Genomic DNA, 216,960 nt, shown 5'->3' on the forward strand with positions numbered 1-216,960 from the left:
AGAGAACCAAACAGTAGGATGTGAACTTAGAGCAGAAGAGACTGCAGCTGGGCATTTCAAGGAGATTACTGATCGCTTGAAGACACAGCTCAAGGGAAATTGCACAGAGAGCTGAAAAACGCACTTTTTGACAAAGCAGTGCTCTGCACATCCAGATGTGGAGGAATCCCAAGGCCAGTTGCTGCTGTACCAAGGCAAAAGTAAAGACCAACAAACAGTCTTCAGAGATCAGGAGCAGAGTCCCCAGTGACAGGAGCAAGCTCACTCTGGGAAATTCTACTCTCCCTATCTTTTCTGAACTGCAGTTAAAAAGCACCCAAATCCAGAGGGGAAAGGATCAGACGGCAGGAGAGACGGGGAGAATTCTGCAAAGGTTAATTTTATTGAAGCACGAACTTTCTCCTCCATTCAGAGATGATTCTCTGAGGTCCCACTGCAAAGTTCTGAAGGATTTACTCTGGTCAAACGCCTTCCTTGCTGTCAAAGGAAGTTAAATATATACCTTAAGACCTGTTTTAATTTTCTGACGACCACTTAAAACTGTCGTAATATACCACACATTTATATACACTTATTCACAAACCCCCCCCCAAAAAAACCCCACTGAGCAAAATATTCATCCAAAATAGTTATTTCTTAATCCCTTGAAGTTATACCATCAAATTTGATGGGAGTTATTTTAATAGGTATTCTTCCGCATATTTCTTAAATGTACTTTATCCTCAATGCATAACTTTTAAATTTAAGAGAAAAACAGCAAGAAGGAAGGACACAATGCAATATGCATTTCATTTTGTTCCAAAGAAGCAGCTTAAAAAAAAGAAGAAGAAAAAAAAAAAAAAAGGACAATATCCATTAAACAAACTGCATCAATTCCAATGAGTTAGTGTTAGAAAGAGGCCTAAGGACAGTGCTGGAACCAGCTGGAAGTCCCACCCTGGCAGGCCTCTGATTGTCTTCAGAGAGTATTCAACCAAAAAAAAAAAAAAGAAGAAGAGGAAAATAAACAAACACTTTAAAATCTCAAGAGAAACATTCAAAGTCCACTTCCCTAGAGATTTCTTGCAAAAGAAGATAAGGAACTGCCCAGTTTTAACTATGTCTTAACTCTGTTATCTTCCTCAGTCATCTGCTTTGTGACTGGATTTGCCCCATGAAGCCTACCCTCATTCTTTCAACACTATTTGCCCACATCCATTCTTCCTAGCTAGGCATAGTTAGATTAACTAAAACATGTAAAAACCCTTAGGAATGAGTTCCCACACATCTTGTGAACAGGCACACCTATTAGAAATGGTATTAAAGCTACATTTCACTAGTGAGTGTCATCCTTTGCCTCCCGAGAGCTCTGGGTCCCAGTTTTGCTGCTGGAGTTAAAGACGTGTCCAACAAGGCTGTGGCTTGTTTCCCTTTGAAGACAGTCCTTTGTGATAGGTCCTAGCACCAGGACAGACCCAAACGGTGTATCAAGTCAGAAGTGACAAAATGGAATGGAGTTTTAAGCCCTACTTCTCCATTCCTCCAACCCCTACTCCTGGTTTTGCTGGTTCTTGCAAAAATATTAAGACTTCTGAAATAGAAGAATGAAGAAAATTGACCTCCAGTGCACTTAGGGCCCATCAGCTTCTATACCTTCACCCCTAAGGCTCCCCTTAGAAACAGAACTACCTGTGAAAACTGAAACAGGTACAGAGGAAATCCCAGGCAAGCAGGCTTGGAACCAGATCCATCTGGACTGCGCTGGACTTTAGAACTTTTCTTCCAAAACACCAAGTCCACAGGAGGCTCATTTAGATAAATTCAAATTTCTCAAGTATGCACATCCTCACACAATGGGAGAGAATCATAAAAATTCACTAGCAAAACACTGTAAAGTGAATAAAATCAAGGAAGAATTACACTTGCATGAAAGTGATTGATTTCTTTTGTTTTGCAGGAGCCTCTGTCCTACAGGGTTTCTGAGCCAGCATCATGACTATGACACATGCTTATTTACACTGGACCCAAAGACCAAAGACATTCAAATTTTTAAAGGGGGTACACAGTCCCCATTAAGATTTATACTTCATTTGTTAGTGCTGCCTTCTCCATCTTCAAAAGGCCAACTGATAACATTGAACACTTTTGAACTTCCACGTACATACACAACTACACAAAATCCCCAATATACACCACTGAAGTTCAAACCTGGTGTGTGTTTCCACTGTCAAGGCTATGCTCCTAACAACTCTCTCAGAGCATCTGTGGGCATCAATCAAACCAGCACACGGTGTCTTACAGCAAAGTCTTTGGTGATAGGTGCCAAGTATATGTAAGTGCCTATGATAGTTTTCCCAATGTCCCCATTTAGTTAAATCTCACCTACAGTTCCCTGATGTTCTGTGTGTGCCCCAGAGATACTTTTTGGCTTGAGGGAGGGGATGGTTCTGAATACTATCTAACCTGATCCCTCCTAAAGCTTTCACTCTGTATTCAGGTGCTGTATTAGGGACAATTGGGATGAGAACAAATAAAATGTATTCAAGTCCTCAGGAAGCTTTGGTCCAATGCCCTTTCTCTCACAGTGAGAATAATTTTGCTTTCAGGAGAAGAAATATATAAACGTCAAGTTCTGAACTGGCATTCCACATCTGCCTCTATCATAATTCAATAAATATTTACCCAAGAAGCCCAACTCTTCCAGAGGTTGGTAACTACCTTTTTCTGACCTCATGTATGCTGGGTGCCACCTACATCACTAAAGAAAGGCAGACAGGACAAAAGTATCCTCCCACTCTATTAGTGCATTTCCTGCATTAGCCACCTCAATTCTGCTTCAACTGAGAGAGATGGAGGTAGGTAGTTTACAAATAAAAAATAGCATGAGTTCCCAGAAGCCCACCAAGTAAAGTCAAAATGTCATAGCAAATCTTCACGGGCGGTAAAAGGTCTCCCTAACACACTGACACTACAATAAGAGGTCTATGTTGGTTAATCAACTTCAAAGTCCAGAAGTATGATATAATCCATTCACCTGTTTCCAAGCTTGTCAACTCAGGATCAAAAATTGATGCTGGAAAACTTTCTGACTTTAGGGAGGCTATTGAGCCAGCTAAAGGTGAAATTTAGATAAATGCAGTCCCTCATAATGTACCTCTCACAAATTTAAGAGGTTGGTATCTTTAAAAAACAAAGTTCACATACCTATGGGCAATACACAAACATCTTACCGAACATGGTGAGCTATTATCAGGTTTAACATCTGTTTTAGAATCAAAAGAATCAGACGATCACTGCTGTCCAGTCCAGCCCCAGCAACATTGAGGCAAATGGAGTTTAACTGTATACTTTAAAAGCCCTTTTTATACTTTGAAGTGAAAGTCACTCAGTCTTGTCCGACTCTTTGCCACCCCACAGACTATACAGTTCATGGAATTCCCCTGGCCAGAATACTGGAGTGGGTTGCCTTTTCCTTCTCCAAGAGATCTTCTCAATCCAGGGATCAAACCCAGGTCTCTCACATTGCGGGCGGATTCTTTACCAGCTGCGCCACAAGGGAAGCCCAAGAATACTGGAGTGGGTAGCCTATCCCTTCTCCAGTGGATCTTCCCGACACAGGAATTGAACCGGGGTCTCCTGCATTGCAGGCAGATTCTTTACCAACTGAGCTATCAGGGAAGCTTTTCCTACTTTAAAATTCCCAAATAATTATCCTCTCTTATGTGATATCTGGGAGGAGGGGCTGGGGGTATATCATGCTTCTTTACTGTAGTTGCCTGATAAACTATTATCTTGGTATGAGAATGCAAAACAATATTAACGAAAACCCTACTGACTTGTCCAGTTTAAAGTCAGCTTCTCTCTAGGAGAAAGCTGAGCTTGATTAATCATGGTGTAAACAGACAAGCTGGCTAGGGTCTGACTCTGATCAGAGACTGTACTTAGGTCCGTGCATTTCATCTTTCAGGGGCTCTGCCCTCTCACTTGTGAAGGGAGGTGTTTTAAATTCTATGGTTTCTGAAGAGGTCAAAAGAGAGATAATATATTCATTGTTACATTACATTTGGTAAATTCTCTCTTAGAAAATAAATACCACTTTCCTAAATAAGACAACAATGTTAATCAATTCCAGACTTTTCTATTCCAGTGATCTACTTCAAGGAACTTGCCATAGTGTGTTGACTGCTACGCTCTCAGAAAATATTATTATGCAAGATACCTGCTCCCCAAACTTGATCTACTTAAGACTAATTGTTCCCAAGCATCCTACATATGCTTCTCTTGCAGTGGCACAGAATCAATCAAAACTTTAAAAACTGGATCTCCCAATACATTCAAACAGATTAATTTTACTTAAATCTTCTTTCCAGGTATAGCTGGTAGTAACCTAAGCAAAGAGTTGATGCTTTAATATAGGGTTTGGTTGGAGGGCTTGAACTCAAGTGGTTCATAAATTATCCAATAAAGAGAAGAGTCAGACTACAAAATGTTTGCCAAGGTCCAAAAAAAAAGGTGGAACAGCAGGGAAGAAAAGGAAAAAAAATCACAATCAGTTTAAATTTGTAACAAAATTACCTTATATTTGTATAACTGTTTAGAATTTACCCAGTTTGTCGTTTTAAAACATTTTCAAATCTTGAAGAGGAATGATTAGGTTATAAATTTGTAGGTAACTAGGATAATTAAAAAAAATAAAAACCATTCAGCAAAGCAAACCATTTAAAAGAAGCAACCTATGTATGTATCTTTCCTCATTCCTCATGGCAGAAACAGTACAGTAAATGCTATTCTTCTATTACAGCCAACAGCCAGTGCAATCATAAGTGAAAATTTTTCTGTTTAATGTCAAGTTGAGCTGGGTCAAAAGAAACAGTTAAAAGGAAACTGAGTTTTTGAGTGGGAACTGACTGTAGAATACATTCAATTTAAAGGTTCGATCAAAGAAAATGTAAATGTGACTTGTCAAAGATGTTTCTAGAATCCTTAACCATCTCTCAATCTTTATCCGGCCACTAAGAACATACTGTGACAGAAACTTGATGTTCTGCATCACTTCCCCCCTCCCCAAAACGTATTTTCTCTTTTGTGCTTCTATACTATCTGTCTAGAGACACTGAGAAAAATGGGGAAATGGGCTTTACTGTGGGTCCAGGAAACACCTACTGATTTTTACCCAAAGTAAGGACTCTCAAAATGAAAGTTGGACAAACAACTGTAGAGAAAAGTAAATACAAAATAAAAGCTATGGAAGTCCCTCTGAGAACTAGTGGGGAGAGAGCAATTCAACTTAAAACAGCAACAGTCTTTGAGATATTACTTGAAACAGGCAGCCCAACCGAGGTTAGGATGGAAAGCGATGACAGTAGAGTTCTTAGATCAGTCACTTAAGGAACTGGTGTGAGTGCCACACATTACTCTTAAGAAAGAAAACAGTGTCTTTTCCTCCAACTTCTGTCATAGTTTTAGTGTTCATGTAGAAATGGCATCATTTAAAAAAACCTCAGACAGGGCTACGAGCTCAATTATCAACAGAGGTAGTAAACAAAGGAACTCCTAAGAATAGATTTTAAAATGGATCAAAGTGTGACTGTACATTCAAAACCCTAGAGCCACATAATCATCCCCAAAATGAACCGTTTTAATTTAAAAAAGCTTTAAAACACATGACAATGAAGCACTGACGTGCCTGAGGCACAGTCCCAAATCAGTGCCGACTTAAAGCTATGTCCTCTCTTCCCAAGAAAGAGAAAGCAGAGAACAAAGTTCCATCTACAATGGGAAGGAACAGAGAGAACAAAAAGAAAATCAAAAGGTTGCTTGCCAGCAGCCTTGATTATTCTTCGTTTCCAGGCCACACCAGTGGAAATGCTTATTCTTCTTTATATGAGTCTTTTCTTCACAATCTTTTTTTAAAATTGCAATCTGATGAACAAGAGATGCCCACATTTTCACTGGTGGGAGAGCCACTTTTGTGCAGTTTTTGCTTCCTCAGCGTGGGTCCTCCTTCCCTGAAAGTGCAAAGAGAGCAAGCCGACACCTGCAGGCCCAGAGCCCTGGGACTATTTCAGCTCCACTTGTAGAGCAGGGCGAAGGATTTGCTGCATTTTGTGCTTCAAAGATACAGCCTACTTTGGTTGTCCTTCTCAGTTGGCAAACTGTTCATAAAAAGCGAACTTGATCCTCTCTATGTGATGGCAAAGTTTGATAGCAGGGCCCAGTTTTAAGTCCATGCACTCTTGAACAGTGGGAAGAGTAAGGAGCAATAGGGCCTGCCCATCAATTTCCTGTTAAAGCATAAAATACAAATTATCTGTGATTGCACATGAATGGCAACTCAACCATGACAGCCCTGGTTCACTTGGTTTTGTCAAAATCAGGGTCCCTGTGCTTTTCATTATTTGCTTTTAAATACCTCTCATGGTCCTCTTGGAGAAGGCAATGGCACCCCACTCCAGTACTCTTGCCTGGAAAATCCCATGGACGGAGGAGCCTGGTAGGCTGCAGTCCATGAGGTTGCTAAGAGTCGGACACAACCGAGCGACTTCACTTTCACTTTTCACTTGCATGCACTGGAGAAGGAAATGGCAACCCACTCCAGTGTTCTTGCCTGGAGAATCCCAGGGACAGGGGAGCCTGGTGGGCTGCCGTCTATGGGGTCGCACAGAGTCGACATGACTGAAGCGACTTAGCAGCAGCAGCAGCAGCATGGTCCTCTATACTAATGAATCTTCAGAATGAATAATAGAAGTTTTACCACAGGTAAGAATCTATTCTGTTCTGCAGAAATCCAGTAAACTAACTAGCCTTGTAACTGACAACTAAATGTGTCGAAAGAATCATCTTTTTAGAGGAACTTTCCTAAATCTGAAAGAAAATATTACCTATAAACTACAATGTTTTCCTGAGTTGGTGATGGACAGGGAGGCCTGGTGTGCTGCGATTCATGGGGTCGCAAAGAGTCGGACACAACTGAGCGACTGAACTGAACTGAACTGAGAAGATTTTCAAAGATGTTCAGTTGTGAATCTCCTCAATTATCAAAACAAAATTTATTTCACTGTTTGAGGTCACAGACTATTTCTGTTAGATCCTAACATATTATAGATGTTAATTATTTTTTAAAACAAGCAAATTGTTATTTTGGCATAAGAGGATAATTAAGTATAGCATGCTTGATTTTAAGTTATTTAATGGAGGATGCAAACAAACTCTTAGGAAAAATAAGACTGCAGTAACAATCTGCTTCAACTGTGAAGGAAGTCAGATAAATAACTTTTTATCACGTTTCTACTCCTAAACAGGGAAATAATTTTTTATGTTTGGATAGAAGTATTTTTCCTAAGACTTGTAAATAAATTGCTATTGCTATTGTATCCACAGTCCTTTGCTAAAGAGACGCATTACTAAAAACTAAAGGTCTCTGTGATACCTGGTCTAGGAATATTCTTGCTAACGGAGCACAGTCTGTGGATCGGATGAACCGCACAACGTCCGCCACACTCCACTTCAGGGGGTTACTGTCCAGGTGAAGCCTTTCAGCAACTTCAATCCTTATTTCCTTCATTTCCCACAACAAAAGCAAAACAAATGGTGTTAGAGCTACTTCATTCTAAGAAAGTCTCTACAGAAAGTCATAACCCTTTAAAAGGCAGAATTCAAAGTGCTTTTAGGACATGATTTCTCCCAGCAAATATGCAAAAGGTCCACACACATTAGGCACTGAGAAACTGTTTGTCTTTTATAATAAGAACTATCAATGGACAAGAATGTATCTCAAAGTTTCAATATAAATAATGTGGATAATTTAACAGTGGAAAATAGTTTTAAAATCTTCCATTTGTTCCTTGGTTTATTTTAGCTCACAGTCTGTCAGGGTGCAGAAGTGAATGGGCTGGTATTTCCAATAAGAGAAGGCTTATCTAAATTATCAGGAGAAATCATTTTTAACCACTTCTGTTCAAAGACTATATTTTACAAGCAATCCAAGTTTAAAACACTAACAACTTCCATTCTCATAATGTGCGTATGGGTTATATAATATGCATATATGAATCTACCAACAAAATGGTTTAACAGGAGCCAAAAAGATAAATACTTTATTTCTATAAAACCATATATATCATAAAAAATATCAAAAAGACAGTTTTCCCTAAACTAAATGACTAATAGACTGCTAATAAACTACCAATGAAACTTCTGTAACTTAAAATAAGCTGTCATTCTGAAGGACTTTCCTCCTGATAAGGATTATTATTATTTGATCTCCAAATAATCCTTGAAATGCAAGGAAATCTGAATTTGGGATCTTTTAAAAAGAGACTCAGGAAATTCAACTGACTCCATATTGAAGTAAGTGTAATGCCAATATCATTCACCATTAGATTGTCAAGGGAAATTGTCAAGAGAGAAAAAAGAACACTGTAGTTTTAAAATGGGTACCTTTGGTGAAGGAGGTTTATTCTCATCATCAGAAAATGAAAAAGTGCGAAGTTCTCTTTTTCTTCTCTGTCTGTCTGGAGGCAGTGATGTAGATATCTCACTTTGGGTGGGGGAGGAGGAGCATGATTTTTTTTCTGACATTTCTGACTCTTCCTGGAGCTCATCCTGCTGCTCAGATGTACTGCCTTCACTTAGGGAATCGTCATCCCCTTCATCTGGGTCCTCCTCATCTTCACCCCCACTTCCCTAGAGGACAAGGGGAGATGTGTCACTGAAATTCCAGACAAATCAGTTCCTGGACCACAAAACCATCTTCCTTGGCTAGAGATTCGAATTTAAAAAAGACCTGCAGATATTCTTTCTGTTTGAACTGTAAAGCAGGGATCTCTTGGCTTAAAGACATTACTGGTGTATCACAGATCTCGTACCTGGGGAGAGCCTGCTGGTGTATTATCAACAGACGCAGAGGAGCGCTTCTTCTTATGAACAAAAACATTTTTTCGCCTCTTTCTCCTCTTACTCGCTTTTTTCAGGGCACATGCTAAGTTACTATGCCCACCAGGTGGTCTCCCAATTCTTTTATTTTTCTTCTTTCCGTAGTAGTGTGCTAAATGTGTATGACAAAGAAAAATGAAGTAGTTTCATTATTTTTGTGTACCTCAAACCACAAGAGATTCTACTATCATAGCACAAAATGGATAGAGTATTTAAGGTTAAATTCCATATAATGGAATAATCTTAACTGTGTAGATTCTGAATGCATAGTTCAATTAGTAACTGTCGAATGCATAAACCTAGATAATCCTATCAAGATGTAAAATATCCCCATCAATGGAGAAAGTTCCCATTGTCACTCCCTCATCAGTCCCCCTCACCAGAAGTAACCATTAGTCTAATTTCCCTCACTATAGGTTAGTTTTACCTCATCTAAGGAATCATTCAGTAAGTACTTTTTCCAACAAGGCTCCTTTTCACTCAGCAGAATGTTTTTGAGTTGCATTTATGTTGTATGTGTGAGATGTTCATTTCTTTTCTTTTTTATTTTATTTTTATACTTTACATAATTGTATTAGTTTTGCCAAATATCAAAATGAATCCGCCACAGGTATACATGTGTTCCCCATTCTGAACCCTCCTCCCTCCTCCCTCCCCATACCATCCCTCTGGGTTGTCCCAGTGCACTAGCCCCAAGCATCCAGTATCGTGCTTTGAACCTGGACTGGAAATTTCTTCATATTGATGAATAGCATGCTATTGTGTGAATGTACTGGCTTATCTATTCTCCTGCCGACGGGCACCTGGCTGTTTCCAAGTTTTGGCAATTATTAGATTGCAGTGAACATTCTTGTACAAGGCTTTTAGTGGGCAGGTTTTCATTTTCCTTGGGTCAATACCTAGGAATGGAATTGCTGGATCATATGGTAGACATAGAAGAAACTGCCAAGTTTTCCAAGAGGGTTATATAATTTTACACTCCTACCAGCAACATTCGAGAGATCGAGCTGCTCGGTTCACTGCTGCTGCTCAGTTCACTGCTGCCAATGTGTGGGACTGTCAGTCTTTTTTCATTTCAGCCAATCTAGTGGATACATAGTAATTTTTCATCATAGTTTAAACCTGCATTTCCCTGACAGCTAATGCTACTGGGCACATTTTCATGTGCTTTTGGCCACTTTTTTGGTGAAGTGCCTATTCAAGTCTTTTATTCACTTTTTAAAACAGTTTTCTCTGCTTATTTCATTTTTTAAAATTGAGATGTAATTCATATAACATAAAACCCACCATTTGTAAGTGTACATATTCAGTGGTTTTTAGACACAGATAAATCCACCACCACTAATTTCAGATTAATTCCTCTTTTTATTTATCTTATTTTTAAATTGAGATAAAATCACATGACAACTAAACATATAAATACATACAATTGAGTCCTGTTAATGTAGTCACAATGTTGTACAACTACCAGCTTTCTCCAGTTTTAAAACTTCTCTTTTTAGTGAGTTGTGAGTTTTAGTATATTCTGGAGACAAGTTCTCTGCTGGATGTGCGTACTAAGAACCTTTTCCCCTCTGTGCCGTTCAGGGATGCCAAAACAAACAAACAATGAGGTTTTTTCTCCAAGACTGTGCACTGTCTTTTCCTTTTATAAATACTATCATTAAAAGAACAAAAGGTTTAACTTTGTAGTGTTGAATGTATTAGTTTTTCCTTCAGGTTAGTTAGTGAATTCTGTGTCCTCTCTAAGCAACTTTTACCTAGCTCAAAATCTTGAGGTACTTTTCTTGTTTTCTTCTAGAAGCTTTATAGTTTTAGTTTTACAAGAGGTCTATGACATACCTTGAATTAATTTTTGTCTATAGTGAGGTGGAACCAAGGAGTTTTGTTTTTGCCTTTTCAATTTAGATGTCCAACTGTACCAGTGCCATTTGTTGAAAGAAATTCCTTTCCCATTAGTCATTTTTGTTGAAAATCTTGTAGCTACACGTTTGTCTCTCTTTCTGGACCCTCTATTCTGTCCCATCACTCGATTTGACTATTCTTTCATCAATACTACACTCTTGATTTCTATAGTTTATGGTAAAACTTGAAGTCAGAATAAGTCCTCCAACTTTATTCTTGTCAGAATTGTTATGACTATTTTTAGGTCCTCTGTATTTTCATATGAATTATAGAATGTAAAAAAACTTCAAAAAATAACACATATATAGTTTAACTCTGAGCTATACATTAAAGTAATATCAAAATATAATGTAATTTTTCTAAATGAATACTAGAGAATATAAATCCATTTGATATTACTTAAATTACTAATTGGGAAAAATTATAAGGACTCCTAAAGTCTAGGCTAATTTCAATTATCTCATTGTGAAAAATAAATTCAGACAAAAAGTGTAACATAATCCAAATAATACCGAAGGCTCAAATTGGTGTGCTTAAAACATGTGCTTATATGAACAGTACATTTCACTTAGCTCCTAATCATTGCAATCTGCCTAACTAAGTACTGAATCTGACACAACAGTAATAAGCTAGACAAACCCCACTCTTAAGAAGTTTACATTCCAATAAATGTAAGTGGAAACAAGAAGGTGAGACTCTTATATGATTTTGTGATTCATATACTGATTAGAAAACCTGTCATGCTAAATATGGACCTTGGATAAGCAGCATCACCAGCATCTGGGATCTTGTTGGAAATGCAGACACTTAGGCCCCAGATACACCCTGAAGAATCAGAGTCTCCACTTCACCAAGATCCTTAGGTGATTTGCCCACATGTAAAATTAAAGACGCACAAAATTAGAGTGCCTTAAGAGAAATCTTCAAGTTTAACAGGGTAAAATCCACCTCTATATTAATTCTCCTAAGTATACCAGGGCTTGTAGGATTTAAGGAAAAGTAGGATCAGAATTTTGTCTCTGGGTACAATGCCTTGACAAGACTCCAAATTAAGATCTTCATTTTGGGGACCTCCTGGTGGTCTATGGGGTCGCACAGAGTCAGACACGACTGAAGCGACTTAGCAGCAGCAGCAGCAGCAGCAGCAGCAGCTGGTGGTCCAGTGGCTAAGACTCAGAGCTCCCAATGCAGGGGGCCTGGGTTTGATCCCTGGTCAGAGAACTAGATCCTGCATGCTACAACTAAAGATCCTGTGTGCCACAGCTAAGATCCCGTGCAGCAAAATAAATCAATATTTTAAAATTTTCATTCTGTGTGATTTTTTCTTTTTGCAGCTTCACAAGGGAAAAGATAAGCAATGAGAGGTAGCAGGTGTTGTTACAACACACTCCTGCCTCTTCCCTCGAAGTCTGCATGGCTGGCTGCTTCCTTCAGGTTGTTATCTGCCAGGAAGTCTTCCTTGGCCACCTGTATGAACAACATCCCAACTGCTAGCCTTCCTCACTCTCCTGCTTTGCTTCATTTTTCTCCATAGCACTTCTGCTTTTTCACTTTTTCACTTCACTTAATGTCTCCCACATTAAGATGTAAACTCAATGAGAAGGAATTTTTTTTTTTACATTTGTATCCCAGTGCTAGAACAGTAGTGGCACACAGTGGACACATAAATAGTTGCAGACTGTAAAAACGGATTATATATCCTATTAAAGGCAAAAGCTAACTTATACACCGTTTGTACATAAAAGTTGGCAAACTAAGGCCCATAGTCCACATGTGGCCATGGCCTGTTTTGGTTTACATTTTTAAAAGTGTTCTTTTAAAAAATGAAAATAAAACAGAAAAAGAATATGCAAAAGCATATTCTTCCCCACATCCATGCCACACAGAGTCTTTGTCCAGCTGCAGCTCCCGAAGGACATGACTGGGTTTATAAGCTGCGTTGATCAGTAAAGTGAGGACCTGAGCTCCATTTTTAAAGCAGAAATTTGGGTTGGGAAGGAGACAAGTAGAACATTAGAACCTTGCTATTCCCTAGAATGTCACCTAGGTGATTTAAGTCTAGTCATATTAAAATATGCAAAATATAGCCTAAAATATTATCTGGCCCTTTATACAGGATGTTTGTGTCCCTCAGCTATATCTGAATATCTGCAAAATTAAAAGTTTGCAGGAGATGAGGTATGGTCAGCTGCTATTAGTGAACAAATCTGAAAAAGTTGACTCACTATACTTAGTCTTTGTAAGAACAGAACAGTTCTCAGAACACTTATCCAGAACCATTCGTGGACCGAAGAGGTTAGGACAGCACTCCAATTTGATACAGGTTTGCCGGCAGAATTCAGTCACCCGATCTGCTGTTTTCACTATCTCGACAGTAGCTCGATAGCTCTTTCCTTTGTATCTGCCATTGGAAGACATCAGACACCAAATATATTGGGCAAGTGATTCCACAGAGAAAAATCAAGTATATTAACAGACCTGAAAAATATTTTTGCTTCTTAGAGTATTATATGTCCCTTACAGTTTGAGGATTCTGAAAACAATGAGAAATTTATATTGTACTTAAATTTATAATCTAGTAAGCTGTGACAGCTAAAAGCTGAGTTTTTTAAATTAGCAAAATAAAGTTCCTGCTTTCTGTTTCTAAGTTTCAGGTCTTCAAATAATAACTTCTACACTAACTACTAAAAAAACAGTGACTCTTACTGAGTCTTCCTTGATCCTGAAGCAGTGATACATGGGTATGAGCCACAGACCAATAAAACCAGCCAACTGCCCTACCCCCCCATCCATGACAAAATCAGGTCAGAAAACAAAAGCAAATGTTTACAAACTTTCACAGTAACTTGCCAAAGTAATTTTATGGCTCTTAAATCTGATAACAAAAAAGCTGTTCTTGCATTTTATATCTTCTAAATTCCTTATTTCCTGTAACTCACTTTTACTATATTTTATAATAGGATTGGCTCACAATAGGATGTCAACTGAAACAAAGAAAACAAAGCTGGTCCTTTACCACAGAGCTGAGGAAGGACTGCCCCAGGGAACAGAAGCACCCTAACTTTTTCCGCGGAAACACCCGTTGAGGATGAGTGAGAAAAAAGGGCGGAGGCGCCTACTCACTTGGCCTTGAGGACCTCCCCACATCCATGCCACACAGAGTCTTTGTCCAGCTGCAGCTCCCGAAGGACACGGCTGGGTTTATAGGCTGCATTGATCAGTAAAGTGAGGACCTGTGCTCCATTTTTAAGGCAGAAATTTGGGTTGGGAAAAAGCAAAGCAGACCATTAGAACCTTCCTATGCCCTAGAATGTCACCTAGGTGATTAAGTCTAGTCATATTAATTAATAAGCATTAACAAAATAATAGTACTGAAGATATGACAGTTGACCATAGTTGCAAGTAAGACAATAATGAGACCCTCTTAAATATTCTAAACATTATGGTCAGAAAGGAATAGGCGCAACAAACCAAGAATTACTCTTAGCATATGCTTCCCAATCCTTTACCAGTCATGAGACACACAGAAGCTTCAGCCTCTCCAGACGCAGCCTCGCCACCCTAAGGCCTGAAAGGTTTGATAACCTCACATCTGTTGCCTGGAGTGTGGCACGCTGGTGGGGAAGCACAAGCCCAGCAGGTATGTATGTAACTCTGTCATGGTCCCAGGTTAACGCCACACAGCCTCTCAGGCTTAGACACCTCTCATGGTCATGCATGAGGACCATGTGGGCTCTAACAGAAGACTTTTCTACAGTGACAGAGATGAACTGCCACGTGAAGAACTGCTCAACTGAATGTTCCCTATGGAGCAAAAAATATTCACGTGCCTGGTTCATTGTTCAAGACACGAGAAATGTGAGTCACTTTTGATAAAACCTGAAGGTGTCACATCTATGGCATGCTGATCCTTGTCTAAATGAGTCTATGAGACAGCTGTGAAATTTCTTTAAGTTCTTATACTCTAGGCAGGAACCTTACCTCTCTGAGGACCAGGACACAGTTCCCGGGTCCCACACACTGAGGCAGCTCAGCGATCCTTCCTTTGTTAAGATATGGCCCTGAGAAGCAACGGTGGTTGAAGTATATCTTTGGACAGCAATATTTTCCATTAATCACAACTGAGAAATGAAGAAAAACAAATATTCAGAACAGAATGCTACCCTACGCTTCTAAAGCAAGACTACTGAAGAAAAAACCAGTATATCCACTATTATATAAAGTCAGGACTTATTTTGAAGCTTCACATGCAGTCTGAGTGTGAAATACCTTATACTTAACAAAAAGTATATTATAGGGCTATCACTCTGCTGAAATTGAATATCCTGATTTACTGCAAATTAACTCCTGGTTAGTGCAATATTGTTCCAGAGCCCCATGCTTCTATCACTACAGGAAGTGGAGGATTTACTTTGAGAACTCATGATAATTTCTGAAGACCAACTACTCAACAATCAGTTCTAGAATATTTCTAGACAGTGATGGTGAATATCCAGAACTACGGTTTGTCCCTTAAAACCACTGAACTATCCCAGGGACGGAGGAGCCTGGTGGGCTGCCGTCTATGGGGTCACACAGAGTCAGACACGACTGAAGTGACTTAGCACCAGTACACTGGCAGCCTCTGATGATGCAGGAGCCCTCCCATCACTGGGATTCTTCAGAGGGCTAAAAGCATGCTGCAACCCCATCTCTAAATTCTTCAGGTATTGTGGGGTGTAACTGGGCCTAGAGAACCCTCTGTTCAACTATTTTTTGTATGAATACTGTACTCCAATATAATGTTTTTTTAACCCCTCATATTGAGTAGTTGGCAATTCAGCTACTAAATATAAAAAAAAAATTCAAAAACACTATAACCTCTACTTTCAGACAACGCAAAGAGAAGCTCTTCTGATGACAGCCTTGTTAACCCAAAGGAAAAGTGTATGTAAACTGTCCAGTTTTTAAAAAATATTTATTTGTTTATATGGCTGCACTGCACCTTTGTTGCAGAATGCAGGATCTCTTTTAAGTTGCACATGTGAACTCCTAGTTGCACCATGTGGGATCTAGTTCGCTGACCAGGGACTGAACCCAGGCCCCTTGCGTTGGAAGCCCAGAGTCTTAGCCACTGGACCACTAGGAAAGCCCCTTGCCCAGTGCCGACAGCACCCAGCAGGACATAGTGTTCACACTCTAATTAAGAACACAGTCTTTTATTTATTTAGTTAGTTAATTTATTCGTAGGCCACGCTGCATGACTTGCAGGATTCTTCGTTTCTCAACCAGGGATTCAACCTGGGGCCACAGCAGTGAAAGCATGGAGTCCTATCCACTGGACCACCAGGAAATTGCCAAGAACTCAGTCTTAGCACATGTAGGGGCCCACTTTTCCATTTGATCTCTGTCACCCAGGTCCCCTCTGGGGATGCACCCTGCTCCTGGAAATGCTGCCAGTTTACAGCTCTCAGTTGTGAGTCTATCCTGGAATCACCCTCAGTCTAGAACTGCCCCTCAGGAGGAGAGAGCTACCTGGCCCAAGGCCCCACCCTCTGTGAGGTGGGGAGGGAGGAAGAGCTCACTTCCATAGCTGACCACTGAGGGAACACTAGGGTATGCCACCACACCTCTGCTAGCAACACTCAGCGGCTCCACCAGCTCCAGGGCTCCCTGTGGGGCTGGAAAGGAATTCTATTACAACTGCACTGTGCCTCAACTTCTCCCTCTGCCCAGTCCTGTGTCCTTCAAGTCTTCCCAGAAGTGTTCCCAAAAGCACTCCCCTGAAACTCCTACATGCAAATATCAATCTCAGGCTCTGCTTCCAAGGTAACTTGACCTACAACAAAACCCAAAGCAAAAAGACTTTGGCTATGATCACATGAGATATTAATATCTTAATTCTGTGGTTTTAGTGGGCATTAGAATGGTCAGTAATACAACAAAAATAAAGAAATGCACAGCCCTGATCCTCCATGATGTTACAAAAAGGCAGTGGGTAGAAGAGACAAAAGTGCAAGTTTTGAACTTGAGAAATATGAGTTCCCTTTCTCACCCTTTTACTATAAGCTGTGTGACCTCTCTGTGCTTTGGTTTCTTTCTGAGGCATTCACTGAATACCACCCAAAAGCTTAAGGTGTGCTAAAACACAGAGCCAAGATGCTACGTGTCATACAACCAGCAAGAGGGAGCCAAGGAGTCCTGGTCAACAGCTTGGCCTCCAACAAGGAGCCCTGTCTCATTTAACAGGTATTGCCTACAGGATGTTTTTCAGTGTTGCTGTCTGTCTGTCTGTTTTTGCAAAATATAGACAAAATATAGTGTGTATATCATAGAAAGGTTTTAAAGAAAAATAAACATCTATCTTTCAACCACCCAGTTTAAAAAAAGAGCACAATCTGGAGAGCCTCAGGTTCTTTATGAAACTCAGGGATAATATATTGACCTCCAGAGCCTTTAACACTGCCAAGTGATCAGTAAATAATAGCTAAAATATTATAAACACACAGAAATTTGCACTGCATGGTATCTGCATTCAGCAGTTTGTTCCTGCTGGCTGTTCAAAAGACAGTGCGATATAAATTCAGTATCTGGCATTGTTGGTTTTTTTGCTTTGTGCATGTTAGACCTGGTATTTCTACTGATACAAGTATCCTTTTAGTTTCTTATACTGGTCAGTTTGACAGAATCTTCAAAAGTAACTAATACTTTTTTTTCCTACGGTTGTCATTAAGAACTAGACAGATCCCATCTCCTGACCCTAAACAGGATCCTACAGTAAACTGCTTGAGGAAATTGGGTCTTTGAAGATTACAGGTGGCAAACTTTGAAGTGAACTCCACTGAAGATCTAAGAGGCCCAACTAAAACAACGTGGCAGGCATCACAGCTGTGGATCGAGCAGAACTTTTTGAAAGGGCTACCTTGAAGATGACAACCCTGGAGGAGCTATGGTGATTGGCAGTGGAAAGAATCAGGACGTGTGAAAAATCCTTAAAAATTTATTGACTTAAATAACTTTGCCTATGTTAATGAATAAAAAGAAACCTTTTGTGCAGAAAAAAAAAATAAATAAATAAACACACAGAAATACTAGCCTAAAGATAATTAGTAAACTGAGTATATCTTAAGACAGTTGTAACTCTTTAAAATCACAATTAAGAGATCCCTCTATGAAGCTACTCCAATAAACTTAAGTTATTTTTAGATAAAGTCCACTACAGGAAATTAAAGGTCATCTTTTCCTAAGACTGTCTGAACTTATACCTGAGTCTGTGGAGCTCAGCTCCTGATTCTTCAGACCCTCATGGACAGTCCTTGAGGATGGTATTCTGCATCAAGAAAAAGCAACAAAATGTAATGAGATAGTCTTTAAGGTCAATAAAATGTGAGGATTACTTTCCTTCAAATCTAAGAAGAAAGCAAATGTGGCAGACTGCAAAATCTGTAGCAAAAACTGCTTCCTTGATCATACTTTTTTTAAAAAAAGCAATTGTTTTAAAAGCTATTTATATGTTCTAAGGGGAAAACAACAGTATGTAGACAGTGCTGTGATACTGCACATTCAAACGAACTTGCATTTATGTGAGCAGCAAACTACAGACTGCCTTGTGGGCCTCTCAAAACACAAGTAAACTGCAGATGATCTCTGCTTGACAGTGGTTTCACTTTATGATATTTCAACTTAATGAAGGTGCAAGAGCAATATGCATTCAGCAGAAACTATACTTTGACTTTTGACCTTTTCCCTGGCTAATGTTATGCGGGATGATCCACGATCCTGGGCAGCAAACCATCAGCCAGGAGATCACAAGGTAAACAATCAATACACTTAAAACCATTCTGTTCTTTGCTTTCAGTAGAGCAGTCAATATATTAGTTGGGTGTTCCTTGTGGCGGATGATTCTTCCACCCTGGAGGCTAATATAAGTGTCCTGAGCATGTTTAAGTTAGGCAAAGCTACGATGTTTGGTAGGTTAAGGATGTAAAATGCATTTTTCAACTTATGATATTTTCAACTTACATTAGCTTTTTGGGGACATGATCCCAGTATAAGCTGAGGAAGATCTGTACTCATTTTTTTTTTAACAGATGAAGAACAGAAACATTTTTATGTTTCCTTCTTCTATTTAACATACTTTTTATTACTTACTGTTTTTCTGGTTGAACCACTGCAATTTTCCTCTGTTTGTGTACTGTACAAAGAAAAAAAAAATCCATAAATAAATGTCAAGAAAAATAAAAAGACAAAGGAAAGTTACATATGCATTAAGCTAATATTTGCTTACAGCTGACCCTTGAACAACATGAGTTTGAACTGCACGGGTCTCCTTATACAGGAACTTTTTCAACAGTAATTACTGTAGTACTGCACCATCTGAGGTTGGCCGGTTCCTCAGACGCAAAACTGCAGAGACAGAGGGCCAACTATGGGACATGTACAGCTACAGATTTTGGTATCCATGGCAGATCCTGGGACCAATCCCCTGTGTATACTGAGGGACAACTACACACAGTTTACTGGTCTTTAGTATATTCAGAGAGTTGGGCAATGATTACCACAATTGATTTGAGAATATTTTTATTATCTCAAAAAGAAACCTGGTACCCCATAGCAATCACCTCTTTATTTACCACCCCTGAGCCCTAGGCAACTACCAATCTACTTTTCCTCTCTCTAGATTTGCCTGTTCCTATAAATGGAATCATACAACGTGTGCTCTTTTGTGACTGGCTTTTACTTAGCATAATGTTCTCAGACTTCATCCACATTCTGGTGTGTATTAATACCTCATTCCTTTATATTTCAGACTACTCCACATTATGGAGATATAACATTTGTTTATCCATGCATCAGCTGATGGATATTTGGACTGTTTCCAGCATGAACATTTGTGTACACGTTTTTCTGTGGATATATGTTTTCATTTCTCATGAGTATATAACTATATTTAATACTCTGAGGATCTGCCAGGCTGTTATCCAAAGCAGCTATACAATTTTATATCCTCTGGATATAAAATGAAGCTAGCTGGCCTAGGGAGGCATAAAAATATTACTTTGGCTTTCTGTATAAAGACATATCAATACGTATTTCTAGTATTTGCTACTTAAGTATACACAGAACTAGGTTTTAAAAACAGGTGACCTTTGAACAATGCAGGGGTTAGAGTGCCAACCCCCATGCACTCAAAGATCCATGTATAAATTTACATTCCAGTCTCTGCAGGTGCAGTTCTTCACCCATAGATTCAACCAACCAGGGCTCATGCAGTACTGACGTATATATTTATTGAAAAAACCATGTATAAGTAGACCCACACAGTTTAAATTCGTACTGTTCAAGGGTCAACTGTACTTTAAAGGAGGTTATTTTATGGTATACAAATACCTTTCAATATTTAAAAGTAAGGGGCAGGAACACTTTAGTTAGGTTACTAAACATGGGCACTTGCCTCTTGCTCAATCTCTTCCTCTCACAGTTGTTGGCTCTGATGGAAGCCAATTGCTGTGCTGTGAGCGTCCCCATGAAGCAACCCAAATGGGAAGAAACTGAACTAAGCCTCCAACTGACAGCCAGCAAGGAACAGAGGCCCTCAGCCTCGCAGCCCACAAGGAAATGAATTCTTGCCCACAAACATCTGAGTAAACTTGGAAGCACACCCTCCCCCAGTTCGGCCTTGAGATGACAAGAGCCCTCCTGACACCCTGAAATGTGGCCTCACCGGAGACTCGATGCTGAGGTCCCAGCAAAGTTGTGTCAGATTCCTAACCCATAGAAACTGTGAGATAATAAATGTTTTGTTGCAATGAATAATTTCCTAGGCAGGAACGGATAACCAGAATATAATTTTATTGTTCTCTCAAATGTCCAGATTCATCCCTCTTGATAACAGCCAAACAACATACTATTTAACAATCAAACCTTCAACCCAGAAGTAGACAGTTACCTCGTGCTCGGCGAGGAGTGCTAAGGGGATGGCCATTGGTTTCACACCAGCCCAAAGGAAATATATCCATTGATTCCACATTCACAATAAATTCAGGTATGGGCTTCTTAGAACCTGTTTAGATTTAAAAAACAATTTTAAGACCACTGAATAGTTTCTTCATAAACTACTTCCTAGACAGTGTTCTAGTAGACAGTATCCAGTGTTCTACTGTTGCAAAGGACACAAAGTTTCTTTAGCAAGTTTCCTTTACAAAAGTCATACTTCTGCCCAGGTGGCATAGTGGTAAAGAATCCGCCTGCCAATGCAGGAGACACAAGCCCTTGGGTCGGGAAGAGTTACTGCAGTCGGCAGGAAATGGTAACCTGCCTCAGTATTCTTACCTAGAAAAGTCCATGGATAGAGGAGCCTGGTGGGCTACAGTCCATAGACTGGCAAAGAGTCAGACACGGCAGAGCAAATACACACATACTTTTTCATGTGCAACAAACATTTATAAAAGAGTAAACTGTCCCCCAATAATGATCAAAACGGGCAGTCAATGTACAGGGTGACCCTTAGTTAGGGAACAGCAAATAAGCTAGTAGAACTACTAGTAATATTCAGATGGTAGACAAATATGGTAGTGAATTCCATGAAATAACTGGAAAATAAAAGGCAAAAGTTATAGTTCTACTCATTTAAAAAACATCAGTTCTGGTACTCAGGCACAAGCCAGGAGGTAGAAAAGGTAGCTCAAATCAGAAACTGATAAAGACAAGTTGCTCAGAAGGGGCTGCATAAACATGTATACCTAATATGGTTCTTGATCCCTGTGTTAAACACTAACTCTGCAAACTGGGAACAACATAAGAACCGAGTCTGGCTATCCGGGAATGAATAATAATAATAAAAAAAAATCCAGGCCAAACATAGTTAGTTGTAGAGATGAGTACTCATATACTACTTTCTGTTCACAAACCTGTTCCATCACTGAGTATTACTTTTAGTATAATATATCTTGTCAATTTCACATACTTTTTGGTACTTCTAGTTGGGGACAACCAAAGTATAATCTCTTGAATAAGCTGGTTATTAATGCTCAAGCTCATATATTTTGGTCATATCAAAATATATATTGTTTAATCTATATTTTCCCCTTCAAGAAAACAGGGGACCCTATAAGTGAAGGCTTTTATTCAAATTCATTTCCTAAAATGTGAAGGTCAAGGACAGGAAGACAACTTTTTAGGTCTTAAATTATAAATTAGAAGTCTCTGAACAAGAACCTTATTTAGTTAATCAATTAAGTTGAACAAGTCACATTACAGGGGTAAACAGGAAGGCAACGAAGAGTGTTCAGAGGAAGGCTTCTCAGGGGAGCTGACACTCACCCTCTAGCTGGAGCCACAGGTAGGAGCCTCTCACTGCAGTAATGGTGGCAACACACACTTCTTCAGGGAGAAGAGGGTTCACTGCCTCAAGCTTCATGTTCTCCTTAAATTCATGCTCAGAAATTGACTAGAAAATAAATTCATCAAATAACATACTCAATATTCACTCATGTGCTCATCTGAGAGATCTTTCCAAGTAACATTTAATCCCAGAGTAACTCCTCTATTCCACACCCCAGGATAACTGTCCCTTCCCCTCCCTAAAGAAGATGAGACTTATCCTCTAGGCAGTAAAACATCAGATCCCTGGGCAGGAGGACACAGGAACAGTTGAGGGTGTGCATGCTGTCCAAAACAGGGATTACCATACGGAATGCCAGGAGGCCCAGCCTCTGCCTCTACGTGCCATGCAATGGACTCAAAGAGACTTCTTGTGTTAATATGACAAGCACAAGAAGGAACACATAAAGATATGGATTTAGGTTTCTCCAACAAATGGCCAGCCAGATCCTTCCCAACTGGGTAGTTCAAGATGGACAAGTGCTACCTACATGCTCAGAGCTTCCAATCAGCCTTTTCTTTTAGTCCCGATTTCTTAAATATAATCAAACAAATCCTACCGAGGAATTAACAGGTATCTAAAGATAATAAAGCTAGAGACAAAAACAGATAAAATAAGCAACTTGGAGAAACCAGATTATGCAAGAAGAATCATCACAAAAAAAGCAGGAGTAATTAACATCCTCTGAAAGATAAGAAACATTGCCACATCTTTAAAATAAGAATAGCATGTTATTAAAAACAAATATTCAGAGATAAGAAATAGGTTTTAAAAGTTAAAAATGTGATATCAGAGCTTCCCTAGTGGCTCAGTGATTAAGAATCCAGCTGCCAAAGCAGGAGACACAGGTTTGATCTCTGGTCTGGGAAAATCCCACAAACTGAGGAGCAACTAAGCCCATACACCACAACTATTAAGCCTGTGCTCTAGAACCCGAGAGCTGCAACTATCGACCATGTGTGCCCTGCAACAAGAGAAGTCACCACAACGAGAAACCTGTGCACGCAACAGAGAGCAGCCCCCACTTGCTGCATCGAGAGACAAGCCCATGCAACCCACTGAACACAGCCAAAAAGAAACTATTTTTTAAAATGTGATATCAAAAATTAAAAACTCAAAACAAGAGTTGAAACATAAAGTTCAGGAAATCTTCCAGAAAGCAAGGGAAAAAAATCCTAAGAAGTAGGAAAGGTGCTGGGGAGGGGGCAGGCGGTGTGGGGGATTAGAGGCCTGATCCAGAGGGCCAACAAAATGAGAAATTTCAGAAGGAAAAAAGAGAGAGAGAAAAGGAATCAAAGAAGAGATTCAAGACAGCTTCCCAGCACAGAGAGGCAAAGGTCCAGAGAGAATCTGCTCTCCACGCACTAGCACATGGGTGAAGATGGGCCAAGCCATGGTTTCACATTGAAATGTAGTGACAAAAGAGATTCTATAATCTTCCAGGAACAGAGCAAAAGGCAGGTCATATATGAGAGACCAAGAATAAGAATGTCTTTTAACTTCTCAATACCAACACTGTAAGGTAGAAAACTTATTTAACTTACATGCAGAGTACATCATGAGAAATGCTGGACTGGATGAACCAAAGCCGTGATCAAGATTGCCAGGAGAAATATCAATAACCTCAGATATGCAGATGACACCACCCTTATGGCAGAAAGTGAAGAAGAACTAAAGAGCCTCTTGATGAAAGTGAAAGAGGAGAGTGAAAAAGTTGGCTTAAAACTCAACATTCAGAAAACTAAGATCATGGCATCCAGTCCCATCACTTCATGGCAAATAAACGGAAACAGTGACAGACTTTATTTTGGGGGGCTCCAAAAAGACTGCAGATGGTGACTACAGCCATAAAATTAAAAGATGCTTGCTCCTTGGAAGTAAAGTTATGACCAACCTAGACAGCATATTAAAAAGCACAGACATTATTTTGCCAACAAAGGTCTAGTCAAAGCTGTGTTTTTTCCAGTAGTCATGTATGGATGTGAGAGTTGGACTATAAATAAAGAAAGCTGAGTGCCAAAGAATTGATGTTTTTGAACTGTGGTGTTGGAGGAGACTTCTGAGAGTCCCTTGGACAGCAAGGAGATCAAACCAGTCCATCCTAAAGGAAATCAGTCCTGAATATTCATTAGAAGGACTGATGCTGAAGCTGAAACTCCATTACATTGGCCACCTGATGCAAAGAACTGACTCATCTGGAAAGACCCTGATGCTGGGAAATATTGAAGGCAGGAGGAGAAGGGGACAACAGAGGATGAGATGGTTGGATGGCATCACCGACTCAATGGACATGAGTTTGAGTAGGCTCCAGGAGTTGGTGATGGACATGGAAGCCTGGGGTGCTGCAGTTCACAGGGTCACAAAGAGTCGGACACGACTGAGCGACTGAACTGAACTGAAGGCAGAAAACAATTGATGCTTTCAAAATTCTACAATGAAATAACTTTCAGCCTAAAATTCCACACTGAGCCAAATGATGAGTCAAGTTAGCTGAGTGAAGATATTTTCAAACACAAAATGTCTACTAAAATTTATGTCTCTTGCATTGCATTTCAGGAAGCTTTTGAAAGACAGACTCCATCAAAAACAAGGGAGTAAACCAAAAAAAGGAGGCCATGAGATATACAAAACAGGAATTTCAAGTCCAAAGAAAAGGGAGAGGCAATTCCTTGGGACACAGAGAAGAGCAGTTTCCAGAATTAAAACTACACAGCAAGCCAAGAGAGTAACCTGTCTAGAAAGGGGTTGCTAAGAGGGGTGTCTCTTTAAAAAAAAATTTTTAAATGACAGATTTCCTGATGTGCAAACAGTTTTGAGAATCTACTGAATGGTGTGGGAAAAGGTAGTTTTATAACAAAGAAACAAAGAAAATTAAGCTATGAAAAACAAGGCAGTTATTAACTTGAGGACAAATTAAAAGAGAAAGCAATCATAAAATAATGCACTACTCATCAGGTGGGAAAGAGTGAAGGCAAAAGGAGAAGAGGGTGGCAGAGGATGAGACAGTTAGATAGCATCACCAATTCAATGGACAGGAATTTGAGCAAGCTCCGGGATGGCAAAGGACAGTGAAGCCTGGGATGCCGCAGTCTATGCAGGTGGCAGGGAGTTGGACTTGGTGACTGAACAACAACAATCTGTGAATAACACTTAAATGTCCATGGTAACATAAATACTCAAATTCAGACTTAACCAAAAATTGTAAAATCACCCTAATAGGAAGAAGAAACAGGAAAGACAGAGGAGAAAAGTAGTAAAATAGCCAGATTACTCATTTATCATAATATAGAATCAAGAGACACATCTAAAATTAACTCAAAAGACAGCAGTGTATTATAAATAAAGAACTATAAATATGAGAATAACAGTGAGAAGAATAGGAAGTAAATACTTCTGGGAAGGGAAGCCATGGAAAGTTGGATAGAGTAAGAAATTATTGTTTTATGTCCTAAGCTTTTCACTGTTATTTGCCCTTGTTAACCATGAGTAAGTTTAACAATTTTCACCCCTTAATATTTCAACATATTTTCATATTTAAAGGACTATCAAAATTAATCATAAACTAAAATTTTAAATTCATATAATTTCAGCTAATAAAAAAATAAACCAGTAAAACTGTTAAGCTAATTAAATTAACAAATTAACTTCTGCAGTAAATGAACTTTTCCTTGGACCATTTTATTACAAGCAACAAGAGGCTTTTCTGGGTTGCATGAGAGAACTGGCTTCAGAGTAAACATCACTACAGCGCAGGAAGGCAGCAGTCCCCCACAGCCCCGGAGCAGTGGCCCTGTGGGCACGGGATTCTCACCGGAGGGAAGCACCTCTGGGGAGCAGCTTCAGCACCACACTGTTTGAGGTAGTCGGCCCAGTCAAAGTCCTGGCCCTGGTAGCCTAGGCAGGGACGAAAGAGCAATGACTCACACTTCACGTGCTCGCCTGGCTTTACCTCTCTGCTGGTATCCACCCACGACTTCTAATTTCGCTAATTTGAGGACTTGATCATTTTAGAGGAAAAAACATCCTATCAAATCTAAAGTATTATTGATTTTTATAAAATAGAGCAACTCTGGAGAGAATTTTCAACTTTCACACTTCAAATCAAGCATTTATTTGAGCAGTATTTTTGATTAGTTGTTGACAATTTAACAAAAGATTTTAAAACAGTTATGACTGAATTTGATCTGTGCTAATAATTCCAGTCTCATTATCCTTCTATTACGACTTAGGCGCTAAAGGAAAAGAGATAGCAAACAACCTACAGCACTGGTTAAATCAATGAAGACTTCTTTCATAAAGTTATTTCCTAAAAGGTGTCTTAGCTACTACTAATACTCTCAACAGTTTCCTTTTCTACAAAATCTCAATGTTCCCATAACCTGAGTCATGAATTCATTTCACAAAAAAAAACTGAGCTTAATTCCTCGCTTCAGTCTACAGGGTTCTTGGCAGAAGCCCCTCTAAACCAACACCCTGACGGCACTGGCTCTGTGCCAGGAGCTGACTGAGCCCTGCTGCCCCGCTGGGTCTGTGCTTCTCTCTGGTCCCCGGAGTTCAGTGCCCCACAGGCACAGAGCAGGCTATAAGACTGCTCCAGCCTACAATGTGCAGCCAGCTCCTCTGCCCAGGTTCAGACTGGCACCGTATTTTCTCTGCCTCCACTTCAACTCCTGACAGTAAATCACCTGCCATTTTGAATTCAAAACCCACTACTTTCCTTCTATTTATAAAGACAGCTGCATTGTCTATAAAAATGCTGAGAGCGCTGATATCTTTAATACAAATGTTTTATCTTCTCACAAAAGACGGCAGACAGGATAAGGAATTTGGGGTGTTCAGAGCATTCACGCAAAGAACTTGCTCCAGAAGGTGTGTACCCCACCCCTTCCATCCTCACCAGGCAGGCACCCCCACTGTCTGGTCACTGATGAGGGAGACCCAGAGGGCTTCTGCTACTGTTTTCCCCTATTTGCTCATCGCAGGAACTGTCGTTCTCACTTTTGTTTCTCCAGTGACTAGTCCAAGGCCTGGCTCAACGCAAACATTCCACAAATGTTTGTTGGATAAATGAAGGCTGAACGGAAGACAAAGGTTCACAGTCTGTGACTCTTGTGAACAGAAAAGAACACTCCCAGTCCAGTGTTCCAGCAGTCACCATTTGGAAAGTGAAGATACATTTTACCAAGGACTTGCCAATAAAGTATAATACATCGCCAGTCAAATAATCTGACTTGCTGATATAAAAATCAGATAAACATATTATACTTCCAGATACTCTAAATTAAAATTTTTATTTCAGCTCATATAAGTCATATTTAGTAGCCTTAAAGGGTCAAAGGTTAAACTTTGCAAGGCTGCAAACATGAGGAAAATGAGCTGCTACTTTCCTACTTACAGCCTGAGTTCTACTCTTGACCAAAATCCTCCCTCTGAAGTCCAAAGCATCTCCCTTTAAGAGGAGGTCCAGAAACCGAACAGTCATCAATCCACCTCCTCACTCTGGCTCTCAGGCTGTTTCTTGTAAGCCAGCTCCCAAAGCTCATTGCATCCTACCCTCACCCCTACTGCCTCCCGACAGACACAGATGGAGGCTGCATGGAATCCTAGGTTGTCATGAAGATATTTATCTAAGTAGTAGGACATACTTTCCTAGTTTTCAAGCTTAATTTATGGGCTTCCCAGGTGGCTCAGTGGTAAAGAATCTGCTTGGCAAGCAAGAGACATGGGCTCAAACCCTGGGTCAGGAAGATCCCCTGGAGTAAAATGGCAAACTTTTATTCTTGCCTGGGAAATCCCATGGACAGAGGAGCCTGAGGGGCTACAGTCCACAGGCTTGCAGAGTCGACACAACTGAGCGACTAAGCATAGCACAGCAGCACAAGCTTAATTTGTAACATTTAAATATGTAGAAACTGGAATCTAGGTCTTTGTTTATACTTGTCTTGTGCCCCCAAACCACTAAGGACTGGACTGGGTGTGAGGAGGGGGGGGACAAAAGATCCAGGTAAAGCCACCTGATAAATCTCATTTATCTCATAAATCTCATGATAAATCTCATTCCCAAGCAAACAAATGAGAAAAGAATGAATACACACCAGGAGGGGGGCTGATGTGTAAACCATTCTTCAGACTCCACTGCACAGGGAAAATACCAGGGCTGTCGGTGTGACACACGAAGGATCGCTGCCCACGATTCTCCAGTCGCAAATCATCCATTTCCACCAGAAAATACTTTTCATCAAAAACCTGTATGTATAATTTAACACACAAAATAGATAAACTTTTTTTGTGTACATATATACATACGTGTGCACATACACACATGCCATTTCTTTGGTGTAGCTAATAAACATGTTATAAAAGCTCGTAGCCACATTAATAGTAACGTTAAGTCTGTTTTAATACTACTAAGCACTCAATAAATCTTATCTTTATGTCAGTATTGTTTTAATCAAATGCTTTTCATGTAATATTAATTCAGTTTTAATCTTTCTAACAATCTAATGAGGTACCATTATCAACCCTATTTTGTAGAAAAGAAAACTGAGTTTAAAAAAGTTAGTAACTTGCACCATGTTACACAGACGGGTAGAAACAGAGCTTAGATTTAAATCCAAGTGTGTGAGCTGTGAACAAAGCTTCGTTCAGACTTAGAGAGGAGTCAGCTACACTAGTTTATTAGATCAGATCCTAGCCTAGTTTCAAATACCAAAAAGAAGATTTTATGAACCTCCCCTAGCTCCTTACCACCTACCATTCAGACTCCAGAAAGGACTTTCTGGCCCCATTGCAGGTTCAAGATCCCTTCTTGTTCTAAGAATTAACCTCTTCTGAGACAAGGAAAATTCAAATCTCAATAGGTCAGATGATTCAGCTTCCAAGTAACCACTCCTCTTGTCACACCTGACTTTTGGTTCTACTCTCAGTAAATGGACTTCTGCTCTACTCCTAAAACAAAATTCTCTGCCTTATGCATCAGTTCTCATAACCAGTAACTGGGCCTGTTACCATCACAGACAACCCGCCCTGTTCTTGTGCGTACTCCTAACCAGAGCCTGTTTTCGTTAGTCTTCCAAAAGATTAAAAGTCTACGTCTGGAATCCATGGCTGGAACAACTCTACTTTCAATCTTGTGACACTAAGACCACTGTTTTCCACACACCTGTTCACCCAATGAGCCTGGCACCTAGTTGGACACTGATGACACTGCCTGCCTCCAAACTTTTCAGATACCATGGGCTACCTCCTGGTTAGATCTCCTCTAGTTATGGAGGACTGCCATAGGACACAGCTACGACTGCCCCCAAAGAATGTGCACCCCACTCCTCTGGTACCCAGGCTTTGGTTAACTGGGGCAACCAAGCTCTGAAAAAGGAATGCACCACAAAGAGTTGGACATTAGAAACGTAAGATGTGCACAGAACTAATTCTAACCTCACAGCTTAGGAGAAACAATGGATTGGATTAGCAGAGTCTAACGATCAAAACACCACCAATTTCCTAAAACAGCCACCCTAACAAGAATTCTTACCAAGATAGTTGCCTCCATTTTACCTTAACAACTGTAGCAGGAGAGATGCCAAAAGGAGACCAGGGGTCCACAGCTTCTAATTTCATATTTACAGAGAATGAATGAGTGCCGATCACTCGCTTGTCCTGAAATGCAAAGGCCAAGAGGAAATAAAATATAGTATTTTCACATTTACTTTACGCTAACATATAGCTGAATACTACTCATTTTTTAAATTTTTTATTTACTTGCTTTTGGTTGTACTGGGTCTTTGTTGCTGCCTACAGGCTTTCTCTAGCGGGGGCTACTCCTTGTTGTGGTGTGTGGGCTTCTCACTGTGGTAACTTCTCGTTATAGAGCATAGGCTCTAGGAACACAGGCCTCAGTAGTTCTAACATGCAGGCTCATTAGTTGTGGCTCCTGGGCTCTAGACTACAGGCTCAGTACTTGCAGTGCACAAGCTTGGTTGCTCCATGGCATGTGGGATCTTTCCAGAACAGGGATTGCACGCTTGTCTCCTGCATTGGCAGGTGGATTCTTATCCACTGCATCACCAGGGAAGTCCTGAAAACTACTCTTAATTAAAATAATGAAACTGTCCAGCTTCTATTAAATAATCTAGTCCTGTAATTATCTTCCTAGCCTAGAAAAAACTATTCAGGAAAAAAAGAAAACCAAAGGGAGCAAGCACTCCTACTCACTACATTTGGAACACAAGGACCATCCACAGAAAACAACAAGCTTATTTTAATACAAGTCAGGGCTATGTAGTTTAAAAGCAGAAGAGAAAAGACTCAGAATGCTTTAAGAGCATTCGGGAGAAAACCTAGACTACCTTCAGGTAAAAAGGAAGGATGATCATCACTCCAGCCTTGAAACCTCTTCGTCTCCTTCAGTCATCACAGCGCTCTCACTGACACCAGGGGTTATTTCACACTTTGCAGCTTCCTCATATTGCTGTACTCTACTGTGAGAAGACAAGTCCCTATCTACCACATTTTTGTTTTTACCTTAAACAAATAAGATGGTAATGGCTCTTCCTCCTCTTTGACTTTGGCCAAGATCTCTTGCCACTCAGCTTCATTTTTCAGATGTCTGATGGCTTTAGTTAAAACAAGACAGGATGCTTTAAGTGATCTGAGAACTTACAAATTTTATAACTGCTCTGAAATCATTCACATAAACAAAAAAGTCACTTTCCCCTGGGAAAAGGGAGGGGTTCAAGCCCACTTATACCGTCTTTACTCAGAGCAGTCCTACTTAAACTTCAGTACCTTGTGTCCTCTGTTCAGAACCTGGGTAGTAGTTGAGTAAAAACACCTATCATGAGACCATAAGGATTACTCCAGTCCACAAAATAATACAACATCCAAATTGCGGTATATAATAATGAATGCGAGTGATTTCAACATTAACTCCTATTTTAATATCTTTTTTTAAAAGTTTTTTATTTTTTTAAACTGGAATATCTTTAATCAATAATCCGCTTTGAACTCAAGACCTGTCCTACTCCTACATCTATTTGAATGCTACTTAGAGAACTTTTCTTCAGTTTTGGTAAGGGGTCAGTATAACTTAGGGCAGAAGTCAGTAAAAGCTGGGGCAGAAGGTATATCAGTATGTGTGGCAAATTACTAAGGCAACAAAGCTCCCCCCTCCAAAAAAAAAAAAAGGCATTTACATATTCCATATACATTTGCAATACTTCTATTATGCAAATCAACAAAGGCTTTTGTAACATGCAGAATAATGTATTTTTCAGTCTCATTGATATTAATAAACAATAATGCCCAATATTAAAAGAAAAATGTTGTATTGCTCCTCACCTGACGGGGGTTGAAGCTCATACCCTTGTTGAGCAGCCCAACCAACGTGATGAAGAAACGGATCCAAGTAATACAACCAATGTTCAACATTATCAGAACCCTCAAGTCCTTCATAACGCAGCTTCAGCCTTCCCCCAATGTTGTCTACCACAGTAACAATCCAAGTACTTAAAGAGTCCTGGAAAGCTTGACATTCCAGCCTGGAACCTGGAGCAATGAGATCTAAAGGATTCCTCCCGTTACGGAGCTATAAGTAAAAAAGCAAAATGATTTTATGAGAGGTAACATAATATTTTTAAAAGTCAAGTTTTAAATGAACTCAAACTAGCTTTTATATTCTTATCCATTCAAAGCTAGGGACACTGAACCGCCTAATATTAGACAAGTCTGTATAGTATTATTTCTGGTGATGTGAAAATATCTACCTTAAAGAAAATTTACTATAAAGCAATAGAACTATTCTAAAAGATTTCTATCTCTAGGACTATGCTACATAGTTTCATCTAGAAAGAATTTTTAAAATATCATCATTACTTAAGTCTTTGTAAAAGCCAAGTATGATCATCATTAAAAAAAAAAAAATCAAACATGACAAAAGTAAAAATCACCCACAACCCACCTCCAGGAAAGAACACGATAAATGCTTTGGCAAACACTCTGTGAGAATAGGTTTTTTACACCCAAGTCAACATCCATCCATGTCTTATCTTTTTCTCTCTCTTATATTTTTTGAAAACTATATATTGTTTTTCAGTGTGTTTGTATCACTTAATATTTTATAGCTATCTTTCTATTACAGCACATACAAATCTTCCTCATTCTTTTAATCTGCTTTACTGATATTCTCTATTATACTTGGGCAGTAGTTTATCCACTTACATACTGATGGGATTTCAGTTATTTCTGATGTTTTACTCATTTCACAACAATGCTCTTACGAATAATAGAGTAAGTGTTTTGAATACACTCAACGAAAGGAAAAGTTTAATTCTCATTCTTTAGATATACTACTAAAAACTAGAGAAAAGAAATAAAAAAGGGTGATTTCAATATATCATGTCATCATTTCTTAATGTTCAAACTTAATTTTTTTCCTCCTAAGAACTGTTCTGTTCTATGATAATTACATATTTATATATGTGCAAAAGAACACATGAACAAATAAAGGCACACATTCACAACTAAAGATAAAAATGGCTGAATCAAAGTCATTACAGAGCAGATTAATTCATTTATTCATATGTTACTGAGTGGTGAGCCAGACCCTGACTAAACGTAATTAAATGTGTCAGAGTACAGGCACACCTCTGAGATATTGCAGGTTCAGTTCCAGACTACAGCAATAAAGTAAATATAGAAATAAAGTGAACCAAACTAATTTTTTGGCTTCCTGGTATATATAAAAATTAAGTTTGTACTATAGTTAGTCTATTAAGTATGCAACAGCATTATGTCTAAAAAAACAATGCATAAACTTTAATTTAAAAATACAGAACAAAAACTTAATACAATAGTTACATCAAAGATCACTGATTAGAGATCATACAAATATAATAATAATGAAAAAGTTTGAAACATTGTGAGAATTACCAAAATGTAATACAGAAACACAAAGTAAGCAAACACTGCTGGAAAAATAGTGCCAACAGACTTGCTCAAAGAAGGGTTGCCACAGAGCTTCAATTTGTAAAAACTGCAGTATCTGTAAAGCACAGTAAAGTGAAGCACAATAAATTGAGGTATGCGTGTATAAAATATAAAGATCACCTAGAAACAAATTCAACAATCAAGCTTAAAAGGGGAATTGTGAATGGATCACAGAATCAAATATATAAGAGTTAGAACTATAAAACATTCAGAATATAGGAGCAAACCTTTATGACCTTGAGTTAAGCAAAGCCTTCTTAAAGATTAAGACAAAAAAAGATAAATTGGACTACATCGAAATAAACTTTTGTTCTACAAACAATATCTTCAAGAAAGTGAAAAAACAATCTACAAAACAGGATAAAACATTTTAAAAATCATATATCTTGATCTAGACTTGTAATTTGAATTTATAAGTAACCCTTACAAGCCAATAATAAAAAGATAAATAGCCCAATTTTAAAATGAGCAGATACTTCTCCAAAAAAGAAGCACATAGAAAGATTTTCAATATTACCAGTCATTAGGGAAATGCAACTCAAAGTGAGAAGCCACTTTACACACAATAGGACAGCTATAGCCAAAAACAGAACAACAGGTGTTGGTAAGGATGTAAAGACAATGGAACCTTCATAAACCACATTTCACATATGCTACAAACAATTTTGCTGGTATAACAGAGACAAAATGTAAATTAGAAACATCATAACCAATAAATTCATTTCACAAAAATAAGATTATCTATATTCACCAAAAAGCCCAAAAGCTACACTAATTTAAAAGAACTGCTGAAAGTAGGTAGGTAGTGCTGCAGGATCTTCTGGGGAAAAGAAAAAGGGTCTCTCAAGTCACCTGGTGTGGGAGCTACACATGTCCACACCAAAAGATTCAACCCTGGCTCAGTCCCAAGTGAGAGCTGAAAAAGGCCACATTTCCAAGCTGCGTGAAAGAATCTGGAAAACTATAGCGTTTTATGTGTTTGCAACCAATTAAAAAACATTCTAGGCTCTGAGCAAGCCACCAGTTTACAACCTCTGAGGGTAAGTTTACACCCTTAAGACCTACACCTGGGTTTGTAGTAGTAATGCTGAACTGACTCAGAGTGGTAAATAAGCAAGCCATTTTAAGATTCCCTGAAGAGGAACATTAGTTTTCCATCCTGATTCTGGAAGCAATAATACTCACGCCCTCTAGCAGTGGAACAGGAGGACTACATGCTCCGGTCAGGGTCTGCCGTAGAAACTCATCCCAGTCAGACACTTTATCTCTGATGCCTAGATGACGGAATCATACTGTCAGCCACGAAACACAAAGAAAGTAAACCACACAGAATACAGAAAACTAACTCTGTGAAAATGGTTTAGAGGTGCATTTAACTTTTTAATATGTAAGAGCCCAACATATTGATTCTTTGAGAGCTTAAAAATAATACTCCTGTAGATATGAGTTACTTCCTGGTTAGTTTTATCCAAAAAAAAAAGAGAACGGGCCCAACTCACTGTAAGTATCACTGTCAGTATAATGTTATTCAAAAATAAGCTACTTTTTTATTGTGGAAATTTTCAAACATACCGAAAAGTAGAGAAAATAATATAATGAATCCCCATGTACGGTAGTTTCAACAACTGCCTTTTATCCTTGTTCCCTTCATCCTATTCCGTTCTTTCTCCACAGGTAACTTTCCCCACAGGGACATACATTTAAATTACTATATTTGAAAATCATTGAAATAGTTTTTCTATTTTGGGTAGTTAATTCACAAGCTCCAAACACAGATTTATTTGCATTTTTTAAAACTTTTTTTCACAAGTTATATAGAATATTTACATTGTTCAAAATTCAATTCTACAAAGTAAGTTACATTCAGAAAATCTGGCTTTTGTCTTTGTCCCCTTCATCCTATTCCCTCCTTTTCCTATAGGTAACTTTTTAAAATGGTAACCGTTGTTCAATTAAAAAAAGTATTCCTTCATTTTTAAAAAATGAAATTCACACACACATTCATATATCTTCTTCCTCCCTCATTCAATATGGATTTTTCTTTATTCATGTAACAAAGCATCTGGAGACCACTCCTTTGATGTATGTAGATAGACTGTTTCTTTTTCTTAATGACTGTACCTTCTGTCACTATGAAGTAGTCTTCTTTGGAAAGGTGATATATATTGTTATACACACACAACAGAATATTACTCAGTTATAACAAAGAATGAAATAATGCCATCTGTAGCAACATGGTGGACCAAGAGATTAATCATGCTAAGTGACATAAGTCAAAGACAAATATCATATGATATCACTTTTACGTGGAATCTAAAAAATGGATACAAATGAACTTATTTACAAAACAGAAACAGACTCACAGACATAGAAAACAAACTTACAGTTATCAAAGGGGAGGGAGAGGGATAAATTAGGAGTTTGAGATTAACAGATATACATGAGCACACACAAAACAGAGAAACAACGAGGATCCACTGTACAGCACAGGGAACTATATTCAGTATCTTGCAATAACCTATATGGAAAAGAACCTAAAAAAGAATTTATATAATATGTATAACTGAATCACTCTGCTGAATACTTGAAACCAACACAACATTGTAAATCAACTATACTTCAATTAGAAAAATAACAATAAAATACCCTTCTTTGTCTCTTACAGTGCTTTCTGATCTGAATTCCACCTTTGTCAGATATCAAGACTGAGACTCCTGCTTTCTATTTGCACCTGGTCTACGTATCTTTGTCCATCCTTTTCTGTTTATTCTTTCAGAATATCTCCATTTACGTATGTTTCCTGTAATAGCACAGAAGTGGGTTTTACTTTGTGAGCCAACCTGAATTGTTTACTTTTAATAGAAGAGAAAGCCCATTAATTTATATATAATTTATTTATAAACATAATTTATTTACATTATCAAAGATATGGCCTCAATGCTGACTTATTGTTTAATATTACATAAATTACCTGTGTGGATCTATAGTCTTTCACTATGTGATATATTTTATTTAAATATATACTTTTTCTTTTTAAAATCTATCTTTTGGCACTTAGAAAAGTCTGTGGTTCTTTTTTCCTTCTGGTTATCTTTATACTATATCTTTATGTAACAATTCTAGTCCTCTTTAATTTTAGACTATTTTCTATTTCTTTTTTTTAACAAACAACGTTAAGTTAGCAATAACCTCCTTTTTCTCCTCTCTTTCAGCATCTCATTTCACGTAACAGCATTTTACTCCCAGTTCACACACGACAGGTAATCAGTTAAATTATTAGGCAATAACCCTGTTTTCAAAGGGGGAGGGAGGATGAATAAGCTTATACCACCATTCACCTGTTCTCTCCACTGTGGTCCCATGTTTTTTACAGCTATACTGTATTTATGTTGTCTCTCTTATAACCATCTTTTAGCTTTAAATTCTATAGCCATATATACATTTCAGTTCAATTCAGTCGCTCAGTCGTGTCCGACTCTTTGCAACCCCATGAATCGCAGCACGCCAGGCCTCCCTGTCCATCACCAACTCCCGGACTTCACTCAAACTCACGTCCATCGAGTTGGTGATGACATCCAGCCATCTCATCCTCTGTTGTCCCCTTCTCCTCCTGCCCCCAATCCCTCCCAGCATCAGGGTCTTTTCCAATGAGTCAACTCTTCACATGAGGTGACCAAAGTATTGGAGTTTCAGCTTTAGCATCAGTCCTTCCAATGAACACCCAGGACTTATCTCCTTTAGAATGGACTGGTTGAATCTCCTTGCAGTCCAAGGGACTCTCAAGAGTCATTTAGGGTTTCACTAACCATTGTCACACTAACATTTCTTCATTTGTTTGATTTTCTGTGGCTCATTCTCTAGTGGATTTCTTTGGAAGGGCTCATGGGAACAATATTCCCTGGGTCTCTACATATTCCTAACATGTGGCCTTTACACCTGAAGCTCAGTTTGGCTAAACATAAAATCTTGGCCTTGTATATTCTTTTACTGAATTTCTTAAATATGTTACCCTGTCATCTTTTGGCATAAAGCGTGTTGTCGATCAGTCTGGTGACAATCTTGTTTTCTTAACTTTTCAAGAAACTTAAGTGTTTTTTGCCTAAATGATCAAGGGATCCATTTCTGCTTTAGAGTTTAATACACACCTTGATGTAGCTGTTCTCATTTGATTTCTCCATGTACATAGTGAAACCTTTCAATATGTATTTTTACATCCTATTTGATTTCCATAGTTTTCTTAAATTATAGTTTACAGTATTTTATTATTTCATTGCTTTGGTTCTTATCTTCAGGGACGTCTATTTTTGCCAACCTATATTATTTTCTCCAAGTCCTTTTTATTTCTTTTAATTAAAATTTTTTCTTCTTTTTCCTCTTCTCTTTCTGTTCCATTACTCATGCTTGAGTCACTCCTGTTTTCATCTTAGTCTTCATTTCAACTATTTTTAAACTTCTAGTTCTTGTCTAACTTCTATTTTTTTTTTCCAAATCTTCCTTTTCTCTAGTCAGTTCATTTTCTAATTTTTATAAATTTTATTTATGGTTTTCTCACTGCTCTATTGTAGTTACTATTTTCTTTTATCCTGTTTTGAAATGTTTTTGTCTGATACAGTGTTCACCTCTTTTGTGATTATGTTTCTCTGGAAGGATTTTATTCTTCCTTTTTGCCTTTTTTAAAAAATTATAACTTGACCTTGTATGAGACTTGACAGAAATCATTTCCTGTTGTTCATGTTTAAATGAGGTGATTTTGCTATACTCTTGAGATAGTGGGCCAGGTAACTTCATGTCTCCAGAACTTTCTCTTACATTGTTTTTTCACAGAATGTTAATGATCAGCCAGAAGCCCACAAAAACCCCAGGACTCTAAACACTCAGATCTTCATTTGTAAATATCATCCTTCAAAATACAAAAAAAAAAAAAAGAAAATCACCAGGGATTCCTAGAGAAATGGCTGATTTCAGGGTTGAGGCAGGGGAAAGTTTCCTGAATAAGAAACTATTCAAAGAATAATGGGAACATAGCAAAGGACACATCTGCCAGCTTGAAGAGGTGTCCACTGGCCAAATCTAGGACAGTGTGATCATCAAAATAAATAATGACAGCAAGGATCATAATCCACTGAGTAAGACTCATGAGTCTACACTGACATATATACATAAATACAGATGCATACACAAACGCATGTGCGTAAACAGGAGAAAAGGGAAAGCCCTTTCTGTAGTAGAAAGCCAATTATGAAATGTAGAAGGAATTAGAAAAAAACACTCACTAAGCATTAGTAGTAACTGTTTCAGATAAAAATTACCAATGGATGCCAAAAATAGTGGGTGACGTTTAAAGACTAAAGAGATATTTACATAATTTTAAGGTATCTGCCCACAAGATACTAACTAAAAATGGTAAAAGTAATTTTACAGTGGAAAAATTTGGAATATACCAACTTAAGTGATGAAAGTTAATATCACAAGTTAGTGACCGGACAAATTAACAGCATGTTGTCTCCTAACATCATGCACCAGAAGGACACAGCATTACTTCTGCATTTTCTCCTACCAAATGTCCACAGTCTGAATGTAAGTAAACATCAGACAAACCTAAATTGTGACACATGCTAAAAAATAATTGGCCTATACTCCTCAAAAATGTCAACATCAAGGAAGACAAAGAGAGGTTAAGGAAACTAAAAAGATGACAGCCAAATATACTGAAATCTTGGACAAGGAAAAGATACGGGGAATAATGAATGTTTTGGATCCAAGACATAATGAACATTAGTGGGAAAACTGGCCCGTAACTTTCAAAGATGTCAAAGTCATGGAAGACTTTGGAACAAAAGACTAAGGAACTGCCCCAGATTAAAGGAATCTTTAGGAGACATGATAAATGAATGTAACAAATGACTTGGGATTTTCTTTTACTATAGGAACATTTTACTATAAAAACATTATTGATGAAAACAGAACAAGCTCTATAGATTAAACAACAGTATTATATCAAAGCTAATTTCCTGATTTTATTATTTTACTGTGTTCATCAATGTCCATTTTTAGAGGTGTATTCTCATGTTAAGAGTAAAAAGGAAAAAAAATAAAAAAGGCATTGTGTCTACAAGTGACTCTCAATGGTTCATTAAAAAGATACGTGTGTGTGTGTGTGTGCGTGTGTGTGTGTGAGTGAGAGAGAGAGAGAGAGAGAGAAAAGAGAGAGACAAAGAGAGGGAAGAAAGGAGGATAAAGTAAATGTGGTACAATACCAACATTTGGGGAAAGCTGACAATAAGGCCCCAAGAATTTTCTATATTTTTGCAAATCTGAAATATTTCTGTAAATCTAAAATTATCAATATAACAAAATAAGAAGCTGGAAGAAAAGCATATAAGGTCTAAATTTTCTTAAGGCCATCTCTTTCCTTTTTCCATGTTTATATGACTCTTCTCTTCCTTTTGTCCTATTGTCTCTGTCCTGCTTAATTTGGATTCTACTCCCAGTAGGGCTCTTTCCTCAAAGGGAGCTTCAGCTGGTTTACTTTAAAAGCTCACAGGTCCCAGACTGTCTGAAGGTAATAGGAGGGAGGACAGTAAAATCAGGAAGAGAAACAACCTGGCCCAATGTACTCTAAGACAGCCAGACCTACAAGTTAAACTCAGAGAGCCTCACACACCCACAGGATGGTAAACACTGATGCTCCCTATGAATGTCATAAAAGATTGAGGCTTATAAGGAGCACAGAAAATAATTTTTTCTAATGGAAATTTATATTATTCCTTATAAATATTCTCATTCAAAATACTAACCCGAAGAAGTTAGGAAGACTAATGTGCTTAGGAGATGTGAAAATCTTAAGACTGTGGACAGCCTAAATTTTCCTATATCAATACCACATCACATCTGGATATGACGTATCGCCATTACCTTCTGGGGCTTCGAGGGTCTTTTTATTCTGTTCACACCACCCAATGGGATAGAGGTCAGCTTTCCTGATGTCACACCAGAAGTCTGCTCTGCGATCCTCCCCGTAGCCATCGTAGCGGAGGAGGAGCAGCTGCTCACAGGTGGTAATGATGGTGGCAACCCAGTAGGTTTCAGGGTCAGTTTTCACAGCCACCTCCAGTTTCATCCCAGGAGCAAATCCATTTTGCAAACGTGTGTCCACCTGAACAGAGACATGTTATTAACCACCAGAAAAACATCTAATGGGTACTTCTTTGGCCAACATTCTTTAAGACTTACCATTCTAAAGCACTAAATGCAATAAAATCTTCTCAAGGGAAATCTGAGAAATTTCAGTTCTAACTCACAGGAGTAATCCAAACAAAACAGGGACTAGCAATGCTGTTCGGTCCCATCAACCCTGAAGGAGCTTTAAGAGAAGTCAGTATTCCACGAAAGCTGTCTATCATGATTATAGAATATGCTTTCTATTAAATATACAGACCACTGAATGTTCACCATTTTAACAACCTTCAACACATTAAGATTTCAAGAGTGATTTCTTAATCATTCAAAAGAAGAAAATTCATGAAGCTAGAAAAAGTAAAGGACAAACAGAAGTTATATTGATAATAAATATGTATAATATGTACCATACAGAGGGAGCCATATTTCCCAGTTTCCCTGAAACAGTCTGTGTTTACACCTGTTATCTCTGAATAATAACTAATAATGCCTCCTCTCTCTCTCAAAAGTGCCCTAATTTAAATGACAAATTATATAGTCACAAACGTTGCAGTCTGCAATTCTGAAAATCCTGTACGTACGTACTAAATAATGAGAGCCAGGTTTCTTACTGTGGGACAAAGAAGTGCATAAACCAAAATGCATAAATTCAAGTTAATCACGAGAAAAACCAAAGCCCAACTAAGAAACCTAAAACATTTAGGTTGGTGAAAAAGTAATTGCAGTTTTGGACCATGAATTTTAAATCATTATAACTAGGTTCAAACATATCTTTATTAATCAAAATAGGAATCATTAGAATCAACACATTTTTGCCAATGAGAAATAAGTTTGCTTATTCCTGTAGCACAAAAATCCATGCTTTGGGATTCAACAGACTCTTGGAAAGCATTTTCTGCCTCCTGCTGGTTGTAGAAGCATTTCCCCTGCAAAAAGTTGTCAAGATGTTTCAAGAAGTGGCAGTCGGTTGGCAAGCGGTCAGGTGAGTACGGCAGATGAGGCAAAATCTTCATAGCCCAATGCTAGTTGTGCGACACGTGGTCAGGTGTTGTGGAGGAGAATTTGTCCCATTCTGTTGACCAACACTAGTTGCAAGCATTGCAGTTTTCTGTGCAGTTCAGTTTAGTTGCTCAGTCGTGTTCGACCTTGTGAGTCTTCAGTGCATCTCATCAACTGGCTGAGCATACTTCTCAGATGTAATGGTTTTGCCAGGATTCAGAAAGCTGTAATGATCAGACAGGCAGCAGTTCACCAAACAGTGACCATCACCTTTCTTGGGTGCAAGTTTGGATTTGGGAAGTGCTTTGGAGCTTCTCCTCAGTCCAGTCACTGCGTTGGTCATCACCGGTTGTCATATAAAATCCATTTTTCATCACACGTCACAATCCAATCAAGAAGTGGTTCACTATTGCATAGAATAAGAGAAGATGACACTTCAAAATGACGGTATTTTGATTTGTGGTCATCTCATGAGGTACCCACTTATCAAGCTTTTTCACCTTTCCAATTTGCTTCAAATGCCAAACGAATACAGAATGGTCGACACTGAAGTCCTCGGCAATTTCTTCTGTAGTTTTAAGAGGATGAGCTTTGATGATCCTCTCAATTGGTCATTGTCAACTTCCGATGGCCAGTCACTGAGGAGAGCAGTGGCTTAAAGCTCCTCATCTTTAAGGGTCTCATCTCCTTTGCAAAACTTCTTGAATCACTACTGCAATATACATTCGTTAGCAGTTTCTGGGCCAAATGTGTTGTTGATGTTGTGAGTTGTCTCCACTGCTTTATGACCCATTTTGAACTCGAATAAGAAAACTGCTCGAATCTGCCTTTCATCTAACATCATTTCCCTAGTTTAAAATGAATATAAAATAAACAGCAAATAATAAGTCACTAGCAAAAAAATATAAAGTGAGAAATGTGTATTAAAATGATGGTGTAACATAACCACATTAATAAAAGAACGTATTCTGATATCAAACAGCCAAGTTCAACAATGCAAGACCGCAATTATTTTTGTACCAACACAACTGAGCAACTTCACTTTAATTTTTCACTTTCATGCATTGGAGAAGGAAATGGCAACCCACTCCAGTGTTCTTGCCTGGAGAATCCCAGGGACGGGGGAGCTTGGCAGGCTGCCGTCTATGGGGTCGCACAGAGTCGGACACGACTGAAGTGACTTAGCTTAGCTTAGCTTAATAACTAGTATATGATTTGCACTTCAAAAGTATCCACACCATGAAAGACAGAGAGAATGAGGAACTGTCATGCATTGGAGGAGCCCATGGAAACACAACAACTAAGTACAATGTGGCCATCATAACCACTGGGAAGTGAGGGGGCTTCTGCAAACGAGAAGCCAGAAAGGGAAAGTATACATCCTGTGTAAAACTTCATTTTTATTCTAATCACTAACCTGCTGTATTCCTGAAAGGTAATCACTATCCTAAATTATAACACTACAGTTTAACACTGCCTGTGTTTCAGCACTATGTGGGCAAAATTATGCAGTATGAATGCTTTTCTTGCCCAACACTGCTTATGAGATTCATTTGTGCTGTTGCACATAACAGTACTTGATCTCTTTTCACTCCTGTATAATGTTCCATTATACACATACGTCATAATTTATCCATTCTAATTCTTCTAGGAGAAGGCACTCTGGATAGTTCACAGTTTTGGAAGACTACTAATAACACTGTCATGATTATAAGAATAGATCCGTATGTCACTTGATGCATACCTACATGAGTTCTTAAAAAGATACGTCCAAGCTGTTTCCCAAAGTGGTTGCACCAATGTACTCTCCCAATAGCGTACAAGAAATCTTCTTGCTCCAACATTCTAACCAATATTACTGTATTTTCAGCTTTTTTCATTTTAACCATCTTGAAGCATGTATTATATTATCTTGCTGTGATTTTAATTTGTATTATTATTTACAGACTTGAGAATGTTTATATTTTATTAGCCACTTAAGACTTCTTCTGGGGAATGCCTAAATTTTTTGCCAACTTTTGACTCAGTATTCTAGATATCAGTTTGCTAATTACTTGTATTACAAATATCATTTTCTTGATAGTGTTGTCTGATAAACAGAAGTCATTAATTGCAATATACTCTGATCCATCAATATTTTTCCATTAAAAGGTTAATTAATTTTCTGTATTTTTAAACAAATTCTCCCTATCCCGAGAGGTCATAAGATATATCAATACTACTATATTATTTTCTAGAAGCCTTTCATATTGAGAACTAATATCCACCCTGAATTAATCTCTATCTGTGGTCTTAGATTGAGGTCAGGTTTTACTTATTTGAATCAGTTTGTCAATTTCTACCTAATTTTTTTTGGTGGGAGTTGCAGTAAATCTACAGATATGTTTGGGAAGAACTGACATCTTTAAAACAATGAGTCTTCCATTATATGAACAAGGCATATTCCTTCATTTTAAGTTATTTCAATAAAGATTTGTGTCTCTTTGCAAATATCTGTTACATTTGATGTTTTTTATGTTATTGTAAATCACATCTTTCAGCTTCCATTTTTGTCTGTTACTAGTATATAGAAATATAATCTTTTTTTTATATCTGTCTTGTATTTAAAAATCTTGCAAAAATTACTCATTAATTCTAATATAGTTGTACATTATTTTATATATTATTCATCTGCAAATAATGATTTTTTCCCCTTCCTTCTCAATTTTTAAACATTTTAATTGTTTTTCTTACCTTATTGTATTGGTTAGATCCTCCAATACAATTATCAAATAGGAATCATGTTAACCAGCATAATTTTTGTCTTCTTCCATAATAAAAAGAAATATGAATCATATTACTATTAATAGTTTTCTGTAGATTTTGTATATATACACATCATCAAATTAAGGACATTCTCATCTATAGATTGCTAAGAATTTTATCATAAGTGGATATGGAATTTTATCAATAATTTTCTTTATATATTGTGATAATAGTAAAAATTTTCTCCTTTACTCTACTACTATGGTGAATTATGCTGGTTTATTTTCAAATGTTAAGCCATCCTGCATTCCTGGAAAAAATCAACTTGTTATTAATGTATTATCCTTTTTAAATACAGGTACATTCAGTTTGGTATACAAAGTTTACTTTGTATGAAGCTATTTTTACATCAGTCATTGTAAGTGACACATCTCTGTAATTTTCTCTTCTTGAATTATTAGGTTTGGTATCAAGGTTGTGCTGATGTTTAAACAAATTGGTACCCTACAATTAATATAGGATCGAATGACTAGACAGAAAGGAAACAGAAGACTTAAACAAGATTATAAATCAACGAGACCTAATAGATGTAAAGAGAACACTACTCAGCAACAGGAGAATGCACATTCCTCTCAAATGAACATGGAACATTCTCCAGGACTGACCATATCAGGACAAAAATAAAAAATCATACAAAGTAACTTTTCTGATCACAATGGAATAAAACTTGAACTCAGTAACACAAGGAAAACTAAAAAATTCACAAATATGTGCATATTAAACACAGCTAGCCAACAGATCAAAAAAGAAATCACAAAGGAAATTAGAAAATTCTTTGAGACAAGTTATAACAAAAATTGGGCTTCCCCGATGGCTCAGATGGTAAAGAATTTGCCTGCAATATGGGAGAGAAGAAAGCAGCATCGTAAAATACATCCAAAGCGTTCTGTTCTTCTTAACAAGACTAACCCTCAAGAAAAACTATTTCACTAGGTCCTAACCAAATACAGTGAACAGAACCTTACTGATCTAAGGTAAGGAAAATACCCAACTCCAGCCCCCTCTAGCCTCCAAAATAGGGGAAAGAATACACACAACTCAGGCTCACTAAAACACTGAGACCAAATCACAGGACTAGAGAATGCTTTTGCTCCCCTCGTACCTTACCACCACATTAAGAGGGCTCCTGTACAAAAGGTGAGGCAAAATAAATGACAGCAAAGTACCTTTTAGCCTCTCACACCCACAGCTAAAACGAACAGTAAAATCAGCCTAACTTTTATCTGGATAAACAGAAAACAATGAAAACTCATTTATTTCTTTTTTTTTTTTACTCAGTATATTATTAACATATCCAGCTTTCAACAAAAACTTACAGAGCTACTGAAAGACAAAAAACACAGTTTGAATAGACAGAGCAGATATTAGAACCAAGCTCAGATATGGCAGAGATGTTATCATATCAGGAATTTAAAACTGATCCATACGATAAGGTCTCTAAATGAAAAAAGATCAAATGAAAAAAGATTTTCATTTTTTCTAAATGAAAAAGGATCAGGCAGTCAAGCAATATAGTCACCACTTACATGTTTAAAAGACCCGTAGGGAACTGCTGTGGACCCTGTCTCTTCTAGATAGTCTTCCCAGCTTAACTCCACTTCTTCCACTCCAGATCCAGCATCTGGAATTAAAACAAAACAACACAAAACAGGCAAGACCCAATTAGAGAAAACTCAAGATATAAAAATATAAACTTAGTAAACCTAACTTACAACTTACTTCACAAGTTAATTTACTTTACATCCAGGATAACTAAGTTTTCTTTTTAAATGGCAGTTTCCCTTAATGCACTGATTTGGGCTCCCCTGGGGGTTCAGAGATCCCCTTGGACTGCAAGGAGATCCAACCACTCCATTCTGAAGGAGATCAGCCCTGGGATTTCTTTGGAAGGAATGATGCTAAAGCTGAAACTCCAGTACTTTGGCCACCTCATGCGAAGAGTTGACTCATTGGAAAAGACTCTGATGCTGGGAGGGATTGGGGGCAGGAGGAGAAGGGGACGACAGAGGATGAGATGGCTGGATGGCATCACCGACTCGATGGACGTGAGTCTGAGTGAACTCCGGGAGTTGGTGATGGACAGGGAGGCCTGGCGTGCTGCGATTCATGGGGTCGCAAAGAGTCAGACACAATTGAGCAACTGATCTGATCTGGGGGTTCAGATGGTAAAGAATCTGCCTGCAATGTGGGAGACCAGGGTTTGATCCCCGGGTTGGGAAGATCCCCTGGGGAAGAGAATGGCTACCCACTCTGGTATTCTTGTCTGGAGAATTCCATGGACAGAGGAGCCAGGTGGACTACAGTCCATGGGATCCTAAAGAGTTGGACATGACTGAGCAACTAACACTTTTATTTCCACTTAATGCACTGATTATGAATGAATCTCAACACCATAGAGTGTGACATGCTCTCTCCTGCTAGGATCCATTTGGGATTCGCCTAAATGGATCATATAAAGCTGGTGAGAGTGTAACTATTATAATAACTCTGGACCGTAAGTTGGTATCTAATTGCCAAGTATTTGAGATCTTTAATAGGCCTTTCAAACTTAAATTTTCAATCTCTTCTTCCTTAGTGTCCTCAAATTGAGTAAAAGATACCACTGGCTGATATTTTGGCTCAACCCAAAAACTGTGGAGTTATTCTTACTTTTTTCTCTTTCTTTCACATCTTACATTCAATTAATCAGAAAATTCTGTAGGTACTATCTTTAAAAATACCCCAAGTCTAATCACTTCCCACCATTTCTACTGCTCTAAGTGCAAGGTCTAACAACAATACCTTTCACCTTTTAATCACGCAATAAACCTAAAATCTCTGGGAGACTACAAAGGCCCTATATGATCTGACTCCTAGCTCCTGACCTTGCCACTGCATCCCCAACCAGCCTCTTGCTTGCTCACTGCACTCAAAGAACACTGAGGTTTGTTTGTTTGTTTACTTTCTAACCACGTTCTCTCCTCAAAACCCCTAGGTTAGTTATTACCTCAGCTTAGGCTCATTCCCCTGTGTCATTCACAGCTTTACTTCATTCAGCCTCTACTCAAACACCTCTTCAGAAAGACCTTCCAGCAACCAGAAAGGCCTTCCATCAGTGCACATCTAAAGTAGAAGCCCCCAGCCTCTGCTTTCATTATCTTCAAGGCATTCATTCCTACCTCAAAGTATACCTTATGTCTTTTTATCTTCCCCACTCGACAACAAACTCTATGAAGACAGCAACGTTGTTTTGGAAAATGCTCTATTTCTGTCATAGCAGAGACTCAGCACATTTTTGCTGAGGGAGCAAAGATTCAAACACTTCACTGTAACCCAATCACCCCAATTCACATAAGCTGCTTAGAAGCAGGGCTTTATTCAGACGCGTTCCCACTGCCCATGCCTAACACTACCAGGTCTACGATAAACAGCTGCTGAATGAGTACACCCTTGGGGAGTCTATGCGTCACACAGACACAAGGAGGCAAGCAAACACAGGGACGCTCACCACAGTACTGTTTCTAACAGCAACAGACAGAAGCAATCAGTAGGAGAACAGATACATGATGGCAATCCTACAATGGAGCACTACTATGTAACAGCTGAAATGAATGAACGGATTGACATAAAAATCTCAAAAAGAAAAAAAAAATCACATCAATTAAAAAAAAAAAGCAGGTGCAGAATAAAAAGTACAAGATATAATTTAAGCCTCAAAACAAAACTCTGCAATATAATGTTTATAAATACATGCATTTCAATAACCTTTGGGGATGGAGGGAAGCAAAGAAGGTTAGAAGAAAAGTAAGAGAGACTTAAACTGTATTATGTTTTATTAATTTAGAAAAATGGAACACATGAAAATGTGTTCAACATCATTCAGTTCAGTTGCTCAGTCGTGTCTGACTCTTTGCGACCCCATGAACCGCAGCACACCAGGCTTCCCTGTTCATCACCAACTCCCAGAGTCCACCCAAACCCATGTCCACTGACTCAGTGATGCCATCCAACCATCTCATCCTCTGTTGTCCCCTTCTCCTCCTGCCCTCAATCTTTCCCAGCATCAGGGTCTTTTCAAAGGAGTCAGCTCTTCACATCAGGTAGCCAAAGTATTGAAGTTTCAGCTTCAACATCAGTCCTACCAATGAACACCCAGGACTGATCTTCAGTATCATTAAAGGCAAATCAAAACCACAAAGAGACACCACCTCATACTCATTAGGATGGCTATTATCAAAAAGCAGAAAATAAGCTTTGGCAAGGAAATGAGAAATTGGAATCTTTGTGCATTGCTGGTCTTGGAATAGAAAATGGTATAGTCAGTGTGGAAAATTTTTTGGTGGTTCCTCAAAACATTTTAAATATAATTACCATATGATCCAGCAATTTCACTTCTGGGTATATATCCGAAAGAATTGATAACAGGGACTCAAACAGGTATCTGTACATGAATGTTTAGAGCAGCAATACTCACAACAGCCAAAAGGTGGAAGTAACTGACCCAGGTATCCATCAACAAATGAATGGATAAACAAAATGTGGTATATGCATACAATGGAATATTATTCAGGCACAAAAAGGAAGGAAATTCTGAGACAGGCTACAAAATGTAGATGAACTATGAGAACATTACACTAAATAAGTCAAGCACAAAAGATCAAATATTGTATGTTTCCACTTACTTGAGGTAGAGTAGTCAAATTCATAGAGACAGAAACAAGAATGGGAGTTTCCAAGGACTGGGGGGGAGAGGGGAATGTGGAGTTAGTGTTTAATGGGTACAGAGTTCCAGTACAGGAAGATAAAAAAGTTTTGGAGATGGTGGTGTTAATGGTTGCACAACAATGTGAATGATCAGTATACCTGGTTAAAATGGTAAATTTTATGTTATGGATAATATACCACAATTTAAAAACATGAAAACAAATTTGGACAAAGTTAATTTATTATTTATTAATTTTAAATTCTGTATGGTAGGTACAGAAGTATTCCTTATATGTTTTCCATTCATTTCTACATATTTGAAATTTTTCACTAGAAATAAAACAAATCAATAAAGATTTTATTGGGAGCATCCTGGAAGCATGAGTCAATAGAAAGCCAACTTCCATCACTAGAACATAACAAGGCTAGACAATTTGTATTCATGGTCCTTGGCAAGAACCCTAGCCCCTCAAGCAGCATGCTAATTAAAAAATAAATAAATAAACAGGACCAATAAAAGCAATGAATTAAAGGACTAAAATCTCCCATACATCAAAAAAACTACCTAAAAACTGAGAAAAAACAAGACTAATTAATGATCTGATAAAAAAATGAGCAAAATACATGAAAAGAGAATTTTTTGAATTGCAAATAGTCCTTAAACATATGGAAAGAGGTGCAAAGTTACTCATTTTAAAAGAATGCAAATGAAAACTACACTGAGATATCAGATTGGAAAAAATTCTAAAAGTTTGACAACACACTTCATGGTGAGGCAAGTAATTAGGCAGGTAAAGTATAATGATACAACCCTGGTGAAAGGGGTTGTATTTTTGTTGGCAACAGCTAACAAAATTACATATGTATTTACCTTCTGATCCAGCAATCCCACTTCTAGGAATCTATCCCAAAGATATGCTGGCAAAAATACAAAAAGACGTATGTACAAGGCTATTCATTGTAGTACTATATATGTAATACCAAGACTGGAATTAATCCAAATGTCCATCAGTAAGGAACTGGGTGAATAAAATATAGTATATACATCCAACATTATACAGCTGTAAAAAGGAATGAGAACGATTTCCACATACTGATGTGGAATAATCCTCAGTACATATTAAGTCAAACAGCAAAACATAGAGCAGTTTTTCTTGTAGCTCTAATTTTTGCATAGGGTCAAAGAGATATGAATATATATGCAAATGCTCCCATCTATCTTTTTACATTTTAAAAAATGAACAACAGGATAAAATGTAATAAACCTTCTTTATATATGGAGAAGAATAAAAAGCATGAATTCTATCAACCTGAAAGTGGGAATGTTGTTATAAATATAATTTTGACTTTGTAATTACGTATATTCTTTACACAATTTAGAAACATATTTAAATTAAAAATTCTAAAAACTGAAAATGAACTTAAACAAACATGCCTAATGGTTGGTGGAAAAACCACAAAGAAAACAGAATCCCTTTAAGTCATTATTAAAATACAGAATTCTGACTGCAAACCTGAGTGGAATATATTTAAAGACAAAACAATGAAATCTTAAACCACACACTACTATTCTATTGATATCTGGAATGTTGGTATTCTTGTTGTGAGAAAATTATATGAATATTATATAAATAAATAAGTTTAAATAAGGATAAAACAATTTAAACAAGTTTAAATAAGGATAAAAACAAATAAGTGATGATATTAAAGATTACAACACATTTTCAAAAGAAAAGATATAAAAATCAAAGAAAGAAAATCCCTGTAATTTTATAAAATTATTTATGAAATTATATAAAATTTATACAATTTTATAAAATTATAAATATCAGATGAAGCCATCTGATTTTCTTTTCTCTTCAAAAGATGTGTATTTTGGGACTTTGCTGGCAGTCCAATGCTTGAGACTCCACACTTCCACTGCAGGGGGCTCAGGTTCGATCCCTAGTCACAGAACTAGGATCCCCCACATCGTGCATCAAACAAAAAAAATGATGTGTATTTTCCAGCTATGTTTATGGATGAGACCTAGAAGAAATGGCAAGCTACTATCAATGAGCACCCCAGCATCTGGGCTGTAGATTATAAACATCATGCTGCTGCTGCTGCTGCTAAGTCGCTTCAGTCGTGTCCGACTCTGTGTGACCCCACAGACGGCAGCCCACCAGGCTCCCCCGTCCCTGGGACTCTCCAGGCAAGAACACTGGAGTGGGTTGCCATTTCCTTCTCCAATGCATGAAAGTGAAAAGTGAAAGTGAAGTTGCTCAGTTGTGTCCGACTTAGCGACCCCATGGACTGCAGCCTACCAGGCTCCTCCGTCCATGGGATTTTCCAGGCAAGAGTACTGACTGGAGCGGGGTACCATTGCCTTCTCCGATAAACATCATATCCACTTAAAAAAAAAAAAAGAGCTTCTCAGAGAAATGTCAGATTGCAAAGTTGGGGCAGGAAATGTACCGGAGGAACCTTGGAATCTTACTATGCCAGAAAGCAAGGACTAAAACTATCAGAGATATAATGACATCACATCCAAAGAACACAGGAACCAATCTGAAACAACTCTCACTGCTTGAGAATGGAATAATTTGATCATCAAATGAATGATGACAGCAACGGATTTAAATTCACACGTAATATATATACTGTATGAGTTAATGACAACATTTAAAACAAAAGAAAACAAATCAACTTCCTAAATAGCAAAGTGAATACCTTACTCTTTCAGAAAAGCAGCAAAAATACTGGCTAAACAATGAAACTTGACCATTTCAAAGTTCTGAAATTAACTGAAGGGGGAAAAAAAAAACAAAAAAAACCCCAAACTGAAAAGCATCTATTCAAGACAAGTTATTGAACCTCTGTCAGAAGAGTGGGATTGTGGCACTTTAAATTGGACCTATTCCCATCTCTCATTCCTCCTCAGCTAAAAAAAGAAATTTTAGAACTGAAAATATAACCAAAAAAAAAAAAAAAAAACCCTCCATAGATAAGCTCTATAAGCAGAATGGGGAGAACAAAGAATCACTAAAATTAAAGAGCAATAGAAAACACTTCAATTTAAACAACACAGAGAAAAAAATGAAAAGAGCCTCATAAAGCTGTGCAACAATAACAAAGATTTAACAAAAGTGTCTTCAGAGTTCCAAAAGAAGAGAAAGAACAAGGCAGTAAAAGTCCTAGAAGAAATAATGGCTGAAAATGTTTCAAATTTGTCAAAAGACATGAGCCTACAGTTTTAAAAAGCTGAGAAAACCCCAAACAAGATAAACCCAAGGAAATCTGTACACAGACACACAGAGTCAAATTGCTGAAAATGAAAGACATTAAATCTTGAAAGCAGCAAGAGAAACAGTACCTCTTCTAAGGGAAGTGACCAGAGACAGGGAAACTAATAATTTTATCACCAACCGACCTACACTAGAAAAATGGCTAAAGGAAATTCTATAAACAGAAGTGAAATGCTAGTAGAAGGAATCTTGGAAAATCAGGAATTAATAAAGAACAAAAAATAAAAATAGTGGAAAACATTATTATGAAACATTTTCCTTCTTCTCTTGAATTTTCTAAACTATATTTGACAGCTGAAGCCAAAAAAAAATTTTTTTTTTGGCCATACCAGAAGGCATGTGGGATCTTAGTTCCCTGACCAGGGATGGAACCTGTAACACCCTGCATTGGAAGTGCAGTCTTAACCACTGAACAGCCAGGAAAGTTCCCCCAAATTTTAACAATATCTAATCTGGTTCTCAAAATATGTAGAGAAATATTTAAGACAAGTTTTATTATAAATAAGAGTAGGTAAGGAGATATAAAAAGCAGGTAAAATTTCTACACTTCACTCTAACAAAATGATAACATCAGCAGAATGGGATATGTTGCTTGCTATGCTAAGTCACTTCAGTTGTGTCCAACTCTGTGTGACCCCATAGACAGCAGCCCACCAGGCTTCCCCGTCCCTGGGATTCTCCAGGCAAGAACACTGGAGTGGGTTGCCATTTCCTTCTTCCAACGCATGAAAGTGAAAAGTGAAAGTGAAGTCGCTCAGTCGTGTCCGACCCTCAGTGACCCCATGGAACGCAGCCTACCAGGCTCCTCCATCCATGGGATTTTCCAGGCGAGAGTACTGGAGTGGGGTGCCATTGCCTTCTCCAATGGGATATGTTAGGTATATATAATACCTAGAGCAACCACTAAAAAAGCTACACAAAGAGATACACTCAAGAACAGTATACAGGGCTTCCTTGATGATAGATTGGTTAAGAATCTGCCTGCCAACTCAGGGGATATAGGTTCGATCCCTGCTCTAGGAAGATCCCACATGCCATGGGGCAACTAGGCCTGTGCGCCACAACTACCGACCCAGTGCTGTAGAGCCCGCAAGCCGCAATTTCTGAAGCCTGTGTGCCTAAAGGCTGTGCTATTATGCCACAAGAGAAGCCACCCCAATGACAAGCCAGTGCACTGCAACTAGAGTGTAGCCCCTGTACTCTGCAACTAGAGAAAGCCTGAAGGGCAACAAAGACTCCAGCAAACAAAATCTTTAAAAAAAAAAAAAAAAGAACACTGTAGAGACAAATCAAAACAAAATTCTAAAAACATTTTCAAGTATCCCACAGGAAGATAGGAAAAGGAACAAAAAATAGAGAAAACAAATGAACAAAACCGGCAGATGTTAAAAAAAAAAAAAAAAAAGGCACACATGAGCCTTAACATATCGACAATTACATTAACTGTAAATGGTCTAAACACACCAATTACAAGACTGAAAAAAAAATTTTAATGACTATATGGTTTTATAAGAAACGTACTTCAAATATAATGATTCACAGAGGTTGAAAGTGAAAGGATGAAAAGGATATACCATGGAAACATTAATAAAAAAAGAGTATGAATAGGTAAAATCTATCTCCAGTGTTCTTGCCTGGAGAATCCCAGGGATGGTGGAGCCTGATGGGCTGCTGTCTATGGGGTTGCACAGAGTCGGACATGACTGAAGCGACTTAGCAGCAGCAGCAGCATAGAGACAGAAAGTAGACATGATCTCCAGAGGCTGGATTAAGCAAGAAATAACTGCCAATGGTTTCTTCTGAGGAGTGATGAAAATGTTCTGGAATTCAGTAGTAGTGCTTGTGAATATACTAAAAACCACTGAATTGTATATTTTCAAATGGTAAATTTTACAGTATGTGAATTGTATCTCAAAAAAAAGTACTTCAATAAAGTTGTCAATTAAAAAGCAACAAACAATATGACTGATAAATGAGCCAAAACTACGATGCCATGGTACTGAAGACGATGTAGGGATGGCAAGTAAGAACCTGTTCAACATCACTAACCATTAGGGGAATGCAAAGTAAGACCAAGATGATCTGTTAATTTATCAGCACGACTTCAGTAAAAATACTGACAATACCAAATGGCTGTGAGGATGTGAAGAAATCAGATCTCATACATTGCTGGAAAGAATGTATATGGTACAGCCACACTGGAAAGTAGCGGTGCTCCTGGGCATTTATCCCAGAAAAATGAAATCTTATGTATATGATTATTCATAGCAGCTTTATTCATAAAAGCCAAAAGCTGGAAGCAACCAAAATGTACTGCAACAGATGAATGGTTAACCAAACGGCAGTATATCCATGGAATACTACCAAGCAATAAAAGAGAACAGATTCCTGATATATTCAAGAATTTGGATGGATCTCAGGGGCATTATTTTGAGTGAAAAAAAGCCCATCTCAGAAAGTCACATACTGTGTGGTTCTACTTATGTAACATTCTGGAAATGACAAAATTATAGATATGAAGAAATGATTAATGGTTACCTCGGGTTAGGGAATGCTGGGGAAGAGGAGTCGGTGTAACTGTAAAGGGGCAGTACAAAGGAGCTCTGTGTGGCGATGGAATAGTTCTGTATCTTGACTGAAGTGGCAGTTACAGGAATTTACACAAATCATAGAGAAATACATACATTTGATACATATATCAATTTCCCAGCTTTTATATTGCACTATACTTAAACGAGATGTCACTTACAGTAGAAGCTGTGTGATGGGTACATGAAGACTGTCAGAATCTTTGCAAGCTCCTATGAATTGATAATTACTTCAAAACAAATTACCTTTTTTTTTTAAACGAAGTCTGCTCATAAAAGTTATTTACTTTTTCAGCAAACAGGCTGAGCACCCCTGGTGCCAGGTACAAAGAAAGATAACTCGTATCTTCAAAGAGCTTCCCATTTAGTGGTAGAAAGATAAGCCTGACAATGTAACACAGGTGAGTAATGGAATTCTGCACTCCGAAAAACAGATTCCGCTCAGCAAAACCGATACCTGCATCAGTCTGCTGCTCCCCGTTCATTTCCACAGCACATGGGTAAGCTCCTCCCCACACAGAGGACAGGCCTTATGGTTATGCTACAATCTGAAGATTACTTGCAATTCTCAAGCATCTGTTCAATGGGCATCGAAGGGTCCAAGTGAAAGTGCTGAAAAATCAAAAAGAACACATTAACAGGCTGCAGTCCAGTGTTTACTCACTCATAAGACGCAACACTCTGGTGGGTTGAAACAGCAGATAAAAACACACTGGCAGCATAGATGTAATTAGAAACAAAAATTGACACCTTTTCTAATTTTGAAGGTATATGTGTGTGTGTGTAGACACAGAGAGAGCAAGCTATTAAGATCTTGATATCTAAAAATCACAACAAATAAACATATATATGTGAATCACTACCTCTTCAACTTAGGTTATAATACTGAGCAGGTCTATCCACGAAAACTCCAATTCTTAATGAAGTTCTGGGGAATGGGGGAGGAGTTTAGCTTTCAAAGCTCTGTCTTAGTAAGATTCAGGATACAATGTATTATTTTATCTAGTTTCCCATCTCATTTACCTACAATATTATGCAGAACCAAAAAGTATGAACTATATTTGTCTACAATTACACTTACAAAAAAAGCACAATTCTTCCAAAATAAGCTCTGATATCATTTATTCTTCAAAAAAAAAAAAAAAAAAAAAGAGTTTTATTGGGACATAACTCACATGCCAAAATGTTCCATTTTAAGTGTACAATTCAATTATCTTCAGTAAATTTACAGATTTGTGTAACCATCACTATACTCCAATTTTGGAATATTTCTATCCCTCTGGAAAAGAACTTCCTTCCCACCTGCAGTTCTTCCCTGTTCCATCCCCAGCCTCAGGCAACCACTGATCAACTTTCTGTCTCTAGAGATTTTGTCACTTCTGGACATGTCACAGCAATGGAATCATACAGTATGTGGTTTCTTGTATCTCGCTTCTTTCACTCAGCATGTTTTTGAGGCCCATCCATGCTGCACATGGATGAATCTATTTATTCCTGCTTTACTTACATGCAAAACAATCTCAGATACTGCCTTTACATATGCCTAATAGAGTAGAAAGAGGAAAGAAGCTGCTGCCTGAAGGCAGAATGTGAACAGACCAAAAGGACAACAATGCAGAAAACCGTAACGGTGGGACAGGAACTCAACAGCCACAGCTGCCTGTGATACCTACAAGAGCAAATACCTCTGCACCTGTCAACAAGATTCTGAATCTGTATTCGATCCCCAGGAATGGATTCTCATAAAAACCTTTTAAACAGATTCTAGCTCCAGCTCCACCCACGATAAATATGCTATCTTATACAGACTACATTATGTCCATTTTTTAAATCTGTAAAATGAGCATAACATCCTTTTCAGATTTTAAAACTAAATTTCCTACTGAGCACAGAGAAAATCTTAATAACTGTTAATACTACGGATATCCCATTTGAGGTAACTACCAGTTATCCAAAGTCCTTTCATACAACTTAAGCACTGAAACTCATACTTTCACAGATAGAACAACTGAGTATAAACTTGGTAGTGAGATTTAAATCCTCTGAACAAGCTTTCTTCTCTCAGCTTCCTTTTCTACTCCAAGTCCAAAACATTTAAACTATATCATTCCACCTATAATTCATTCACTCCCCATATTTATGGAACACCAGTTCATTACCATCTACTATTCCAGGGGGTAAAGCTAAAGTAACCAAGAGAGACTTAGTTTCTGCATTCATGACACTTATTTTCAATAGGAGGAAGAAAATTTAAGCTAACAATTTAAAACAATTATTTAAAGTGCTAAGAAGGAAAAGCAGTGGGTGCTAAAACAGAACATAACGGCAGACCTAACCTAAAATAAGAGGACACTGACATGGTCCCTGGTTGGAGGCGGCGGGTGGGGGCTGGGGGGCGCTAAGGGAGATATTCAAGGTGATACTAAAGGTTGAGCGCTGAAGAATTGGTGCTTTCTAACTGGTGCGGGAGAAGACTCTTGTCTACTGGACAGCAAGGAGATCAGACCAGTCAATTCTAAAGGAGACCAACATTTCCTGATTATTCACTGTAAGGACTGATGGTGAAGTTCCAATACCTGTGGTCCCCTGATGTGAAGAAAGACTCATTGCAAAAGACTCTGATGGTGGGAAAGATTAAGAGCAGGAGGAGAAGGGGGTGACAGAGGATGAGATGGTTGGATGGCATCACTGACTCAATGGACATGAGTTCAAGCAAACTTCAGGAGATACTGAAGGACAGGGAACCCTGGTGTGCTGCAGTCCATGGGATTGCAAAGAGTTGGACACGACTGAATGATCAACAACAAAGGGGAAACTGCAGCGAGTCAAAAAGGACAGAAAAGAAAGTGTAGTCCAGGCACAGGGAGCAGCACACACAAAGGCTCTAAGGTAGGGAGGAACTGAGAGGAGGCCTCTGTGGCTGAAGCATCGGAACCAACCAGATAAGTGGCACACAAGGCAACTGGACAGGAAGAGAAGAAATAACACATATGATATTTACTGAGGATTTTCCATGTGTGGCTACTATCCAAAGCACTTAAACATACTAAGCCATTTAATACTCTCAACAACTGGACAAGGTAACCATAGCCACCATGAGGAAACAAGCAGAGAATAAGCAGTGCCTGCCAGTGTCCTACAGCTAGTAAGAAGGAAAATCAGGTTTCAAACCTAGCAAAGCATCCATATTCTAATTCCTCAAGCACTATACTATATACTACCTCTCAATGAGAAGCAATCAAGGGCTTCTTTAATTAAGTAGTGTGTGCATGCTCAGTCACTTCAGTCGTGTCCGACTGCGATCCTATGGAGGTAGCCTGCCAGGTTCCTCTGTCCTTGGAATCCTCCATAAAGTGCACTGCCGTGCCCTCCTCCAGGGGATATTCCAGACCCAGGGATCCAACTGAACTCAGGTCTTCCGCATTGCAGGCAGATTCTTTACCAGTTGAGCCACAAGGGAAGCCCAAGAATACTGGAGTGGGTAGCCTATTCCTTCTCCAGCAGATCTTTCCGACTCAGAAATTGAACTGGGGTCTCCTGCATTACAGATAGATTCTTTACCAGATGAGCTATCAGGGAAGCCGTTTTTAAGCAGAGAAAGGATCAAATCTGTTTTAAAAATGGTCACTCCAGAAAAAAAAAAAATCACTCTGGACCCAAAAAGAGAAACCATAAAGGAGACAAAAACATAAAAGTATCAAATTTCTAAATGGCAAAAGACACCATAAACAAAATTCAAAGATAAGAGAGTAGTTCTGAAGTTCTCATTACAAGAAAAAATTTTTTTCTATGTTTAGTGACAGATGTAACTAGATTTACTGCAGTAATCATTCACAATGTATACAAATATCAAATCATTGTGCTATGTGTCTGAAACTAATATAATGTTATGTCAATTAATATTCAATAAAAACAAAAGGACAGTTGAGATAGATGAAAATATTAGCAAATTGTAAGATAATGGATTAATTAATACAAGTTCCTATAATTCACCAAGAAAAAATAAAAATGGGCAAAATATTAAGTGATTAACTCACATTAAAAATCAGAGTTAAAACTTACAAAAATATGTCCAATCTCCTTAGTATTATCTGTAACAGTGAGAAACCAGAAACAGCCTGTAAAACCATCAAATGTGAAAGAGATGGCTACACATGTTATGAAACACCTACACTAGGAAATACTCTGTATCCATTAGAAGAATACAGGCAGATTTATAAAAGCATATGGGAGTGTCATGTTTACACCCAGTGGAAAAAAAGCAAGTGAAGGATAATTTATATTAACTTTAAAAAATCTTGTGTCCATTGTTTACTTGGCTATGTGACTTTCAACAAATGCCTTATTTGTGCCAATGATATCACTTATAAAAGTGGGGATTAACAGTATTGTACCTACCTCACCGGCTGATAAGATAAGTAGGATAAACCATGAAAAACATTTACCAGAGAGTTACATAGTAAATGCTGAGTTATGTTATGCAGTTGACAGTTTTAAGTTTCTACGGCAACAATTTAGTGGTCATCTCAACATATAGTCTTGAAACTTCGTCATGGGTCTGATACAACAAAATTTTCTGTCAGTTTACAAGGCTTTGCAGATAGCACCCACTGCTTGCACTCATCAACTCTTGAAATACACCGCCATATTTTGGGAAGTGAGCCACAAAGTGCAATAATAATAATTATTATAAGTAAATCTTCAGAGCCAAAAAGATATGAGTTGGGGGAAATGCAACTCTTACGCAGGTGAAACTAAGAATACAAAATTTTAAAAATTGAGCTATAATTAACAAACAATATTAGGTAAGTTTCGGGTGTAGTGATTCAATTTTTTTATACAATATGAAATGATCATTGCAATAAGACCAGTTACCATCTGTCACCATGCAAAGCTGTGAAAAAGGATTGAGATTTTTTTCAATCTTAAAACATCACTTAGATTTTTAACCAATAAACAGTCAGTTCATAGTCTTAATAGGATCAAGAGAAATAAAGTGATGAAGCCTTTTGCTGTAGAACATCTGGCAGATCCTTCTCTTTATTGCTAGTCTGCTGTCTTTTCATGCAGTGAGGGGAAAAAAAAAACAGTAAAATATCCAGGAGCTTGAAACATGTAAAAATTTAATTTACTTTTCATTTATTTCCTATTCATGTTAAATTATTTTATTGCCTTTATTTTATTACTGATTTTGGTATTAGAATTCCTCTTGTGGTGACCAGAATACATTAAGAGCTATTTATGTAAATAAGCTCCCATGAACTAACTAATCTGGATCTTGCTCATCTTATTTAAAATTATTTCAGTGAACTAAACAGGAGCCTATTACAGGAGATTCTAATAAAAGAGACTGAAGCCAAAGTATAGCTATTCTAAAATATGAAACACCTCTAAGAAATATAAATAACAATTTAAAAAGCAAAATTAATTGTACAAAACAAGCTCTGAAGTCAAACATACACAGGCACACAAAGGAAACAACAAAACCCAGGCAGAATAAAACTGGATTTAACTATTTCATTTTTAGTGATACATCAATGTAAAATAAAACCACCATGGGATACTTACTTTTTAATAGGTCTTTTAAAAGATCTAAAAGTCATCTGAACAACAAACAGCTACATGATGTTTCCCCTTCCCTTTATACTACTAGGCTCCACGATAATGCACTTAATTTTCAAGGCTAAGATTAAACATTGAGTAAGAATATTTATTGCAGAGAAAAGTTACAATAATGCCAGAGAGATTTCTACAGCTTAAGTCCTCAGCCAAATGATTTAACATGCTGGACACAACTTTTAAAACACTTTGGAAGGACAAAACTCAGTGTGACTATAAAGATATAACCTATTATATATGGTGGCTACAAGAAAATGTTTTAATTCAGTAAATATTTACCAGTTAAAAAGAAAATTCCCACTGAAATGTTTGAATTTGCATTCCTCTCCCTCAACTCAACAAATGGAAGGTCAGTAATAATTTCAAGTATGCTATAAATATGGTAACTGCAAACAATTCAGCAAATCAGATGCTCCATTGGGGGCAGATTTGCAAAGTTAAGCTTGCTCCCGACAGCAGATGCTAGTGGTGCAGTCACTGTACTTTCGTCCCCCAACACGTGTAGATTTCAGTTTGTCTTTCACTCCCCACAATGGATATGATAATCTTCACTCCCTGACCTTGTGCACATCCTATCTGACAGGCTATGTAAATTAAATCTTACATCTGTCAAACGTCAATGTAACTTGATTATCAGGAGTAGAAAATTTCTATTGTTTCATTAAGTTGTTTGTTATTGTTGTTTTTCACCCACTGCTACATGTTGAACGAGGAACATAAAAATAAGTCTGTTAAGTTGACAAATCTTAGCCACTCAGATCATCTAAATTAAATTTGACACTAACTTAACTTTTCATGACTATGTAAACACAACACAGGGCACATCTACCTTAGTTGAACAAATCAATATTTATTAACTTACAAAAACAGTAAAAGCTTTCAACAAAAGCCACAACTCAGGAACACCCTAAGGTTCTGTGGAAGTCTGGATGGGATAAAGTTTGGGGGAGAATGGATACACGTATACGTACGGCTGGGCTTCTTCGCTGTCCCCCTGAAACTATCACAACAACACTGCTCATCAACTATACTTCAACATACAATGAAAAGTTCATAAAAAGAGAAAAGAATACCCTAAAGAATACCCTTTTTTTAAAAGGTGCTCAACATCACATCATTAAGGACATGGATATCAAAAGCACAGTGAGCTCTCACAGCATACCTATTGGAATGGCTATCATCAAAAAGAAAAAAATAACAAGTGCTGGCAAAGATGTTGAGGACAGGAAACTGCTCTGCACTACTGGTGGGAATAAACACTGGTGCAGGCATGGTGTGGGCAGGAGTCCCTTAGTAGAAACAAAGCAGCCCTCATAGTCAACTAGAGAGTCTGAAATGCTGTACTTGGGAGCGATCTCAAAAATGACAGGATGATCTCTCTTTGTTTCCAAGACAAACCATTCAATATCACAGTAATCCAAGTCTATGCCCCAACCACTAATGCTGAAGAAGCTGAAGTTGAATGGTTCCATGAAGATCTACAAGACTTTCTAGAACTAACACCAAAAAAAGTGTCCTTTTCATCATAGGGGGCTAGAAAGCAAAGTAGGAAGTCAAGAGACACCTGGAACAATGGGCAACTTTCGTCTTGGGAGTACCAAACGAAGCAGGGCAAAGGCTAACAGAGTTTTGCCAAGAGAACGCACTTGGCATAACAAACACCCTCTTCCAACAACACAAGAGACGACTCTACACGTGGACATCACCAAATAGTCAATACCTAAATCAGATTGATCATAATCTTTGCATCCCCAAATGCAGAACCTCTATATAGTCAGCAAAAATAAGACTGGGAGCTGACTACGGCTGAGATCATGAACTCCTTATTGCTAAATTCAGGCTTATACTGAAGAAAATAGGGAAAACCACTAGACTATTCAGGTATGACTTAAATCAAATCCCTTATGATTATACAGTGGAAGTGACAAATAGATTCAAGGGATTAGATCTGATAGACAGAGTGCATGAAGAACTATGGATGGAGGTTCGTAACACTGTACAGGAGGCAGTGATCAAAACCATCCCCAAGAAGAAGAAATGCAAAAAGGAAAACTGGTTATCTGAGGAGGCTTTACAAACAAGTGAGAAAAGGAGCGAAGCAACAGGCAAAGGAAAAAAGGAAAGATATACCCATCTGAATGCAGAATTCCAAGGAGCACGGAGAGATAAGAAAGCCTTCCTAAGTAAACAATGCAAAGAAATAGAGGGAAAAAATAGAATGGGAAAAACTAGAGATTTCTTTAAAAAAATCAGAGCTATCAAGGGAACATTTCATGCAAAGACAGGCACAATAAAGGGCAGAAATGGGATGGACCTAAAGCAGAAGTAGAAGATATTAAGAAGAGGTGGCAAGAATACACAGAAGTACTATACAAAAAAGATCTTAATGACCCAGATAATCATGATGGTGTGATCACTCACCTAGAGCCAGACATCCTGGAATGAGAGGTCAAGTGGGCCTTAGGAAGCATTATTACAAACAAACCTAGTGGAATGGAGGTGATGGAATTCCAGCTGAGTTACTTCAAATCCTAAAAGATGATGCTGTGAAAGTGCTGCACTCAATACGCCAGCAAATTTGGAAAACTCAGCAGTGGCCACAGGACTGGAAAAGGTCAGTTTTCATTCCAATCCCAAAGAAAGGCAATGACAAAGAATGCTCAAACTACCGCACAACTGCACTCATCTCACACGCTAGTAAAGTAATGCTCAAAATTCTTTAATCTAGGCTTCAACAGTACGTGAACCAAGAACTTCCAGATGTTCAAGCTGGATTTAGAAAAGGCAGAAGAACCAGAGATAAAATTGCCAACATCCACTGGGTCACAGAAAAAGCAAGAGAACTCTGGAAAAACATCTATTTCTGCTTCATTGACTACACTAAAGCCTTTGACTGTATGGATCACAACAAACTATGGAAAATTCTGAAAGAGAATGGGAATACCAGACCCTTAGCTGCCTTCTGAGAAACCTGTATGCAGGTCAAGAAGCAACAGTTAGAACTGGACATGGAAGAACAGACTGGTTCCAAACTGGGAAAAGGAGTACGTCAAGTCTGTATATTGTCACACTGCTTATTTAACTTATATGCAAAGCACATCATGCGAAATGCCAGGCTGGAAGCACAAGCTGGAATCAAGATTGCCAGGAGAAATATCAATAACCTCAGATATGCAGATGACACCACCCTTATGGCAGAAAGCAGAGAACTAAAGAGCCTCTTGATGAAAGTGAAAGAAGAAAGTGAAAAAGTTGGCTTAAAGCTCAACATTCAAACAATGAAGATCATGGCATCTGGTCCCATCACTTCATGGCAAGTTATACGGGGAAACAACAGAAACAATGACAGACTTTATTTTCTTGGGCTCCAAAATGACTGCAGACAGTGACTGCAGCCATGAAATTAAAAGACGCTTGCTCTGAGGAAGAAAAGTTATGACCAATCTAGACAGCATATTAAAAAGTAGAGACATTAGTTTGCCAACAAAGGTCCATCTAGTCAAAGCTATGGTTTTTCCAGTAATCAAGTATGGATGTGAGAGTTTGACCATAAAGAAGGCTGAGTGCCGAAGAACTGATGTTTTTGAACTGTGGTGTTGGAGAAGACTCTTGAGAGTCCCTTGGACAGCAAGGAGATCCAACCAGTCAATCCTCAAGGACATCAGTCCTGAATATTCATTGGAAGGACTGATGCTAAAGCTGAAACTCCAATACTTTGCCTAATGTGAAGAACTGACTCATTGGAAAAGACCCTGATGCTTTGAAAGATTGGAGGCAGAAGGGGATGACGGAGGATGAGATGGTTGGATGGCATCACCGATTCAGTGGACATGAGTTTGAGTAAGCTTCCAGGAGATGGTGATGGACAGGGAAGCCTGGCTTGCTGCAGTCCATGGGGTCGCAAAGAGTTGGATACAACTGAACAACAAGGCACAGTATGAAAACAATATGTAGTTTCCTGAAAAATTGAAAAACAAAACTACCACATGATCCAGGAATTCCAGTTCTGGTATGTGAAGTGAAAAAAAATGAAAACACTAACACAAAAAGATATCTTACACCCCCACATTCATTGTACCATTATTTACAATAGCTAAGATATGGAAGCAACCTAAGTGTCTATGGAGAGATGAAGAAGATATAGTGTATACACATGAACATATACAATTAAATCATTTTTGCAATATATATTTTGCACTGTATATGTATATATACATAAATTACAGTTTTATATTGGCTTAATATAATGTTATGTCAATTATATCTCAATCTTTTAAGAAGTCAAACTACCAGGTAATATTTTAAAAGGGTTATTTTGGTCTAACAATGAGAAATTTTTAAGTAAAATATGGCATAAGCATACAATCCCATGGACAGAGGAGCCTGGAAGGCTGCAGTTCATGGGGTCGCTGAGGGTCGGACACGACTGAGTGACTTCACTGTCACTTTTCACTTTCATGCATTGGAGAAGGAAATGGCAGCCCACTCCAGTGTTCTTGCCTGGAGAGTCCCAGGGATGGGGGAGCCTGGTGGGCTGCCGTCTATGGGGTCTCACAGAGTCGGACACGACTGAAGTGACTTAGCAGCAGCATACAATCTATTACTACCTGACCATTAAAACTGTGTTAGAGAAAAGTTTTCCTTCCCAATTAAAATACCAATAAGGTATTTTATTCATCTTGATGAGCTAATTTTTAAATGCATGTAGAAGAGGAAATGTACAATTCAGCTACATTTTTGTAAAAGATGATACATGACGAAGCTAGTTCCTTCTATCAAAATATTAAAATAATGTGGTATTAGTGCAAGAAAAGACAAATACGTCAATAAAATAGACTGAGGTTGAGAGACAGATCCATTTATATGAGAGAATAGTTTGTGATACAATGGCATCTCATATCAATTGTGAAAGGACGAGCAAACTAATAAAGAAAAGGCTATTCATTTTGGGAAGAAAAAAATTAGACCCTTACTTCATGCTGCAACAAAAATAAATCTCAGGTGAATTAAAAGAGCAAAACATGAAAATTAAGACGCCAAACAAATTAAAAGCGAAACACAAGAGAATATGGTTATACAGACTTCCTTAATCAAGGAAGCTATAAAATGGATACTTGAGAACATAAACATTTAAAACTTCTGATTAGCAAAAAGACGCCATAAAACACTTCCAAAGCCATACTATAGACAAGAAGAAAATATTACCAGCTCTATAAATAATAGACAAAAAATTAATAGCCATAATTATAGAAAATACCTATAAATCAATAAAGATAAAAAAACAACCCTTACAGGGGTGAAACAGATACAAACAGGAGGTTTATAAAAGACATGCAAATGACTTATAAGCATATAAAATGTTTAACAGCTAAAATGAGGCATTTTTCACTCACAGATGGGCAAAGATATGAATGCTGCTATCACCAGTTACAGAGCACAAATGGATATGACTCTTAAAGAATTTTATTCCATCAAAGAATTTAACTTGCATTCTCTACTTCTGAGCAATTCAATTTCCAATATCAATTTCAGAAAACTATCCCCCCCCCCCAAAAAAAAAGGTAGCATAACAATTTCAAGGAAAGAGATTAAACTGTTCTCACTTTCAGAGCATAAACAGAGAAAACACCCCCATGGGTACAAAGTGTAAAAGCCTAATTGCATGCTTCAACAATGTTTGTAAGGAAAAATTGGAATCCTCAGTATCAATCAGTAAATTAGGGCACATCTGTAAGATGAGAGTTAAGAAGAACGAGCTAGTGTAATGGGTACAGAGTTTATGTTAGGAGTGATGAAAAGGTTTTGGGTGTAGATAGCAGTCTGTGTGTATGCACATTTATAAAACATACTCAAACATATTCAAAATTACATTATTTCTATAATATATATATTTCTTTATATATCTACAGATACCTTTAAAATGATCTGGAAGATCACATCCAAATCACTACCAGTGGTTACTTCTAGGAAAGTGAGATTCGGGAACAGGATAAAAGGAAATTTGTGCTTTATCTGCATTGAATAAAATTTTTTAAGAATGTATACTTCTATGACTTAAATTTTTATTTTAAGAAAAAAAAGCATTTACTGATATGAAAAGTTATTCATTCTTTCAACAAATGTTTACCAGAAACCCACTCTGTGTGAAGTCCTATCAAAATATTAGGGATCTATCAGTGAAGAACACTGCCAAAATCTCTGCCCTCATGAGGTGTATGTTTTAGTGGGAAAGAGAAAAAGTACACTATTTTTTCTAAATATGGTAAGTGGCAGAGCTGGGCAGGGGAGACCCATAGGCTAAAAGTTACACAGGGTGGAGGGGGGCATCACTGAAAAGGTAACAATGGACAAAGACCTGAAGGACAAATGGAAGGAAAGCGTCTGACAGGCAGAGGGAAAACCCAGAACCAAGACCTTAGAACGAGGGCATGTGAGCTGTGTTCTAAGACTAGCAAGGAAGCCAGGGTAGTAGAGGCCTCAAAAGCAAACAAGAGCAAAGGAAAAGCAAGAGAGTCATCTACTTCACACTGTTTGCCACACTCCCAGTCTCCTTTGTGACTGTCTCCCACCTATTCCTTAGGGAACCATGATATTTACCACAACCCTACTCCTCTGGGGTGGGGGTGGCAGAACATACAGGTAATGCTGGTGGGAATGCAAAGTGGTGAAATCCCTTTAGAAAGCTGTCGGGCAGTTTTTGAAAATGTTAAAATACAGATTTACCATGAGACCTAGCAATTCCACTCCTTGGTATATACTCAAGAGGACTGAAAGCATATGTCTACACCAAAACTTGTAGATGAATGTACCCAGCAGCATTTTTCATAATGCCAAAAGGTGGAAACAAGCCAAATGTCCACCAGCTGATTAATGGATGAGTAAAATGTGAGCTATCTAACACAATGGAATATTATTTGGCCATAAAAAGGAACAAAGTACTAACACATGCCACGACACAGATAACCTAGAAAATACTGTGCCAAGTGAAAGGAGTCAAACACAAAAGGCCATACACTGTCTGCTTCCATTTATATGCAATGTACTGAATAAGCAAACCCATAATCCCATGGACTGTATGGTACATGGGGTCACAAAGAGTCAGACACAACTGAGCACCTTTCACTTTCACATGACTCAGTTGGTAAAGAATCTGCCTGCAATGTGGGAGACCAGGGTTCAATCCCTGGGTCAAGAAGACCCCCTGGAGAAGGGATGGCAACCCATTCCAGTACTCCTGCCTGGAGAATTCCACAGGCAGAGGAGCCTGGTAGGCTACATCCATGGAGTCGCAGAGCTGGACAAGACTGAGAGACTTTCACTTCTATAGATCAGCAGTAGAGATACGAACCGCCATGGAATTGCTTTCTCAATTAATCAATAAATATCTACTGAATGCATACCATCTGCCACATATTGTGTTAGGTAAATAAACAGAGGGGGGAACCCTGCCCTCATGAATCTCCCAGTCCAGAGTGGGGAGAGAGAAAAACAAAGGGTATAGTATACCGAACACAATGTTAGGAGGAAAATGAAGCAAGAAAGGACAGAGAGTACTATTTTCAAAAAGGTGATTAAGATCTTAGTTATGAGGTGACATGAGCCTACACCTGAGCAAAGGGAGGAAGTGGGTATCTGGGGAAGAACATTCCAGGCAGGAAAAAGATAAGTGCAAAGACCCTCAGTGAGACCTTGTGCAGGACACCTAAGGTCAATGCTGTTGCAGCACAATGATCAAGGCTGGGATGCTAGGAGACGAGTTTACAAAGGTACCAGGGAGCCACATTACATATACACTTGTAGACTGATGTGAAGGTTTTAGTTTGGGGGAAGTCACTGGAAGATTTTGAGTAGAGACAGAGAGTTTGACCTTTAAAAAAAAAAGGTTATTCTGCAGCTATGTTGAGTGAAGTGAAGTGAAGTCACTCAGTTGTGTTCAACTCTTTGCAACCCCGTGGACTGTAGCCTGCCAGGCTCCTCCATCCATGGGATTTTCCAGGCAAGAATACTGGAGTGGGTTGCCATTTCCTTCTCCAGGGGATCTTCCCAACCCAGGGATCGAACCTGGGTCTCCCACACTGCAGGCAGACTCTTTACTGTTTCAGCCACCAGGAAAGCTATGTTGAGAAGAGACTGTCAAAAGGCAAGAGCAGAAGCAGGAAGACCAATTTAAAGGATGCTAGAATAATCCAGGTGAGAGGTGTTGGTGGCTAACTCCAGGTAAGGAGCAGCAAAAACATTGAGAAGAGTAAATTAGAGACTGGATGTGGGGTATGAGAGAAAGAGCATTATCTAGGCTGACACCTAAGTCTTTGATCTAAGCAATGTTATGCTTGGTGGCTCAGTCATGTCTGACTGTGCTACCCCATGGACTGTAGCCCGCCAGGCTCCTTTGTCCATGAGGATTCTCCACGCAAGAATATTGGAGTGGGTTGCCATGCCCTTCTCCAGGGGATCTTCCGGACCCAGGAATCGAACTGGGGTCTCCTGAATTGCAAGCGATTCTTTACCAGCTGAACTACCGGGGAAGCCCCTAGAAAGGATGAAATTGCTACTTGGAGGAAAAACAGCCTAAAGGAAGAGTGGTTTGAGGGAGAAAAATCCAGAGGGTTTTAATGCAAATAGGGCAAAATGATTGCTTTCTTCATATTAAAGGTTCACTCTTTGAGTGTTTAGGGAACTTTTTTTCAATCAACAAAAGGATAATCATTACTATTGAAGTGTTTCCAATTTATAAGCTATTTTCTTTATAAATTGTAACTTCATCTGAGCAAAGTAACAACTCATTGTAACAGCCAGATAGATGGGTTCAATCCTTATTTTATACCTTGGAAACCTTCTTGTCACCTTCAATCCCACTCTTACAATTCACCTTTCTTTCTAGGTTTACTAATCATCCATGAAGGCACCTCCTCATACCCATTTAGTAATTTATGCTGTCCTGTTATCTTATTTTAAAACCTCAATTTCAATACCCACAAATTTTCCATTCAGTTCAGTTCAGTCGCTCAGTCGTGTCCGACTCTTTGTGACCCCATGAATCGCAGCACGCCAGGCCTCCCTATCCATCACAAACTCCCGGAGTTCAATCAAACTCATGCCCATCGAGTCAGTGATGCCATCCAGCCATCTCATTCTCTATCGTCCCCTTCTCCTCCTGCCCCCAATCCCTCCCTGCATCGGGGTATTTTCCAATGAGTCAACTCTTCGCATGAGGTAGCCAAAGTATTAGAGTTTCAGCTTTAGCATCATTCCTTCCAATGAACACCCAGGACTGATCTCCTTTAGAATGAACTGGTTGGACCTCCTTGCAGTCCAAGGGACTCTCAAGAGTCTTCTCCAACACCACAGTTCAAAAGCATCAATTCTTCGGCGCTCAGCTTTCTTCACAGTCCAACTCTCACATCCATACATGACCACTGGAAAAACCATAGCCTTGACTAGATGGACCTTTGTTGGCAAAGCAATGTCTCTGCTTTTGAATATGCTATCTAGGTTGGTCATAACTTTCCTTCCAAGGAGTAAGCATCTTTTAATTTGATGGCTGCAATCACCATCTGCAGTGATTTTGGAGCCCCAAAAAATAAAGTCTGACACCGTTTCCACTGTTTCCCCATGTATTTCCCATGAAGTGAGGGGACCGGATGCCATGATCTTAGTTTTCTGAATGTTGAGCTTTAAGCCAACTTTTTCACTCTCCTCTTTTACTGTCATCAAGAGGCTTTTTAGTTCCTCTTCAATTTCTGCCATAAAGGTGGTGTTATCTGCATATCTGAGGTTATTGATATTTTCCATTAAAGGCGCTTAAAATGTCAATTTTTCTAAGCTTTGCTTAAAGCACATCTTTCAAAAATTTCAGAGACAAATAATTTTTAAAAACTGAATCATACTATAAAGAGGTTGGAAATTTCATGCCAACCAATTTATAAATCCCTTTCATAGATGTAAGTATGGCCACTCTGCAGTCCTGTTTCCTCAGCAATTGCTAATTACTACCAGGATACTAAGCACCTACAAACCTTCAGCTACCAAGAATACTAAATCAAGGTTTTGAAACTATCTTTCATTGTACCAAAATATGACAGAAGCATTTAAGAATCATTTATTTATCCTTATATTATCTTGTAAGCTGCAGAAACAGCATATCTTCTAGAGCTTAAATATTATCACATTTTTCATTGATTACAGGCTTTAATACGGGAGCCAGTAGCACAAGCACAAGTTAAAATAGTCAATATGTCTTTACTCTGATTAAATAAAGAGGTACTTGATTCACCAACACAAACTGTCAAAATACACCACTTGCAATCATTTTATTAAAGGATTACAGGAAAAGACTGTCTGGTTACAGAAAGCCTGGAAACTATCTATCATTTCATGGTTGCTGTCTCTCAGCCTGCTCATGTCAAGTGACAGATCAGAAACTTCAACTCAACAAATGCCTGTTAGCTATCTATCTTTTTTTTAAAAAAGGGAAGAAGTAATATTTGAGTACCTACTACGTGTGTGCCCAACACTTATTTGGTGTGTTATATGGTAAATAAAACACTGCCCAACATTACTTGGAAAACGTGTTAACTATTTTAAAACTATATCTTATTTAATCCTAACCAACCATCTTCTTATCACATACATGATAACCTCATTTTACAGATGAGGAGACTGAGGTTCAGAGAAATTAAATAATCTGTCAATTTATACAGCTAGGAAACACCAGGAGCAGCATCTGAACCCTGGCCTGATTCCTGAGCTTGAACTCCCCTGGTTTTCCCAGCTTTTCCTGGAGCTCAGGATGACTGTGAGGTGTCTATCTCCTGCACCACAAAGCGATGGCCCTAAATGATTTACCTCTAGTCCTTCTGTTTATTCAATGTATTTAACTTCAAGATTCTTCACTGTTCTACTAGAATTGTAAGTAACCAGGCATCTGGATGGTACCTAGATAGGTGTTGCCATCAATGAATTTCTCTCAAAATGTTATTCTACTAGGTCCTTAACCAGGTAAATTCATATGAAAGAATAAAAGCCTGAAAACTCTGAATTAATGAACACATGAAAAAAGAAATACAATTTTCTTCTTTTTTAAAAACAATTGTATTTAATTTATTTACTTTTGGCTGCACGAGATACCAAGGGGACATTTCATGCAAAGATGAACTCGATAAAAGACAGAAATGGTATGGACCTAACAGAAGCAGAAGATACTAAGAGGTGGCAAGAATACACAGAACTGTACAAAAAAGATCTTCACGACCCAGATAATCGCGATGGTGTGATCATTGACCTAGAGCCAGACATCCTGGAATGTGAAGTCAAGTGGGCCTTAGAAAGCATCACTACGAACAAAGCTAGTGGAGGTGATGGAATTGCTGTGAAAGTGCTGCACTCAATATGCCAGCAAATTTGGAAAACTCAGCAGTGGCCACAGAACTGGAAAAGCTCAGTTTTCATTCCAATCCCAAAGAAAGGCAATGCCAAAGAATGCTCAAACTACTGCACATCTGCACTCATCTCACATGCTAGTAAAGTAATGCTCAAAATTCTCCAAGCCAGGCTTCAGCAATACGTGAACCGTGAAGTTCCTGATGTTCAAGCTGGTTTTAGAAAAGGCAGAGGAACCAGAGATCAAATTGCCAATATCCGCTGGATCATGGAAAAAGGAAGAGAGTTCCAGAAAGACATCTATTTCTGCTTTATTGACTATGCCAAAGCCTCTGACTGTGTGGATCACAACAAACTGTGGAAAATTCTGAAAGAGATGGGAATACCAGACCACCTGACCTGCCTCTTGAGAAATCTGTATGCTGGTCAGGAAGCAACAGTTAGAACTGGACATGGAACAATAGACTGGTTCCAAATAGGAAAAGGAGTACGTCAAGGTTGTATATTATCACCCTGCTTATTTAACTTCTCTGCAGAGTACATCATGAGAAACGCTGGACTGGAAGAAACACAAGCTGGAATCAAGACTGCCAGGAGAAATATCAATAACCTCAGACATGCAGATGATACCACCCTTATGGCAGAAAGTGAAGAGGAACTAAAAAGCCTCTTGATGAAAGTGAAAGAGGAGAGTGAAAAAGTTGGCTTAAAGCTCAACATTCAGAAAACTAAGATCATGGCATCCGGTCCCCTCACTTCATGGGAAACAGATGGGCAAACAGTGGAAACAGTGTCAGACTTTATTTTTCTGGGCTCCAAAATCACTGCAGATGGTGACTGAAGCCATGAAATTAAAAGACGCTTACTCCTTGGAAGGAAAGTTATGACCAACCTAGATAGTATATTCAAAAGCAGAGACATTGCTTTGCCAACAAAGGTCCATCTAGTCAAGGCTATGGTTTTTCCAGTGGTCATGTATGGATGTGAGTTGGACTGTGAAGAAAGCTGAGCACCGAAGAATTGATGCTTTTGAACTGTGGTGTTGGAGAAGACTCTTGAGAGTACCCTGGACTGCAAGAAGATCCAACCAGTCCATTTTGAAGGAGATCAGCCCTGGGATTTCTTTGGAAGGAATGATGCTAAAGCTGAAACTCCAGTACTTTGGCCACCTCACGCGAAGAGTTGACTCATTGGAAAAGACTCTGATGCTGGGAGGGTTTGGGGGCAGGAGGAGAAGGGGATGACAGAGGATGAGATGGCTGGATGGCATCACTGACTCGATGGACGTGAGTCTAAGTGATCTCCGGGAGTTGGTGTTGACAGGGAGGCCTGGCGTGCTGCGATTCATGGGGTCACAAAGAGTCGGACACGACTGAGCGACTGAACTGAACTGAACTGAGTCTTCATTGCTGCACAGCCTTTCTCTAGTTGCAGCAAGCGAGGGCTAATCTTTGTTGAGGTGCCTGAGCTTCTCACTGTGGTAGCATCTCTTGTTGCAGAGCACAGGCTCTAGGGCGTGAGGGCTTTAGTAGTTGCAGCACGTGGGCTGAGCAGTTGCAATGCATGGACTTAGATGTTGCGGTCCACAATCTGTGACCTTCCCGGATCAGGGATCGAGCCAATGTCTCCTGCATCGGCAGGCAGATTGTTTACTGCTGAGCCACCAGGGAAGTCATAATTTTCTTATTCTTTAAATGAACTTCCAAACAAGAGGATTTATGAGGCTTTTGCTTAAAGTGTTAAGATTGAAGTTTTTTCTCAAGTAGGTTTAAATTCCCACTTTACTCCTTTATATACCTAGAAACTAGCACTGTACAAAGGTAAGCCCAGTCCAATTCAACTCTCCAATTGTGCAATGGTCACAACTAGTACAGCCTAATGTCTTTTCCTCCATCTCTTCTACCATGCCCTTATACCCACATTTGGTCACAGAATGGATTATGCTCAGTCAGTCTCATCCCATCCACTCTGTCAGATAATCATTGTGTTCTGATGTGGCCATGTGACCCAGTCCTGGCTCGAAAAGAAGAAAGAAAAAGTTTACTGGGGAGCTTCTGGGAACTATATTTTCATTCCTAATAAGAGACGCAAGATAGTTTCAAAATGTGTAGTCTTTGATATTAGGCACTGTTCACCTTGCACTGGGGACAGGCACAGCTGGTGTAGGCACACACATCCCACTACAGTGTGTACAGGCTATGTGTTCTACTTCTTTTCCAGCCCCTGCAGTGCTAGATATGGGCATGCACTAGAAAGTAAACTCCACAAGAACATGCACTGCTTCACTCAATTAGCTCCCAGTGGTCATGTGTGGTTGTGAGAGCTAGACTATAAAGAAGCAGAACACCAAAGAATTGATGCCTTCGAACTGTGGTGCTGGAGAAGACTCTTGAAAGTCCCTTGGACAGCAAGGAGATCAAACCAGTCAACCTTAAGGGAGATCAACCCTGAATATTCACTGGAAGGACAGATGCTGAAGCTGAAACTCCAATACTTTGGCCACCTGATGTGAACAGATGACTCATTTGAAAAGACCCCGATGCTGGGAAAGATTGAGGGCAGAAGGAGAAGAAGGTGTCAGAGGATGAGATGGCTGGACAGCATCACTGATGCAATGAACTTGGGCAAACTCCGGGAGATGGTGAGGGATAGGCAGGCCTGGCAAGCTGCAGTCTATGGGGTCACAAAGAGTCGGACTTGACTGGGCAACTCAACAACAACGACAAATGTCTAGTACATGCCAGGCTCTGTCCTGGGCACCAGGGTAGAATAATGAACAAATCAGACATTAAAATTCCCGTTTCTAAGACACAGTTGGTACTCAATTAATATTTGTTGAATTAATGAACTACAAAGTTAAATGATTAATTACTGAAATAACACCTTGGTAGAATAAAATTATTTGGGGTTTTTTTCTTTTTAGAATACCTTCTTAAACTGTAAAATATTAAGTTTACTGAAACTATTATTTAGTCAGTTCAGTTCAGTTGCTCAGTCGTGTCCGACTCTTTGCAACCCCATGGACTGCAGCATGCCAGGCTTCCCTGTCCACCACCAACTCCCAGAGCCTACTCAGACTCAGGTCCCCTGAGTTGGTGATGCTATCCAACCATCTCATCCTCTGTTGTCCCCTTTTCCTCCCACCTTCAATCTTTCCCAGCATCAGGGTCTTTTCAAATGAGTCGGTTCTTCGCGTCAGGTGGCCAAAGTATTGGGAGTTTCAGCTTCAGCATCAGTCCTTCCAATGAATATTCAGGACTGATCTCCTTTAGGACTGACTGGTTGGATTTCCTTGAAGTCCAAGGGATTCTCAAGAGTGTTCTTGAGAACCACAGTTCAAAAGCATCAATTCTTTGGCACTCAGATTTGTTTATAGTCCAACTCTCACATCCATACATTACTACTGGAAAAAATAACTTCGACTAGACAAACTTTTGTTGGCAAAGTAATGTCTCTGCTTTTTAATATGCTGTCTAGATTGGTCATAGATTTTCTTCCTAGGAGCAAGCGCCTTTCAATTTCATGGCTGAAGTCACCATCTGCAGTGATTCTGGAGCCCCCAGAAATAAAGTCTGTTTCCACTGTTTCCCCATCTATTTGCCATGAAGTGATGGAACCAGATGCCATTCGTTTTCTGAATGTTGAGTTTTATGCCAACTTTTTCACTCTCCTCTTTCACTTTCATCAAGAGACTCTAGTTCTTGCTTTCTGCCATAGGGGTGGTGTCATCTACGTATCTGAGGTTATTGATATTTCTCCCAGCAATCTTGATTCCAGCTTGTGTTTCTTCCAGTCCAGCGTTTCTCATGATGTACTCTGCATATAAGTTAAATAAGCAGGGTGACAGTATACAGCCTTGATGTACTCCTTTCCCGATTTGGAACCAGTCTGTTGTTCCATGTCCAGTATTAACTGTTGCTTCTTGACCTGCATACAGATTTCTCAGGAGGCAGGTCAGGTGGTATGGTATTCCCATCTCTTTCAGAATTTTCCACAGTTTGTTGTGATCCATACAATCAAATGCTTTAGCATAGTCCATAAAGCAAAAGTAGATGTTTTCCTGGAACTCTCTTGCTTTTTCGATGATCCAGGGGATGTTAGCAATTTGATTTATTCAGATAATGTTATCTATTGTACCTTTCGACAAAGTAGTTTTTGTTACACAGCTAAAATATGTGTGTGTGTGTGTGTGTGTGTGTGTGTATATATATATATGATACCAGAGACTATTTAATAAGTATTGGTAGGTGTCATAGTTATTATACGCAAACTGGAAAACTTCAGATTTCTCAAAAATATGAGTGTATAAAGTGGAAGAGAAAGTGTTCCTACATTATTAATTCTGCTATACCTCTTAAGGAGTATGTTTAAAGAGAACAGTAAGTACAGTGAAGTAGTCAATGAAGATTTAAGTCAAAATTTAAAATCTGATTTCTGGCTCCCATAAGAAACAAAAACTATTGTGAGAGATTAAAAGGGAAAGTGGAGCTAGGAACAAAATCATGAATACTTTAAATTATTCATGGATTTTGGTATCCTTATTCCTCTATTCTCCCTCCAATTACCATCATCAAAAAGAATAGGTCACATGACTATAAAGTAGACATCTGGTAGGAATGGCCTAAAACTCCCAGCACTTGATCAAATTTACATTAAGAAACAAGGGAATCTGGCCAAAAGAAAGCGTAATACTTAAAAGAGATCATCGTGAAACCAGAGACACTAATACAGTTTAACTGTAAGAGTTCAGCTACAGACAGAAGATACCAAGTGCACACACACGTCAGGAAAAAAAAAAGGGACATCAGACCGGACCAAAACAAACCACTATCTGACAGTCCACATTTTTCTCACTCTAAATTCCTAGTTGCCTTCGATCTTATACTATATTTGCAAATTCTCTGGCTCCTGAACTGTTTAAAGTAACATAAAAGACAATCATATTTCATTAAAAGCCATCTATTCTCTTGAAGAGAATGAAAAATCAGCTGAAGCTGAATCAGTTCAGTCGCTCAGTCGTGTCCGACTCTTTGCGACCCCATGAATCGCAGCACGCCAGGCCTCCCTGTCCATCACCAACTCCCAGAGTTCACTCAGACTCACGTCCATCAAGTCAGTGATGCCATCCAGCCATCTTATCCTCTGTCGTCCCCTTCTCCTCCTGCCCCCAATCCCTCCCAGCATCAGAGTCTTTTCCAATGAGTCAACTCTTCGCATGAGGTGGCCAAAGTACTGGAGTTTCAGTTTTAGCATTATTCCTTCCAAAGAACACACAGGACTGATCTCCTTTAGGATGGACTGGTTGGACCTCCTTGCAGTCCAAGGTACTCTCAAGAGTCTTCTCCAACACCACCGTTCAAAAGCATCAATTCTTCGGCGCTCAGCTTTCTTCACAGTCCAACTCTCACATCCATACATGACCACTGGAAAACCATAGCCTTGACTAGATGGAGCTTTGTTGGCAAAGCAGTGTCTCTGCTTTTGAATATGCTGTCTAGGTTGGTCATAACTTTCCTTCCAAGGAGTAAGTGTCTTTTAATTTCATGGCTTCAGTCACCATCTGCAGTGATTTTGGAGCCCCCCAAAATAAAATCTGACACTGTTTCCACTGTTTGCCCATCTATTTCCCATGAAGTGAGGGGACCATATGCCATGATCTTCGTTTTCTGAATGTTGAGCTTTAAGCCAACTTTTTCACTCTCCTCTTTCACTTTCATCATGAGGCTTTAGTTCCTCTTCACTTTCTGCCATAAGGGTGGTATCATCTGCATGTCTGAGGTTATTGATATTTCTCCTGGCAGTCTTGATTCCAGCTTGTGTTTCTTCCAGTCCAGCGTTTCTCATGATGTACTCTGCAGAGAAGTTAAATAAGCAGGGTGACAATATACAGCCTTGACATACTCCTTTTCCTATTTGGAACCAGTCTATTGTTCCATGTCCAGTTCTAACTGTTGCTTCCTGACCTGCATACAGGTTTCTCAAGAGGTAGGACAGGTGGTCTGGTATTCCCATCTCTTTCGGAATTTTCCACAGTTTATTGTGATCCACACAGTCAAAGGCTTTGGCATAGTCAATAAAGCAGAAATAGATGTTTTTCTGGAACTCTCTTGCTTTTTCAATGATCCAAGTATACCTAAACATGTTCTACCCAAAGTTCGGCCCAACGAATATCTTGAAAAAGGTCACTGGGTAAAACCAAAAGAGGTGCCCAAAAAAGAATTCTTCTTTGACTTTGTGCCTTTGTCTCCATTAGTTGGGCGAATGCTTCTCTGAATAGTTAACAACAAAATTCACATGCTGGGGAATGGCAGGTAGTGAAATGATGGACCAGACTAACTATAAAAATGAGACCCAGCTTAAATTCACCACTTACTAAATCAGTTTCCTTATCTGTTAAATAGGGAATATATATATATGGTATATCATTTACACTTACAGAAGGTACCTAATGAATCCTGTCCGTTACATCAGAGATATGTTTCCATACAACCATGTCTTTCCAGCTAAGGAAGTTATAGGGGTCATAAATTGTAGAGACTATTGAATCTACACTACAACTTTCAAAAGCTCAGGAAGTTTTATAAAATATTTTCATTGGTTAATTTAGGCCTGTAAAAAAGGAGAAAATCAAGGTATATGAATAACCAACACCATATGAAAACTAACTAGACCGTTCTGATAAGAAAGCATGTGGCCTCAAAAGCAGACTAAGGGGCTGACAGATGCATGACCTGCTTGCTGTGTGGCTTGGGCAAGATACAGAATCAATTTATACCTCAGTAGGCTCTTCTGTAAAATGGAGATGTTAACAACAGCAGCTAGCCCATAAAGCTATTAATACTTTGATTATTCAATCAATTAGTACGTTTACAGTACAGTAAGTCCTCAAAGAATATTAGCTATTATTGCTTAACAAGCTATTATTGCTTCTTTTACTAGAATGAAGATACTCTTGGTTTCTAAAATGATTCCCAGACCATACAGAGTTGAAACTCTTTATTTTTCTTATTACATATACTCCAAACTCCTAGCAAAGTTATACAGTACACATTTTTTAAAATTATATTTATTAATTCTTTGATGGACTGGAATGATACTGAGTTAGAGAACAGTCAAAAGGCTAAAAAAGAATCCGTGATAAACAGCCATCACCAAAAACCGCAGAATCAGTAGGAAAGCACACAAACAAAGCCTCTGCCTTAAGGGAGTAAGGAGGCTTCTGCCTCTCCCCAAGGCCTTCGAGAAGGGAACCAAGGGCAAGTTACAGTGATTGATGTCTTCAGACCTCTGGGAGTCTGTCTTTGTCCAATCTTTCACCAAACTTGAACTCCTACTCTTTCTCCTCAAAGCATTCAACAGAGGGCATGATTATAAGGCAGGATGCTTTGGGAAGTTTGCCGCTTTATTTTGTAACATTAAGCACACAGGTATTTGTGAAAGCTTTACATCAAACCCTACAGACTCCTGAACTATAATCACATGTGCTGTACAATTAATTCAATAGAATTTTTAAAAAGAACTTAAGGCCCTGAAAGATGATCAGTTGTAAATGCCAAGTAACTCTGGATAGGCTATAACCCCTCAAAGTCACTATATACACCCATACTGTTCTATCAGACAAAACCAGTCCCTCAAGGACACCTGCCAACTCCAGGGCAATGCTGATGTCCCTTGAGGAATCCCAGGGCAACAGCCTGACGGTGACTATCTACTACCAAACACTGGGTTGGGCCTTAAGGTTATGCTGCGGTCCACAAGCCTAAGAAGCATGCTGAACACTTAATAACAGTGATACAAGGAACAAGTATAAGTTATTTAGAAAAATCATAAATTATTTAGAAAATAAAATAAGTCTTTAGCAGCTTTAACAATAAGTGCCTCCAAAAAAAGAGGAAACCTCTAATCACTACTGGAGATAAGCTGCAAATATGTTAGATTTCCAAAATAACTCAGTGCGAAGTATTAAACAGGCATAAGAAGAACAACCAGCCTAAATTATGCTAACTAATGAGGAATCCAATTAAATTCATATGCAAGACGTAAAACCAAAACCTTAACTGGCAGAGCAGTCCACATACCTGTCTTTCTAGAGTTTAGCAGGAGGCCTGGCAGCCTGTTTGGTCAGTATTAGAATTAAGTTGTAGCTTGTTATTTGTTGTTCTCGACTTCAATACCCACATATATTAATATATACAATGAAACATCCTCTAAAAACTAGAAGTGCCTATGTGAAATATATAGAGATTTTTGGTTAAATCTCTACACCTTTTTAACAAAAACAATGCTTCCTCCCCCACTTTTCTATTCTTTCCCTAAAAATGTTATTTTTCCTGCCATTAAACTATTATTTAAATAAACCTAACTATGACAGAGGATGAGATTGGATAGATGGCATCACTGACTCAATGGACATGAGTTTGAGTAAACTCCAAGAGATACTGAATGACAGGGAATCCTGGCGTGCTGCAGTTAATGGAGTTGCAGAGTTGTTTGTTGACTGAACAACAACAAATTTGATACTAAAAAGATTGCCAATTTTCTAAGATTAGCATGTAGTTCAAAATCATCTACATAATAATCAATCTTTAACACCACTGACTATGCTATGCTAATTTTCATATTTTGTAAGAAAAAAAGTTTTTACAAAATATAAAATTTAAGTTTGAAACAGAGACAAGCACCTTAAGTCATCAAAAGAAGCCAACAAGTAAACTTCACTATTTTCCAATTAACAAAAGGTAGGCTAGGGTTAAATAACTGATTATTGATGTAGCTCTCAGAGGAAAACATTTTCAGCACCATCTATGAAAACTGTTTTGATTTACGATACAAAGGCTGGTGGGTTTTTTTAGGATGAGGGATGAGAGAGAGAGACAAAGTTATTATTTTAACTGTATTTAAACTGGTCAGAAAATAAATGAACTAGTTGGTCAGAACAGTCACTCACTCAGGAAAAACATCATGAAGATAACCATTCAAAGCACACCCTATAAGTCATTAACAGGGCTTCTTCAGTATTTTCTTGTAAGATGTGAGATTATAAATACAGTATTATTCTCCATTAAAGTATAAAAGAGAACTCGATTCAGTTGTTTAAACTCACATTCAATTCTTCAAAAGTGATAATTTGAAGATTATCCCAGGTTTAGACATATCAAATAGGAAATTCACGCCCACCAGTCAGATGACAGACAGGATACTCAGTCCATCCTTGCTGACTTGGAACAAAATCCAATGCTGGAAGAGGCTTAATGTCAAATCTAACTACCCAAAAGTCATAAGCTAACTTCAAATTCCTCTCAGAGCAGTCTTAAAAAAAAAATCAATAAGCTATTCAAGCACCAACCGTACTATTCTTGCCTGAATCTTTTAACAAATGTCAAACAAATTCAGACTGCCAGTTAGGAAAGAACCGCCTTAATGAAAAAGTCTTGTCAAGAAAGAGAGAGAGGAAAAGCCTTTCCTATTTTAACAAATATTATGATGAGAAGTAAACATCATGCAATTTTGGCCTTGGGAATTTTGACATCAGCACACCTTGTAAAACATGTGAATAAATCTAATAAATAAAAATTACTACTGTGGGCTTACCTGGTCCACTTTGCAATTTTGGAGGGATATTGATGGAGCGAGGTGATATATGAAGAGAATAAAATACCTTTTCCACCTTATTCAAATGATGAGTAATGAAGTTCAGCATTTAAATATTTTTCCTTTTACTCATTTTTTCCAAACAATTAAATATTTTATGCTCACATCACTGTCTCATTTTCAAGCATCTGTTTAATGCCATCAGGAACCATACCTAGCACTATACTTTTACAATACTGACTGCCTGGGTGATCTTTTATTTAATCTTTCTTTGTCTCACTAAATAACTGTTATTAGTTAAGTCTAAAAGTTAGAAAAAAATCTCAACAGGTCACATCTAGTTCAATGACCTTCATAGTTTTGTGATTATACACCATTCTAATGCCCCAATATTTCCACAGATAACATCTCTTCATTAACCTATGTTGCTTCTCTACCAAGTCCTTCCCCATTCACTCCTAAGGAAGCTGTCCGTTCTGCATTGCAACACCATCAACGACAGTACAGAAAATTCCCATGAATACCATCTGTGACAATCTGTTCTACTTCTGAGCAGCTCCACCACACACTCTGTTATTGAACCACCCTCAAGTTCCAATGGCTTCTACCCAAAGGTGTTGCCCATTCAGAATGAGACTGCACCTTCACACACACAAGAGCCCTTCACAGCTGGAAGATCCAACACTGCTTCCTAAGACAGGTCCTGGGCTCCCTCACCATCCCCGTCTTCCTCTGAAACACATTTCCATGTCTGTATTGCAACAGAATGTAAAAGAATTAAAACCTTCAAACAATTTTTATTTCACTTTACACAGTCTACCACTTACATGACCAGGCAAAATATTTCAAAGTTAAGTTTGCTCAGTTAATTAGAGCTTGATCCTGAGAGCTTGGTAATCAGTCTTGATGGAATAAAGAACTGTTCCTTTCTTCTTATATTTCTTTAAATTTAACCAATCATAGAACTAAACAGATGTATTTCCAAAGACCTACGGATTGCCAACAGATACCTGAAAAGATGTTCACCATCACTAATCATCACAAAAATGAAAATCAAAACCATAATGACACCTCACACCTGCTGGGATAGCTATTATCAAAAAGTCAAGAGATAACAAGTGCTGGTGAGAATGTGAAGAAAAGGGAACCCCTGTACACTTGTTGCTGAGAATGTAATTTGTGTAGCTACTGCAGAAAACAGCCCAGGAATTCCTCGAAAAACTACCATACAATCCAGCAATTACACTTCTGAGTATAAGCTGAAGGTAACAAAGTCACTAAATTTGAGCTGATCAATTAGTACAGAAACTGTCCCCACCCCTGGCTCCATCCATTCACTTAGTTCTAACCACTGTAAGCATCTGCTACATACAGTTCCTATTAGGAGGTACATCTATTCACAAAACTCTAGAGTTACTGTGACAGTAGATTAGTATTTAAAACAGATACACTGACAGCCAAAAAAAAAAAAAAATCATCCCATTTGGGAAGAATGCTGAAAAAAGGGTTAATAACCAAGGTACAAAAGATGAAAAAAAAAAAAAAAGTAAAAACTCAATAGCATGTCAACTTTGTAACTTTTCTTATTTACACTTAAGATCAAGGAAAGAACAGAAAACCTTTTCATAACAATAAAGCAGCCTAAGAGACAGCAGTATCATAAATCAAAGCTGTTTAAAAAAAGGCAAGCAATTACTACATACTCTGCATAAAATACTATGCTGGAAAAAGGTAAGGTTAAGCTTGCCATGTTCTCTTATAAAGCATAATTCAGGATACATACAGTTTTTGCCTACAAAGAAGCCACGGAGAACACTTTTATACAGCGTTTCCAACAGGATTTGTTCATAAGCCATTAATGCAGAGACAGAGGAAGAAAAAAAAACTTGCTTATTAGTTGAAACTCTGTCTGCCAAGTCATTTGGGAAATGATGCAGGAGGTAAAATACTTACCCCAAACGACTTGTTAATAACAAGAGTCTCTGGATTTGTAACTAGAGATCATACACACCACTGGATAACAAAAAAGATGAGGACTTCTTTTAAAGAAAGCAATCCTGATGAAAGAATGGCAGAATCTCTAAAACAATCAATTAACAGATTTAAGTGCTGACCATCAGCAAACAGTTTACATCAACCACAAAACAAAAAACAACCTAAAAGGTCAAAGTGCCTGATAATGGAAGAATATAACAGCAAAGAAAAAACAATACTGCAAACAAGCAAGCAAAACCAAACCTGAATCAGACAGAGCTTCTAGATCCAACAGAGAAGTCATAGGAACATGGTAAACATCACGGTGACCTGACCGTTACCTCACACACTGTACAGAAAAACTCAAAAGGAATCATAAAGCTAAATATAAGAGCTAAAACTTTAAAACATGTAAGAAAAACAAGAGAATATGTTTTTGACCTAGGTTGATACAGATTTTTTAGATACGATGCCCAAAAAAGCACAAATGGTAAGAGAAAAATCAATAAATTTTGACTATATCAAAGTTTTAGTGTCTGTTACTCAAAGATTTCATTAAGAAAAAGAAAAGCCACAAACTGAAGGAAAAATATTTGCAAAATATGTTTGATAAAGGATTTATACATAAAAACGCTTATAATTCAGTAAACAATCCGATTTTTTTAATAGACAAAAGATGTGAAGTGACTCTTCAACAAAGATATATGAATGACAAGCATATGAAAACATACTCAACTTCATTAGTCATTAGGGAAATGCTAATTAAAATCTCAATGAAATATCATTACACGCCAACAAAGATTATTAAAGTGAAAGACTAACAATACCAAGTGTTAAGAATGGATGTGGAGAAACTGCAGCTCTCACACAACACTGGTACCAACGTGAAAGAATATAAAATGATACAGCCACTGTGAGAACAGCCTGGCAGTTCCTTGAAAAGCCAGATGCAGCAATTCCACTCGTGGTATCTACCAAAGAGAAATGGAAATATATCCATACAAAGACATTTACAGAAGTGTTCATTGCCATAAACTAGAAACCACCCAAAGGTCCATCAATTAGTGAAAGGATAAACAAAATGTGGTATAGCTATACAATGGAACACTTCTCAGCAAAATACAAACGAACTACTAATACATGCATGATAGGAACGAATCTCAGAAACAACACAGTGAACGAAATAATGCCAGAAGACACAAAAAGCTACATACTGACTGATTCCATTTACATGAAATGTGTAGAAGAGGGAAAACTGTAGAGAAAGAAGCAGATCAGTGGTTCCCTGGGGCCAGGACAGAGGCAAAGATTATCAGTAAATGGTCAAAAGATCATTTGGGGGATGATGGAAGTATTCTAAAACTAAGTTTCAACGATGGTTGCACAACTGTATAATCTTACTAAAACTTAACAAGCTGTTCACTTAAGGTATAAAATATGCTTCAATAAGACAATTTTTAAAAAGAATTAAGAGACCACTTGCAATGCACTGGGTCTTTTGGATCCTGCAAGCAAAATTTTAAATGTATTTATTGTGGTAAAATATGCATAACATAAATTTATCATTTTAATCACTGTTGAGTATAGTTCTATGGCATTATATACATTCACATTTTTGTGCAACACATTAAAAAAAATAATAGCATGTGTGAAACAATGAGAACTGAGCTGTGCATGGATTTTAATGTTATTAAGAAAAAATACAGACTGATAATAGCATTGTGTTTATGTTTTAACAACAGAATCCTTAACTTTTAGAAGCACATATAAAAATATTTATCAATGAAATGACTTCATATCTGGAATTCTTATAAAAATAATATTTGGAGTACAAGACAACCAAATGTAAAGCATGATCCTTAGCTAGATAATGGAAGGAAAAAAACTATGAAAGACATAGAGAAATGAGATGCTAACACGGAGAAATAAGATGCTAGCATTTTATCAATGCTAAATTCCCCAAATGTTGTAAGTGTATTGTAGGGAATGTGTGAAAATATCTTACTCTTAGAGTTGTAAGCTGAAGTATTAGAAGTGTCATGAGGTCTGCAATGAATTCTCAAATGTTTCAGGATTATATAAAATATTTTATGTATATATACACACATATATGTACATATAAATAAGAGAGGGAAAGCAAGTGGTGATTCTAAGGATTAAAAATGAGAACTTGAGTCTTAGAAAAAATGGTAATTGGTATGAGTTTATTGGAAAACAATGATATGACATCTTAAATACGAAGGACATTTATAAAAACAAAAAATATGCATACTCTTTGACTAAACTTCCCTTCTGGGAATTTATCTTCAAGAAACTCACTGAAGAGTGCAAGGAAAGAGAGGTATTTATTATAACATTGTAACAGTTAAACAAAAATTCAGAAACTATTCAAATACCTACCAATAAATATGTGGCTTGGTAAATAAAGGTAAACAGTTAAAATGGAAAAAAAAAATATGGGAGGAAGAAACAGGTGAGGATATAGATGAAATACCACTGGCTGTGAATTAATCACTGCAGAAACAATCTTTGGACATCGGTATATGGATATTCATTTTACTGTTTTGTCTACTATTATACTCAAAATTCTCCAGAACAGAAAGGTTTTCTTAAAAAGAACCATACAAAATTTGAAGGACACAATTCTTTACAAGTGATAATCTGCCTCCTTTCTTTCCCAAATTAATAATATAAACATGGGTGAGTGGGTTCTCTACTACAGAAATGGGTGCTTAGAAATAATAAGGTTCCAGAAACCTTAATTTTTCTTAAATCCTCAGGTCATCCTGAACAGAAAAATCTCTCATTTTCAAACATCTTTAATCCCATACAAAGTGGATGCAGCTTGTATTGCTCTCATCAGCAAGCAGTTCTTCATTTCTAAAATAGGAGCAACACTGCTCCAGCTAAGGAAAGAAACAAGCACAGAAAAGAAAGCCATAATCTATTTTAACACGTGTTTTCTACAGGGTAGTCTAGTTTATACCTCTAAAGATTCAAACATGATCTGCACTATTGTGATAGTTCTGAACTATGACAGAAATAAGAGAATTATTATTTCAAGTGAACTCAGCATTCAGTACTTAAGATATCCTCATGTTTAATTTGCATAGAGCAAGTGCTTATTTAAGCACCTGCTAAAATGAACTATACTGAGGAACTGGATGCCTGTCCTGAGCACCCTAAATCCCAGTCTAAGACCAGTGACTGCCCCCGACTGAACCGCTGACAAATTCTTCACCCAGCGGCAGCAGCCTGCTAAACCTGGAGCACACATTTTCAAAACAGCCTCCTCTTTTTTCCAACAAGTAGTCTGGCATTTGGGAGAAGGAAATGGCAACCCACTCCAGTATCCTTGCCTGGAGAATTCCATGGACGGAGGAGCCTGGTGCACTGCTGTCCATGGGGTCGCACAGAGTCGGACACGACTGAAGTGACTTAGCATGCATGCATGCATTGGAGAAGGAAATGGCAACCCACTCCAGTATTCTTGCCTGGGGAATCCCAGGGACAGAGGAGCCTAGTGGGCTGCCATCTATGGGGTCACACAGAGTCAGACACGACTGAAGCGACTTAGCAGCAGCAGCAGTGTGGCATTCATGAAGTACCGAAGCAATGGGAAAAATACAATTCAAGTGAATTTAGTCAAGATTGTTATACACAGATTTTCAGTGGCTGGTTGTTCTTTGGGCTTTTTTTGGTCTTAACTCAAAATATTTTTACAAAATTATGGTATTTAAATTTTCATTTCAGAAACAGAGCTATTCTTTTTATATCTCAACTTCAAAAGAAAAAACTAAATAGGTTCTGCATAACAGCCAACACAAGTCAAATGCTAATCTTCACATGGAAGAGAACTCAAAAGTAGTGATAATACCAATTATATTTTTAAAAATTTATCGAAGTATAGATTGTTGTTAGTTTCAGGTGTACAGCAAAGTGAATCAGTTACACATATACATATATCCATTCCTTTTCAGATTCCTTTCCCATAGAGGCCATTACAGAGTACTGAGGAGGGTTCCTGTGCTTACAGTAGGTCGTTATTAGTTATCTATTTTATATATAGTGGTGTGTGTATGTCAATCCCAATCTTACAATTTATCACCCCCAGTAACCATAGGTCTGTTTTCTACGTCTGTGACTCTTCTTGTTTTATAAATAAGTTCAATTGTACCTGTATTTTTAAGATTCCACATACAAGTAATATCATATTCCCAACAGGATATTCAATAGCATTAAGGAATTAACTGATTTTTACACATGATAAACACATTACAGTTTTTAAAAGTCATCATTGTAGTTATCATAAACACTGAACTATTTACAAAGTGATAAAATACACAAGTTTTTTGTACAACAAAACAGTGAGGGAGGCAAAATTGTGTGTATCAGAGAAAAAAAAAGTATAGATTAAAAAAAACCAGCCCTATGTTGACAACTGTAGAAACCAAGCAGTGGGACTTTCTATGTATGTTTGAATATTGTCATAATGAAAAGTAAATCATAAAAAAAGTATAGTGATAATCAGCCTTCTTAGAGGCTACAAGAAAGCAGCAGCAACAGCATTAATTGCTTTAAACACAGAAATAAAAAGCGTGCATAGTAACTGATATCCTGATATTCGTGGATGCTACTACTCTGTAAAAACCTGCTGCATTCTCAGCAGCATGAGAGGCAACTCCCATGACTAATATCCCAAATTATATGACATCACCTCCAAAACAATTACATCCAAAATGCATTCTGTATTTTAGAGATCTTTCTGAAAATCAATACATGTATGTATTAACTAAAAGATCATCATTGCTATCTATGTCCAATTTCTGACCATTCTTTTCTTCAACAATCTATTCTTTCAACAGTAAATGTTGAAGCTGGAGTGGTAAGGGCCGGGGCGGGGGGGTGGGGGGGGTGGGCGGGGAATGGTCCATCACTGAAAATCCATCTAGAATAATATGGAATTTTAACTCAAAAACATGTGATATCACCAATTATTAGATTACTTTCAGATACTAAAACCTAAACTCATGGTTCCTCCTATTTTTTGTTCTGACAGCATGAAACACTTTTCCTTCATAGCATGCAGGGGCATTTTTTTTTTCTTTTTTAATAGAATGAATTGCTTGTAATGATGTAAGTAGTTTCACTCTGGTTTTCATTTTTAATTAAGGTAGATAATTAAATGGCAGAGTCCTCAGATTTTGAGACACAACTTCTTTATCATTCATGTACAGATGAGAAATACTGGATCTTGTCTTGAGCCCATTTCAGCAGCACCAGCAGCCACTGACATCGCCTGGCACCCACTTGACACTAGCTAATACATCCATGTGCTAAGTTGAAGCAGTCTCTCCCTGGTACCAAAATGGGCCCTTCTTCTTGACAACAGTGTACTCACAGAACAAAGGTGTCCATCTTTTGCAGAGGCAAGGGACAAGTTAAGTCAGATGTGTTGTAACTTTTAACATAAAATTGGTACAGAGTAATAATTTTTTTGCAGTGCAAACTCAGTTGGTATTTTTGAAAAGTCAGACTTTGCTTTTGCCTTTAAATTCTTGGGAGCTGGGATGAATTAATCACTTTTCTTATCAAACAGAAAAAAATTTACATAAATATGGGAAATATAAACACATGCTAAATATGGTCCCTATATGCTGAGAGCATGTAATGCCATCTGGGAAAACCTAACAGCAACCTAAGAAGACAAAGGATGACTACCAAGTGCTCTGGAAAGACCACAACAGAAGCAAAGTGAAGGAAGGCCTTGGTTTGAACCAGGTCCAAAATGAGGAAGTAACTGTGAAAACTGAAGAAAATGAAGATAACTCCAGGCAGAAGGAAAAGAGCACAGGCACAGAGATGGAAAAGTGCAAAGTGTACCTGAGACACAGCAAATGACGATATGGTTTGGCTTATGGGCTTCAACACAAGTGACAAGACTAGTAAGCTAGGTTGATGCTAACCTGGACGCCTTATTGATCGAAGGTTTGGACTTCAACTTGAACAAAATATGGTAACACTCAACTTCTGAACAGGGTTAAGTGCCATGAAAGTAAATGGTGGTGCACATACAGAGAAATGGGCAGTGATGCTCAGGATGGAGTGGGGAACAAGAGCCTAGAAGCTAGATCAGGGATGCTTACTTTAATGATTCTAAAAAGACCAGAAATACCAAAAGATAGAGTGACAGGAAAGAAACACTTCATTTATATAAGATATCTGCAGTTTACAAAAGACTTTCACTTAAATGAGCTCATTTTACCCTCAGAGCAATCTGTAAAGTAGAACATCTGTCACATTTCATAAGTAAAGAACTGCTGCTCAGGGCATTTCCTTGTATGACTGTCTGTCAGTCCATGTTTTTCTTTTTCATGACTATTCATCTCTTAACCAGTAGACAGCAAGCTCCTTGAGGTTATGCAGGAACCACTGATTTCTGATGCCCTAGAATTTCAGCTACATTGCAAAGAGCCCTGCTCAGTACTTGATACCAGAAGCCATTCATTAAATACATGATAGATGAGCAAGCAAATCACTGAAGAGCACGTTGATCCTCTTGTACCAATGACACTGAAATGTTTATTTTGTTTTGCTTTGTTTAATGTTTGCTCTGACAATGGAAAATTTTTGACAATTACAATACCTCTTTTTGGTAGTTCCTGGACAAGAACACCTCTTTTTCCCCCTGTGCAGGAGAAAAGAAACATGCACAAAAGGGAAAATCGGTTCTCGGCCCCTTCACAGAAGCATCAGAAAGTCCCACTGAGTGACACTATCACTAAGGATACAAAAAAGGTTGACATTTGGTAGCTATTTTTTCAAAAGTGTTCTATTTTCTTGAAGAATGGAATGAATACTAAGATTAATAACCAAGCATATGAGCACTTACAGTACCCAAGGTGAAAAACCCTGGCCTGGAACACTTGGTGACAGAAAGTGAGAAAATGTTCCAAACAATGACAGACACAGGTCAAAAAGGGAAAGAAGCCAGCCTGACGGGGCTTCCACTGGCCAAATCTGGGACAACTTACACACACAGTAACAAGACTGTAGCTCACTGAATAAAACAGAAAACCACAAGCCCATACTTATATAAACTAATAAATCAATAAATTTAAAAGTTTGACAAAGAATGGGATAGTTACATAGTTTCAAAGTACTTATTCACAAAATACTAATTAATTACAAATGGAAAGAGTAATTTATCAATGGGAAGCCTGGCATATGCCACCTTAAACAACTGATCATCAAAAACAGGACAAATTGAAATCTACACCTCCTAAAAGGGTACATAAGACACAGCATTATTTCTGTGATGTTCCTGCCAAAGATATATAACCTGAGTTTAATCCTCAGAAAACATCAGAGAATCCCAAATTGAGGGTTACTCTATAATAGACCTATAATCTCCAAACATATCAAGATCATGAAAATCAAAAGAAAGGCTGAAGACAACAACTAAATGTGAAGCACGATTCCCTTGGATCCGTTTGCTTTTATCCAAAAACAGGGACAGTGGGGAGGTGGGAGACTTTATTGGGGCAACTGGTCAAACATGAATGGAGTCTGAGGAGTACTGGATGGTAACAGTGTTCACTGTTAACTTTCCAGATATCGTGGTTACTCTGTCATTATGAAGAAGAACGTCCTCACTGTAGGAAGTAAAACATGAGGGTGTTCTGGAGTGACGGAACATCAGATGGACAATCTATGGCCAAGAGTTCTGGATTGGGAAACCCTTTTCTCTACTGTACTTAGAGCTTTTCCCTGTTTTCAGTTGCCTCGCATTTTTAATAAATATTTTTAAATGATTGATTTTCTTTCCAAAATGAAAGTAATAAATATAATCTTAATACATACAAACGTATTCTTTCCAACAAAAATGTTCTGTCTGTAGGACGAGTACTAACCGAGTCTTGCATTGGATCACTAGGGAGGTAGGATGGAACAGTGTTGTATAGCAAAAAGAGAAAGCCAAAAAAAAGGTTTTCCACATCGAAAACTCGACTTCAAACTCCAGTTCATCACCTATGAATTTGTGGTTCTGGAAGATTTTTCACCCGTCTGGGTCTCAATCCCCTAATCTATAAAGTGGGAATACCATCTTTTTTACAGGGTGGCTCTGAGGATGAAATAAGATGGTACCTTTAAGAATGCCTTCTAGATTATAGATACTCAAAACTACTTCTCTCCCACTTCTAAGCAATCTATTTACAGGCTGCATCTAGTTAATAAGTTACATCTCAGTGAGCCTAAGAAGTAGGCTTCCTACTATTAAACAACTTTTCAGGTTAAAGGGATATTAAGGATCCTTTACTCCAATATCCTTGCTTTACAGATAAGGAAATGAGATCTTGGATTTAGGCAAGGCAAAAGGCAAACCATTCCCATCATGTCATCACTATAACACAGAAATTATTTAACCCCCAACTCTTTGCCCATTAGCATCCTCAGCAATTTACAATAATCCTGTCCATTCCCCCATCATCAGATCAGATCACATCAGTCACTCAGTCGTGTCTGACTCTTTGCGACCCCATGAATCGCAGCATGCCAGGCCTCCCTGTCCATCACCAACTCCCGGAGTTCACTCAGACTCACGTCCATCGAGTCAGTGATGCCATCCAGCCATCTCATCCTCTGTTGTCCCCTTCTCCTCCTGCCCCCAATCCCTCCCAGCATCAGAGTCTTTTCCAATGAGTCAACTCTTCGCATGAGGTGGCCAAAGTACTGGAGTTTCAGCTTTAGCATCATTCCTTCCAAAGAAATCCCAGGGCTGACCTCCTTCAGAATGGACTGGTTGGATCTCCCCCATCATAGTTCTTACTAAAAACCAGCAATGGTGTCAAATTTCTTTATCATTTAGTTTTTTTTTTTTCATTTTTTTTAATTTATTTTTAATTAATTTTATTTTATTTTTAAACCTTACATAATTGTATTAGTTTTGCCAAATATCAAAATGAATCCACCACAGGTATACATGTGTTCCCCATCCTGAACCCTCCTCCCTCCTCCCTCCCCATACCATCCCTCTGGGTCGTCCCAGTGCACCAGCCCCAAGCATCCAGCATCGTGCATTGAACCTGGACTGGCATCTCGTTTCATACATGACATTTCACACGTTTCAATGCCATTCTCCCAAATCTTCCCACCCTCTCCCTCTCCCACAGAGTCCATAAGCCTGTTCTATACATCAGTGTCTCTTTTGCTGTCTCGTATACAGGGTTATCGTTACCATCTTTCTAAATTCCATATATATGCGTTAGTATACTGTATTGGTGTTTTTCCTTCTGGCTTACTTCAATCTGTATAATAGGCTCCAGTTTCATCCACCTCATTAGAACTGATTCAAATGTATTCTTTTTAATGGCTGAGTAATACTCCATTGTGTATATGTACCACAGCTTTCTTATCCATTCATCTGCTGATGGACATCTAGGTTGCTTCCATGTCCTGGCTATTATAAACAGTGCTGCGATGAACATTGGGGTACACGTGTCTCTTTCCCTTCTGGTTTCCTCAGTGTGTATGCCCAGCAGTGGGATTGCTGGATCATAAGGCAGTTCTATTTCCAGTTTTTTAAGGAATCTCCACACTGTTCTCCATAGTGGCTGTACTAGTTTGCATTCCCACCAACAGTGTAAGAGGGTTCCCTTTTCTCCACACCCTCTCCAGCATTTATTATTTGTAGACTTTTGGATTGGATTGCAAATTTCTTAAAATGTCTTCCTACCTTACATAGCTTCTTTTATTTCTACTCTTTAGAATAATTAAGGTTCTTTACCTGGAGTTCCAGGGTCTGTGAAGAGAATTCAGGGGTGCATGACTATGACTAAGCGGAAGTTTTTACTTCTCTTTTTCAGTTCAGTTTAGTTGCTCAGTCATGTCCGACTCTTTGCAACCCCATGAATCGCAGCACGCCAGGCCTCCCTGTCCATCACCAACTCCCGGAGTTTACCCAAACTCATGCCCATACAGTCAGTGATGCCATCCAGCCATCTCATCCTCTGTCATCCCCTTCTCCTCCTGCCCTCAATCCCTCCCAGTATCAGAGTCTTTTCCAATGAGTCAACTCTTCGCATGAGGTGGCCAAAGTATTGGAGTTTCAGCTTTAGCATCAGTCCTTCCAGATCTCCTTTAGAATGGACTAGTTGGATCTCCTTGCAGTCCAAGGGACTCTCAAGAGTCTTCTCCAACACCATAGTTCAAAAGCATCAATTCTTCGGCGCTCAGCCTTCTTCACAGTCCAACTCTCATATCCATATATGACCACTGGAAAAACCATAGCCTTGACTAGATGGACCTTTGTTGACAAAGTAATGTCTCTGCTTCTGAATATGCTATCTAGGTTGGTCATAACTTTCCTTCCAAGGAGTGTCTTTTAATTTCATGGCTTCAGTCACCATCTGCAGTGATTTTGGAACCCAAAAAAATAAATTTGACACTGTTTACACTGTTTGCCCATCTGTTTCCCATGAAGTGAGGGGACCAGATGCCATGATCTTAGTTTTCTGAATGTTGAGCTTTAAGCCAACTTTTTCACTCTCCACTTTCACTTTCATCAAGAGGCTTTTTTTAGTTCTTCACTTTCTGCCATAAGGGTGGTGTCATCTGCATATCTGAGGTTATTGATATTTCTCCCGGCAATCTTGATTCCAGCTTGTGCTTCTTCCAGTCCAGCGTTTCTCATGATGTACTCTGCAGAGAAGTTAAATAAGCAGGGTGACAATATACACAGCCTTGATGTACTCCTTTTCCTATCTGGAACCAGTCTGTTGTTCCGTGTCTAGTTCTAACTGTTGCTTCCTGACCTGCATACAGGTTTCTCAAGAGGCAGGTCAGGTGGTCTGATATTCCCATCTCTTTCAGAATTTCCACAGTTTATTGTGATCCACACAGTCAAAGGCTTTGGCATAGTCAATAAAGCAGAAATAGATGTTTTTCTGGAACTCTCTTCCTTTTTCCATGATCCAGCAGATGTTGGCAATTTGATCTCTGGTTCCTCTGCCTTTTCTAAAACCAGCTTGAACATCAGGAACTTCACGGTTCACATATTGCTGAAGCCTGGCTTGGAGAATTTTGAGCATTACTTTACTAGCTTGTGAGATGAGTGCAGTTGTGCGGTAGTTTGAGCATTCTTAGGCATTGCCTTTCTTTGGGATTGGAATGAAAATTGACCTTTTCCAGTCCTGTGGCCACTGCTGAGTTTTCCAAATTTGCTGGCATATTGAGTGCAGCACTTTCACAGCATCATCTTTCAGGATTTGAAATAGCTCAACTGGAATTCCATCACCTCCACTAGTTTTGTTCGTAGTGATGCTTTCTAAGGCCCACTTGACTTCATATTCCAGGATGTCTGGCTCTAGGTCAGTGATTACACCACTGTGATTATCTTGGTTGTGAAGATCTTTTTTTACTGATCTCAAATGGAAATTTAAGATTTCCTTCAAATACGAGTACAGGCAACAAATCACAGCAATATTAACAGTAACTAACTGTGTCACCACAGAAAGAACACATATTTTTGTATTATATTACAGACGACGCAGATATATATAAAGATTTCCTTCAGGTCTTCCGCATTTCAGGCAGATTTGTTACAATCTGAGCCACCAAGGAAACTCATTTTATTTATTTAAAATCAGCAGTCTGAGCATGGTCAAAAGGCTTCACTAGCTTACAAAGTGAAGTGAAGTGAAAGTCGCTCAGTCGTGTCCGACTCTTTGCGACCCCATGTACAGTCCATGGAATTCTCCAGGTCAGAATACTGGAGTGGGTTGCCATTCCCTTCTCCAGGGGATCTTCCCAACCTAGGGATTGATCCCAGGTCTCCCACATTGCAGGCAGATCTTTACCAGCTGAGCCACCACAGAACCCCAGCTTACCAAAGGGGCACATGAGTACCTGAATATCAAAAAGCTTAAGAACCCCTGGGTTTGGACAACAAAGCTGTTAATCTGCTGAGAATTTGAGAGAAGAAAAGAGAAAAAAGTTTGGCTTTTAAACACGTGAACCACTTATTTATTCAACAAATACTTGGTTCTTGTGCTGTACTGTGAAACAGCTACAAAGATAAAAAAAATTACCCCTTTGCCTCTAACTAGTGGGAGAAGGCAATGGCAACCCACTCCAGTACTCTTGCCTGGAAAAGCCATGGACGGAGGAGCCTGGTAGGCTGCAGTCCATGGGGTCGCTAAGTCGGACACAACTGAGCAACTTCACTTTTACTTTTCACTTTCATGCATTGGAGAAGGAAACGGCAACCCACTCCAGTGTTCTTGCCTGGAGAATCCCAGGGACGGGGGAGCCTGGTGGGCTGCCGTCTATGGGGTCGCACAGAGTCGGACATGACTGAAGCGACTTAGCAGCAGCAGGAGCAGTGGGAAAGGAGAAAAAAACAAGTATCAAGGTGAGATGTCTTAAGGCCTAGAGCAGAAGGACAAAAGAAACCTTTGAACTCAGAGAAGAGGTTCTGTCTTCTCAGTAAACAACAAGGCACATTTGAGTAAAGGGAGAAGAATCAGAAATTCTTCTAGCTCTCGGTTGCTCCTACAGCCTGGAGCGCAGGGGGCTTCTGGCAGAACCTCCCTAGCCCAGGGGAAGGCAGAGTAAGCAGCTTTCAAGAGGGAGAAGCTGGGCAGTGACTGGACATAGCTACCTGACCAGGGAGACATAGCTCATGGATCCTGATCTAACCCTCTGTAGAACTGGTAGCCCCCTTCTATTACAGAGATGCTTTGGGAAAATTAATTACAGCAACGAGAACTGTTCTTAACTCTCTTTACGTAACTTAGATGGGAAAATGCACAAGGGGGTAAAGTGGAGCCATGTTTCAAAAGCAGATGACATTCACTTAATTTGTACAACCAAAATACAGTCTGTCTGGCTAATGACATTTTATTTATAGCACAGTATTGGCTTTACAGTAGCTGAGAAAATGGCAAATAAGTCTCTCTCTGTATACAGAACGTACCTTATAAAACATAGTGTTTAAATACCTGGCTCAAATTTTTCCCACTAAATTTTAACTCCACAATGTTCTTTATACAACATCAACAAAACAACACCAGGTAAAAGATACAAACCATGTGCGGGAAAGACCACCAACCTTATAAATATGTTTTATATCTTTAGAACTGTTTTTCAATATTTACCAACGCAATCAGAAATCCACATGTTTACGATGTGGGTTTCTCAACTTTTCTCGCAATTGACCTCCACCTACTACTGAGCACCTCCTCCATTCCCAGCACTGCACTAGGGATGGAAGATTGTGATACAAAGGTCGGTCCTGCCCTAAAGGATTTTACAGTTAGAGACAGAGCCACCGGGGGAATTTCTGAAATGCAAGATATTAGAAAATCAGCTGCACAGAGAAGGAAAAGTTCACCGTAAGTCAAGATAGCTACCAAAAAAAAGTGGCATGCAAGAGTAAAGAAAATTCATCTCAAAGGATAGAAGGAATCTTGGAAAGGTAGAGGAAAGAGTAGAAGACATTACTAGCAGGGCAAACAGGATGCAAGAGGCAGCAAGGCAGGCTCAGGGCTGGCAACACGTGTGTGTGTGTGTGTGTGTGTGTGTGTGAGTGTGTGAGTGTGTGAGTGTATTAGGGGAAGCTGTGATTGCATGTAAGGTGGCAGGAGAGTTCAGTTTGCTGACGCACAGGACAAGGCCACACAGAAGGGTGTACATATACACAGAAAGTTACATACTATGCAAAAGGCACCAGGCAGGAAAGACTTGAAGAGTACTACATTTTAAAGTTTATCTGTTAGCTGACATATACATAGTTAAAGGATAATTAGGACTAGAGGTAGACCAGCAGAAAAGAGCCCAGGGATGAAAGACTGAGGGCTTGACTCAGAGAAGCAGACCTTAGAACTGTGAGGAAAGACTAAACCTAACAGGACTTCCCGGTGATGCAGTGGTTAAAAATCTGGCTTCCAATGCAGGGAATGTCAGTTCAATCCTTGGTCAGGGAACTAAGATCCCACATGCCACAGGGTGCAGCCAAAAAGTAAGTTAATAAACAAAACTTTCCTTTAAAAATTTTTTTTTAATAAAAAACAAATATGAAAAGAAGTTTGCTGGAGAATGAAGACTGAGAAAAGGGCACTGGACTTGCCAACACAAAGATCACTGGCCACGTGTGAGAGCTGTGGCAGAAGCAGAGGCTGTGATGTGGGTGGCAGAGATGAGAATATGAAGATACAAAGTGAATGCAGTGAATGGGAAGCAACTGTATATTTAGGTATAAAATGAACAAGCAGCAAACAGACAAGATTTAATGACCCCTTAAAAGGGCAGCAACATCCAGCAGTTCTCACAATCCTTTGTTCACTGAAGCAATTAGGAAAACACTGCCCAGCAAATCCAAAAGTCAAAGGGTAGGGCCCATACTTCTTATTATTCAAGGTGCTAGAATTAAAGGAAAATGACAGATACATTTTAGTCTTTGCAAGCTCAATTCCATAACCAACTAACAGAGTTCAGCTATAAAGATAACAAATGAACATATACTGATTGTAACATATTCTACCTTCTTTCTAGCTGAAAAACATTGACTGCTAAGAGACCAATAACAAAAACACAGAGATTGTTAAGCTACAAAAAAATTACAAAGTATTTCACATACCTTTTTGAAATCCTAAACCATGTTTTTATAAAGAAAACATCAGCAAGGCTAATCACAATAATCTAGAAACTTCCTATAGGAACTGTAATGCTATAGAATTTGATTATAATGTTGGCAAAACTAGTTCAATGCAAAATAGTTTTTCATCTGTTTCCAGTGTTGAGCCTTACATAGAAATAGTCCCAGCCAACCATAAAACTTGCTAAATAACAATTTGCACATTAGCTTGTACTCAAAATAATAAAAGTACTCATTCAATCCTTCATCTGAAGAATAAGCTCTTCTACACAGGGGACCACAAGTAAAAGATAAAGTTAGAATGGGTAGAATGTGTCATCATTAACACAACTCTTGGTTTTAAATACGGATGAGATCAAAGCTGAACAGAGGCAGTGTTCCACTAAAATCCACTGTTTTAGAATTTCATAATACCAAACATAATTCAAGAACTATGCCACCAGATAAATTCTGGAAAATGGGTTCCTTATAGATTCTTAAATCCTTTCAAAGTGTAACAGTATTATAGAGTCATTAATTCAAGATGCAAACCTCATTTGTTACAAAGCATGACTTGATATCTTCTTACCTTACAGAAAAAAAAAGCAGTTTTCTCCATCAAGGGCATATTAATGATTTTCAACAAAAGAATGGAAAATAAAACATTGCATTTATTATCATTTCCCTGTGCCTCTGATCAGAAACATTCCTACAAACTACTATTGCAAATAAAGTACCTTTTGTTTTAGAATATAGTCATGACTTCTAAAAATCTTGTGAAGAATTTTTAATTACATATATACCTTGAAACAGCAAAAAATAAAAAATCAAGAATTGACCCCCAAAAAAGTAACCCCTAAGAATTAAGGGTGATTTAAAATTGCATCAGGACCTACCTGGCGGTCCAGTGGTAGGACTCCATGCTTCCACTGCAGAGGGCACGGGTTCAATCCCTGCCTAGGAATTAAGACCCTGCAAGCCCCTGCAGCAGACCTCCCCCACCACCACCAACCCCAAAAAAGACAAAGCAGATTCTGTCACAATCATATGTAAAGCTTTCACTAACTTCCTAAATAATACACTCCAAACTCCTTACCAGGATCCACAAGACCCTGTAAGATCTGGTCCCTACATACCACTCCATCTTCCTTCCAATCACACTCCCTCTGTTGGTTCCTAACCCACCTACCACAGACTCTTTCCTGAGGACTATCCCTCTGCCCAAGCTGCTTCTCACCCTTCACACTGTAAATATCAAAGTCAGCAGTCCAGAAAGATTTTTTTCTCATCACCCTATTGAGTATGTCCTCATTTTATTCTCTAACATATCACTCAGCCTACCAGCAAGTACTTATCACAAATACCAGCTCCTATTTATTTCCTTTACTAGTTTATTATCCTCCTACTTTCCCACAATATAGGCATCCCTTTGTTTATGTTGTATCTACAATGCCAATAAATATTTGTAGAATGAGTAGCAGAAAGAAGAAATAAATCAAGGATGGAGGAAGGAGAGACAAGAAGGAAAAAAAAACATTTCCCATCTATATCCAAGTTTCCATCAGTTTTATAATACCAGATTTTTCCATGCTATAAGTGAAAGTAGAAGAGGTTCACTGTTGGCTGAGCTGAGTGCAAGAGTAATATTTTACACACAACTTAACCAATTTGTAAAGAACATCTCTAACAGCAGTCTGTTTATTTTGTATTCAGTGCATTTCTATTGAAAGATCAAATTATTGCTTCTCTACAACTAGTCTCAGGAGTTAACTAGTGCACATTTCAATTTGCCAATGTAAACGAGGAGAAAATTTTGCTTAAAACACAATGCCAAAAGGAGAAAAACATAATTATAAAATGCAAGCATTTTATGCCTAAATGCATTAGAAATGCCTCGAGAAGAACATGATGTTAATAAGGGGTGATTGGTAAATGGGACATATTATGTTATTATCTCTTTGTGTATGTTTAAAATTTACCATAATACAAAATAAAATAAATAAATGCCTCTAAGAAATCAAAACCAAGTAAGTACCTCTGGGTCACAGATACTTGCCTGGCTCAAGTACACTCTGTTGCCCACTGGAAACTTAATTTAAATGAATTGGTAACAGTCTCTAAAGGTGTTTTCATAAGACATCAGCTCCTCAGAAGCGTCGGTGGGCCCTCCCACCAGCTCGGTGTCACAAGCTTCCAGCCCAGTACCTTTCTATGAGAGTTCTCCAACAACCACAGCTCAAAAACAGAAACTTTATGGAAGTGATAAAACCATTTAAAAGGGAGAAGTAGTGGAAGCATGCAGAAGGGGAAAATAAATGATTTTTGCTTTAATTTAAATACTTCTCTTCTAGAATCTGGATGAGGCAGTATTTCTTTCTAAAGAGCGCTTCAGATTCTGAAGGGGGCTCATACAGAAGACTAAATGCAAATCCACCAGAGGCCAGCATCCCCAGCTGGAGCAGCCCTCCTCTCCAGGCCTCCTCCATGACATCAGGTAAAATGTTGCTGCTGCTGCTGGTGGAGATGCTGATGTGAAGGCCTCATTTATCAAGTGGCACAAAGAACAGAAAAATGTAAGCTGCTCTGGTGGTAGCTTTTTTTTTTTTTTTTTTGCTGTAGAAAAATGATGGTCTTCAGGAAAACAAAAAAAACAGAAATTTATTTCTAGTTTGTTTGGACTGAAGAAAATAATTGTATTAGGAAAGTAAGGGACTGCAGCTAGTCACGTTTTAAGACTGATTATATCCTTACAAGTGAATCCATAAACATAAGACAGATCCAAACCGGCACATGAAAGACTCATTTAGTTTTTAAGTAGCACAGGATCATCTTTTAAGAAAAATAATTAGCATTACAGAAATCCAAAATAACCTGATGAATGAAATAAGCTAGCATTTGAACATAAATTATTTAATTCCCCAAGAGCATGATAAATTATTCCCTGAAGATAACTTTTAACATTAAAAGCCCTGAGAATTTCAGGTTTTAATGAAAAAAAGGATGTGAATTTCATAAATAAATAAATTATAAAATTCCAAATCTATAAATGTAATCACTGCACTGGATTTCATTTTGTCTTTCGTTTTGAGGGCGGTAACTGGAAGTAGTAGTTTGTGACCTATCAGTGAGAGACCTCACACCCAAGGAACAGACATCAAACCTAAATCCCTCGGCCAACTTTAACTGGGGCCTAGAGAAGCAGGGAACTGGGCAAGACGAGCAAAAGTCCCACTTATTCCTACCATTTCCACTGTGATCTTCCTTCACATCTTGAGAGATTTAAATGCTGCCATCCGTAATCAAAAATAAGCTTATTAGTAACAGATTCAAGTCATAAATATTAACGAGCACCGAACATGAATATAGTTTGCAATAAAGTATATTTAGACCTTGGTACTGGAGAAGGCAATGGCACCCTACTCTAGTACTCTTGCCTGGAGAATCCAGGGACAGAGGAGCCTGGTGGGCTGCCATCTATGGGGTCGCACAGAGTCGGACATGACTGACGCGACTTAGCAGCAGCAGCAACAGACCTTGGTACCCTTGTTCATAAGGCAGAAGAGGAGCAACGAGATGCTGGCAATGCGTCCTGGAGCGGGTGGGAGAGGTGAGAATGATCTGAGCAGCAAAGGGAGGAGGCACTCAGTCAGAGGTACCATAAACACAAGCCTGTCACCTCTTGGAATCTTAAGTGACAACAGGGCTCTGAGGAAGGACTATAATCAGAATAAGAGAGGCCACTGTGATCTTCTAGGTGACAGAGATCTAATCTGGGACACAACTGGGCCTAAACACAGATTTACTGAACTCACGGAAATGAGCACTTAATCACACTAAGAGATCACGGCCACAGTGAAGACATGTTTCCTGTCGTGTTCCATTTCAAGAGGCTGAGTTCAGTTTTGTGGTTCAACATATGGATGTGACTAGGCTAAGCTGGAATTTAATTCTTAGCTTTCTAATCTTTCACTCATGATCTCAGATCTTACCCCGTGTTATTAATTTAGTCTGTCCTACACCTAAGTGTATCTCCACACGTGAATTAAATAAACACCACCTGTGCTGGATACTTTATGTTGGTACGTGTCGCCCCACACTTATCCTCCCAGACTCTCCCTGAATCCCACGCATGAATTTGCACGGCCAGCCCCCCGACCGTTGGCTCTCACTCCGCTCCGACAGCAGCCCTGGCAGGTGTATAGGTTTCTGCTCAGCTGTTAGTGAACTATAGCAGTATAAGTGGGAAAAGGTGGCGCGTGGATTCTGTGTAATACCATCTTCCCCTTTGCTCCTCCAGCCATTCCTTTTGTATCCAATTCCCAGAATTATAGCCGCCCCCTTTTTTAATGAAGTATACCTGATTTGTGCACAATGCTGTGCCAATCTGTGCAGTATAACAAAATGACTGTTAAACACAGAATCATAGCCCCCTTTTGACTGAAGACCTAGGAGAGGTTTATCGATGAGACATTGTCTGACAGCCTACCACATTCAGAATTTACACAATTCACAAACCAGGGTAGGAAGTTATGGTATGAAACATTCATCCATCCATCCAGTCAACAACTTACTGAGCACCTACTAAAGACAAGATCTAGTTTGAGGTGCTGGCGACACAACACAGACAAAAATCCCTGTCCTCAAAGAGCTAGCATTCAAGCGAAGGAAAGAGATAATACAGAGGCTGGAGAAGTAAAACACACAGTGTTAGATAATAAATGCTAAGGAGAAAAAAATAAGCAGAGGCAGGGATATGAAATGTTGGAGGAGGAGTGAAATTTTCTTTTTTTCACTGAGGTATACTTGATTTACAATGTCAGGTAATTCACAGTGATTCACAATTTTTAAAAGTATAGTTAAAATAATATATAGTTAGTATATATTATTGCTAGTTTATAGTTAGTATAATATTGGCTATATTCCCTGTGCTGGGCAATATACCCTCATTGCTTACTTATTTTCTGCATAATAGTTTGTACCTCTTAATTTGTACCTACCTCTATCTTGCCCTACTCCATAACAGTTTCTATATCTGTAAGTCTATTTCTATTTTGTTATACTCACTAGTTTGTTTTATTTTTTAGATTCTACATATAAGAGGTATCATACAGTATTTGTCTTTCTCTGACGGACTTATTTCACTGGGCATAATAACAGGAGGGCTGAAATCAATCACACGGGTCACTGAGCTTATTTTGGGGGAAAGATCCCGAAAAAGTGAGAGAGCTAGTTATGCACACATCTGTACGAAGGCACTCCAGGCAAGAACACATGCAACACGTGCAAAGGCCCTTAGGAAGGAGTCCCCTGGGCTCGCTGGACAGCAGATAATGGGGAGGAAGTCCTAAAAAGTGGGAGGGCTAGGCCATGGGAGCCTTATGGGATAGGAAGAAAATTTGAGTGAAAGCAGGAAGTTCTGAGCAGAGTGACATCATCTGATTTACCTGTTAACAGAATCTCACTATATCATGGGCAGCCTGGAGCAGGCAAGGGCAGAAGGAGGGGAATCAGTTAGGAGGCTACCGTAATAATCCAAATGAGACGAGACGACAGGTAAGACCAAAGAAATGACAGTAAGGATGGTGAGCAGATTCTGAACGTATCTTTAACTCTTATCTGATTCTTAAAAAGTCAACAACAACAAAAAAGAATACCAAAAAAAAAAAAAAAGTCAGGGGCTGGTCCCTGAATCTTGCTGAAATCCACATCAATAGAAACTCCTACCAACTGAGCATATAATTAGCCAAAGAAAACATAATAACTGCAAATTAACATTCAGCAATAGTCAATACAAGGAAAAACTAATGTATAACATGCCAGGGTTATAAAAATTTTAATAACTCAAAACAGCAAGTGACTCACATGGAAGAATTCAGCATAATAACCTCCCTCAGCAATTAAAGAGCAAATTAGGGGAACTCAACAGATAAAAAAGTAAAAAGTTTGGGGCCCACTGAGGAAATACTGTCATTTTTGCCAAGCTGCGTGCTTATGGACACAAGTTAACAGTTTCCCTTCCCTTCCCATATCCCGACTGCTGCTCACTGCAGTTCCAGGCAGGTCCCAATGAGCCTGCCCACAGCTTAAGATATGACAAATCACTGGAGCTAGTTCTTTGCTGCTTCTGCTGTTCTCAAAGAAGGAGAGTGGGTGAGACCCTCACCAAAGTTAAACAACTTTAGGAGGAAGTAGCACTAAAAGATTAAGGTTTAGAAAGAGATTTGAAAAGGAAAAGTCCAGGGTTCTTATTTTACACTGGGCCTTTTCTCCATTAAAAACAGAAATATTTTAAGTCTGAGAAAGTCTTACACTAACAATAACGATATATGAGTAAGTATTCAAAGATCACTCACTCCCTCACCTTTACTCCCACAAATATTATTCCACAAAATCTGTTTCTCAAAATAACACCCTACAAAAATGTTAGCCCCTTCACCCACCCCTGTCAAAGTATTTTCCACAGGAGGCACTCTGTACCTTTCCGACAGCTTTAAACACTAGCTATTTTGTGTGGCATCATCTTATGGTACTATAAACTCCTCAAGGGCAGGGAATTCCCTTATCTTTGCATTCCCTAAACTCCTGGCACCACCACTTTATACAGTCTGCTGAATAAATTTCTATGTCAATAGATCATGATACCTCCAATTCACTAGAAAGGAAAACACCAGAACTTTCTACTGCAGAAGTAACATTCCTGCCTCCAGGGAGGGGTAATGTCATTCTCATAAGGGAAGGAAATTCAGTGCCCATCATCTGCCTCAAGGCCAGCACCACTGACAGCCCTGGTGTGCACAAGGGCCAACCTCGAGTGCCTTTTTCACCTGAGAGGGCGTAAAAGCAGAACTCCTGTGTGAATTTACTGGGCATTATCCACAGGCAATTTGCTTGCTCTACAATCCTCTTCAAATCCTCTGACGTTAAAATAAGCCTTCGAACCATTTTCTTACACCTGTTCTTTAAACATTAAGTGGTGCAACTTGCCAGGCTTCCCTGTTGTTCACAATGCTATTCACAATACAAAGAACTTGACTAATCCTAATTGCCAATTTCTATACTTCTCAGATCACTTTCTGAAGGCACCTCATAAATGCACAAAAACTTGCTTTCTGCCACACTCTGTGATACTGTTTTTTTTGCCACAATCCCAAGTCTACAAGTTGCATCCTTTTGTCTGCCTTCATGAGTCAAAACTACTCACTAGAACACAAAATAAATGGCAGAAAGAATGCCACAGCAAAGCAAACACACTTGATTCTGGAAAGCCCAATAATGCACTTGGCAGCTCAAGTCCCTGCAGGGAAGGGCAGCCGAGCCTGTGGACCAGCAGCGCCCATCCACCCACCGCTGGCTGGGTGTGCACACCCTCTGTGCAAGCACTGACAGCCTCGGGTTAGGATATATTACAGTCAATTGTTACCCATCTTTTTTTCTGTTTGTTTTATTTACTTTTTAACTTAAGGATATTTGTTTTACAGAATTTTGCTGTGTTCTGCCAAATATCAACATAAATCAGCCATAGGTATACATATGTCCCCTCCTTCTTGGACCTCCCTCCCATCACCCTATTACCCATCCTTTGAGGACAATGCTTTAGAGGCAATAGCAATACGCAGAGGAGATACTCACGGTAGTATGAATGTATGCTCCAAGGGAATATTCTGAAGTTCTTCAGCAAAGGGATAAAAACTAAAAACTCAGATGATTGAAATATAATAACCACTCTAAGATTCAGCTACATAATGCCTCAAGATTCCAAATTCAGTTTCTTCAGAAGTTACTGTACTGGAACCAGAGCATTCTGTTTAAAATTTATCAAGTAGCTCAGATAAAAAGCAAATTAAAGAAAAAAGTTTAGCTGTCTACTGCCAACGAACAAAAGAATACAAAAAAAATTTCCAGCAACTTTCCTTGTGACCCAGCAGTTAAGAATCTGCCTTGCAATGCAGGGGATATGGGTTTGGTCTCTGGTCAGGCAACTAAATCTCCCAAGCGGGGCAGCTAAACCCAAGAGCTGCAACTAAGACCAACACAGTCAAGAAAATTTAAAAAGGTGTTTTTTAAAAAATTTCCAGAAAGTAAAATAATTTGTTAGTCGATCCATGCTGCTGTGATTTTCTCAAAACTAAAACACAAATATCATTTGATAATAAGCAGCACACACACAGGTCTTGGGCTTTAAAGGCATGATTAAGACCTCACAGTCTGTGGACATCTTCAGACACATCGGTCTCCCAAGACTCAGCTGGAAATTCTGTCCCTTCCACCCCTTCTATGCCACCAAAGGGGAAGGGGTGGCAAGGACTTCACCTCCAGCTCCCCTTACTCTACCACATCCAGTGCTGGTGAACAGTATTTATACAAATACTCGAACTCAGGGGGAAAAAATGCTTTCAGTATTAGAAAGCTGTCTTAATCCAAGCAAATTCAGTTATCATTAGTGCACAACGCTGTTTATAGCATAAAAAAATGGAAATAACCCAAAAGTATACAGAGAACTGTTTGAATAAATTACGGTGCATCTGTATAAACACATTACTAGGCAATCACTAAAAGAACAAGGCACACTGCTGTGTACTTTGATATATCCAAGATATTTTAAATGAAAAGAGCACTATCAACTGATTTTTTAAGTGGGTGGGGAAATATGTATCTTTATACAAATAGAATTTTTCTGGCAGAAAACAAAAAAAACTAGGAATAACAGTGACCTCCAGAGGGGACCAGGGGTCTTCCTTGGTGGTCCAGTGGTTAGCACTCGGGGCTTCACTGCATGGAGCGCACACAGGTTTGATCCCTGGTTGGGAAACTAAGATCCCACAAGCCATGCGGCATAGCCAAAAAAAAAAAAGATTAAGCATTGATACTTAAGTTTATGATTTGATAAAAATAGAGCAATGCAAGAAAAAGTGATGCCTATTAAAAGCCATCTCATTTTTCTTACCTATTTCTAAATTATTTGTGACAAAATTTGAGCTCAGTAAAATGTGTTGGTGGAAGAGTGGTATAGGAAAAGGTCCATTTTACCCATAGTAACTTTCAACTGTTTGCCACCATGCTAAAACAATGTATACGTTCTCCTCAAACCAAGATGGAAAAATCCCTTACATGTTTGGTGCCACAGTAATCCAAGTTTAAATGATTCAAATATACTAATAAATCTGCAACTAAAATTGTTACATTTTATATGTTAGTATCACATACTAATTATAATATGAGTAACCAGTTTTACAAAATATGTTTTTGTTTCTAACTTCAGGATTACCTGAGAGTCCAAATTTTCTAAACTCTCGCCAAAAATCAATTGAGTAAAAAACTAGAATACTAACTCATTTTCGTTTGTGCATGGAAGCAGGACAAAATATATCAAAATATATTAAACAACAACAAAGAAACTTTTAATTTAAAAATTTGTTTAAAAAATTTTTTAATTAAGAACTAGAGGGCTTCTTTTCCTCCATAGCTTCAAAATTTCCAAAACTTTTCCATTTCCAAACAGGACTGAGGAGGGGGTGGGAGGGATTATAGGCAAAGTCTAAGTCTGGTCAACCCTATTTCCCTTCTGTGGATGCCTCCCCTGTTCTCAGGGACCCCCATTCCCATCCAGATACATCTTCATCTGCACTCCCACCACAATAAGAACGTCGATTCAATTAACAATGGTGGGAGGACAGTGGATTCACTGGATTTTATTCTGCAGATCAACCTGGGCCTCATACACCTGCAAATAACAGGTTCTCACGAGGAACATGAGGGCAAAGAAAGTAGAATTGCCCTGTCCCATGCCCATAAAAAACCAGACTGGTAACTGCCTCTTTGGAACTACTTTCATGAAAAGAAGAGCATGTATACCTGTGGTGGATTCATTTTGATATTTGGCAAAACTAATACAATTATGTAAGGTTTAAAAATAAAATAAATAAAAAACAAAAAAAAGGAGAAGAGCAAATGACTGGAGCTAATGCCCTTCAATTTGATGTTTACTAATAGAAATGCATATGTAAGGGCTTCCCTGGTGGCTAAGTGGTTGACAACCCACCTGCCAATGCAGGAGACATAGGAGATGCAGCTTTGATCCCTGGGTCAGGGAAGATCTCCTGGAGAAGGGAATGGGAACCCACTCCAGAATTCTTGCAGGAGAATCCCATGGACAGAGGAGCCTGGCAGGCCACAATCCATAGGGTTGCAAAGAGCCAGACACAACTGAAGCGACTGAGCATACACACAGGCACACCATAGAACCTGATCTCTGCAAAAAGAGAAGCCACCGGAATGAGAAGTCCAAGTACGACAACTAGAGAGTAGCCCCCTGCTCATCACAACTAAAGAAAAGTCCCAAGCAGCAATGAAGACCCAGCACAGTCAAAAATAAATAAAATTATTTTTTAAGAAAAGGAATGCGTTTGTTGAAGATCTAAAGATGAGCAGTTATCCTCAAAAAAGTGAAGTTATAAGTTAATGTGATTAAAAAAAAAAGAAGTTGAAGAAAAAAGGAATTACGCTCACCTAGAAAAATAAACAGGCACTCCAGGCAGCAAAATATGACAAAGTATTGACTTATTATAAAAAAATTCAGAACAGGCAGAACTAAACTATAACACTGCCCCCAAATCTCTGGAGTTTAAAAAAAAACTTTTTTTCTTAGATCATTTACAAGCTGGTTGTTTATTCACACCTCCACTCAACATACATATATTTGCTATGCACCATTCTTAGTACAGGGATGCCATGCTGATTAAAGGAACTGGTTCCTATCTTCACAGAGTTGACAACAGTAAACACAAGAACAGTGCATTAGTGCCCTGTTTGGTTTTCCCACAAGGAACAACAAGGAGAAACAGTCCTGGAGCAGGTTTTAATGTTCTCTACCTTGTGACTTTAAAGCAGTCAATGATAAATTAAATTTTTTAATTTAAGTATTAAAGTGAACTGAAAGTAAGATAATTTCATTAAGTGATAAGCACCATGAAGAAAAGCAAGCAGTAAAGAGACAGGAAAGCCAGGGGAGTGGAGGTAAGGATGTTGAGGGAAGGGTTCGTGACTGAGCTAACCCCTCTGATGAAAAGGAACTAAATGTAACAAACTTTGCTGTACTTGGAGGGACAGAAAAGATGCATAGCGGATTGCGGAAAAGCAGGCAGAAAAGTGGCAGAGGTGGGCAAGGAACAAATTGCAAAGGGTATTACAGACCACAAGAGAAGTTTGGATTTTATTGTAATTGCTATAGAAAGCCAATGGCAGGCTTTAAACCAAGGAGTCACTAGATCAGATCTGATTAAACATCATAGCTTTTGTTTAGAATATAATACATTTTGGAGTAGAAACAAAGCTACAAATGGTGCTGCTGCAGTTTTGCCTCCATGCCTTTCCTCAGCTATAATGTATCTACTGTCTACTCTGCTATGTTGTATCCAGGGTACCAATGAGGAATAACAAGGTCTCTCACAGTCAGCTCTCAATCTGGTACAGACACTGAACAAGTAATTACATTTATAACATTCACAAGAGGAGAATATGCAGAAGGCCGAATGCCCAGGGCAAAGGGTAGTTAACCTGGCTTGGAGGCGTCCAGGAAGGAAAACTCCACAGGAAACTTGAGTCTTACAGGACAAACAAGAAATCTCCTTAGTGTCGTCCCCTAGACACAACAAAACCCCTGCTGGAACGTGAGAAAATTTAGGGGCTGCTGAAGACTTTCTTTTAAAGAATTTATATAAAATCATTAAGGTGGAATGGGGAAAAAAAGAGTTAACATAGAAAATATGCAACTGCTACTTCACAGGTATTGCTTACACACGATTTGTTAGGAACTTCAAAGGTACAAACTTCTAGTTGTAAGTCATGGAGATGTAATGTATAGCACAATGACTATAGTTAATATTATATTGCACATTTGAAAGTATCTAAAAGTCATCAGAGTGTATCTAAAAGTCATAAGAAAAAAATTTTGTAACTAGATATGGTGACAGATGTTAACTAGACATATTGTGATCATTTTACAATATATACAAATATCAAATGATCAGTTGTATACTTAAAACTAATGTAATGCTGTATATATCAATTATACCTCAATTTTAAAAGTTATTTAGAAAACCCTTCACTAGCATTTGGTTTTCCCACAACATTGAAAACACAGTAGTCTAAATGTCACTTCAACAAATGGGTCTGTGCTCTCCGTGTATATGTATGTATGTATGTATGTATGTATGTGTGTGTGTGTGTGCATGTGTGTTACCCACTGTGTACTGGGGTTAATCTTTTTTTGCAGCTTTTGAAGCCATTTTTATACTTAAACCAAGACAAGCTTTTATCGAAATTTTCAAACACAGAGATTTTGAAAAAATTCCAAATTCTCTCCACTTAGATTCAAAAGTTATTAAAATTTTCCTGATTTGCTGTATTTTTCCATATATATGTGCATATGTATTTGCATATATATTTCCATATATATGTGCACGTATTACACATATACATATTTTATGAGCCATTTAAAAGTGCTGAAACATCATGATACCTCACCTTTAACTCTTCAGTTTGATTCTCCCAAGAAAAAGGACATTCTCATATATAGTCACAATGTCATTATCATACCTAAAAAAAAAAAAAAAATTCCTTAATATCATCTATTAAGAAGTACACAGTTTTTAAAAGTTTTAAGTACAAAAGGTTTAGTTGGGAACTTTCGGAGAACACTGGTGGCCTAGTAATTATGGTTTTGGGTTTTCACTGCCAGGATCCAGAGTCAATCCCTGGTCGGGGAACTGAGCCCCCATAAGCTGCGTGGTGCAGCCAAAAAGAAAAGAGACAGAGAAACTTACTGAAGGAATGTATTTTAATAAAATGATTAATTTATTATTACTTGTATTTCATTATTTTTATTTCTAAAATGTAATAATGCTTTATAAAATTTCAGTTAAAAAGTCCAAATTTGAAGTAAATTTTTAAAATATTAAAAGAATAATTACAGTAGTCAAATAGGGCCAGAAGTATCAGATTGGTATATGCCAGACTGACATTTGAGGAGCCGTATGTTAGTGGAGGACACACTGGACATGCGGAGAAGAGGATGTGGGGAGGACCAGGGTCTGGCCAATGCTGGAGGGAGGGCACGTGTGAGAGGGGGCTGGGCTGAGCAGGTGACCAGACAAGCTCAAGGATTCTGTGCACATTCCTGAGGAGCCTGGACTTTACCCTGCTGGCAGCGGGATAAATTTATGTGATAAAATCAAGTTTGTTTAGAAAGAGCTATCTGTCCACAGTGTACCAGATGATCAGAGAAGGGTGGGGTAAAGGGGATGGACAACCATTTGGAGGCAACAGAACACATTTTTAACTGCAAATGGTTAACATTTTGGTTATATATGTTGAACAAACCTGCTATACTGGCAAATGAACAAAACAAAAACAGTAAAACTAAACTCAGTTTACTTGCATGTTCATGTTGTAGAAGAGCAGCTTTAGAGAAAGATAAGAGTCAATAAACACTACTGTAGAAGTTGAAAGGAACCCCTGGGCATTTCTGAGGTTTTCAGCATTTAAAGGAGCTGGCTCTTTTTACCACCTAGTTTCACTTTCCAAAGTGGCACTGCTTTTCCTTGGCAAGTTTCATCACAGCATTAATTTTATACTTACCAGTCACAAAATAAAACCAATGAGAAAGAGGCGGGGTGCTGCGCAGATAAAGCGGTTTTTGGACAAGCAGAGTACCCTCAGGCAGTCCTGAGCAACTAACTGCAGGGAGTTCCACTTAGAGAGGCCGAGAACCAGACACCAGCTCTGCCTCGGAGGAGGAAGAGGGCAGCATGGGGAGGCCTAAGTGGCAGGACAGGATGCTGGCCCTTCATTCCCCTTCCACCAGAACTCCAGTCTTTTCTTATTTTACATACTGGGCCTCCTGGAAAGATTTCACTTAACAAAGGGCCCCATAGCTTACAAAAATGTCTGAAAACCAAGAAGTCAGAACAGCACATTCTTAAGTCAAAGGTTGGTAATTTTCAATAAGAAGGCTCAGTTCCACAGGAAAGCTGTGGGGAGAAAAAAAGCTGTCAGGAGAAAAATTGGACACCATCACCAAGAAGGAAGGTAAAAAAAAAGAGACCTAGGCAGATGAGTCGGCTAGAGGAGTAGCTTTAAGGCAGACTAAGGAATTGTTTGGGACCTGTAGATTAAAGGGCCAGCGGAACTCCAAACTGGACAGGCCCAGAGAGACAGGATATATGGACCTGAAGCTCAGTAGAAAGGTTTAGGGGGGCACACAGGCTAGATGAAGTGGAAAGGTGGGGGGATCCCCCAAGGGAGGTGCAAACAGAGGAACAACAGAGGAGCTGCAAAGGTCACAGAAGGCAAAAAGAAAAAGGTCTGCCTCAAGTTAATACTGTGTGGAACCAGCCACAAATAGGGCCCCTTCAAGAGGAGACCCTGAATTCCAGGCGGTGTGTCCACAGCAAACGGGGCACAGGCTGGACTGATGGGGTGGTGCTCCAGAGAGCAGAAGCTGCAGAAGGGCAAAGGAACCAGGGTAGAGGGTACTGGCCAGGAAGCAAACAAAAGATTGGACAATGGGTCCAGGCCCAAAGGGGCTGAAACTCTTTGAGAGGAAAAGGAGGTCACAGTAAGGTCAAAGATGAGACAGGGAGAGTAGGGAAGCCTCTCAAAGAGCTTGTGGAAAAAGAATACTACCACAGAACCTGAGATTTCAGTAGTATAGCTGCTTTCAAAAGAGCTCCTCTCAAAGTTAATAGGAAGCCAAAATCAGGGTAAAGGTCAAGGGGTGGGCGGGGAGGAGACTGTTTTCAGAATCCTGTTGTGCCTCAAAGCCCTGGACAGGGCTGCAAAAGTCCTGGAGCCCTCAAGCATTCACTGCAAGAAGGGAGAGCCACCCTACAAGGCAAGGCCAGAAGAGCCCCTCCAGCTCTCTGCGTCCCCTGTCACAGCTACTACTGGCAGCAGAGTCATTTAAAGTTTCTCGCAGTTCACCCAGGAACCCTTAAGGAAAACCAGATGCAGGTAACGCCAAACAGCAGATTCTGTTTGCCAGTCTGCATGTGGTATTACTTGTATTAATAATAATAAAAACTTTCGTACATTTCAAATGCAAATATGAACCATGACTGAGGATTAAAATCAACTTCAAAATGGAAACAAAATGAAAGTAATGAACATCAGCCCTACATTAAGAAATGCTCGGGCTTCCCTGGTGGCTCAGTGGTAAAGGGTTCACCTGCCAATGCAGGAGACTCGGGTTCAATCCCTGATCAGGGAAGATCCCACGTGCTGCAGAGCAACTGAGCCTACGTGCCGCAACTACTAAAGCCCAATACCCTAGAGCCTGCACACTGCAACTAGAGAAAAGCCTACACACCAACAAAGACCAGCACAGCCAAAAATAAAGAAGCCCTTCCCTGGTGGGTCAGACGGTAAAGAATCTGCCTATAATGCACAAGACCTGGATTCAATCCCTGGGACAGCAAGGAGAACAAACCAGTCAATCCTAAAAGAAATCAACCCTGAATATTCATTGGAAGGACTGATGCTGAAGCTCCAATACTTTGGTTACCTGATGCCAAGAGCCGACTCATTGGAAAAGACCCTGATGCTGGGAAAGGTTGAGGGCAGGAGAAGAAGGGAGTGAAAGAAGATGAGATGGTTGGATGGCATCATCGACTCAATGGACATGAGTCTGAGCTAACTTCAGGAGATAGTGAAGGACAGGGAAGCCTAGGGTCTGTAGTCCATGGGGTCACAATTCCCCGATCATAAACGACCATGTTGTTGTTGTCTTCATTGCTAAATTGTGGCTAACTCTTTTGCAACCGCGTGGACCGTAGCCCACCAGTTTCCTCTATGCATGGGATTTCCCAGGCAAGAATACTGGAGTGGGGTTGCCATTTTCCTCTCCAGGGAATCTTCATACCCAGGGATCAAACCCATGCCTCCTGTACTGGCAGGCTTCACTGAGCTATCAGGAAAGCCCATAAATGATAACAACAAAATACCCAAAGTTTTTCATATTTCTAGGTTTAGCTACTAGATCACCTACTCCTGCCCATTTTGCTCAATAATAAAAACAAAAAGTAATCAAAAGGAAACTACATTCCTGGAAAAAACAGCTACCTATTGTTTTTTTTAAAGAAAATTATGTCTAACAGTGTAACTCTAGAAAACAACTAATCACTCTGATTTTCTTAAGAACTGAGCAGTTATTTAAAGCACCAAAAAAAAAAAAAAAAAATCAGGCTTCATAACATTCACTGTCACAAAGATAGTCAAAAGCACTCCTTGTCAAGAAGCAAGTTGGGGAGGAGGGGTGATGAAAAGATGCTCTAAAGTGTCCCCCCACCACCCTGGAACAAACAGTATTCAGGAAAGTCACCCCATGTTTACTAATACAGGAATCAAAAATAACAGTAAAGACGTATATAGCCCCAGGAACTATATTCAGTATCTTATAATAAGCTATGATGGAAAAGAATCTGCAAAGGAATATACACATACACACATACAGCTGAATCACTTTGCTGTACACGTGAAACTAACACAACAAATCAACTACACATCAATTAAAAATTGTAATAACAGTAAAGAAAACAATAATTTTTTAATTTATTTTAATTGGAGGCTAATTACTCTATGATATTGTGGTGGTTTTTGCCATACATTGATATAAATCAGCCACAGGTGTACATGTGTGTTAAAAAACACTTACATGTGTTGGCTGTTGTTTAGTTGCTCAGTTGTTTAGCTATTCTGAAAGGGCTAACTGCTCAACTCATACTCTGTGCCCAACTTGCTTTCTATGACTGGACATCTGTATTTCTCAAATCCAGAGGTACAGTAATACAATAAAGCTAAAACATAAAATATAGAGCATTAATTATGTGGTATCATTATTATGTAAACTATTAAGCCTCTTTTAAATACTCAATTAGTTTTCCATTAATACAGAAATGAGACTGAAATACAGTTAAAACCTCAACTAACCAGAACAGCTAGGGAATGAGTCACAGAATAATCATGCCTCTCAGATACTCAAAGGCTTATTTACAACTTTAGAATGCATAAACTCTTTTGGTTAACTGTTCTGGACCAAACACTTGACTCAGACCAACACTGTGAACATCAGTGACTACACAGTAAGGGGGTATACGAAGACCCACAAAGCTCTGTCCTCATCCAAATGAAATCCAAGACTGTAGCAACCTTTGCTTTACACTTTCCCTGTCATCATATTCTGCTTCCATCCCTCTCGTTCCAATAACCATGTATGTCAGAACTATATCTAAAAAAAAGGTACCTGGTTCTCACAGTTCTGCTGGCACCTACCAAGTTCCTCCAAAGGAGGTAACAAGCCCTCATATACAGGGTTCCAGGACCTATTTTACCTGCTGTGGAAATGTATTTTGTCAAAAGGAAATTCTGATACATGTATTACAACACAGATGACCCTTGAGGACACTACGCTACAATGAAATAAACCACTCACAAGAAGACAGATACTGTAAAATTCCACCTATATGAGATAGCCAGACGGTCAAATTCACAGAGGCAGAAGCAGAACGCTGGTCACCAGGGGCTGCAGGGAGGCAGGAATGGGGAATTATTGTCAATAATACAGACTTTCAGTTTGGGAAGATGAAAAAGTTGCCAAAATGGACAGTGGTGACCACTGCACAACACTGTGAATGTTCTTAATGCCACTTAATTGTACCCATTAAAATGGCAAATTTTATGTTGTGTATATTTTATCACAACTTACAAAATTAAATATTTTTAAATTAATGTAAGTTTGCTTCCTTATTAATTACTGTGTTCTAGAAATGATATAGTCAGTGCATCTGTGTAATCATTGATCACCCCAAGGTTATTTTATAATGATATGAGTAAAAATAAGCCAAAGTGGCTTAAAATTATGATTCCAAAGTAACATACACTATGTTTAACACGGAAAATGCATGTTTTTTCAAGAAACATGAAAAAACATTTTTTTCAAAAACAAGAAAATTCTTGTTTTTTCAAACAAGAAAGAACACTAGCAAAAACTGAGACAAGAAAGCACTAGTCTGGATACCGAATGAACATGAAATTAACATGGAAAATTAGTGATAACTCACAGGTGGCCTTACCACTGAGCAAATATTACATAGCAGCCACATCAAATAAAAACTATTCTGGAAAAATATAGTAATTTGGAATTCAAATCGAAGTACTTGCTGGTTAACACGTTAAACTTAATTTTTCAGCAGGAAAAATTCTTCAGGTATTTTAATGATTACTAAATTTCTCAGTCCTCTCATGTTGTCATTCCAGAAACAATCATCCTGTACTTGTAACTGCTGACAAACCACCCTCCATCTCTCATCTAAGACCCTCTCCAAATGTCATCTCATCCCAGAACTAACTTTCCCAGACCAAGCAGGTAACTGTCAACTGCCCGATCCACCCCAAATCAGTCTAGTAATTAACCTTTCTCCAGATTACGTAAAAAAGTCAGAAAGGAACCTGCATGCAGGACATACACCATGTTAGAAATGCCACCATGCAGTATTTATCCACAGTGCTTGGCTCTGAAGTTACTCAACCATCAAACCATGAAGTCAGCAGGGACCTAATACCTTTAGGATAATATATAGACAACATTTTTTTAATGATGCCCCTGAGCAATGATCTAAAGACAAAGAGAGGCAGTCTTCCCTGGCAGTCTTTGGCTAAGACTCCACTCCCAATGCAGGAGGTCCGGGTTCCATCTCTGGTCAAAGAACTAGATCCCACATGCCACAATTATGAGTACACATGCCCAAACTAAGACTCAGTGCAGCCAAATAAGTAAAAATGAAGATATATATGTATATAAAATATTTTAAAAATACAGAGAGCTGAATAAATTTATAAACATCCTCTTAAGTAAAAGAGACTAGAAAATAATTACAAATCTTTAGGTACCTTTGAGCAACAGGCAAAGGTTTACAATCAAATGTGTTAAAACCTCTACAGGAAAGTCATAATTTTTCTTTTAATAACCTGCCTTCTTATCCTCTCTCCCACCTCTGTAAAGCTTAAAAATGAACTTGTAACAACCTGACCACATCCTTTCTATTTTAAATATTTTCCAATGTTTAATTATTTGCCAATTCCATTTGAAGAAGTATAGAGTCATACCAAAATCCCACTCCCTGAAGTCTAATGGTTCAAAATCTTCCAGGTAACCAAAATCCCCAGAGAGCTTCACCCATTTAACAACTATGTACAAAAAGAAATATTTTTTTCAATTACAAAACATTCTAGTTAGAAAATAAAGTCTATTTACAGAAATAAAAGTACTCTCCCATAAGAAAGTTATACCATTTACTGATTACATGTCTTTTCATTCTCACTTAAATTATTCTGAAGCATTGGGTAACAGTCAAATAATTCCAGAAAGAAAAGTTTTAAGAATTTACAAGAGAGAAAAGCTTTAATAAAAAATATTTAGAATTTACAGTGTCTGCCTTACGTCTTCTGCTTTCTGGATGTATTCCTTTATTTAATGTGAACATGACAGCAAGTCGGGCTTCCCTAGTGGCTCAGACGGTAAAGCGTCTGTCTGCAATGCAGGAGACCTGGGTTCGATCCCTGGGTTGGGAAGATCCCCTGGAGAAGGAAACGGCAGCCCACTCCAGTATTCTTGCCTGGAAAATCCCATGGACCACGGAGCCTGGTAGGTTACAGTCCATGGGGGTCGCAAAGAGTCAGACACGACTGAGCAACTTCACTTCACTGACATGAAGTCATAATAAAAAGGCCAATGAAGTTTGGACAATTCAGCTTTTCTACAGACTTCAGAGAGTCAAAAGACAGCAGCTTCTATATCATCATTCTATAGTAAAGACCAGTCTAGTTACCACTGTGAAAGCAAAAGTACCCTAGAGAAGCAGCAAGATTATAGGCAAGAAAAGCACTTTTAAAGAGAAAAATCAGAGTTTACAGAACAATAAATAGCAAAGACGGAATTCACTTTAATGTTTTCTCATTTTGTACCTCTTTAGTTACATCGCTCAAAAATTTAACAAATTTTAAGTTAAATATCTGATAGTGCAAAAGCCAGGAAATCTAAAAAGAGCCACCAAAAAAAGGGAGGGAGGAAGGAAGAAAGGAGAAAAAAGGGTGGATCAATAATAACTAAGTGATAAATTACTTTCTTTGCTAATGATGCTATGAATCTTAGGGTAGCAAATTCAGCTTAGTTTTTGGCCAACTGTCTGACTCAGTCACAGAAAAACAGAATTATTCAGCAGAATCATCTCACAAAATAAAACCTTTGAACTTCGTGGACTATGCCCTATGCATCCCTACCACAGGACTTAGTTCTCAACTTGCTACAGCCTTGCAGTAAAAAACATAGACCTTCCTGAGAACTAACAAGAATTCAGTTACAACCTCTACCTCCTCTCCTTTAGCAACAGAAATAAGAAAGGGTACAAGAATATACTAAAAGGCATTTGGGAAAGATAAGTAAATTGCTGAAGTTCTTGCTTTAGTGGGAAACATAAAAGGCCCAACTTCCTAGGTCTAACACAAAAAGCAAAAACCAAACAAAAATTAAAAACCACCTGACATAATTTTTAGTTATCTTTTGTTTTTGCTTTCACTGCTAGAGTTTTAATGATCTGACAAACCAGGGGAATATCTTGCATATATAAATCAAGTTAACTGCTGTCATTTAAAAGGTTGTTAAAGCTTTATGCCCACATTCTTTAATTCAATGAACTTTTAAAAAATCAATTTTCATTTAATTTTCTCAGCAAATTCTAGGCTTTAAGGAACTGATTCATCTACTGACACTTAAACCTGACTTGTGGGAAAAGTTCATGATTCATCCTTTAAACCTACTGTCTGCAAATATATCTGCATTCCAAAAACGGGAAGTAGCAGATTGATACAGGGCCCGTGTTCACAAGGACTCCCGGAACCACAGATCCCAACGTGCACAGTACTGCCTCAACTAAAAAGTGACCTTCTGACTAAGAGGTCTCCCAGGTCAGAAATTTTAGTCATTTTAAATAGTATAAAAATGTAAAAATTGTTATAAAAAGCATGAGGATCATGGAGAAAATGACCATGACCCTAACTCCAGTTAACAGATGTGTTGTTTTTCAGTTTACTAATATTACCCCCATTCACCCCAAAAAGGGTTGTGCTGTAAAGCAAAACTCACCAGTGGTGATAGAAGTCAGTACAGTGTCACCCTGGGGGAGGGAAAGTGTTAACTGAAAAGGAGAAATGTAGAAAGAGCCCTTTGGGAAGCTAAAAATGCTCTATATCTTGATCTGAGTGTAGCTACCAGTGCATATACATATGAAAAAGTCACTGAACTCTATGTACATAAATTGAGATCTTATTATAAATTAGGCTTCAATAAATAAATGAATAAATATATAATTTTAAAACATATTAAAATGCATTTGTAACTATCTTTCCAGACAATGTTATATAAAATCATCCAAGATACAACTCTCAAGGTATTTTTTTCTGAATGTATTTTAATAGAGATGCAGGTTGTGAGCACTTCTTTGTAGAACCTTTCAAAGTACAAACCTAAATTTTTTTAATCTTTCTCTTTAGAAAGTCACCAAATTTCAGAACTGAAAGGACGCACAATGATCATCTATTCATCCACTAATTTTGCAAAGAAACAAAAACAAATCTGTAAAGAAACTTACCCAAGATAAGGCAGTAGTCAATGACAAGAGTAGTAACAAAATTGTTTCCTGATCTGGGGCCACTCCCGTTTCCACCAAGCCGTTACTTTTCTGACATTGTAAACAAATCTCAACTCCGAATCTACCTGTGGCCTAGAAAGATTCTACATACCTTAAAATACCAGGCCAACAGGCCCCAAAGTGTACTCAAGAGTACACTCATCTTCCTTCCTCATCTCAAGACAGTCGACAAACGAACAAGTACGTTTTCAGGCATTTTACTTGCGATGCAATCAAGTGTGACATCTTAAAAATGTGGTTCCAGAGAAGAAGGCATTGCAGGGTTTGATAAAATCCATCTTATTACCTTTCCAATCTTTTTGATGGTTTCTTGGTTCTCAGGACTAAGTAGGGCTCACGAAACCTCGCTCGGGGCAGTCCACCCGCATGGCTTTGAGAGACCCGCTGGGAATATCCCCCACTAAATAAAAAGCCTGTCCTTGGCAAGGGTGTCCTACCCCACTGCCGGTGTATAACAAGACGTGCAGGTGACCTGTCCTTTACGGCTCAGTTTTAGACCCCAGTGAGCAGCTGACATTTTGTGAAAAACTTAACATACATCCTTTCCGCGGGAATGTATCTCCGTTCTCACAAGGCGTTTCTGCTCCCCACAAAGCAGGCCTGCCTTCTCAGGACACTCGGCTCGCCTCTCCAGTCTCCTTTTCAGGGTCCAAAACGAGACTTTAAGAACAGAAATCGAAACGGTCACGGACCTCTGGAGCGGCAGGTCCGCCTGGGGTCGGGCAGCGCGTTCCCGGCGAGCCCACGGCCCGCTCGATCGGCGCTGGGGAGGCCCGGCACACTCCGATACGCTGGCCCGAAGCAACCGGTTGCGGCGGCCGCTAGACGCTCAGCCATCGCGCCGCGGCCGCTTCGGCCCAGGGAAGTTCAGATCGCCGCGCGGGCGGCGCGTCCCCGGGTCCTGCTGCGGGTTCGCGCCCCGGGCCCGGAGCGAGCCCGGGGGGCGGGTCCGCGGGGGCTCGGCGGGCGGGAGCGCGGGACGCGCGGGGAGGGGCGCGCCAGGGGCCCAGCGCGCCGGGGAACTTGGGCGCCCGCGGTACCGCCGCCCGGCCACTTTCCTTTCACGCCCTGGGGTTGCCGCGCGCCGCGCGAGCCCGCCCGGGACTGCCGGCCGCCGCCGCCTCAGCGAGGCGCCCAGGCGCGCTCCTACCGCCCGGCCGGCAGCCGCGCGGGGCCGCGCCAGGCCGCGCGCGGCCGCCGCGCTCCCCCCCCCCCGCCACCCCCGCGCCCCGCCCCCGCCCCCAACGTGCCGCCGCCGCCCGTTGGCGCCTCAGCCCGCGCGCCCGCCGCCCTCCGGCTCCCGGTGGATTTTCGTTGGCAAAGTTGCGCGGCCGCCTCGAGGGGGCCGCCGCGCGGTCCACCGCCCCGGCGCTGCCGCCGCCCCTTCAGGCCGCCGCGCGGGAAGGCCCAGCCGGCGGCCCCGCTTTTTTACCTGCCGGGAGTTTTCGCGCGCGCCCTCGCTCAATCGCTTGCTTTTCCCTTCTCGCGCTCGTTTTCTTTCTTTCTTTCCTTCTTTTCGTCCCCCCGCGCGGAAGCTTTTTCCGCTCGCGCCGCCCGCGCTTGCCCGCTCGCGCCCTCCTTCCTGCTGGGCTCCGCGGAGCGGGGCGGCCGGCAGCTCTCCCCGCCCCCCTCCACCCGCGCTCCGGCGGAGGCGGCGGCGGCGGCGGCGCTCCGCGCTCCGACTCATTCCAATATGGCACGGGCGCAGGGCGCATGCGCCCGCGCCCCCCCCCCCCCATTCCGCGCTCCTCCCGGCAGCCCGCGCCCCTCGCGCGGCGCGCGTGGCGCCCCCCTGCCGGGCCTCTCCGGGCTAGCTCGATCGTCTTCCGGCCCAGCTGGGTCAGTACGGGAGACGAGGCGGCAGCAGACGGGGGTCCTGGGGGACCCGCGGCGGCAGCCGCCCCGGCCCCTCATGCCCCCAGCCCACAACTTACAGCTGACACCTCGAGGCCGTGGCGCAGAGCTAACGGCTGCGTCCCCATCTCCGACGGCGTTGCAGGCTGGCGCGGACTGGCCCCGACGGGAAGGCGCGCCCCAGGGACCCAGCGCCAACCGAGTCCCTGCTCCGACCCACGAGGGAAGAGCCCCTGCGCCTCACCTCGGGTTGAGGACGGAGTCCAGCGAACTTGGTGGCGTCCTGGTATCGTTTTTGGCGTCCGAGGTGAAGCGCGATGCTGTCGTCTGCATGTGACCGCCTCCAGCAAGATGGCATTATCGGAGGAACGGACAGAGCGACAACTGGATGCTAGATCGGCGCGTGTCGCCGCGGGAGAGGGCTGCGTCCGTCCGCCAGGCCCACGTCGGGGACCTTCCCGTGAGATCTGGAAAGCACCCAAGTGCCCCCTGTCTGCGAAGTCAGACCCTGGGCCCCCGGCGCACCGGGTGTCTCCGGGCTTCCGCAGGAGGCACCCTGTAAATCCTAGTTTTCCTGTCGCTCGGGGGCCCCAGCGAGGGGGCACAAGACGGCTGCCGAATTCCGGCGGGAGAGCAGGGGGCCCCGGGCTGGGACAGAAGTTCGAAGGTGGCTACAAGCCGGCCCCGAAACCCGAGGTGCACACAGGCGATTGTGTTCCCCGAGCTCGCCCCTTCCCCAGCGAGGGCAGGTGCCAGTGAGACACCCGGATCCCCACCTGCTTTGTAGAGTTCCCTGCACCACGGAAACCCTGGAGTGCCCGGATTCCCGGGCCCTGGGAGGAGGTCTCTGACAGGGCTCTGATGATTGCTGTCTTTCAGAAAGGAAGAGGCGCCCCCACAGCAAGAAGGAGGTCTAGGGTGCCGAATGCGGCTCAAGTCACTTCCCAATGACCTCAGCCACTGCGCTGGGAAATATTACCCTACTTCACAGACAATGTTGCTCAAAGTCACACCACTGGCTAGATTTGAATCTAGATTTTTTTTTTTTAATGCCACTGAAGAGACAATATGACAACCAGGAAGAAAAGCAAAAAGAACGAAGTAGTATCCATAATACTACTACAAAATGCAACTTCAAACATGAAACCTTCCACCTATATGCAAGTCTTTACATAGTTGCAACCACACACCCTCTTTTGTGTTTGCTATCATCACTAACATTTTTGTTTTGTTCACATTCATTTTTCATGTGTGCAATTATCGTCATCCATTCACTCTGTCTCCTAATATTGCCTATTTTGGTCCTGATAATTGTTTGCTAATATATCTCTTAGTTCAGCACTTAGACAAACTCCTGGCAGTTGAATAACCAGGTGGAAGGTTAAGGAACAGCAGGATTATCTTAGCCCACAGTGCCACAGAGCTTTCCAAACAGCAGCCCCAACTCATTCTGCACCTGCCAAGAACAAATGTAAAGAGTTCAATACACATTTCTAAGTATTGGATGCCATCTTCTCTCCTCTTTTAGCAGTGTCTACTGGTAGTTCAAGGTTACTTCAGTATTTCTTAGGTGACTTTAAAATGTTTTTCCATGCATTTACTACCTAAATTTCCCTTTCTGTAAATGATCTATTCATACCCATTTGTCTTTTGGGGACTTGAACCTCTTCTAATTTTGAATAAGAAATTTTTATGTTGCAGATGCTACTCCTCTGTCATCAGTGATTCAAATATTTCCCAGTCCATTGTTCTTTTTTGTTTTATTCAATCTGCCATTCTGGTCCTTTTTGATTTTTTTTAAAATTGCTTCAGTGCTGACAAAGTGAGCTTTATTCCATCCATCTGATAGTCTGCATTCTGCTAGTTTTCTAAAATTTTATTTTTAATTCTTTGGTGGTTATCCATGGCAAGTTTATTTTGCTGTGTGGGAGTAAAATATGGATTTTAAGTAACCACCGTCATCACCAGTTCTTCATGCAATCACCACTTATTAAATAATTCTTCCCTTATCCTTTGCTTAGTAAAATCTACTTTCATGCTAGGCTATTGATTTTGGTTGGTCTACTTCTGAATTCTCCATTTCCTTTCATAGACTTTGGTTTAAGGAAATCCCATGTGGAGTTAAATACTGGCTCTTTAAAATAGGTTCTCGCATCTGGCAGGGCTAGAATCCCCCCTCATAGGGTCTTCTTTCATTCAGACTTACCACTTGATATACAGAATGGTATAAATCCATACACATTCTAGGATCATCATACAGGAATTAAGAGTGCTCACTTTGGAGACAGGATCATCCAGCTTCAACACTCACCAGTCCTGTGACCTTGGCAAGTTGCTTATGACTCCCAGGCCTTAGGGTCTTGGTCTATAAAATGGGAATAAAAGTAACGTATGCCTCACAAGCTACATGATGCCTAGCACATAGTGTGTGTGTGTGTGTGTGTGTGTGTGTGTGTGTGTGTGTTTAATATAATATGTGTGTGTATAACATATATATTCATATATATACTCAGTAAATATCAGCTGTTGCTGATATTTGCAAAACATTGAGATTTTGCATAGGGTTACATTAAACCTATGAATTCATTTAAACAGATCAAATATTTCATAATATTTCATTTTCCCAACCAGGACATGTGCTATCTTGCCATTTATCCAAATATTTTAAAACTCAGAAGTGAGGTTCCTCATTGACTCCAGCCTCTCTCCGCTGCTCACCTTCATGACCCCTGAGGAACAGGAAGAGCAGAGAGCCACGAGGAACAGCATTTAGGAATCTGACGTGGGACTTCCCTGGTGGTCTGGTAGTTAAGAGTCCACCTGCCAATGCAAGGGACACAAGTTCCATCCTCGGTCTGGGAGAAACACACATGTCACTGGAGCAACTGAGCCCCTGTGCCACAAATCCTGAGTCTTCCGCCACTAGATACAGTCCACAAGCAGCGACAGAGACCCAACACAGCCAAAAATGAATAAATGGAAAAAAAAAAAAAAAAGTCTGGCTTGTGCAGGGCCTTGTGTAGGTGTGGGCATGTGTGAACATACAGGAAATCTTGACTCTTTGCAACATCCCCCAGCATAGGTCGTGGCATTCTCTTAAGGACAAAGAACAAAATGGGAGCTTCCAGATCACTCAGTGAGAGGCAGAGCTAGAACACAAACTAGGTGGGCCAGCTCCTCAACCCCTCTGCTGCTTGGAAATTCGGATGGTAGTTATTCACAGAGTCAGTGCTAGAGGAGCTGGAGGAAACTGACTTCTGATCATGGCACACCACTACTCAAAAGCCTCCCCTGGCTTCCTATTGCACTTTGAAAAAGTCAAAAGACATACTTTGGCCTCTGAAACTGGCTCTGGTCATCCTACAAACTCACCAGGACTACTCACCTGTCTTGCTTGTTGCAGTTCACCTGTACCTTTCCATCCCTAAAGTATGCCAAGGCCCTTCCCACCTCAGGACCCTTGCACACTCTGTTCCCACTGCCTGGGTTACTCTCCATCCCACCCCTCATGCACAGCCCTTCACATGGTTGGTACCATCTCATTGTTCCAGTATTTTTTAAGAAGGCGGTCTCCTTAGAGAAGTCTTCCTTGCCCACTTCACCTAAAAAGGTTCTCTCTCCCCACAATTGGGGGTCAAGTTCAGATTGAGTCACTGCTTATGAGATGTACTATTTTAAATTTTAATTGAGTTTTATTTATTCATTTTTGGCGGTGCCATGTGACTTGCAGGATCCTAGTTCTCCAACCAGCAATTGATCTCAGGTCCCTAGCAGTGGAAGCATGGAGTCCTAACCACTGGACTGCCAGGGAAATTCCCCAATAATACGTCCTATATGGGACCCTTCATCTCTCTGGGCCTCAATTTCCTCATCTCTATAAAAATGCAAATAAAGACACCTATCTTGCTGGCTTCTAAGAATCCAAGACCGTAAGGTTCATAAATACTCTTTGCCAACTAAGCAGAACAGAATTTTGAGAAATAATTGGCATAGTCCAAAGCCACCTCTTCCAGGAGGCCTCCCAAGATTTTCCCACTTCCTTCTCTGTCTACCTAAGGCACTAAGCTTGCTTTTCCCCAGTCACCTACCTTGGGAAGACCACAGGCTCCCTGACCCCATTTCCATCCTTGAGTGTCACAAGCCCTGGGATGCCTCTGTACCTCCACTGCCCTCTTTTCCCAATTCATGTAGGGGAAAAAATGAATTAGCACAATGTTGTCAATTTTATATTATTGGGCCATGCAGCTTCCCTAAACCTTTTGCCTCTTCAACTTATCTGCTAACAAGAGCTTAAGGGCACAGAATAGGCGACCAAGGACACTCAGTAATGCAGGGAAAACAAAGATGGCATTTATCTTTGGGGTGGTGAAATGCTAAAAATTTAGTGATGGTTGCATAATTTCATGATATACTAAAAACTACTGAACTGTAAACTTTATTTAAAAGGGTGAATTTTAGGTATGTGAGTAATGGTGGTGGTGGTTTAGTCACTAAGTCACGTTTGACCCTTGCACCCCCTTGGACTGTAGCCTCCAGGCTCCTCTGTCCATGGAATTTCCCAGGCAAGAATATTGGAGTGGGTTGCCATTTCCTTCTCCAGGGGATCTTCCTGACCCAAGGATAGAACTCACATTTCCTGCATTGGCAGGTGAATTCTTTACCGACTGAGCCACCAGGGAAGCCCTTGTGAATACTATCTCAATTTAAAAGTTGAATGATTAAAGTTTGCAGTGACTGGTACCAAGGACAAAAGGTGCTTTCCTTGATCTGCACAATGAGGCTTTTTGCAATATTCTTTTCCTGGGGAGAGTATAACATGCATACAATAAAATGCACCCATTTTATAAGTGTGTAGTCTCTGAGTATTGACAGAGGCAACCACCACCACAATCAAGATACATAGAGTTCCATCACTCAGAAAGTTCCTTCTGTCCTCTTCCAGTGATTCCCCTGCCCACAGGCAACTACTGATCTAATTTCTATCTCCATAGTTAGTGTTGTCTGTTTCTTAAAAAATTTCATCATAGAGTAATACCCTTTTGTGTCTGTTTTTGAGATTCATCATGTTGTTACATGTATCAGAAGATTATTCCTTTTTTCCTCTGATGGTCAACTGCTCCTTTATTTCAGGTTAAATACCATTATTTTAATCACACAGAATGCCCAAGGAATGAAGATTCAGCACCTCTATTCTGCTGCTGCTGCTGCATCACTTTAGTTGTGTCCGACTCTGTGCGACCCCATAGACGGCAGCCCACTAGGCTCCTCTGTCCCTGGGATTCTCCAGGCAAGAACACTGGAGTGGGTTGCCATTTCCTTCTCCATTGCATGAAAGTGAAAAGTGAAAGTGAAGTCGCTCAGTCGTGTCTGACTCCCAGCGACCCCATGGACTGCAGCCCACCAGGCTCCTCCGTCCATGGGATTTTCTAGGCAAAAGTACTGGAGTGGGGGGCCATTCTTCCAAACATCTTATCTGCATCAGTGAAGTTTTGAGCATACACCCTCCACTATGTTTATGTTTAAATCATTATTTTACACATACATAGTAGTCTATCTAGTAAAATATGACATGCATTATAAACATATACAATACATAAAAATTTTTAAAGGAAGAAGTAATGATAAGATAAATACTACTTTAAAATACTTTTCAGAGACTTCTATGGCAGCCCAGTGATTAAGACTCAGCACTTCCACTGCAGGGGACACAGATCTAGTCCCTGGTCAGGGAACTAAGATCCCACATGCTATGCGGCCAAATAAATCAGTTAATTTTAAAAGCACCATATATCTTTTTTTTAAAAAGTAAAATAAAAATAATTAAAAACATTAAATAATTTTCATTTTATCAATGGAGTATCATCACTTTGGTCCTCACAAAACAGTATTAAATTATTAACAATATTAAATAAATATATCATATTAAAAATAATAGCATTGTTTTAAAAAGGAATGAGATTAAGAATGCTTCTTTTTTTACATTGATGAAGTATAACTACATGTTTAATAATTCAATTAGTTTTGACATATGAATATATGTAGAAATCATGACAACAAAGAAAACAAATATTCTCCTCACCCACAAAAGTTTCTTCACATCTCTTTGCAATCCAGCCCTCCCTCTGCCAATATCCCCAGGCAGCCACTGATATGCATTTGTTGCTACAGGTTAGACTGCATTTTCTAGAATTTTATATAAATGGAATTATATAGTTGGTAGTCTCATACAGCATAATGATTCTGAGGTTCCTCCACATTGTTACATGTAACAGTAGCTCATTCCTTTTTCTTACTGTATAGTATTCTATTGTGCAGATAGGCCACAATTTGTCTATCCATCCCTTTGTTGATTTGCATCCTTTCCAATTTAGAGCTATTATGAATAACACAGTTATGAACATTCATGTATAAGTCCATCTGTGGACGTCTGTTTTCAGTCCTCTTTGTTAACAGCATATATATTATGTAATAAATGTATTAGAAATATTCCTAATTATTAATTAGTAATGTAACATATGGGGCTTCCCAGGTGGCACTAGTGGTAAAAAACCTGCCTGCCAATGCAGGAGACAGAAGAGATGCTGGTTTGACCCCTGGGTTGGGAAGATCCCCTGGAGGAAGGCATGGCAACCCACTCCAGTATTCTTGCCTGGAAAATCCATGGACAGAGGAGCCTGGTGGGCTACCATTCATAGGGTTGCAAAGAGTTGGACACAACTGAAGTGACTTAGCACAGGCACAATATAACATATGATCTATGAAAACATATAATAAAACAAAATGAAATACTAAATGTATAGGAATATGTATGTGTGATTTGAAATGTGTAATGTATAACATGTAAATTAAAATATATAATAAATGTCCCATTGGTCATACATATTAAAAAGTATATATAAATATATATAAAACACACACATACATATATATGTAAATACAGAAACACTCATATGTACTTTTATCTAATGCGTATGTCTTTGATGGGACATTTAGTCTTCATTCCCTGTGGTCCTCTACCAACTTGTTCTGTATATCACATGAAAAAGAAGCAGTCACCCAGGCTTCACCCCAGCAAGACCAATTCCAAGACCTGGGGGTCCACGTTGGGGCTGAGGAGCTGGCATTTGGAAGCAGGACACCAAGGCTCACTATGCTGGCCGAGGGCTCCTGTATTTGGCTGCTTACAGCCTAGGAGCCAGAGGGGAATAGATTAGGGCCAACTCAGCCATAGAACATTCTCCAAGCCTGTTGTGGCCTCCTGGAGGATCAGAGGTGGGAGGTTCATGAAAGATAATGGTCACTGGGCCCTTGGAAGGGAACTAGGAGGGCAAGCCCACCAGGAGAGGAAAAAGTAAAGGGAGACATGACATGGGACCCTCCCAGCCTCTCCCCAAAGCCATCTGCTGGACTTGGGCAAGGGTGGCCTGCATCCTTCTGATGCCCCGTCTGCTCTCCACCCCCACCTGCTTGCCATAACTGGGGACCAGAGCTCCCTCCTGTCCCAAGCCTTCCATTGCACTCCTTGTTCTCTTCCCACGCTGCCATTTCCCACTCCCCCTTTTTTAAAATTAATATATGGCTTACATTCAATAACTATTAGGATATGGGTGTCAATCTATAAAACGTTAACAGGGACGTTTACTATGTTTGTTTGATACCTGTTACAGCAACAGGGAAGCTTAATCTCCCTGATAAACAAGAGTCTTGCTTACCTGACTGGGCTTCCAGCCAGATGTTATGGTGCCACTTCTAGGCCCCCAACTTGGTTTCCGGCTAGTCAGCACTGGGTGGATTTGGGTGAAAAGAGATTTCTGCATAATACACACAACATCAGAGAAAATTCCAGTGGACCCTGCTCTACTCAGAAGCTTTGTACAAAAATGAAGTGTAGCCAATCGAATTCTAATTTTCTCATTACTTACTTTATGATTCCTGAGATGTGTGGTCTTCATTCCTGTTGGGTCTTGCTCCTAAGGCCTCTGGTTTCTGTTCTCCACTGTCTTCAGTCAGTTCTGGAGCACAAAACTGAGACAGTTACTTTTAACTTCCTGATATCAGTGACTTTATTCTTCAAACGTGGCTAGTAACATTTGGGCTGTTGAAAGTAGATCAACACACTCAAAGATGCCTAGAGGTTCTTTTCAGCTCTAAGATCTAGGATTGGGTTGTGAACACGATTGTGACTATTTCAGATAAGGAGCTTTCCAAGTGGCAGAGTCAGACTAAATCACTCACGCATTCCTCCTCTCACTGATGCTGGCTGTGTGCCTGCACAGGTGGGACCGAGGTGCCCACACAGATCTACTAAATGGCCAACCCAGAAATGCTCCCAGCTGAGTGAAGTCCTGGTTGGTTCAATGAAACGGGGTCCTAGAAACGGCCTATCTCCAAAGAAGGAGGCCTGATTTCCTCTCCTGAGCTGGGAGCAGGAAATCAGGGTCTACTTGTCCCTTCTCTCCCAGAGCCTGGCTTTTCCTCTTGCAGGCTGGGGAGAGGGAGATGCTCTGCTGACCCTCCCAGTGCCTTTGTACTGGGCCCTCTAAAAGACTCAATATGGCAGCCAGCAGGCACTGCTGGAGACAGGCAACCTTAGCAGGTAGGGACAGGCTCTCTGCAGGTAGTAAACGTCTGTGCACCATTCTTGGCGAGACCCCAGCAACCAGAGGATTAAGTCAAAGCAGGCAAGTAAAAGCCTTGTGTGGTGCCCAGCTTGTAGGTGGTGCTTCCCACATGTGAGCTCCCTTCTCATCTGCTGGCTCCCACATCAGCCAGATCCTCCACTGCAGCAGGACTCTGGGTTCCCAGAGGACGCTGCCACCTCTAGAAGCCAGGCTCACTTATAGAAGGGAAATGGGGTGGTCTCCTTGAGGCAACCAAGCATCTCGAGCAGAGAAGCCTCCAAGATGAAGAAGTGGAATTCGCATCCACTGCTATCGCCAGTTTCCTATCAAGCTAAACACACATTTACCCTATGATCCAGTTTCTCCACTCTACGGTTAAATTTACCCAAGAGAAATAAAAACACACCCACACACAGATACTTGCACAAGAATATTCAGAGCAGCTCTATTCATAATAGACAAACTGGAAACAACCCAGATGCCTGTCAACAGCATAGATAACTTGTGGTATATCTACACAATGGAGTACTACTCAGCAATAAAAAGGAATGAACAAATGTTAGACACAGCAAAACTAGTGAATCTAAAAAACTTCATGCTGATCAAAAGAAACTTCAGGACTACCCTAGTGGTCCACAGTACCTGGATCTTAGCTCCACTAAGACTCTGAGCTCCCAAAGCAGAGGGCCCAGGTTTGATCTCTGGTGTGGGAACTGGATCCCACATCTCACTCCCAACTGAGTTCACATGTCACAACTAAAAATCCCGCACACCACGAGGAATATTGAAGATCCCATGTGCCGCAATTAAAACATGGCACAGCCAAATAAATACATAAATATTTTTTAAAAGAAGCTAGACATAAAAAAAGAACATGCTATGTGGCTACATTTACTTGTTGCAGGACAGCAAAACTAATTTCTGATGATGGAGGTCAGAAGGCCATAGTAGTAGTTACTTCTTGGGTAGGAGCTAGTGACTGGGAGGGAATTTTCTGCAGTGACGAAACTTGTTCTGGTCATGGTTACATGGTGTCCAGATTAGTGCTCTTTACTGACTGTGACTTATTCCGCCATAGGAAAATAAGCCTCCAGGATACACTCCAAGATGAGGAGCCTCGGGTGAGCAGCTGTGAAGAAGCAAGCAGAGGTCCTGTGTCTGCACACAAGCCCTCCTTTCATCCAACCTATCCTGTAGGATCCTGGCTGGCAACTGATCCTCCTGATTCTGGTCTCAGTGACAACCGAATGTCGAGCCCACTGGCTGGTGAATGAGATCATACACATGTAAGCGGCAGCTTACAGCAGGGAGGCCTAGGAGGCAGATCACAGCCGGACGGACCACGTCATGCTCTCAAGTCAGCTGGGCCACCTGTCACCACCAGAGTCTGGGCTTTTCTGAGGCCCCAGGACTGCCTGGCTGCCAACCTTGCTGGCAAGGAGGGGCCCAGCCCAACCCCCTCCTAAGGGGTAACCCGGTTGCAGAAGATGTCAGGGACTGACCTTAACAGACCTTAGCCGCTGCACCCAATGTGGACTAACCTCATCTCTATTTTTTCCTGCCCTGTGTTCTCCCTAAGCTCAGCCTGTCCACTCCACCTTCCATCCTATCACCAGCCCTTCCTCAGACTTCCCCCTACCTGTTACCTTCTGAGCACTGGTTCTCTAGAAGAAATGACCCCAGGGGGCCCACACCCACATCTGTGGCAAGATATGGCTGTCTACCTATGGAAAAACACAAACAACACCCACAGTCATGCACACGCATGCTGGGAGGATCCACGGCAACAAGCGAGGACTTACAGATGCGCCCAGGTGCCTGAGGCTGTGCTGTGACAGCACTGGGCCTCTACTAACTGCTGGGCAATGTCTGGTCAGTGACTGCTTGTGGTCTCTTTCACATGTGTGTAGTCCTGTGCTAGGTGGTCTGTCCATGTGTGGATTCATTCAGTTCTCACCGCAACCCCATATGGCAGGTGGTGTTCTGTCTTCTTTACAGATGATGACATAGGAGTTCAGAGGAAAAGTCACTTGCCTGAGATTGTCCACTCAGATGCTCTCCAGTGTAACCCCAAAGCACTGCAGCCAGGCAGAAAGCCCATTCAGCCTCTGCCCCCTGCACTCTCTGTCTCCTCACCCTCCCCCAGATCAGGGGGTGGGGGTCTCCTTTGGTTGAAGAGAGATCGGCGCATCCCGAGAATGGGCTTTCCAACAGCCCATCAAATGGGCTTGCTCTCTTATTTCTCTGGGCTCTTGGTGGTTACTGGCGGGCAAATCCTCAGTGCTGTTTGTTAAGGGGTGAAGGAAAGCATGGAAGAGGCACACTGAGCTCCCAAGGAGGCCTGGGAGAAACATCCAAGACAGGCCCAGGAGAGCCCCAAGCTTGGCACTTCCACCTCTCCCAGCACTTAGTTCAGTGGAATCCACGCTGGGCTCCCAGGACCCCACCTTCCACTGGCCAAAGCACCTGCCTGCCTGTTGCCTCTCAACTTTCCATCCTGTGTCCTGCTTCACCCCATTTGCTAGAAGCAGGAAGTGAAGCCAGAGCTAGATTGGAATTTGTTCATCCAGAATAAGAAGTCCAGGAAAGGTCAGTCTCTTCCAGGTGAATTGCTCTGGGGCAAGGCAGTTTGCCCCTAGTTTGAGCCTGAGCAGGGACCATGCCAGCTATACTCCCAGCCAGCCCTGCTGTCAGATGTCAGGAAGAAAGCCGGGGCCAGGGTATAGTCCACGTCCAGCCTGGAGGAGAGGGCCCAGCAGGCCACTGACCTCCATCTCCAGGTCTCCTGGCCCCATGGAAGGAGCAGGGGTCAGGGAACTGCTTCAGGAGAGGTCCTACCAGACAGCTCCTGCCTTTAAGATATAAAGCTGTATATCTTAAATATAAACTAGAAATAAATTAGTAAGTAACAAATGAGATGCGGAGGTGCGGAGAAGGCAGTGGCACCCCACTCCAGTACTCTTGCCTGGGAACTCCCATGGATGGAGGAGCCTGGTAGGCTGCAGTCCATGGGGTCGCTAGGAGTCGGACACGACTGAGTGACTTCACTTTCACTTTCACTTTTATGCATTGGAGAAGGAAAAGGCAACCCACTCCAGTGGTCTTACCTAGAGAATCCCAGGGATGGGGGAGCCTGGTGGGCTGCCATCTATGGAGTCGCACAGAGTTAAACACGACTGAAGTAACTTAGCAGCAGCAGCAGCAGTATAGTGGTGAGTATCCCCACCTGTTCAGAATTCCCCAGGTGGTGCAGTTGGTAAAGAATCCACCTGCCAATGTAGGAGATGCAAGAGATCCAGGTTTGACCCCTGGGTCAGGAAGATCCCCTGGAGAAAGAAATGGCAACCCACTCCAGTATTCTTGCCTAGGAAATCCCATGGATAGAGGAGTCTGGCAGGCTACAGTCCATGGAGTCACAAATGACTGAGCAACTGAGCTCGCATGCACGTTCATACTGCTTCTGGACACTGGACAAGATGAGTAATGAAAGAAATTCACACTGAAAGGAGATGTTTTATCCAAGTGTTGGTGTTATCCAAGTGTTAGTACAGCAGTCCTCTAATCCTAGGTGTGCGATGGGAGTGTTTGGAGGGTGATTTAGCTCAGCAAGTTCACTTCTCAGTGTCTCTCTGGAAGACCACAGAGGAGACTTGCAGGAGTTTGTCTGTGCTGGCAGTCTGTCCTGTGTCCACAGAGGAGGCTGGTGGACCTGTTCTAATTGCTCCTCTGCCACTCATATTCTAAGAAGGGGAGGGCAGACTCAGGACCGGCCTCTCAGGAGGTGAAAGCCTAAAGGCTCAGTGAGGGCTTGTGGGGTCTAGGGCCCAGGTGGAATTCTGATTAGTGCTCCAGCTTCTGCTGGACTGGACGAGCAGCCATTCAGCCTTTTGTGCCTGTGTCCAGGGCCTGCCTCGCCATTGTCTTGCAGGCTGTCCTGCTCACGAGTCCTTTGCAGGAAACACACGGGAGGGTCCTGCCCTCTAGTGGCCAACAGCAGTCAGATCTCTCCTCTTGCATTCCGGACCTCAGAGCAGCCAACTGCCCCCACCAGCTTGTCCAGTGCCTGCTGCACAGGAACAAGTCCATTTTACAGGGGCTGAAACTGAGGCTGGTCCCAGGAGCTGGCTCAGCTATCTTAATCTCTGAGTACCTTTGACCCCTGAGGGCCCTGCTTCCAGACTCTGGGTAACCCAAGTCCTAGGGTCACAGGGTCTGTGTTCACTAAGAGGGAGGCCTGACGTGCCCAGGGGAGGGCCCTCACAGACCAGGTCGACAAAAGCACTGCAGGAGACAGGGAGAACCTCAGCTCCAGAATGGGGAGCGTGCCTGCCCAGGCTCCCCACGTGCCCACGCCCCTGCTTCTCCCATCACAGCCTGTCATCAGGCCATGACCTGTGCCTGTCTGTGGGTGAGGGGAGCACCACAGGACTTGAGAACTTAGCCTAGGATTTGACACTACAGGTGCTTTGCCTCTGGACACCCCCATCTGTGCCCCAGGTGAAAGGAGGTAGGGACCTGGGGAAAGAGGGGGAACAGGGGAAGTCCCACCTCTCTAGGGAGGGCCTCAGCACCCTCTGTTCCTCAAGGGAGGCGCCAAGTGTGAAACCATCAACTTAAGCACGTCTTTCCAGGCCTCTACTGAACCATGGGTTAAGGTGGGGACCGAGTCATTCCCCCAGCCCCTCCATGCCTCTCCTGCCAGCCTCAGAGGCCTTCCCTTCATTCCTGGAGTCTGAAATGCTGAGTTGTGGCTCTGTGCCAGCTGCTGAGGATTCGGCATGAACAAGGTAGGCCTGCTTGGCCCTGGGGCAGCTGGTGCCCAAGGTAGGAGGTGGACAGTGACTGCACTAGCCCTCTGGAGAAAAGCAGGCAGCACACACCATGCCCACTCAGTCCCACCGAAGCCCCACAGAGACCCTGCGGCTCTGGGCAAGGGCCCATCCCAGAAAGCCTCCAGGTTCTGACAAGGACATCCAAGCTGCAGGCCCACCCCGACTCAGGCACACATTCCCTGCTCCCAATTAGCATGAATTGGACAGCGAGAAAATCCACAGGCCTTGTAGCAAAAGGAGTCAGGTCTGTGGGGGTCCCAGGGAGGCGGGCCCCCATCAGGGACCAGGTGAGCCAGGCCTGGGGCGGGTGGGCCCCGGGGTCCCCGCCTCTCTGAGGGGAGATCAAGTGACAGGGCCACATCTGCCAGGGACCTCAATGGTCCCTCTGGAAGACGGAACTGCCCCAAGCCTCAGCCTGGGGGAGGCTGGGGGAAGACTGGAGGATGGGGAGTCCAAAAAACACCTCCCTCTGAGGCCATACTCCCAGCTCCTCACCCCGACCTGGCCTTTCTATTTCCTCTGCTCCCAGTCTTCACTGCGTATGTCATCCACTCACTCATTCATGAGTGCACTGTTCATGGACTCCTGACGAAGCCCTGGGGCCACAGAAATGGATGTGCAGCTGGTCAGCAGGGCCTCAGAGAGGAGTCTGAGTGCAGCTGCGGTTCCTAGTGCTCACCTCTTCCACTTGAGCATCTCCCTCTTCTATTGCTCACCCCTACACAGGCCTGGGCCCAGCTTGGCATAGACTATAGGGGGCAACCCATCAGGAGGCTTCATCCCGTTCCTGGTGGAGAGCAGGAGGCTGGGCTGGCAGCGTAGTGTACTGGTGAGTGGACCAGCTCCACTCCCTCCTCCGTATGACTCTGGTTGGCGCTCTGGGTGAGGCTGTTGTTCCCTCGGTCATTCAGAAAGACTCAGAGGCTAGGCCAGCAAGGCCAGCTGTGTGCATGTCCCTGACCAGGCCTGAGGACACAGCACTGCTAGGAAGTCCTAGGATTGGGGGGGGTGGGCGGCAGGAGAAGGGGGCTCCAAGTCTGAGATGCTCTGAGGTGGGGCTGAAACATTCATGCTGAGCAACCTTGGACCCAGACCCCAGGGTGAAGGCCCTGAGTCAGCCAGCCCCCCTTACACCACCCACGGCTCAGGCCCTCGGGCCCGAGCTGGCAGGGTGGGAAGAAAGCAGCTATGTCCAGCCTGACCCCCGCTCTCTAGAACATCCCACCAGGGAAGCAGAGGCTGGGCTCTGTCCCCTCCTTTCCCACCTGAGAGACCAACAGTCCTGGGCAACTTGGTGTCGCCATGACAACCACATTTTCTTCTTCCCTACTTAGCAGACCGATTGTGAGATGTCGATTAAGTCCTGGGGAGTTGTCTGTCTAGAAGGCATGTGGCTGCTTGGAGAGATCTACACATCTTCTATTTCTCAAATGCCTCCTGATGGCTGAGGCTGGCGAAATGTGTCCTGCACCAGTCCCAGTGTCCCGTGGTGGGGTCCGGCTGACCTGATTTCTGTCTGATGACACTCTGGGGTACAGCCTCAGGGGCGGATGGATGGTGGTCACTGGAAGCCCCAGATCATGCACAGGCCTCTTTTGTGTGAGGCACAGGGTTTTCCAGCAAGTGCTCTGGACTCAGAAGGCTCTCTGCCTACTCAGGTATGTGCTGTCTTTAGGGACTTGGTGCCACGGCTGGGAGTTGCCCATGTGTGAACAACTGGATGACCAGGTCCTCTGAAGCCCTTGGAACCACCGCAACCTCCACACCTTCCCTGCAGCTGAGCTTAGCTGACTGTGACCAGGAAAGGAAAGAAGCTGCTTCTGGTGCAAAGGGCGGGGGCTGGGGTCGGAGCTCAGGCCCCTAGTGAAGGAGACCTGGGGCGGTGGGAGACTGGCCTGTGATGAGGGGGCTGCTGGTGGCCAGGGGAGGCACACATCAGCCTGGCAGTGAGGTGAGGGCTGGTTTTGCCTCTTTTAAGAGGAGTCAGCCATGGGCGGTCAAAGAAGAGCGTGGACCCAGCTGTCGGTGGGCTTCTGGCCCAGCCTGGGACAGGGATGGACACAGACGCAGGGGAACTTGCCCGGAAGACCCACCTCTGTCCTCTGCAGTCGGGGCCGAGATCTCCACACCACATGCAGTCCTTTTTTCAGCCTCATTGCACAGCCCGTGGGATTTTAGTTTCTTGATCAGTGATTGAACCTGGGCCCACAGCAATGAAAGCGCTGTGTCCTAACTCTTGGGCCACCAGGGAATTCCCACCACGTGCAATCCTGTTGTGGATTAGACCTCTACCACATGGTTCTGTTTACATGGTCCCCACCCCACTGGGCTGCAGCATCCTTGGGCGGGTGAGGGGGGTGGCAACTCTTGACCGTAACTGCATCTCTTGGGACAGACCCATATCTCTGCCACCATCTTACTACTGTTCCTTAACTTCCCCGAGCCTTTTCCCTCTGGGGAAGGGAGGGGCCCACAGATGGGACGGTGAGAGTGGAAAAGGGGTGATGTGGGGCTCCCCAAGCAAGGTCTCCAGGGAAAACACAGAATCCGTGATACCTGTTGAGGTTAGTCATGTTGAGAAGAGCTTTATGGTATTTGCTCAGTTTTATGATTTTGTAGGGAAGAACATAAAGTATTTTTAAGAACGCAAATAATGAGATAATTAATAGTTTGACAATAATCAACAGATTATAGTAAAAAGGAAATAGGATACTACTTGGTTTAGCAGAAAACAATGTTTTTATAGTTTTAAACATGTAAACATGAATTTACCCCAAATCCTGACACTGGGAAGATGGGAAGTATGCAGAGAGCAGGCTGATTGTTCCATAAAAGGTCAATATTCTAAAGGGGAAACAATTAAGAAATAGTAACATAAGCAAATTACTTACAAATATGAAGGGAAATGAAGAAATGACCAAAAGAACTAAAATGATGAGCCAAGGAGTGGGTAGCTTGGGAGGGGGATGCAGAACTTGCTGTTTGGGGTTATCTTTCAAAACTGTGTACATGTGTTCTTTTGATCAAAAGAAAAACTGAAAATTATAATAGGTAGAGTTTAGACAGAGGCATGTTGAGGATGGAGAGGTAGACTAAATTGTCCAGGTCACAGAATTGAGAGACAGCTTAGCAGGAATCCATGGTCAGTTCTGGAATGACCTTGTCAAGACCATGGACTCCACCTATGGGCCAGTGGCTCACCAAGTGCCCTTGAAGGCTACCCAAATGGGCCTCTAGCCTAACAGGCTGCACCCCATGCCTCTGGGCAGGGAAACAAGGCCCAAAGCCACTTCCTTGAGGAGGCCACGTCACCCCAAGGGAGGAGTGGGAGCAGACGGTAGAGGTGCCTGCCTGGGTTGTTTCACTTCCTTTCTGTTTACTGGTAGCTTTAGCTCCCAAGTTTCCCGTCCGGCCAGGCTGATTAGTCAGATTCTCCAGGGGGAGGCCTGGGGCATCACTGATTTTCCTGACACCTGGGGAAGCGGTTCCCTGTGCCTGGCACACTCCACTTGCAGCCGAGGAAGCAGTGGAGCCTGGAGTGGGCAAAGTGCAGACAAGGTCTCTGTGCCAGGATGTTCTCTACCATGTGGTTTTCAGTGCAGGGAATCCGGGGACAACTTAACTGGTACACCATGCAGTAAAAGCAGAACAATGTAGAGGGCAGTGTGAACACGGGAAAATGTATGCACCACATGCCAACTACAGAGAGGCCATGGGAGGGCATTTCTGTCTACAGGGTACTGGCTGCCCCAGGACACTTTACAAGTTAATATAAGAAATACCTGTTTAATACAATACATGATGCTGTCATGAAATAAGATCATTTGCCATCAGGAAGAACAATACGCGGAGATATTTTAGACTGTGATGACATCTTCTCTGGTCCCGTCTGAAGGCAGCCCCAGGCTCCAGCCTCGGAGCACTCAGGCCCACCAGCTCTCCCACTCTCCACTCAGCCCCAATTTGTGCTGCATGGGGGCTTCTCCTTGGCCCCCACCACGGTCCCAGAGCAACAGTGAGTAGGGATCAGAACCTTTTGTAGATGGAGAAGAGGATCTTTCAAGAAGACAGAGGCAGGTCTAGAATTAGAATGGGATTTCCAGGCTCTCTGCTTCTGTTGATTATCTGGATCGACAGCTGGTCCCTAGGGCCAAAATATCATCTCCCAAGCTGCAAAGGTAACCAGAAGCCTTGCCCACATGCCTTGGGGAGCATGGCCCACAGAGGGTGATGGGAATGAAGAGGCCTGGAGCACCGGGCTCTGTGGATCAGAACCAGCACACCCAGGTCACAGCCTTTTGAAGAGGAGCAGGAAGGAGAAAGCGGAAGGCCTGATGGACTCCCCACCACTCAGATATGACCCAGACACCAAGGTCAGCAGCCTTACTCCTTACTCAAGGATCAGGGCCAGACTCAGACGAGTCTGGTGTCTCCCTGTTCTGAGTCCCAACTGTGGGCAGAACACACTTCCTTGCTTACGAAAACCCCATCTTAACAGTAGCACTCAAGACAATACCCCCTCAGACTTCCCTGGTTGTCCAGTGGTTAAGACTCTGCACGTCCACTGCAGGGGGTACAAATCTGACCCCTGGTTGAGGAACTAAGATCACATATGCCACATGGTCTGGCCAAAAAAAATAATAATAAAAAAATAAGATTAGGGACTTCCCTGGTAGTTAAGAATCTGACTGGCAATGCAGGGAACACGGCTTCCATCCCTGGTCTGGGAAGATCCCACATGCCTCGGGGCAACTAAGACAGCAAGCCACAGCTAATGAGCTCACATGCTGCAACGACTGAGGCCCCTGTGCCCTGAAGCCCCCTTGCCCCACAATAAGGAGCCACGGCAGTGAGAAGCCCATGTGCTGCAACTAGACAGCAACCCCCACGCACAGCAACCAGAGAAAGCCCGTGCACCACAGTGAAGACCAAGGCAGCCAAATAAATAGACGGTCATAATAAATAAAAAAGTTTAACAAGGGAGAAAACAGGTAAATTAAAAATAAGACAGCATCCTCTGTCCTAGGTTCTGGCCTTTCTCTTCCAGCTGCTTCCAGAAGGGGAAAGCCAGTTGGTCTGAACCTTGCATCCTTCATTACAGCCCAAAGAAGGAAAAAACAACAAGCAGGCTGATGGTAGAGGCAATGGCTGTTTTTGTTGCCTTTTCGGGGTGAGGAGGAGGAAGAACTCAAGTTTCAGATCAACTTTGATGAGTGGGTTCAAGGTGAGGACACTGGCAAATTGGAGACTGAGGCAGTGTGTGAGGGGGTGCGGGAGTGTCCTCATGGTCACCATGGCGAGGCCTAAAGCTGAGGCCAGGGGAGCCAGTGCCCTTGGCCGCCCACCCGCATGGCAGGACCAACTCGGATCCCTCCGTTTTCTTCAGAAGCTGCCGACAGCAGCTGGCCCTCCTTGGACAAAGCCACACTCTAGTCTATCACCAGGGGTCTTTTTTCTTTCTGCTTTAATCTGAAGCTGCAGGGAAATTTTAAACTACCAGCTGAGGCAATTTCTGAAATTGCTGAAAATCATTTAATAGGCTTTGCAAGCATCCCCTCTTACCAGGGGGGTGGGAGGGGCATGGGGCAGTTCAGGCTGAGCCTGAAAGAGGGCATTTGCTGGGCTCTCCCTGGAAACGATAGCTCTGCTTCCCCCAGCTGGGCCGCCGGAGCTTGGCTGGGAGTCAGAAGACCTCGGGCGGTCTCCCTGACCCATGCCCTCACCTTCTATGCTCCTCCAGGCAAGCTTGGCTGAAAAGGAGCTTTCGTTTCCTCTTCACCTGCAGCACTGCCTTCAAGAAAAGGGGAAAGAAATGTTGCCACTGCAGGAAAAAAGATTCAACCACATACATGTCTGTGGACTGGGCTTAGGTGGGGAGGAGGGAGTAGGTAGGGGTGAAGCAAACGTTCCCAGGGGCCACAGTTCCTCTGTGTTTGGTAGATTTATAATTCCAGTCACAGAACGAATGATGGACTGGTGGGGCACACCCTGCTTGTTGCTCCTCCATCCTTTTTCATGGATTCCCTGCCATACCCAATGAGGTGAGTGTTCTAATGCCCATTTTTAGACCAGTAAACTGAGGCACGTAGGCATGAACTACCTTGCTCAAGGTCATGTTTGAAGTGGTGCTGGGTCCATCTCCAAGACCCTTTCTGGAACCCCCACACAACCTGCCTTCCTAATTCTCAGGGGAGAAGGAAAATAGGGCTGCTGAAAGAAAGAGAAAGGAGTGTGACAGAGTCGACACGTGCAACTGAGCCTGACAGGGTGAGGCCCAGGAGGCAGAGAGGTGAGAAGGGGTGAAAGGCTGGAGACCAGACAGCAGGTGCCGCGGGGCTCCAGAGCTCACCCTTAGAACCAGACAAGGCAGGAGCCAAGGAACAGGGATGGGCATGTGTTTACTAATGCCACGTGACTGGGATATAGTGCCTTCTGGGTGTGACAGCACTGAAGAAAAGGGTTAAATCACCAGTATCTGTAATGTCCTTACTCCTTTCTTCTTTGCCAGCACAGCCATAGACAGGCCTGGAGTTGGGTCAACAGGAGCAAGGGTGGGGAGAAGAGACCCTGGGCTGGGGTTAGAGTGGAGAGCGTCAGGGGAGGACTGGCCGAGGGCGAGGAGCAGAAGAGAAAGATGGTAGAGAGGTGGGTACACAGGACATATAGGAAGCCTTGCTATGGGCTGTTTTCTCCGAAGCTTCCAGAGCTACATTTGACTGTCCGGCCTCTGTTTTCCTTCTATCCCCTCTGTGCCATGCCAGGTGGGTTAGCGACAGATGAGGAAACCAAGGCAAAGAGAGGCAAGATCTGCCTATGGTTACAAAGTGATGGAGTGGCTGAAGTCAGCCACCTTCCCACTCATTGGTGATGTCACCTGAGTTCAAGGCCATCAACAGAGAGAGGACCATGGGGAAGAGACAACTGTTTCTTTGTAACACAACATAATTTGGGGCCAGATTTGTTTCTCCCTAACATCTGTTACTTATGCCAGTGGCTGTGCAAAACAATTACCTTAAATTCTTTAAGATGAGATGAAGACTGGGAAAGCGGGGGGAACTGTGGGAGAAAACGTCATGGAAGGTCAGGGAGGAGGTTTAAAACTTCAAACTTGTGGATTTCAAACTGGACAGGGTTTCATTGTTTTAACAGAAAGAACTCCTCTTCCAAGCAAATTCTTAGGAGTAATCCCCAGTTTTCATTCCGATCAGAAGGGTGCTGCTCCAGTTGGCGTAGGAGGTGGAAGACCCCTCTGCCCTCTCAGGCGCTAGGTTATCAAAAGAGCTTAGATCTGGCCTTTGTGAACGAGTGAGGAATGGAGCCCAGAGGCTGATGGTACCTGCTATGTGCCACGGTTGGTAGAGTGAGGCTTGTTCAAGGCCACCCAGTGAGTTAGAAACGGGCAGCCAGGCTGGCGTATAACCATGGATGCGACACCGTGGGCCGCTTAGAAAGCAAACTCTGCTCGTGTGCTTCAGAAGGCGGACATGACGCAAGCGGGCCTCCCTGGTGCTGATGCAGACAGGAGGGACCTCTGGGTGCTCCCCAAAGAGCCTGGCTCTCGGCCCTGTGTTTGCAGGGTTGCTGCAGGGAGAGCTGAGGGGAGGGGAGGTAAAGATGAGTGCCCCGCATGCTTGGGCATCTTGCCATCAGCCCCGCGTGATGTCACTCCAGGTTACAAAAGGAAAAAGGAAAAAAAGGAAAAGCCAGCAGCTCTTCCCCTCTATGCCCCACCCCCGAGCCTAACATCTGCACACCTGCAAGAACATCCTCTTGTCATTGGAGAGATGCCACTTAGGGACTCTCACAAGGCACGTCAGGAAGAAAGGAATCTTCGGCTCTAGTTCAGGAACATAAAAAAGGCGCTGTGCTAATCTGGTTTGTTCATAAAATTGTTGTCAATGCCCTGGGGGGAACAAAAAGGAAAGCTGTTTTAGCAACATTCCCTAGTTTGGTTGGGATTTGTGGAGGAAAACACCCCATTTCCCTCATAGTGACAATGTTTTGGTTCTCCTGCGTCCTCTGGCTCTCCCTGCCCGGCCGTGCCAGGCCCAGACGAGGGCACACCCAGAGACCAGGGAGAGTGAGCTGTTAACGCTGGGGTTCGCAACAGGCGCCTATGGAGAGGGCCGTGGCTCCTGTGTCACCCAGAGTTGTCTCATAACTCTCCTTCTGAAAGAAGCCCTCTGGACCCCAAGTGCCACGCTCCCTGGTGTGACCTATTGTGATTTTCAGAAGGGAGTGCAGAGAAGTGAGTGAGGAGCTGTACTGAGTCACACTTTCATCGCAGACCTCCTTCTCCCCCGCCCGACACGGCTGCGTGGAGGCCACACACTATTAGTTCCACATAATTGAAAAGTGTGTCAGGATCTCTCAGACATGAACCCAAAACATGCTGCTCAGTTGTCACCTCCAACGTGACTAATGCAGTTGTGTCTTAATTAGTCAGTGCTCACTGTGCTGACAGCATCAGAGCCCCGTTCCAAGGCCCCAGGTTGTGATGCAGATGAGATTAAAGGACCGAGGCTTGCCAGGTTCTCAGGTCCTGTTCCCACCAGGCGGCCCCTGCCAAGCACACTGGTCAGACCAGGGCAGCACTGTGACCGTCAGTCAACAGCAGGGAGGGAGGTAATGAGACAAGTAAATGGTGGACTAGAGGATTCCCTCGTAAGTTGGTTGTTTCGTCACAGGCCCTCAGGCAGCTCCTCCAAGGCCGAAGTGGCAACTCTGGCTGAATCACACCACCCTCTCCAGCCCCTGCCCAGTGAGAGCTGATGGAACTGGGCACCCACCTGCCCCCAGGGTGGCCCCTCCGCTGGTTCACTTATGACCCTGTGCCCACAGTAGCCACCCTATGAAGATAACCTGAGCCAGTTCCCTTTCTCCTCAGGGGCTCTGCGTTCAGAACAGAGCTTATAGCCAAAAGGAGACTGTGGGCCCAGACTGTGGGAGAGAAGAAAGGTGGTGAAAGAGACTGCCTCATCAGTGGAAGAACGTGGAACATTGTTTTGGGTAGAAGGGAAGAGCAGTGAGTAAAATGCCAGTCCTGTCAGTCCGGGACACAGACGTCTCCATTGCAGGGCCGAGGGAACCAGCCCCTCTTTCCAAGTCGGGATCACCATCCAGTCACGTCCACCAAGGCAGGGAGAACCGTTTTGACGATGACTAAAAATGATTCACATACCTAAGGTACTTGCCCACCTTTCTTTCAAAATTTAAGAATTTTTTGTTTCGTTTTTGGAAGAAGTGATATGAAAGATCTTCACACAAATATGGAGAAAATAATTTACTCATTTTAAAATTGGAAAATTGACATGAAACTAGCAATATGAATATACTGGTTTTTTTTTTTTTTTAAAAAAAAGGGCAGGAGGAAGGAGGTGCCCTGGTGAACTAGGTTGGTAAGTGGCGGCAGGTGGGGCAGAGCATACACACAGGAAACTGACATGAAACTAGCAATATATACCCAAGTTGTTGTTGTTGTTCTTGTTTTAAAAAGGCAGGAGGAAGGAGGTACCCTGGTGAATCAGGCTGGTAAGTGGCAGGGGGTGAGGCAGAGCACACTGCCAGAGCCTGGAGTCACCACTAAAGAAGCTTTAAGTGGCACAGCAGCAGCCGCTGACGGAGGGACCTAACAGGCCAAACCCCACGTCACCAACACACATGTGGCCAGGGCAGCACAGAAAGACGAAATGCTGTCATTCTCACCATCAAAGGTTTCTGTTTCATAAATGGATGTGCTTTAGAGACTTGCTTCCATGGAGAGGTAGCCTCACTTATATTTTAAGTGGTACTTAAGGCCTGAAGTGTGATTTCCCCCCCAGTTCCTTCCTGGGTAATGTGGGGCGGCTCAGCACCCTTGAAGGCCAGCCCCTCCAGACCCAGGTGCAGCTCTAGGGGGCGGGGAAGCCCCAGAGCCAGTGGCCGGTCCCAGCTGTGCTGCAGGGAGCAACCGGGTGGAGACAGAGACTATGGGCCACACGGGGCTTGCTGCCCAAGTGCTGGAGCCCAGGAGGCAGGTGTTAGTAGTGGGAAACACCCGTTTCCCAAAAGCCTGGGCTATGAGAACTCCTCTTTCTATAAATGAGGAAGCAGGCCACAGCAAAGAGCCCTGGGTGACCATCCCAGCTGGCCATCTCGCCAGAGGAGCTGGCCCTGCCTGGCGGCCAGCCTGGTGCTGACAGCACCACCTGGCTGGCTGTTTGGGGACGAGATGAGATGCGCCCTCGCTGTCAGATGCAGAGCTTCTCCGGGCAGAAAAGCAGAGTGGGAGCTGTGGAACTCACACTCCTAAGGAGCTAGGGAGCCAGTGATGCTACTCAGGCAAAGGTGGCTTTCTTCCTAGAGCTGGGCACAGATGCTGTGAACATGAGCAGAACTGGCCCTGGGCCCTGACTCGGGTGAGGATGACAGGGTAAGCCCCACGCCAGAAACGCAGATGCCAAAGGTCTGGAGGGGTCCTGGAAACCTACATTTCTGACTTGCAATCCAGGAGATTCTGAGGCAGGTGGTGTGAGGCCCACACTTCAAGTCTGGGGTTAAGTGGGACGGGGTCCTAGCAGAGAGAGGGGTGGTCAACCAGAAATTGTGAGGGCTGGAGGCTCATGTCTGTGTGTTCTAGAGAGCAAAGAAGTATTTGAGAGGGAGGGCTGCCTTCTCTATGTGCCACCTACCCTACCCCGTGGAGCAATCAGTCCTTCTGAGCTGGGCTGACCCTGCCTGACAACACAGGACCAGCCCCACGCTTCTGGAGGGCCTCTGACTGCTCAGTGACACCTTGCATTTAGCTACTGTCCCTGCAATTAATATAAAGCATTCTCTCTTTGACTAGATACACAGGTGTCCAAGTAACTGGATCCTAGTCTCAGGGTGTCTTTATCCTTGGCCTCTTGGCACCGGCTCTGGACCAGTGGATTTATTTTTACTTAACTAAAAACTTTTTTTTTAAAAATAAGTGGTTTATTTTGTATTGAAGTATAGCCAATTAACAATGCTGTGATAGTTTCAGGTGGCGAATGAAGAGACTAAGCCATGCCTATGATGTGTCCATTCTCCCTGGGTCACTGCATTTAAATTTGTGCACTTCAGGTAAACCACCATCTGATACCAGTTGCCCTGTTCTCTGGGTGTAAACACAGAAGGTTTGGGGACATCAGGGCTAGGTGATTATTAACTATCATCACCCAAGATATAGTTTGCGCATGGAGCTCCAAAGGCCATTACATCTAATTAATACATTAATGACATCAATTAATATATTAACAAGAAAAATGCCTTGCTGCCTGATAACAACGCCTGGTGACCTCACCTACTGGGTACAGGGCCCAGAGGCAAGCCTTCACCTGGGCTCACTGTGGCCTGGAGGACCAGACCTGCAGGCCTGCCAGTCTTGTCCTGGAATTCAGGTGCACTGACCAGGGCCAGAAGTAAGGGGTCAGTGGGAAAGGGGCATGATTCAGTGATACCTGCCATATAGAATTTACCTTATTTTATTCGAATGGAAGAAAGACACCTCTACTCAACTCTAGCTGTCATCTGTACAACCTCCTCATGAGAACTTACAGCCAACTGCAAAGTGGGCTTCCCTTCTGGGAACAAGATAGCTCACGAAGGATCACAGTGTCCTTTCTCCAGTGACCAGACCAGAGATGAGCTGGCTTGCCCCTGCTGTGACGGGAAGGCATGAGGTAGCCTTTGCAGGGACAGCCGTGAAGGGGACAGATGCTGACTCCGCCTGGCTAACGGCGGGAAATGTGATCTGAAAGCCTCTGTGTCTTCATTTCTTGGACTTCCCATTAACATTTCTCCTTCTCTAAAAATCCAGGTCACAGTGGGGAAAGCCACAACTCTGGGAGCAACTTTGTTGTATAACATCACAAAACACCACGTCTCCTTCATGCTTTTATAGCACATGGTAAATACTCCTGTGGAGCGTCAAGTGGCTCTATCTGTCCTTCTGAGCTAGATGATTATTAACAGCTGACACCCAAGATAGAACATGTGGGACACAGAGTTCCTAAGGTCAATCACACCCAAGAGGAATTAATACATTACTCAAAAAGAAAAATGCCAATTACAACAAAATGGTGAAAAAAATAATTGTATCGATTTTAAAAGAATTTTTTGGTCTTCCCTTAAAAAGGGAACCCCTTGCTATCTGAAACCGCAAATGGATGGTAAGTGGTCCGGTGGATCGCTCTGATGACTCACCTGCCTGGGTTGGTCTCACTGCACTGCAGACCCCTGGCCTGGCTCTCCTCCACGGAACACATGTTCCGCTCACAAGACCGCCCCACAGCTGGTCCAGGCGCCACAGGGCTTCCGCAAGGTCATGTCATTTTGTCAGTGAGTCTGGGCACGCCTAACTGAGTCCTAAGAAAGTGAATCAGCTTGGTTTCTGTGAGGAATGCTGTCCCGAGGGTCACTCCCAGACAGAGGGCCCCCACAGCGACGTGTGCCAGCCGGGCTAGCCAGCCCCGTTCACAGCAGAGGAACACCTGTGGAAAGAAACCATCGTCAGTCCCTGGCCCTCCAGCCATACCGCCTTCCTTTGGGGCAAGCCAGGGAGAGTGGGACTCTACTACTCCAGCTTCGAATCAGGAAAAGCTGTGACAGCCATGGACTAGGGTCTACTCTGTGCCCACAGGTACCACTGCTCAGTCATTTCACAAGATGCTGGCCTGAAGCTTAGGGGAAGGGGCACGAGGAAGCAAGTACTTGTCCAGCTGGTTCAGGCAGAACAGGAAGGGGATGTCTGGAACAAGGGAGACTGGACAGACTGCAAAAGTATGTGGTGTGAAGGCTATTGGGAGTCTCACCTCTGAAACAGCAGTAATGCCACCACTGAGGGCAAATGTCCCAAGGAGGACTGGTGACAGGAACAGGCCATCCAGAGGCCTGTGGGGGCTCTTCCGGTAGTAGCGGTAGATGAAGTAAAGGCTCTGCATGATCCGAATGCCCATGTTGAAGCAGTTGGCCAAGATGAAGCCCACGCTGCCACACCAACGGGTCAGGACATAAGATAACATCAGGAAGGAAGACGACAGGGCCAGCATTGTAAAATTGTACCTGGGGAGAAGAAGACAGGCAAAGCAGGGCAGTGGGTACCTCATCCCAAGGCAGGGCTGCTGCAAAGAAAGGGGCTGTGAACATGAATTCACCTCTGAGATCCCATGATCCAGGTGATTTTTACATCAAATGCTAAGTGGATAACATGGAAACGTCACTGTCCCCCTCAGCCCTGAATAGAAGAGTAAAAAAATGAACAATTCAATGTATTTATGGTGTTTAAGGATAATAACTGGTTAAGTGACACTTTGTAATCAAAACCCATAAGAATCCTGTTCAGCCTGCCTTAATGTGAGGCTCAAGAATATGACACGGGTTCATGGTTTCGTGTGGACAGGCACTGTGAGGGCTGTTGGGAATGTGCTGGTGGACAAACACAGGGCCGTTTCCCTGTGGAGCTTGGATCCATCTTACAGACAAGGAAACCAGGCCCAGAGAGGCTGAGGAATCTGCCTAAGGAGTGAACCAACAGCCCAACCTGACCCCTGGCCCCTAAACTGTAGCACTGCTTCCTTTGGGAAAGGCAGAAGCCCCGTAACCTTTGCCAGCAGATCTCACTCAAAGCAAGTGACCAGCTTCCATAACAGAATGAGAAGAGGGAGCAAGGCCTGGCCCACTGTCAGGGTTTCCCAGACTCTCACACATCCCTCCTTGGCTCTCCATCCACCTTTCTAGAGCTCTGTGGGTCCTGTGACTGGAGGGCTTACACCGTTCCTTTCACTTCTCTGATTCCATGGCAGTACATCACTTAGTTATCTTCAGTTTTCAGCTCTAGACTGAATCTCAGAAAAGATAAAAATCTTCCAAAAGGCTTGTGGTACAACCGTGAACCAAATTCTCCAGCGTCTGGTTTCTGCTGAGCACACAGCAGGCAATCTAAGTGTATAGTTGTTGAGGAAACCAAACCCCTTAGATCCCCAAGTTGTGTCAGCTGGTTAGGAAACCTCAGAGACCACCATTCAGCTTCTGCACAGGAAGGAGGGGTGGCAAGAATGCCACTGGGTCCCCCAAATGCCTGGGTCCTTGTCCTTTGGCTGACCAAGCCCAAGGTGCTATGGGAGACGTAATTATCGGAGTGTGTGTCATCAAGAACAAACACACACATACACACACACACCTATACTCTAACAGGGGACAGAGCTTTCATCTAGAATTCCAGACAAGTAATTAATTTGCTTCTTAGTCGACACAGTTTCTTTTTAATGAGTAATGGAAGTACAAGAGCCCATATCTTTACAGAGGAAGCATCTTCACTAATGCTAATCAATAATCAGAATGGCCAACTTTATAACAAGCCACAGAGGGTGGGCCAGTACTCTGACCAATTTTCCAAAAAGAAGATGATGTGTAATGTTTGGTTCTTCTTCAGACTACAGGTTCATAAACTTTCATAACCTGTTGGGTCATGTTCACCCAACTCCAAGCAGAAGGGAAACAATGAATGAAACTGGTAGCTAATTCATGTTAACTCCAGCAGGGACAAGTCACAGTGTGGCTTCTTTGGTGTAGTCACTTGGGAGGCGCTAACAATGAGGACGTCTACTGTTTCTCATTAGAATAGGGCTCTGCAACTGTTGAACTTTGCAACACAAATCTATAGTCTTAAAGGCATTATCCACTTCAGGATAAAATAAGAATTTTAAAGATAAAATTAAAATGCCACTTTGTAAATCAGTGGGAAATTAGTCAGCGACAATGACTATTTTCTAAGGTTTGGTTAACATAAACAGGAAGTTATTTTTAATCAGGTTTATCAAAAGGTAAGCAACTGAAGTGTCCCCCAGTGGGTGCTGGCTGAAAACATCAAGGTACGGCCATGACAATGTGGCCTAGGTAACTACGTAGAGGACGGCACAGGTCTCTTATGTGCCTAGGCGAGAAGACGGCACTTGTCCTTCATTCAGTCAACAGTACGGAGTCCAGCTCCACATGGGGCACTCAAGGGCCGACAAGTCAGACAAAGGAGCTCTCAATCCTTGGCCTCTGCATCACTGTCCCCTCTGCCTGGAAGGTTCTAGCCCATCTATACATGGCAGACTCTTCCTGGTCATCGAGGCCTCAGCGTAATGCAACCTTCTCAGAAAGACCTCCCGATCTAAAAGGGCTCCCACTCTCACCCCATAACCCTGTTTTAGTTCTCCATGCTGCTGCTACTGCTAAGTCGCTTCAGTTGTGTCTGACTCTGTGCGACCCCATAGATGGCAGCCCACAGGCTCCACTGTCCCTGGGATTCTCCAGGCAAGAACACTGGAGTGGGTTGCCATTTCCTTCTCCGATGCATGAAAGTGAAAAGTGAAAGTGAAGTCGCTCAGTCGTGTCCGACTCTTAGCGACCCCACGGACTGCAGCCTACCAGGCTCCTCCGCCCATGGGATTTTCCAGGCAAGAGTACTGGAGTGGGTGCCACTGCCTTCTCCGTTAGTTGTCCATAGAGCACAATGTTCTTATCTATTTACTTGTTTGCTGTCTGCTTCCCTTATTGTCAGCTACAGGAGAGCAGGGATCACGTCGTTGTTCATGGCTGTACTCCTGGAGCTTAAAGCAATGTCTCTTAGAAAACAGATGCTCAAAAAAATTTGTCAAATGAACAAAAGAAAACAAGACAGGCTTAACAAAACACAACCAAGATTCTTCAATGGGGCATAATGTGAAGCCATCAATCTTCTATATAGATTATGAAGTTATTAACAACAAAGGAACTTGCAGCTCAAAGGACATTCTAATATTTCACATCCAACCAAATGCCTTATTTTTATTAAAAAACAAACAAATACTGATTAACCTGTAGTTCAGCAAGTAAAATAGATGAAAACTACTCAATTATACTACAAAAAAATCTTACTACAGTTTTATGTCTGGCTAAATTCATAGAAAGGAAAAAAAGCCTGGGGTCAGTGATGAGCTCAGGTGCTCCACGTGTTCAGAACAAGACTGGGGGTTGGGGCCAGGGGCCTAGACAAAAAGGGGGCTTCCACATTTAATACAAACTTGGAGATCATGCTTAAAACCACATTTTACTCCTAGGGGAAGTGAGTTACTTCAAATGAGAATATGGCTCTGTCTTTTCTCTATGTTGACGACTAATACCATGAAAATCATTTTCCAGATTTTAATATGCTGTCCAGGTCCCATTACAACTAACTTAAAAACCTGCTTCCTCTGGTTCAATGCAATGTAAGAGAAACCAAAGCAATCAGTCACTGTCTGTACTCCCTCATGATTTGTTGGAAGATAATATATTTTTAATGTTTTAAGCAGGCTTAGTCTTGTTTCTCCCTTTCAACATTAATGCTGCAATTATTTTAACAAAATTCCCTTCAAAGAGATAGATTCCTAGTCCAGAGTTCTTTCCAACACACTTCAGTACCTTATTTAGTATGTTTTAAATTATATTTTAAAATTATTTCATGTTAGAAGCACCTTTCAAGTAAAAGCATAATATTTTCAAAATTAAACTTAGAGATCTTTTTATCCACTTTTTAAAAAAAAAAAAAAAAAAGGACAGACTCAAAGCAGTGTATAGCTATAAATTTAACTGTCTGAAGTAAAAACCATGTCTAGACCACATTTGAGAACTATGGGTTGTGACCTAAAAGTGGGCTAGGAAATCAATTTAGAGCATCATGACATGGCAGTTTAAAAAACTGAAACAGAATTAAAAGCCATCATCAGTGTGTTCTGTACCTGGGGTACTTGTTGCTTTGTGGAAGCCTCGTTTCAGTCACACCTAAATATGCACTGGGTCACAGTGTTCAACGCAGTTTTTACTCTGAAAGCTGGTCTGGGCCAGCAGTTCCTCAAGCCCTAGCTATCATCAGCGATCTCCTGGAGCTGACTCCTTGGCCCAAGCCCCTAAATTTCAGTTCAGCTGGTGTAGGAGAGGGCTAGAACTTCTGAGGGGAGTTTAATCAGTCTGGGCTGGGACCACTGCTCTACACTCCAGCTCTCAACTATGGTGTGGCCCACAGGTCACCAAACCTCTGAGACAGGCCACAGTGGGAAGCAAAGGCTGCTGTGAATGAGAGGAAGGGCTCCCCCCATCTCTGAGGTATCCTTGCCCACCTCCCCGTACCCCACCAGGCCTCTGAGGGGTTTCAACAGCACTCAAGGCACTACAGAGGCAGCCTGAAACCCCCATGGGACCCAGACCTCAAGGGGCAAAGGGATAACGAGAGCCACTGGCCCCATTTCCTACTCCCACCCCCTCTCCTCTCTCTCCTTTGCCGCTAACAGTATTATCCTTCTTCTCAACTACATCCTACAGTGATGTCTTCAGATACTACCTTTCTACTTTTGGCGTCTGGGACACAAGAGATGAATGATCCTGGGTGTGGATCAGAGGCTCATACCAGAAGCTGACATCAGAATCATTGAGGAGCTTTAAAGAAAACATTTACATGCTCAGGGGCTACTGATTCTGTAGGTATGGTAGGAGAGAGAGTGGTGGGAGTCGAGTGGACAGGAATCTACATTTCTAACAAGCTCCATTGGGCAATTCTGACTCATAACCAGTATTAAGAACTACTGCTTGAAGCTCAGGGCAGAGGTCCCAACCTCAGGGTCAATGGACGGGAGAAAATGTGGCAAAACTTCTATGTGCACTTGAGTCTTTCTCTGAGGAGACATGTCACAGAGCCCTGAGATTGTCCATGAATCTGCTTTTTTAAAAAAATTTTTATTTCTTTATTGTTGGCCGTGTTGGGTCTTTGTTGCTATGCTCGTCCTACTCTCTGGTTGCGGTGCTGAAGTTTCTCGTTGTGGTGGCTTCTCTTGCTGTGGAGTATGGGCTCTAGGAGGCCCGGGCTCAGTACTTGTGGCTCATGGGCTTAGTTACTCCAAGGCATGGGGAATCTTCCCAGACCAGGGATCAAACCTGTGCCCCCTGCACTAGTAGGTGGATTCTTAACCACTGGACCATCAGGGAAATACCTGTAGACCTGCCTCTTGAGGAAGCTCCTGAGTAACCATCTGGAGCACTAGGCAAGGAGGTGGTGGAGGAGGGGGTCTTGTCTGGTGCCTGCCTCTGCCAACCAGGACTAACACAGCCCTTCAGGGCCTAGATTTTTCCCTTGACAAAGGGAGGCGAGGAACAGTGGCTGCTCCCCAGCCCTAGTGTGGAGAAGACTCACTGAATGGTGCCTGAGGAAAGCACCGCACTGCAGGCTCTAAAAGAGTCTTCTATAAATACACGTTAAGAATGAAAAGAAAGAAGCTACTTCATTTTGGCAGAAGGCCATGATTACAGGTGTGTCTTGAAGGTTACCCACCTGTCTACCTCCGCTTTGCTCATGGCAGCAAATGTGAAACACTCAGTCACTCCATTGATGGCAAGGAGGAGGACGTAAAGACAGTAGGCTCGCAGTAGGACAGGACCTGTAAGGGAACAACTGCTGAGATTCCAGAGCCCAAGGGGGAGGCCCCCGTGCATCCTCACATCGGCTGGGTGGCCAGAGAACACCAGAGGGGTCATGAGCCCTGCTGGTGTGGTCACTGGGCAGATGTGTGGTCCTAACTATCTGCAAGGACTCTGAGCATTCCAGCGCACTGACCAAAATAAACAGCTAAAAACAAATGGACAGTTAGGAATAGATATACAGATCTCTTGCTTAGCAACTAAAAGCTTATCTGGCCAGCAAACAAATCTCACTTTTTGAAACAGCATGAAGAAGCCTGCTAGTCTGAGCACTCAGGGACACTAGTGGCCCTGCAGGTGAAGACAAAGTCAGCTGAAGAAGCCCTGAAGAAGCCCAGGACTCAGGAGCAGCAGCACACTAAGGAAATAGAATACCCACAACTCTGCAGGGAGAATCAGAGTTCGTAAGGTTATTTTCTTCTAGGTTCTACAGCTAACTAACAAGCTTTGGGGAAATCTGCTAACAGAAGATCAGGAGCCTTAAAATGGAGTTGATCCCCTCTTTCTTGTTTTTTTTTTCTGCTGTGCTATGTGGCTTGTGGGATCTTAGTTCCCTGACCAGGGATTGAACTCAGGCTGTCAGCAGTGAAAGTGTGGAGTTCTAACCTATAGGATGGGAATTCCCTGAGCCCCTCTTTTAAAAGGGCCATTACCGAGAGGCAGTCAAGCAGTTTCCAACAAAATAAACATGAATGCAACCTACGATCCAAAAATTCTACTCCTGGGTATACAACCAGTGGAAATAAATGCAAATGTTCACAAAAACACATGTACAAAAACATCTGTAGCAGCTTTATTCCTAACAGCCCAAAATGACCACAGACAGGAGAAAGGATAAACAACATATGGGCCATCCATACAAAGAAACACTTTTCAGCAATCAAGAAGAAAAAAAAAACTATTGATCCATGTGAAAACATGCATCAATCTCAAAAACTTCATACTGTGGGAAAGAAGCCAAACGTGAAAGTGCTTACACTGTATAATTTCATTTATACGAAATTCTTTTTAAAAGTAATACTAACCTACGGTGATAAGAAATCAGAGCAGTTCTTGCCGCTGAGGTACAGTGGGGCAGCTGGGTGGAAAGGGCCCTATGAGAACCTTCTGGGGTAACGGAAATGTTCTGTATCTTAATCTGGATATTGGTTACAAGGTGTAGACATTTGTCGAAACTCTTAAGAGTACAGTATTTTACTTTATGTAAATTAGACCTCAATAAAGAAAAAAAAGAAACCACTAAAAGAAAAGGGCAGGCCAGGGGGAGTTCCAGAGTCTCAGAATCTGAAACTTAGTCATGGCTATGAAAGCTGCTTAATATGAAAGGTCCCCGTGCCAAGGGGACACTAAATAGTTTCATGGCCATCAAAAATAACAAAAAGAAGTGATATGGTGGTGAGCTGTTGAGGAGGGGAGGCGTTCTGTGGTCCTATGATTAGGTCTCAGTCTTCAGTGAGCTTTTGCCTCTGGACTGTGAACTTCACAAACATTTCCAAGTTTTTTTCTCCCCTCTCAGATGAGATAGGATGGCTAGATTAGACTGGAGTTGGGAATCAGCACACCTTACAGACACTGCATGCTTGGTTCCAGACCACTGCAATAGAGCAAATATTTTAATAAAGAAGGTCACATGAATTTTTTTGGCTTCTCAGTACATATAAAAGTTATGACAACATACTGTATTGTATTAGTTGTGCAACAGCATTATGCCTTAAAAAAATGTAGTTACCTTAATTTAAAATAACTTATTGCTAAAAAATGCTACCCATTATCCGAGCCTTCAGCAAGCTGTAATCTTACTGGTGAAGGGGCTTGCCTGATGTTGGTGGTCTAATGGAGTTGATTTCATGGGACTGACTGGGTTCGTTTGATTTGATTTGGTTTGATCTGACTGGATAAAAAGAACTGCTGTAGTAACAAGAGAATAGACTCTTGCATGATTTCAATACCTTTATCTCTGAAAGTTTTCCACTATGTTTGTCCCTGGATGTTTCAGGGTCTCCCAGTTTATAGTCTATGGGAACTTGAATAGAATTTGCATCCTACTATTGTGTGAAAAAGATAAAATGTTAAAAAAAAAAAAAAAAAAAAAGAACTGTTTTAAATAGGCTTAGGAATGGGATAGTGAGCTATGGGTGAGGAGAAGCATTCTATGGTCCTATGATTAGATCTCAATCTTTAGTGAGCACACCTCTGGATTGTGAACTTCCCAAGTATTTCTGAGTTTTTTTCTCCCCATTCAGGTCACGATGGCTAGATTAGACTGGAGTTGGAAACCAGCACACGTCAGAGATACTGTGGGTCAAACAACCAAAAAACAAAACAAAGACAAAAGGAGTACTAACAGAGTAGCGCTGATGGCCCTCTCTTGGGTTCCACATTTTCATCATGTCAGGTTGCATCTCATTCCCCCAAACTGCTACAGAAGTAGCTTGGCCCCTGCCACAGCCGTGGGATGACTCCAGGAGAGGAGGCAGGGACTAGGGTCTGCCTGTGCTAGCTCGAGGCTATGCTCAGTGTGCTTCCTTCTCCTCTCCGTCCTCCTCTCTCCAGCAGAGAGGAGCGGGGCTCCTCTCACAACCTGCACCTCTCACTTGGTAACTGAAAGTTGATGCCACGTGGACAGCGCGCTGCTTTGCAAGGTGGAGAACACAAACACCGGCATGAAACGGTGATTCGAATAGAAGGGTTTTGAGTCAACTTTAGGGAAAGAGGTTGGAATTGGGGAACTTGCAGATGGAACCTTAAACTCTGGGTTGAGCTGAGTGGTAGTATGGGTTGAATTAAATTGCCCCCAAAAGTAACGTGATGGGAAAGAATCTGCCTGCAATGCAGGAGACCTGGGTTCGATCCCTGGGTTGGGAAGATTCCCCCTGGAGAAAGGCATGGCAATCCACTTCAGCATTCTTGCCTGGAGAATCCCCATGGACAGAGGGGCGGGCTGGTGGCCTACAGTCCACGGAGTCGCAAAGAGTCAGACGCAACTGAGTGACTAACACTTTCACAAAAGTAGTGTGAAGTCCTAATCACCAGTAACTTAAGAGTATGGTCTATTTGGAAATAGCATCTTTATAATAAGTTAAAATGAGGTCATCAGAATGGGCCCTAATCCTTATGAAAAGCAGAAGTTTGGGCACAGAGATAGTCACAGAGGGAAGATGATGTGAATACACACAGGGAGAGGACAGCCACGTGATGGGGGTAATGTATTTCCCAGCCAAAGACTGCCAGCCAACACCAGAAGCTGAGAGAGGTGAGGAAGGAGGCCTCCTCTAGAGCTGCCACAGAGAGCAGAGCTCTGCTGGCTCCTGGATTTCAGACTTCTGCAGAACTGTGAGACCATCAATTTCTGTTCTTACAAGCCACTTAGTTCATGACACACTGTGATCCCAGCCCTATGAAACTAATATTAGGGGCCTGAGAAGAAAAAAAGATTTTTAAAAAGTGAAAAAGGAGACACTGCTTTGGGAAAGCAAGTGTTCTCCTTACTGGCTGCAAATAATAAGCTCTTCCTTCTCCAAAAAAGAAAAAGTAAAAGAAAGGGCAAGACAGAAGCACCTAAGAGATGAATGTGAGAAGTCTCAGGGAGATTCATTGAATGTTTGTATTTTCCTTTAGGATGGAAAAGCTAGATATGAGGAAAACGTCTGATCAAAGTCTCAGACCACTTCCACAGCCCCTAATTACACACAAGGCTGAGCCCAAGTACTGCAAAGCAAACCCTCAGTGCTCCACGGAAGTCTGCCTGCGCTGCAGCCAAGTCCCCCTTTAGGAAAGCAGCACTGCTGCTGCTGCTGCCGCCAAGTCGCTGCAGTCGTGTCAGACCCTGTGCGACCCCACAGACGGCAGCCCACCAGGCTCCCCCGTCCCTGGGATTCCCCAGGCAAGAACACTGGAGTGGGCTGCCATTTCCTCCTCCAATGCATGAAAGTGAAAAGTGAAAGTGAAGTCGCTCAGTCGTGTCCGACTCTTAGCGACCTCATGGACTGTAGCTTACCAGGCTCCTCCGTCCATGGGATTTTCCAGGCAAGAGTCCTGGAGTGGGGTGCCATCGCCTTCTCCAGGAAAGCAGCACAGAGGTCTCTAAAGGAGCCACTGCAGGTCTGGTCACAGATGAGTCCACTTCACGGGCAAGGACAAAGGCAACATGCAACTGGGGCAACTGAGGACAGCAGCGCTGCAAGTTCCACTCTCAAAACTAAGTGGCGGGGCTGCGCCATGGAAAGTTCCTCATTCTTTTCTGATTCAGTAAGACTTTCTGGAGAAAGTCAATGTTCTGTGAGTATTTAAGGGAATAAAAAAAAGGCTGTGGCGAGGAGTACTGGGGCGCAGAGCAGCAGTGTTAATGTCTTTGGCACAGGAAAGGCATTTGGATTTGCAGCACTAGTCCGCAGAGTCAAGAAGAGGGCAACAAGAAGAGGCGTGGTGTGGAGACAGGGAAGGAAAGCCAGCAGGCACCCTGGGGAGACACACTCACCCTCCCAGAAGGCACACACAGCTGGAAATCTGGTCAAAATGAGAGGGAGCAGTGATGAGGAGACAGATGCTGGAAGACCTTGCTGGGGCAGGGATGTTGATGGAGGCCTGGGTCAGGCAAGAGACAAGGGTCCTAAAGATGCTACAGTGACTAGAGCAAACCATACATCCTTTTCAGAGACTAAGGAACCAGACCATTCTCAAGATTCTTCTCTCTCTGAAGATGAGACCAAGAGAATATCTTATTGAGTCTAAAATGATTAATGACTTTGACATAAAACATCAGAGACATAATTCATTACCTTCATTTATCAAGTAACACTGACCCTTTTAGCTGACAAATCTATCATCGGTGCTCAAGACTGGCACCAGCATCTCACTTGAGTAAAAGGCCCACACAATGACAATAGTTTGTTGATATATCTTTAGTGATTAATGACTTAGGCAAGTGAATACTACGTTGATGGGACAGCCCTTCCCCTGTGGCACTGTCCTGTGGCTGCATTACAAAGGCTGCTCCTTGGTGATTACCTTTCTAGAGGGGCAGAGCTGCTGTGAAATAGCCTGTCCTGCTCTCTGTGCACTGACTTGCTAATGGCTTCCTATAGTTGCCTGACCCAGGGCACTGCAAACCACATCATTGGTTTCACAGCAGCTGTTTGTCCAAACCTAATGACCTTTGTTCTTGTGTAGAAACTCAGCCCTTCTTTTCCTAATACTAAATGTTTGGGCCCATTATAGTGGAGACAAAAACATGCCAGTGATCTTGCAGAATGGCATCTGAAAGGGCCATTTACATTTGAGACAGGGCATTAGAAAAAAGTCTTCAAGGATCTTGTCTAGTGATGTGAGGAATTAAAAACATCTTTGCTCAGCCCAAGAGGAAACACTCTAAGTGGATTGCTAGTCCGTGACCCAGTGCATCTTGAAACTGGTCAAGTCCCCAGGGCCCAGCGACACTGTGAGACACTCAGTGGCCTGGGCGCCAGGTGTTTCCAAGTTAGACACACTCAATACTTTTCTCTTTCAAAACCCAAGAGTCACTGGATTAAATATACCATTTTATTTGCTGAGATCAATTTCATTCTCTGCAAATGGCTCTGGGTTATCCTTCAGAGGCTTTTATGCATCAGGCCGTGAGATTTATGTGGCACTTACTGTCTTCAGATGTGTTTAGTACCAAGTGGAGACTCATTAGAGCCTGCTCTCTGCCTTCCTCACTTACCCTACAGGGAGCACAGGGAAGCACTTGGCAAAACACATTTGAGGCCTGAAAGGAAAGCTAAGGATTCCTAACAACTTCTCCAAGTAAGGTTGTGGGGACTGATCAACCTGGTGCCAAAGCCCCAACTGCACCCTGAGCTGGTGTGACCTCAGGTGCCCCAGCCATCGGCAATCTTCCCTATACAGACACACATGTCAACCGTATCTAAATTTCATAAGACTCCTCTCCTTCAGTTGGGAAATTAGAACAGATCTGGAAAAAAACTCTGTGCATACCTGATCCTGAGCTAAGCATGGCCCCGCCATAGATGTCCAAAACCAGCTGAGAGTAGGCAAAGCCGAAAACAGTGATGGTCAGGCCGGTCAGCAGGGCCAGCTTTAGCAGGGACTCCAAAACCACGGCGGCCACAGCAACATCCTCCTGGGGCCGGGGGAGAAGGAAGGAAGTGGGATGAATCATGAGCTGGAGAGAAACCTCCCATCTGGCTTTCTCCCTTCGCTATTTCATGGATCACTCTTTCAACTGCTGAGAACCACTGCTGCTTTTCTACAGCCTGGGTTTGTTTCTACTCAATTAACAAATAGAGGAAAAAAGACAAAGTGTGCCTCCTTAAGAAAGCAGGGGAGGGTTAGTTTTTAACTCATTTAAGATAAATTGTCTCAAATGTTGCCTAGGAAACACTCACTTTCCCCTCTGACATTTATTCTCAAAGGGACAAGTTTTTACAGCACTAGCTAGCTTTGTCAGTGTGCTTCTCCTGACAAACAAGTCCAATTTCTGATGTTTCTGTAATTGACACTGAGAAAACATTCCTAAATCAGACTAAGAACCAGATTGGTTCATTTTGAAAAGATATTATGCATGAACTGTTGTCTGCAAAATATATTCTAAGACACATAAGAGGCTAACTAGTTTGCTTTTAATTCTAAGTCAGACATTTTCAATGATTCTAGGAAAAGGGAAGTTTCTACACACAAATACTCCTGGATTAAAATCTCTTCTGTTTTTACTGGCCAGACTACGTAGATTCTCAGGGTCAGAATGGAGCTCTGGGCACGTCACAGTCCTTAAGAAGCTAAACAACTTGTGATGAGCGAGACCAGATGCCCCGTGTTTTCCTCTCCATGCCCTCAATTAGCCTTGCCCCAGTCTCTGCATCCTTCGGCTCATCTTTGGTTCTTGAGAGTCTGAGGAGTGGGGAGGCAGCCTCATTCTTAAACCTTAGACCATAGGAAGGGGTCTGTGCTGCACTGGGGACAGCTATAGAGTTCTGAGAGGGCTGGGACAAAGAAAAGGTCACAGAGGACAAAGGGTGAAAAGAAAGGGCTGACCAGGAGGAAAAGGAGAAGCTGGAAAGAAGAAGTGAGCTCAGGATCTTGCCATCATTCAGAATGTGAGAGGACAATGAAAACTAGAAGAAACTTTCAGATCAAACAGAGGGAAACAGACAGCTCCTCATTTCTGTCTTGTTGCTCCTGTACACTTGGAAGATGCGGACATGAAAACCAAGACTACCTGCTTCTGAAGTGTGGCGTCCTTTTCTCTTTCTAGCACCTTAGCAAAGAATATATAAAAACTCTCCTCTATTGGCTGGAAAAGTAATCTGGCCACAAGGGAGCCAAGATTATTCACTATATCATACACACCTACAAAACAAAAGAAAAAAAAGAAATAACAGTCTTACTGATTTTTCTACTTGAATTTTTATAGCACTATTAACATTTTTTCTCATATAATTTTTTAGATTAAACTTTTTGAGATAATTATAGATCCACATGGAATTGTAAGAAATAAAAGGGAGAACCATGTACCCTTTACCTAGTTCCCCCCAAATAGTAAATTCTTGAAAAGTTACAGCAAAAGATCACTGATATAAATTCAGTCAGGACACAGAACATTTGCATCACTAGTACTTTTTTATAACAGTCATAATGCCAAGTTGATTTTTTTCTGTTTTTATTTCTACTACTTAGGGACAGTATTCAAAAATAAATGTGAAAAAATATTAAGACCTATTTAGCCACACACATGGGCCAAATCTTCATGACTGTGATGACCTCCCTGTAACTCTGGCACCCTCTGACCCCCTAAATGAGCCCCAGAGCTCTGCAGAAAGCTGGGTAAGGACAGGGAATCCCAACAGAGAACTTGCTGCCCAAGATACACAGGAAGGAATAGTCAGATATACATTTATAAAGACCTACAATTTTCAATCGTCAGGATTCACTTTTTATAATCTTCAGATTTATTTTTTCATGAAATGTATCAAACTACAGGGGCTTCCCTGGTGGTCCAGTGGTTAAGAATCTGCCTTGTAATACAAGAGCCTGCGCTCTGCAACAAGAGAAGCCACCGAACTGAGAAGCCCGCACGCCACAACCAGTTCCTGCACGCAGCAACAGATCCAGTGCAGCCAAAAATAAATAAGTAGATAGATATTTTAAAAAGAATCAAACTACAGAGGCAAACATCAGAAAGTGTCGTGAAGATAGCTCATCTTTAATTAAAACACTACAGAATTTCATCTTACCCTGATCCCCAAAATTTAACACGTTCAAGAATGTCATCACATATCGCTCGCCTGTAAATGGAAAAGAAAATAATTAGCATTTCAAATACACAGTATTTTCTTGCTTCCTTTTCTCTTATTGTCTATTGTCTCTTCCAGTTGGTAAATACTGTCAAAGCAGAAAAATTAGAAACTTGGTTAATGGGTTAATGACATGGTCCTTGTCCTAATGTTGATTTAAAATAATCTCAAAATAATAACAATTTGGAAAGTGCTGGTGGCTTTATTGATAGCAAAGTTACAAACCAATTAAAAACAACAAAAATCAATAAAACCTGATACATTTTCTTAAAAGTGTGAAGAGTTACAGAAATGTTAATAATAAAAATGATAATCTCAGGTTTTCAGGGAGGTCAGATAATCTGAGTGTAAATTCTGTGAAATCAAAGGTCCATGATAAACTGCACAGACTCATCAGAAGTTTCCTCTCTGAGTGGAGAAAACTCTGTGGAGGCCAGCAATTCTCAGCAGTCCTAGTTCACAGTTCAAATCTAAGACAGTCTAACGCCTTCAAGGTAAAGACATTAGCCCTGAGCCCTATTCCCCACTTCCATGAATATTCTTATTATCCCTGAATGGGAAACACTGACCGCTATGGAGGAGGAGCACTGAGGAGGCCACAGCCCTGAAGGGCCAACTCTCTCCTCCTAAACACTTTCTCAAAGAAGAAAGCAGCATTAAGAGATGAGAATGTGATATTCTCTCAAGTCCCTCTCCCGATCCTTTCCTCCCTACAATGTCCCATTTTAGGCAGGGTGGTGGCAGGGACCTCTGCAGATCCTTCCAGGCATGGGCCCCCCAGTATCTCTGCTCTTCTCTAATCCATCCTCATCAATAACAGTTCCAGCTTTTGCAAATACAGATCTTAAGTCATCTCTTCTTTCACTCCTTTAAATGGCTCTATTGTGTTTGCAAAAAGTCCAAGTGCCTTGGTTTTGCATTTGGGACCTTTTACAGGCTGACCTTTGCCAACAAAGGTCCATCTAGTTAAGGCTATGGATTTTCCTGTGGTCATGTATGGATGTGAGAGTTGGGCTGTGAAGAAAGCTGAGCGCCGAAGAATTGATGCTTTTGAACTGTGGTGTTGGAGAAGACTCTTGAGAGTCCCTTGGACTGCAAGGAGATCCAACCAGTCTATTCTAAAGGAAATCAGTCCTGGGTGTTCATTGGAAGGACTGATGCTAAAGCTGAAACTCCAATACTTTGGTCACCTCATGTGAAGAGGTGACTCATTGAAAAAGACTCTGATGCTGGGAGGGGCAGGAGAAGAAGGGGACGACAGAGGATGAGATGGCTGGATGGCATCACCAACTCGATGGAAATGAGTTTGAGTGAACTCTGGGAGTTGGTGATGGACAGGGAGGCCTGGCGTGCTGTGATTCATGGGGTTGCAAAGAGTTGGACACGACTGGGCGACTGAACTGAACTGAAAGCTATCTTTTCAGCCTCCCTTCACCAGCCTCACCCCAACCCCCCACCATCACACTATCATCCTCTGCTACACCCTACATGGAGGTTTTCACCCCTCCAGCTCTTCTGAGTCAGGCTGGGCTGGTGCTCCCAGGCTCAGCTGTTGGTATCCTCACCACCTGCAATGGCTTTTCTGCAGGGACCTCCCTGGGTTCTGGCACAAAAGGCATCTCCCTCCCACATTCTGTCAGCTCCCTGAGGAACCATGTCTCGGTCAGCTCCATGCCCCTGGCTGCCTAGCAGAGCTCCTGGAAATGAGAGCACTCAAGAGACGTCTGGAGAATGAGCTGTTTCCAAGTACACCCCTGTATCAGAGTTAACCACACAAATGCTTTAGTCTCTGCAGAGGGAATGAGCTCCTTGAAGCCATGTCCTGTTCCTCAGTCATCTGTATATTCTCAGCACATGACACACAGTGTTCAGGAAATGCGGGGGTAGAAGGTAACAGCATATATGTGTGTGTGAGTGTGTATATATACATGTGTATACACACACACACATTTTTGCTATAACAACAAATGATTTTAAATTTTTTAGAGCTGTAGCTTTCAGAGAAAAAGAATCTAGGTGTCCTTGTCAGGCCACTTCCTTATTTCACAGCCATGGAGAGGGAGGCCGTAGGAAGTTCCTAAGGCCCTTTGCCAGCCAGGCCAGGATGGACCGAAGATGAAGCAGGCCCCCCTCGGGAGGCTCGAACGTGTGGCTGACAACCTGCCACTGTTCACATGACTAGCCACACATGACTAGCCACAGCAGTACAGACAACCAAGTTAGGGCCATTCCTAAACTCATTCAAACTGCCCTTTAAACTTCTGAAAGAAAAAAAAAAGTGCATTTAAGTAACTACCCATCCTCAAACTCCCTCCATTGTTTTGCCTGTTCTAACAATAATGTGAACTATCACAATATACAATTTCACTATAGCTACCTTTCTTTACCAAAAAATAATTGCTGTGGACTTCCCTGGTGGTCCAGTGGCTAAGGCTCTGTCCTCCCAAGGCAGGGAGTTTGGGTTTGATCCTTGGTCAGGGAACTAGATCCTACAAGCCACAGCTAAGACCCGGTGCAGACAAATAAATATTTATAAAAACCCAAACCTTGCTGAATACGTATCAACATTCCAGGCCTAGCAGGGTGTCAGGGAGACAGTGGTGAACAGCATGCTCCCTTGCTCTCAAGAGTTAAGGCACCTTCACTCAGCTCTCCGAAGGTTTCTGACCTTTACTTCCTCCAGAAGTCCTGTGAACAGTTTCACTTTTGTGATGGAAATGTTACGGCCTCAGGCTAGAAACAGGTGTTCTCAAAGCTCGGGGAGCCCTCAGGCACCTCCTAGTTCTATCTTTTAAACCACCAATGAGGGAAGTGAGGCTTGGGGCTTCCCTTTGGAAGTATAATGAAGAAAAGTAAAGAAGGTGGACAAAGAAAAACAACAAGATAGGAAGAGTGATGCTTGTATTAGAATGCTAGAGTTTTAGGAAACTTTTTCCTATTTTCCAAAATTCTTGTAATGGGATTATATTATTTTTATAATTAAAAGATAGCTTCTGAAGACATTTAAAAACATGTTCAGTAATAGATACATACATGTACAGACACATGAAATTTATAGAGAGAAACTACTACCTTCAGCAGCTTATAGCTGCCTCCAATCTCATTCTTTGAAATAAAGCTGGGTATAAATACATATATATATATATAAAATAAGATGTACTTTCAGCTTCTGGTTTGTCCTCTGCATTAGAGTTCTGTCACTGTTAAACTGGGAAGTCCTAAGAAGTTGGAAGGTTGACCAAACTATCCCACCAGTGAATCTTATTGTTAAAGAAAATATATTTGACTTAACCCAAAATATTATCATGGCGACATGAAAAGAAATACTAGAAGCATTTCATGTTATTTTTTAATACTAATTCTTTGAAATCCAATATGTATTGAGTGCACTTACAGCTCATCTCAATTCCAAATGAGAAAAACTGGGTTCTTAAAAAGGTCACAAGGGGCTTTCCTGGTGGCTCAATGGTAAAGAATCTGTCTGCCAATGTGGGAGACACGGGTTCGATCCCTGATCCGTGAAGATCCCACATACTGTGGGGCAACTAAGTCCGTGTGCCACAACTACCGAGCCTGTGCTCTAGAGCCTGTGATCCGCAACAGGAGAAGCCACCACAAGAAGTCCGTGCACTGCAACTACAGAAAAGCCTGAGCAGCAGCGAAAGCCCAGCACGGCCAAAAGTAAACAAATTTTAAAAGGTATTTTTTTAAAAAAGCTCAGAGAAAGTGTATAAAATGTTCAGAAAATAAGATTATAGATAGAAGTGAAGTTGCTCAGTCATGTCCGACTCTTTGGGACCCCATGGACTGTAGCTCACCAGGCTCCTCCATCCATGGAATTTTCCAGGCAAGAAAGATTATAGGTAGCTTTCTATATTTTCTAAACTTTCTGTAATTGATAGAATATTTCTATAATACAGTTATTATTACATATAATAATATATGTAATAATATTACATTATTATTCAGTGGGATTCTGGAATGAGACTCAGATTCAAAGTAAGTTGCTCCTAACTCTTGTAGGACCCTGCAGAAGTAATGTAACTTCACTGACGCTCAGTTTCCTCATCCATAATAAAAAGAACAATATCTTTCTTACAAGGCTGTGGGGAGATTTAAATTAGACAACTGAGGCATCACACTTAATAAATGCTAGTTTTCCTCTCCTTATTTAAAACCCTCCCAGCTCTGAGGTTCCTCTGACCCAGGGCCTCTAGGAAGCAGGTGGTCTGCATCTAAGCAACCAGCAGTTCTGTAGAATTCCCCTCGCTGATACTTTGTGTGTTTTTGGTTTTGGTTTTGTGTGTTTTTGTTTTTTGGCCATGCCACATGGCATGTGGGATCTTAGTTTCCTGACCAGGGATCAAACACATGCTCCCTGCATGGAAGCTTGAAGTCTTAACCACTGGACAGCCAGGAAGTTCCCCGTCACTGATATTTAAGTTTCCTGACTGCTCAGAGCAACCTTTTACTTACCTTCTGTCAAAATCTGTTTCAGGAAAGACTGTTTGAAAAAACTCCAAGTCAATTTAGCCTCTTCCCAATTTACAAAAGCCTAGAAAAAAACAAAACAAAAAAACTCTAGGTATTGCAAGTCTAAGAATACAATAAATGTTACATGGGAGGCAAACTCAGTTTGGTCTCTAAATCCCAACTTGGATAGTCCCCACTAATTTTTCATTTACTGCTGCTGCTGCTGCTGCTAAGCTGCTTCAGTCGTGTCTGACTCTGTGCGACCCCACAGACAGCAGCCCACCAGGCTCTCCCGTCCCTGGGATTCTCCAGGCAAGAACACTGGAGTGGGTTGCCGTTTCCTTCTCCAATGCATGAAAGTGAAAAGTGAAAGTGAAGTCGCTCAGTCGTGTCCGACTCTAAGCGACCCCATGGACTGTAGCCCTCCAGGCTCCTCCATCCATGGGGTTTTCCAGGCAGGAGTACTGGAGTGCGGTGCCATCGCCTTCTCCATCATTTACCGCTAAGCACACAGAAAACATCCAACAAATACTGACAAAGAATTTATATTTCTAAATGTGAAGACAAAGGCTCTAGGTGGAAAAGCCTACCTGTGGGGCCTGCCCAAGATTCATTCACTGAGACCCCTAAAGAATTGTGCTGTCCCCTTGCTGCTGCCCTGGGAGTAAGCTGACCAATGGAAGATACACAATCACAGTCAGCTCTTCCCTTAAAAGACGTCTGAAGCATGCCGAGCTGCAAGACAAACTCTGCTCAATGTACTCCACATCTTAGTGCTCTACTTAGCCAACTTAGCCATTCAGGGTCCCTTCACATAGAGCATACGAATTTGGCTCATATATTTCAAAAGAAAGTAAGGCCTTCCAGATCAGTAAAGCCACAAAGAATTGGTATGACAGAGAAAACAAAACTTCTGATATGGCTCTTCTAAAACTCTCAGGGGAAGCACCCAAACAGCCCATTTCCTAAGGACAAGGAGGATAAGAAAGAAGCAAATGCTTAGGAAGGACAGAGGTCAACCTGTAAGAGACAGACAGGCAGCCTCGAAGCCGGAGAGCTGATTGCAAAATCTGAAGAAGGGCAGCTAGCTGGACAGGACTTCTTTGTTTCTACTTCCTCCTAATTCTTTCTGGGGCCCCTTGATCATGAAGGCAACCAAGGACTCCAGAATACTCGGTGTAGGTGTTAGGTTCTTAATCTCAAGGTACCTGCATTTTGAAAAGTTCTCATTAACTTAAACTGATGACTTTTCAAAGGTGGGATTTCAGGGGGCTCTTTAGGAGGAAACAGGTGATTCATAAGGGCAAGCCCACCACATCTCTCCAAAATGTCAACTTTAGCTATGGAACCTGTCCCAGTCACATGGGCCCCTGATCTTGGCCCAAAGTCCACCTATGCAGTGGACATTGTATTTCTGTAGAAATATAATGCATGCCACAATATAGTTTTACGTTTTCTAGCATCCTACAGTGATGACTAAAGAAACTGGTAAAAGGCACTTTAAAATCTTTGATTAAACCTTAAATATTATCACGGCAACATGAAAAGAAATACTAGAAGCATTTCATATTATTTTTTATATTAGTTCTCTGAAATCCAATGTGCATTGAGGGCACTGACAGCTCAACTCCAAATGCTCCGCAGCCACATGTGGCTGTTGCTTACCATTTATGACAGAGCAAGTTTAGAGCACCACTTCAAACAAGGGTCATTTCCAGTCCTCAAATCTTATCACCCCTTGGTTTCAGAACCTTTCTTTCCTATTTGGAAGGTAGTTTTGAATCCTTCCAAACCACACTGACTTCAGTGCATCACTGGACCAGGAGCCAATGCCAGGGTAGCTATAGTCCAGGGGTAAATTTTCCTCATGAGAAGGAAATCAGTCCTGAATATTCATTGGAAGGACTGATGCTAAAGCTGAAACTCCAATACTTTGGCCACCTGATGTGAAGAACTAACTCACTGGAAAAGACCCTGATGCTGGGAAAGATTAAAGGCAAGAGAAGGGGATGACAGAGGATGAGATGGTTGGATGGCATCACTGACTCGATGGGCATGAGTTTAAGCAAGCTCCCAGAGCTGGTGATGGACAGGGAAACCTGGCGTGCTGCAGTCCATGGGGTAGCAAAGAGCTGGACACGACTAAGCGACTGAACGACTGAACTGAATGAACTGAGAAGGAAATTGAACATTCACTTTTCCCAGAACAGAGTGCCAGACCTCCATACACCACTAGGGGGCACTGTGGACCATATCATTCTCTGATGACGTACACTGATCCTGCCCATAGCTGGCTTCCTGGGAGCCAGAGCACAGCACCTTCTCTCTCTTTCACACTCTGCTCTCTCCATGCCGGGTGGCCCTCTGGAGGGGCGAGGTGTGTGGTCTACAAAGTAGTAACTGTGCTCTTTTCAAAGGAAATGAACAGTTACAGTGTGTCCACAAGGCTTCTGTGAAGCCTACTTGCCAGTCAGGCTGTGATTTGGTTTGGGAGGGTGGCTGCTGCTGCTGCTAAGTTGCTTCAGTCGTGTCCGACTCTGTGCGACCCCATAGAGGGCAGCCCACCAGGCTCCCCCGTCCCTGGGATTCTCCAAGCAAGAACACTGGAGTGGGTTGCCAATTCCTACTCCAAGCCCTTAAAAAAAAAAAAAGTTCTTTAGGAGAGTGCTATCATGAGAGTGTATCTGATCTGCAAGCTCATACTTGAGCATTCCTTCCTCCTAATGCCTTCAGCTTAAATGGACCCACGGTTTAGAAGGAATGGCCACACTGCTTACTAACTGCAAAATGCTCATTAATGATAGAGAGGCAGGAAGTTTGAGCAGAGATTAGGTTTCTACTCAGAGGCATCTGCTAAGTGGTAGAAAAAGAAGTGCATTCTTAGGGATTTTACTGTTCTGAATGGATTTGTCACTTGGAAAGGTCGAAAGAGGCCCCTTCCACGAAATCTAGCTGAGCTGGTCTATCCGGCTGTGAATTTCTCTAGAATCCCCTGACCAACAAACCATTCCACTGCCTCCCTGTACTGATGGAGAAACTGAGGTACAGATGGTGAAAGGTGATGGGCAGTACCTCTGGAGAAGGTCTGGAATCACAACTCAGGGCTCACTGTATTTTACCCTAAGTTTTACTCTTCCACTTCCCAAACCCCTTTGACTTACAATGGTCCAACCAGCTGCATCTTTACCACACAGTCAAGAGTCACAGGGGACATGGTCCCGTCCCCTGCCCTCCATCACCTTCACACCCTACACGGCACTCCTCTCTCTCCCTCTTGCTGCAGGGCTGTTGACTGCCCTTTGTCCACACTCCCATTTCCACACACCCTCCTTTGTCCTCATCACTTGAAAAATGACATATGATTGCCACTGCCTTCTCCTGATCTTAAACCTTTTCTCTCCTCGTGGCAGGGTTCAGGTTTTAGAGTTGAGCTCAGGGACTAGAACTCAAATTACAGCTCCTGACACTTTTTTTTTTTACTTCACCAAGTGGCTTGCAGGACCTTAGTTCTCCAACCAAGGATCGAACCCATGCCCCCTGCAGTGGAAGCTGAGTCCTACCTACCAGACTGCCAGGGAATTCCCTACAGCTCCTGACTTACGGAGTATGAAGGCCATGGGCATGATATTTAACTTTGCTAAGCCTCAGTTTTCTCACCTACAAAATGGGATAGGAAGTCCTATCTCAGGACTTCAGTGCAAATTCTGAGCGCAGGGACCCCACCCAGGGCACCTGGTACAGTGCTTAACACAGATGCTGCTCAGTACATGACAGCTGTGTTAAATTCCTCAGCTTTACCTGAATACTAGCTGATCTTGCATATTAAACCACTCAGAAGTATCAAAGAGTACAAAAGATGTAAACGGCAGCCATTATTTGAAGTGTCATTATTTTAAGGCTAAATAAGTATCTTTAAAGAAGATGAAATTCTATAAGAGGAGGAAAGAAATCTCCTAATTTGGTCAAGTTGACAGTAAATGTAATTTGTTTGACCAGTTTTGTACAAAGGAGCCCCCAGGACAGAAAGCTGCTCCAGAGAGTCAAGTTAGGCTGGTGTAGGCACCCACTGCATTCAGATTCAGCTCACTTCTTTTCTTAAAAAAAAACAAAAAACAAACAAAAAAAAACACTTAAATAATGAATTGCTCTACCTGGAGCCTCCCAATCTTTAAGTAAAACAAATAATTACTTTGGGCAATAAGCTAATTCCTTTTGGACTAATTCAGAGCATAGAGATTAAACACACAGACTAAGGTTTTTTTCACAAACAAAAGTTAGAAAGAAGTGGGCCCAAAGCCAGCTGTGTGATTTGGGGTGGATCACCTAACTCCTCTGAACCTGTTTTCTCATCTGTGAATTGGGAGACAACAGTATTTACCTCATAGGGTTACTATGAGGTTTAAGGACAGAAGTCCAAGTGCTTAGCCTAAGGCCAGGCACAGAGTAAGTATGCAGTCAATGGCAGTTATTACAAACAATTCTTTGACAAAGTTCAAATACTTCCACAGAACTCTGTAAGTCTTTAACAGGGGCCTCGGGGGTCGTGTAGACCAATAATCTCACCTTAAAAGTGAGGACCCCTGGGACTGTCCTGGAGGTCCAGTGGCTAAGACATCATGCTCCCAATGCAGGGGCCCTGGGTTCCATCTCTGGTCAGGGAACTAATCTGCATGCTGTAACTAAGACCTGAGACAGTCAAATAAATAATTTTTTTTTTTAAGTGAGAACTCAGAGATCTGGAGACCTACTGCCTCCCAAATGCACAGGAAGCTCCTTGAAGCTAAGCAGTCACCGTCCTACGTGTTTGTATCCCAGAGAGCACCCAAGCAGGGGCTGGGCTCTGTCAGGAGGAGTGCTGCCACAGATTGAAGGTACACTCGACCTTCTCATGCTCAGGCCTCTAACAGTATGAGCACGGGTACTTTCGTGACAGGTGGACAGATGAAGCCGCTGAACTCTCAGCAGTCAACAGTGTCCGCCTGGCTAGGATGCTCCAGCGGAGCTACTCCAGCTCTGAGCGCAGCAGTGAGGTGCTGGTGATGGTGTGGGCTGTCATTTATGGATGAGCACTCGTGCCAGGCCACAGCATTAAGCACCTTACGTGCCCCGTCTCATCTGGCTCTCACAACCACCTTAGGAGGGAGGTACTCTTACTTAGTGAAGGACAGGGGAGCCTCATGTGCTGCAGTCCATGGGGTCACTGAGTTGGACAGGCCTTAGCGACTGAACAATTCATTATGCCCATTTGCTATATAAGGAAACTGAAGGTCAGAGTTCTGAGCCCATTACAGGGTTAAGTACACACTTGTCCGACTCTTCCTCTTTTCTCTCTGCCTGTATTAACAGTGCAAAAGCTGCACTTGAAAATACTGCTGGGCACAGGCACTGGCCCAATACGACAAGCTGGCCAGGCCTGGTACAGGTGGGCCCTGGGGAATACTCGAGGAGAGGAACTTTTCTGTACTCTCAGATGCGCTCTGTGGGCAGGGAGCTCCAGGTAAGAGAAGAGATCTGGAGTCCTGATCCACTAAGCCTACAGATAAGGCACCATGGCATCCAAAAACTGTGATGCTGATTTAGGCGAAAGGTAAGATCAGAATGGAGAGCTCTCTTCTAACAAGAACATACATGGCTTTGTTACATCAGATCTGGTTTTTCTTGAAAAGTTGTACAACAAGATTCCTAACATTCTGAGACTTGAATTCCAAATACTTTATTACATTTTTCAAGTAATCATGGAAGAGCTTTAAGGAGAAGCCCAGCTGAAGCCTTACCTCAACTCAGTGAACCACCTCCAGCGAACAAACAAGTACGAGAAAAAGAGAAAGTGGATCAGCCCAGACGGAGCAGGTCACAGAGCCACCACACAGATGCAGTGTGGTAAAACACCACAGGCGTGACTCCTGGGCCGGAGACTCTAGCTCTGACCCCACAAGAGTCGGGAGATAAAAGTCAAATGGACCGAGAGTTGAAGTGTTGAGTAGAAAGAGATTATGCCTCCCTCCCACCCATCAGCCTCTGGAAGCCTCAACTGTGTACCTGGGGAAGCGGATCATCTGAGAGAGTGGCCTGACACTAGACAACGGAACCCTGCAGGGGCCTTCGGTTACGTCAGCACCTCCAGACTGCCTGTGCTGGAGGTCAGGCCCGGAAAAACCAAGAGACGGCAGCAGAACAGAGAGCGCGAGCGTGGGGTGAGAGCCTGCGCTCTGCTTCGAGTCATGCCTATCCGGCTCCTGGCCTCACTCTGACCCCCAGCCGGGGCAGGTATTTAGTTGCTAAGCCTCAGCTCTAATAATGTCAGCCCCAAAGAGTTGCTGTAACCATTAAATACAGTATGTAAATCATCTGGCACAGGGAGTGGCAGAGGGTTTCTCATCTGGGGGCAATTTTGCCCCCCAGGGGAGCATCTGGAGATATTTTTGCTTGTTACAACTGAGGGGTGGTAGTTACTGGCATCTAGTGGGTAAAGATCCAGAACGCCGCTATACATCCTACAATGCAAAGGACAGCCCCCACAACAAAAATTATGTGGCCCACCCTGGAGAATGAAATGGCAACCCACTCCAAATCCCAGAGACAGAGAGGCCTGGCGGGCTACAGTCCATGGGGCCACAAAAGAGTTGGACACGACTTAGCAACTAAACAACAAATATATATATATGTGCACATATACATTATGTATCTATAACTGAATCACTGTACCGTACACCTGAAACTAACACAACGTTATAAATTATCTACATTTCAATAAGTTTTTTTTAATTAAAAAAAAAAAATCATGCAACACAAATTGTCATTAGTGCCAAGATTTAGAAACCTTGGCTGAGCACATAACAGGCACTTCATAAACGTGAGTTATCAAATTATCTTTGTTATTGTAACTATAAACAATAAATTGTCATTTCTTTCCCTCAAGGATAACCAGCATCTGTGATTAAAATGATAAGAGACAAAATACATTACTTACTCTACTTCTTGTCATACTGGGTAACAGATCTGTCATGCGGGAGACAGGAAGAGCTTGTTGCTTGGCTGATTCTGGGGAGCCCAATACCTTTGCAAAGTAAATAACATAGCAGAGCACCAGAAGTGTAGTATAGAAAAGCTGAAAAAAAGAAAACAGTGGGTTTTAATTACACTGTTTTAATGTAAGCATAATTAAGAAGGGGTTTTCCGGGTGGCTCACTGGTAAAGAATCCACCTGCCAATGCAGGAGATGAGGGTTCAATCCCTGGGTCCTAAAAATCTCCTGGAGAAGGAAATGGCAACCTACTCCAGGATTCTTGCCTGGGAAATCCCATGGACAGAGGAATCTGGCGGGCTACAAACTCAGCAACTAAACCACCACCACGACCACCATAACTAAGATGTGCCTCTAGATTTGACCTTAAAGGCCAGTCAAGAAATAGAACTGTCTTAATTAACTGTACTTTCTATTGAGCAATGACTCACCTTCTGGAAAACAGTACTAGTCACTAACACTCAGCTCCACTGCAGCATCTCTGGGGAAGGCATCACAACACTCCACCTGACTGGGAGAATAGTTCTTCCAGGCAGGCAGAACATAACTTCCATGACAGACACCCACTAGGGCAACCACGCAGCAACGTCAGATACGTTCTTGGAGACTTGTATCTGGCCAAAGGGACGGCTTTCCCACCTAGACAGCACACCGTGAGGATCCACGTGTCCTGGCTGTGCTAATATCCAGGGATGTGCCATCATCTAGGGCTGAGGATTTTCCACGAACCCTGGAAACCTGTGACATTATGATTAAAAAGCAGAATTGAGCTGCTGGCTCTCCTCTCTGCCCAGCGCATGGGCAGGGCAAGAGCTACCACAGGACTGGGAGGGAAGAGGAGATAAAAGGCCCCACAACTCCTCCCTCTTCCCATCTGAGACAGAAAGATGGCTTCTGGTGAGGAGCAGCAGCCTGGGTTTTTGTCTGCGGGTTGGGGAGAAGTATCCCAAGAACCCCTTTTTACAAGTTCCCTTCTTCACTCTCACCCTGAGAACAGCATTGCACAGTAGCTCAAGAAGGACTGGGATCTCCAGGCACCACTTTCAATCTGGAAATACCAAGGCTTATCGTGTAAAAAAGGCACACATCAAGGACTAAGAGGAGTCTGGATTTAGCAGGTGTAAGCCCTCTGCTTTCCAAACCCATCCACGCCTGAGGACAGACCTTCCACCTGCCCTCCTTCTTTCATGCCTCAAACCCTTTAAGACACAAGCAGTGCTGTGGGAGCCACGCCATCTAATGCCAACGTCCTCTGTAACAAGCACCTTTTCCAGCCCCTTTCCTGCCTCTGTCACCTTCCCGCTGACCAGAGCCTGGGGAGGAGCAACAGTCTCTTCACAGAGTATCCTAACTACAGGATCCCTGCCACCCCTTTTAATTGAGGAAAAATTCACATAACATTGACCATTTTAATCATTTTACAGCGTACAATGCAGTGGTTTTTAGTACATTCACAATGTTGTATAACCACCACCACTATCTAATTCCAGAACATTTTTCATCACTCTAAAAGGAAATTCTTGGCCCATTAAGCAGTCACTCTCCATTCTTCCATCCCCTGATAACCACTAATCTGCTTTCTGTCTCTATGGACTTACTCTGGACATTACATATTAATGGAATCATATAATGGGTGGCCTTTACTGCCTGGTTTCTTTCACTTAGCATAATGCTTTTTTTTTTAACTTTACAATATTGTATTGGTTTTGCCATATATCAACATGAATCCACCACAGGTATATACGTGTTCCCCATCCTGAACCCTCCTCCCTCCTCCCTCCCCGTACCACCCCTCTGGGTCGTCCCAGTGCACCAGCCCCAGGCATCCAGTATCGTGCATCAAACCTGGACTGGCGACTCGTTTCATATATGATATTATACATGTTTCAGTGCCATTCTCCCAAATCATCCCACCCTCTCCCTCTCCCACAGAGTCCAAAAGACTGTTCTATACATCAGTGTCTGTTTTGCTGCCTCGTATACAGAGTATCCAGTATTCTTGCCTGGAGAATCCCAGGGATGGAGGAGCCTGGTGGACTGCCATCTATGGGGTGGCACAGAGTCCGACACGACTGAAGCGACTTAGCAGCAGCATACAGGGTTATTGTTACCATCTTTCTAAATTCCATACATATGCATAGCATAATGCTTTCAAGGTTCATTTACATCGTAGCACATATCAGTATTTCATTTTTACGGCTGAATAATACTCTATAGATATACCATATTTTGTTTATCCATTCATCAACTGATGAACATTTGGTTGCTTCCACCTTTTGACTATTATGAATAGTATTACTACAAACATCTGTATACAAATTTTTGTTTGATCACCTGTCTTCAATTCTTTTGGGTTATATATCTAGGACTAGAATTGCCGGATTATGTGGCAGTTCTATATTTAACATTTTGGGGAACTGCTAAATTGTTTTCTAAAGCAGCTGCACCATGTTACATTTCTACCAGCAATGTATGAGTATTCCAATTTCTCCATATCTTCAACAACATTTGCTATTTCCTATCTTTTTGATAACTGCCATCCTAGAGGGTGCAAAACAGTATCTCATCGTGGTTTTGATTTACATCTGCCTAATGACTAATGATGGAGAAGGCAATGGCAACCCACTCCAGTACTCTTGCCTGGAAAATCCCATGGACGGAGGGGCCTGGTGGGCTGCAGTCCATGGGGTCGCTAGGAGTCGGACACAACTGAGCGACTTCACTTTCACTTTTCACTTTCATGCATTGGAGGAGGAAATGGCAACCCACTCCAGTGTTCTTGCCTGGAGAATCCCAGGGACGGGGGAGCCTGGTGGGCTGCCGTCTCTGGGGTCGCACAGAGTCGGACATGACTGAAGCGACTTAGCAGCAGCAGCAGCAATGACTAATGATGCTGAGCATCTTTTCACGGGCTTATTTATATATCTTCTTTGGAGAAATATCTATTCAAGTCCTTGAGCCACTTCTTGGGTGGTTTGTCTTTTGTTATTGAATTGTGAGAGATCTTTATCATTCTGGCTGGCTAGGCTAAGTCGCTTCAGTTGTGTCCAACTCTGTGCGACCCTATAGACAGCAGCCCACCAGGCTCCCGAGTCCCTGGGATTCTCCAGGCAAGAGCACTGGAGTGGGTTGCCATTTCCTTCTCCAATGCATGAAAGTAAAGTGAAAGTGAAGTCGCTCAGTCGTGTCCAACTCTCAGCGACCCCATGGACTGCAGCCTTCCAGGCTCCTCCATCCATGGGATTTTCCAGGCAAGAGTACTGGAGTGGGGTGCCATTGCCTTCTCCGCTTTATCATTCTAGACTGACTCTTTTTATTTGAGTCATGATGCCAAGGGTTGAGGGACCTGCTTCAGGAGGAACCGGGAGGCAAGCTGGAGAAAGGGGAATCCCAGCGCCATAGGTGGGGCTCCCCTGCTGATATGAGATGCTGTTAGCTCTTCAACCTCTCCCACAGAGACTGACAGACAATGTCCCAGAGAAGAACTTCCACAAGTCTTATGATAAGGATGCCAATAAAACTCAAACTCAGAACTGGCCTAGCTGACCTATGATCTATGACGTACCCTGGGTGGGAGCTACAACAATCAGAAAATCATAATGCAAGTACCTTTCCCAAGAAGAGTCAACCAGTAACTGGGCATCTCTATGACCCTCCAATCCTATTAGGGAGAGTACATCACAAACAATGATGAACACTGAGAATGGCAGTTCTAGATCTAATAAACTGTGGCAAAATAATCAGAAGTAACATTTCTAAAACATGCAATTGTTGCAAGCTGCTTTTAGGAAGCAATTCTCATTCTTAATCTACAATTTTAAATCTAGCTCTTCTATGTTTCACAGAAATAGCAGCAGTTTTTGCCTAGGACACAGGAAAACATTTTCACATAAATCATTACTAAGAATTTTAACTTGCTTTCCAATATATTAAGAACAATTACAAATTAATTTCAACTATGAGATGGTCTGATAACTATTTGATCTTAGGTTTCATTTTTTAAATTAGCACCTATAGTCCAGCTATGGGGGGCTTCCCAGGTGTCTCAGTGGTAAAGAATCCACCTGCCAAGCAGGAGATATGGGTTCGATCTCTGGGTCCTGAAGATCCCCCGGAGAAGGAAATAGCAACCCACCCCAGTATTCTTGCCTGGAAAATTCCATGGACAGAGGAGCCTGGCAGGCTACAGTCCATGGGGTCACAAAGAGTCAGGGACATGACTTAGTGACTAAACAACAAAAACAACTCAACAACAACAACAACAAATAAGTTATATATTTAACAGAACTAGAAAGATGAATTAGAACTAGAGAATGGGATAGAATTGAAGCCAAAACTGCTAAAACTGAAAACATACCTCCTATGACTTGATTCACGCCCTCTGAATTAGGAGAGATTTCAATCTAAGTTTAAAAGAGGCTTGTCAGAGATTCCAGCTATTCTGAAAACGATTGAAATTCAGGGAAAATAACAGACAATTTGATTCCTACCCCACCCCCTTGCTGCTTTTTTTTCTCCTCCAGAAGACTGTCAGACAATCAAAGACCAGTTTGATACAGGCTTGCCCACAGAAGATCTAAAGAAGCTTTCATGTATGAGAACAAGCTTTCATGTTCCCCTCACAGTGGGGACATGTGGCCTTGGACAGACGTGGCAGCCAGAGGAGAAGCAGTGCCAAGACCATCTTTCTAGAACTTACAGCCTTCTCCACATGCATGAATACTGCAAATGTAAACCATGCAGTAACAAGAACAAGAAGTAAAAAACAGATGGAGAAACAGAGATTATACAGAAGTTAATTTAAAAGTCATAACTCTTACCTGGGCCAAAGAGAAAATGTACAGCCCCCAGTGAGGCAACCACAGCACAAGAAGGGCTGTCAGGACACTCTTGAGGATTACTGACAGGCTCTCAGCAATCACCTGCAAACCCATAGTGAAGGGTATACTTTAGAGATATTATTAAAACTAAAGAGGCAAAGGAATCCCAGACAATCTTGGATAATGGTTACCCTGGTGGTAGGGGTGGGTGGGTAATATGGTTGGACACAGTATTTATAATGTTCTACTTTGGGACTTCCCTGGCAGTTCAGTGATTAAGGATTCACCTTCCAATGCAGTGGGTTTGATCCCTAGTAGGGGAGCTAAGATCCCACATGCCTTTTGGCCAAAAAACCAAACATAAAACAGAAGCAAAACTTTAACAAATTCAATAAAGACTTTAAAAATGGTCCACATTAAAATTTTTTGTAATTAAAAAAAAATACTGCTCTATTTCTTGGGTTGAGTAGTAGGTTCATGGATCTTTAAGATTTATATATATGCTATATACTATGTTGTTTTGTATGTATAGCTTCCCTGGTGGTGGTTCAGACAGTAAAGAATCTGCCTGCAGTGCAGGAGACCTGTGTTCGATCAGTGGTTTGGGAAGACACCCTATAGAAGGGAATGGCTACCCAAAACCAAAAACGGTCCACATTAAAAATTTTTTTAATTAAAAAAAAAAAAATACTGCTCTATTTCTTGGGTTGGGTAGTAGGTTCAAGGATCTTTAAGATTTATATACTATATGCTAAAATGTTTTGTATGTATCAAATAATACACTTTAAAAGATGAAAAGTTAATATTATTATACAATTAAATAGAATCACTAGGAAAACCTGAAAAACCTCTATGGCCCTCTTAAATTCTTATTTAAACTAGTAACTTCTCTATTAGCAAACCTGTTCTTCATTAATAGTGCAGCAGAGTTAAATTTCAACCAAGCCCATCTGACGAATCTCAAGTGAATGAACTAAACTGATCATGTTACCTTTTTTCAAATATATTTTACATGGAAATTTGAAGAGCATTCTCTCTTATAAAAACATTTTTAAAACACCACTCTTTCGTTTATTCTTCTCATTTCTCATTCACAGCAGAAAGCACACTGACCTTGAGCTTGACAAACATATGTGCTTGTGCCAAGACCCAGAAGGGCTCTCCCAGAAGTTCCACCACAGCTGAGAAGCCAAACACCACCACTCCAGTTCCATAGTGGGGGACGACGTGAGGATCAGGCACTTCGAGCAACTGTAGCCAGACCCAGCCCAGGAACAAGGACCAAAACACACCCAAAGGGACTCTAGAAAAGGGAAAAAAATGTCTTTTAATATGCTAAATATAACAATAAAAATAAATATATATTAAAATAGTAACACTGAACAGAAAAGAAATATAGTCATGATAAAAACAGCTACCACTTATTCCGGCACTTACCACATGCCAGGCACTATGATTCAGCCCGTTCATCTCTCTGAGTCCTCACATATTACTCTGTCATTACCCCCACTCACAGATGAAGAAACTAAGGCTGACAGGCACTGGGTAGTTCGGCCAAGGTCTTATTAAACGGCTAGTCACGGGCAGAAGAAGGACTCGATCCCGACCTAACTCCAAAGCCTGCTCCTACCCACTGTGTTACACTGACTTACAACTCCCAGAAGCGCCTGCTGTTTTCACTTAGAATGACTAAAGGATGGTATAGCGCTGGTCTTACACTCCAAATAACTGGTAGTCCAGTGCACAGTCTCCCTTCAGGTGTGACCAGAAGGCTCTTCAGCATGACTGGGTGGCTAACAGTCATTCCTCTAATAAACTAATCACCTACCAGCCCTTACAACAGTCACCTCCATGAGGTAATAAAGAGTTATGCAAGGGAAGGACTGGGAAACCATTTGAACCACCAGCCCTCCCGGCAGGATCTAAACTGCAGAAGAGCCATTACAATTTTTAGCTGATATACTTGGTCCTCAAGAATAGTCTAAAAGGCTCAGAAGTGAAATCAACAAAAAAAAATAGAGGAAAGATACAAAGAAACAATTCAAAGGCTTTCAAAAAATAATAAGTGGCTGTTAAAAGATCAGAAAACACTGTAAAGAGAAATGGTTAGGAATAAAAAAGATGGCACAGGCTCAGTGGGAATCAAAAAAGCAGAAACAACCTCTGTTGTTTCTGAGGCTGATGCGGGTAGAAATGGGGCTAGAAACGTGGCATAGAAACCCCCACCCAAAGCCTTCTCCTGGCTCCTGACTGTCCTGAGAGAAACAGCCAGGGAAGCTCCTTCACACAGACGTCCTCCACTTCCTGCCCCATGCCAATGGCCCAGAAGTCCATTGCAAAACCCAAGCTGGAGACTATTCAGCTTTAGGCAAGAAATCTATTTAACTTCTCACACTTACTACACTTGCCTCCGTGAAACTGTCTGCGGCCAAAGCACAACTCACGTGAGCCACAGGAGGTTGAGAGTCTGGCTCCAGTCTCGCTGGGCGGCCCCACTCAGACATGCTCTACGGAAGGCCTCTCTGGCCAGGAAGATGGTGGTCGAGTAAAGCAGTGTTAGCCTATCAAGGAAAAGCAGAAATCAATAGGATGTGTAGTTTTTTCATAGAGACAACTTCGGGGATTTTCCAGCAACCGGGAGGAGGAAAGGTCTCAGTTATCTTGGTGGTGATATGGAGGAGCAATGGCTTCTTACAGAAGCCCCTTCCCCAACTAATTGGACCCACACAGTAACAGAGTTAGGAACCCAATAAGGGACATATGAGTGTGTGCCCACAGAGAGTTATGCCCAGGAGAGAAACTGCCATAGCGGCCCCCCCAGGCTGCAGCCTTTGTGCCTATGCAGAGGTGTGGCTCTGACCATAAGGAGGAGAAAAGGACAAGATATGACCCCACACAGAGGGCCTCCTGGCCACCCTGACATTGGTGACCTAATGGCCCCTGTGAAAGAAGTTAAGGCTCTCCTGGACAATCTCAATGCAGGCAACGAGGTTGGCAGCCATGACTGGGGCTGCTGTAACCCAGAGGAGCAAGGCCTGTCTGCATCGTTCCTGGAGGGCAGCACCTAGGTGGATCCTCCTGCACCTTAGCAAAGAGTAGCTATGGTGCCCTTTCCTCAGCAGGCAGTGACCTGGATGAAGCCAGAGTGGGGACGGCCCAGGGCAAAGGTACCTGAGGTTGCCCAAGGACCATCCTGCAACTCAGTGCGTCAGCCCAGATGAGACTGAACCGTAACTTAAGCAGGTGGACAGGCCAGACAAGGGCTGTCGGTGCAGGGATCTGGCAATCGGGAAGGCCAGCTGGGCAGAGGCCCAAACTGCTTTAAAGTCTGAGTACATGAGAGACCTTGGCCCTCTTCCTTCCTGTTTTTACCTCAGCATTTCTCAAAGTATGGCCCCTACTTCAAAATCACCTGAAAAAACTGTCAAAGTGCAGTTCCCAGGCACCTCCTCAGCCCCACCTAGTGCAAAGCTCACCAGAGGATTCCTTTGCCCACCAAAGTTTGAGAGCATTCATTAAAGCTCCGAGAACAGCACCAAGAGCATATGTTCAGGAAGTATTATTATAGATGCAAAATGCTGTCTGGAACATACTGTCTTGTTTACCAGAATGTGAAGACACACCTGAGAACCTGAGCTATACTGAGCACGCACATCGCTTCATATACTTTTATGTCATTTGTGAAGACAGAATATGTGTGGGTGTCCATGAACAGACAGGAGGAGAGTAGAAGAAACAGAATCTAAAAGACAAAGCAAGCTGGCTTTCTAAGAGCCTCCAAGGAACTGATGACAAGGACTCAGTTCTCATCCCACTGCCACTTTCCAATTATAAAATTCACTAAGGAGGGAGGGAAGGTGGCTGCTCTGGCCCTGCAATTACAAAGCACATCTTCACGATCTGCAGAACTCCTGCTTCCTTTGCTGTCAGCAGGACAAGAACACAGGATTATACCTGAGTTGGAGTTTGCAGTGAATTACTCCCACTCCTCTCCTGGGTTCTAAGAGCAGGCACAGCGGAAGAGCTGGCAGAGAAATGTGCATTTGGAGGCAGCTAATGGAAAACACACCATGGGTCCATTAAAAGCAACATCGCCCGCTCATCCCCCAAACCCCGCACGCTCCTCTTCTGCCCACTGCTAAAACACTCTGCTTCCGGTAAAGGTCCAGGCTTCTAGAATCTGAGGGTGACACACAGGTACAGTTTGAAGAAAACCCAACTTGGGATGTGAGCTGTGGACAACGCCAGGGTACACTCCTTCTTACCTGACATTCACTATGCCAACGATTTCCTTCGATAGGAAGCGAAGAATAAACGCATTCAAGACAAAGGTGATTAATCGAAACAACACCTACCAAAAAAAGAAGACAAATACGTAAGAATAAACTATATTAGGAAGGTTTACTTTGCTGAAATGAACACAAGATGGCTGTTCTTCTTAACGTAATGACATAAGAGGCTTTGTCAGAGAGATTCTTTCTAAAATGTTCAAGCGGTCTGTACTGCTTCTGAAATCTCATTCCTTGGGGTCTCTTGGCACTCGTGTGCAATGGTCAAAGAACCCAAGGTGCTTGGAAGTCTCCCTAGTTTACTGATAAGAAGAGGGAAGCCGTGACAGATTCACTGAATTTCTTCAGGTTCAAAGTCAGGCACTCCAGTGGGCAAAAAGGGAATTCTAGTTAGTGCTTCACAATGGCCCTCACTCCAACCTATTTAGAAAGAGCATGCGCTTAGCAAGTGGAAGTCTGCATGATATAGCAGACTTAGCAGGAATCATGGCGTCTAATGTCTCCTTCTTTTCTGCTTAGTAATACCTAAGGATCTGATACTGACGTTGAATCTCTTTCAACTTTAGTTTTGTCAATTAGGAAGCAGAAAAGGCTATATGCATTTACTGAATATTCGCCACTTTCCAGAGAGATGAAATATTTTTTAAACAACTGCAATAATATAAAACAGAGGGAAAAGGAAAACAGTCTAGCTAATGCCATTGGAAAAGGAAATGCCCCAAGATTTTCAAGCCTCTCAATTCAAAAAAACCACCTGAACAAAGAATTCTTCCCATGAGACAGAGAAAAACAGGTTGTGATTAAATGAGGTTGCCAAATGAGGATAATGGCTGGGGTGCAAGCCTCATTAAGTGACACCCCCTCTGCAACCTCGCAGCACCACAGGTGTAACTCAAGGGCACTCCAGTGCAAATGATGCAAATGACAGATCACTTCTGTGTCAAGCACTCTGAGTTACACATGAACAGTTATTATCTGGAAGATTCAACTGAAGTATGCCAATGGACCACAGTGATATTTCCCACAGTATATCTCTGGGAAAAGGTATGACCAAAAGGGACACTGCAGTCTAACATGGTCCCCAAAGTGTCACAAAGCAGCAAGGTCTCCAAAGCCAAGACATCACAATGTTAATCTTTATGGAGTCCAAGATGACCTTTTGAAAATCTCAGGAAAGCTCGGTAGCCTCTCCTGAGAAAGATGCAGGTACATACATAAGACACCAAATTCTGTATTCAGTTTTAGAGATTTGAAACAAATTCATGTAGCTCTTAACAGAAAAAGTTTTCTCAGCTCAGCATCTCAACTCACCATTTAGCTAAACTTGTCTTTGAATTTTTGTAAGCCTCAATTTTCATCCCCATCAAATGAGGCTATCTGTCTCACAGAGTTGATAACAAGGACCAAACAACACCATAGAAGTGAAAGCATTTTTGAAAAATGCATACAATAAAAGGAATTAATAATTTCACTATGGCTGGCTCAGAGTGAAGACAGGCAATAAACTCTCAAATTCTTGCAGAATAGAGTGTAATTGCAAAACTACTGTACCTCAAGTGCCTGCACTGTAATTTGAAAAAGCACACAAGATTGAATTAAAACACTCCAAAAAACCTAAACATTATGGCTATTACACACACACACACACACACACAGACTTCCTTGGTGGTCCAGTGGTTAAGACGCAACACTACCAGTGCAAGGCATGTGGCTTCCATCCTTGGTTGGAGAACTAAGATCCCACATGCTGTGACCAAAAAAATAAATAACCACATAAACACATTTATGTTAACTTCAAAGTTATTGTTGCTAATAAACTTAATGTCTCAGGCCATATCCATACTTAATTGGCTTAAGTTAAGGTTTGAGCTAATGAAGCTGTAAGGTTATTCACATTCCCCATATTTGCTCCATATTGTGGCCCTTCTTAGCAACATAGTCTTCATTTAATTTTGTAAAGGACTTGATAGTTTTTTCTAAAAAGCCCTTTCACACCTGTTAATTAGCTGAACCCTAAAAGCAACCAGGTAAATGCACAGGAAGCAAGTAAGTCTCAGATCAAAGGGTTTGAAAAGCAAATGACCCAGCCTGACCTTATGGCTAAGGCTATCAGACTCCTAGGCTAGTGGCTTTTCTGCTATGACTTGTTTTCTTTTTATGAAGCCAATCTCAGTAGTAAGATATCGTCAAAGGTTGAAGAATCAACCTTATGGATAAAGTACTGAATTCAAACAGCTATCAATGTGCTGAAATAGAAAAGAAATACAACTAAGTAACTTGGGATTCACCTAATTTAGGGTTACATGAATAGCTAACTAAGTGCATATTTGTGCAAGGAATTCTACGTGCCTTACGTAGCTCGTCTCATTTCACTCCTACAATAACCATTTTAAAAGTTCGTATTACCATAATAAAAACAGCTAACATTTAGTAAGTATTTACAATATGCCTAATGACATTATGAGGTTGCATTATCATTCTCATTTAAGATGAGAAACTGATGACTGTAGAAGTCAAGAGATTTTCACCAAAGGCAGGCACTTAGCCAAGTGGCAAGGCCCTAACGTGAGCCCTGGTCTGCCTGATTCTTTCTCTCAACCTCCACGTGAAAAGCTGCCTCACTAAAATAAGGCGGAGAGTAGATTCAGGGCTTTTGTGAGTAAGGGTTGAAAGGCTCAAGGGCAAGACAGAGAAAAAATGAAACACATGAATGACCTGACTTCATGGCTAAATGACTTAGAATGACCAGGTTCTAGGGTTAAAAGAATCTTGACGACAACATTTGGATCAACTGGCATGTATCACATCTGAGAGATGATAAAGATTAGGGCCAAGAAGAGTAAGTGATCTGTCCATGGTCATACTACTGGAAGGAAGATGTAGTCAACATACTACTGTGTTAAGTAACAATTATCCATATAAGCCCAACCCAGTCTCACAGCAATCTTATGACCTAGGTACTGTTATTACTCCCATTTTATGAGGAGGAGTCTTGGGTCATGCAGCAAGCACATGATAGAACCAAGATTCCAAATCAGGCCTGTGTAAACCCAGGTCCCTGTTCTTAGCTATGCCATACTGTCTCTCTGAACTCAGTGGGGGTCAAAGTTTGAAAAAAATTGTTTGAGGTAAGGAGTGCGACATGGATAAAAACATAAACAAACAAACAAACAAACAAAACCCTGCCTTAAAAAAAAAATATTCTAGAGCACCCAAGGCATCCCTCCCCTACTGCCATATGGGAAAGAGAATGCTCAAAGGGGAAAGTGATTTGTCTGCAGTCTCCCAGCTCTGGGCCCAGGTGTCCCCTCTCAGGCGCCACCGCCTCTCGCCAAACCCCTCCGTATTAGCTGTGTCCAAGCCGGAACAGGCTCTCAAGGGCCCGAGGGCCTCCCCGTGAACCCCGGCTGCAAGACGGGCTGGGGCCGGTTCCCCAGAGTACCTGAAGGAGCAGACCTGAGGAGGCCAACCGAGCCGCCTGGCCCAGAACCTCCCGGCTGCCCATAGCCTCGGCGCACGGGCTCTGTCATCAGGAAACGCCGCCGACAACCCACTTCGTCTCGAGAAGATGGCGTCACCGAGTGACTCGCTCGCTGATTAGCAGCTTTCGTACGGCGGAGGAGGGGCACTGGAAGATCTGGCCCTTTAAGGGGGCGGGAGTTGGGCTGCGTCAGTGTAGTTGCGCCGCCTCACCGCTCAGGTTTGTGTTAATGGGTGGTTTGTGTGTCTATCCCTCAGTTCAGTTCAGTTCAGTCGCTCAATCGTGTCCGACTCTTTGCGACCCCATGAATCGCAGCACGCCAGGCCTCCATGTCCATCACCAACTCCCGGAGTTCACTCAGACTCACATCCATCGAGTCGGTGATGCCATCCAGCCATCTCATCCTCTGTCGTCCCCTTCTCCTCCTGCCCCCAATCCCTCCCAGCATCAGTCTTTTCCAATGAGTCAACTCTTCGCATGAGGTGGCCAAAGTACTGGAGTTTCAGCTTTAGCATCATTCCTTCCAAAGAACACCCAGGACCGATCTCCTTTAGAATGGACTGGTTGGATCTCCTTTGCAGTCCAAGGTACTCTCAAGAGTCTTCTCCAACACCACAGTTCAAAAGCATCAATTCTTCGGCGCTCAGCTTTCTTCACAGTCCAACTCTTACATCCATACATGACTACTGGAAAAACCATAGCCTTGACTAGACTGTCCTTTGTTGGCAAAGTAAAGTCTCTGCTTTTGAATATGCTATCTAGGTTGGTCATAACTTTCCTTCCAAGGAGTAAGCGTCTTTTAATTTCATGGCTACAATCACCATCTGCAGTGATTTTGGAGCCCCAAAAAATAAAGTCTGACACTGTTTCCACTGTTTCCCTGTCTATTTCCCATGAAGTGAGGGGACCAGATGCCATGATCTTCATTTTCTGAATGTTGAGCTTTAAGCCAACTTTTTCACTCTTCTCTTTCACTTTCATCAAGAGGCTTTTTAGTTCCTCTTCACTTTCTGCCATAAGGGTGATGTCATCTGCATATCTGAGGTTATTGATATTTCTCCCGGCAATCTTGATTCCAGCTTGTGTTTCTTCCAGCCCAGCGTTTCTCATGATGTACTCTGCATATAAGTTAAATAAGCCTTGACCTACTCCTTTTCCTATTTGGAACCAGTCTGTTGTTCCATGTCCAGTTCTAACTGTTGCTTCCTGACCTGCATACAATTTCTCAAGAGGCAGATTAGGTGGTCTGGTATTCCCATCTCTTTCAGAATTTTCCACAGTTTATTGTGATCCACACAGTCAAAGGCTTTGGCATAGTCAATAAAGCAGAAATAGATGTTTTTCTGGAACTCTCTTGCTTTTTCGATGATCCAGCAGACGTTGGCCATTTGATCTCTGGTTCCTCTGCCTTTTCTAAAAGCAGCTTGGACATCTGGAAGTTCACAGTTCACGTACTGCTGAAGCCTGGCTTGGAGAATTTTGAGCATTACTTTACTAGCATGTGAGATGAGTGCAATTGTGTGGTAGTTTGAGCATTCTTTGGCATTGCCTTTCTTTGGGATTGGAATGAAAACTGACCTTTTCCAGTCCTGTGGCCACTGCTGAGTTTTCCAAATTTGCTGGCATATTGAGCTGGCAGCACTTGCACAGCATCATCTTTCAGGATTTGAAAGAGCTCAACTGGAATTCCATCACCTCCACTAGCTTTGTTTGTAGTGATGCTTCCTAAGGCCCACTTGACTTCACTTTCCAGGATGTCTGGCTCTAGGTCAGTGATCACACCATCGTGATTATCTTGGTTGTAAAGATCTTTTTTGTACAGTTCTTCTGTGTATTCTTGCCATCTCTTCTTAATATCTTCTGCTTCTGTTAGGTCCATACCATTTCTGTCCTTTATCGAGTCCGTCTTTGCATGAAATGTTCCCTTGGTATCTCTAATTTTCTTGAAGAGATCTCTAGTCTTTCCCATTCTGTTGTTTTCCTCTATTTCTTTGCATTGATCGCTGAGGAAGGCTTTCTTATCTCTTCTTGCTATTCTTTGGAACTCTGCATTCAGATGCTTATATCTTTCCTTTTCTCCTTTTCGCTTCTCTTCTTTTCACAGCTATTTGTAAGGCCTCCCCAGACAGCCATTTTGCTTTTTTGCATTTCTTTTCCATGGGGATGGTCTTGATCCCTGTCTCTTGTGCAATGTCACGAACCTCAGTCCATAGTTCATCAGGCACTCTATCTATCAGATCTAGTTCCTTAAATCTATTTCTCACTTCCACTGTATAATCATAAGGGATTTGATTTAGGTCATACCTGAATGGTCTAGTGGTTTTCCCTACTTTCTTCAATTTAAGTCTGAATTTGGCAATAAGGAGTTCATGATCTGAGCCAGAGTCAGCTCCCGGTCTTGTATTTGTTGACTGTATAGAGCTTCTCCATCTTTGGCTGCAAAGAATATAATCAGTCTGATTTCGGTGTTGACCATCTGGTGATGTCCATGTGTAGAGTCTTCTCTTGTGTTGTTAGAAGAGGGTGTTTGCTATCCCTATGCATCCGAAATAAATTAAATATTGTGACCATACTAAGAGACGCTGTTAAAGTAGCCAAAGCCCCTTCTCTAAAGCTCCCAGCCCATCCACTAAGAAACCCTACCTTCCCTGGCTTAATGTGCCAAAAGGAACAAACTATTCAAGGACCTGCGTGAAAAGAGTCTGATAATTTGGCCTTCGCTTACAACATCACGGCCATGGTCCCCTGAATCAGATTGGACAAGACTGTCCCAGTTTTACAGCAAAAACACTGAGGACCAGAAGTTAAATTCAACATCTTCACATCTGTGATTTTGTGTAATCCTTTCTCAAGTGCTGAATACTGGACCCTCTTCTCAGAGAGGAATAAGGTGAGACCTGGAGATGTGAAGTGACTTGTTCATGTATATACAATTTCTACCTGGGTGGAGCAGACCCCAGAGTCCTGATCCTAAACGTGCCTCTCTTATCTACATACTACCAGTTGTGAGAACAGAGAAGTGCTTCATAAAACATAAAGTGCCTAACACAGTCATTAGTGGTTCTGTCCATGCTATCATCTGTTATGCAGGCCATGGAAAGTCCTATCTCTCTCTTTTAGGCCCTAGATGATTTGACCCCAACTTACCTTTCAACCACCTTTCACACTATCACTGCCCTTTGCCTGAAACTTTCTAGACTCTATCCTTTCAGATCCCTTACAGGCCCTAATGGGCCTTTGTTCTGCTGCTATCTCTGCCCAAAATGCCCTCTTTGAGGCACTACATACCCTCCCAGACTCCACTGTTTGTGAGTACAATAGCACCTCCTGTGGATTGAATGTGTCATCCCCAAATTCATATGTTGAAGCCCTAATTTCCAATGTGGTTGTAATTGGAGCTGTGGCCTTTGGTAGGCTTTTAGGTCATGAGAGTGGAGCCCTCATGAATGGGGTTAGTGACCTTCCAAGAAGAGAAGAGAGAGGAACTCTCTCTCTGCCCTGTGAGGATATAGCAAGAAGGAGGCTGGCTACAAACCAGGAAGAGGGCTCTTACCAAGAACTGAACCAGCCAGCACTTTATCTTAGACTTCCCAGCCTTCAGAACTGCAAGAAATAAATTCCTATTGTTTAAACCACCCAGTCTGTGTTATTCTATTACAGCAGCCTAAGCAGATTAAGATAGCACCTGTAAAGCACTTTGTAACCTAGGCCTTGACCTAGGCTGCCTGCCCACCCCCTCAGACCTTAGGCTGGCAGGTGAGGTAGGCCCTGGCTCCCTTCATCTCCAGTAAAGCTGCTGCCTTAGCAGCCTAGCACAGTCTGGTTTGCAGTGAAGAGACTAGACTATGTCTAGACATCCCATGGGCTCCAAGAAGGCAGGAATGAAGGCCACTTGACTTTGCCTCCTGAAGCAGCGGCAGAGAAAGTTCCTAGTACACCCATGAATGCTTCCTGACCTATTACTGCTGCTGGGAACAGACTATGGGGCTCAAGGACTGTGCACTGCCCCCAACTCCCATCTTGCCAGGTTAATCAAGCTCTGTCTTATGGCAGAGACTCAGAATGTAAGCTTTTGACTATTAGACAGAGCTGGCCCTGAATCCTCATTCTGCCACTCATGAACCAGGTAACCTCAATATGTTCAGCTATTAAATAGGGGATGTTATCTGTCTTGTGATGGCAAGTGTAAGGATTAAAGTAGACAAAAGTCTGGCCCTTCAGCAGCTTAAATTCTAGTGGAAGGAAGACTGGGGGGGAAAAAGCCTAGTAAACAAATAATACAATTTCACAAAGGAAGAAGTGCTATGAAAAAATGAAATAAGGTAATAGAGGCTCTTAGAAGGGAAGGGAGGAGTGCTGTTCTGGAAGGCAGAGCAAATTAGACATCCACTTGGAGAGGAGAGCAAAATGCTGAAGGGTTGAGCTATTCGGCCTGTGGGCTGAGATGTCCAAGGCCTTGACCTGGGCTGCCTGCCCACCCCCTCAGACCTTAGGCTGGCAGGTGAGGTAGGCCCTGGCTCCCTTTATCCCCAGCGAAGCAGCTGCCTCCTCCACAGCTCCTCCTTGGAGCACAACCAGCCAAGAGCTCTTCATGTCAACATACTCTAATCCTGGTCATCTGGGTGGGCTGAGTGACTAGGGAATCATTTCACTGGGGGCAAAGAAGCCAAGGAGGAAATTCTCCAAGGTAAGTCCAAAGTGAAAAGACTCCCAGGAGTCCAAGGTACAGACTCCAAGGCACTTCTGGGCAGGGAGTCAAAGGCCCTTTTCTCTCATTCCAGAGGATAGGATTTAGCAAGGAGGCACTGAGCAGATGCTCGGTGTCCAGAGTCATGTTTGGTACAAGGGTGTGTGGGAGAGAAAGAACTGTGATGAGAGTCAGTGAGCGCTGAGCACTAACTCCATGTCAGGTGCTCGTGGGAGCACCATACATGCATGCACTAACCCCTTCCTTCTCTCAACAACTCATCGGGTAGGTGTTACAGATTAGGACTCTGGGAGAGCTGCAGAGGCTGAGATGCAGTGCGCTTGAAGTTCTCCCCCGCCTCAGCACTGAGCTGCTCCAAAGGCCTCCCCTCTGTTAAAGGTATTGGCACCAACGGGGCCTGGCACACTCCATAGTTCTTGTGCAGAGGGCTAAGCTCAGGGCTGGTGAGCTGAGACCTGTTGGCTATTGCCTATTTTATACCACCTGCAAGCTAAGAATAATTTTTAGAATTGTAAACGGTTAGGAAAAATCAAAAGAAGACTATTTCATGACACATGAAAATTTCATGAAATTCAGATTTCAGCATCTACATATAAAGGTTCTTTTTTAATTAGAAAATTGGTATCATGTTGTACATTTCTACTGTGTTTTCAAATTATTATTTTTTTAATTGAGGTATAGTTGACATACAATATTACATAAGTTTCAGGTGAATAATATAGTGATTCACATTTTTAAAGGTTATATTTCACTGATAATTATTATAAAATATTGTCTATATTCCCTGTCTTCTCATATATACTTATAACTCATTAATTTTTATAATATTTATTTATTTATTTGGCTGTTTCAGGTCTTAGTTGCAGCATAAAGGGCCTTCATTGCATCATGTGGCACATGGGCTCTCAAGCCCATAGGCTTAGTTGCTCCAAAGGATGTAGGACCTCAGTTCCCCAACAAGGGATCGAACTCATGTCCCCAACATTGCAAGGCAGATTCTTACCCACTGGATCACCAGTGAAGTCCTAGCTCATTTATTTTATACATAGTAGTTTGTACCTCTTAATCTCTACCCCTATCTTGCCCTTCCCCACAAATAAAGTTTTATAGAAACACAACCACATCCACCCATTTGTTTACTTGTTGTCTATAGTTACTGTCCTACTACGGTAGCAGAGTAGTTTGGCCTGAAAAAGTGAAAATATTTACTATATGGCCTTTTAAAGAAAACGTTCGCAACTCTTGGTGATCAACATTGAGCTCTGGTGCCCAGCGTGCAGTGGACATTTCAATACCGATTGAATGAATGCATATATAAAATAATTTTTTAATTCAGTTAAAAAAATGTTTAAGGGTAGATGAGATTTATTAGCTCATGGCAAGGTCCAAAATGATTAATGATAATGGTGATAAGAAGAGTCCTTTCCTGGGGGTCCCTTGGTTTGGGGGACAACTGACCCCTGGAAGAACACTAGGCTGTAATTAGCTGTCATTGAAGGAGCTTTCCCCAGGTTTCCCCCCTCCCTTTTGCTCTTTGTGCCAGGTAGCCTCCCTGCCAGGGAAAGTTGACCTGAGCTGGCTATTTTATTACAAAGCTGGAGGGAGTGCCAGGGCTGTTGCCAAGCCAGTTAGACTCCTGGGGCATCAGAACAGAGAGGGAGGTGGCTGGTGGGTGGGGAAGCAGAACAGAAGATACAGCAAGTGGAGCCCTGGACCTCAGCTGCGTGAAGGCAGGACAGCAAGGCATGGTCCCATATACCAGCCACTAGCCCTGCCCTGCCAAGGGGTTCTGCTGCCCAGAGGATCTTCACCAGGGCCCTCCCTGCAAAAGAAACTCAAGAATCAGTCCCTCTCTCAGAAGTCCCTGGGCGTGAGGATTCAGTTGTATTACTAATAATCCATGTTTGCTGAGCCCAGGTAGGCACTGTGCTGCACATTTCTCTTTCATGATCTCATTTTACTCCCACAGCAGCCCCACAGGGTACACACTGTTATTATCCCCATTTTACAGACCAGGAGGCTGAGGCTTAGTAGGGTTAAGGACCTGCCTAAGGGCTAGTAAATGGCGGTGCCAGAATTTGCTCTGGGATGTGTGACTCTCAGACCCTTAACCAGGACTGAACCAGAGTGTTTATTGTGAGTGCTGAGTTTTGGGGCTTCACTTCAGCAGTTCTGAGTCAAAAAGACTAGGGTGGGCCTAGGAATATGCATTAACCTGGATGGTTCTGATACAGTGAACCAAGCTCTGGGAAGCACAGCCTGAGAGCAGATCTCCAGGCACCTTGGAAAATCTACCTCCTTTGGTGGGCTGGAAAATTCTGTCTGCTGAAAGCAAGCAAACTGAGTCCTGAGATCTGCTCCCAGGCCCGTCCAGCCCACAAGGAGTCTTGCTCTCAGGATTGGGGTGCAGTTCAGTGGTCAAGGCAGCAGGGACTGGAGGTAGGGCCTGTGTGAGGGCCTTGGGGAAATATTTTTTTGGCTTTTTTTTTATTTACTTAAATTTTAAAATCTTTTGACCACCTTGAATGTCCGCGAGATCTTTTTATTTCCCTGACCGGGGATCAAACCTGCACCCCTCAACTGGACCACTGGGGACATCCCCGCTTGGGAAAGATTTGTACCAGGAAGGGTGCACAGTGCACCCCCTGGGTCCCCGGGTCTGCCCAGGGCCTGGGGGTGAGCAGCCACAGGACCCTGGCTTTGTTGGCTCCTGTGGGCTTTGATTTGTGCAGAGATAAGAGAATAAATTGCAATGTCTGCTCATCAGTCTGCTTCATTTCAACTCAGTGTCTATTCCTGTGCCACCACTCTATGCTGAGGCATAAGGTATAAGGGAAGGTTTCCTGCTGGAGCCTGTTTTGAGCTGCACCTTGAAGGGCAAGAAGGCATGGTCAGACAGTGGGACAAGCAGGCAGAGAATGCAGAGGTGGAGATTGCCAAGCCCACTGGGGGACCCAGTGAGGTCCTTCCTCACTGGTCTGTGACCAGCGCACAGTTGGTGGCACTGAGAATAGCAAGTTCGTGGGTGTGAACGTGCATTTGTGAATGAAACAAATTCAGGCACATGCGTTCACATGCATGACAGGAGGTGAGTGTGCATCTGTACATGTGTGCAGATGTATTTGCCAGGGTCTGCCCTCAGACAAAGTCTGTGTGCACGCACATGCATACGCATGTGCTTGTGGGTTTATGTGTGAGCACAAATATGAAAGCTTGAGTGTTAGATCACGTGTATTGTACACAACCAGTGAACATATGGGGAAACAAATGTGTGCGTGCACGCAGGTATACATGGACGCGTGCCACCTCAGGGAGTCAGCCTTTGGACTTTCTGATTCTGGGTCTACGGTCCCCTTAAGTGTTAATATTGTTATTATTGTTTAATAATATTGTATTAATATTGGTTAATATTGTTTAGTCAGGACTCCACTTTTTGTGCATCACCTCAATTGATTTTCTCAACAATCTTACATGGTGGGTTTATAACAGTTATTTAGTAATCTTCTGAGTTATTATCCCATTTTACAGATGAAGAAACTGAGGCTTAGAAAAGTAAAGTGACTTGCTCTGGTGGCTCAGAGAGTAAGGAATCTGCCTGCAACGCAGGAGATTTGGGTTCTTTCCTGGATTGGGAAGATCCCCTGGAGAAGCGAATGACAACCAACTCCAGTATTTCTGCCTGGAGAATCCCATGGACAAAGGAGCCTGGGAGACTACAGTTCTTGGAGTCGCAAAAAAGCCAGATATAACAGCAACAAACAACACATGGATGAAGAAACTGAGGCTTACAAAAGTAAAGTGATGTTCTCATAGCTACCCAGCCAAAAGGCAGGAGAGCTGCGATTGAGCTCAGACTATCAGACCTCAAAGGCCTCCGCTGTATCATTTTATGCAAGCTGCTTCTTAGCAATTCACAAAGCTCCAGGGAGGAAATGCCTCGGGCACCCTCCTGCCCCTGGCCTGGACCCGGCACAGACACTCAGGGCTTCTCACAGGCTAGGTAGGAAGGGGCTATTCCTGGGACCTGGGTCTTCTGACCCAGGGCTACACATGTAGAAAGGTCACACAGAGGTGAAATGGGGCAGTCTTTGTTTATCCAAAACCCCAAAGAATTTGGACCAGAGCCAGTGGAGGCCCTTATCCTGAGCAGTGATGTATTTCTTGCCCTCTGGAACGACAGCCCAGCATGGAGAGTTACCCTCAGGCTTTTCCAGCCCGGTTTCTTGAAGGCTGCTTGTCAGCACCTGTCCCTGAAAAAGGCAAGGATTGAGCCTGGGGACCAGAATGGACTTGGAAGCCAGGGCAGGCCCTTCTTGGCCCTGACAGCCTGTTGGTGGCAGTAGCACCAACTTGCATTCTTGTCTTTTTTTCTTGCATTGAGGGTGCAAGTGCCATGTAAAAACCAAAACAGACAATAATAATGTTTTAAAAAATAAGTCACATAGAATCATTTTTCTCAACCATTTGGAGATGACTGATCTAAATTCACATGTCTTTTAGGCAAGACAGTTCATTTCTCTGAGCCTCTGTTTTCCCATCTGTAAAATGGGGATGATAATAATACTTCCCCACGAATTATGATGAGAGTTACATGAGAGAATGAATGCAGATGTTTCCAAACTGCCAGGCACATCGCCTGAGAACGCTCAACAAATAGCTAGGAGTGTCATTTTCATTGCATTTGCATCAACAGCACTGACATCATTTCTCCCTGTGACCTTGGAAAAGCATTTGGAACTCCATCCTCCCCACCATAGATTATCTGGAGGTTTTTTTGGTTAGGCTTTTTGAGTATTTTAAAATATAACTTATTTTCATAATTCTATACCGTAAAATTCACCCCTTTTAAAGTGTACAATTTAATTGTAAATGAACTATATTTCAATAAAAAATAAGAAATAATGAAATAAAGTAAAACATAATATTAAAAAATAAAAAATAAGGTTTACAATTCAGTGGGTGTTAGCATTTTCATGGTTGGATGGCATTGTCCAACCTTCACCACTATCTCATTCCAGAACATTCTCATCACTCCCAAAAGAAACCCCGAAACCCTGTATTCATTAGCAGACATTCCTCTTTACCTCTTCTCCTCAGCTCCTGGCAACCACCAATCTACTTTGTATCTCCTTGGATTTGCCTGTTCTGGACATTTCCTATAAATGGAATCATATAGAATGAGGTATTTTGCACCTAGAATCTTTCACTTAGCAATAATGTTTTGTAGAGTCATCCATGCTGTGGCGGATATCATTTTTCATTCCTTTTTATGGCTGAACAATACTCCCTTTTACGGGTATGCCATATTTTGTTTATTCGTTAGTTGATGGACATTTGAGTTGTTTCCACACTTTGGTTATTATGAGTAATGCTGCTATAAACGTTGGTATCCAGACAGTCGTGTGGACGTACGCTTTCAGTTCTGTTGGTTATGTACCTAGGAACAGAACTGCTGTGGTCTTGTGGTGACCACGTGTTACCTGAGGTCTTGTGGTGAACCTGTTTCTCACGGTGGCTGTAGCATTTTACACTTCCAGTGGCGGTGTATGAGGGTTCTAATTTCTCCACATCCTCACCGATACATTTGATTATCCATGTTTTTGATCACAGCCATCCTCTTGGGTTGTAAAGTGATATGTCACTGTGGCTTTGACTTGCATTTCCCTAATGGCTTATGATGTTGAGCAACTTTTCATGTGCTTGTTGACCATCTGTATATTTTTTTGAGAGACATGTCTCTTGAAATCCTTTGCCATTTAAAAATTCTTTTTATTTTAGCTAACATTTACTGAGCACCTACGGTGTACTGACTTACTGGGATGGGCAGGGGCACACAGAGCCATGGACTCTGCTTGGGGCATGAAGGCTTACCCTGCTCCCCTCCCAGGATTGTCACACTGGAGCGTGTGTGTGATAGAAGGCACTCTGATCCAGAAGGGAAGGAAGCACAAGCTGGAGAAGGGCCTTGGGTTTCGGAGGCTCTGTCTGTGCCATGTACCCTTCCAGGGGCCTGCCTTGCCCATTGGCTGCCCTGCCACACTCAACACCAGTGTGATTGATACCTGGCAGTCAGAAGCTGACTGGGCATGGCAGCCACCCAGGTCACCAACAGAGGAGGCACCCTCTGGGTATGTACCCACAGGGAGTCCCAATTTAAACCCATGACCACCCAGCCAGAGCTCCCACACAGTCCCTGGTCATCTCCAAGCAGCTCTTCAGGGAGAGTGCTGGGGACAGCGAGGCTTCTGGAGCCTAAACAATAGGAAGATAAATGGACCCTGCTCTAGCCCAGACTGCTGTGTGCTTTAGGCATGTCTCTTGACAAGCCTAAAGCACATGACAGAAAACTGAGCCTCAGTTTTCTCATCTGTGAAATGGGAAACTAACAGCATAGTCTCTTGAGTCCCTTATGAAGCTGAAATGAAATGAGGTATGCAAAGGGGTTTACACAGGTTGGGGAAAAGGAAATGTTCACTAGATATAACTCATGTCATCTGAAAACTGAGAGGGACAAGATGATTTACAAATGCTTGACTCCTTCCTAGAAAAGAGAGGTCATAAGGAGTCAGGGCCACCCTCATGTCATATGAAAGGAGCAAAGAGGTGGGCCAGACTCCCAGCCACAGCTGCCGCTATGGGGAGGAGCCATCCTGAGCTCAGGGTTATGCAAAAAGAATTTCAGAGGCAGCGGCCTCAGCCGCAGGGAAGGCCAGACTATCCTAGGAAGCTGTCTGGCCTCCGGGGCTCTTGGTCTCCATCCCGGTTTCTCCTCAGCCTGTGCCACGGCAGCCAGGCACCTTCTCACTGATCTGACAAGCTCATGGCCGAGGGGAAGTATGTTTCCAGATAGAGTGAAAATAGATCCTTCTCCAAATATGCTCACTGTGGCTAAGAAAAATAAATAGAACCAAGAAGGAAAAGAGAGAGCAGCTAGCAGCCATCAGATGGGGCCAGGCCTGGGCAGGTCTGGAGAGGCAAGCTGCAGATGGGTGGAGGTTAGGTTTGTGCAACTGAATGATGTGTGTACATGTGTGTGAGTGTGTGCATGTTTGTATGACTGAGCATGTGTGATAGTAATTGTGAGTATGTGTGAGTATGAGAGTGGATATGCATGAATGTGTGTGAGTGTATGTGTGAGTATATGCAGGCTGAGTCTGTGAGTTCTTTTGTATATAAGGTGAAGTCTGAGCACGTGCAAGCATGTGACTGAATACATAAGGATTGTGAGTTTACGTGTGAGTGTGAGTGCATGTGAGAGTGTGCAAATGAGTGTGAGCATATAGGAGTGCGAAAGTGTGTGACTGCATGCATGTGTTTATGCCAGTGCATATGTGTGCATGTGTGAGTAAGCATCTGTGTACATGTGTGTGTGTCTGAGTGAGAATATGTGTATGAGTACGTGTGTGTGTTCACTTGTGTCGTATGGTGTGCACACATGAGCAAGTGTATGTGAGTGTGTACAGCAGGTTTGATAGTGAGTGCATGTGTGCATGTGCTCATGGGGGAGGTGCTCCGAGTCACTCACTAATGGTGGTGGCCCTGAGGGAAGGGAGAATTCTCTGTGCTTAGTCACTCAAAGCCCAGACACAATCAAATCAAGAATGTATTTCAAAATACACCAGCTGCATTTATCATGGAGATGCCGTGCTTCTCAGAGGGCCCACGAGGCTTCCTAGAGTTGCTGCTTCTGGGACCTCATGGAAGCACAGGAAGTTGGAAACTGAAGGGACTTGTAGCTCCTCCCCACAAAGACTTCCTGGTCCATATGGGGAGACTGAGGCCCAGGGTCACACAGCTGGTTGGGGCAGAGCTGGGCTTATGGACTCAGCCTTCACCCCTCTGTCCGGTGGTCTTGTACTTCCCACCAAGACATGCCTTCTACCTCCCCGGCCATCATCCATTCATTCATCCAGCAAATGTTTACTGAGGACGTGTTGAGAGCTACACACCAAACTGGGCTCTAAGATACAGACCAGGACTCTGCCTCAAGAAGCTTTCCTCCTAGTGTGGAAATGTAGACTGTAAACCTATAGCCCAGCTGATAAGATAATTCCAGATTCTGATCAGAGCCTTGAAGTCAGGAAGGCAGGGTGATGTGATCCTGAGGCCTCCTTCAACAGAGTGACAGGAAGGGGCTCTACAGAGTGACATTTGAGCTGACGCCAGGGTACGGGAGCCAGTTCCTGTCAGCTGGGTCTCCAGACCCATTTTCTTTAGTTTTTAAAATATATATATATATATATATACACAATGTATTTGCCTGTGCCGGGTCTTAATTGCAACACGCGGTATCTAGTTCCCTGACCAGGGATCAAACCTGGGCCCCCTGCATGGGGAGTGTGGCATCTTAGCCCCTGGACCACTAGAGAAGTCCCTCCAGACCTCTTTTCTTGGTGACCTTCTAGGGACAGGTGGAACTGTCACAAGTACCATAGGCCAGAAGGCTTCCACCGCTCCCCTAGTCCAATTCTGATGAGAAGTAATGGAGAAAAACCTCCTCCCCGTGGGGACTAGAGAAATCTCCCTCAGAGAAGACCAGAGCTGGTAAGCAAGTGGGCCCAAGGCGGCTGGGACCCAGGAATCACTGCTGGGGCTGTGGAGGAACCTCCACTCATGTCCTGAAATGCTGTTCCAACCTTCATGAAAGTCATAATAACCCGTGATGTTGTAAATAATATTAACTACTGATGATTGCTAAGCACTTCGCCCATGCCAGGCACATACCAGGTGTATTACTGCAGTTAACCTCTTCAACACACCTTAGGAAATGGGCATTAATGTCTCATTTAGTTTATAGACAAGGAAAGTGAGGCCCTGTTGAAGTAACACGCACAAGGAAGGGGCAGAGCTGCCGTTTGCATCCAGGCCTCTGTGACCCCAAAGACTAGAGGCTCTGAACACACAACCCAGTGCCTCCTGTCTGCCTGCCCTACGAATCTCACCGACGTGGACCTTTCTGAACATCCTGCCCCCCAGGATCACACTGCCTGCCCTTGGAGCTCCTACTAATTCGGACCTCACAACTTACCACAGAACCCTGAATTATGCTACCATTTACAAAAGCCAAGATAACATCACTGTCCTAAGAGCCCCTACGAGGCACCAGAGCACTGGAACTTTTACATACGTGATTGTAGTCTTCAAAAGAACCCTTCTAGGTCAGGATTATGTATCTCCTCTTATAGCTGAGGAGGTAAAGGGACTGGCTGACGGTCAAGCAACTGTGGAGTGGGGTGGGTAACGTGACTCCAGAGCCTAATAGCCCCTCATGCTTTCACACAGGGTGCTGGTGAAATGCTTAGCCTGCTTCAAAGTCAGTAACTCCCTCCCACCACCAGCCTTACCTATGCAGGGTTCAAATTCATGCCTCAGCAATGCTACAGAAAATCCCCAACCTCTGGGGTCACTCTCAAGCACTTGAAGCCACCATGTTGAAATGGTAATGCCAAGGGTCCTCCATGTCTATCCCTCAAGGCTCTGAGGGAAGAGATGTAAAATGATACAGCCCTATCTTAGTGTAGGGAGCCTGGGCAAGTGACTTAGCCCTTTAGAATCTTGATTTCCCCATCTGCAAAATGGGATTATGTGATAATACCCACCTCGCAGGTTTGGAGTCAGGTAAAACCAAAGTGACTTAATGGTACCTGGCACACAGGAGGTGCTCAGTAAAGATCTGTGGGCAACTTGGTTGGCACTGGCTTCGAGACCCTGAGGGAGCGGTACTGTTTGGAGTTAAGAAGTTAGGGCAGAGATTTCAACTTCCTCGGTTTCTGGGGCCTTGCTCAGAGAGGCTCAGTCCTCAGCTCTCTCTGCCCTAGTCCCTGGTTTGGGCAGCAGCCCCTGACTCTCTCTCTGGGAACTCTGGGGCAATGCACAGGCCTAGCCTCTCGCATTCACAGACCAGCTGGGTAAAGGAAACTGAAGGTTTTTCCAGACAGCTGTGCCCCAGAGCTGCAGCCAAAGGACAGAAGTACGTGCTCAGTGGGGAAGTTGCTGCTGGAACCACCGAGTTGAGAAACAAGGAGGGGAAAATCCACCAGGCTGCTGGCTCTGGGAGGTGGGGGATCTCCGGGGGTGGCGTGTGCACACCACTCGATCCTCCTTTGTCCCTTTAGCCTGTAAGCATGGTGGATTCCTGCTGGTGCTACTCTCTGGGTTGCCATTCCTTTCCCTGATAGCTCCTCCACTTTTCCATCACCTGTGTAATGGACTCCCTACATTCAACTCCCTCTATTTGAAATACCTAAAGTGGCTTCTCTTTTCCTATTGGAGCCTGAAGTCCAGAGAGGTAAGGCCACTTGTCTGGGATCAGAGGGCTTGCCTGGGGCATCCATCCTGTGCGTCCTCAGCCCCTTCTCCCTTGGGGGAATCTACCTTCCTTACCCTCACTCTGTGCCAGCCTCTCCCTGCTTTGTGGAGGGCTATCTGGGAATGCAGTGAACTTAAGGAACTTCATCAGCTGATTCTCACTAAAGTGTGACTGACTGATACTTGGGTATCCAGAAGAAGCTAGAATCACATAGAGCCTGTTCAGAGGGATCGGACGTCACAGAGGAGAGGCTGCCACTGCTGGAAACATTGCCTAAGGCATTTCTCTTCCTTTCTCCCTCCACCTTTCTCCCTGTGCCCTCCATGAGTAAACTAAGCCACGGAAGTTTAAGGAGTGCAGCCCGAAGAGGTTGACCCCTTTGCCATAGACAAGCATCAGAGCAGGGTAAGGGTGAGGAATGATCTGAAGTAAGTAGGTTTGGGGTGGGCTTCCCAGGTGGCACTAGTGGTAAAGAACCCGCCTCCCAATGCAGGAGACGTAGGAGACCCGAGTTTGATCCCTGGATGGGGAAGATCCCCTGGAGGAAGACATGAAAACCCACTCCAGTGTTCTTGCCTGGAGAACCCCATGGACAGAGGAGCCTGGTGGGCTACAGTCCATGGGGTCGCACAGAGTTGGACACAACTGAAGTGACTTAGCATCCACGCAGGCTCGGGATGGACACATTCTGCTATCTACTGCAGCAAGGGGTCAGATTTGACAGTTCCTGAGGACACTTGCTCTCTGAAAGTCCATGGATCTGTGACTCTTAGAGCAAGGGCATGGATTCCCCTGGGTTCTGCTCCCATTCTGATCCTGCATGGCCTGCTAATCCCTACTCTCTCTAGCCTTAGCTTGGCATCTGCTCAATGGTGAGGTTGGTAGTTGGTCCAGGCAGGCCCTGGAAGAAGACCCTGAGTATGTGGGCTGATTTCTCATCCACGTCCACACCACAGTTCTCCAGAAGCTGCTTTCAGGAATCTGCTGACCTCACAGTACCTGCCCATCTGATGTCTTGTCCATCCTGCTGTCTCAGGTTGGAGTCACCCAGCCCAGTGCCCTCTTCTCCTTGTGGTCCAGTCTTCACAAGCCTGCCAGCCCATCAGCTATGGGGCTAGACCTCCCACCCCAGCTCCACTTTCGCTGGCTGAGGGCTGTTCCCTCTCAGAGCAGGAGAAGGCACCACCCAGCCTGGGCCGGGTTCCCCTCAAGCCTTCTGCCCCACCTCCCTCCCTCTATCTGGAGCTTCTCCTTTTTTTTCCTTTCCAGAAATGGACAGGAAAGTGGGCCAGTTCAAGAGATATGATAAGATTTTTAGAAGGATTCTGAGAGAGGTGCCGAGCCGAGAGGACAGCAAGTCACCTTCCGTTGGAGGCTGAGGTCAGGCCCGTCTAAGGTTTCTGCAGGCTCTTGGCTCTCAACCCCAACAAGTTAAAAGGTGCCTGCTTCCCACATAAAACACGTTTGAATCACTTTATAAGAGCTGTGCTCTTCTCTTACGTGTGCTCCAGGTGACAGGTTGTCCTAATATTACACTTGGCAGACATTTAAAGAAACATGTAAGAGTTGCAAGCTTCCTGTCCCTGAGCTAACACCCTGTGCTATGTGACCTCAATCTACTCCTCCAAACACGGCACCACCATGAACCCCCTCTTACAGGGGAGAAGACAAGGTGAGCGTGGTCTGGCACATAGCCAGGGAGCTCTGGGCCACCGTCTGTCTGGGTCTGCCCCTCCCCACAGCCCAGACCTTTGCTACCTGGATTCCCAGCTCTGCCTCGGGGATTCTGGGGCGTGGACTTGAGGTCTGTGGGGTTCACATCTCATTAGAAGAGCTCGGAGCTGCTGAATGGCCTGGCCTGCTGGACAGAGCCCTCCTCCTGGCCCAGTTAGATGCTTGATGCAGGTGCCCTGGAACTCCTCCCAAGGGTGAGCTGCAGGGCACGTGGTTTACCTGCCAGGAGCCCAGAGGCAGGAAAACAAACACCGTAAATCATCAGGAAGCCCGTGTAAATATTTTATAGATGGGACGGTAAATAATGCAGCTCCCTAGATGCACCCGACCTAGTTCATCTGCCCCACATCCAGCACCCAGGTCAGTCTGTCTGGGCCCCCTCTCCTGCCTTGCACTTTTTAAACAAATGCTGAGGCCCAGTGCTGAGCCCTTTCATATGCACCATCTTCACTGCTAAACTTTTGCTCAGGCTGCTCCCTCTGCCTCGAACACCTTTCTCCTTAAGTCTGGCTAATTCATCCTCCTCCTTCAAGAGTCACCTCCTCCAGGAAGCCTTCTTTGATTTCCTAGGTGGAGTCAGGTATTCTCCTGGCTCTCATAGTACCTAAGCTTCCCCCATGTGAGCTCTGCTTCCTGGAGGTGGTCATTTCCTAGTGACTTGCCTGATCTCCTTCTGATTCTCAGCTCCAAGAGAGCAATCGTTTCCCTGGAGCTAAAGGCAAAGCATGGCATATAGTAGGTGCTCAATAAACAGTGTTGAAGAATAACATAAATTATCTTGTTTAATCTTTAAATAAGTCTGTGAAGTCTTATTGGGGTTATTGAGTTTCTTATTACAATCATCCTTATTTTACACAGGAGAAAACCGAGGCCCAGTGGCAGTGCTGGGATTGACTTCCCACCTGTCTGGCCCTGAGGCTAAGGCTTTCTCAACTTTCTACCTGGGAACACATCTCTTTCTTGTGCAGACCTCAAGCTCCTTGAATCTGGGACGTATTTCTGCTGGGAGGGCCTTGACCCCTGCCATAGGCTCTGGCATCCAGTAGACGTTAATCCATGTGTGTGAACGGCTACAAAAGGCAAGGCAGCAGTCAGGATCTTGCCCTCGACCTGGGAAGGAATGCACAGTGAGCACCTCGGGAGCAGGAGACCAGGCCAGGGGACTCTCTGGACTCCAGAGCATCTCTGAAAAGATGTGTTTCTGGGGAGGGTCTTGGGGCCCTGATGGAGGTGGCTTTGGAAGGTACTTACACTCAGTGGCCCACATGCCTTCCGTCCAAAGGAACTGCACCAATTCGGGGCCAAGTCCCTAACCAGGCCATCACAGCCTCAGAGGAAGCTGAGCTGCAAAGACAGATGATCCTGTCTGCCCTCTCCCCAGCCCGTGTCAGGTGCTGAGAACGAGGACAAGGAAATCAGGGCACAGACTGTGAGAGGTGGGACAGGACAAGGACAGCTTTGCACAAGAAGCCCTGGCCTGACCCTGGCCTCAATCCTTGGCAGGAGGTGGGCTGCAGAAAGGAAGGAGGGTAAATGGGTTTCAACTGATGTGTCGATTCCAGCTGGTTGCCAAGGGCTCCCTACAGCTGTGTTGAGGATTCTGAGCTGTATCCCTCCAGGCTCAGAAATGCTGTGATCAATTAGTAATATCGGCCACCAGTACAGAGGGGGACACAGTAGCCCATGTCACAATTTGTCAGCCCCTCCTTTCACCTCTCCTCCACTCTCAGCACAGAGTAGGAACCTGATAAAGTTCTGAAGTTTCACTGTTTTTTTTAAGGTTTTTTTTTTTTTTTTATGTGGACCATTTTTAAAGCCTTTATTGTTTCGAAATTTTTTTTTGGCCCCAAGGCATGTGGGATCTTAAGTCTCTGACCAGGGATCGAACCCACACCTCCTGCCTTGAAAGGCAGTCTTAACCACTGGATCACCAGGGAAGTCCCGTGGTTCACTGTTGACTACTAAGGTCAGGACAGAAGTCATTTCTACTTTAGTTAATTGTGGAGATGGAGATACGAACCCAGGGACTCTTCATTTGCAAGAACCAGGAAGGGAACAAGGAGAAGAGAATAGAAAAGAATGACAGACAGGAAGTGAGAAGTTAGATGTGCAGGAGAACTTCTGGGCAGTATGGACTGAGATCCTGAACCCAGGCACAGCTCTGCCCTCACCAGTCAGCAAGAACCAAGAGTTTTCAGAGGCAAATTCCAGAGATAAATCTTGGCAAGGACCCAGGGGGTGGCTCTTTGTGCTGCAGGAGGTGGGGCCCAAGCCTTCTATGAAGTCTGGCAGACTCGGGCATCCCCATTGGGCCTGGGGCAATGCAAGGGGCACAGAAGGGTACCAGATGCAACTCCTGCATGAGCCCCTCCCTCACATAGCTTCCCAAGTTGTGGGGAAAGAATGTTGGTGGAGCCAGAGCAGGTGGGGCCAGGCAGGATGCTCCCTTTGGGATGGGAGAACCTGGGCAGGTTTCTGGGGAAGGGACAAGCTCCAGAGAGCCGATGGTGGGGCAGCCTGTGTGTGCCTACCCTGGTTCCCTCAGCTTCTCATTACCCCTTGGACATCCACCCTGTGAGGCCACACAGGAAGGTCTGCACAAGCCTTCACTGCTGGGGAACAAGCCTCCAGAAGGGGTGTTGTGTCCTCGCCCTGTTAGCAGCCAACACCTCCACACCCATTACTCATCTGACTTCACCCAGACCAGTTACCAACTGCTCCCCTGGCCCCAACTGCTCCTGTGACTTTAGGGGTACCCTGGCCTAGTGCCTATGAGCTCTGGCCTGGAATTCAGAATAGTCTGGGATGTGAGGCTCAGTCTGGCCGCATCCTAGCTGTGTGAGAATCGGCATGTCATTTTGCCTCTGTGGGCCTCAGTTTCCTCTCCTGTAAAACGGGGCTAACGATGGTCTCCACATTGTAAAGGCTTTGTGGAAAGACTGTGAGTTAATAAATATCAAGGGTTAGTTCAGGGCCTGGTAGGTAGTGAATACTTGATATGTGAGGGTTGGAATTATTGTTCCTGTTATGATTCTAATCGGAGACCAAGTTGATGTTTACCACATCCTCTGCAGAGTCCTGATTCCACCTGGACTCCTGGGGGACCTCTTCTAAGATTGGTAGGCATCAAGGCTGGTGGAGGGCTGGGGACTTGGGATGCCCTGAACCTGAAGGCCTGGGGCAGAGTCTGATGGGCCAGGCAGAGGTTTTGTGCAGCCCCGAGGCCTCTGGGTCCGCTGAGCTCTGGGCTGTGGAAAGAGTTAGCCATCCCAGGCTATAATCCCATCTATAATTACCTTCCAGCAGAGCTCTGTGGCACTGGGCGGGGGAAACCATTGTCAAGTTTTATGTTGCTGCCCATTCAGTGACCTTGGGCAGCCCCACACCTGCTGGCCACTATTAGACACAGATGAAGATTGAGTTCTTTGGGGAGGAGACCCTTCCAAGGAGGCTGACCTCTGAGTGCAGGCTCCAAGAGTTCAGGATCCCCACAGTCTCTAGAGATCCACCTCTGCCCAGCCCCGGAGGCAAAGACTACTCTGGGGAGCCAGGAGAATTGATGGGGAGCTCTCCAGGGCCTCCTGGACACAGTGTTAAGCCAGAATGTGAAGGATGCTAAGGACCCAAAGTACATTCTCCATCCTTGTCCTCCTAGTCACTATCCCCTTTCCCTCCTCCCTTCAGACACCCAGGCCTTGGTTTTACGAGGACAGTTGCTGGCCGTTGCAGCGGTGGCTGGGAATGATGGTGCCTCAAGGGCAAATCTGGAGCCTGAGCCTGAGCCGTCTCTGGAGGTCGCGCACCCTTGCTTGGCTGGAGCCTGACCTTCCACTCACCGCCGTGTGCACTTGCACCCTCTGGCTCTCCCACGCTCCAGGCCTCTCACACCTCCTTGTCTAATCAACCATGTCAGCAATTGCAGGGTGATGAGGGAGGAAGTAATGGTGACTTCCCACCCCAAACTTCCTCATCTTACAGCAGCAAGAGGTAGAGACTCCAGGAGTCAGCCTTGGGGTTGCAGAGAGGATCCTGCATCTGAATGCTACGGGTACTCTCGGGCATCAGCAGAGGTGGGTCTACCCTGAGCTGCTGCATCATGTGTTGCTACTCCTGATTCTTCTGGGCACATCCCCACCTAGTGTATCTTTCTCCCCAGGACAGGGCTGGGGTGTCCCTGGATCCACAGAGGGGCTTCCAAGGCTGGGGTACAGGACAAGAAGCCCCAGAGGCTCAGGCCAACCCCAGCCACCCTGATTTCCTTGGGGAAGGGGCTCCCGCCCCGGCCCCATTGCCCTGTGGAGACCCAAAGGAAGCCAACAGATGCGGTGAACAGACGCTGCTGAGCACTGCTTGGGCTTGGGGTGCCACCCCGGGAAAGCCAGCCTTCACTAAGCACCTACAGTGTGCCTGACCCTCATGGGGTGGCAGTCATGTGTGTGGAGGCATGAGGAGGGGTCAGGAGGAGAGGACATGGGCTCAAGGGAATGTGGCCCTACAGCTAGGGAAAGAACAAAGACATACAAGCCCAACCCTACAGGCACCAAGAGGGTCACATGCCAGAACCATGACACCAGGGATCCCAGAGACCCATAGGCAAAGGTTCCAAAACAAATAGTGAAAGAAAGGAAGGGTGTTTGAGGTGGTGCAGGAACCCCATACACACACCCACACTCTCACCCCTGAGTCTGTTGCTCAGAGTCCCAGAAACTCATCACTCAGGGCTGTACCTCCAAGCTCACACAGCAAAGGTCAGAAGGGCAAAGATCAGAGAAGTCTCCCTGGACCCACACCTGTGTGCCCTTTCATGTGGGCAAACCTTGTGCTCAGGGAGTAGGCTGTCATCAGCCTGCAGCAGTGGGGGAGGGGCATATGGGGTGGGTAGAGGGCTCTGTATCAGCTCTGTGTCTCCACCCCTGCCCTACAGGTGCCATCAGCAGGACGTGGCAGGGTACTCTGATCCTCACTGTTTTGGACCCACAGGGCAGCATGAGTGATAAAGGCCATGCTGCACTTACTCACTCATTTAAAGGTGCTTACTGGAGCCAGGCCTGCCTCCAGATCCCTGCCCTTTTCTGTACCTAGAATGCCTGTCTTCCCAATCTTCTTACCTCCAGTTTCTGTCCGGAAAGTGCCTTTCCCAAATCTTCATTTCCCATTATCTTCAGCACAGGGCCCAAATGCAGGTCCAGCCCTTGCATGGCATCCAAGACCCCTGAGAATGTGAATCCCCCACTGACCCCTAGGGTCCCCTGTGCACCCCATGCTCCAGCCTTCCAGGCTCACCTTGATGCTCCTAGGATTGGTCTTGGACATTGTCTTTGCTCCAGCTGTGAGTGCCTCTTCTGCTTCCTCACCACTGTCTGAGAAGGAATTCCTCCTTGTCCTTTCTGGCCCACACCAGGGGCACTCTCCGGTGGAGCCATCCTCACTTCCTCAGCTCTAGTACAGGCTCAGGCACACAGATCAGATCAGATCAGTTGCTCAGTCGTGTCTGACTCTTTGCGACCCCATGAATCGCAGCACGCCAGGCCTCCCTATCCATCACCAACTCCCGGAGTTCACTCAGACTCACGTCCATCGAGTCAGTGATGCCATCCAGCCATCTCATCCTCTGTCGTCCCTTCTCCTCCTGCCCCCAATCCCTCCCAGCATCAGAGTCTTTTCCAATGAGTCAACTCTTTGCATGAGGTGGCCAAAGTACTGGAGTTTCAGCTTTAACATCATTCCTTCCAAAGAAATCCCAGGGCTGATCTCCTTCAGAATGGACTGGTTGGATCTCCTTGCAGTCCAAGGGACTCTCAAGAGTTTTCTCCAACACCACAGTTCAAAAGCATCAATTCTTCGGCGCTCAGCCTTCTTCACAGTCCAACTGTCACATCCACACAGTAGGTGCTTGCTAAACGATTGCTGGAGGGAATGAATGAATTAGGTTCTATGCTGGGCTCTGTTGGAGTCTGTGCTGGTTACCTAGGCAAGTTACTTGGCCTCTTGGGACCTTAGTCTCCCATCTATACGATGGGAAGTTAAAGGGGAGTTAGATGAGATGGTTGTATTAAGCTTCTAAGAGCCTTAGGTTTTACATATATATTATATATATATTTACTTGTTTAAGATGGTAAAGAATCTGCCCACAGTGTGGGAGACTCGGGCTTGATCCCTGGGTTGGGAAGATCCCCTGGAGTAGGAAACGGCAACCCACTCCAGCATACTTGCCTGGAGAATTCTGTGGACAGAGAAGCCTGGCAGGCTACAGTCCATGGGGTCACAGAGAGTTGGACATGACTCAGCAACTAACACTTTCATTTTAATTTATTTATTTGGCTGCACTGGGTCTTAGTTGTGGCATGTGGGAACTTTTAGTTGTGGCATATGGGATCTAGTTCCCTGACCAGGGATTGAACCTGGGCCCCCTGCATTGGAAGTGCAGACTCTTAGCCACTGGACCACCAGGGAAGTCCCAGAGCCTTAGGTTTTATGCAGAGGACTTCAGGCCGTGTAAGCTTCCCCTCCCATCCCTAAACACATCCTGTTAATATTAAATCATATAACAAAAATAGTAGTAATCTATTGGGAGCTCACTCTGACCTAAGCCCTGTGCTAGACCTCCTCTGTCTACATTCCCTGAGCCTCTGAGGGGTATTAACAACCCCAATGAGAGATAAGGAAGATGAAACCAGAGAGGGGAGATGACTTGCCCAAGGTCACACTGCAAGAAACCAGCCCCCAGTGGCCAGGAGACTCCTGGTCTCAGACTTAGGCCTCCTGAGCTCAGCCACTGCCTTCTAAAACCATCTATAAGGATAGGCCCTTTTCAGGAGGCTCAGGCTCAGGGGCCTGGGCTGCACCGTGGACTGGAACCCCACAGGCACATGGAAGGGAAGAGGGAACCCTGAAGGGCAGTCACCCAAGAATGTGGCCTCTCACATCTGGCATCTGGGCCAGGCAGAGAAAAACAGGTGCCCAGCCCCCCAAATCATGCTGAACTCCATCCCTTCCTCTGGTGGGAATACTGGCCAAAGTCCCGGTTGCCATCTGGGCTCAGCCAGGCCAGACAAAACAGCTGCCCTTGTTCCAGTTTCGTGAGAAACTGTCCTGAATCTGCCCCTCTCAGAACCAACTGGAGGGCAGCAGAGCTGTCTCCCACCACAGCATCCAGCCTTTGTCTAGGGAAGGGGCAGGAATCTTTTCATAGGACATATGGACAGGCAAGGCCTTGGACTGCTGCCTCCGTCTCTTCCAACAACCCTGGCCTTGTGTGGCCTTGGCCAGGGATGCCCCAGAGCCTCAGTTTTCTCATCTGTGGGATGGGCTCAGAATGCTTAGTCTATCTGCTGCTGCTGCTGCTAAGTCGCTTCAGTCATGTCCGACTCTGTGCGACCCCATAGACGGCAGCCCACCAGGCTCCCCCGTCCCTGGGATTCTCCAGGCAAGAACACTGGAGTGGGTTGCCATTTCCTCCTCCAATGCATGAAAGTGAAAAGTGAAAGTGAAGTCGCTCAGTTGTGTCCGACTCTTAGCGACCCCATGGACTGCGGCCTACCAGGCTCCTCCATCCATGGGATTTTCCAGGCAAGAGTACTGGAGTGGGTTAGTCTATCTAGGTGGAGGCAATTAGACAGCAATCAGGGGACTCGCCATGGTGCCTGAGTGAGGCTCCTGGCCAAGGGATAAAGAGAGGAAAGTATCAGGACAGAACGGTAGGACTGTGGGAACCTGTCCACACTCCCAGCAGGTCCTCCTGTGGACCTGAGGAGTGGGGAGAGATGGGACAGGGAAGCCTGTGGCCTCCTCCTTACCCTCACTGGGTCAGTTAACCCTCACGGCCACTGAGAGCTGGAGCTCTTAACATCCTCATCATGTTTCAGAGACGCTGAGCCACCTGCCCAGCTGTAACACAAGCAGAGAAGGCTGAGCTCGGAGGGGAACCCAGAAACCTGTGGCCCAGGTTTAACTACCAGACGCCCCTGCGTCTGAAGCCACCAGATCTTCCTCCTGAAGTTGAAAGTCTAGTTCATCTTCTTTGCAAGGCTCCCAAGCAGGGTCCTCAGATCTCCCTGTGATCCGAGGCCCCCGTTCCAGTGCCCACCTGGGGCAACTTGGTGCACCTGCATACAGCTAGCCTGAGTCTTCATGTCCCCGTCTTCCTGTCTAGAGTGAGGGTGTAAAGGGTCCCACATGGTCTGAACCTGAGGGTTTAAATTATGTATCCCAGCCTTTGACCCAAATGTCACCCCCATCCGGAAATTTCAGCCTTCTTTTGGAACTCCTCCTTCTATTGCCACGGGATGACCGCCTGGTGCCCACAGACCCTGAGGGGCTGGCCTGGGACCCGGCTGTGTTTCTAGCCCCAATGGCTCACCATCCTGCTGTCCAAGGCCTGCCTAATAGCCTGGCCACCTGCCTAGCCACTGTGGCCAAGATGGCCTCAGCCTGTGCCTACAGAAGGCTACAGGCAGAGGCAAGGCCAAGGCATGTGAAAGTGGTAGGGTGGGCAAGTAGCCTAAAGGTGAGACTTAGCTCCCTGGGGAAGCTCCTCCTTGCCAACCTGTCTCTTTCCACTGCAGGCTGCTGGACATTGACAAGGATGCATATGTGTGCCTAGGGAGCTCAGAGCCTAGGGAGACAGACGTGAACAGCTCAGCTGTCTGGGTCCAGTGCTGGGCACAGGTCTAGACCCTCTGCAACCAACATTTCAATCCATCCTCAGAGCAGCCTCATGGGCTCCGGATTTTACAAATGAGGAAACTGAGGCTCAGAGATGGCTGACACTTGCTCAAGGTCATACAGCCAGTTAGTGTGGAAGCAGCATGTGAGTTCTTCCTACTGTGGAGCCTCTGTACATGTGGTCAGTGCCCCAGGAAAGACCCTGGACCGTGCCAGTAGTGGGATGGAGGTGAGGGCAGAGCTCATAGGAAGCAGAGGCCCTCCTCAGTTAGAGACAGGAATCTAGAGGAGGACCTTTTGCATGGGGTCTTGTTAGATGGTTAAGAGCTTAATGGAATGGCATTTTAAGAGCAAAGCACAACCTGAGCAGTGGCCTTGAGGAGGAGTGGGGGGGGGGGGTCGGGGCAGTGAGTTGGCAGGGCTGTCCTGGCGCCTCAGTGCCTCTCAGATTCCTGGAGGAGTCAGAATGGAAGGTGCTGGCTGTGCAGGCACCTTGCTCAGGCTCTGCTGGTCCAACTGGCCTAACCACTTCTCTCCAGGCACTGCTCATTGCCCCTGCTTACAGCCTTGCCAAGCGTTGTTGGCAATCCCTGGGTGAAGCTTGGTCAGGAGCCTGGGATCCCTCATCCTGGTACCAAGGTAAAATGAACAAGGGGTCTTGAGCCCCAGACTGCTCTGCCACCACCACACAGCCACCTTCTCCAGGAAGCCTGCCCTGATTGTGCTTTCCAGTAAGACAATTTTTAAGATGCAATGACAGTGTGGACTGTAGGTCTGTCTGAGGAGATGAAATTATCAGTGCAATAACGACAGATTTCTACTTATCTCTGTAAACTTGTCTTTGTTTTCCTTGACGTGCTCTATTTTTCATCAGAACAGCCAATGTGTGTCATTCATTTCTCTTCTAGGTTTCTGTGACTCTCCGTCCCTGTTTGGCATCCCCCATCCAGCCCTCTGTCCTCCCAGCCAGGGCGCTGGTTCAGGTGCCTTGGACAACACTCTCGCCCAGGCTCTCGGTTACGCCATCCATGAAATGGGCGTGCCCGAGCCTCTGACTCCGGGACCGCGCCAGCAGCTAAGGGCGAGAGGGCGCCGCCGCGGCCCAGAAGGCGGCGCCACTCCAGCCTCCAGGCGCCGGCCCGATCCGGGAATAGAGCCGGGTCTCTTATAGCCGGGCCTGAGTCATGTGACGGGGCGGACACCTCTGCCCGCGGCTGAGAAAGGCCTCCTGGGGGCCCGGCGGGGCGGGGCCCGGTGCGCGGTAGACACATCTGCGGGGGCGTGTGCACCGCGGCCGCTGCTGCGGGCGAAACTGTTGGGGTGGGGTCGGGGTGTGCCTGGTGGTCGCTCTGCACCTTGTCAGCTTAGGGCCGCTCCTACCCGCGGTCCCTGTTTCCCAACCGCCAAACCGGGCTTGGTGAGCTGCCCGCTGCGGAGGGAGACTGAGGCAGGTGAGCAAGCCAGGGAGCTGATGGAGCCCGCGGCCCTTCACGCCCTGTGGGTGACGGAGCCCCCTACCACCCCCGACTCCTCAAGTGTCAGAGCCTACAGTGAGACCTGGCAGATCTTAGCAGCCGGGGGTACTGCTGTGTGCGGGTGAGAGGTAGGGGTGGTGCTGGAAACTGGGAGTTCCTCTGGGTCTCCTTGCCAGGGAATATCTATTACTTTGTGACTGCCCCTGACAACAACACCCACCCATGCCCCTTTGGTGGGCAGAGGGGTAGAGGAGGCGGAAGAGCAGACCCGGAAGAGCAGGGGTTGTGCGGTGGTCAGAGCAGGACCGGGGTAGTCCAGGGGCTCCTTACCCTGTAAGAACCCTAGGAAAGCTCTGTGCCCTGAACTCCCAGAAAGCACCTTCCCCTTGTCTACTCCAAGTATTTCTGAAGTTCCACCCAAACACTGATGTATTGAGGACAGGAGCTGTGAACCATTAGCTGGCCTCACTAACTCTTTCCCAGTTAACACCAGTATGGATTGAGCTCTGCTCCCAGAGTACCCCACAAGCTTGATCTTGTCCATCTTCTCAGTCACCTACCAGGCCAGTATTACTGTTATCGTGCCCATTCCACAGTTGAGAAAGCTGAGGCACAGTTAAGACATAGGGTGTAAACTTGGCCTCTCCAGGCCCCTAATCTGGCCCTTCCTGCCGTTTGGTACTACCCTCAAAGCCTCTGCCCTTACTACCCAGTGTCTGAGGCAGAAATCCAGGCCCACGATCATTTCAGTGACCTGAGGCACTGCTACATGTTGGACTATGTTCCAAGTGCCCTTCTCGCTTGCGCTAGACCCAGCAGGATCCATCCAGGTTCTGCCATCCCTAGGAGTTGCGGAGGAGCACCATCTCTGCTAGCCTGGCCTTTTTAACCCTGAAACATGAGCCCCACTCTCCCTTGGCCAGCCTAGTGCTCTGGGTGTGATGGGGGTGGTGCTGGCAGCCAAAGCCTCAGGGAGAGGGATGGTGATAGAGAAGCAGTAACAGGCTAAATCAAGGACCAACTCTTGGCAGGGCTCAAGTGAGGGACCCCTTCCTGCCGGCTCAGGTGGACAGTCCGCCCCCAGAGATTGAGGGATGTCCAGGTCCTTTCCACGTTGCTTGGTTGAGTCCTGGACTTCCTGTGGAGGGGTCTGCGGGCCTCCAGGGTTCGTGGCCTCTGTGGCGTAGTGGTTGCAGGGGTCAGGCTGCCCCTCCTCTGGTCTGACCCTCCGGGAGCCTTTATGGGGACAGAGTGGATGCTGGGGGTGGGAGTCTGGTGGCTGGCTGCTCAGTGCTGCCTCTGATGGGCCCGTTTCCTTGGCTGCAAACCTGGAGAGGGAAGAAGGGAAAGTACCACTTCTGGGTGGCTGCTGTGGACCCAGCCAAGCTTAGGGATTTATGCCCCATGTCATGACAGGCTATCGAGGACTCTTCCAAGGCTGACAGCCTGTGACTTGGCAAATTGACCTTACCTGTGCCATGGCCAAGGTGAGCTGAGCCTCACCAGGTGTCCACCCTGGCTGAGGCTCCACGCACATCATCTCACACAACACTTAGCCTCCAAAGTAGTGGTTTGTCATCAGCCCATTTCACAGGTGAGAACTTAGGATCAGAGAGGTGTGGTCACCTGCTCAGAGTCATACAGTTAGCATGTGACACAGCCCAGGCTTGCTCCCAAGCCTCAGCAGGTCCTACTAAGGTCAGTACCATTCAGTTGTGGGGGCATAAAAGCAAGATCATCTGGACCGTGCCCTTGCACATCCAGTGTGGCACCAGAGGGCAACTCCAACATGCAGAGCCACTCCAGCCCAGCTTGGCCTGGATTCCCTGTGTCCTAGATCCCAGCGCCTGTCTCTAGATGGGAGCCCACCTGCATCCCGTCTCTGCTTTGACCACAGTGTGACCTGCACAGCCTTAGCCCCTCCACCTTCTCTGAGGACATCTTGCCTTCCCTTGGCATCTCCAGGGGAGAAAGGTTGGCTGAGGCCAGTGTATGCTTGCAGCCCCTGAGTTCCTGAGTCTGCATAATCCTGAGGGCAAGGAAAGTGCTTCCTGATGTCTACTTTATAAATCCTTGTTCCTATAACGCTAACCCTGCTCTAAAGTAGTGGTTCTCAACAAAGGGTGGTTTTGCCCCCTAGGGGTCATTTGACTGTATCTGGAGACATTTTTTTTATGTTATTTTATTGAAGGATAGTTGATTTACAATGTTGTGTTAATTTCTGCTGTGCAGCGAAGTGACTCAGTTTATATATATGTAATATATATATATACACATGTATGTATGTATATTCTTTTTCATATTCTTTTCCATCATGGTTTATCACAGGACATTGAATATAGTTCCCTGTGCTATATACCTTGTTGTTTATCCATCCTGTATATAATACTTTGCACCTGCTAATCCCAAACTCCCAATCCATCCTTCCCTCATCTCCCTTCCCCCTCAGCAACCACAAATCTGTTCTCTATGTCTGTGAATCTGTTTCTCTTTTGTAGATAGGTTCATTTTTGCCATATTTTAGATTTCCTTGTGTAAATGGTATCATATGGTATTTATTTTTCTCTTTCTGACTCACTTCACTTAGTGTGATAATCTCTAGGTCCATCTCCATGTTGCTGCTGTGGTATTATTTCATTTTTTTTTTATGGCTGAGTAGTACTCCATATGTGGGTTTCCCTGGTGGCTCAGTGGTAAAGGACCTGCCTGCCAGTGCAAGACACGTGGGTTCGATCCCTGGGTCGGGAAGTTTCCCTGGAGAAGGAAATGGTAACCCACTCCAGTATTCTTGCCTGGGAAATCCCATGGACAGAAGAGCTGGGCTGGCTACAGTCCTTGGGGTCGCCAAAGAGTTGGACATGACTTAGCAACTAAGCAGCAATGATATTCCATAAGTACCACATCTTCTTTGTCCCTTCATCTGTTGACTGACAGGTTGTTTCCATGTCTTGGCTATTTTGAATAGTACTGCTCTGAACATAGGGATGCGTGTGTCTTTTCACATTATAGTTTTATCTGGGTATATGCCCAGGAGTGGGATTGCTTGGTCATATAGCAACTTTATTTCATTTTTAGTTTAGCTTTTTTTTTTTTTTTTTTTGAGGAACCTCCATACTGTTTTCCATAGTGGCTGCACCAATTTACATTTCCACCAACAGTGTAGGAGGGTTCCCTTTTTTGGAGACATTTTTAGTGGGTAGAGGCCAGGGATGCTGCTAAACATCCTCCAGTGCAGAGAACAGCCCCCACAGCAAAGAATGATCTGACCCAAAGGTTAGCATCACTGAGACTGAGAACCCCTGATGTAAAACATGGACTTTGGAGCCTGGCAGACCTCGGTTTGAATCTCACTTCTGCCATTTACTAGCTGTGTCTTCTTGGGCAAGTGGATTTGAGACTCAGTTTACTCATCACCAAAAGTGGCACTAATAGTGGCCTTCACTGTGAAGGGTCTTAAGGTCTGATCAGGTTGCCCAGATCCAGTACCCAGCACAGGACCTGTCACTGGGGCAGCTCTGTCAGTGATGGCCATTATTCTTCTTTTCCATTTTCCAAGGTGAACCTCAGGGTGTGGGAGCAAAGGCCTGGTGGCTGGACCTAGTAATCTCCAAGTGGTGGCCCTCATTGCCCTCCTTCCAGTGGTCCCTGGCACCAGCCGGGCCTATTGTTGACAAAGAGGGAGAGGCTCAGCTGGCCACTGTGGACCTGGAGGGAGGAGCCAGAGAGGAAACTTGATTCCAGGTGAGCAAAAGTCACCTGAAACTCATCTTGCTCACGCTTTCTTCAGCTCAAGCCCAACTAAGCCATGGGGTGGGGGTGGGGACTAGGACACAGAACACACTAATGAATAGAGTCCTTTAGCTCAAGGAAGTCCCATGGATTCACAGCTGGACATCAGGGAGGAGTAGCATTTGAATGGACACAACCAAGACAGGTAGAGATTTGGGAGTGGGTGGGAAATGACATTTAGGCCCAGGGAACAGTGTGTACAAAAAATTGGTTGTAGGCAGTAAGGCATAAGATTTCTTCCCTAAATGATGGTCCAGTGTGACCTGAAGGGTCCATCTTGGTGGACAGAGCCAACCCCAGTGGGGTAAGGGACAGGCATCAGAGTTGGGAACTTAGACATTAAGCAGTTTTCAAACTAGGTCTTCTTTGTGGAATGTAGGGTAGCACGCATCCCCATCCCACCATGTGTGGGAAAAATCATTGTATCAATAGTATTCTTCTTTCCAGCTCAGACACACC

At 42.8% G+C, this 216,960-nt stretch overlaps 2 protein-coding genes and 2 non-coding genes across 16 annotated transcripts; 1 reads left to right on the top strand and 3 right to left on the bottom strand.

The window, feature by feature from the left end:
- Nucleotides 1-360: 360 nt before the first annotated feature.
- SFMBT1 (Scm like with four mbt domains 1) lies at nt 361-121,862 on the bottom strand. Of its 10 annotated transcripts, none has more exons than XR_003507911.1 (23): nt 121,093-121,179; nt 110,425-110,496; nt 55,162-55,316; nt 45,673-45,767; nt 40,079-40,319; nt 34,349-34,437; nt 31,517-31,763; nt 30,701-30,792; nt 29,735-29,836; nt 28,276-28,426; nt 25,992-26,074; nt 22,120-22,246; nt 20,747-20,860; nt 18,949-18,991; nt 18,063-18,127; nt 14,800-14,939; nt 13,942-14,051; nt 13,044-13,219; nt 8,847-9,025; nt 8,419-8,664; nt 7,409-7,537; nt 1,669-1,867; nt 361-477 (listed from the first exon to the last, which is right to left on the bottom strand). XR_003507911.1 is itself a non-coding variant. In XM_027523824.1 (23 exons), the coding sequence occupies exons 4-23, from the start codon at nt 55,187-55,189 to the stop codon at nt 6,123-6,125; spliced, it is 2,598 nt and encodes an 865-aa protein (XP_027379625.1). In that variant the 5' UTR covers nt 55,190-55,316; nt 110,425-110,496; nt 120,199-120,320; nt 121,093-121,159; the 3' UTR covers nt 4,533-6,122. The 10 variants fall into 10 exon arrangements, 9 of the variants coding, with proteins under 9 accessions (XP_027379631.1, XP_027379625.1, XP_027379626.1 ...); XM_027523824.1 differs by lacking the exons at nt 361-477; nt 1,669-1,867 and adding exons at nt 4,533-6,263; nt 120,199-120,320 and having other exon boundaries at nt 121,093-121,159; XM_027523830.1 differs by having other exon boundaries at nt 361-1,867.
- On the top strand, nt 17,312-17,448 carry LOC113881097. Its single transcript, XR_003507950.1, has one exon. It is a non-coding gene; the product is annotated as a small nucleolar RNA SNORA8 (small nucleolar RNA).
- An 18,042-nt stretch (nt 121,863-139,904) lies between the features above and the next one.
- Nucleotides 139,905-185,890, bottom strand: RFT1 (RFT1 homolog). Of its 4 annotated transcripts, none has more exons than XR_003507745.1 (15): nt 185,784-185,890; nt 182,318-182,403; nt 180,497-180,613; nt 179,166-179,355; nt 178,053-178,154; nt 173,179-173,316; nt 166,212-166,290; nt 161,676-161,726; nt 160,661-160,791; nt 159,421-159,565; nt 153,299-153,404; nt 147,783-148,032; nt 147,175-147,461; nt 142,722-142,870; nt 139,905-140,758 (listed from the first exon to the last, which is right to left on the bottom strand). XR_003507745.1 is itself a non-coding variant. In XM_027522620.1 (13 exons), the coding sequence occupies exons 1-13, from the start codon at nt 185,844-185,846 to the stop codon at nt 147,294-147,296; spliced, it is 1,626 nt and encodes a 541-aa protein (XP_027378421.1). In that variant the 5' UTR covers nt 185,847-185,890; the 3' UTR covers nt 144,236-147,293. The 4 variants fall into 4 exon arrangements, 1 of the variants encoding a protein (XP_027378421.1); XR_003507744.1 differs by lacking the exon at nt 139,905-140,758 and adding an exon at nt 141,879-142,560; XR_003507743.1 differs by lacking the exon at nt 139,905-140,758 and having other exon boundaries at nt 141,879-142,870.
- A 23,063-nt stretch (nt 185,891-208,953) lies between these two features.
- On the bottom strand, nt 208,954-209,026 carry TRNAG-UCC. Its single transcript has one exon. It is a non-coding gene; the product is annotated as a tRNA-Gly (tRNA).
- Between the last annotated feature and the right edge of the window lie 7,934 nt (nt 209,027-216,960).

Source organism: Bos indicus x Bos taurus, chromosome 22 (genome assembly GCF_003369695.1).
Source record: "Bos indicus x Bos taurus breed Angus x Brahman F1 hybrid chromosome 22, Bos_hybrid_MaternalHap_v2.0, whole genome shotgun sequence".
NCBI classification, from domain to species: Eukaryota; Metazoa; Chordata; class Mammalia; order Artiodactyla; family Bovidae; genus Bos; species Bos indicus x Bos taurus.

Bases quoted from the DNA above. Each gene is read 5' to 3' on its own strand.
- SFMBT1 (XM_027523825.1), bottom strand. From the start codon at position 55,189: ATGAACGGGGAGCAGCAGACTGATGCAG. The intron at 31,764-34,348 runs GTGAGTATTATT...TTTTACTTATAG, and splicing joins CTGTTCCACTGCTAGAGGGC to CTCCGTAACGGGAGGAATCC. The intron at 7,538-8,418 runs GTACCCATTTTA...TGGGAAATGAAG, and splicing joins ATAAACCTCCTTCACCAAAG to GAAATAAGGATTGAAGTTGC.
- RFT1 (XM_027522620.1), bottom strand. From the start codon at position 185,846: ATGGGCAGCCGGGAGGTTCTGGGCCAGGCGGCTCGGTTGGCCTCCTCA. The intron at 173,317-178,052 runs GTAAGAGTTATG...TCTTTTTTTCAG, and splicing joins ACATTTTCTCTTTGGCCCAG to CTTTTCTATACTACACTTCT. The intron at 159,566-160,660 runs GTAGTCTTGGTT...CCCCGGCCCCAG, and splicing joins ACGCCACACTTCAGAAGCAG to GAGGATGTTGCTGTGGCCGC.